General features: G+C 45.9%; 2 protein-coding genes across 6 annotated transcripts; one reads left to right on the top strand and one right to left on the bottom strand.

Moving 5' to 3' along the window:
* The first annotated feature begins 57,363 nt into the window (after positions 1 to 57,363).
* KCND3 (potassium voltage-gated channel subfamily D member 3) lies at positions 57,364 to 272,193 on the top strand. 4 transcript variants are annotated; one of them, XM_079135460.1, is made up of 8 exons: positions 57,364 to 57,556; positions 64,102 to 65,279; positions 256,336 to 256,498; positions 262,822 to 262,923; positions 263,262 to 263,351; positions 264,877 to 264,933; positions 266,034 to 266,281; positions 266,667 to 266,975. In XM_079135460.1, exons 2-8 carry the CDS (start codon positions 64,174 to 64,176, stop codon positions 266,740 to 266,742), a joined length of 1,842 nt encoding a protein of 613 aa, XP_078991586.1. In that variant the 5' UTR covers positions 57,364 to 57,556; positions 64,102 to 64,173; the 3' UTR covers positions 266,743 to 266,975. The 4 variants fall into 4 exon arrangements, with proteins under 4 accessions (XP_078991586.1, XP_078991587.1, XP_078991584.1 ...); XM_079135461.1 differs by lacking the exon at positions 266,667 to 266,975 and adding an exon at positions 268,043 to 272,193 and having other exon boundaries at positions 57,365 to 57,556; XM_079135458.1 differs by lacking the exon at positions 266,667 to 266,975 and adding an exon at positions 267,000 to 267,414 and having other exon boundaries at positions 57,367 to 57,556.
* Positions 270,877 to 287,689, bottom strand: DDX20 (DEAD-box helicase 20). 2 transcript variants are annotated; one of them, XM_079135328.1, is made up of 11 exons: positions 287,206 to 287,689; positions 286,590 to 286,684; positions 282,714 to 282,882; positions 281,918 to 282,032; positions 281,657 to 281,799; positions 281,421 to 281,559; positions 281,259 to 281,317; positions 280,157 to 280,239; positions 279,512 to 279,617; positions 279,296 to 279,397; positions 270,877 to 276,826 (listed from the first exon to the last, which is right to left on the bottom strand). In XM_079135328.1, the coding sequence occupies exons 1-11, from the start codon at positions 287,504 to 287,506 to the stop codon at positions 275,664 to 275,666; spliced, it is 2,475 nt and encodes an 824-aa protein (XP_078991454.1). In that variant the 5' UTR covers positions 287,507 to 287,689; the 3' UTR covers positions 270,877 to 275,663. The 2 variants fall into 2 exon arrangements, with proteins under 2 accessions (XP_078991454.1, XP_078991455.1); XM_079135329.1 differs by lacking the exon at positions 287,206 to 287,689 and having other exon boundaries at positions 286,564 to 286,685.
* Positions 287,690 to 288,358: the final 669 nt, after the last annotated feature.

Below are 288,358 nucleotides of genomic sequence, written 5' to 3'. Positions count from 1 at the left end.
TTATACCCAAAGGACTTAAAATTAGCATACTACAGTGATGCAGCCACATCAATGTTTATAGCAGCTTAATCCACAATAGCTAGATTGTGGAATCAAACTAGATGCCCTTCAACAGATGAATGGATAAGGAAACTGGTATATATACACAATGGAATATTATTCGGCCATAGAGAAGAATAATATTATGGCATTTGCAGATAAATGAATGGAGTTGGAGAATATCATGCTAAGTGAAATAAACCAATCCCAAAAAACCAAGGTCAAATGTCTTCCCTGATAAGTGGATAACGATATATAATGGGGGTTGGGGGGGTGGTGAGAGAAGAATGAAGGAACTTTAGATTACGTAGAGGGAAATGAGAGGGAGGTGGGTATGAAAAATGGTGGAATGAGACAGACATCATTACCCTATGTACATGTATGATTACATGAATGGTAAGAACCTACATCGTGTACAACCATAGAAATGAAATGATGTATCCCATTTGTGTACAATGAATCAAAATGTAGTCTGTAAAAAATTTTAAAAAATTAAAAAAGAGAAGGCTCTAAATTCTTCCCTAGTGGACTTCAAGTTTCCTGAAGGCAGAACCTGTTTCTGACACATTCACCTCTGTATCTTATCAGCAGGTCAGCACCTTCTTGGAGCTGTGCTTGATGTTATTGTTGAACAAGTCAATGAAGCACAACATCTTGAGGTGTGATACAGTCCATGGCCATCTGTTTGGAAGCAGGTTAATAGGCAGAAGGAACTTTTCTGTGCTTGATCCTCTTCCTGCCTTCAGACTGAGGAATTCCAACCTGTGCTAGAGGTATGGTATTTTTTATAAGATCTTGAAAGTTGTTTAGATGCGAAGCTAGAAACGCACCCAATACTAGATAAAATAATAAAGGAGAATTTGTGAAACAATGCAAGCATAACTTATGCCAGCTGAGGGCAAGAAGAACAACCAAATACCTTGAAAAATGGACACTGGCATCTGCAGTATTGGACCCCAGGGCTGCTCTTCAGCTTCTCTGGGGTGGGTGATGTTTCTCCTCTTTTCTCTCCAGGCTGCCTCCATTGCCTCCTTCCCTCTGCAGACATACATTCTCTACTCCAGCCCTGGCCTTGCAAGATCCCCCAGTTCCAGAACCCAATACAAACCACTTGAGCATTTATCCTGATATTTGATTTCTTGGGTTCAAAGGTCTACCCTGGGTCAATCAACTATGGCCTGAGAGGGCACAGACAGTGTAGTGCGAGGGGGTAGAAAAGGTAGGTAGGGAGAAAAGGCATTTTTCATTCATCTCTCCACCTGATTGCTAACTCAATCCACCAGAGCAGTGGACCTCCTGTGCAGAGATCTGCCCTTCTTCCTGCCCCAGAGGAGGGCGAGCTGGGACCACCAACACCAGGCAATGATACTAAGGAGGAGGCCCCGTCAAGGCAGGATGAGGCTTCTTCCTCCTGCCTTTCAGCCGGGGGATTTGTTTCATAATTAAGAGGAAAAAGTGATGAATGCAGAATGAGGATGTTCCTATACTTCATCCTTATTGCCATTGAATTAGCAGCATAACACATCATGTTTTATTATAACTTCATAATAATTACAGTTATTACTGAATTCATGTATATGGAAAAGGCAGAAGTCCCATCACTGTATTAATTCGTGAGACCCTTCAGTGGGATTTATTAAGCAATAAGTGAATTCCAAGCACTTGGCGTGTAACAGAAGTCTTTCTCCAACGCAGGACTCTATTAGTTATTGTAAAACACAAATAACCCACTTTACGTGGATAGAATCTTTTCTTCCTCCCTTGTCAGCCTCCTCCAGGCTTTCTGCCCCAATTCAGAAGGTTGTGTTCATAACTTTCCACTTTTCTCCCGAGCAAAGCTAACACGCACACTCTCCTACTATGTATCAAAGATCGCAAATGTCAGACTGAATGGTGAGATAAATCTTTTCCATTGGCACAGGGCTTTATAGTTTTCCAAACATGATTACAAACATGACCTTTCTGTTTGAAAGGTCAAACAGAAAACTCTTTGGAAAATAGAGATATATGGGTATCAGGACTATCAAGACGCTGCTCTGGGAGTGTGTGGGGGGAGGGTAGCAAATTGATGTAATGCAAAAACCCAGGCCATTTTAAAGAAATTACTAAGCAGCCATTGGCAATGGTCACATACAGTCCAGGAAGCCTGCCTGTGGGTGCCTGCTAGCCAGGGCTCCAGAAATGAGTGGCGAAGGGAGAGCAGAAGCAGAGGCAAAGAGGAAAGTCTAACTCTGAGCTCAGAAAAGAAGATGGGTGTTAGAGTTTGGATCTGGAATGTCTCCCAGAAGCACATGTTTGAAGGCATGAGCCCCAAAACAGCAAGGTTCAGAGGTGCAGCTTTTAGGCAATGATCAGGGCTCTGACCTCATCAGTGGATTAATCCATTTGTGGAATTAATCTGTTGATAGCTGAATCGACTACTTGCTGGCCGTTGTAGGCAGGTAGGGTGTGATTGGAGGATATTGGTCACTGGGAGCATGGCCTGCTGTCCGTCACCTTTCTTTCTCTTTCTCTCTCTTTCCCTTGCTCTTTCTCTTCTCCTTTCTCCTTCTCAGCTGCCGTGAGATGAACAGCTTTCTTTGCCACGTCTTTCTGCTATAATGCTCTGCTTCTCCTCAGGCCCAGAGCAATGAAGTTGACCACCTGTGGACAAAACCTCAGGAACCATGGAGCCCAAAATAAACTTTCCTCCTCTAAGTTGTTCTTGTCTGTAATGAAAAGCTTACTGACACAATGGGAGAACCGAGATGACCATCACTATCCAAAGGGCTGTTTTTTGTGGGCATAAAAAGTAATGGCAGACTAAGTTCTTTCCAAGGCATAACTTCAGGTGTGAAACCAGTTCAGCTGTCATCAGGACATCCTCAGGAAGTTTTGGAGGCTGGTTCACTGGTTTGTTCAACAAGTTCTTGGCTAGGAGTATGCATTATGTGTAGGTACTGTGGACAACACTGCCCTCAGAGAGTTGACAGTCAGGTGGGGGTGTCAGACACTCAACAAGTAAGCAACAACCAGAAGCACAGTAACGAGTTGTGAAATAGGCTCTAGAAGAAGGGCAAAGAGAGACTATGGGAAGGAAGGGTGGGGCAGGGTGGGGAAAAGGGTAAAAGAAAAGGAAGGACCTTTGTACCAAATGCCAGTCAGTGCTAGATAGATTCCTATCTCATGCTGTCCTCAAGACCTAAAGGTAGGAATTATTTTCCTCTAGGCTGAAAAAGCCAAGATTCAGTGAGTTTAGTGGATCTCAACTCATTAGTCAACACACATTTTTGGATACCTGCTTCATAAGTGACCCCTCTGGGAAAGGAGTCTCATCTGGTAAAAGGAAGTTAAGAGTAGGACTGCAAATTGGTGTAAGCACTCTGGAAAGTAGTGTGAGATTCCTCAGAAAACTTGAAATGGAGCCACAATTTGACCTAGCTATCCCACTCCTCAATTTATACCCAAAGGACTTAAAATAGGCATACTACAGTGAGGCAGCCACATCCATGTTTATAGCAGCTCAATTCTTAATAGCTAAACTATGGAACCAAACTAGGCACCCTTAAACAGATGAATGGATAAAGAAAATGTGGTATATACATAATGGAATATTACTCAGTCTTAAAGAAGAATGAAATTATGGCATTTGCAGGTAAATGGATGGAGTCGGAGAATATCATGCTAAGTGAAATAAGCCAATCCCCCAAAATTAAAGGCCTAATGTTTTCTCTGATATTCAAATGCAATTCACAATGGGGGAGTGGCTAGGGAAGAATAGAGGTACTTTGGATTAGACAGAGGGGAATGAAGGGAGGGGAGGTGCTATGGCGGGTGGGAAGAACAGTGAAATGAATCAGATATTATTATCCTAAGTACATATATGATTACACAACTGGTGTAATTCTACATCATTCTACCAGAAGAATGAGAAGTTAGACTCCATTTATGTATGATATGTCAAAATGCATTCCACTGTCATATATAAGTAATTAGAACAAATAAAAAAAGACATAGGTAAAAAAATAAAAGTGAGTCAAGAGGTGCAGGAGGACTGTGGAGGATGGTCCCCTGCTGGGTGGAGTTTGAGACACATGGCCATTGAGACTCTGTCTGGCCCTTAGACCCTGCATATTCACATCAGTGGCATGCTAGCTCACAGATGTAAGATCCCAATGGGAAGAGAACCTTAAGGTAAAGAAAGTCAATCATTCCGCAAAAATGTGGGTTCTCTATGTAATGTCTTGAGGAGTAGTCATACAGCCTGTTCGCAAACCTCACCAGCAGTGGGGTTCACCACCTCCATAAGAGCTCACCCATCTGGGCACCTTTGACAACTGGAACATCATTTTCTTCATCAGATTGGATTTTCTTCTTGGGACATACTATATGCTGGGCACTTTTCTCCATAGGCTCCCTTTCCATTAGGTTTCAAATTCAAAAGTCTTTTGAATCCAAGAGAATAGCCGTACTTTTTTGGTGCAATGTAGGCCAAGAAGTCTTTCTTATTTACTATTCTACAGTTTTAGATAGAGAAAGAGGAACCCCTCCCTTCATCCCATGTAGGCATCTTCCATTCTGCTGAAAGGAAGTATAGAGATGTACCCTTTTTTCAGCCCCCAGAGGACCAGCCAGTCCCAGGAGCAAGCATCTGCTCCAGTTTTCTGGCCCCCAGAAAGATTGTTCCTATCACCACAGTGTCTACTGTGGCTTCTGAGCTTCATTGTTTTTCTTGGAAAACCTTTCCTGTCACAGTCTATTCATCACTGTACTTTAAGTAATTAGTAGGCGACTGATGGAAGGATTCAAGACATATCCTAATCTAGCAAAGATAAGACTGAAACTTGATGTCCATATTGCAAAGCCAGAGTGTCATCTGTGCTTCAGGAGGTGCTTGAAAATCACTCCTCCAGACTACTGGGAAACACCCGACCAGAACAACTTAGAGGAGAGAAGTTTATTTGGGGCTCTCAGTTTCAGAGGTTCAGTCCATGGTGAGCCAAGTTCATTGCTCTGAGCCGTAGATGAGGTAAAGCATCATGGCCAGAGGGCCCAGTGGGGGAAAGTTGCTCAGCTTATGATGGGGTCAGGATGCAGAGAGAGAGGGGGAAGAGGCCACAGGACATGCCCTCAGTGACCCACCTCTCCAGCCATGCCCCACCTGCCTATAGTCCCCACCCAGTCAGTCCATTCGAACTAGAATGGACTGATTAGGTCACAGTTCTCACAATCCAATTGTTTCACCTCTAACTATTTCTGCATTTACACAGGAGTTTGGGGTGGGGGGACACCTCATACCTAAACCATAATGCCCCTGGACAGAGACCTGGGTCTCATTCCATCTATCTGAAACACTTTGATCCAATGGAACCAACTTTGATGGAAGGGCACGTCATCACAGAAACAGTAGATGTTCCTAAAGGCTCTCGCCAACTGGATGCTGGTGGTTTTGTTTAATGGGATAGTGTTGTTGTGATGGTTAATGTGTTGACTTGACTGGACCATAGGGTTCCCAGATATTTAGTTAAACATTATTCTGATGTGTCTATGAGGGTGCTTCTTGATGAGATGAACATTCGAATTGGTAGACTAAGAAAGCACATTGTCCTCTTTAGTATGAGGCCTCATCCAATCCACTGAAGACCCAAATTCAACAAAAAGAAGGAATAAATGAAAATTTACTTCCTCTGCCTGGCTTTGAGCTGGAACTTTGGTCTTCTCCAGCATTCAGATCATAAATTACATCATTAGCTCTTCTGTCTTTCAGGTCTTTGAGCCTGGATAGAACTACACCATCCTGAATCTCCAGTGTGCAAATGGCAGCCTGTGGGACTTCTCAGCCTCCATGATCATGTAAGCAAATTCCTTATAATAAATTTTTATTTTTTAAAAAAGTGTTTGTTCTAATTAGTTGTACATGGCAGGAGAATGCATTTATACATTTTGATAAATTATACATATTTGGAGAGTAATTTCTCATTTTTCTGATAGTACATATTGCAGGATCATATCAGTCATGTAGTCATATATGTACATGAGGTAATAATGTCTGTTTCACTCTACTATCAATCCTTCCCCCATACCCCTTCCCCTCCCTTCACTCACCTTTACCTAATATAAAGTAACTATTCTTCCCTAACCACCCCTCCTTATTGTGAATTATTCTGTTCTGTTTTTCAGGATAAGCTTGAATCAAATGTAATGATGGTAGAACAGGGTGTTCTGAAATGAGGGAGAGATCATAGTAGAATAATGATGCCAAGCACTTTACTAAACACTTCACAGGTACTTTATTATTATAGAGATCACAAGTGAGGTCTTCAGGATGCCAGTATTGTTTCTTATCTAGTTGTTTGATTAATTTTTGAAAATTAATTCAATTGAATGGTTAGGACATGATGAGTCTTTCTCTCCCTCCCTCCCTCTCTCTCTCTCTCTCTCTCTCTCTCTCTCTCTCTCTCTCTCTATATATATATATATATATATATATATATATCACTTCACCAAATTTTTTTTAAAAATTACTCTATTTAGTCCTCACAATCATTTCCAATACAGGTGCTGTTGTTCTCATTTTACAAATGATGATAACATTGAGGCAAAGAAAGGTTAAAGAATTTGTCTAAAGTCACACAGCTGGGAGTCGCAGTGCTAGGCCTGCAGCTGAGATCTAGTTGACTTCAAAACTGGAACGCACCCACACTTCCCTTTGCACTGCACAGGAGAGTGACTCCCTGAGTCCCCCTTCCACACGCACACAGCTTCCCCCATGCCAACCTTGCATGCACACATGCTCATAAAGTCAATCCTGAAGTGGAAGGCCAGGGTAGAGGAAGTTGGGGAGGATGGGTTGAGGGGTCACAAAAATTGAGAAGCACAACCCTGTCTTCAAACCAGCTTCCCGTCTGATGGGGGAGGCAATCAATACAACAACACAAGACAGTGCATGCAGGACATGGGGACAGTGCCAAGGATTAGCCAGGCATAGAACCTGTCAGCCTCCAAGATTGTGGTACTCTGAAGAAGAGTTTCTTTCAAAGCCCTGTGGTGGAGGTATGCCAGATCTGAAGCCAAGTCTCTTTTGACTTCTTTCTGCTCAGGGCTGCTATCAAAGTGGCTGATGGTCTTTGCATCCCCGATGACATCTCAGGGTGGCGTGACTGGATTAATTAGGCTTTATTAATAGGCGAGCGCTTCATGAATTGTAATTAAGCAGACATGCATCTGGTGGCAGTGGTGGCTGAGGGTGGGAAGAAGTAGTGCCAAGAGACTCTGAAGTCCCATTAAATATGAATGGCCTGGCTGAGGGTACAATGAGAACCCCATCCATGAGTCTTTGTTAAATAGCCTACCCCATGCCCTGGTGTCTGAGTTCCTGATTTAGTCAATAAACAAGACTTGAGCCAACTGTGTGCTCTGCTCTGTGAGTGACACATGTCGTGAGTGCAGAGGATAAAATGAGCCAAGTGTCCAGTTCTTTCAAGAAGCAAGCAGATCAATAAGGTGTTGTAGGGTGGGGACAGAAACTTGGGAGAGTAATGACATATAAGAGCTACTACTTGAAGCAGTCTCACCCTGCCCTGATACACACCTTCTCTCTCTCTCTCTCTCTCTCAGTCTCTCTCTCTCTGCTTGGCATTTGCATGCCTCAGGGCCAGGGCAGCCTGACCTCCGGGGACTAAAAAAGCTGAGCAAGGCAAGAGGTCTTTGTGTACCAAGAGGCTATAAGGGCCACAGTGGCAGACAGCCGAGAAGGCAAGAGCAGACGTGGTTGGAGCTGGGCCAAAACCCCCCACAGGGTGCAGCCCGGGAGATGGAGAAGACAGGTCGCTCACAGAGAAGGGTCCTTGGAACCAAGTGTTTAGACAGGAGAAGGAATATTTAGCTTATGGCAAAACAGAGTGCAGAATGATAAAGTGGACGATGGAAAAAGAGGTCTGAACAATGAAATCTTCCCCTGTTGCTTGTAGCCCTGACAGCATGACAGATGCTGAGGATAAACTTTCATCTAAACCCATCCTGATTTTCCATTTGGCTTCTGAGAAATATCTCAGAATCATCTTTTGCCTTTTGGAATTTTAGGATATTTTAAATCGACCTCCATTTTGCCTCACAAATGCCCTTTTCTCTTTACTCTGCAACAGCCCGCCAAATGCATCCAGTTATGGAACAGCCTAGGTACCTGTGGTCCTGGGCCTCGTGAGTGCTACCCCTTTATCACAAAATGCCTTTCTCACCTTCCCACTGATTTGACCTGCTCATCCGCTAACCCCCTTGGAAAAGCCTTCCCTGAAACCAGTGATCAGGCCTGGCTACAGAAAACTGCTTCTGCTTTCCTGGGTGGTAAAGGGGAGAATCAGAATCAAAGTAACAGACACAAGTTCCAGTCTGTTCTCCTTGGGCAGCAAAACCGCACCGCAACTCTCAACCTGGGATTTCTTATCTGCAAATGGGGAAGATGACTACATATTTCTCCCAGGCTTGCGAAGATTAGATAAGGTGAGGTTTATGTTTTAGACATCCTAAAGCAAGTGTTCGCTTAGGAGCAACTGAGTGGCTGCTCAGTGGTAGAGTACTTGCCTTGCCCAGCATGTACAAGGCCCTGGGATCCATCCCCAGCACTGGAAAAAAAAAAAAAAATGCTGAGCACTTTGGTTAAGCTGAGTGTTGCCTGTCTCTGATTCTCTGATTTGATGGCACGTGCCAGGTCCTATCTCTCTGTGTCCCAGCTCTCAGTGCAGGTGGTGCTCATTGCTGGTTAGCTGAGTGAATAAATGACTGAATGAGGTAGAGGATGAATGCAGCAAGTTAACTGGTCAGGCCTAGGTTTCTTTCTGCAGGATCTTCAGGACCTGTGTCTTGGCTCAGCAGTCACCTGGGGGCAGAGCTGGAATGAAATGAAATGTTTGAGGTGGCATGGAAGTGCGTGCCAACCTCAAAGGCCCGTGTGTTTTAATTAGTTTAATTAATGATGGCACCAACTGGCTCATTACCTGATGGAATTAATGGGGATCATTTGTCTCCCTAAAGCAGCGGTGGAGGATGTCGGGAAAAGGAGGAGAGAGGACATGTTCTCTGCCCTGGGGCGGATTCCTGGGCCCTTCTGATCTGTGTGCTTTCTAGAAGTCTTCTCCCACCCACACCGCTTCTCCCTCCCTGCTGGTCACAGGTTTTGCCACCCTTCCAGAGCCTCGCTTCCCTTTACTTCAGACTAAACAATTGCTATCTAAACACAAGTGTGTGTAGATATTTTAAAAATAACAGCTGCAGGACCTCTATCTTTCCCCTAACTCTTTCCTTTTCTCCCTCCCTCACCCTTGACCAAGACCACACTGGCTTTATCTTCAGCCTGGGCTAGTCACATCATATAACCTTCTAGGAGCTCTTAGACACCCGTCTTCAGAGGAGCTGGTCTCTTGCTGTTTTAGGAATAAGTTTGAGGCAAAGCAATTAAGCTGTGAAGTCAGATCCCACCTTGAGACATACAGGCTGTCTCTTCCCCTCCGACATCTGATGCCTCAGTGCCAAGCACTTCTCCCTTTCAGCTAAAGAATTACCCTCTGCAGCCCAAGTCTAAAGACTACCTTCCTTATCTGGGAGCAGAATCAAAGCACTGAGCCTATCTCCTTTCTGAGAAGCCCAGAACACACATTCTGGGCAAAAGAAAATATTGCCTGGAATCCCTCGGCCCCTGGAGCCCACAGCTGTGTGAGGCCGTTTGTAGGAAGACACTGAAACTCTTGATCTCTTCAAGGGAATGTGATGGGCAGATAGGAGTAGGAGCCCCTGTGGGGAGTCAGGCAAAGCCCCATAAATCACCCTACACAGCGCTCAGCAGGCCCTGCATATTTCTAGCAGTGAATAGTTGGCCACCCAGGAGGGAAAGCCTACCACAGAACTCAACCCAAAAGCCATGATGATAAAATGATGGGATAGATTTTCTGGCACAATCCAGATCACATTTATAGCCCACAAATGTTGTACATATGCATGGGTTCCTTTAGCTACCTTCTTGAGTGTGTGTATTGGGTTTACTTATGAATGTGTGTTTGTGTGATATAAATGTGTGCTTTGTGGGTATTACACGTTTCAGTATATCTCTGTACAGGGGCTAACTGCCTCTGGGAATGGATGTGTGTCCATGGGCATTGTGTATCTTTCTGTGTTGGGGCTACATTTGTGTTGTGTGTAGCTTTTGGTGTGCACTGCTGTGTGTGAATGACTAATGAAAATGGTGAGGAAAAACGTCCGATGAGTCAAGAATAAACTCTCTACTTTCTTTAACGGGAGATTGAACACTGACTGGCTTCACCCACTAATACTCCCTAGTGCCCTGGCATGGTGCGTACAAGGAGTCGTAATGCTGGCAGAGACATCCAAGGAGTAGTTAGTGTGTGTGCTTATAATGGATTTGGAAAGGGTACACTGTGGTGTTTATTAGAGCAGAAGGTGTCCCTGTGGACCATTTCATGCATGAGCAGCACCAGCAGCAGAAAGCCTGGGGCCTATAAGGTCCAGAGCAGCTCTGGGAGAAGGCAAGGGCCCATGGTGTGCCTCTGTGTGTGTGTGTGTGTGTGTGTGTGTGTGTGTGTGTGTGTGTATGTGTGCACGTGTGCATGTGTGTGTGCATATGCATGTGTGTGCACAATCAGGACCACCACACTGCCCAGCTCTAGGGGAACCATTTGCTCATCTTTTAAGGCATTCCATGAGGCACCCTGAATCCAGCAGAGATGGTGCCCCTGGAATTGTACAGCACAGAGGCCCTGGGCAGGATGGTAGACACCAAACCTCTCTTCCCTATCCTCACATCTCACTCATGCCAGCTCCTGTGCCAGACCAGGGTGGCCATGCCAGCCCCTTTCTTGCTATCACCCTCTAACTTGAGATTGGGCAGAAGAAAACCAGGGACTCATTCCCAGTGACTCAGCTTCCTGGGATGTGGAAACATAGTCAGAAAACAAGTACTCTTCCCTTGGAAGGTTGCAGTGACTTGTGAGAAAAAGGCTCTTGCCACTCAGTGGGAACAGATATCAGATAGAAAGGAGGGGAAAGGAAAAAAAAAAAAAAAAAAAAAAAAAAAAAAACTTGAAAAAAATGGATTTTTGCTTTGGAAAGGTCAGCAGCAGGAACCTACTTCCTTGCCAGCACAAAGCTGGTGCTCCTGCTCAGCAGCCTCCTCACGGTCAATATTACACTGATCACCTCATAAAATGGTGTTGAGGCAGCAGGGGCCAGGGTGGAGGCTGCTGGAGGGACTGGGCCTGTCCCCACACTGAGCTCCCTAGGGTACAGCTGTCAGCTGAGCCTGGCCCTGACCACGTCCTTCTACTACCCCTATGAGCCAAAGACAACACACTCCTCTTTCCAGGGGCTGCAACTCCACTGCTAACTGTCCTTGCATTTATTGTGACTTTGGGCAGCCTGGGGTTCCATAGTCAGGAACCCACAACAGTCATCCAAGGCTCAGGGCACAGTGGAATAGGGGTGACACAGTCCCCAGGAAAAGCTGAAATTCCAGAGGGCGAAACAATGTTTTCATCATTGGTCAACAGAGTCACTAGCAAATTGTGCTATTTTTCCTTAAGAGAGAAAAGTGGCGTTGAGGGAGGAAGAAGTTGTGGGCTGGGATGGCAGTTGTGACTTTCATTTCAGAATTCTCTGTGCACATGTTTGGCCTGTACCCGAGTCATCTGGTATCATCAAAGGATGTGCAACTTTGACATCTTCAGCCAGCCCTAGTCATAAGACATAGTGTGGAACGGTCCACAGGCTAGGGGGTGTGAGGGGCAGGAAAGGGGGACAGCGACACTTTCAAAGAATGGACTATGCTGTTAACATGTCAATCCAATTATGGTAATGTGCTGGGGTAATTGGCCCTCCAAGGGCGCAGGGGATGCACACGAGTACAGTAATTGCAGGTTCACTTTGCTCTGCATTTTTTATCCTGCTTTGGTGACTAATTATTAGTATTTAGCAAGTGAATATTGTCATCTTCAAAGCAGGTGCAGCTGTGGCTCAGGCACTGGCTGGGGCCAGCTAAAGGTCAACTTCTGCTTGGGGATAATTAATTTGTCTTTTATGGATCTGAGATGCATTGCAAGCTTGTCTCTTCTTTTTTGCTTACAAACAAACCAACCAACCCAAGGGAAGGGGAATATATCGTGTGGTTTATTTCAGTGCCCTTTCCATTAAAAGGCCAGAATCGACAAATATGGGTAAATGACTGGAGGGGGTCATTTGTGTACCTTCATTTTCTCTAGGGAAACAGCCAGAAATTGATCTTTGGTCAAGATAAACATGGATAGGGAAGTCAAATGGCTTAGGTGACCATCTACAGGTGAGTATGGTCTGTAAATTGGTGATATCTTATTTTTGTCTTTATCACTTCTGTACCAGACACTAACACACTCTGTTTCTAAAATAAGATTTTGGAATTCTAAAAGGAAGGGGAATAACAATAGTTAATAGCTACTGTGGTTCAGATCCTGTGCTCATGCACCTGAAATGCTTAACTTTGTTTAATCCTCATGACAGCTCTAGGCAATAGGAACTTTATTATCCTTATTGCATAGTTGAGAAGCTGAGGCTCACAGAACTTAAATGTAATGCTCAAAGCTGAAGTCATAGAACTGACAATCTCTGGGCTATACAATGTCTAACAAAGCCCCTTTACTTAGTGTAGTGCTATGCTTAGTTTCCCATCTTGCAAAAGAAGTCATCACTAACTTTGCTTTATGACACCAGCATGTTTTAGCTGCATCAGCAGAGGCTTCTGGTATACCTCAGAAAGCCCAAAGTCTGAATTAAGCATCATTCCATGGGCATGTGGGAATTTTATCAGAAACAAAACAGAAATCAGTGCAGAAGAAGTAGGAAAGGAAATTGCTATAGCTTGATCTCAAATATCCCCCAAGTCCCATGTGTTAAAGGCTTGAGCCCAGCTTGGTGCTACTGGGAGGTAATAGAAACTTTAAGAGGTGGAGCCTGGTAAGAGGTCATCTTGTTACTGGGGCATGTCTTTGAAGATTCCCTTAACCCTAACTTCTCCTCCTTTGTCTTTTTCCTGCCATCATAAAATGAGCAGCCCTGCTCCACCACACAGTTCTTCTACAATGTGCTGCTTTGTCATAGACCCAAAGCAATGAGGCCAATGGAACCTGGACCGAAACCTCCAAAACCATGAGCAAAAGTAAACATTTTCTCTTTTTAAGCTAATTATCTTACCCATTTTGTTATAGTAACTGAAAGCTGACTAACATAGACATGGTCCTATCTTAGGTTCTGCCTCTTTATTGAGTCTCCTCAACAACCCTGGCCTATGAAGCACTTTCCCTACTTCAACTGCCTTGTTCCCTACTAAGGGTATTGGCTCAGATTCCCACTCATTTTCATTGATCTCACATTATTCCATGTTCATTTCTCTTTCCAACAAGAATCCAAATGCATGTAAGTTGGGGAACTGGCCACATGTTCTTTTGGCTCTGCCCTAGTGCCCAATGACTCTTGATTAACTTAATTTGGGGGTGAAGTGGTGGATAAGATGCCTCCTCTGATTGTTGGGTTGGCAAGGGAAGACACCTGTTGCATGTTGGAAGGGGAAATAGAGGACTATTTGGGAAACTTTAGTAAGTCTAAAATTTAGGACCCACCTGCCTTACAAAGTGGAATCCCAATCATCTATGTCATTCTAAGGAGTGGCTGGCAAGGTGAAAGAAGCAAGTGTACAGGAGGGTCTTGTAGGAGATGGGAGATGTTTAAGGAGTTCAGATTTGGGTCCAGGGTTTGCTGCTATGGCAGGGCAACAAATTTTTGCTCTGTGATTGTGCTGCAGCCTACATATTGATGCAGCCAAATGAATTCTCCTCTTTGCAACCTGACCTCCTTCTCACTGTGAAATGATCTCATTTCAAGGCTAACCACAAGAGGTTTGGCTGGGCACCCGCATGCCGTATGTCTGGCATTTGCAAATCTTCATGCAAAGTGCAAAGTTGTTTTTTTTTTTTTTTTTAAAGACAGTAAATAATCCTGTCCAGAAAAATCTTGGAAAGGTCTGCTTTTAGCCATGAGGTGAAAAGCAAAGCAATCGCTCTCCTTACCCTCACAATCATTATCAGTCGCTCTTCTCGAATGCTAAGGCTTAAGTCGCTTTTAATTTTAGATCAGGAACAATCTGATTTGGGGCCAAGGTCTTTTTTCACTGTCCTTCAAAATGTATTAAGCTGTGGTGTTTTTCCACCTCCAGCCTGCTCTGTTTCACTTTCTTGAATGCCAAAAGCTGAAGCTCCACCAAGAATTCGACCTACAGCCAGGATGCAGTGAGACTGTACTCTGCAGAGATCATCCCCTCCTGCCTACAGCAAGAAACCCAGCAATTGAGAGAGAGAGAGAGAGAGAGAGAGAGAGAGAGAGAGAGAGAACCTGCAATATCATCATATTCCCAGGGATAGGAGTACTCAACTCCTCCTTGGCAAAGTATGCCAATATTTGCTCAGGCAAATGATCAAAGAATAAGCCAGTAGACTGTTTCCAGAAGCTCAGGCCACTACTGCCTACGTCTTTTTGGCTTACCCCTCTGTCTCCTTCCCCTATCCTTACTCTTACCACACACACACACACACACACACACATGTGCATGCACATACACACACAAACACACACACACACACAAGCAGGCCCCCTCACAGACCATGCTGTTCCCTGCTTAGTGTCATCTTGCTCCCAGTCTCCTGATCCATCAATGGACCATAGGTTGCACAACATTCCTCTAAAGCAGAGGGACCAGGTATGGAACAGTTACCAATGCTTAACTTTGTGTTTGGTTCTGTGGACAGAAACCCTGCTGCCCTCATTCTGGTTGTGAAGCCTTAGTTCAGTCTCCTAGAGTTCTGTTTCCAGCCTGGAATGGCATCCAGGATGAGGTGTGTGAACACAGTGGAGGCCGAGGCACAGAAGGCCCACTTTCCTTAAACTGTAGACGTGAACACTTGGCAGATAATCACGCCTTTGTTTGATCCCTCAAGGCCTTCCCTACCTCAGAGAGCAGAATCTGATTCTAGACTTTGGTCCATTCCAAATTCCCCCACTGCAGTTCCTAGTGCAGGTCCCTGGATATGACCGGCGAGCTCCTGTTCAGTATGGCCTGGGCACCGCCTTGGCCTGTCACACTGGATGGTGTTTTCTGGAGATCAGACTATCTTCAGAGCAAGAGACCTAAAAGTTGGGGGGAAACCTGCTAAAATGATCATTGGAACCCTGGTTCTAACTCTCCACAGGCATCTTCTCTCTCCGTGACAAGAGGAATGGTGGGGCGGGCTATAGAGGAAGGATGGAAATGGGGAGAGCTTAACTCCTAGGCACTGCTAGGTCCCTTGGGATTCCAGGCTCTGGAGAACCTACAAAAGTGACCAAATATTTATGTTTCCACTTCCCTCCACCACAACCTTTCTTGGGAACATCTGACAAGATTGCTGGTGAATGAGTGCACCCAGTGAGCAGCCGGCCTGGCTGGTAAGGTGCTAAGGAGAGCAGTCAGTGACAGCTGCAGTCACCGATGCACCAGCTCCAGCATGGTCCTCTCCCTCAGCCCTGCCTGGCGCCAGGAGGGACATTCAGCCTCTGGAAGGAGAGGGATGCCACTGAGCTGCACCAACGAAACGCCCAGAACCCCTCCTGAATGCTATGGGTGGCGAGGAGGTAGCCAGAATGGGGTTGGTCAAAGAGGGAGACTTGCTTTCCTAAATGCCTGACCATATTTGGGTTTGAGTTGATGCAACTGGGTCTTTGGAGGGACCTCAGTACTCCAAAGAAACAGTACTCCAAAGAAACAGTACTCCTACTTCTGTTTCAAGGAAGTGATTTAAGATCCAAACCACAGGAGACACTTGCTGCTGTCCTTCCTGCTTAGTGCCCACCCCTCCCCACAGAGACAGTGTGAGGCGTGAAACAAGGTGCAATCCCTGATCCTGATCTTCATTTGAACTGAAGTGTCATCCCATAGATGCCCCCGCCTCTTTTCCCTCATTAAACTTCATTATATTCAACACAGAGGAGTGGAAAGGGCACTGGGACCAAAAGAAAAAAGAAAAAAAAAAAAAAAGAAATGATGTGGAAATCTCTGCACTATCCCTAAACAACTATCTGGAGGCAATTTTCTCTTCTCTGCTGGATTAGATTGCTATTTCTGCTTTATAGTTCTTTGTCTTATTTTTCTTTTTATTTTATTTATTTATTTTGTCTAAAACTTCATATCTGATGCTCCTTTGGTCAATATTCTACTTTCCCAAAATGTCTTTTCCATCTATAACCTTGGCTAAGACATTTTAAATGTTAGTGTGATTTTGGAGACCAAAGTCAAAGTTCTCCCCTAGACCATAAAGCTCTTTCCTAAGATTTGTCTCAAAGACTCTTTGGGCTCTTCTTTCCTTCTATGCCTTAGCCCACTACCTCTTTTCCTCTTCAGTAGGAGCTTCCAAAATTCCATGGTATACTTCTTATGTTCCCTACCTTTTTACTTTCTCCAAAGAAAATGTTTTTCCCCTATTCATTCAACAAATATTTAGAAAGCTTTTTGTGTAGTAAACCCATGTTAGTTAGTACTACAACCATGCTACATAGGAAACTACCTGTCTTAGCTTTTTTTGTTGCTGTAACTAAAAGACCTGACAAGAACAATTTTAAGAAGAAAAAGTTTATTTGGAGGTTTCAGAAGTCAGCCAGCTCCATTCCCTGGGGCTTAAGATGAGACCAAACGTCATAGCTGAAGAGTGTGGTGGAGGGAAGCACAGAGAGTTCACTCTCTTCCTGATCCACATGGTGATCAGGAAGCACAGAGAGTTCACTCGCTAGGTACAAAATATATACCTCAAAGCCACACCCCAGTGCTGGCTTCCTTCAGCCACCTTCTGTTACCACTCAGTTAATCCCATCAGGATTAATTCACTGATTAGGTTAAGGCTTTCATAACCCAATCATTTCTCCCCTAAACCATCTTATATCGTCTCACGCATGAGCTTTTACAGGATACCTCATGTCTAAACCATAACACTACCCCAAATTAAAAGTGCACATCAACAATAAATATTTGTTTGCATTGCTTCCAGAGCCACAGGTTGGTAGAATAAAACTTCTCCAGGGTTCAGGACTGTATTCGGATTTGCCTCTCAGGTCTTCTTTACGGGCCCCAGGAAGAAGAAACAAGAGCTACATAGGGAAGCCCTTCTCCTGGCAGAAAGAAGCAGTTCCAAGAAATCAAAGCAAGTCAAAGGATGCCAGTGCATTTGAAGTCTCTGATCAGATGTAGTGTACTTTACTACCACTAAAATACATTAGTTGAAACAAGCCACAGGGCCAGCGTAAATGGCAGTGTGCCAGGGAAGACTATTCCCCTCACAGTTAGGCCATGCAATACAGGGAAAGAAGGAAGCATTATGAACAAGTAAGGAAAAACAATGTAGAACAGTTTCTACTTTCATAAAGTTCACATTCAAATGTGTGGAGAGAGACATGAAGCCTGCAAACAAGCAAATTAAGACACAATAAACTGGGACAACTTTGTTAAGACAATGAATAGGACTGGGGATGTAGTTCAGTGCTAGAGTGCTTGCCTAGCATGTGTGAGACCGTGGGTTTGATCCCCAGCACTGTCAAAAGAAGAAAAAGAAAGGAAATGAATAACATGAGGGTCCTATTTTAGAATGGGCAACCTGAAAAAGAAAGAGGGCAAAGAACTTTCCAGCCAGTGGGAGTGGTTTGTGCAAAGTCACTGAAGAAGCAACCATGTTAATGTGGCTGAAGAATTGCAATGTGATCCAATATGGCTAGAGTGTGGTAAGGGAAGGTAAAACTGTGTGAACTGAGATTGAAGAAACCTTTGAGGGCCAGGTTCTGCAGGGACCTGACTTGTTACCTCTCCCTCAGATTTACCAACCATTCCTCTCCCATTTATACAAGGCTGCCTAAACACACACACACACACACACACCTCCTCCTTGAAGCTTCCTTAGGTTGATCAATCTGCTGAAGTCACTTTATAAACAAATGCAAAAACAAAACAAAACACCTTCAATCTGTGTATTGCAGGGACCAGGATTCAGATAGTCTGAGGAACTGGTGGAGGCTCCTGCCCGGAACAGACAGGGATTGGAAGAGTCTCCTGGTCAAGAATCATCCTCCAGTGAGAGAGAACCAGGTCTGACAGGAGGCACCTAGTAAGAAAGACATTTTCTAAATACAGTTTTTAGCTGGCCCTCAAATCTGTCCAGCACAAGAGAAAGTTTTGTAGTGAATAACTTGTTGTCGGTCTTGATTAGAGTGATGTTACACAGATCTGTCATTTGTCAAGACTCATCGAACTAAATGCTTAAAATGATGCATTTTTATTGTGCACAATTTATACCATAATAAAGTTGAATTAAAGGTAAACAAAACAAAAAGCAAATAATAAGTAGAAAACAAGACAAAGTAAAAACTGACCCTAGCCAACCTCCTGGTTTTCCTCCTGCAAAAATGGCAGAAAATAAATTAATAAATAAATTAAAAAGACCCTTTCAAGGCACTTCAAGAGACTAGAGCACAAACAGCTTCCTCTGCTTGGGGACGCTTTTAACAGGAACATGAAAGAGGAAGAGAGGTGCTCTCTCCCTCTTTGCTTCCAAGCACTGGGCCACTTTGAGACCAAGAGGACTCGGGGGTGTTGGTGGTACCACCTGGGTGGGGGGTTTTCCTGACAGGCAATGCAGAACCTCTTGGGGGGAGAGAGCACTGCCCTGTATAAGTGGCAGTGGCATCTGGCAATACTGAGATGGCTTGGTGACAAGGAACATACCCAGTGGAGCCCAGGAGAAGGAGTGGCACCCATGCAGTGCTGTTCTACAGATATATAATGCCAGGCACAAGTGCCAGCCACAGATGGAACTTTAAGTAAAACAAAACAAACAAACACAAACCAGGTGTAACTAATTTAGCTCAGTATCCAAAACATTCATGCTGACATATAATCGATATGAAAAAGATAGTACCAGGATACTTTGGATTCTTTCTACTGAGTCTTTCTTGTAATCCAGGGAGCATTTTACACATTGGCATTTCTCAGTTTGGATTAGCTGCATTTCAAGTGCCTATTGGCCTCCTGTGATTAGCAGTTCTCTTTCTGAACAGCACAGTTCTGTGGGGACAGCAGCATCCAAGTGACCAAATTTATTGTGTGTGAGTGTTCCCCTCATCCCACCCGACTCAGGAAAAGAGGCAACAGTGCTGAGCATCTCCAGCCATACTACCAAGGTCCCAGGGAGCTGGTGGAGGTGAGGCTATCACCTGAAGGACAGAGCCGGGGGGTGAGCGAGCATGTGTATCCTGGGCTCTGGAGGTTCAGAGGACTCGAATTACATATGCATTTTTAAAGTCATGTTCTAGCGTAAGCTTAGATGTTCTTTTATCTCTGAGCATCACAGAAAGAATCAGTTGTATCTTGTCAGCCCTCTTGTCCTTTGTGCTTCTGTTTTCCTGTAGTATCAATGTTATATTTTGGGACTTGTTTTTTACTCGTCACTGTAATTCTCTCTTATATGTTGTTTATCTACCCCCTACCCACCATCTTGACCCAACTAACAGAGTAGATTGTTTGAAAGTAAAATTTCTGTAATCATAAAAGGAATTGGCATACTTAATCAGTTTCAAAATATGCATCCCTTCCCCGTCTCCCTTGGGCCCTTCCCTTTGTCCCCAGTCCTAGACGCACACACTACACCTGGTTGAGAATTCTTCACAAAGCCAGAGAGTAGCACTTCACAGTTTAGAAAGGATAAAAACCATTAGAGCTTAATACTGACTATCTGTTAAATGAGCGAATACGTCTACGGAGTGTAGAGTGGTGCCCGACAGAGTTAGTACTCAAAAAGTTTAAGCTATAGCTACTGCTTAGTAATTGAACAATTTGGTTCAACAGATATTTCTTGGGTGCCTGCTCTGTGCCAGGAAGTATGGTAAGTGCTCGGGAACAGAAGCAAACAGAACTGGTTCCTAACCTCAGAGACTTAACATCTAGCTGGAAAAGACAGCAAATAATAAAACAACAGAAGCGTGTAGGCTTTGTAGAATGTTAGAAGGTACTAAGTACCACGTGGGGAAAAGTGCAACAGCATAAGAGGACTGGAGTGCAGAGCTGGGGGCAGGTGGCATATTAAGTAGAGTGTCTGTGGCATCAGTCCCCATGGAGAAGGTGTGATTTGAGCAAAGACTTGAAGAAAGTAGATCTGTCAAGTGCAACCACTAGTGGAAAGGCACTACAGCTGGGAGTCGGCTGCATTTGAGGAATAGTGTCTTAGTCCTTTGGGCTGCTGTAACAGAATGGCATGAACTCTGTGGCTTATAAACAGCATACACTTATTTCTCACATTTCTGAAGGGTGGGAGGCTCAAAATCAAGTCCATGGCCAATCTGACGTCTGGTGAAGGCCCACTTTCTGGTTCATAGACAACCATCTTTTTGCTGTATCCTCGCATGGCAGAGGGGGCAAAGGAGCTCTCTGAGGCCTCTTGTATAAAGGCACTTATACCATGCATGAGGGCTCTGCTCCTCAACCCAATTACTTCCCAAAAGTCCTGCCTCCAAATACCATCACCTTAGGAATTGTGTTACAATATATAAATTTTAGGCAATACAAAACATACCACTGCAGCAAATAACAAAGGGTCCAATGTAAGGGGAGCAGAGAAGGTGAAGACAGGATAGCCATCCTTCAGTATCTGCAGAGAATCAGTTCCAGGACCCCTAGGATTCCCAAACCCATGGGTGCTCAAGCCCCTTATATAAAATGGTGTAGTGTTTGTATATAACTTAACCACATCCTTTTAAAATCTTTAGATTACTTACTACACTTAACACAATAAAAATGCTATGTAAACAGTTGTTACATCGTATTGTTTGGGGAACAGTGCAAGAAGAAGTCTGCACATGTTCAATACAGATGCAATTTCTTTTTTCAAATATTTTCCATCCTTGGTTTTGTCAAACAGAGACAGACTGTTTAATTGGTAATAGAAAAGGAAAAACAAAAAACAAAGAACAGAGGCAAAGGCCAGATTATGGAGGTTCTTCACGCTGGTGTAAAGACTTTGGTTTCTAATTTGAAGATGGGGAGATATTGCAGGGCTGGGGCAATGGAGAGACAGGACCAGATCTCCATGTTAAATAACCTTGTTGGCCACAGTGTTGAAACAGAATGTGGGGTGGGGGCAAGGTGGAGAGGGAGAGCCTCCAGGAGGTTAGTGCAGTATCTCAGGCAGAAGAGGGAGTGGGATCCTGCCCAGGAGTGTGAGAAGCAGCATCTGTGTTGCTGACCTGCAATCAATTGGCACATCTATGTTCCCACGACTGTAATCACCCATTAGGCAAATGGGTGACATTCTCTACTTTCCTGTGCCCTCTTGACTAATAATACATGTTGGTTATTTAGTTGACATCTAAGCTAAATTAGAAATGCAGTCATAAGGAAGGATCACTCAGAAAACTTGCTGGTTATATTCAAATTACCAGCAAATTTCAAGTAAAACCAACATATCTGCAGTGACAGTGTTAATGAAGCTGGTGGAAACTTTGAAGAAAAGAGATTCCACAGACTCCAAATGGATTGGAGCATCAGGAGAGAGAAAGGGAAAAGGAGAAGGAGAGAAGAAGAGAGAGGAGAGACCAGAGACCAGAGGACTTGGTTCAACTTCATCCATCTGGTAGAGGAATAATCTGTTCACACATGGGATTGCATAGCTGAGAAATAAGGAATCAGGATGAGTAAAAGGAAACTTTTACCTCAGTGCAACAGAAAGAATTTGTGCTAGTGCGTGTACACCTGTAAGTCCTGAGGCAGGAGGATTGCAAGTTCAAGGCCAACCTCAACAATTTAGCAAGACTTTGACTCAAAATTTTTAAAAAGAGTTGGGGGCAGTGCTGGAGATGTAGTTCAGTGGTAAGGCACTCATGGGTTCAATCTTCAGTATGAAAAAAAAACTTAAAAAAAGGACTTTTATTTCAGGAGAAGAAAAACAGCACAAGGGTGGCATAGCACAAAGAGCACATACTGACGTCAGGGTTTCTGAATCTTTAGCTCCATTCTGTCATTGATTCCCTCATTGTTTATTCATGTGACCCTCAGGTAAGTCATTTCAACTCTCTGAGTTTCAGTTTTCTTTTCTGTGGAATGGGAGCATAGGGATAATGGCCTCCTCTGGTTCTAAAACCGTGTGCGTTTTCACCTGTGTGGACACCTCTCTCAGTTAATACCCCTAATGGACTGCCTGACAGGGTGAATGGAACTCAAGGCAAGGGTGCAAGCCAACCACTCCCTACCTAAAGGTGGACCTTGACTGTGGGCAGACAGAGGGACTCCTAAGAGCTAGATTTGCAAACAACCCATACTGTGGCAAGAAGCAGCCACTCAGTGGGTAGAGCGTCAAACTCAGACCCTGGCTATCTCTCATGTCTCAGGGTGAGCCTGGCCTCGGGTCCTTCTTGGAACAATGTCCATTTCTTGTTTACATATTCAATAAATTTGTGAGGGCTTGTCCTGTGACAACATGGAGATGCCATGTGTCTCTAAGTTTTCCTTGAACACTTTAAGTCCCACGTTCTCTCAACTGTTGACTGTTCCTAATGAAGAATACACATGTGCCAAGTCAAGTGCTGTGTACAGGGGATCCAGCTGTAAACAAAGACCAACGCAGTCCTTTTCTGGTGACATTCACAGTCTAATGGGGAAAATAGACATTAAACAACGGCTATGAATGATTTATTATAAAATCTTGAGCATGCAAAGTGCTGCAAAAAGAAATACCAAGAGCCACAGAAGCATTTAACAGAGGAACTGAATTTAGTCCCCCAGGCTGAAGAAGTGATATTTTAATTGACTCCTCAAGAATGAGTTGGAGTTAAATGAAGAGAGAATATTTTGGACAGAGGGGCAACTATGAGAGGAGAAAGTAGAACCCTCTTGTGAACTTTCCTACCACCATACTAGAGTGTTTACCTGAGATTCCAGAAGGCAGCTGGGATTTAGAGAGATAACTGTGCTCATTAATTTGCTCATTTGCTCATAGCTGTTATGTGCCTATTATATGCTGGGATATAGCCATGAGCAAGCACAAGCCTCTCCTGTCCTCCCCACAAAATTTACCCTAATGAAACTTACTTTCTAGTGGAAAAGGCAGACTAATATATGCATAAAATATGGTGATGATAAATATGGGAAAGAAAAAACTCTGTAAACCAGGCATGGTGGTGCACACCTGTTATCACAACTACTCCAGAGCCTAAGGCAGGAGGATGACCAAGTTCAGGGTCACCCTGGGTGACTTATACCGTGTCTCAAAATTTTAAAAATTTTTTAAAGAGCTGCGGCATCCAGTGGTAGAACGTTCACCTAGTGTGCACAAGGTCCTGAGTCCAATCACCAGCACTGAAAAAAAAAATCACAAAGAAGAAAAGAAAAGAAAAAAGCAGGATATGGGTATAGGGAGTGTCAGTTCTGGGACTGGGGGGAGCAACATTATCTGAAATACTGAGGGAAGGCCTTCATGAAAGTCCTAAAAGGGTTGGGGGGGGGGTGAGCTTTGTATACCCAGAGGAAAAGCATCCCCTACAGAAGGAACAGCATTGCAAAGGTGTTGAGGACTTTGAGCAAGAAAGCAACATGATCTGAATGGATTTTCCAAGCAGCAGTCTGGCTGGTTGTGGAACATAGACTGCAGGGGTCAGCGCAAGGGTGGACAAAGGAAGATCAGGTAAGAGAGTGGTCTAGGTGACTTGGCCCAGGATGGCAGGGCCTTGGGTAGTGAGAAGTGTTGGATTTTGATTATATTTACAGCCAATAGGATTTGTGGATGGGTTGGATGTGGCGTATGTAAGAAAGAGGAAGCCAAGGAACAACCAGGTTTTTGGCTTGAATATCTTGGCAAAATGGAGTTGCTACTTATGAAGATGGGAAAGGGTGTGTGAGGGGAAGGTTGAAGGGAACTTTCAGGAGCTGGTTTTGGGACATGTTGGGTTTGCCACATGAAGCAGGCATCTGATGGAGATGAGAGATAAGAGTTCAGGAAAGAGATATAGGAGGGTCAGGTATTTATAGCCTGAAAACCAGATGAGATCATCTATGAAGTACAGGTAGGTGGCAGAAGTGGGTCCCTGGAGCTCTCCAATGCTCAAGAGGAATCTGTAAAGGAATTGCCAAAAGAAGTCACTGTCAAAGCTACCCTGAGTGGGCCAAACTTGGTTCTTTACCAGCTCTTTCCCCCTCCTCCTCCTTCCATGCCAGACCTCTCTACATTCAATGTCTGACGTGTGTGCGTGCTCAAGACAATTTCCTGTCTCCTTTGGGCTTTAGACCCCTGGGAAAGGCTGGAATCGCATGAAGCATCTTCCCCAGCCATGGTGCATGAAAGGCAGGCTTGGACAGGGCCAGGAAAGATATCTATCTCCCCAGAGATCGGCACCCTGTGATGTTTTCATATCCTTTTCCTATTGCTGATTCTACTGATTGCTGATAACACTGCTATACCCACGGAAGAAAATAGAGAAGAGATTTCCTATATAAATTCATAACAATGTGAACTTAAAAAACTGTGATTTTGAATACCAGAAAAATTATGAAACATGAAAGGAAGGAGTCTTCTCCTCCATCCCCCTGTTTCTGCAGACACTTGAGCCTGTCCCAGGTGACAGTTGCTGTCTATTTTGTTCCTGGGGTCTCAAGGAGGGGGTCCTGGTGGCCCTGACCACGTACCATGTACCAGTCGTTAGCCACACTTCCAACCATTCCCACTCTCCAGCAATTCTTCCTAATCTTTCCATGAAGATTCTCTTACTGTGGGGACTTTGAGCAAGAAAGCAACATGATCTGAATGGATTTTCCAAGCAGCAGTCTGGCTAGTTGGTTAAAGCCAATCTCTTTTGCCTTGCCCTCCAATAAAAAGAGTCATTTCACTGTGTTGAGGCTTTGCAGCCTGGCCATCCATGGTGGAGCATAAAACTGGATGTCACCTGTGTCCCTGGGTCCTGGTATCCTTAGGTCCCAGCAGTACACAAAGTGAGCAGGTTAAAGGGCATCAGCAATTTTGTCCTCCATGATCTGATTTGCTCACATAAGGTCTGCATAGTATAACAGCTGATGGGGCCATTCCTTGGAAAAGGACCCAGAAAGATAGTGAGTGGGCCCACCCTCTCTGCAGAGAAGCCATGAACGCATGTGTTCCAAATGAATCCCAGGGGGCAGAGAGACCAAATTCAGACAACCTACCATTAGACGTAACTCAGAGTAAAAACAAGCAGTCAGGGAACCCAGATACCAGCAATGTCTCTTCTTTCAAATGTTCCATCAGAGCCCCCGTTTTGTATAACCACCATAAGCCTATAAAGCAGGGGATTCAGGAAGCAGAGAGCAGCCGACAGAGGTGTCAATAAGCCAATTTGTGGCTTGTTAGAGTGTTACACTTGTTTATCGGCATTTAACGAGACAAGACATTGATGTTAACACAGTGGGAGGGAAGTTGCCTGGACCAATAGTATCCTTTGCTGAAAATTAATTTAAACCTTTTCTTTGGGCCAGAAATGGTAGCGCTAATTCATTACCAAAGTGTTGAAATGCCACTGAAAATGAGTTAGGGTAATAGGGACAAGTCATCAGCAGCTGAACAAAATCCCAACTTAGCTTTTTTTTTTTTTTTTTGGTAACCTCTAGTAAATGAGACACTGTGGAATAATGTGCTTTATGGCAGGGAGCAAAACAAGAAGGGTTTGTTTAATTTGAGGGGTGGGGAGGGCTTCAGTCCTGCAAAGGGGAATTTTCATGTACAGATTTTTTGAAAACCAGGAGAGTTGTTGCCACCACAGCCTGGTTCACAGTCACTCTGCATGATGGAAACTCATCAGCCTGCTTGGGACCTGTTAACTTGAAGAGTGCAGGGTCCGGGCAAAGACAAGCTCTTTTATCAAAATTCTGTAAAATCTGTCTTCAGATCATTTATAAGATCCCAGCTCCACGCACTAGCCTCGGTTGGGGTTGGGCACCTTACTCATCTTTCTGGTTCACGCTTTAGCAGTAATGCAGGTCACATGACCTGACATTGTAGTGGTTCTCATTTTTCACTCCTTGCTGTGTGCTCCTTTACTTGCTTTATTTTCCCAGGGAAATTTTCAGACATGAAAACTATAACTCATGAGGACCTAACGACTAACAAGATTGAAGTAATCATTTGGCTTGGTGCAAACTCTCTGTCTTTCCATTCTTTATGTGCCCACGTTTGAACCACTGAAGGCAAGACAGAGAGGGAGTCATGAGGCCAAGTTATTCCAGCTGACTGGTCTTTCCCTGGAGGGTCCTCCATTATCTCACCCACACCAGCCAGGAGGGGTGGCACAAGGGAGACCTCTGCATGAGCTGACCTCTTTTTGAGTATTGGAGGCTGCGTCATGAGCCCAAGTTCTTCACACCTCTCTATTTATGCCCTTTGCCTGTGACTTTGCAGTTCTTCTTGTAAAGGAGTAGGGTATCTTTCCCCATTCCTTAACTTTTCTTTGGCCATGTGACAGATCTGAGTGGAGGTCTTAAGAGGCATTGCATGTTTCTGCTCACCTGCAGCTGCTTTTGTTATCCCCATTGGTCCCGAAGGAGGATGAGAGATAAACAGTGCAGAGACTGGCAGGTGAGCCACAGACCTGTGAGCTAAATAAATGGTTACTCTTGTCTGCTGCTGAGTTCTGGGGTCTGTACACAGCAGTAGCAAGGGATAATGCTCTCTTCAAACCAGAAATGAGATTCTTATGTACAAGTAGACCAATCTTCTGGAAGGAAAGGTTGAAAACAGCCTAAAATCAAGATGACCTTCTTAGAAAGGCCTGGGCCCCTGGGCACTGTCACCAATGCCTCCTCTCTGCCTCTACCACATGGGCTAAATCCTCAGTTTCACATAGAGAGGCCTTAGCAGAACATTTCTCCTCTCCTTCTAGAGTACCAGTCCCTCTTTGCCCCATCTTCTTTCCGTCTCAAAAGAAAAACCAATTCTGTATCTCACAGGGACTCATTCTGAGAAATGGTTTTGGAACCTACCTTAGGCTCCTTGTCTCATCCATGATAAGAAGACAGGCTTCCAGTTTAATAGTTCCAGGACCCAAGGACAAGAGAGGTGGGAAAGCCTCCATCCATGGGCAGTCAGTTGCCCCCAGATCCTGCCCTTTCACACCTCCCAATCCACCAGTAGGGCCCAGTCCAGCATCCCCAGTGGCCCTAGAAGGGTGACACGTCTTTCTTAAAGTCTTCATAATATGAGCACAGGTCCCAGCAGCTTGAATGTGAGCAGTTTGGGGCTAAATACCTCAATTATTCATTTTTTCTTCTTATGAAAGGCAGCAATTCCTATGTTTCCCCTAAGCATGGTTGGCATATTGCTCAGAGCCTCCTCTTTTCCTGCTGTTTACATAAATGGACTCACCCTGGCTGGGCTCCCTGCTGCAAATGTGTGATTAAAGGATTATAAAGGTGATGGAAATAGTAATCACGTCTGTTTTCAGACAGAGCCTTCCCTCAAGGGACCCCAGATGGCTGTGTTCTTATTCATACCTGCAAGCAAAGGGAACCCATCGGGCACTTTCACAAATGGGCCAATGAGGATCCAGAAGGAGGATAGCAAGTTGCTCCAGGCTACCCAGATTGTCAGCTTCCAGCTTTGATGGGATTGAGCAGGGCTGGTTAAACAGAGTTTGAAGCCTGCAGCCAACCATGGTACCAGATCACCAAGTCCAGACCTAGAATTGAGACATCTTCCCTTGTGATGATGGGTCAGCCACTTAGGGGCAAACTCTGCAGCAATGGCAGGTGGGCAACCCAACTGAAAACTGATTTGATAAAAGTGTCCAGGAGCTAGCTAGACATGATGACTGGTGGGCAGCATCAGGGGGGTCCAGTGGATGGTGTCTAGTTGTTGAACAAAACACAGCAAAGGGAATCTAGAAACTGGCAAAGCACAATGGTTCAGGGTGGAGGTTCTGGAATCTGCCCCAAGGAAGGGTTTTAGAGAAAGACTGGAGTCCCCAGAAAGGAAGAACCTAGAAGAGCAAAGCAGAGTGCCACTCAGGAGGCAGATAAACAAGGGAGTCCAGCCTGGTCATTGGAGCTGGGCAGAAGTCTCACCACAGCTGAATCAAAGGCCATAACAGGTCAAACAGCCAGATTGACTGGCTTTGAGTCACCAAAGCCTCTTGTTAGACTCCTCTAATGGACATACAAGGCTTGGTTCCATCACCCAGGGAAAGGTTTACTAAGGAGCTGGCAGGCTGGTGAGGGAGGCAGGGGTGGTATCACAAAGGCCATCTAAGTGCAGGCTGCTGGGAACCATGGGAACTTTAAATTGCTCCCAACCAAACTTTTGCCTTCCATTGGAACTCACAGAGCTAGTCATGTATCAGGGCAAGACTCCAGGGTCTTTTCAATGTTGTACTCCTGCTTCACCATGGGACTTAGGCTGAGCCTGCCTTGGGTCTGCCTCAGTTTCCCCACCTCCAGGAAAGACTAGTACCTCCCTAACTTCTTCCTTCAATCGTCATTATGAAGAACACACAAAATAACATCTTGACGTAACTTTGAAAAAAATATAACAATAAGGTGGTGTCACTATTGTTCGTTATGTGACATGTGCAGCATGTCTCTCAAAATGGAATTTCCCAAGGTGGACTCGCCACTTTGAGAATTATCTTGTCTGTTTACTCCTTTACCCTGATGTCTCACCCCCGGACCCTTCCTGGTCCATCACCCTGCAGCAGAGGCTTCTGCAATCTCAGATAGAGAGCTCTGGCATGTGAGAATTGGTGGAAAACTAGGGGTCATCTGGTCAACCCTTTTACTTACTGGTGGGAACAAATGCAAATGTGGGAGATGTTGCCCAAGGTCACAGTGCTGAGCCAGAAAGCATAGTGTCTGGCACACAGTGGGAACTCAGTATGCTGTAGTACCCTTTGTTGCTATTATTATTTTCACTATATCATGCCTTCACAAAGCAATTAATTTTGCTACTTGTAAATAACTTCAATTAAAGGTAGGGATGGGACATAGTGAGGGTCGAAGATTAGGGAAATCAAGATTAATTTTACAAAGAGCATTTTTAGATTATCTAATGTCACCTTAGATACTTTCTCTTCTGGAAGTCTGAGCTGATCAGGATCCCTTGCCGTCTTCTCATGATGCCTCCTGACATCTGGTCCTTATCCCACCATGCTAAGCTGAAATTGCTTCCTGTTTCTCTCCCTTCCCAGACTACAGGTTCCCTTGAGGGTAGAGACCATGGTTTTCTCCAAGTTAAATCCACAGTGCAGTAGATTTTATTACAGTTTAGCAATCTGTATAATATTTTGTTGATGTTCCTGATTTATTGCAGACCATAGGCCAAATATATGTCCAAGAACCAAAAACCTTATCCCATTTTTTTTCTTTCTAAAAATATTTTTTAATCTGGCTGATGATTTGTATTGAATGATTTTTAAAATTAGTTTTTAAAATGATTATATATTTATATTTTTTCTTTTTTAAAATTTTTTATTTGTTCTTTTTAGTTATACATAAAGTAGAATGTATTTTGACATATCACACATACATGAAGTATAACTTCCCATTCTTGTGGTTGTGCATGATGTGGAGTTACATTGGTCATGTATTCATGTATGAACATAAGAAAGTTATATCTGATTCATTATGTCTTTCCCATTCCTATCCCCCTTCCCTTCCCCCCATTCCCCTCTGTCCCAATTCAGTGAACCTCCACTCCTCCCTCCCCTACCCCTTGCCTGTTGTGAGTCAGCATCTGCATATCAGAGAGAACATTTGGCCTTTGGTTTTTTGGGACTAGCTTATTTCACTTAGTACAATAGCCTCTAGTTCCATCCATTTACTGGCAAATGCCATAATTTCATTCTTTTTTATGACTGAGTAATATTCCAGTGTGTATACGTACCAGTTTCTTTATTCATTCATCTTTTGAAGGGCACCTAGTTTGGTTCCATAGCTTAGCTATTGTGAACTGAGCTGCTATGAACATTGATGTGGCCAAATCACTATACTATGCTGATTTTAAATCCTTTGAATGTAAGCTGAGGGGTGAGATAACTGGGTCAAATGGTGGTTCCATTCCCAGTTTTCTGATGAATGTCCAAACTGCTTTCTAGAATGGTTGCATCAATTTGCAGTCCCACCAGCAATGTATGAGTGTACCTTTCCCCCCACATCCTCACCAACATTTATTGTTACTTATATTCTTGATAATTGTCATTCTGACTAGAGATGAAATCTCAGCATAGTTTTAATTTGCATTTCTCTAATTGCTAGTGATTTTGAACATTTTTTTTGTATGTGTTGACCATTTGTATTTCTTCTTCTGTGAAGTGTCTTTTCAGTTCCTCTGTTCATTTATTGATTGGGTTATTTGTTTTTTGGTGTTAAATTTTTTGAGTTCTTTATTATATCCTGGAGATTAATCCTGTACCTGAGGTGCGGGTGGCAGATTTTCTTCCATACTATAGGCTCTCTGTTTACATTCCTGATTGTTTCCTTTGCTATGAAAAAGATTTCTAGTTTGATACCACCCCATTTATTGATTCTTGATTTTACTTCTTGCACTTTAGGGGTCTTATTGAGGAATTTGGTTCCTGAGCTGATATGATAGAGACTTGGGTCAAATTTTTTTTCTAGTAGGTGCAGAGTCTCTGTTCTAATGCTTAGGTCCTTGATCCCCTTTGAGTTGAGTTTTGTGCAGGGTGAGATATAGGGGTCTAATTTCATTTTGTTCATATGGATTTCCAGTTTTCCCAGCACCATTTATTGAAGAGTCTGTCTTTTCTCCAATGTATGTTTATGTTGCCTTGTCTAGTATGAGATAACTGTATTTATGTGGGTTTGTCTCTTTTTTTTCTATCTTGTACCATTGTTCTTCATGTCTGTTTTGGTGCCAATACCATGCTGTTTTTGTTCCTGTTGCTCTGTAGTATAGTTAAAGATCTAGTAGTATGATGCCTTCTGCTTCACTTTTCTTGCTGAGGATTGCTTTGGCTATTCTGGGCCTCTTATTTTTCCAAATGAATTTCATGACTGCTTTTTTATTTCTGTGAAGAACATCATCAAAGCCTTGACAGGAATTTCATTAAGTCTGTATAGTGCTTTTGGTAGTATGGCCATTTTGACAATATTAATTCTGCCTATTCAAGAGCATGAGAGATTCTTCCATCTTCTAAGGTCTTCTTCAATTTCTTTCTTTAGTGTTCTGTAGTTTTCATTGCAGAGGTCTTTCACCTTTTTTGTTAGATTGATTCCCAAGTATTTTGTTTTCTTTGAGGCAATTGTGAATGAGATAGTTTTCTCCTTCAGTTGATTCATCACTGATGTATGGGAACACAATTGATTTATGGGTGTTAATTTTATATCCTGCTACTTTGCTGAATTAATTCATGAGTTCTAAAATTTGCCAATGGAGTTTTTTGGGCACCTTCTAAATATAGAATCCTGTTACCAAATAGGAATAATTTGAGTTCTTCTTTTCCTATTTGTGTTCCTTTAATTTCTTCTGTCCAGCTGCTCTGGCTGGAGTTTCCAGGACTACGTTGAATAGAAATGGTGAAAGAGGGCATCCTTGTCTCATTCCAGTTTTTAGAGGGAATGCTTTCAGCGTTTTTCCATTTAGAATGATGTTAGCCTTGGGTTTAGCATAGATAGCTTTTATAATGTTGAGGTATGTTCCTACTATCCCTTATTTTTCTAGTGTTTTGAACACAAAGACACACTGTATTCTGTCAAATGCTTGTTCTGTATTTATTGAAGTAATCTTGTGATTCTGATCTTTAAGTCTATTGATGTGATGAGTTACATTTGTTGATTTCTAGATGTTGAACCAACCTTGCATGCCTGGGATGAATCCCACTTGATCATGGTGCACTATCTTTTAAATACGTTTTTATATGCAATTTGCCAGTATTTTATTAAGAATTTTTGTATCTGTGTTTATCAGGAATATTGGTCTGAACATTTTTTTCCTTGTTGTGTCTTCATCTAGTTTTGGTATGAGTTTGGAATGGTTCCCTCCTTTTCTATTTCATGGAGTAATTTAATTTGAGGAAGATTGGTGTTAGTTCTTCTTTGAAGTTTTGGTAGAATTCAGCTAAGAATCACCTGCTCCTGGGCTTTTCTTTCTTGGTAGGTTTTTGATGGTGTCTTCAATTTTATTGCTTGAAATTGATCTGTTTAAATTTCTATGTCCTCCTGATTCTATTAGAGTAGGTCATATGTCTCTAGAAATTCGTCAATGTCTTCAAGATTTTCTATTGTATTGAAGTATAAATTTTCAAAATTGGTTCTGATTATTGCCTGCATTTCAGCAGTGTCCATTGTGTTATTTCCTTTTTCATCATGGATTTTAGTAATTTGAGTTTTCTCTTTTCTTTATTAGTTTGGTTAAGGATTTGTCAATTTTATTGATTTTTTTTTTCCCAAAGAAACAACTTTTTTGTTTTGTCAATTTTTTGGACTATTTCTTTTACTTCAATTTCATTGATTTCAGTTCTGATTTTAATTATTTCCTGTCTTCTACTGCTTTTGGTGTTGATTTGTTCTTCTTTTTCTAGGGCTTTGAGATGTAATGTTAGGTTATTTATTTGTTGGCTCTCTATTCATTTAGTGAATGAACTTAATGCAATGAACTTTCCTCTTAGCACGGCCGTCATAGTGTCCCAGAGATTTTGATATGTTATATTGCTATTCTCATTTATCATTAAGTATTTTTTTTATTTCTTCCCTTATTTCTTCTGCTATTCATTTATCATTCAATAGCATATTATTTTGTCTCCAGGTGTTAGAGTAGCTTTCTAATTGCATTCTATTATTTTCTGATAGGATGCAAGGTATTTTATTTATTTATTTATTTATTTATTTTGTACTTACTAAGAGTCACTCTGTGGCCTAAAATATGGTCTCTTTTAGAGAAGAATCCATGTGCTGCTGAGAAGAAAGTGTACTCAGTCCTTGATGGATGAAATATTCTATATATGTCTGTTAAGTGTAAATTATTAATTGTATTTTTTAGTTCTATAGTTTCTTTATTTAGTTTTTGTTTGGAGGATCTATCCAGTGATGAGAGAGGTATATTAAAGTCACCCAGTATTGTACGGTGGTCTATTTGCTTCTTGAAATTGAGAAGGGTTTGTTTAATATACATAGACACTCCATTGTTTGGGGCAGAAATATTTACAATTGTTATGACTTGTTGATATATAATTCACTTAAGCAATATGAAAATTTCCTCTTAGGCTCTTTTGATTAACTTTGACTTGAAGTCCCCTTTATATGATATGAGGCTAGAAACCCCTGCTTGTTTATGAGATCCACATAAGTGATATGTTTTCCCCATCCTTTTACCTTCAGTCTGTTTATGTCTTTGCCTATGAGTTGAGTCTCTTGGAGACAGCATATTGTTGGGTCTTGTTTTTTTAATCCAGTCTGTCAGCCTATGTTTTTTGATTGATGAATTTAGATCATTCACATTCAATGTTATTATTGAGATATGATTTTTATTCCTTGTCATTTTTATTTATTTCTGGTTTTTAATTTGAATTTGTTTCTCCATTAAGTCACTGTTATTTTAGTGTAGTTTCTCCCTTTGCTGATTTTCACTTTTATTTTTTATTTCTTCTCCATAAAATATCTTATTGAGTATATTTTGTACTGCAGGCTTTCTAGGTATAAAATCTTTTAACTTTTGTTTATTATGGAAGGTTTTTATTTCATCATCAATTCTGAAGCTTAATTTTGCTGGGTATAGTATTCTTAAGTGGCATCCATTTTCTTTCAGAGCTTGGTATATACTATTCCAAGACCTCCTACCTTTGAGGGTCTTGGGTGAGAGGTCAGCTGAGATCTGGATTGGTTTCCCTCTAAATGTTACCTGTCATTTTTCTCTGGCAGCCTTATTCTATATGTTAGGCATTTTCATAATAATATGCCTTAGTGTAGGTCTGTTGTAATTTGGTATATTTGGGGTCCTGCAGCCTCCTATATTTGATTTTCCATTTCATTTTTTAGGTTTAGGAAATTTTCTGATATTATTTCATTGCATTCCTTTTATTTGTATCTCTGAGCCTTCATCTATCCCAATAAATCTTAAATTTGGTCTTTTCAGGTTATCACATATTTCTTGCAAGTTCTGTTCATGGTCTCTTAACATCTTTCCTCCATGGTCAACTTTGTTTTCAAGATTATATACTTTGTCTTCATTGCCTGACACTTTGTCTTCCAAGTGATGTAGTCTGTTGGTGATGCTTTCAATTGAATTTTAAATTTGGTTTATTGATTCCTTCATTTTGAGGATTTCTGGGTTTTTTTTTTTTCTTTTTCAGAAGAACTGATCTTTCACTTCCTGTATTTTCCTTTGGATTTCATTCCATACACTGTCCTCTACTTCACAGATTAGTTTAACTATGTACATCCCAAACTCCTTCTCTGACATTTCTTCCACTAAGGTGTTGATGGATTCTGTTATTGGAGTATCTTGGTTTGTTTAGAGTGATTTGTTCCCTTGATTTTTCATGTTGTTTGTGTGTCTATCCATTTAGCAGTGTGAATCTGAGGCAGTAGGGCTCTACCCTGTGGACTTACAGTGTTCCTGAAGGTTTCCAGTACCTCACTGTTTAGGGGGAGACAAGTAATAGCAATAACCAATGCAAGCAATATACAGTACTAAATCAAGTATTTCCAACTCTGACATCTACAATGTTAATTATCACAATAAACAGAAATGATGTAAGTTTTTGCCCACAATAAAAACAGCAATTTTGAGAGATTATACTCCATTTATGTATGATCTATCAAAATGTATAAATGCATTCTACTGTCATGTGCAACAAATTAGAAAAAAATTAAAAATTTTAAAAACAGCAAGTTAGTAAAAAGGTTTATAATTTCAAATGGTGGATAGGGAGAGAACAGATGTGATATAGGATGTGATGATTATGAGGGGAGGAGGAGAGATGATAGAAGTAAAAAATCAAAGGAAGAGTGAAAGAGAGAACTATAGAGATTGGCTGTTAGCAGAATAAAAGAGAAAAAGAGAATCAAGGAAAACAAGTAAGAGGAAAATATATAAAGTAAAAATTTTTAAAAAATAAAAATAAAATAATGCAAAACAAAACTAAAATATACTAATCAAGCATTCTAGTCTTCAAAAAACTAATTCATGAAAAATAACTGACTTCACAAAAGTTAGAAATTAGAAAAAACAATTATGAATATGTACCATTACAGTCACAGTTAGAGAAAAGAATTTTTAAGAAAAAGGAAAAAAGAAAAAATCTTGAGAAAAGGTTAAAGAATTCTTCCTATTGGAGTTCAAAAGATTCTTAGCTTCTCTTCTTAGCAGTTTTAGGTGGGGTTGTCTGGAGTGTGATGTTCCACCCTCCAATTGTTTGAGTGAGAGAGATGGAATTCCTGGAGGTGGGTTTTAGGCTTAGGTGGATCTTTGCTGAATGTCAATTAGTCTGGAGATTTTAAATCAGCACACCTCCAGGGCCCAGTAATTGCTGATCCACACTGAAAGACTGCGCCTCAGGGATCTCCCCTGGGTTCCACTCATGTGGAGCCAATTCTTTGTTCCCTACATTACCTGTGGACCCCATGTTTCCTGGTCTCAGGTCCAGCCTCCAAAGAATCTCTCCCACCCCTGCCCTTCCAAAATCCCAGCAGGTCCTGCAAGCATCCAGGTGGAGGGGTAGAGCTGGGTGGGTTTCCACAACCAGTTGTCCCCTGGGAAAACCTCTCTCCACATTTGATTTTCTTCTGGTCATTTAAGCACACTCTGTCATGCAGTGTGTGTTCACTGGGCCTGTATTTCAGGCCAAGTTCAGGTTTGCCAGAAACTGACTCCCTCATTTGCCAGCCCCCACACAGTGGCTGCAAAATGGTTCTGTCCTTAGACCTCAACACGATGTCTGGGGAGATGGCAATTTCTTTCACACACAAGGATATTGTGCAGCATGCCTTTCAGTTTATTCAGGCAATGTTCTTGATTTCTAAACACTGTGTACCCAGACACACCTCAGGTATCCTAAAAATGTGGGTTCCTGGGCGGGGTTGTGGCTCAGTGGTGGAGCAATTGTGTGGCATGTGTGGGGCACTGGGTTCGATCCTCAGCACCACAAAAAATTCACAAAAGGAAGGTATCATGTCCACCTGCAACTAAAAAATACATATATATATTAAAAGCAATGCATTTCTTAAAAAAATTATATATATATATATATATATATATATATATATATATATGGGTTCCTTTAATTCCCTTATCCCTCCACTTTGCTTGTAGAAGAACGGCCTGGCTGGTGTTTCTGGCCCAGACTTGTCAGCGGCTCTGCTGCTGGGGATTTTTTTCCTTTTGTTATTATATCTGATCTCCTGAGCCCTGATCTGCTTTGAATGTCCAGTTTTAATTCCAGTAAAGTCCCCCCTGCTTTTTTCTATTCACCCACGTTTACGGAGAAGCTGCTTGTCTGCTTTCTTGGTTTCATGCCATGGAGCAGCCAAGAGAGTGACCTCCTCTGTTAACCCACTGTTTTATTTAAAGTCTGTATAACTTTCATCAAGTCATTTGTGCCCTCTCGAGTCTCTAGTTTTGTCAACTCTAACAAACAAAAAACAAACAAAAACGAAATGAGCTATGGGAGGCACTTTGTCAATAAATACCATATTTACAAAAGGTAAAGCCTTTGATCCAACAATTCAAGACTGTCTTCCCACACATTCTCATACACCCTACTGCTGCACTTACCCACAGCTCATTCACTACAGCAGTATTTGTAAAAGTTAACCACTGGAAGCAATGTAAACGGACTTGTTGAATAAATGCATTTCTATAACGCATCCAACGCAAGCTCCAAGAAGAATGTCATAAGAATACATATTCCACCAGCATGATGGCCCAGGCCTGTAATCACAGCAACTCAGGAGGCTGAGGGAGGAGGATCACAAGTTTCAGGCTAGCCTGAGCAACTTAGAGAAACCCTGTCTCAAAATAAAAATTTTCAAAAAGGGCTAGGGTTATATCTCAGTGGTGGAGACCCCTGGGTTCAATCCCCAGTACCAAATAAATAAAAACATAAATCTATCTATCTATCTATACACACACACACACACACACACACACACACACACACACACACACATATATTCTTATATAGAATGAATTCCAAAATATATGAAGTAAAAACACAAGGTGCATAACAGTCTGTAAAGCAAGGTTTCCATCTATGGGGAGAGGATATATGTGTGTATTTGCTTGCATTTGCATCTATCTCTGAAGGTTACTCAGGGAACTGGTGACATTTGGTTGAACTATGCAAAAGTAAAAATATATATTTTTGAAGGATGCTAAAGAAAGAAAGAGGAAGGGGTACACTTCCCACCCTGCCCAATATCGTTGTGCCAGACATCAGGATGACATCACTGAATGAACACGGCCAGGGCAGGATGCAGATGAGCGGGTGCTGTTTCACCCTTAGGCTTGGTTTACCTCATCGCCCATAACATATTCATAGCATAGCCACCCAGCAACATTTGGATGAAATATTTCTATTCTCCATTACCAAAAATCTCTGTTGAGGTGCAGAAGGGCAGAGCTCTCCCCAAGGGAGTCTATCACCTGGGTGTAGAAGGAGCCTCACTGTGCAGGGTCTGAGGTCCTCTCACTGTGGCTCACCCTCCCCATCTCACAGTGAATGAGCTGATGTGGCTTCACGGTTTCCATGCCTATGCAGATGTTGGTAACTGGGCCCAGGAAATGCCATCTCTATAGCTAGCAGAGTTTCCTTTGTCTCTTTTAATACATGCTGATTCTCTTTCCAAAGTTTTGTTACTTTTAGATTTAAGAGGGGGAATTCAACCCTAGGGGAAAATAACCATGAAGTGCTGGCCAGGATAGCAAGGCTAGCTATGTTTCTAGGAACTGACCATCAGACTCAATAGGAAAGACTGTGGAAGGAACCATCAAATTTAAATCTATTCCCCAGAAATGCTTAGCCATTTATGGGCTACCCGTTGTTATCAGCATATAGATCCTCCCTTAAAAAAAATTTTTTTTTTTCTGGAAGGGTAATATCTTGGAAAGAATTAACTTAAAAGAACATTCCTGTGTTTGTTCATTCAATGATTATTGAGTCTTTATTCATGCCAGATACCCTATCAAGTACCTGGACATGCAGGCAAATATGATGATGATCATTGACTTTAATGATAAAAATCACAGCAGTAATGATAAGTGACAGCTAACAATTTCAGAGTGCTTATTACATGGTAGGCACACTTCTAAGCTGTTGGCATATATCTGCACTGACTTCTCATTTTGAATACGAGGCAGATCATGTTATCTCCATTTGTTGGATGAGGAAACTAAGGTATAGAAAAGTAATTAACTTGTCCAAGGTTCCATAGCAAATAATTAGCTGAGTTGATACGTGAACTTATTATCCAATAGACATTTTTCTAGGAGAGGTAGTAACCAGAAGGCTTGACTGCTGTCTCTTGGTGATGTGGAGAGAGAGGTGGGCAAGGACGAGATACTAATTCCTTCCCTGGTGATGTTGGGAAGAGTTCACAGCTGCACAAGGATTTGAGGAGATAAGAGACCACTCAAGTGAAGAGGAAGTGGCATGGAAGCCAGCCAGTGTCCAGTATACAGAAGAGGCCAACTTAGGAGAAGTTTCTGGGATGAGCTGGGATCTGTAGGGCTGTGAGAAGCAAGTTTTACTCCCCCCCCCCAAAAAAAAAAAACCATAATGCTGGGAACTCAGACATCCCAGAAACAAAGGAAAATAGAGAAATAAACGTCATTGCAAAAGTCTGAGAAATGAGCAAGCTGGAAGGAAGGACGAAGTGACCCAAAAGATCTGGCTACAAGAGTAGTCAGCCAAATTTGGGAGTAAGACAGGAGTGCCTGCAGATCCTGAGTCACACTTCAAAGCCAATCTCAGCCAAGTTGGATTGACTTACAGGCCAGACTCAGCCCAGCACATTTAATTCAGGCTGGTTAGGGGTGCTTCTTTGGCCTCCTTCTCTTCTTGTACAAATTCTGAGTTTGTTACTGAAAGGGGAAATTTTTTTTTTCCAAACTGCTCCCCAGGACATGGAATGGAGACCTGAATAGTAAGTAACCTTCACTTTCCAAGTTCTCTGCCAGTTCTCCCCGGCTGAAGTGGAAGCTGTACACTTGCAAGGGCCAGCCTCTCTCTGGGCTGAATCTTCTAGGAACTGAGTTGCTGAAACAACGGAGGCAGGTAGAAGCTAGGGAGTGGGGTTAAAATGGACTTACTGTCACCATGTCACATTCAGGATGAGGACAGTGGCACTCATTTGGGGGTTAAGAAAGGAGGGGAAAAGATGGGCTTTAGTCTATTCTACAAGAAAATGAAGCCTGTTTTTTTTCTCTCCCTGATTAGCATTTTTATTGTGTCCCTCCTATTTGCTCTGCCTGCTCATAATTAAATACTGCCCATGGAGTCTCGTCTATCTTGGTAATGTTCTCTTGGACACCGATGAATTGGATTTTCTTTATGGACTCGCTTCACTGGTAGAAAATAAGCCTCAATTTCAAAGCCTCCCTGGCAGGATGGATCAGCCTGAGAAGGGTGTCTAGTGCTGAGGTCAAGAGCCTCTTCATAGCAGTGTCAGGGTGTGTGATCTGGGGTCTTGGGCAGAAAATGAAAAATGTGCCAAGTCTTCTTGTCCTCAGAGAAATCCCTGTGAAAGATGACCCAGAATATAAGGCAGCTGCCTCCATTCTGCTTGGAAAGGCCTGAGGCCCAGAGGCTGACAATCACTTTGAAAGGCTAAAAAAGAAGGATGGGGGAGAGACTTTCCAGGAGGAAGACGCTAGACTTTCAGCCAGGACTTCAAATAGCCCTGAGGCTGTCTCCAATCCCCAAACCCCTGCCTAACTCACCATTGTCCTCTTCACATGACCACAGCCATGGCCCCACAGGCCACCCTCCTCCTCTTGTGTCAGAGGAGGGTCTGACATTCCCCTGGCCTGCCATTCCTCTGCCAACCTTTCAGCACCACCTCTCAACTGCCCTCTCCTCAGTGGCTTCCATTCTATCTCCAAGGGGTGGCCTTACATTCTCCACCTTCTCCTCTACCTCTGCTCTTCCACCAAAGCCCAGTGGTCTGTCATCCTGTCCAACTTGAATCACAATAAGGAATGGATGAATGTGATATTTGTACCTCCTCAAGTACAGGTTTAGCAGTCTAGACCAGTGGTTCAAGAAGTGGTTCCCAGATCAGCAGCATCGGGGAACCTGCAAGATATGCAAATTCCTGGGCTCCATCTCATGAATCAGAAACACCAGAACCAGGACTCCACGCTCGAGAGCAGCAACTGTAGGCCACTTTCCACAATTTTCTCCCAGCAGGATCTTCTCTGAAACCCTTGCTGTCTGTGTATTTGCCTCTTTCCACTGACCATGGCTCCAGGCTGCTCCCCCACCTTCCTGAAGGACATCAGCTACCTGCCTCTGACCACTGACCCTGCCACTGACCACCTCTGACTTGCCTCTGACCACTGGAAGCCTTGTTTGCCTCTTCCCACATCCCTGCTCTGTGCCTTCCACCTGGGCAGTGTCCTCACAACTTTAGCTGTCACCTCTACACTGATCGTGCCCATGGCTACACTCCCTCCCAGGTTCTAGAAATACATTCCTTCTGCCATCAGGAACTTGACCTTGATGCCTCGCTCACCCGTCCCACACAGAACTCCCCCAAGCTGATGTCTAGGGTTCCTAATTTCGTTCCCCGCCCGGCTCTGCGTAGTGACTTCTACTCTTCCATGTCCTTCAACCCTTGCTCCCTCCTCCCCCACTGCCACTCCCACAGTCAGCCAGTCACCAGAGACCACAGTTTCTGCCACTCCCCATCCTCTGCTGGGCCTTTCTTCATTGCTAGCTCAACAAGCCAAGTTCAGGTCCCCTTGCCTCCCACCTCTACTCACCCTTCTCAATGCTGCCAGCGTTATTTTGCTAAAATGCAGTTCTTTTACTGGAACGGTCTCTTGTTGCCTACATGACAGAACCCAGACTGAGATTTCCATTATCTGGTATTTCCAGCCTTATCTATTTCCTGGCCCTGTCCTCTATCAGCCTGGACTCCTGCCTCTTGACTTGCCACTCATTGTCTCACCTCTGGCCATTTGCTCGTGCTATTGACTTTGCACAGAATGACTTTCTGTTCCAGAATTCCTTGTTCTTTCCAATGCAACTCAACAAACCCTGACTTTTGTGCATTCTTCCCAGACACCCCTTCCCTTTTCTCCCAGTTCTGGGTTTCCAGAGCACATTGCTCTTGCCCATGTCATAGGATACTTTCCCTTGTATTGCTCATCTGCCACTCTTCCTGTATTGTGAGCTCCTTTAAAATTTCCACAGCATCCCAGTTATCATTGTCTCCCAGCCCCTTGCCCCAGTACATAGTCCAAGCTATATAAATTTTTAATTTTTTTGCTTCATGCAGTTATTGCTAAAATACTGAGACTTGCAAAAATACGATCACCAATAATCTACTGTGACCTTATCCTCATTCTCTTTTCCAAGCAAAGTCTTGGTGGTTGGGGAAGGGTCTGTCATTCCTGCAGACACTTAGCAGCTCTTCATCATTGGTTTCCACCCTGGTGTTCATCTCAAGTGTCAAAGTTTCTCCAGTGTGAGAATGGTGGATGGATTGAGTGTGAGTTGTCCCTCAAGTTGCACTGAGGGATGTTTCCATTTTTCTACACTGCAGTCTTGAGACCCTCTTGTCCCTTCCCACCTGGGAATAGCCCTGGGCTGTATGATAAATCTTGCTCCAGCAAAAAGAGGAAGAAAGAAGAATTTCCCACAATTCCATCTCCTTGTCAGGGTCTGACCCTGGTTGGCTGCTCTCCTGAAATATCAGAGCAGTAGCCAAAAGAAATTGGCCATCAACGGGTACTTCCTGAGGCTCTGGATGCTTAGCTGCCCCCAGAGAGATTCCTGCTTGCAGTGACATGTAGTGGTGCCTAGAATAAATCAGCTCTTAGTGTTTATTGAGTGAGTAACATTATGCTAAGGAATGGAAGAAGCTCTTGAATTGTCCCTTCTCTTCTTGGTAAGTCCTACCTTTCCAGCCCAATTCAGATCTTCTATACAGAAAGGAGTTAAGGCAGCAAAAAGAAAGGTAGAAGGAGACACTTGGAAAGAACACTTCTTCGTGATTTTTCTGTTTGTCTCTGAGGAGACGTCTTGCTCAGGAAATACACTCAGGTTTCCTGGGGCACCAATCCCTTCTTCTTGCCCTCAGCCCTAAGCCTGTGCCCTTCCAGGCTGTAGGCAGAAAGAGGTAGACAGTCTAGCTTGAAGACAACTTTAAGTGAATTCAATTACCATAGCAACCAAAACCACCAGAATGGAGATTAGGCTCAAGACAGCAGCAATCCAGGCATCCAAGAGAAGCTGTGATCCCAAAGCCATCATGAGAGATCAAGGGCTGGGGGTAAGGGGCACCCCAGCTAATCTACACAGCACTCACCAATTTATCTGTGCTTTCTGGGACTCTGTAGAGCTCTAACCTAGCAAGGAACAGGTACCCTCCCTGCCTGGAGCTGGAGAGCCTGGAAGGAGCTGGACCAATGAGCAGCTGCTGGCCTCTTGGTTTCTAAGGTGTCTATCTCTGGATGGTCAGGGACTGGCCTGCCTTCTATAGCTCCCCACAGAATAGTATTAAGAGTAGGAAGTCTGGAGTGAAACTCTCTTGTTTCAAATTCCAGCCCTGGTAAATGATCTTGAGAAAATCGCTAAAATTTTATGGGACTTCATTTTTCCCTCTGAGAATGGGGATGACAGTTCCTGCTTTATAGGAGTATTGTAAAGACTGAAAAATAAGAATGCAGAGAAAGCCTTAGCACAGTGTGTGGCACATAGCAAACGCTGGGCAAGAGTTTGTTATCACTGTGTTACTGAAACTGTTTTAATTTGATGATGGTGATGATGATGATTCCAGACACTAGCTCTTCCTGGCCTTTGCCTGTTACCTTGCTTATGACTGCAACCCCCTCCATCAGGTTGAGCTGCCCAACCTGAGGCAGGCAGAGAAGACTGCCAACGCTGACAAGTTGGTGCAAAGCAGCCAGTCCTCTCCTGCTTCAGAAACCACTCAGAAACCCAGAGGGCTGCACAGGTCATGTGACAAATGGCCAAAGGCCTTGCTTTCTGAGGGCTCCATCTGGGCCACCAGGTGCAGTCAGCCTAGGGAGTATCTGTAAGGATAGAACCCCAGAAGGTTGGTGGTCTCATTCACCTATTGCTTATCTGCCCACAGGTGTTAAGTCCTATAGTTTGGATCTTTTGAATTTTCCCCAAAGGTCCATGGGTTAAAGACTTGAATCCCAGAGTGGATAATTGGGAGGTGGTGGAAACTTTAAGAGGTGGAGTCTAGTGGAAGTTTTTCCAGGTAATGCAGGTGTGCCCTGGAAGGTGATTGTGGGACCCCAGCCCCTTCCTCTTCCTCCACTCCCTGATCACGAGGTGAATGGTTTTGTTCCACTATGAGCTCTACCATGATGTGCTTCCTCACCGCAGGTCCAAATGCAACTGGACCAATTGATGATAGTCTGAAACCTATCAAACTGTTAAAATAAACCTTTTCTCTTTATAAGTTGATTATCTCAGGTATTTGTTACAGTGATGGAAAGCTGACAAACACACGTGTGATCATTTTAGCACAAGAGCTGTTGCCTTTCGTGAACGCAGAACTTTCATCTGTAGAGCGGGGATGAAAATAAAGGCCTATCTCAGAGAAACATAGACCCGCCCATGAGAACTGAGGGTGGGGGTGGGTGCCACCTTATGACCTTGTCTCTTGCATGTACTGGTTTTATTTCCCATAAATAAAATGTGACTCGTGAGCAACATGAGGACAAAGGCAACCCTCTTCAATAAAGCAAAGGCCAGTGAAGGTGTATCGTAGTCCATCTCCAGGGGATGTGCTCATTCAGTCTTCCAACAGTTTTTGAACACCAATGATGAGACAGAACTGGGGACATCAGACAAATAAGACTTCAGGAGTTCAGCTTGGCGTCGAAGAAAGACCTCAGAAAAACACAGCACAGGGTGCTTTTTTGACAAGGGAAAGTGTGGTGAGGACACTTGGGGCAGAACAACTAACCCCACATAGGGCAGTGGAGCCTGGCATCAGAGAAGCCCGGTCCCAGGATTGGCTTGGAAGGAGGAAGACAATTTTGCCCAGTGGAGAACTCTGGGAGAGGAGCGCAAGCAGAGAGAACAGCAGGTGCAAAGAGGAAGTGTGAAAGGCCTGGTGCATCTGGGGGAAGGTGAGAATTTTAGGGATAAGGCCCACACACACATCCATGTGCACGTGTGTGTGCATGTTGGGGATTATAAGGGAGTGGAAAGAAGACTAGCAGGAGATGAGACCCAAGAGTTAATCTCTCCTCTTATCTTGCCAGTGATCAGTAACTATAAGCCTCTAGATAGTGTGGCCTGCTAGGCTGGGATTTGTTCAGCTTTATTTGGAAAATTTATTCCCCTATAGCCAAAGGAATGAGCTTGTTCTGAGTTAAGTTAACACAGCCCATTTCTCAAGGTCTGCATTGCTTTCAGGTCTCGGATGTTCCCAGCTGACAGCTTCCTCTCACCTAGCATAAATAGTTTTGGCCAGACAGAACCCTGCAAAAAAGAACTCTGATCACCCTCCCTCCTGGAAGGCTGCATCTATTGCCCCAGTTGGTCTGCTTTGCATTCTTGTGCCCCAGACCGGCAGGGTCATCTGCCCAGCCTGAACTGGGCCCCTCTGCTTTGCTCCCTATTTAGTCAGACAGTCCTGATTGTTTTCACCTCCAACATTTCTCTCTCATGTCCTCTTGTCCATTCCCAGTACCACTGCCCTAGTTGAGGACTTCATCATTTCTCTCCTGGAATGCTGCAAGAGCCTGCTAATTGGTCCCCCTGCTTCCCATCTGGTCCTCCTCAAATCCATCCTCCATACTTCTGGGCCAGAGTGATTTTTTTTTTTTTTTCCCAAACATACATCTGGCTGCACCATGGATCTGTCCAAAGCTCTGGGAGGCAGCTTGGGGCCTTCAGGGTAGAGTTCCACTCCTTATATTGTCATATGAGACCTCTGTGGGCTGGCTTGCCCAGCCTTGAGCCCTCTATGCCCTGCCTCATGCCCTGGTGTCTTCCCTCTGTCTGTTGCTCACATCATTCCCTCGCTCATTTGGCTGATTCCTGACTTCTTTTAAAACTCAGCTCAGATGTCATCTCCTCCAAAGAAGCTTTCCTGAGTGCTAACCACGTGCTGCCCTAGAGTCCACACACACTCATCACATGTACTCTCCTTCACCGCCACAGCTGGGTGGCGCTTGCCTCCAATTTCTCATCTGAATGATGGGGATAATAATAAATCTGCCTTGTGGACTTGTTTTGAGAATTTTTAAATCTATCCTTTATTCATCCTTCAGCTTTCATTGACCCTCCAATGAGGTCTGAGTAATTCTAAACATCAGTGCAGAGTGCAGACTCGCTTTCTCTTTAGACCATGAGCTCCGCTCCAAGAAGGCAGGGCTGTGTCTATCTTGTTCACAACCATATACGTCAGACACAGCAATCAGTGGGGACCTAAATAATATATGTTGAATAAATTAATGAGTTGTTTGGTATGTGTTTGCTATACTAACATTAGTGGATAAAGACCTATCATTTCACGGAAAATGTTTATTGAATACCAGGTTCCCTTTAGCATGTAGGTGGGGTAGGTGTGCAGATGAGACAGAGCCTACTCATGTGTCCTGGCCAACAGTGCCTGGAGTTGGAACTTGAGTTCCATTTGGTAGCATTTGAATAGGATGAAGTGAGTAGCAGAAAGAATCTTCATCCTGCCCCTCATCACAATCCCACAGCTCTGTAATTCATGAAGAAGGCTGTTGTGTGCTTCCTTGAGTGAGCCTCTTAACAGTGAACTTATATTTGCAAAATTGACTCAGGCGTTAGTTAAGATGTCAGAAGCTTACCACTTTGGGAGTTCTGGTCTGTCTTGGGGGAAGAAGGTCCCATCTGCCCATCACAACGGGTCTTTACTCTCATCAACAAAGGGCAAGGAATGTTATAACCTCTTTAGGCATGTGGGTGGTTTGGTTGTTGTTGTTATTGTGTTTTTTTCTAACACTAAAGCCAGCTGTCTCCATTCTTTATGACTCCGAATATGATTTAACACATATACTTAAAAAATGGAAGAACAACTTCTTAAATCTGCAGTAAATGTATTGTTCAATAGATTTGATTTACTAGTTACGAGCTGTAGAAGAGCCGCCTTGGCAATTTATCGTGATGTCTCAGGCATTGGAGTCACTGCCTCGATCTGCTCTGATCCCCATAAAAATAATACAATGAAGGGAAGAGCCATGTGCAGCTTGGATTGTAACCACCACACCCCATTCTATGTATCAGGCCTCCTTTCAGATGATATGATGGCAACCGGAAGGAGAGGTAGGGAGTGTACTTGGATTTAGTGGCACTTGTTTCCAAGTGGTTGGTGGGGTCAAGGAGCAGAGGTTTCAGGGCTTCACAATTTGTGGAGACATTTACATGGCTCCTTCCTGGTGACTCTGTAGGGGAATTAGTCAATGGGAAGTGTGTGTGTGTGTGTGTGTGTGTGTGTGTGTGTGTGTGTGTTAAGGGGAAAGAGGGACCAACTCATAATTTAGAAGAGTTTACAAGAGTCAGCCTCTTAAGAAAACCCTCCAGGGCTGGGGAGATAGCTCAGTTGGTAGAGTGCTCACCTTGCAAGTACAAAGCCCTGGGTTTGATCCCCAGCACCGCGAAAAAGAAAACCCTTCATACAATAATCTCTGCTTTTGGTCCCTGCACTTCTAACATCTGCTGTTCCCTACGGATGGCTGGGAAGTGTGGTAAGTTCCATAGTGGGTAAAGGGGTGGGGTGGGTTAGACATGTTTCCAAACTAGGTCTGACATGCAGTGTTAGTTAAACAGAGGTGGGGAAGAAGGCTAGAGTTCCTGCAGAAAGGAAAGCCTGGGCAAACCTGGGAGTCTGGGGAACCAAGACTGTTCCAATATGGAAGGAGCACCATGTTCAAGGTGTCCAGGAGTAGAAGTTAGGATAGCAGAAGTCAGCAAGGATTTGATAACTGGACAAGTCACATTGGGGTAGGTGTGCTCAAGTCTGAGGGCAATGGAGATTTATAGAACAATTTCAACCAAGAGGCAACAGTACTGGGTTTGTGTTTTGGAAAACTGCTCTGGTTGCTGCTACGGACAATGAACTACAGTACTGGCCTCCTTGGTTGGCATCCATTTTTTAAAACCCCCAGACTATCACAGTCCTGGGTCTTCTGCCAGTCTCTTGGTGTCTGGTGCTCAGCACCTGCACAGGTGCTAAGGGGGGAGTGAGATCCTGGCCCTACTCTGGGGAGACAGAGTCCCATGGAGCAGATGGGCTCATTCTGCTTGAGGCAGTCACACCCAAAGGCTGTTACCATTAATTCAGGAGCATTACAAAATTATAGCCAGGGGGCTCACTGAGAAAGGCAGGAACAAAGACCCAAGGTTCTAGTCAGAGGAGAGGCTTTTACACCTGGGACAAGCTGACTGCTGGCTAGCAACCCTGTGTCCTCCGGGGAACTTCCCCAGCTTCTCCTAGCTTTCTGCCTGGGTCTGGGGACAGGTGCGTTGTGAACACAGATATATCTAAGACAGCATTTCCAACAGGACTTTTTGTAATGATGGAAATATTCTCCATCTATACTGTCCAATGTGTTAGCCATTAGCTGCATGTGACTATTGAGCACTTAAAATGTGACCACTGCAGTTAAAAAAGAGAATTTTAAATTTTATTAAATCGAATTAAATTAAGCATCCCCATGTGGCTAGTGGCTATATACCAGACAGGAAATATCTTAAAATGTGAGATTCTTAAAGGCAGTTCTATCAAATGCTGAGCAGGAAGGAAATTCTTAAAAGTAATTCATATTTGTTGTGCCTAGAGGCACTGTGTGTAGGGGAGACTGGATGTTGGCATATTCAGACCTAGAATTTAAATCCTATCTGTGTCACTGAAGGTCAGGGTAGACTTACCGCCTAAACACACATTACCCAAATTTCAGCAGCTTAACATAATGCAAGTTTATTTTTTGCTCATTTTACAATCCATAGAAAGCTGGGAGGAATCTCTGTTTGACAGTCATCCAAGGATCCAGGCTCTTTTCTTCTTGTGGCTCTGCCCTCCTTTAATCCCTTGGAATTCTCTTCGTTGATCCAGTGGATGGAGAAAGAAAGAGAACATGTAGGGTTACTCTGGATGGTTTTTGAGATTGGCCTCTATTACTGTTAGTCAGTTTTCTGTTGCTATGACAAAATACCTGAGAAAAATAAACTTAAAGGAGGAAAGATTTATTTTGGCTTACGATTTCAGAGGTTTTAGTCCATGGTCACCAGGCTCTGTACGTTCTTGGCCTGCAATGGGGCAGAATATCATAGCAGGGAGGATATGGTTGAGTACGTGGTTCACCTCATTGTGGAAAGGAGAGAGAGAGGAAGGAGAAGAGAGTTGGGGGAACAAGGTATACCATTCAAGAACATGACTCCAGTGATCTATCTCCTATAGGCCCCACCTCCTAAAGTTTCCATCACCTCTCAATAGCACCACCATCTGGGGACCAAGCCTTTGACACATGAGTCTTTGGGTGACATTCCAGATCCAAATTATAATACTTACCTTGGCAAGAATTTAGTCATGTGGCCAAATCTAACAAAAAGGGAACCTGGGGATATAATCCAGTCATGTCCCCTAAAACAGAGAAACTAAGTTTGATTAGCATCTAGTTAATCTCTGCCACAGGTAATCACTTGCTGTATGATCTTAGAGCTTAGTTTTATTTTTAAATCTGTAAAATTGGAGTAAAATAAGATTTGATGAAAGCTAAATGAAGTAATGCATATGAAAAATGAGGAGTCTGACTGGATTCATGACTATAATTTGCCTTTCAGCCTGGGTCTTATCATACTCTTGGGCAGTAGCCCTGCAGATGCTAAAAAGCTTGTACCTGGAGCACCACTGCCAGGCATTTTATGTACTGCTTTCTTCCCAAGGAAAGGACAGACTTTGGGCAGAATTCAGCAAGCCCTTGAGCTTGCCTGACCCAAGGACTACTGATGATCACAGATGCAAATATTGGACAAAAGTTCTTAGCATCAAGTGGGGTGTGTGGCAGGAGGAAGGACTTCTCCCTTGGAGAAGGCTGTTTTTGTGGCTCCTTTTTTTGTTTTGTTTGGACCAGGGATTGAACCCAGGGACACTTAACCACTGAGAACATCTCCGACGCTTTTTTATATTTTATTTAGAGACAGGGTCTCACTGAGTGGCTTAGGACCTCACTAAGTTGCTAAGGTTGGCTTTTGAACTTGTGATCCTCCTGCTTCAGCCTCCCTAGCTGCTGGGATTACAGGCATGCACCACCACACCCAACGTTGATGCTGTTCTTAACCATAACAAAGGTACAGCTGCTGAAATATGTCCACATGAAATTAAATGATATCTGAAATTTGCTTTAAAGTGGAAAGGGTAGGGTATAGATGAAACACGATTGTCCATGAGTGGGCAACGATCAAAGCTAAACAAGGGTTCATTAAATGAGAGGGCATATTATACAATTCTTTCATCTTTTGTATATGGTAGAAATGTTCCATAACAAAGAATTTTTAAAGTGCTTCGAGGACCCATCTTTAAACAAGGATTGTGCAGAGAAGTCCAAAAACCTCTTATGACCAAGTGTATGATGACAGTAGCTAGACTATCTTTGTTCACTTTGTTGACTCACCAAAGAAATTAATGATTGTGTAGCTGGGTTTTCCACAAACCTAGGGAGGCAAACACCCGACCTCAGTCTTGAGCTCTGAAGGAAAAAGGCATTTGAGTGTGCGCATCATAGATGTGCAGTGCTGGACGGGGTCTTGATGGTCGTGGGTTGTGTCTGTTTACCAAGAGGAGGAGGGTCAGTATAAAATCGGTGAACAGATCCCCTCGTTACAAACTTCTGCCAAGGCTGGAGACTCAATCACTGGCTTCACAGTTCAGAACTGGCCTACCTTGTTGCTTGTAATTGCATCCCTGGGACCAGTTTTTTGTGTGGACAGAACTCTGACGACAGGAAGAGCCTCCTGGTTCCCCCAAGCGTCCACCATCATTCTGATGAATGCCTCAGATCTCACCCACTCTATTTTGTTGTCTCAGCTTACAGTTCTGTTGTTTAAAATGTGAACACTGTATTTCTGGATGACATGGTCACTTGCACATTAGTTTAAGTGATTTCATCTATTTTTGCTAATGAGAAGAGAATGGGGAGAAATGAAGCTCCAGGCTGCAGAAATGGGGTGTGGCAGAATGGAAAGGGGAGGCAATGGAAAAAATATATCTAGGGGCAAATTTCTCTGATTTCATACACTTTTTGATGCCCCATGTGAATAGTAATCACATGGAAAGAACTCTTATAGCTTGTTAAACTGCTTTACGAATAAGCCCTGTTGGTAAAACTGTGCCCAAGATTTAAGAGTTAGTTTCAGGTATCTGTGGACTCAGTTACAGTATCTTAATGGCCAACATTTTTACTTATTATTGGAGGTGAGACATGTCGTATGTATTATCTGACTCCGTCTCATGAACCTTGTGAAGTTGGTGCCATCATAGAACTCATTTTGCAGGTGATGAACCGAGTACCAAAGAAGTAAAGTGACTTGCTCAAAGTCACCCAGCTAGTAAATGACAGGGCCAACATCTAAAGCTAGGTCTGTCCAAAGCCCATGTTCACACCTCTAAGCTTCCATTGACCCATATTCGCTCATGTGATTTTCATATAATTTTATAACTCAAAGTCCAGCAACATTTGACTTTGCAATTTCCTAAGCCATGCCAAGTTTCTGGCTAATGGGTTTCCTACAGACCCCCAAATGGATCTTTATGGTGAACATAGTCACTGCTGCAGGCAACCAGGGACATTTCCAACTGACTGTGATCTGGCTGTTCCCAAGGAAGTGTTCTAGGGATGTAATTGACATCCTTCCAGATGGGAAAGAAAAGAGGCACCTGAAAAACCAATCTGGTTCAAGAAAAGAACGCTGGCCAGGTCTCAGCAGGAAGCAATGACTGAGGCTCACTTTGTAGATCTGAAAAGCAATCCTCCTGCACTGGGAGGGGAGCTTTGGGACTCTTTTCATCTAGGATCAACCCCAATTTGAACACCTTTGTCCTTTCTCTCTGTCCTCATGCCAGTGCTTCGGATCAATCAGACAGAACCTGGAGACTGACCACTTGGCAAATTCATCATGCATTCTCAGCTGCACATAATCAAGAGAACCATGTGAATGAAGGTTAAAATAAATTCAAAATGCATATGTATTGAGCATCTACAATGTGCCAACCACTGAGTTAGAGACTCAAAACTGGCTGAGGTCCTTGGCTTAAACAGCTTAAAGGCCAGAAAGGGACACCACCATGCAGAAACTAAGACCACACAGGTACAAAGAACCCAGTTTGAGGTACACAGGAAGGACTGTGCAAGCCCAGAGAGGGGAATGACTTTACCAATGCTTATCTGAACTTTGCGCTTGGTATTTAAGGTTTGAGGCTGAGTGAAGTGTGCTAGGAAGACAGAGGGGAACAGAAAGTGGTGGAGGGCATTTCTAGGAATAGGGCACAACACAAATAAAGGCATGAAGTTGTGGAAGGGGGAGATTTTTTTTTTCAGGGTACTGAAGAAAAGTCCTGGGTGCTAGAAAAAAGAGTGTGCGCAAGTGGAGAAAGGTAAGGCTGAAAGGGAAGGTGGGGAGATGACATGATGGGAACAGAGTGTTTGAGAGGAAAGAGCCAACTGCGGAAGGCTGAAGGAGGAGATGATGGTGAGAGGAAGCACAGAGGTGGCTGGCAGAATGGTGGAGATGCCCAGTAGGTAGTTAGGGGCCAGGGAGAGTGCAGGAAAGGAGCACTAGCAGCTGCATGAACTTGAAACCATGGGCTGAAATAAACACTCCAGCAAATGGGACAGAAAAGCAAAGAGCCCCTGGAAACATCTGCACTTAAGCAAGAGGAGCCACTGCAAGAAAACAAGTCATTGCACCTCAGAGCTATGTCCTCAGCTTCCACCTAGACTTCTCCTAATTGTTGCTAGCAAGAAACTAAACAAATGATCAGGTGATTAGGGCTTTTGTCCCTCCCAGGATTGGTTTCCTTGTCTCATGCTTGCTTTCCTCCTTCCTTCTCTCTGCTTCCTTTACTGGTCTCTCTCTCCCTCAGAGAGGTCTTGATGAGTAGAAAGTCCTCTCCCAGAACCCACTGTGGTCAGAGCAGGTGTCAAACTGGCAGAGGGTCCACGGAGAGGGCTGGCTTTTGGAAGCTTTACTGGAGCCCAGCAACTTTGATGGCTTCAAATTTGCCATAACTGGTCTAAGTATATTGACTTACGAGTTGACCATCCAGGCCATGACTGGTCTCCCAAATGAGAGGTACGGGGTTTAGGAAGCATGGGTTCTCCTCCTTTAGGGAGGGACTGGAAGCATCTGATGATTGTGAGTTGAGCCACTGGAGCCACCAGCATTGGACAGCATATCCTGGCTTGGCAAACTGGATGACCTGGGCTGATACTTAGTGGGAGACTCCCTGAACTTCCTGGGAGGGACAAAGCTCTCCAGCATCTGCATCTCACCACCACCTACCCCACCTTGGAAAATGAGAGTTGAGTCACCACTGAGCTTTGAGATTCCCCAGGCTCTGAAAAACACTCAGAAGGGTACAACCTCAACCTGCACACACTAAGCCCCCACCCCAGCCTAATCCTGTGGAAGCCAAACACAGGAAAGGCCAGCAGAGCCAGGCCAAGTGTGGCCTCTTAGGCAGACCCTCTGTCCGATTGAGGAGGCCCTCTACTCACAGAAAAGGAGAGTCAGCATCCTGGGATGTGGCAAAAAGGAGAGTCGAGAGCTTCCTGCTAACTATTCAGCAGCACATCCCCCTGGCAGTGCCACCAACTACCTTTGGTTTCCCATCTGTAAAACTCTGGTGACATCTACCACCCGGGACCAGAGCACAGGGTGGCTCCTGGACTTAAGATTGATATGTGAAGTCTGATACAATCTAGGACTTGCACTATTGCTTTGGGTCTCTCGGGAGCCTTCCTGTTCTCCTCGGCAGCTCCTCTTCTTGCTGGTGGCCTCCTAGGTCCCTGTCTTCTTCCTCTAATGCACACAAATGGAGGTGAGAAGGACTCAACTGAGTCAATACTCATATGTCCAGCAGCAGATCGAGGGTTGGAGGCAGGGGCAATATCCAAGTGAGAGGACCCCAAGTTCAAGGAGATAATGAGGGACCATGCTTCCTAAGTACCTAACTGTGGCTTCGCTTCCAGAAATCCTGACTTTACATTATCAAGTAAATCAGGGAGGCTGAGGAAGAATAAAAAGTAAGGGTCCTAGAACTTGGCCCCTAGGAAATTCCCCTTTGGCTTCCTAATTCCCATCTCTGAGACTCTTCCTCCATTCCTTCTAGGGAAGCCTTCCTCTTCTGTGGCTTAGGGAATCAGCTATCCCAGCAAGATAAACTCAATGGATTGTGGATCGGGGTCTGGCATTTTTTATTGTTATGTGTGTATGTGTGTGTGTGCACGCGCTTATGTATGTGTGCACAATATGGCAGGTCTATCATCCTCCCAAGCTACATTTCTCCTCCCTGTGCCACCCCTATCTTAAATAACAACAATAACCAAAGATTGTACTGTTCTTCCAGTGTTCTCGGTGCTGTTTTAAATGCTTTATCTATGATAGTTCATTTAATCTTCACGATAACCCTGTAAGGCAATATTTATAAGGCAAAATTTATTGCCATTCTATCAATGAGGAAATCATGGCACAGAGAAATTAAGTAGCTTTCCCAAGTTCACACAGTTAGGTAATAGCAAACCAGGTTCAAACCCAGACAGTCTGACCTCAGAGTCTATGCTTTTTACCTGCAAGGTATATAGTACTCTGAATGTAGAAAATCTGTAACCCTCAGAGGTACAGGCCCACCTCCAAAATTTCTGTCCCAGGATGGAACAGATTGCTGAAGTAGAATAGCCACAGTGAGGGTGGGAGCGACCCTTCAGCATACTCTGAGGCAAGCTTCAAAGAGCAAGCCTGAGCCAGAGCAGCCATGGGAAACAGCAGCAGACGCATCGGACTGCCATATCAGCAAAGAGGCAGCCGACTTTGAGCTAGGCTGCTTCTTACCCTCACGGTCCACACAGTGACAAGCTCTGCAAATAGTGGTCAGAGCCAGGGGACTAAAGAAGAATCCTCATGTGTGCACAGCTTGGAAAGGACACACAAACACACACACACAAAAAATAGTCATCCACAGGAGCACCGTCTTTAAATAGAAAAGATAGCCTGAAATACTCTCTGAGCTTGCAGGCGTCACACACAGAGACACACACAGCCAGGGCTAGTGGAGAGACTGAACGAAGCCTCAGCTGTGCCAGTGGCAAGACGAGGAAATCTAGTGCCCTGGCAGCTCCTGATTTTCAGTTCCTATTTAAAATGTCTGAATTGGGAGCATCGACAAGCTCCCAAATTAGCTTTTTAAATAGAAGCTGGGAGTTAAAGGAAAAGCGGCCGTGTCATGGGGGAAAAGCAAGTGAAAATCCCGGCCAGCCTGGGCCAGAGGCATTGAGGGGGCAGGAGAACAGGCAGTGCTTGAAAAGATGTGATGGAGGGCTGGGGACCAGGGAGTACCAGCGTCTCCTGGACAGTGGATCCTCTAGTGGCCCAGGGACATCCTTTCTCCCCTCACTTGCTCCGTCATTTTCCAGGTCACCTGGCTGTAGGAAGAGTTGTAAACAAAACCCACACTGTCCTGGATTAGAAATCTAAGGCTTTCATATACTCCTCTAGAACTTGGAGGCAAAAGGAAGAGAAGAGTCCATTGTTAGCTCACTTAGACTGGGAGTTGTGAGCCTGGGAAGAATGGAGCAAGGAGTTTCTGAATGAGTGTCCTGGCATCACAGGGCTTACAAAGTCCCAGGAAGTCACAGTTGTCCCATTAGTTGACCACTCCAGGGAAGAAATGGCATCCCCAGAATTGTCCTCTGAAGTCTCCAAGTTTTGGAGCCAGTCCCTGAGCTACCCGCAAGATGCAAAACAATGGGAATGTACAGGGATTCAAACCTAAGCAGAAGTAAAGTAGTGGTTTCAACTCATCCTAGTTGGACATGGGATAGAAGACCAAAAGGAAAGTGTCCCTTCTGGGACTTGTCTACCCAGAGACTGAGGTATCTTCTCCCAGGGGTCAGAGCCATTGAGGATGGCACTTGTGAGAAAATTAGGTCTTCCCTAGAGGGGAGGAGGAAGGTGGGCTCAGCGCCAGGGCCTTCCCTGAATTCTTCCCTGGTCTGCCAGGGAGTGGCAGTGTTGTTAATCATTATTACTGTATGCAAATCAGTATGCAAATCCCACATAGCTCAGAGACTCCTGGCAAATGCTAATGAGGCCCACGCCCACCTCTTGAAAGACCAATTGTGCACCTTTCAGACTGATACACTGAAAGGGGCTTTGGGCAGAGTGAGAGGGCACATGTGAATGAGGGGTTCTAAGCCTCTAAGGATCCTCAATAGTCCTTGTGAGCTCAGATCACAATCACCAACCGACCCTCATCCTTTAATCTGAAAGAGTGGTAGGGGTTGTCACAAGCCAAAAGCCCCATTCTGTACTCCGGGAGGTCTTTTACCAGCGCCTGATCTAGAACTGCTCTAGCAAGTATAACCTCGCCCTCGCCAAACACTTTGTATTGCTCTCGGTCTGTCTCAGCAAACATCTCTCTACATTCAGAACTGCGATCGCTCAAGCCAAGAGTTTCAGAAAGCAGGCCGAGATCTCGGGATTCCCAGCGCCGAGGCCAGAAAGACAAGGAAAGCTGAGCCGCCGGTCGGCACAGCAGCAGGGACTTAGCCCTCTTCGCGCCACCGCCCTGAGGGTGGGAACCAGAGCTGGACATTCGCCCTACGGGCGCACGCCAACCTCCCATTCCCCATTCTAGGTCGAGGCACCGAACAGTGAGGTCTAGGGGTTTCAGGAAGGGACTCAGGGGTTGCGCCGGCTCTGGGAGGAAGGGGACCGGCTCAGGTGTGAATTCACGCTCCCAAGTCAGGACTCATGATTCTGGGTACTGGGTACAAGTGGTGGGTTAGAAGAGCAAATCCCGACCTTCGGGCCATGCCCTCGCACTCCAGCAAGAGAGCCACTCTTCCATGGGGTATGAGCCGTGTGTCCCCCCGATCCCCACCTCCCGGGACCTCGCCAGCCCTGGTACATGCAGATGAGAACCTAGAGCTAGCCCGGAAGCTTGCGCGGTGATGGGCTCCACCTCGCCAGGTGGCCAGGCTTGCCCTCAAGCAGGTGCTGCTGCCGCGTGGACAGTGAGTGAGAAACACTCAGCTAGGGGCATACACCCCACGCGCGCACACATCCGCACTCTCTGCCACCTCTCCCGGGGTCTCCCGGCACACACGCCCCCGAACTCACGCTCACGCCGTACTCCCCGCTCCTCCCCCATCCCCAGGCCGAGCTCACCTTGCCACGCTCACCCCGGTGCCCACCCTCGCCGGCACACGCGCTCACACCCGCGTCGGCACACTTCACCACCTTCAGGCACACCCTAGGATTCCTCACTCGCCGGGGAGACGCACCAGGCTCTGCCTAGTCTCCCCGCCCCCCATCTTCCCCCCCCATCGCCGCTCACGCGCGCGCCCCTCTACACACACACACACACACACACTCACTCACTCACACACACCCTCGCGCGCGGAGTCACTCCCCCTCGCACGCCCTCGCCCTGGGCACCCTCCCGCGGCGAGGCTCCAGGTCCTCCTCCTCCTCTCTCCCTCCGCTGCCTGGCTGCTCGGCGCTCTCCGGCCGGGCCTGGGGCCGCCCGGCCGGCGGGGATCGGTAGGGAGCGGAGGGCGCTGCCTCGCCGCCTCCCCCGGACTCTCCTCTCCGCCCCTCCTGTGCCGCGCCCCCACCGCCTCCTCTGGAGAGGGACCTCGGGAGAGGCAGCCCGTGGCCGGCCGGGCTCCGCTCTGCGCGGCGCCGGCAGCGGCGGGGGCAGGGAGCCAACGAGGGAGCCCGCGAGCCCGTGAGCGGAGCGGCGAGGCGGGGAGGGGACGCGCTGCCGAGCTGGGGCTGGAGCGGCGGCAGCGGTGGCGGTGGCGGCGGGGGAGGGAGGGCCCCACAGACCGACGGACGCACGAACCGACCGAGCGAGGGAGGGAGCGAGCAAGACTTCGCCGGCGAGGAGGAGCCGCGCGAGCGGCGGCGGCTGGGCGCTTCCTCGCGCGGCTGGGCGCTCAGCGCCTCCGCGGCCCCCGGCTCCCGGCCGCAGCTTCCCCGCGCGCGCGGGGCGCGGGGCCTGGGGCTTGCTTCGCTGAAGGTAAGAGGGACGCGACCGAGCCTTCTGGAGCCAGCAAGTGCGAGGAGCGCTGCTCCCACGCCTGTTGCTCCAGCTGCCCACGAGGCACCCTCCCACTCCCGCGCCCGGGTGGGTGGGCGCTGGGGCGCCGGAAGGATTGGGGGTGGGGCCGGTGCCGTGGGGGAGCCGGCAGCCGGTCCGGAGGCGTCGGTTCCCTCTGGCTGTGAAGCCACCTCCGGGCATCAAGGCGCTGTGAGGTTTGGGGGTGGGGGTGTGAACCTCTGCCCTCTTTCCATTGGCCTGCCTTCCCTCCGGGGTGCCAGAGGCAGCGCCTCAGGATCCGGCTGCAGGTGGCGGCGGCTTGCTCTGTCCCCGCTCTTTGTGAGCTGAGAAGGAGAGAAATGGCAGAGAGTGGATGCTGGGAGCGGTTTGGGGCGCTTTGCAAAGTTCTCCAGCCCGGCGAGACTGCGGTGTGTCTACCAGAGGCTGAGGGCCCGTCGATCTGGTCCTGCCCGGCGCCACGTCCACCCGGCGAGCTCTGGGAAAGGTCTCTCAGTGACACCAGAGACCGTCGCAGCCCTGGGGAAAGGGTTCCAGTGACTTGCTTTATGAGGTGTTTACACTGGGGGTAGAGGACGGAAGAGATTGGGCAGAGAAGTTACCTGGAATCAACTAAATTCCTGTGCTTGTTCAGTGCTGACATTTGAATCAGGTCCAAAATGTTCTGCTTTTCTCCCGGGCAGTCCTGATAAGTCAGCAACAGGCTGAGGTTCCAGACCTGGAATCTTAACAGCAAAAAGAAGGCTTCGTGTATTCCTTAAGAGAGAGCGTCTGAACTTTCTTGGGGTCCTAAGGCATAATGTTTGTAAGATCAAGCGTGTGTTGCTGTATTTTGCATGAATGTACCTGATAAATTTGCACCTTTTTATTTTCTGTTACTTAAAGTGAGTGTGGATGTTTAATGTCTGTAGAAGGGGCACCTGGGTGTTCACAGATTAAAGACAAAGCATGTGCACATTTCCCCTTGTGGACACACATTGGCACATGGAAAGGAATTGATTTCCTTGTCTCTACTTGAATGCAATACCCAGGGACCCCCAGAGGAAGAAAAATTAGTGATTTGTTCCCTTTTGCTTTTGAGGCTGAAGAAAAAGAGTTCAGGAAAGTGCCCTGGCCAGCCTAGGAGTGGCACTATAGAGAAGAGTATCTCTGTGTCCCAGGCCTGCGCCCCTAGGATCTTCAGCTTGGTTCACCTTGTCAATTTCATGCCTGCCTACCCAAACCCTGTGGACACAGTAGAAACCGTCTGGATCCTGGGCACCTTCCCCTTCCCCCAGCCAGTCCCATTTGGGGCCAAGGGATATAAGATTATGGAAAGTAAGTTTCCGTAGACTCTCTACGGAGGTCATTGAAGGGCAGACCTTGGAGATGTGACATTTTTGCTGCTTTATGCCTGTGCTGAAGTTAGGTGTCAAACCCCAGAATGGGCTGTCTAGTCACTCTGCCTGTTTTTGGTCTTCTACCTTTAAAACAGAAGCTGTTTAACAGGGCAGCTGACTTTTTAAAGCAAGAGAAAATGTGCTTCCCTTTTCCAGAATTTTTTTTTACTTTTGTCCTTTCAGAGCTTACCTGTTTTAAATGTCTTCTCCAACCCCTCCCCACCGCCAAATCTTTTCCACTGTCAAATTCTTCTGCCAAAAACAAAAATAGCTTCAGATTTTTCATTTGTAAAGCGTCCACGTCCTAGTAAAACCTTGGCATTTGAGGCATGTGCAGTGCCATTGGCTGGAAATGGGGCCGCACTGTAGTGCCTGTTGCAGGATTCATACCCAGGCTGGCTCAGGGAGGTGTTGGTGCCTTCAGGGGTGAGTGATGCAGTGGGCACCATGCAAAGCCCAGCTCAAGCAGGTCATGCCTGTAGGGTTGTATGGTGGGTGTGGTTGGTGTGTCTTTGGGCATGGAACCTGATGGGACACCGTCCTTCACTTCCAAACCCAGGTGTATGTGCATACATGTGTGCATGCATGTATGCATGTGCGTGCACACACAGAGAGAAAGTAGCAATTGGGATGATTACTCTTTTTTATACCTTTAATCAGGAGGACAAATTCTGAGCCTGTTGAGACAGGCTAGTATTCTTCTGACCTTCCTGCATTAATGCATGGGGTAAATGTTTGGCCTTGGACCAGAGACTTTATGATAGATATGAAGGGGGGTGTTTTTGCCCTCCCCTGAGCTCTCAATTATCCATCTGAAAGCAGTTTATAAAATACTTGCGGCCTTTAGAAAAGAGGTGATTGGCTTGAGATGAAGAGGGTAAGGTGATGACACTCAACTTGGCAGAGACGGGTACCTGGCATTGGGGTTTGGGAATCAGGTGAAGCTGAACTAGGAGAATGGAAGGGAAAGGGCATCATCCCCTCAGGGTGTAGAGTTATGTGACTGGCCAAACAGGATTCCATAAGGGATCTCCTGATTCAACAGTCTTGCTTTTTGTCACCTGACCCCTCTCCGGGTCTTACCTCTTTGAGCTCCATTCTCAGATAAAGCAGGGATGTTAAGAGTCAGAGGTTCAGGGTCCAGGGTCAAAAGCCTGACCCCCTCTAGGAGAGTGACAGGGAGTTCTGTGGGTAGACCAGGCCTTGAATTGCCTTGGGTTCCAAGTGACTCAGGTTGTGTGCCCTGTTCTGGGCACCAGTCTCATCAGGAATTCCCAGAACTCCCTTTGCTGAGATGAAGCTCAGGCTAATTGCATCCCCACAGCAACAAGCCCAGATGCTCTACTTCCCGCTCTGCATGGCCAGCTGTCATGAGGCTGTCTCAGTGAGACCCAAGTTACATCCTTGATGTCCTGGATCCAGTAGAATTGGAGATTATTTGAACCAAAGGGTCCCCTGTCATTTTTTTTGTCCGATTCTTTCATTTCACAGATGAGAACTTTGAGACTCAGTGGGTAACAGTGGTTTGTTTACAGGTTCAGGATAGCACTGAAACTGAAATGCATGTTCTCCAGAGCCTTCTTCTCTCGAATGTCGTATTTGGCTATGCCTAGATCAGGAAAGCCGTTTGGCAGTGAGCTGATGGGTGGTCTATTTAAAAATTGTTAATTTCTGTATACATGAAATTTTGTCACTTTGAAGGAAACTTTCTGATTCCTGTGGGCAGAAACATAGAATTTTTGTGGAAATAAGTTAAATGCTATGTATAAAAGTGTCTCTAACAGTGCCCAGAGCATTGTCAGCGCTCAGTAAACATTACCTAAGTCAGAATTGGAACCATCTGTGACCAGTGTCTAGATTGGGCTTGCTTCCCAACTCCCTGACCTCTTGGAAATTTAGCCAAGCGTGCTGAGGGACAGTAAAATCTCCTGGTCCAAAGAAAGCATAGTTCGTTCATTATGAGGGTAAATTTATTGAAGGAAGACATACAATGCAGGATGTGTTCCTGCATCATCTGTCACTGGCATGTGGGCTACTCACTGCCTTGGATAAAAGATCCCCATTCATTCCTCGAATCTCTTGGTTCCCCTAACCAAGAGCTCATCAGGCCTATGCTATTTTTCTATACTCTGAGTGGCGACACTTAATAGGAAATATCATTGTGTTTCCTGTTGTCTTCTGTAGCATCTGAATCAACCTCCCTTTTTTAGGGATTAGATGGACCTGTGAGATTTCCCTTGATATGCAGGTGGGATAACTGAGGCGATATCAGCTCTTTGAGGAAACTTGACCGAGGCTACAGTGAGTCAGAAGCAGACACTTAATTCTAGGGTTCTTGATTCAGCTCTATCTTCAAAATCCACTGTCTTTTGGAGAAAGAACACCCACCCTTGACATCCCTGAAATACATTAGCAAAGGCACAGAGTAAAATCAATGGACCCCAAATGGTGCCAACTTGAGTGCCTACCCATGTACTGCACTGTGCTACCTCCTGGGTTATGATGGGAAAATTAAGGTGTAGTGACCTTTGCCCTTCAAGAGCTTAGTGTGGGATGGGGAGAGCCAGGGAGTAGCCTGGCTATACTTTTGACTCCTTGAGACTTCCTGGGTTTAAAGGTCTCTGCCTATTTATTATATCCTTTAGATAATTATTATAACTCCTTATATTTGTTCTTTTTTCATCCACAAAATGAGGACTACAGTGATGTCTAGCACACAGGGCTTTTGGTGGGATAGATGGAGATGAGGTATGGAAGCATGGGGTACTGTGCCTGGCGTAGTCAGTGCTCAGTAAACTGCTGGCAGTGGAAGCCCTGTCCTGCCACTTTGTGGTTTGCTAGACTGCTCTGTAACTGTAAGCCTTAGTTTTTCTTATCTATGAAGCAAGAGACATGATAGACTCTTCTTCCTGGGGATGCTGTGAGGGTTCAATGAGATAAACCATGGAAAACAGTGCAGTGCCTTGCATAGAGTATGTGGTAAATTACTGTTAGCTATTATTATTAATAAGACATATGTAAAGAAGGTGTGATCCTGGCCAGAGGGTGGCAGGTACTAGAGCAAAGTGGCAAAATCCTGATAGCCCAAAGGAAGGAAGGTATCTCACAGTGGGGAGATGAGGAAGCATCTCAGAGAAGATAATGAACAGGTAGCATCTAATAGGCGGTGTGAGGGAGAAGGGTACTCCTGATAGAGGGATGAAAGACCCAGAGACAAACACTAGCAGGGTTTGTTCACAAGCCAGTGCTCTTTTTGCCGGAGGCTAGGATAGGTACATAGGCCTTGAACTGGAATGCTAAGCCAGGATCTATTTGTGGAGATGCTGGAATGCCAGGCCAAGGAGTTTGGATTTTATTTTATAGGCTATGGGGTAAAACACAATTGGAACCTTGCTTTGGAGAGAATACTCGAAGTAGAATAGATTTCAGGGGAACAAGAGAAATGAGGTGGAGGGTAAAAGTGAGAGGTAAGAATTCCAGTGGGAAGGAGGCTGGAGGGTATCTGGGCCATCATGAAGGCATTAAGAGCAACAATTTCATTATTTGGCAATTCTTGGTGGGACTACGAAAAAGATGGGCCAGGTGATAGGTCTGGGGTTAGGAATGCTATAAGCAAAAGGTGAAGGACAGCTTTTTGCAAGGAGGTAGTGTAAACCTGTCTGGTTTCAAAGGCATCCAGGTAGAAATGTCCAGTAGCATCTCAGAGCAAGAGAAATGTAGATGAGCTAAGAGTCAGAAGGTGAAGCAGTATTTTAGAGAGAGATGAAGATCAAATTCCCACTACAAGTCTTTGTATAACAGAAAAAAACTACAAGACTCACCTCTGCCTCATTTATTTAAACAGAGTCAAATCAAGAGAGTTCCAGAGGATCCAAATAATTTGAGTTAGGATTTGTTCTGTGTGATCAGTTTAGGATTAGTGGAGATGAGTGTGCCAACCCCAAACAATTTTCCGTTGCTGTTACGTGTGTTTCTGTGTCACCACATGTCTTCCTACAGATGGTGTACATTTGGGGATTGCAGAGTCATTTCACTATCATCTTTAAAAAGCCAGATTTGGGAAGGTAAATCTGCTTCCCAAAACCAAATATAATTCTCCATGCCACTGTCCCCTTCATTCATGCAGGTGATAGGGAAATAAAGAGAGCTGTGGTTGAAGGGACAAGGTGGCCCAGCTCCGGAGGAAACTCCAAGGGTAGAGTAGGGCCAGGTGAGAGAGGCTGGCTTGGGAAAGAGTAATGTTATATAACTAGAAGGAGCTATGGATGCTGGGCAGATGGAGATGGAAGGCAAGGAATCTAGGGATGGCAGGAGCTTAGATCGGCTTCCTCTGGGGAGGGAGAGGGACAATGCATGGAAGCAAGGTGAACCAAGAATCCAAAAATTCCTTCACAAGGTGGGAAAGAGATCCTGCCCAGCCTCACAACCATGTCTTCCTATCAGGGCTCTTAGAGACATAATTGGACATTAAGTTAATAGGGTCAGGAGCAAGGCCAACTATCCCAAAAAGTAGCACTCTGCCAGAGGCAACCTTCTCCCACAGGTTAGGGACATAGCTTCCCTAAACTAGGTGTACTGTGGTCACCTGCCATGGCACAGAGTTTTCCAGATCTGGGTAGCCACCACGGAGGAGTAGAAAGGATATGTTTAGTTGATCTCCCTCATCCACAACCCCTTCCTGATTACCCTGGTGGATGAAGTGAAATAAAAATTAGCATGTTTATCCCACTTTTAAATTCGTTTAATGAGAACTCATTTACCCTCTCCCAATTTAAATTCGTAATAACGCCATAACCTTTCAGAGCTGATTATTACCCGAGTCTTCCCACATCTTCCTGCTAAATAGGCTTTCCCTCCAAATGCTCCTGAGCCCTCTTGGAACTTGACAATTTGTCAGGCAGTCAGCAACATCTGGTGATCCCGCCCTGATACCCCACCCCCTGCTAGGTGAGCTCCCTAAGTGGGGAGGACAGAAAAAAAAAATCAAGCCCGCTCCGTGTGATGGTTTCAGTTTTATCAAGTCGCCTTGGCTACTGTTTCACTCACCACCCTTTCCCGTGTTCCATTTCCTGCCGGTGAATCAAGGTGGACTCAGCCCTCCTCTCTTTGCTCTCTTCTGTCTCCCAGGGGTCGCCGAGCTAACTCCAAGCTGGTGTGCAAAGTGTCTGAGCTGCTGCCGGCCCAAGAGCTGGAGTCACCATGGCGGCTGGAGTCGCAGCCTGGCTGCCTTTCGCCCGGGCTGCGGCCATTGGGTGGATGCCCGTGGCCAACTGCCCCATGCCTCTAGCCCCGGCCGACAAGAACAAGCGGCAGGATGAGCTGATCATCCTCAACGTGAGTGGGCGGCGGTTCCAGACCTGGAGGACCACGCTGGAGCGCTACCCGGACACGCTGCTGGGCAGCACAGAGAAGGAGTTCTTCTTCAACGAGGACACCAAGGAGTACTTCTTTGACAGGGACCCAGAAGTGTTCCGCTGCGTGCTCAACTTCTACCGCACGGGGAAGCTGCACTACCCGCGCTACGAGTGCATCTCGGCCTATGATGACGAGCTGGCCTTCTATGGCATCCTCCCTGAGATCATCGGAGACTGCTGCTACGAGGAGTACAAAGACCGCAAGCGCGAGAATGCCGAGCGGCTCATGGACGACAATGACTCGGAAAACAATCAGGAGTCCATGCCCTCGCTCAGCTTCCGCCAGACCATGTGGCGGGCCTTCGAGAACCCCCACACCAGCACCCTGGCCCTGGTCTTCTACTACGTAACTGGCTTCTTCATTGCTGTCTCGGTCATCACCAACGTGGTGGAGACGGTGCCTTGTGGCACAGTCCCGGGCAGCAAGGAGCTGCCGTGTGGAGAGCGCTACTCAGTGGCCTTCTTTTGCCTGGACACAGCCTGCGTCATGATTTTCACGGTGGAGTACCTCCTCCGGCTCTTCGCGGCGCCCAGCCGCTACCGCTTCATCCGCAGCGTGATGAGCATTATCGATGTAGTGGCCATCATGCCCTATTACATCGGCCTGGTCATGACCAACAATGAGGACGTGTCTGGGGCCTTTGTCACGCTCCGGGTCTTCCGCGTCTTTAGGATCTTCAAGTTCTCCCGCCACTCCCAGGGCCTGCGGATCCTGGGCTACACCCTGAAGAGCTGTGCCTCTGAACTGGGCTTTCTCCTCTTCTCCCTCACCATGGCCATCATCATCTTTGCCACTGTGATGTTTTATGCGGAGAAGGGCTCCTCTGCCAGCAAGTTCACAAGCATCCCTGCCTCTTTTTGGTACACCATTGTCACCATGACCACACTGGGGTAAGTCAGCATTGGTAGACCCCACGAGGGTGGAGCAGGAAGCTTCGGAAGGTATCGGGCCTGGGGAGAGGAGCCGAGAGTGCCTCATCCAAGTCGTGGGAGCATCTCCACAAGGGGAAAGAACATGACTGGTTTGTTTGGGGGTGTGAGCTGTTCTGAATTGATTCTTTTTGGGGTGGGGCATGTGTTTCATAAAACATGGAAAATTAAGTCACCATTTCTTTCGTCAGCCATACATCGTGTGTGTGTGTTTGTGTGTGTGTGTGTGTGTGTGTGTGTGTGAGAGAGAGAGAGAAAGAGAGAGAGGGATGTGGAGTGGTGGGGGGTGTTGATGGCTGTATCCTTATAAGCATCTGCGCCTATAAGGGTTGTCACAGGGAGGAAGACAGGGCAGTGGGTGGGGAGGAAGAGAACTGTGAGAAGTTCAGTGAATGTTTTAAGGAAGGTATAGATTTCCCTTACCAGAAGACACCCAGAACTTTCTTTCTGGATTCTTCCTGCATTTCTTCTTGGTAGTATGTGTGCCAGCTGTTTTCTCGTTTGCCTTACTTTTTTTCTCTGCTGCCACAAATGATCAAGGGTTCAGTAGCTCTGAGTAGACTTTCTCTAAGTGACCCTGAACTTGGCTTTTCTAAAAAGTGAGGCACCTGTTTTGTCTTTTCTCACTAAAGGAGAAGCAGTCTTGCTTTCTCAGCCTGAATCAGTGATGGACTGCCCAGGCCTACCTGGGTAGCAGTGAGGTCATCTGAATGGGATCACGTGGTCAGAAAGAAGTGGCAATCTCATCATAGGGAGAAACCAGGTGCTCAGGGAGGTCATGGGTGACTCCATCTCTTCCAGCTCTATGAGGTCTCCTCTACACTGAGGTCACAGAAATGTATTTATGGCGCTGGGATGTGAAGCTTTCCATCAGAAGCAGGGGGCTCAGGAAGGAGATTACGATCTTCACCCTAACAGGATTAGAGCCAATAAAGGCATCTTTATGGAGACATAGATTTCATAGGGGTTTCTGCTTCTGTCGTTGGAAACCGTTGAGGCTAATGCAAAATCCCTCCACAGTTCATATGCTGGGTCTATATTTGCTTAGGCCAGGGAGCGTTATATTGCTGATGGAGAATTCATGAAGCTTTTTATTTGGTCTTTGACAATTCCATTGGTGGCATCCTGGTGATTTGATTTCTTTTCCTGGCGGAAACCCCATGGCGGTGGTGTCGGTTTTTCCATAGTGCTGCGTGTGCTTATTGGGAATGACTGAGCAGGTGATGGGACCTTTTAAAATGATTACATTTGTCATTTTGCCATAAGAGAGGGGAAGGGGGAGAACAAGGGGTGTCATAATCCATTTGTGAAGGCCACGTTTGATTGGGACATTCCCTTTACCTCTGTGTCTAACAGAAGCTATCCTGCCCCTTCCTCCCCCTCCAACACACGCACACACAAACACACACACACTTGCACTCTCTTTTTCAAGTGGCTGCTCACCCAGGGTGGGTAAGAATTTTTGGTTATTTGATTTTGTTTTTGATTTGAGTGGTAGATTTGAGCTTTTGGGCATACTGGGATATTTTAGTATAAAATGGACCTGGAAGCTGCTGTCAGGAGAAAGGGACGTTTTTGTCTCTACCAGGCCATCCCTTCACCTGTCTGAAGGGGACCTCACCCATGGCCAGGGACACACACCCCCAGGTCCCAAGGTATTCTCCTGATATGACCCTGACTGCCCAGTGTCCTCAGGTCCCTCTTGATGGACTCATAACAATGGAGGGAGAAACTTTTATGGGGATAAAATAAACACCAGACGGATTGATGGATGTCAGAATTAAAATTGAATCGTTTCAGAGGACATCAATGGAAACTTCACTGGCCACCTGCCCGTTACTTTTTATTATTAGTAGAACAACATATGGGTGTCTACTATGTGTCAGCAGTGTGCTAAGCACTTTGCATATATTAACTCTAAGTCTTCACAATAGTCCTGTTAAGTAGGAACAATTCTATACCCTTTAAAGATACAGAAGGTGAGATTCAGAGAGATTAAGTAAATTTCCCACAGTCACAGAGCTGACAAAGGGCAGAGCTGATTTTCAAAAACTAGGACCTTCTGTGCCCTTTCTTTTTTCACTCTATCACCCCACTTGTTCTCATTTCACCAGGGCTGGTAAATTGAAGTCAGACCTTTAGATTTATTACCTTTTTAGATGGCCTCAGGGCATGATATTCTATGCCAGTCACATTGCTAGTCAAGAAGGCATCAGCCCAGTGAGTACTGTATTTCAGGCACTGCATCGGGCACAAAAATTTTATATGTGAAACTTTAAAATAAGTTTAAAATACCGCCTTAGATATTAAAGACTGCTTTCATAGAAAAATCCAGTGTTTTACTGCTGCCAGGAAAACTGCTGATTTCCTTTAGCATTTGCCTTGTAGTTCAGGGCCCAAGTCCAGTATCAGGGGTGGACAGTCTTGGCCTCCTATTTATTTTCTTAGGATGGGGACAGGAGAGCAGACAAACTCTGAGAGTGAAGGCAAAAATGAAGAGAAGAATGCCTGCGTTGGGAAGAGGCATGGTTCCCCAACTGGGGGCCTGTGGACTTGCTCACCCCACACCTACAGTAAACAAGGCTGTTTTCCTTTCCCATGCATTAAAATGTCTTGCTTCTGGGAGGAGAATCAAATGGGCAAGAAAGGAAACCTTTCAGCAGTGTCTTCCTTAAATTCAGATAAATTACGAGAAAGCAGCCTCTTTCTTTCCCCCTCCATTCTGGCTGGTGTAGCTCAATGCTGGATCAGGCTACTTTGACTTTGACCTGAGTTGGCAGTTGGCACCATTACCAGGCTCCCTTGCTTGACTATCCATAGCAGATGCTTGACAAAATGCTTTTTAATGGATAGGTCGGGTTAAATGGGGCTCCTGCTCCATTCACTTGGCCTGATGCTGTTCTCAGTCCCTTCAGGACATATATGTTCTCTCTTGAGGGTAGATCCAAGATTTGAGCCTGCAGAGCTACAACCACCGCAGCCCTGTGTGCTCCTGAGCCCTGGTCCCCAGGAAGAGAGGAGAGGGGCCTTCACTTGGTGACTTGGTCTGTCCACCGAGATGCTCTACAGGACCATGGACATCTTATTCTTATGGGAGGCCTTGCTGACTCACCTGGGGAAACCTTTTTCTTTTCCCTGGCTGATTCCTGTCCTGACCGCATTCATTGGCTAGTTGTAGCTTCGCTCAACCACTGGAGAAAGCCCATCTTTGTCTTACTTTACACTGGCATTTGAGCCTCAAGTGCCCATGGGATATCAAGGACCAATTCTCTGCCAGAGTCTGCTTCCAACAGCTCCCAGCAGACACCTACCTCTTCCTGTCTCCAGACTGTCCTTGCCCTACTCCTTCCCCAACTCTGTTGTCGTCTGGAGAGACTGTCTTCAGCTGCTTTGCAGAGCAGGGCTGATATGCTGAGTGAAGGCGCATCTTCTTCCTGGCTCTGTTGCCATCTCTGCCTGCTTTCCCAGCACTTTGCCAATGAGTTACTAGTGTGCCCCAGGGAGGGATCTCCTGGAGCCAATGATTACCGTTTATTTAATGTTCTCACATTCCTTCAACACATAAGAACAATAACAGTCCTAACTGCCACCCCGGCTTGAGGGTGGCTTTCCTTTACAGCCTTCTGTGCTGGCGGGAAAGACCCCGGAGCTCTGCCCAGGCTCTGCGTGTGCTCCCTTGACAGTTGAGTTCCGGGAATGCACCATTCAAGGATTAATTTCCATATTCATAATTGATGCTATAAATAAAATAAATTCCCAATTATCTCAGTTAACAGAGGGGAAGGGATAACATAGAACTCCCAATATTAAATAAGACCAACATAACTAGTTTGGGAATGTATTTTATGACGTAAACTTTTTCAAAGCAGATTTCCCTTCTTCATTTTGTTGACTTTGCTTGGCATCTCTGTTCGTCTGGACTTTTCTTCACTGTTCGGCCCCGGCCAGTCCATCGGGGCAATTCAGGTGGGGGCGTAGGGACGAGGAGAGCATGTGGAAGGAGAGCCTGTGAGCAGCATTCCACAAGGGCCGTAGAAGGCCAGCTCCAGGCCTCAGTGGGATGGGGTCACTCTTGGATATCTTGGAGAAGAGGAATTGGGCTTGGGAATGGTGTGCAGCAGCATCTGCTTCTGATGAGATGGCCCACTGCCACACAGTCATCTCAGTTATGTAATTGAGATCGGCAGCCTATCTGTCACCCTGTGCTCTGAGATGAGAGAGCTTTTGACAGTGTCCAAAAATCACTTTAACGAAAACAGAATTGATTTTTACTTCTTCCAAGCACAAAGTAGCCTCCAGGTGATTTGCATTTCTCTTTAAAATAAAATCCTGGAAGGGGCTCGCTTGAGGTTCCAGGAGGCAGGGACACTTGGCTTAGAAGAAGAAGACAGAAACACCATGGATTGGGGCACTTGATCAGGCACTCCTAGCACTAGAACTGGACTTAGTCTGAGATCTGTTTTTGTTAACCTTTCAGGTTCCAGATTTCTATCTGTACCTTCATCTACTGCCTCCAGGGCTCATCAGCCCTCCTCCCAGTGCCCAAGTGCCTTAGTCTGAGTACTGGTTAATGTGCCCACTGGGTCCTTGCCCAGGGAACTGATCATAGGACACTTACAGAGAACAAATGACCTCAAAGTCTTTTCTTTTATGACATTTCTTAACCTCCTGTGTCTTGGTGACTCACATTATCTTTCAAACATAACCCCACATCTCCTCCAAGAGGCTTTCCTATCCCTCCAGGAGCTAGGGACCCTCCTCTTGCCTCCCAGGACAACCCTTGCGTTCTTCTGTCTTATTGTTGCCACATTTTATTAACTATGGCTGTTTGTCTTTCCCCCAGGTTGTAACCTTTTCAAGGCAGATTTCTGTACCAAAAATCCCTGTAAGGAGTGTGCCTAGCACAGTGCCTCAATACGTATTTGTTTAGCCAGACAGGTTTGTACCTCAGCTTTCCCAGCTTCCATTTTCTCATTTGATAACCATCTTCTGGCTATTGTGAGAACCAGCAACTGAGCTATCCAGATGTCAGCTTCAGAATCATGTCAAGCGGGATGTTTGTGGGCAGGGCAGAGGCTGGGAGCCAAGTAGGCCCTCCATGAGACTTCAGCCTTAGCAGAAATGGGCCTTCTTGCAAGGGAAATCTGTACCCAACCCTTATTATTGTTTTTGGCTATTTGGCAATGCTCCCATCCAGACTCTTGGGTCCAGGAGGAGCAGGAAAGGAGCCATAGCTAAGTGCCCTTTCCATGATGCTTCCCTCAATTTAATTATTCATTCAACAAATATGTATTGAACACTCACTAGTCACTGGAAATAGAGTCTTGTGCAGCTTACATTCTAGTGGACAGTACCAGATAGCAAATTAACAAATAATCATTTCAGGATACAGAGAAAAATGAAACATGCTGTGACAGGGAGTACTGAGTATGAAGGAGTGCTGAGTTATTATTTTATATTATATGGTCAGGAAGAATCTTTCAGTTAAGGCGATACTGAGCAGAGACGTGAAGGAATGTGGGAAGCTTGGGGAACAACATTCTAGGCAGAGGGAGCAACAAATGCACAAGCCACCAGGCAGTAGCGGGCTGGTTTTCTATTCTTTGAATTGCAAGAAAGTCGTAATGGTTGAACTGCATGAGAGAGGGCAGGGGAGTACCAGGAAGTGAAACTGGAGAGGTAACCAGGGAAGCAGCTCATATAGGCTCCTTGTGACCACCATGAGGACTTTGCCTTTTACTTTGCTTTGAATGGGACACCATTGGAGGGTTTTGAGCCACTATCTTATGTTTCAGAGAATCACTTTGGCTGCTGGGTAGTGAGTATGATGTAGGGGAGAAGCAGGTACAGTAATCCAGGCCACAGGGGTGTTAGGACTGAGGATGTGGCAGTGGAGACGGGAGGAATGAAGGATTTTGCATAGATTTGGAGGTAGAGGCAATGGGACACTTTCTCAGGAGTGTTTGGTGGTCCTTCTGCCATCAAGCCAGCCAAAATTTTACAGCAGGGAACTGGCCGGGAAAACACAGTCCTAAAGCCCTTCTGCTGCCCTGAGAGAAGCATTTCACAAGTAGAGGCTTCAAGGCCTTACAGGGTGGCTGCAAGATCAACTGAGGGCAACTGGGATCTCAGCATGGGAAGAACAAGCCCAGGGAACTGAGTTGTAGCCACAGCATCTCTGAGTGGGCTGCTGCTGGCTGTAAGCAAGGAGCATCCGCACCTGGATGCCTCTTTCCTTTGCACCAAGGAAGCAGTTACTGAGCACCTGGCAAGGGGCTGGCATGTGTTCCCCATCACGCCTTGACTCAGACATCAAACAGAGGCCACTTTACGACTGCTGGAGCTCCTTAGACAGTGGGGTGGGCACAGGGTTTCAGGCTACCGAGGAGGGCAAGGTCGGTCTTGAGGCTTTGGGTGCTTCACACTAGGAGCATCGTGTTGAATTTATCTTCCAATCCAGTAATTCAAATCGCTGCAATTTTTGGAAAGGGATTTCCAGGCTGGTGTTCATTTCACAGCTCTCTTCCGGAATCTCTCGAAATCAATCTCAACCTCTTTCTGCTTGGTTTTGTTTGGGTTTCCCTCTTTTAAATACACCCATATACACAAACATGACTCTTCCTGAGGAGCAGCAATTATTCCGCCTCAAAATCATATAAATAAAAAGAGACCTGGCCCTTCCCATCCTCAGGGGAGGGGAAGAGCCCCCAGTCACTCTTTGAATGTTTTTGTTTCTCTCACCCAGGAGGGAGCATCTGGCCCAGGCCTTTGCAGGGTCCTGTCCACACTCTATCAGGGAGCTCTTCAGACCAGGGAGAGGAGCAGAGTGGCCCCTCCCGCCCTGTACACAACCAAGCATTTCTAGGAAGCTAACACTCTCCCGAAGGCTCATATGAATCTCAAATGTTCATCCGATGGTCATTGTTTATTTTCTGGGAAGTAGGGATCAGACCCGGCCATCTCTTTTGGAAGGAGTGCACAGTATTGACTACAAACCAACTTCTAGTGAGCACTTATTTGCGACAAGGAGGAAAATGTTATCACAATGCTTTTGGGCATTCAAAGTTCTCTGCCTAAAGGCTCAGCTCCCCTGGCCCCCAGCTCAAGTTCAGCATCCCACTCTGTCCAGCCCACTTTCCTCAGGCCAGAATGCCTGCCTCTTCTCTCACCGCACTTCCTCCTCCCAGCTCAATGCAAAGGTTGGGTGTCTGGGAAGATGGGGACTGGGGAGGGAAGAGCTCAGCCTTCGCTGACCATGACTGGATGGAAAAAGATTGCATTTAGCTCATGTAATCATATTCTGGGTGTCAGGACTTGAATGAGTGTCATTAAACTGAATCAGAAAAATCGTTTTAATATAAGTGCCACCTCACACACAAGCTAGTTGATGGAGAGATGGATGAGGCTGGGGACGCCTCCTTTGTAATGCGATGCTGTAAAATCCCATCACCTTCATTATTTCCCACCGAGCCAACGCATCATAATACCCATGAGCGGCAGAACAGCTTGAATTTAATATACAGAAAGTCCAATCAAACAATAAATGGATAGAACTATATAAAGAAACCATTTTCTGGGAGGCTGGCTCCATTCTCTGGGATTCAGCTCCCTGACACATGAAATGTGCATCAATTTTCCCCAACTAATGCAGCTGCCGAATCACCACATGTGATATTTGTTTGCTTCAGAAGTGGAAAAGGGGAACTTTCCCCCCTACATTATCTGGCTACTGATGCAAAATTGCAAATATCATTTCCTTTGATTTGCATCCAGTGGTTCCCAGTGGCACAGCAAGGCACCTTCCGAAGCCAACAGACTGGAAGGCAGCATGACCCTCCCTCAATCCCAGAACCTCATTGGTCCCAGTGGCCCTTGTCATCTTCTTTAAGCAAACTGTTCAGGGGTCTGGGGAGTCTCTATTGTCACCCAAGAGAAATGGCCACACCTTGGGGCATGTGATGTTGTGATCATCTGGAGCCTTGCCTTGAAGTTGTTTAGAGCAAATGTTTCCTTCCAAACCCACATAGTTTTCCATCTCCCCTTCTGTTCCTATCACCCCACCAGTTATTGAGATACTAGAAAAGCAAATATCAACTGAGCAGCCAAACAGAACTAAAACAACAAATCAGCTGCTTAAAAATTACACAATACATGTCAAAGACGGATAGAAATAATGTTTCTTTGCTTCTGGTGTGGGATTCTTTTTGATGCAATTTTTCCAATGGCATGGATAACTGAGAGTTAACCATAATTACAGGCTTATAGCTGCTGAGAAGTATCATTAGTTTATTTTTACTTCTTTCTGGACATGCATACTTAAGCAGAAAAAAAATCCCTAGGAGAATTAAACTAAACAACATTAAGACTGTGGACAGCGTGAATTTGATTCAACAAATATTATTGAATACCCAGTATTTGCAAGGCATATTATTAAGCAGTGTTGAAGATATAAAAATAAATAAAAGATCGGCCCTAAGAAATTTAAAGTATAGCAGGGGATCTGAATATGTTCACAAGAGTGTCCATGTGCTGAAATGATCAGGAGTGTTTATAATAGAATAAATGCTTAATAAATATTGGCCGATGAAGGAATGATTGGCTTTGTGGAAAAGGTGACATTTTAGTAGACCAACAACAACGAGCAGGATTTTAATATACAGAAATGGAAATCCAAGTAAATTGCAAAAGGGCATGATGTTTTGGAAGCTTCACCAATATGCTGGTTTGCTAGCATTTCAAGTGTTCGAAAAGGGAAATGACTTGAGATAAGCAGGAACAACAAGCTTGCTAGAGATGCAGAGGACCTTTAAACTATGAGGTTAAGGAATTTGTCTGATAGGCATTAGGGAGCCACTTAGGGTGCCCCAGTGATAGGAAGATGTATTTGACAAGTGTCTTCTGGATGAATGTTAGATGGGAGCCCCTAGACCCAGGACAGTCAGCCAGAAGATTGAGCCAGGTAAGAGTTAAAGAAGTCCTGATTTGGTGCAGGTGCAGTAGAAGAGGAGAAAAGGGACTAGACTGGAAAGAGATCCAGGAGAAGGAGAAGTCCAAAGGAACTCAGGAGTTAAAAGTCTGAATGATGAGAGGTATGGAATTGGCAGACTTTAGAAGAGGAACAGGTTGGCAGGAGGTCAAGAGAGAAGGTACAGACAATGAACCTGGCTTTGAGCCTGTGGTGTTTTCGGTTAACAGTGGGTGTCCTCCAGGTGGCCAGCAGACAGGTGGAAAGGTGGTTCTGGGGCTCAGCAGGGAGGGCAGGGCTGAATAGGCAGTTTCCAAAATCATCAGCTAAAGCAGAAAAAAAAAAAAAAAATAGATGAGACTGTCCCAGGAAAAATAAAGGAGGCAGAGGAAAGGTCCCTGGGGAACCTGCGCCCCCCATCCCGTGCCCTACTCCCACCCCCGTTAGGAATGCTGGTGCCGCCTGCAAACAAACAGCTTTCATTTGTCTCTCTTCTTGGCCTGTGGAAGTTCCCTTGCATACTGTGTTTCTGCTGGAGCTGAAAGGGAAGATTGGTTTTCTGAGTAAAACATGGCTTATTTTTAGACTCCTACAATGATAATTAAATAAATAGCATCCACACAGGAAAGCAAAATTTATGGGCTTTGCTAAAAACATTAATAAAATTAATAAAGGGACCCTTATGTTGTCGTGTAGATGGGTGACAGAGGTCTAAATGGTCACAGATCAAAGAACTGTCTTTGCCTGACTGAGGGTGACTGAGAGTGGTCCAGCCCTTGTGGGTGGCACTGTCCTGGGCCTTACCGTGAGAAATCCTTGGACAGAGCTTCCAGGGACTTGAGACACTCTTACTTCCACTCCTTTCCTTTTTTTTCCTTGGAGAAAAATGTTGTTTGCACCACTGACGTCGCTGGGCATGTCCTCTGACCTGCCTGCCCCCTCTAGGGGCTCCTGTCTTGAGCTCTTGGCAAGCTACTAGGGAAGGTGATGTTGCAATAATTTAGCAAACATGCATCACCGTGAACTAGGCAGGCCTGGTTGATATGAGGGGTTACAAAGAGATGAGGACCAAACCCTGTGAGATGGGTGTTTGGTTCCCATTCTACATATGAAAAGGCTGAACTTGTGTCCCACACTGAGGACACCTTGCTGGATTCAGACTGAGGTCCTTTAATACTGTCAGAATTCACTGACTTCCTAGGGAGCCCCAGTTCAGTAATGGAGATGTCTGTGTTCACAGAGCTGTATTTCTGGGCTCAGTAAGTGAAGAGGCAGGAGAGAAAGACAGGAAGGTATGAGGAGAAAGCAGAGGAGGCAGAAATCAGGAAGATGTCTTGGAGGAGATGGCATTTCACCTGATCCTCAAAAGATTATGTTGGAAAAATTAAATGTATTCATACATTTGACCATTTATTCAACAAATATCGTAGGTCTGCCATGCATGGGACATCATGATGGGGTCTTAGGAAGTATCTATAAATGTCACCTCAAATTCCCTGGAGTCGACATTCGAGTAGAAACTGCAGACAATAAACGAATGAATGTATAAAATGAGAATGAAAGGTTGAAGTAAAATCTGTGAAAAGGGACTAAACCTAGTAAAGGCGAGAGAGTGAAAACCATTGGCCTGATGTGTGAGGAGAGCAGAGAGGCCACAGCACGAGGGAACAAAACCTGGTCTGCGGTTGGCGAGGTGTCAGAGAGCAGCCATCTCTAGGACAGAAGTGATGGCTTAATAGCTGTGTTTGAGGCTCTTCAGGATTGTTATCCAGAGGAGGAGAAGCAGGTGTTTGTCATCTCCACTGAAGACTGAATGGGTGGAAATAGGTTCACCCTGACCTTGAGAGACTATCATTATCCTTAACAACAACAATAATAACTCATGTTATTGGGCTTTAGCAATGTTCCAGGTGTGTGCTAAATATGAATTATTTATATGCATTTAATTCTCCCAATAACCAAACAAGTGAGATATTGCCCATGTTTTGTAGCTGTGGAAACTGAGGCACACTCAGAGCCCACCACTGGTACTGGGATTCCCACTGGCACTGGTGTGAGCAGTGTCCACTGTGGCCCTGTCACTCAGCACTCAGATTTCCCTCTGAGGGCATCTGGGAGCCTGACAGTGCATTTTCTGGAAGATGAGAAATCTCTTTCCACAGTTCTGTGCTGGGAGGAGAAGACATAAGCACACCTGAGCCCCTAACATGCCAGAACAAGGACTCTCGGGCAAAGGGAACAAGAATGAGTGGTGGACACAGAATGTAACAAAGGAAAGGTCAGAGGCAAGGGAGACGAGACCAGTGGGCCCACAAGTATGGGAGCTGAGGCCTTGCTGGGCCCACAGAGACATGAACACACAAGACAGGCAGAGAATTCACCAATAGAACACGCTAGTGAAAATGGGGAAGACGGAAAAGAACAGGGGATGTTTCAGTGTTTTATAAAACCCTCCCCAAACAATGTACAGGAGAGGAGAAATTGTAAATATGCATGTGAATACCTATGTGATTATCTTTTATGATAACATTTTCAGACTCGTAGGCCATCTCCTCTGGAGAGGCTCTGGTCCCAGGTGGCCTTGTTGCTGATGTCCTAGTCTAGGGATTGGTGGCATCCCTGCCCACCCCAGAAGCTGCCTTTGGGCACTTCTTAGTCCTTTAGCTGGGCCCCCCTGGCCCACAAGATCACAGCTCAGCCAGCTGGAGCTGGAAGGCCAGTCCCTGCAGTTTTGGAATCAGGGGAAGCAGCCCTGGTCCGAGGGCCTGTGCTTGTCACGGGTTCTGACAGGCCCCCATCCTCTCTTAGCAATAACCCCTCCTGGTGATCCATGACCCACTCACAGCTCTAGATGACGGGTGGGGAAGGGGAGGATCCTTCTGGGGAACGCCACCCCTGGGGTGTCAGAGCCCTGCCTCACATCCTCCTCAAAGAATCCCAGTGATAGGTGTGGTCCTTCCTCCTGAGTTGTGGACCTCACTCCCCCTGAGCTGGCTTTTCTGATGCTGTGGCTATGGGACCCAGTCCACCTCTTTTGTGCCATTTCTGCAAGAGCAGGATGAAGAACAATATGTGACCCTAGGGGTTTTCTTTCCCCTTCTTTTCCCTCCCAATTCTCTTCTGCATTCAGTAGCTGACGGGAGTTCTCCCGTGATTTCTGCACCTGAGGACTTGTGTCCCTGTCTTCTGAGCCATACCACCTGGTTCCCTTCCCTGGCCTCCCTCTCCAGCAGAAGCTCAACACAGTGCAAAAGGCATTGTGTTGATTAATAAAACATTCCCCTGCAACTCGACCTGCATGCTCAGTTTGGGCAGGGCTTAGAGAGATTATTACGAATCTTTATGCCCACTCTTCCCCACCCCCACTCACTGTGTGTGATGTTCTGAATATTTCCATGTAAGGTTGGCTTCTCATCCGAGTAGTAGAGGCTGCTGTGTTCATGTTCCCAGTTAGGTGCTTTATGCCTGAGCTGGCTTATGTGGGGTGACTGAATCCTTTGGCTGGAGTAAAGCTCTGTAAGACCTACTTTGTAGGGTGTGTGACCTTGGGCAGGTCATTTCCTCTCTCTGGTCCTTAATATCCTCTTCCAAATGATAAAGGGGTTGCATCTAGTGAGTTATCACCTCCTAGTCAGTTACACGCACCTTAAGTCTCTCCCTTTTCCAAGGAAAATGGGTCATTAACCCAGTAGCCTGAATAATCCACAGCCTGGAGAACCAGCCTCTAAATGGTAGGGCACTGGCACCTCCCATTTTTATTTCTCCTTCTCCAAAGAGGCAGAAGTTAAAAGGATCCTTGGCCCAAAGCATCCATCAAAATGCAAGTCTGCAGAGAAACCTGGGAGGTCCTTCTTTGGAGACTCCCCCAGAGGGCTTGATGGTGAGCCAGTATGACATAGTCAAGGTTACAGCCCTCTGTGACATAAGGCTGAAGTGCTGTGCCTGGAGACAGCAGGGGACTGTGACTCTAGCTCCCTCGACACCTCTGTTGGGCCATGAGAGGGGAAAGATCAGATGTTAACCTTGGGACCAAGAAGCTTTTAAAGGGTGAGATCAGACAGACATTTAAGCCCCATGAGTCTTAGATTTAGAAAGAGTCTGGTTTGCTATTGCCTTTCAGAGCTAGACTCACTTCAACAACAGGTCTGTTGAACATTCTAGAAATGGGGACCTCACCCTTTTTGATGCAGTCCATTCTGTGGCTGGAGATAGTCAGTGATCATAAACCTCCTCGTTGTATTGAACTCAAATCTACTTCCTCTTTGCTCCCAGAGTCCAAGGGCTGGGAGAATCCAGAGGTTGTATTAGGAAATAGTTTTGAAAGGCAGGGATAATTATGATCAGAAAAGTTGCTTGGGGACTTGGTGTCAAGAGGACCCTAGGATATCAGTCCTGGAACAGACTTAGAATGACCTGGGTCCAGCCCTGCCAGATCTAAGCCCCTTGGGCCATGGAGACTTCCTGAGTGAGCCACCACCCAAGGTTCTCACCAGCCCCTTTGGAATAAATACCCAAGGACCTGTGTAGCACAGATGGATGGGTTCTGAGGGTGATTGGCATCCCCACCCCCCTTCCACTGTCTCCTACTACCCCACCTCCCTGTCACCACCGCCTCCTGCATGCCCCACCCCATCTTTCCACTATTATCCTGATAGTCTGTAAATGGCCCTTCCTTTCTCCACATCCATTATTTTCTTATGAGCTCCCCAGGAGTGCAGGAGAATCTATAGATTGCTATTAGCATCCATGTGGGCAGCATGGTGTGTATTATCTTCTATTATTTGAATGAAGTCAACCATTAAATGATCACAGAGGACTGGGGAAAGGGTAAGTGTGCGGGCTCTCTTGGGTTGTGAACATCTCACTGGTTTTCTATCCAGTATACAGAGGGGTTGAGGACAGAGAGCAGGTGGCAGGTCTGTGACAGTGAAGGGGAAAGGTGGTGGAAATGGGCCAGGGGAGTGAGTCCTGTCCTAGGAAAGCCCCTGCCAACATAAAGCCTGGATTTCACAGCCCCTGCTTGTACAGGCATCCTTTGCTCCTCAAAGCCAGGGGCTGTGGCCCTGGGCCCCAGCTCCCAGTGGAGTGCCTGAGAAGAGGTTCAGGAATATGCACTGGCCCACTGCTGCCTCATCATGGTCCTGCCGTTCTCTTTGGATGGAGAAGCACTTGCATGTGTACAGTCGAACACCCTGAAAGCTAAAACTTTAACCAAGTCGGATTAGACAGTGAGTTGGGTGCTAGGCTTGTGCGTTTCGCGGCTTAAAACAAGGGAGGAGCTACCCAAATTTGGGGCAGGGTATGTAGCTCTGGGACAGTTCCTGTCCAAATGGGGCAGGCTAAGGGGATTATCAGATCTGTTCCATCCTGAGAAATCATGGAAAAGAGTGTGCAAATCTTAAGAGAAAATTGCTGTGGAGAGCTGGAAAAGTGTTCCAGAAAGAAGGTAAAAGTTGGAGGAGAGACTCAGAAATGCGCATGCTAGTGGTATGTGTAAATGTGTGCGTGTGCGTGTGTGTGTGTGTGTGCGCGTGTGAAAGAGAGAGGGGGTGGGGGTGTGGAGGGAGGGAGGATGCCTGGCTGAGAGTAGTATGGAAGGGGAAAATTTTCAGGGTAACCTGGGCCATTATTGAAACAGGAAACTTCTAGGTATTTGTTTTATTTTTGCCATCAGAGTCCCTCTATTCTTGGAAGATTAATATGCTGAGAGGTGACCCTTCCACACCAGAAGCAGCAGTATCCTGATCTCCTCATCCACCCACCTACCCCCTTTTCCCCAGAAAGTGTTTCTGAACCTGAAGAATCCAGAGAGAATTGCTGGGGGATTGTTTCTGACCCAGAGAAATCCAGCAGTCCTTGAATCTGTTGTCTGGTTTACACACAAAAGAAGTGTCGGGTGGGTAAGCAGAGGGCAGCAGGCCTTCCAACTGTGGATGCCAACTTGAATCCACTGTTGCCTGTTGCCCTGATTCACTCAACAAACATTCCTGGCATGCTAACCATGTGTTCAGGTCCCAAAATGATTGCCAGGTATGGTTGCCAGGCACAGAAGATACATCAGATGAACTGGAGTGTCACCTATAATTAGGCTTCTAAGCAGTGAAAGGAAATGGGGAGAAAGGTGAAGGAGGCAGCCCTCTCTGGTGCCTCAGCACCCAGGGTTCCTTTCTTGGCAATGGTTAGCCCCACCTCAATGGGGAGGATGATACCTCTCCTTTTCCCAACTTTGCAAGAGCCAGAGTCAGTTCTGTCCCTATCCTATTCTGGTGTCTCCCTCCTAGTAACAGTGAGAATTTCAAAAATACCACCTTCTATTCTACTCCAAGTGGAACCCCTCTGATTTTGTGCCTCCTTCCCACTCAGGTTTGGTGGTGTTTTTCTTCAGAGCTGTGCTTTCCAGTGTGGTCCCCCACCTGACTGGTTGTTTGACCTTGCTTCTTGACCTGAGGCTGCTAGAGGCAGGAGGTTATTGATCAGGAGCTCTGCTCCCACCCCACCCAGCCACCTTTGGAACTGAGGGGATCCATGCCTGTAACCATTTTTTTCTTTTGGTTCTGCGGACTGAACCCTGGGGGTGCTGTATCACTTGTATAACATGGCCCACAGGCAGCAAAAATCTGCTTTAGCATCCTAGGTTTTAGCTGACTCAGAAGTTACCCCTATTCACCCACTGCTCAGTGTCCCAGCTGGGCCTCTTCAGTGAAAATGTGCTTTGGCCTGGCACTGTGTACTGGACCAGAAGATGGTCAGATCCCAGAGCCCAGTCCTGTGACCCAAGGGGAGTCTTGGTCTTTCTCCTGGCACTGCCTGGCCCTGGCTGGGAGCCCAGGTAACCATATTGGCATATAGGTGCCTGTTCCCTCCTTCTTCTGAGATGCAGTAAAGTTATAGCTAAAGTTAATTCAGAGGCCCTAAGAGGGAGGTAGAGACAAGGGAATAAGTTCTCTCACCTCTTTTCAGAGAACAAATTCCCTCTGAGATGCTGCATTGTAAGATGGTTCCGAGAGCAGGGAAGGCTTTGCTTTGGTAGGTCTTTCAAAAGAGAATACCCTGCGCGTGCCTTGATGCAGCGATGGAGAGCATTGCTGCTGATCTGGCTTCTCTTGGCCCCAGAAGGCCATCTGCTTAAAAGTCTTCCAGAACCTTCTTTGCATATAGCAATACTCCCTATCAGGAAGTCTCTCCTGATGTCAACTTCTGTCCTTCATGATAGGATCATTTCACTGCCTGAGGTCAGCCCTCTCTGGAGCTAGAGATCTGATGGTCGCCCTTCCTTTGTGTCAGAACCCTTTGACAACTGGGACTTTGGCAAGGCTGTTTATTCCAGTGATGACCATAGGAAAACCCTCACACAGTAGACCAGGCCATGTTCTAAGTGCTCTGTGTTTATTAACCCATTTTCACAACAAGTAGACATTATCATCACCTCCACTTTACAGATGAGCAAACTGAGGTACAGAGGGATTTAGCAACTTGTCAAAGGTTGCACAACTGCTCAGTGGCAGAGAAGGGTTTCTGCTCCCAGAACCCCCACAACCACTGCATTAGCCTGCCACTCTATGCCCACAGCACTCTCCTGTAGGACTTAATTTCTAGCACCTTCATCAGTTCCTCTGTGGAGTCTGGAATTAGTTAGCTTTTACTACACAACAAACCACCCTAGAAATTCAGTGAGTTACATCATAAACATTTATTGTGTTGCATGATTCTGTGGGTTTGAGTGGCCTGGGCAGTTGTCCTGGTCTGACTGGCTCAGCTGTTCTCCCTGGTCATCTGTGGCTCAGCTGGAGATGGATGGTCTAGGACGGCCTTGCTCACATATCTGGCAGCTGGCTCGGGATCGCCCAGGGCAACAGGGATGGATGGCGAGGCTCAGGTCTCTCACCATCCTGCAGACTAGCCCAAGTGCCTCAGATGGTGGCAGTTGCAGGGCTCCCAGCTGCTTCCCAAGAGGTCAAGTCCTAATGTAGAGGCTCTTTTCAAGTTTTGCTGATGTCTCAATGGCCATAGGCAATCAACTGGCCAAGCCCAGATTCAAAGAATAGAGAAAGAGATTCCACCTTTTGAAGGGAGGAGCTGTAACATCACATCACATCAGGTGTGAGGACAAAGATGGGAAGAATGGGTGGCCATTTTCATAACCCACCATGGGGTCCTTACCATGAACCAAGTGGACTGAATTTCATGGTGGGAAATAGAGGGGAGGAATGAACAGGCTAGGGATCTACCTGGACTTCGGTCTGATCAAAAGTCCTAGATGTTTCCACTGAGATACTGAAGGCATTGCCCAGGCAGGGGATCCCAGCCCCTAAGTGTGGGATGTGATGACTGATATGGCTGTTCTGGTCAGGTTGGGGAAAGCAGTGAACAGGCAGAGAATGGTGTAGTCACTTCCTTGCATCCGAAGGCCTTTTGCAACTTGCCTTGACCCTAAGGGGAAGGAACCATGGACTTGTCCTGTCCTGAGGTTGAATGGCAGCCTGAACCACACCTCTTGTGCCTGTTGGACCAGGGCTGGCTTATCTCAGGAGACCCCCACTGGTAAATGGGTTAGTAAGAGCATGGACTCTGAAGGCAGACAGACCTGGGTGCCACCACAGCTCTGCCACTTTCTTATAGGGTGATCCAGCAGAAGTCCACCTGTGAAGCTCAGTTTCCTCTTTTGGCAAATGAAGGTTTCCATGGGGACTAAATATAATGATATTTATTAAGTGCCTAGACCAAGGCCCAGCACATGTGAGTGCTCAATATTAGCCATCACTGGGGTTTGGATGAGTGCTTCTGTCCTTGCACATGGGCGGCGATGGCCAGATGAACAGAGCTGTCACTGGTAAATAACTCTTGGCTCACCCAAGAATACCAGATGGTGTGCCAGCAACTCAGGCCAGGGAAACACAGGGCAGAAGCTGCAGGGAGAACAGAAATGGGACTGGAACCGCCCAAGGGCTCCACTGTGGGCATCACTCACATGGGCCTGATTGGATCTAGTTGAGCCCCTTCTCTTACATGGGCGAAAGCTAAGATGACGGCCTGAGAATCAGCTGGGCAGCAGCCATGGTCAGACTGGAAGTCCAGATCGATTTATTTCCTGGAGATGTTCTTCTCTTTATGCCTCAAGATCTTCAAATGCTTCCCTCTGGCCTCTCCTAAAATATCCAATTTCCTAGGTCAACATCCTAATGGGTCCCATCTCATTTCCATTCCATGATGCGCATCTTTACATAGGGGACAGGAGGAGAAGGCTTGCAGACTGTAGGTGAGAAGAAGGGCGGGGAGGGAAGGAGCTTGGTAAATGCTGGCAGCTGCCAAGGAGGCAATGGGCCTTTGCAAAGCAGCCTGTGCCCCCTGCTCTGAGCTGAAGTCAATCCTAGCCTCCAGACGCCTAGGAATAAAAGAAAGGACTGTCCCCATCATATGAGCCTCCACTCTTCCCTCCCTGGAACTGCCTGGAGTGAACAAGAAAACATTTATCAGGGATGAGTCAGTAGGAAACTGGACACATGCAACAAAGACCAGGAAGCATTGTGCCAATGAGGTTTGATGGGAGTGATGGGGCTGCTCAGAGCACAATGGCCTTTCTGGCACCAACATTTGCTTTCTGAGGGACAGCTGAGGATGCCCACTGCATTTGTGATGAGCCCAGGTGGGCAGGCCCTCTGTGGCCAGCTAGAATCCTGGCCACCAATTTCTGGCAGCTGAGCCAGAGAGGAGCAAACTAGGCCAGGTTGTTGCCCAGGTCCCTGGGCAGAGAGAGTTTCTTCCCTGAGCTGTATGTACTCCTTCCTCCCAGGACAAGAGCATGGTCAAGGCTGCCCCTGCCCCTGTTAGGCCCCCTCCCTGCTGCTCTGGTGGGGAGAGTGGGGTGTGGCGTAGAAGAGGGGGTCTCCCTTAGCATGGAAAGATGATGGAACGGGTTTCCCCAATCACTCATTAACCTCCCCCCCCTGCCAAGGCCCCAGGCTCCCCTTGGGCTCCTCATTAAGAAATAGAAAAATGAGTGCCTTAAAAATTGCTCTGGAAATAGTCTGTTCTGTTCTCTTCTGTATCTCTGGGGACTTCAGTTTATTCCCATCTTTATAGGAAAAGGGGTACAGGAGAAGGTGTCTCCCCAGGAGTTGAAGCAGTTTTTAACACATCAGTCAAACCTCTCTCCACTCTCTGCCTGGGTGGTCACCATGGGCTGTCTCCCCTCCCCTCACTTCTGCCCTGAGTTTTCTCAAGGAAAACTCTTTCAGGGTTCCATTCCTGGCCACTCTCAGGGCTAGGGGAGGTGCCATACTCTTGGGAACCCTGTGACCCTCAGCCTTGCTGTGGGGAGGGAGGCAAGGTTACCCAGCCCTGGCTGGTCTTGAGCTCATGTAGTATCCACAGCCCCAGGTGGACTCTATTTGCAGGGTGACCGGAGGCTGTTAGCGGTCCTTGACTTTGCTAAGTGGGACTTTTATCAAGTACTCTGAGGATCAGCCTCCTTTGTAACACAAAGATCTTTGACTCTGGGATATTTTCTCTGGGCCCAGATTTCAAGCCCTAAGTAACTGGTAGGGTCCTGGACATTTGGGTTCTGCTATGAAGCCAGCTCAGGGAAAGAGGCCCCAATAGTGGGCTTTTGTACAAGACGGGCTTTGGTTCAAGATGGGAAAGGGAGAAGTTGCTAGGGCTTTGTGACCATTCAGGAAGCATTTCTTGTACCTCGGGCCTCTGAGGAAGGGATGCTCTTATTGGCGTTCTGTGCACCCACCTGTCCGGGACAGCACTGGTGCAAAAGATGCCTCCACTGTTAGCATAGCTGCTGCTCTCTTGGGTTCACTGCCCCTCCCAGCAATGGGAAGGGAGAGGATAAAAATGTCCTGCCCTTACTATCTCTAGGAAGCAAGAATCAATGAGCCCAGGTGTCTGCAGCTTAGTTCACAAGAACCCCCATAAGCTTCCAACCCCCTGGACTTTTAGGAATGAGAGAGACCTTGCTTATTGGGGTGGAAAGTGGTGGGTGGGTGACCTTCTGGGTCAAGGGAAGAACCAGAGAGCTGAGGGTGATGAAAAGGGAGGGCTTTTGTCCCAGGGTACAGGGTGCTTGAGGCAGAGGAGCCTTTAAACACCAGGGAATAATTCTGATGTCTGCTTCTCTGTTTAAGTTGCTTTTCACCGTTGAAGGAAATCTTCCTCCTTGAGTAATTACAGCAAAGAAAGGTGAAGGTTTTGTGGGGAGTTTGGAGGGAGCTGGTGAACGTGGGAAAGTGCTTTTGGAAGCACAGGCTGTGGTCTGCTTTAACGCGCAGAGGCAGGAGCCGTGAATGCAGCACATTCTCTATTTAAGCAAGTGGACGGAGTCCAGCTCTCAGAATTTCAGAACAATTACTCTGCCTAACTGTTATGCAGTCTGGCTTGCTCTGTGAGTGTGTGTTTCCCTCCTCCTGTATGGATCTGTCATTGGGTGATAAAATAGAACATGATGAGTGTCATTCTAAAGCAATTACAAGCAAGATGCATAATGGCAGAGCTGGAGAACACGGCATATGGCCTCCGGCAGCCTCCATGTAAAAACTAATCGGGAGATTTTGTCCCCCACTACCCCCAAAAAACCAAATCGGGCTTCAATGCTGAGGGAGAGAAGATGATCAAACACCCCCACATCCCACCAGGTGGATGCACGAGACCCTGGGGTTAAGATCAAGGGACTGTCCTACCATGCTGTCTGCCAAGACAGATGGCAGATGGAGCTAGAGTACCAGCTCCAAAGGGGAGAATAATGGGGAGCAACAGGAGCCCCCAGAGAGCCAAACCTGATCAACCCCAGGCTGGAGAGTTTGGGGGAGCACAAAGAGTGGAGGCCAAATGGCGATGTGTTTTTATTTCATCAATTCTGATTCTACTTAATGTCTCTGTTTCCTCCCTCTGGCTCCAGCCGCTTCCTGCTCCCCAGTTCCCTGGCAGCTCCGCGGCTCTGTTCATACATCAGAGAGCTAAGTGACGCTCGCAGGGCTCCATTCTGTTTTGTCTGTCGGTGACCAACTTTTCCTGCTCTTCCTAGGGAATGGCTGTGCTGCTAAGCACTGTGAAGTGAACCCGAGGCTCCCTCCTCCCCAACTCAGCTCAGACTCCATGGGATTGGAGAGGTTTTCTGGAGCAGATTAACCATGGGACCCAGCAGGGAAGAGCACTGCCTGGTCAGGTTGGATTAGGACCCTCACTCTGTCACGCACTAAGACGAAAATACCTCCCTGCCCCACGCCAACCCAATTCTGTGTGTGTGTGTGTGTGTGTGTGTGTGTATGTGTGTGTGTGTGTGTTGGTGATTTGGGTACAGTATATTTCCAGGCAGCCAGGTCATTGGGCAGAGTTCATAGGGGCTCGAAAATCCTTACCTGTGTCTCCTGGAAAAGTACCAGTGACCCCTTCCACACTAATCTATAGCACAGTAGAGAATAGGCAGTCTGCCTCCCTAGAATCTCCTCCACTGGGGGAATCCTTTTGTCCCTCTTCCCACCCCACTGACATGCCCTAGCATGTCAAACCTACTTATAAAGTGCCAGAGAGTACATATTTTAGACATTGTGGGTTGTACATTCTCTGTTACAGTTGCTCAACTCTGCCATTACAGCATGAAAACAGCTACAGACACCAGGTGAATGAATGAATATGGATTTTTTCCCTTTTTATTTCCAAGGACAAAGTTGGAACATATTTGACCCAAGGGCCACAATTTGCCGTGTAGTGTGGAGGTCAGAGGCCTGACACCAGAGCTTGTCCTCTGTAGACAGCCTCCTTTGGGGTTAAGGCAATATTTTGCTTTAAAGTAGGAATATACTGCGGACTCTTCGGTGCCCCCTTCCTGGCTCACGCCTTTTTCTTACTTAGAATCATAACGTTGTAGAACTTGAAACCGAAAAGAACATTACCAGTCATTTCTTTTCACCTACTTATTTATAGATGAGAGAAACTAAGAGAAGTTAAGCAACTTGCCCAGGACCATGCCACTAGTTGGCTGAGGTGGGATCATGCAAAGCCTGGCAACTCCAGAACAGACCCTTCCTCTCGGCCACAGCCTTGTTCCCATCAGATGACTAGGGTGGAAAGGGAAAACAACAAAAAACAAAACAAAACAAAAAACCCCCAAACACCAAGAAATCACAGAGTGGCTTTCTGGGGAGTGACTTGCTAGGCCTCTGGTTGGGGAGGAAGGGTATTCCCTAGAGTGTTTTTCTCACCAGTATAAAATGAGTTGGGCAGAGGAATCACAACCTATGTGCTTTGTTCTAGATGTTTCCTCCCCTCTTATTGTGACAGGTTCCCAGTCTCTTATCCTTTTGGACATAGCACTGAGTGCGGCAAAACAAATTTGGTTAAAGTTTGGTTAAGGAAGAGGAAGGGGCAACCCTAGTTGTGAGTTTGTTTCTCCTCTGGAGTCTTTTTAAACAAGAACTTGACTTATCTGGGCCTCAGTTTCCCTATTGCTGTAACAGGGAGGTGCCCAGGCATAGTAGAGAGGAATAGGGGTGTTTGCAGAGCAAGGGGAAATTCAGCGTCTTGTTTTGCTCAGTAAGCCAACTCTGGAATGGGTTGTGGGACAGCAGGGGGAGGGTTTGGGGTGGTGGTGAGAAAATGGGCTGAACCCCAGCCTGGTGCTGGCTGCACCTGCCCTTGAAATCAGGAATGCTGCATGTCAAGAAGAGAAAAGTGGGACTCAAGAGCCCTGAGCCAGGCCTGGGAAGGCTCCCAGAGGGTGCTGAGCTCACAGCCCAGACCCTCCAATCAATAGGGCATGGCTATTTATAGCATCAGCCTGAGAGAAACTTAATTATGATCAAAAGGAGCTATTTAATACCGTGCTTGCCGAAGACGCAACCTCTTGTCAGTGGAAATTAATCAGTGGCTGCCGCGGGCTCCTGCCCCGCGGGCTCCTGCCCCCTCGGGCTCCGGAACTGGGGAGGCGCCTGGTGGGAGCAATGATGACGATCTTATTGCCCTCACAAAGTCATCTAACACGCAGTGGTCTCCCCAGGGCTCCAGACGCCCAGGCGTGAAGGAGGAAAAGTGGGGTGCCCGGGAGTCATGGCTCCACTCGTGCCCAGGCCCTCTCGCATGCTCCTGACGGCTCCCGCCAGCACCTCCCAGCACTATCCACTCCTGCAACATTCGCAGTCCACCCAACGCGGTAGATGCTCTGGCTGGGATTCCGTAAGCCACTCTAGCTGGGTGGCTTTAAGCTTCAGTTTTCTCATCTGTAGATTAGAGATAATACTAGCACCTTCCTGATAGGGTGGTGCTGAGGATTAAAATGAATTACACATGGTCACCAGAACTATGTCCAGCACATAATAAAGTGAATAAAGCATCAGTCACTGCTGGTGGCTGTGACTTCCACCACTACCACCGCTACCTGGGTGTCAGTTAGCTTTGCCTCCCCAGCCAGATCATGGTGTCTCAAGGGCAGGAATGGTGCCCTCCTCCTTTATGTGCCCCCCTCAGTACTTAGTACAGTGGTGGCATGCAGAGCATGTTTAATAAGTATTGCCTGTTTAGTCTATTTGATTCCAAAACTAAAGGAATTTGTTGTCTTATTAATGGATTTGTTAATTTATTCTGAAAACCTTTATTGAGTGCTCACATGTCAGGCCTCGTACCGAATATGGAAGACACGAAAATCATTCAACACAGATGATCCTGGTTTGGAGCTGCTCAGTGCCTGGTGAGTGAGACACATGTGCACATGGGTCATTACGATGCAGTGTGAGGTCAATGAGAGAAGCGTGACCAAGATCCAGCAGCAGCACAGATGCGGGGGTGACTGACCCTTCTGGGGATGCCATGGGAGAACCTCTTGACATAGGTGGTCTTTAGGGTGGACTTGAAAGATAACTGCAGGAGAGGAAGGGCATACAGAGACAGGGAAGAGTACGTGCCAAGAAAAGGCCCAGAATTGTGAAAGTTAGCATTTAGATCATTTGCGGAATCTTGGCTCAAACCTGAGAACAGCCCCCAAGGTCAGCAGCAGATTTGTCTGTCTAGGATGTGTCATCAAAGGCAGAACTGGGGGTATTAAGTGGAGAGACAGGAAGAGGAAGGCCCATGTCACACTCTACGTAAGGGCTTTGACTCCAACTTTCTCCCTAAGGAAACTAAATGATAGATTTAAATTAGAAACCAAGAGGAGAGAGTTGGAATTCTGAATGAAGGCTGCCAAAAAGCCTAGGGTCTTTTTCTCATGATAGACTTTATTAAAGAGATTTGTACTTCTAGGAGGAACAGCCCTGGAAGGACCTGCGCAGGAGTGGTTAGAACGTGGGCCCGGAAGGCAGTGTGTGGGGCTTGGATCCCAGCACTGGCACTTAGGGGGACTTTGTCCCCCATGGTCCCGGTGAATTTGCTTGGCCGAGCCATTTATGGTGCTCTGGAAGAGATCTGAGCTGTGTCCTATGACTCTTCAGGTCACTCTTAGGTGACACAAGCACCTAAGTCTGTGTGTGCAACTCAGTCATCACCAACCTTAAACTCCACTGAAGTGAGAGACGCCTCCCGTTCCCTGGCTCTGCTTGTTGCAGGTGGAAATGGGAGCTAGGGTACAGTGGCCTCTTCCCCTCTTTCCCCTCTGTGTCAGGGTCCAGTGGGAAGCAGTTGCCTCATAAAAACTGAGCACTTGAGGGGAGGATCATGAAGGGACTGTTTAAAAAGGTGAGACTCCTGGGCCTGCAGGTACAAGGGGAAGGAGAAATTACTAGAAGGAAGGGAAGGCAACCATAGAGATGGGGCACCTGGAGGGGGTACCATCTTCGAGAGAGGGACTCAGGAGCCCATGGTGACCTGGCAGGGAGGGATCAGAAGCAATACTTCTTTGTAACCCACATGCTTCTGGTGAGAGGGAAGGGAGCCTGTGGATGAGGTCACAGAAGCAGGCCTCCATGGGGGACAGGGTGGAGAGTGGGTCTGGAGGGGCAGGGAAACACCCTCACTGGGCCGTCCTCTTCTCCCAGTTTGCTAACTCTAGTTGCCCTGGTTGGAATGGAGGCACGGGTTGCAAGGAGAGCAGGACCTGGAAGTTCTCTCTTGAGCGATGGTGTCAGAGCTACTGCCAGCTCTCTGGGCCTGACCAATGTGTAAAGCTGATTTCTTCTCCCCTGGCACATATTTTGGGAAGTTCTTCAGAGATCCTTACCCCCACCCCCCGACACAATCACCAGAAAGCAGTTGCCTCTTCCTGGGTGGACGCTCAGCTCCCTCCTCAGTCCCCAAGCATGGAACAGGCTCTCCACTTCCTTCTGGGTCCACCAACCACCACCCAACCTTCTCGTCAGGCTGTCTCCCAGGTGTGGTCCAAGTCAGCTTCACAGGAAACACACTTTGCCTAAAAACCTGAGAGAATCCTCGGGAGGCTGCTTTCCTTTGCCCTGCAGACTGAGCTGCTGTGAGTACAGCATTTTCTCTTTAGATTCTGCCAGCGTGAATCAGACACCAGTTTTCTGTGTCCCCCAAATGCAGAAGACCCATGTGAAATTCTCCGAGAGGTTTCCTTCAGGCCCCTCACTCTTGGCTGATACATAGTATATCAGTGACTTTCTTTAATGGTCCTCTTTCAATCTCTGACCACCATTTTTTTGGGGGGAGGGGCTCTCTCCCTCGTTGATAGGCTGGGGTACGGAGACAGCTCAGATCCCCCCAGCTGGCCTTGCACCTCGCTGGAGGATGTGGTAACTATTTATGTACAGACTTGTCTGAAACTAAGATTCAAGAAGTTGGATATCCAGTTAAACCAGCATTGTGACAATGAGTAAATTGCTTACCCTCTCTGTGTCTTGGTTCCCTTGTCTGTGCACCAGGGAATCATGGTTAGACGTTGTTAGATTTTGTGAGGATTTATCGAGTTTTCTCTCAGATAAAACATTTAGAATAATGCTGAGAATCTACTAAGTGCTCAATATAATGCTATTGATATTAGTCTTCTTTTCTTTTTCATCTGCTTTGGAGATGGCTTGTGGGGAAAGTCTCCTTCTGCAAGAAGAAGAGCTGAGGGAGGGAACCAGAGACGCTCACTTCCACTTCCTTCTCTCTGACTTTTCAAGCCTGGTGGGGGAAGCACTGGGCTCATGTGTCTAGAGGAGGAAAGTGCAGACTCTTCTGGGTTCTCTCATATTTAGCATTGAGCACAAACTGAGTTTAGGTCCAGCCTTCAGTATCTCCCTTGAACTGGACATGTGAATGGAGAGGACAAGAGGATGTTCCCTCCTGTTCCAGCCACCTCAGAAGCAAGGGAAGCAAGGTGCCGGCCTTGCCCTGAATGTTTTTTCCTCTTATTGAACTGCAAACTCTGATGAAAGATGGCAACCTCTGAACAGGGGCTGCCCAGGCCCCAGGGTCCTCTGCACCAGCCTGAAGCTCCTTCTCCCCCCCCCCCCCCCCCCCGAGACCCTACGTGGGTGAGGCTGTATGAAGGTACAACTGTGTAGAAGAGGCCTCTGATCAGTCCCACCCTGCTCTGCAAGTGTGGGTGGGGATGTGTGAGGACCCTTTTAGAGCAAAGCCCACCCCCCCAAGCACAGCCAGCACCGCCTCTGGAGGGGCTGCAGGAGCAGCCTTGACCTAGTCCAGGCGTAGAGCCATTTCACACGCTGTGACTCCAGAGCCCTGAGGCGGACTCCAGAGGCTTTCCATAGTGGCCCTGGCCTGTCAGTAGGCCAAACCATGCCCCCAAGTCTGGACTCAGGTGTGTTCTGACTGCAGAGCAGGGACCTTTGTGCCTTGGCCTTGAGACTGTTCCCAGGCCCTGGTTCCCTGCTGTCTTTCAGGAGGAGCATCTGCTCCTTAACTGGAGTGTCTTTAATCCTGTTTGCTATTGCTCCTCCCACCCCCATCCTTGGAGTTTGTTTTAGTCACCTGTTCTCTGTAACCAAAAAACCTAACAAGAACAACGTAGAGAAGGAGAATTTTGGCTCAGAGTTTCAGAAGTCTTCGTCCACAGACAGCCAACTCCATAGCTCAGGGCCCAAGGTGGAACATCATGGCAGAGGAAAGCAGCGCAGGACATAGGCACCAGGAAGCAGAGAATCCCGCTCACCAGGCATGAAACATAAACCCCAGAAGCATGCTCCAGTGACCTGTTTCCTCCTGCCACACCTTACCTGCCTACAGTTACTGCCCAGTTAATCAATCAGTGGATTCATACACCTCTCATGATCTTACCATTTCATCTCGGAACCTTCTTGCATTGTCTCAGCTGTGGGGGACACCTCATACCTAAACCAACAGAGTTCCTTTGGAGCTTTACCCCATCTCTGTTCACTCCTGGAGAGACCTTCCCAGACTCCCCACCCACTTAGCTTAACCCAGCCCAGCTTTCTCTTTCTTCTCGGCACTTACTGCCTCCTGGCAGGGTTAATTATTTGGCTAGTATCTGCTCCCTCCTTCCTCTAGCATGCAATTTCCTTAGGGTGGGGGATTTTGTTTTGTTCTCTATTGGATCTATAGCACCTGGTCAGAGCCTGGCACACAGAAGGTACTAGACCAAGGTTTGTTGAATGAACGAGTGAGTGCCCTTCTCCTCGTCTTTTGGAGGTTCCCATGCTCAAGGTTTTCAATGTAAGTGTCATTCCACCCCACCCATCTACCCGCTGTACACACATCTGCTCTCCTCCTGGTGATAAGAGTTCCCAGTCCTGAAGAAATCAGGGACTTATAGATTGTGTCATCCACAAATGGATGCCAGGAGGTGGCAGTGAGAACTGATATAGGGGCCAGGTGGTGCAAGGGATGCATATGGACTGTGGACTCAGACCATCTGACTCGAGTCCTGTCTGGGCCACTCACCAGCTGTGCCCTCTGCCTGTGACTGTAGTATAGAAAGGACCTGGCACAGTACCTGTGCACAGTAGGTGCTCACTAAATGCAAGCTGTTCTTACTGCAGGTCTCTACTAGGCTGTGAGGATTGGGCAGAACAGCTATTATAACTCATCCTGTCTTCTACCCCAGTCTGGAGATGTGGAATCCTCTTCGTCACTTATTCTCTGCACTCTGAAGCTCTGCCATAGAGCCTTGTCACCTCTCGCTTCAGACAGCCTCAAAGAAGAGCCCTTCCTCAAAACCCCTGCAGCCAGTGCTGGGGCCAGCACCTCCTCTCCTGTCAGGGTGTGTGCCCTGCTACCGTCAGGCCACACTCTTAAGGCTCACCTCCCCCACCTGCTTTTTAAGACCCTCTTCTTCCTATCCTATTGTATTTTGCACTCTTCTCCATCCAAACGTCTCCCTGCTCCATAATTAATCTCTGCAACCTTTTTAAAGACCTGCTGGGACCCAGGCACTGTGCTGGGGCTACACCAGGGGAGAGCCAGGGAGATGCCTGTCTGGAGGACTTTGCCATTCGGCCAGGGACCAGATGCTGCCTGATGGTCCGTGGCAGGGAGTAAGTGCGTTGGCAGGGTGAGCAGAGGCGGTGTTGTCAAACAGTGGGTTACCAGCCCATTAGTGGGTCACGAAATTAACTTAGTGGGTCACAACAGCATTTTGAAAAAAAAATTAAATAGAGCAGAATAGAAATAACACAGGATGCATCACCCCCATAAGAAGAGAAAATGTTACTTCTTAAAAACCATTTCCATTTTTCCTACTGATTGATTGATTGTGTGATGTAAAACGTATCTCCTTGGGTCACAGCAGAACTTTCCGGAAAACACTGACGTGAGGTTTATGGGAGCACCCATCCCTGAGAATCTGGCAGTTTCTCGGAAGGAGCGATGTCTAAATAAGACCTGGACTATTAGGGAAAGTTCTCCACACACAAGGGTGGGAGGGTAGGAGCTCTGTGCAGAAGGAATCACCTCGAAATGCCAGGGGTGGGGAGAGGGGAATCAGCAAAGGAAAAAAAAAAAAGAATTATATTTTTAATTGTCCCACAAATAAGTATATGCCTACCTCCATGCCTTTTGGGAGTGTTTGTCTTCCCTCTTGATCTCCCTACTCTCCCCCTCCTTGTCCCTTAAATCTGATTGTTTCTTTCTGCAGCCCAGCCTCAGGCCCTGCCTGCAGGACTTTTCTCTGACTCTCTCTTCTTTCCACCCACTGGGTGGTCTTAGTGCTAGTGCAGTATCAGCCCTCCACTGTTTCCTCTTTGCATTTTCCTCAAGTGTTAGAATTTGCAGTGCATTTTCACCCAAAATGTCACCTTTGAGTGTCCCACTGGCCATGTGAGGTTGGCGGGGTCTGCCATATTATCTTCCTTTTAGAGGAGAGAAACTGAGACTCAGGGAGGCCCAGCTCAGGCCCAGGCCAACTCAGCCATGAATGATGGAATCCAAACAATCACCATATTTTCAACTCCCAGCAAAAATCATTTTATTAACATTATGTGGGACCTTGAGTGTATGATACACCAACCCTGCAGCCCAATGAATCATTAACCCCTTTGCTGTGAAGGCCACATATTATAGTTTAACACACCCCTCAAGGGTAGACCTACCCAGAGTGAGTTCCAGAAATGCTTGGGATTTTCTGCCCACATTGGAATATGACACTAGGTCCCAAAGAAAGGACCCCATGATAGCAAGCCAGTCTGCGTTTTGTCTTCTTCTCCATTGTGCTTGCTCTCTCTTCCTTGCTTGCTCCTCCTCTTGCCTCCCGAGCCCCTTTCCTTCTCACCTGATCCTCCCTGTCTCTCCCAGCTTCCCTCTTCTTCCCCCTTCCCTTCCCCTCCATGTCCTGCCCTGCTCGTCAGCTGCTCACTGCAGTGGTAAGAGAACAGGGGAGGGGGCTGAGCTAGTTCCCAGAGGGGGACAGCAGGTCCACTAGCTGAGGAGGGAAGGCAAAGAGGAGCCTGCGCAGACTTTCAGCTAGTTGGTCTGATGGTTTTTAAGCCTCTCTGGGGAAATGCCCTGCACCACAGAGAAGAAACTCTCTCCAGCCCTGGGGGTGGGGGATGGAAGAAAGCAGCAGAGCAGCCCGACAGGCTGTGGGGAAGGGAGAAATAAATTCTGTCCTTAAGTGCAGGCCAGAGTCCTGAGCACCTCCTTGGCACCTCCCAGGGCTGCTGCCTCTCTGTGCCACCCCGGGAGGCTGGCTCTCTGCCCTGTGAATCACAGGCTCTGTGGGGAGTGATCTATTTGCTGCTAAGCACTCGTCTGTGGTTGCTTTTCCAGGAGCTGGAGCCATTTACAGATGGGAACAGCACTCATCTCTGGCAGGGGAGCCCCATGCCCAGCACCATCCCAATGCCTTGAAATAGATCTTTCTGTGGAGGACAGGCAAAGAGCATGGATGAGGCTATACACAGGAAAGGGGCACAACCAACCCTGTTTGTCCAGTGGGCACAGTGAGGCAGCCTCCTGAAGTGGGCAGACAGGGCTTGCCTTGGTTATCCTTTACCCCAGACACCCCAGAAACTCACCAGGGGTTCATGAAAGGAAAGAGCAGGGTTCCTTGGAGGTCAAGGCATTATCTCCTGTCCCTCCTCACTTCTCCCTGTCTGCTTACCTGGCCCCTCTCATACCTACAGTCCCCCTTGGAAAGGTGTCTTTGTGCCCAAGGTAAGGGTTGCAAAGCCAAATAAAATAATATAAGCAAAAAGCAAATCAAATAAATATTATCCTTATGCAGGATATCAGAGGTCTGTCTGACAGTTCTCAGACAGCTGGTCTATTAGTATAGGTCATTTGTGAGCCATTATGAGATGATCTGGATCAGGGCAACTCAGTATCCTCTTGGAAGCCCCACACAGAGGAAGGAAGACCCCACAATGAGACCTTTCTCCTATTGCTCTTCTTATTGGCCATTGTCCTGGCAGGGTATTGCCTCAAGAACACATGATCTTATGTGTCTGAAAACTGGGAGTTGAGTCCTGATCTCATCAATTACTAGCTATGTGATGATAGCAAGTCATTTAAACTCTCTGAGCTTGAATTTCTACATCTAGGATATGACAATAACAAGATGCAGTTATCGCAAGACTAAAGTGAAAGTTTATTGAGATGATGTTTGAAAAAGTATATTATAAACTTTAAAGTGTTCTACAAATGTTTCCCTTATGTACTGCTTGTCTTGTCTGCGGAATGTAAGCTTCATGAGGGAAGGAACCTTGTTTTTTTCACTGCCATGTCCCTGCCATCTACAACAGGGCCTGGCACATAGTAAACAGAGGTTGAATAGATTAATAAGTGTATAATTGTATGCCCAGAAAACAGAAATTAGACAATAACCTCACTTACCTAGAACACAGACTATTCACCCTCAGGGAAGAAATGAGCTAGTCCTGCAACCAGAGGACAATTAACAAAATGGCACCAGTAAGTTCTTAGCTGTCAATAAGTACTTTGAATGCAAATGGCTTAAATTCTCCAACCAGAAGGCATAGAGTAGCCGGATGTATTTTAAAAATACGACCCAGCTACTCGCTGCCTCCAAGACTCACATTAAAGGACATTAGCAGACTGAAGTGAAGGAATGGGGAAAGATATTCCATGCACTCAGAAACCAAAAGAGACAGAAAAAGGAACTAGTCCTGACTTTGCTATTATATCTGCAGAGCCCAGCAGAGTCCCTGCCCTGAGCTGTCCCTCCTTCCCTATCTGTTACTGTTGGGCTGATGGACTGGTTGAAGGAATATATGATTCTACCTGCAAAACAACCTGTCTCCTTGAACAAGCTCTCTCTGATCCAGTGGAGCCCCCATGCGAGGTGGGACCAGGAGCAGCTCTGGCAGGATGTGGACAAGCCCTTTGCAAACACAAAGAGCAACATAACCTTCAGAGTCTTCACTTCTTGGTATTTAATAATAATCTGCCCATCTCTAGGGGAGTATTGCAAGGAGTATGTATTGTCTCTGTCCAGGGAAGTTAGATCAAAAGGAAACAGACATGTGCCAGCCCGAGGGTTCTGGAGGCTTGGGAGTGATCCCTGGTGGGCCCTGAACAGTCACCCTGAAAAGTCACACTGTCTGTCTTCTTCCAACAAAGGCATGAAGGACTCAGACCACATCTCTCCCGCAAGTATCACTCTGAGTCCTGACTACTCCCAGACCTTTGCTTAACTTGGGGCTCACTACTCTGTTCAGTTTCTGTCTAGAGCACTTCCCTTCTCCCTACCCAAAATCCCTCCTTCCCCTCATACACATGCTGGACAAGGGAAGTCACATCCTCCTTGGGTGTCCACTGCACTCTGAGCAGGGTTCCTCCACAGCCTCAGTCATACCTGATTACATAACTCCATGCGAGGAGTTTATTAGGAATAGCAGCTCCTGTTTATCCAGTGCCCACTCTGTGCTAAGTGCTGGGCTGCATGCACACAGGAGCACCTTTGATCCTCATGATAGTCAAGTGGGTAGTGTTCTCTTTTCTCAGATGAGAAAATCAAAGCTGTCCAAGATCACCAGGCTAGCAAGAGACATCAGAGAGCCAAGACCACAGCACATTCCATCCAGTGCCAAGGCCCCTGTTCCTCATGCACTGTGGAGAGGGGCTGGCCATGGTGCAGGTGTCAAGCATCACAGGAAGAAAGTTTTGCAACACTGTTCCCTGGTGGTGGCCCAGGACCTCATTCAAAGTTACTACCTGGCAGCTGCTGGGTGACTCCTTTACATAGAGCTCTAAGTTGAGACCTGGCCAACACCTGACTTGATCATTTCCATACAAATGGTTGCCCGGGGTCAGCCAGAGCAGCTTCCCATTTCCTCTGTTAGCCTCAACAAACTCATCTGTGAAGTGGGTAATGGTGTGCTGACTTCCTGGGACTGTAGTGAGGATTACTGGGGGCAAATCTCTCAGTAACTGTGTCTAGAACTGGCAGTGCTCCATCAGTGGGAGATAATCATAGACGAGCTTATGGGGTATGCCTTTGACCTTGAATGCTGAACTTTACATTCTAGTTTGCCAGAATAATCCAGTGTGAATCTGCCTTCTGTGACTTCCCCCTGGCATTCCCTCCTGTGCCAGCTGAACCTCACAAAGCTGTCACATATGGCTGTGCCAGTTGTGCCTTGCGCAAGGGCACCAGGACAGGGGCAGTGGGGGTGTGCTGCGCCCCAAGCCAGGCTACCCTCGGGGTGGGGCTGCCCTTGGTTCTCCATGGAGTGCCCATGGTATGTCAGTGGGCGGGCAGCTGTGGGTGGGGTCTCAGCCCCCCTGCCCATATCCTGCCTGACTTCTACGTTCTTATGGAGGATCTGCTGCATGTTGGGCACTGGGGACCTGACATGCCATCACTGGCTCCCAGTTGAGTGGCAGAGGCAGGCATCTGCAGTCACGCTGAGTGCCGGGGTCAGGCAGGCCGGGGCTGGCTGCTAACTGCATCGCCTGCTAACTGGTTCGCCCCAGGCCTCCTGTAACAGTAATGACTGAAATGCCCAAATGCCCATATTTGTTTTCCCTTTCCTTCCCTCAGAGCATAATCACCTCCAGGGAATGTATTCACATGTTGGAGAAGGAACATTTATTGCGTTCCTTGTACGTGCCAACCACCGCAGGGGAAGCAGAAAGACCAATGAGCCCACTAGTGGCAACAAAGGGCTGCGGGACACGTGAGCAGATCTATTACAGGGCGGCGTGCATGAGCCTGAGGGGATTCTGGGGCTCACCGTGCCCAGGCCGGGGCTGGCTGGGCTTTACACACAAAAGGGTGTAAAGGGACTCTCAGCCCTTTGCAGGGGCCAGCGGGGAGGGGGCGCTAACTAAGCTGCTCCCCCTCCATGCAATCAAGATAGCCATTTGGCTTTTTAATTGTGTCCTAACCGTTCATTAGTTGGGAGTAGAATGACAATAGCAGGTCTGTAAGCTGAGCAGTGCAGCCCTTGCTGGGCCGAGTGGGCTTCCTGTGACCTGTTCCCCGCTCCTGGCCCTCTGCAGGCTCCCACTCAGCCAGCCTCCCCTCCACCAGGGGGGCCTCTACCAGGGCCAGAGGGACCCAGCCTCCCTCCACCTCCCCTGTGATCGACACCCCTCCCAGGGCAGCCCACTTGATTGGATTTTTAATGTAGTTTTCCCCTCCTCTTTTGTATTTACATAATAATAAGTCTAATAAATAGTTGTCGAGAAGATGGATGAGGGCCCTGTCTTTCTGTTTTCCTGACAGATTTAGTCCTTTATGAAACTCGCCAAAGCAGAGGCTTTTCTACAGCTAATGAAAGGTAATCACTGCAAGGCCCGGCTGGGTTTAGCTCAGTGTAATTGGAAAGAGCATGAAACGTGGAATCAAGTTTCTGGATTGGGTCCTGGCCATGTCACTCCTGGACTGGGTGAACTTCCTGACCCTCAGTTTCTTTCCCTATAAAGTGGGGTGAATAATGCCCACTCGGTCCACTTCACAGGGCAGAGGAGTTCATGAGAAAGCACTTTACAAACTGGGTGCACGGAAGACATGTGGAGAGCCCTTGCCCTCACCTGCCTGGTCCCTTCCAGGCTTTGGCCTGTCCAGGTGATACGATAGTGGGCTCCATGCTATGAAAACATAGCTTCTCCTGGGAGAAAGGCAAAGGGCATCCCAGGCCCTGCACAGATATCAGGACACCTGGGTTCCCACTTCAGCTCTGCTTCCATCTTACAGTGTGACTTTGAATAAGCCACTGACCCTCTTTGAGCCAAAGCATCCTGCCCTATGAAATGAGAGGATATTCCAGCCTGCAGGGCTTGGGGAGGATGAACCAGTGCTCTGCATCTGAACAGGTGTTGAGACTTTGCCTGTGGACCAGAGCATGGGGCTTGCCGTGGAGAAAGTGCTGAGTGGACATGGATGGGGACCACGCCACCTCTGCCCTGTCTTCAGTCCACTCTTAGTGGCCAGGATTCAGCCAGGGTCTCTGGCTGCCTCTGAGCTCACACTAGGGCATAGCTTTCTTACCATTTCCTTCCTCAGTAAAACATGGCCTCCCACTTCCCCTTGCCCAACACTATGTCTACACCTTGGTGCCCCTTCCAGCACTCTGCCCTTTCTGCCTCCTTCAGAAGTCTTCCGCAGCCTGCCCTCCAGCACACACCTCCGGGATTTTAGCATCCTTTCTTTAGCCAGGTGAGAGGGGAGGAGGAGAGTGCTTAGAAGCATCTTCCACTTGGGGGTCAGAAAGAAGGCAGGCAAGTCTAAGTTCTATCACTCACTCGCTGACTTTGACAAAATTATTTAAACAGAGCTAGGGTTTTGTTTCTCTTCTAGAAAAGAAAATGCCATAGTTCTTTCCTGACTTAAAATGGTTCTCCACCTCCTTTCCTATTTTATCTTCTCCTTAACATATATTGCCCTGCATCTTAGTTTGGTTCCGCTGAGCACAGATCCAAGACCAAAACTTGGGTGGTTCCAGGCAGCAGGCATGAGTGAACTAGACACACACAAGAGGCAGCACTTGGAAAGGGGTGAGCTGGTTACCCCAAGGGGCTCTGCTGCTTGGTTACCACTGAGGAGCTTTATTGCACTCCTCAGGATTGCCACCCAAAGGAGACTGGAGCACTTGCCTTCATTCCCTTTGACTGGGTTCTGGAGGAAGCCCTGAGACAGCAAAGCAGAGCAACCCCAGGGGTGCTGCCAGTGCAGACTCAGGGTGGATCCATCATCATGCCATAGCTGCATCAAAAAGGGAGTGTACCCCAGCACCACAAAAAAAAAAAAAAAAGGTAGTGTAATGCAGTCCCCCCAGTCTGCAACACTGTTTGGTTCTCTGTAGATGTTTTTCCTGTTTGCTCATTTTACTATAGTCTTCCTCCCCCACCACACACGAACATAAGCCCCTCCAGGGCAGGGATTTGTGTCTTCTGTCCACTGTGCCCAAGTGTGTCTGGTATGGAATAGAGAATAGATATGTGTTTGAATGAAGAGATGAGTCAATTGAAAGGGACACACATAAAATTCTTAGCTCAGGACCTGGTGCCTAGCACCTAAGCAATGCTTGCTGTTTCCGTTATCAAATGATGGGAGTGTGACTTGTGTCCACTGGGACCCAAGTGTCAAAGAGCAGAGCCATTTTTCTTTCATACCCCAAGTCCCCAGGCAGGAGAAATGGACAGATTGCAGGGGCCTGTGAAAAGCAGCAGCCCTGTGCAAGGCAAGGTGATCTGATGATTGTCAGCAGTGGATCGGGACTGCATTTGGCTGGCCCCATGGCCTGACTGATGGGGACTCTTGGGTCCTGCACTGGGGAAACTAGTCCTTGCTAATTGTGTGTCAGAGGAAGGCTGTTTTCCTAAGTCAAAGACAGTTTCTTCTCTTTTGTCAGAAACTCAAAGACCATATTCCAGCCACAAGCAGGGAGATGGTGTGCCAAAGGGTCTCCTTCCCAGAATCAGGGTTGAGTGGTTCCCCAGTCAGTTCCCCCCGGCCCTGGCCTGTTGGAGCAGGCCTGCCCCCTGGCTGCCTGTCATCTGCTGGGGATTACAGTGCCATTTGTTCTAATTCTTGTTGACATTTCATTTCACACGCTATTAAATGAACCTCTCCAGAAGGGATGGGAGCAAAGTTTGCTTTGGCGAGAGAGAAGAAGTAATGTGTGCTCTGGGGTAAAACAAGGCCCTGATTGATTGCTGTGATAAAAACCCAAACAAACCTGGAGTCAGGCCCCAGCTGGGTCAGGGCTTGGGCTTTGGGATTGGGCTCTCCCAAATTATGTCCTCAAAGACCTGCTCATACTCAGGGGCAAAGGGGGCAGAACTGGAGCCTCAAAGGGTGCCCCACAGGCAGGAGGCACCAGACCTGCTCCCCACACCAGGACTTGATATTAACCACTCCCTCTGGGGAGGCTGGAGCTGACCCCTGCCTGGCGGTTGGCTTTCCCGGAGGAGTCAGTGAGAAGAAACAGAAAGCATGTCAAGTTTTATGTGTGAAGTTGGACAGCCAGCTCTGAGGAGGCCCTGCTCTGCTTTTTAACCCTGAAGGAGCAGTGGCTGTAGCTTGGTGGCGCCTTTTCCTTCCCTTTCTGCCTCCCTGCCTGCTTTGGAAAAGTCTTCATTGAGCATCTACTTTGTGCCAGGCATCTGGCACTGGGAGCAGCAGTAAGCCAGGCAAACACTGTCCCTGCCCACGGGGACTTATGCACAGAAGGTGTGAAGCATTAGTAACCACAGGGGCTCAAAACTGTGACTGTCCTGGGAATGCCAGGGTATGTATGCGGGGTGAGACCAGAGAAGAGGAGATATGAGAGTACCAGGGTCTCACCCCCAGGGGTTCTGATGTCACTGGTGAGGAGTGCAGCTGGCCCTCAGCACTTTCGACTTCTTGGATGATTATAATGTCTGACAGGTTTGTGGACGGCTGCATAATAATGGTGAACACTATGAATCAGGATTCAAAACGGCTCTGAGAGTAAAATCGCCTGGGAGATGCTTTGGGGGTCAGAGGGTCAGAGAAGTTCTTCAGAAAATGTATTTGGCCTGAGATCAAGAACAGGACTTTGCAAATTTTAATGGGTCTACTACAGATCTGAGAATCTTGCTAAAAAGCAGGGTCTGATTTGATTCAGTAGCTCTAGGTGAGGACTGTGGTTCTTCTAGTAAGTTTCATGGTTTTGCCAATTCCATTGGTCTGGGACCACACTTTGAGTAATCATGATTTAGAGAACAATTAGAACTCACCTAGGCGACTGAGGTGCTGGTACAGCATCCAGGTTGGGTGACCCTGCCCTCAGGCTTTGGGTCCACTAGAGCTGAGATGTGACCATCTTTCTCCCCAGGCAGCACATCTGACCTTGCTCCAGCTTGGATTTCCTTAACCCTGGGCCACTGTTCAGAGAAAGGACAATGCCAGGCCCTTGGTGCTCCCTCTGCCTGACCGGCCCCCTCCTCTGGCCTCTCTCATTTCCAGGCTTTTGAACTCACTATTTTGGTGCCCAGAACACTACTCACAGCATGACATTGTGTGATGATTAGGAATGTAGACTCAGCCAGGCATGGTGGTGCACATGCCTGTTATCCCGGCAACTCAGGAGGCTGAGGCAGGAGGATAGCAAGTTCAAAGCCAGCCTCAGCAACTTAGTGAGGCCTTAAGCAAATTAGTGAGACCTTGTCTTAAAATAAAAACCAAAAAGGGCTGGGGATGTGGCTCAGTAGTTAAGCGCCCCTAGGTTCAATCCCCAGTCCCCCCACCAAAAAAAAAAAAAAAAAGAAATACAAACTCAGGAGCCAGACTGCTTGGCTTTATGTGCTACCTCTCCTGTTTCCAGAAGTGGGGAGGAACAACTCAGTTTCTTTTTCATCTGTAAAATGGGGAAATGGAGTTAATACCTATAAAATACTTAAAATATGTAACTCAATTCCTGGCATCCTCACAAATGTTGAATATTATTTTTAGCTATGATTCGTTCTTTCCTACCAAACATATGCACGTTTGCCCCTATCTGGACACCTGCCCATCCTGCTTCGGGAGTCTCGCGGGATCAGCCTCCATGACCCCCTCCCAGGCGTCACTCTCATCCTGCTGCGTTGTGTCTGTCTGACTCTCCCCTCCTATGAAAGTTGGCTGATATCCCATCTCTGCTGAGAACCCATGGCACCCCATTTCACTTAGAGTAAAAGTCAAAGTCTTCCCCCTGACTGGAAGGTCCGGTTCCCCTCTGAGGTTACTGGTGTTACTCTCGGCCTCACTTTCAGTTCCTGCTGCTTCTCTGATCCGCTATGCATGTTCTTGGCTCAGGGCCTTTGCAATTGCTGCTTCTTTCAAGTTTCTGCTCAGATAACCACTTACCAAAGAGCCCTTCCCTAGTACCTGGATAAACTCTTCTTCTCCACCTTTGCTCTCTTGGGACCTCTTCCCCTTAGTTATTCCCTACAGCACTTGCTGCCAGCTAAGGTGCATCTTTCTTATTGGCTAACTAGCTCCCCACCTCCTCAAAATTGCAAGGACTTAACTGTTTTGTTTCTATTACATCCCGACTCTCAGCCTGGCACATAAAAGATGCTCAATATATATTTGTTAAATATATGACTAAGGGTAGATTCCATGTTCTTATGTGAACTAGGATAGTGTCTGACCAGAAACAGGCATTTAATACATGTTGCCTGAGTGAATGGATGCCTGAACAGGTGAAGGAACATACTCTAGACTCCGCTCAGACTGGCCTCAGGCAAATCTCCCAACTGTCCCTAGTCCTGGGTGCCCTTGTCTCTAAAATGCAAGACTGGGTTGGATGATTTTCAAGGCTGCTTCCATCACTGACCCTCAAGGATTCTGCTTTTATGAGCACTTGAACCAATGAGGAAACCTGTCTAGCTGGAGTGAATTGTCCTTGGGAAAGTGAGCCGAAGTGCTGAGAAGCTCAAAGGAGGCTTTGAATGCTGGTCTTTGGACTTCAACTTCATTCTAAAGGCCACAAGGAGCCACCAAAAGTTGTTGAATAGGAGAGCGGCCTGAACAACATGTACTTGAGAAGGACAAGATTGGCAGAGCAGGATGGGTGGCAGGCTGGGGCTCTGGGCCTCCTGTCCAGCCTTCCATCTCGGCTCCTCTGCCTGGAGTGTGTGCAGGCCATCCCAGGGCATGGAGGAAGGGGCTGGCAGATATATTTGTAGTCTGGAGTCGATTCCTAGGTAGAGGCCTGGCCCGTTCTCCATGAGCATCCCTGGGAATGGAGACCTCAGTGGCCAAGAAGTCTTGCCCAGTTGCTGTCCCTGGCCGTGTCCTTCAGATGGCCCCACGGACCAGACCCATCTCGGGCCTCCAGCACACTCCTATTAGGATGAGAGAGAAGGGCCCAAGGAGGGATGAGTATGGATGAAGAGCAGCAGTAGCCTATCTGGGAGGCTGCTCAAGTTCCATGTGTCCAGCAGGCATCCTTCTCATCCTCCTAGAGAAGCAGGAACTTCCACCATCTCCCCGAGGGAGTCTGATGACCTGGCCTGGCCAGTGGGATGGAGGAGTGCTGGGGTGGGTCAGTCTTCTGCAGGAGCAGTGTGAGTGCTGATCTGCCTGTGCATGTGGGGACGGGGTGCAGGGAATGGAAGGGCAGGAAGTGGGGGCATGCCCAGGGGTGGTGAGACAGGTCACTGTGTCTGTTTCCAGGAAGAGAATGTCCTGAGCCTCTGGGAACTCAGACTGGCCATGTCCAGGTTGTCCTCGCCTCACCCCTCCCCTCCTGCTTCTCTCTTCCCTCCCCTCTTTCTGAAACCTCCTCCTTCCCCCTCATTCCTTATCTCAGCAAATGACTTATCCAGACAAGTCCGCCTCCCCACGCGGGACCCGTCAGCATCTGCCTGCTGATTGTACCCTGTACATGCATTCCTTTTCTAATTCAGACCCTTAGCATCTTTCAGGCAGAACTCTTCCATCAGCCTCACAACTGGTCTCCCAGTCTCCAGTCGCTCCCCATCCAACCTTCTCATGGTGGGTTGCAAGAATCAGTCATTAGCCATTCATCCGTTCAACAAATATTTACCGCGTGACTCATTTGTACCAGGAACTGTGCTGGGCACTGGAGACTCGGCAATGAGCAGGACAGCCCACAGTGTCTAGCAGGGCAGACAGGGCCCCCAAGTCACTCAGCTAATGCTAGAATTCCAGTTGGTATTAGAAGCTCCCTGGTGGGAAGGGAAGACAACCCAGGGTGTTTGGCTCCAACCTAGTCAGGTGGCGAGCAGGGAAGGTCCTCTTGTATGAGTGACACTTAAGCAAGCTGCAGGGGTTAACAGGACATGTGGCAGCCCCTCCCCAGTGAAGCCCAACTTCCTGGCTGGGGCGGCAGGACCTTCCCTTCTTTTCCAACTGCCACTTACCACCCCAGCCTCTGCTCTTGTCTATCACACTGCATGCCCTGGTGATACCAAATGACCCCGTCTCCTGTTTCCTTATGTCCCAAACCTTTACTCTTGCTGTTCCCTCTATCTAGAATGCCGTTCCCACCCTCCTGCCCTGGGCACTGTACTTGTTCTTTAATACTCAGCCCGGCTCTTCCGGGAAGCCTGCCTGATCCTCTGGCTCGACATCATGGTCACACCTCCCTGTTCAGGAGTCAGCTTCCTCCTCTGAACCCTTTTTCCTCCCTAGAAGCCCTCAGCTCACTGGCTCTGGCATAATGCAGGGATTTGGTAAATATGAATAAGCTGGGCAAGGCTGCACTGGGACCAGCCCCCCGACCCAGGTTCCCAGACACAGGCCAAAAGCTCCCTGAAGGCATGCCAGTCTTCAGCCCAGGGCTCTCACCTGCTCTATACTGAAATGTAAGCAGTATTACCAAAATACACACAGGGGCAGTCTGCGTGATGCGTGTGTGTGTGTGTGTGTGTGTGTGTGTGTGTGTGTGTGTGTGTGTAATCAGCAAATTCATGGAAACCACAAAAAGCACAATTTATCAGGATAAGATGTTTCCATGTTTTCTGCATGAATTATACAGAGCAGGCCTGTGCTGTGCATTTTGCTATTTTTATAAGCCAGTCTTGCAGCGTTTATTTTCCTTTAGCACATTTGTTGGGATAATGACATAGGGGCAGTGTGTGTGTGGATATTGAGAAGTGGGTTGGGGTGTTGTGTCCTCCCGGTGGATTACAGTGCTTTCAGGATTCCAGGAGAGCGCTCTCGTACTCTCTGGATCTGCAGCCAGGGCTCTGGGCCCCCGCCCCTCTCCTGCAAAGCTCCACAGGGAAAGTTTGCCCATTGGTTTGCTGCAAAGTGACAGCTCCATTCTAGTGCCAAATTTGGATGAGCTGATGTCCATAAGGACTTCAGTTCCTGGCAAACAGCAGAAGATAGAAGATAGAAGCTGCCACCACCTTCCTCATTATCATCATTAGTATTGTGACCATTTTACTTATTTAATATTTCATTATTATTATCACCAAGTGTATCACCCAAATATTGAAGTTTTGCATCTCCCAGGGGGTAAAGACGTTTCTCTCTCCCTCTCTCTCTCTCTCTCTCTCTGTCTCTCTCTCTGAGCAATTACAACCAAATAAGGATAAGATATTAAAATGATTTCATTTATGTAGATATTGCTTTATGTTAATGAGTAAAAACAAGCAATTCAATTATGTGGGAGTAAAGAAAGCAAGTGGTTACACAAATAATCCAGAAGCCGAGAGAGCAGCCTCTAAAATCGATTCTGAAAGGTCTCTGTAATCAAGCCAGAGAGCATGAGGTGGGTCTGGCTGGGCCGGTTTAAAAGGTTTCGGTTGATGAAGTCTCAGAAGGACCTTGTTGTAAAGTGGTTGAATGTATAAGAGGGTCCCAATGGCATGAGTTCTAAGGTGGCATTTCCATGAAAGTCCTTATGATTTTGGGAATCTAAAAATAGAGGATATGAGTGTACACACGTACTCTGTGTTCATGTCTGCATTTGGCTCAAGCCTGGCAACCTCCAGTGACTCCTTTGTGCCTCATTTTGCTTTATTTGTTTGTTTGTTTATTTATATATTTATTGTGGTACTGAGTGTTGAACCCAGGAACTCTTTGCCCCTGAGCTACATCCCCAGCCCTTTTTATTTTTTATTTTGAGACAGTGTCTTGCTAAGTTGCCCATCCTGGCCTCAAACTTGCAATCCTCCTGCCTCAGCCTCCAGAATAGGTGGGATTATAGGCATGCAATACCATGCCCAGCCCAGGCCCCATTTTAGAGTCAAGAAGAAGGGACATACATGGGCCAACTGACCTGGATAAACAAACAAATAATAAGCATTGCTAAAAGTCATTGAATTTGAACCATGTGCCATGCATAAAGTACTCTGAAGTAGGCCCTCTTGTCTGTAGGATGCATTCTAAGACCTCCAGTGTTTGCCTGAAGCCAAGGATAGCACTGAGCCTTGTATGTACTATGTATTTTCATATGCACACATACTTATGATAAGATTTAATTTATGAATTAGGCACAGTAAGAGATTAGCAACTAATAATAAATAGTACAATTGTTGCAATATACTGTAATAAAATTTATGTGAATGTGGTCTCTCAAAATATCATATTGTACTATAGTCACACTTCTTGTGATGATATGAGATGATATAATGCCTATGTAATGAGAGGAAGTAAAGTAAATGACTTAGCATTAAGCTACTGCATAAGGGTTACTTGAACACAAGCACTCCAATACCTTAGCAGTTGATCTGATAACTGAGAGGCTACTAAATAATGGGCAGGTAGCATATACAGCACAGATACACTGGACAAAGGGATGAATCATGCCCAGGGAAGGATGGCACAGGATTTGATTATGCTCCTAAGAATGGCAGTACAATTTAAAACTTATAAATTATTTCTGAAATTATCCATTTAAAAAATTTCAGACTGTGGTCAACCTCCAGTAACTGAAACCTCAATAAGCAAAGTCTCAAAGAAGGGAGAATACCTATCTATATATTGACTTGTTTAATCATCACAATAGTCCCAAGAATTAGCTACCACTAGCGTCTCCATTTTTTGGATGAGAAAACTGAGGGCTTACAGGTTGGAGCACTTGCCTTAGTTCACCCAACTGGTAGATGATTTAGCCAGACACAGATCCCACAGAGCCTTTGCTCACAACCACTCCATCTTCTCTGCACTGCTGTCTTCTCCGTCCACTGCAGGAACACACACACACATGCACACTTGGTGGCAAATTTACAATCCCCTTTTTTCTTTCTAAGAAAGCTATCAGTCTTTCTAGAACACACAGGAGTCTGGCAGAATGGTGGCCTGGGACTAGTTTACAGATTCCCTGCAGGTTAATTTAGACAATTGCATTCCCCTGGGCTGTCTAGGCTTTCCTGCCAGGGGTAGGCTCCTGGCTGTGGCCAGCATCTCCAAGCTCTGTTTTCCTGATCTCATTGCCCTAATCCCTTAGCAGGCAAGGAACCAGAAACCTGTGCTTGGGCTGAGCCCTACTCCTGATGAGGCCATGCTTTTGACTCAGGTTCACCTTCATCAGGCCAGAGAGAGAGTGGATCAGTGCTGGAGAGTTTGGAAGTGGCTAAGAGTCGGCTCCCCTGGGAGGACCTTGCTACTGAGGCCTGTACCCCCACTGTAGGAGAGCTAAGTCAGGGAAATGGCCTCTGTGCCCCTGGCATCACTTCCAAACTGTCCTCCCACCCAGCAGTGGGTCTGGGAAACACTGGTTACTGAGGAAGATGACTGTGATTATGACTGTCACCAGCACAAAGATGATGTCTACCTGCTTAGAGTGGAGCCCATCAGGGCTCAGATCACCAGCTTGGTGCTAACACAGCTGCCCAGCCTTTCCTACGTCCTCGGATACCAGAAAGGGGCGTGGGCATGAGGGGACAGGTGAGGGGCTCTCGACTTGCTCTCCTCTGTCCCAAGCCCAACCTGGCAGCCCACACTGGCCAACTCAGGGACCACCCAGGGCAGCCTTGATTCCTCCCCTGAACCTGGTCTCCCTCCAATTCAGCCCTTTGATTTTGACACTGTCAACTCTCTGTTGCCCTAGGAGGGTGTTTCACAGCCTGTTGAGTCCCAGCCAGCTCCTCACACACCCAGGGGCATGTGGGCACAGAGAATAAAAATCCATCTTAGTAGCTGCCTTCAGAAATGTATAATCAAGAGGATAAATCTGCCTCTAGAAAAATCATAAAATGCATCATAAACAGAGCCAAACAGAAAGGAATTTGGGTGCTGCACGTCCCTCCAGTGACATGGATAAATGAGAGTTGACTGTGCTTTTTAGGACCGGCCTCCTTAGCCTTGGGTGGTCAGAGCAACTGCCGCTTCTCATACAGAGAAGTCCTGAACCTCATTGTTGCCAATTGCTCTCCTCACACTCTCTCTCCACTGAACCACAGAACAACACTGGATGAGTTGTTGTTAGTGTACTTTTGTGACTTAATTTCCTACTCTGTGACATAGGACTAACCCTGTGGGATTTTTGTGATGCTAAATGAAATCAGTGAAGTCATGGCTGAAAAGTGTTTAACACACAGTCAAAGCTTCCCTGAGCCACATCCCCAGAGCTCCCCGCCCCTCCTTTTTAAATTGGCAGGGTCTTGCTAAGTTGCTTAGGGCCTTGCTAAGTTGATGAGGCTGGCTTCGAACTTGTGATCCTCCTGCCTCCGACTCCCAAGCCACTGGGATTACAGGCATGTGCCACCATGCCCAGCTCTGTACCCTTTTCTAAGAGCAGCAACATACACAAATGTGTTTTAGATCTTATTTCCTTGACTATAGGAGAGCTACTGAGGGTAGGAGAGGAAAATGAGGGAGAAGGAGGCCTTGGCAATATACTTTGTGGATTCAGAGTTGAGAGTTGTCTGTAATCACTTTGACTTTTTTCTGTGTCTTTTTTGGGGAATGGATTGGCCTGATCCCCATTCTACAGATGGGGAGGATGGAAGCCTCAGCTAGAAAATATGGTCAATACTTTAAAGTCCTGGCACAGGACTGAGTTAAGGAGTGTTATAGCTGACTGACCCAGATGCTCCCCAGAACATTCTCCTCTGCATCTTTGAAAAAAAATAGGAAAAAGGAAAGGAGGGAGGGAAGGATGAGAGAAGGAGGGAATGAGTTTCCCAGACCAACAAGAGTGGAGAATTACTCTTCTGCTTCTGCCTCCTCCTTAAGGGTCCCCAGTTGGACAGGGACCCAGGAGTAGTACCATCTTGATGTGCCACAGCAGCTGGCCTTTCACTCATGCTGTCTCCTCATGTGGGCAGCACACCTACCCTTGCCCTTGGATGAGACATTTCTCATGGGTACAACATAGGACTCTGCTGCACATGTCCCAACAGCAGCACAGTCAGTTCAGCTGGGATTCCCTTGTGCTGCCAATGGCTGCTCTAGGTGAATTCTGAGATCTTAACACAGTAATCCTCTGACCCCTGAAGACCCAGTGTGCACATCTAATGATAAGAGGAGCAACAGCCAACCTTGGTCAAGCACATACTGTGAGACAAGGACCCTATTAAGCATATGCCTTTGTTTATTTTCTTTAAACTTCCTGCAAGTCCTATAAGGTAGGACATCATCCCCATTCTGCAGAGGAAGAACTCGGCCTTCAAGGGGTTTAGTGTCTTTCTGAGATCACACACTACTATGTGGCTAAGTCTGGAGTTTGCCCCAAGTGTGAGTAACTCTAGCTACACCCTGTGGTCTTCCTGTGCTTTTTAGATCTCCAGGCCACCTATTGGCCACCTTTTAGCCTAAAATGTCATTCCTGGTAGGGACCTTCTGCAGGACCGACTTTTGGATGGATAAGTGGACCAGGAGTGCAGAGTTGTTGCAAAACGAGACCAGCGAACTATAGCACAATGACCCTTGAGGACTCAAGGACTGTACATAGGTCACCTTCCACAGCAAAGGGAAATTACACTAAGTGACACATGGCAGACACAAAAGGACAGCACTGTATGAATCTACCTGCCTGAGGTCCTAAGAGGAGCCAAATTCATAGACACAGAAAGTGAAATGGTGGCTCCAGGAGCCAAGGGTGGAAATAGGGAGTTAAGTGACTATTGGGTGCAGTGTCAGTGTGGGAAGATGAGTAAGTGTGGAGATGGCTGACAGTGTACCACCGTGTGACTGAGCTTGATGCCACTGAGATGGACATGTCAAAAATGGTTAAAATGGTAAAGACAGACAAAACCCAAGCCCTGAGCATAAGTGAAGAGGGTGGAGCAGGTGAAGAGTTGGTACTTGCAGGTGGCACAATATTGCCCTCCAGTGATGCCCACATCCTAATCCCCAGAACCTGAGATGCACTGTCTTCCATGGCCAAGGGGAATTAATGCTGTAGAGGGTACGGAGGGTGCTAATTAGCTCACCCAAAGGAAGGGGAGGGTATGCTGTATAATCAAGTGCCCAGTGCAATCACAGCGGAAGAGGAGGCACAGGAGAAGGTTGGAGTGATGTGACAGGAGGACATGACCGCTATGCTGGTTCAGAAGCTGAGGACTGTAGTCCAGTGAGACCTAATCCAAACCTCTTACCTCCATAACAATGAGGTAGTACTTTTGTGTTATTGATCCACTAAAATGTGGTAACTTGTTATAGCAGCAACAGGAAACCCATACAGTCCCTGAGCAAGGGCATTTGGATCTCAGGGGTTCATGCCACCACAGTGAACCTGACACTGGAAAATCCCACTCCAGTGCTTAAGGGAGACCCTAGGGGAAGAAAGGTACTTTTATCCCATGGGACAGTAAATGAGTAACTGAACCTGCCCCTAATCATGCAGCCCTAAAATAAAAATAGCAAGCATTTAACACTGTGTGCCAGGTGCTGCTCTGAGGGGGCTTATGGCCTTTGTTTTGTACCAACATATAAGTCCTCAGCCACCGAACTGAGCTACCTGGGTGTTTGCTGCAGTGGCTTGATTTCCTGATGTTCCCAGAAGGCCACACTGAGAAACTGAGGCTCAGAGGGGCTTTGAAGTCATTTATTCAATTATATGATCAGCACAGAGTTAAGCCAAGACTCCTATTTTCTCTTACGCTTGGGTACAGCAGTGGCACTCCGTGGAATGGGTTTACCAAGAAGAGGGTATCGGTTGGATCTCGTTCAGCACCAAGGACCATGGGCAAGCAAGCGTCCAGTGGCAAAGTGGGCAGGAGCCAGGGCCTTCACCTGGTCTAGGTGGGGGCTGGTTTCTTGATTCATTGGCTCAGTCATTGATCCAATTATCCAGCATTCATTGAGCAGCAGGTTGTGGCTTCTTGCAGAGAACCTGAGTGAACACTTCCCATGCCCTGGATCAAGAGCTCCAGTTTGACGTCACATCAGAGTGAGGGTCCTCTGCTGCTGGGCTGTCTGTGGGTAAGACCCTCCTTTAGGGTCCCCTCCAGCCCCAGGATTCACTAACATGGGGAGACCTCCCTGTTTGTTGTCATTTCTGTTTTCAAGCCACTTTGCTGTGAATATAAAGCCCAGGCCTGACACAACTTAATGCTTAAAAAAAAAAAACAGCCCCAAACAGTGAATTGCATCAAATCACCTCGCTTTGTCCCGCATTCCGGCAGCCTTTCTAAATCTGCCTGCCTAATTAGCTTCTTCTCCTAACCCAAAATATGATTAAATCTGTATTAAAAATATCTTTGCAGAGTAGGATCAGACACACCTGAGCATTTTCTAAATTTAGCAAAAGGACAATAGGCTCTGGGTTACTTTAATTGGGTACAGGATTGCTGCAGGAATACATTTTAATTTGGATTTCCAGAGCGTTTCTCTGTCTCCTGACTTTAAATTGCGTAGCAAAGGAAGGGGGAGCACAACCGGGCCCGTTCATAACTGCTGTCCCTCCCGACTTTTCTTAGAGCTGAATGAACAATGTGTATCTGCTGGGTGGGGGGAGGGCAGACGGCCAAGGTGTTCCTGCCCCATCCCCTCAGCTCCCAGCTCCCAGCTTGGCTTTAACAGGTAGGGAGGCACAGAATGGAATTGGCAGTTATGGGATCCCTAAAGCATCTCTGAGTCACCCTACTTTCCCTGGTAGCCCCCAATAGTTCCCTCTGCTTTCTGTTGCTGTGGGAAGAGGCGCTTGCTCAGAGGGAAGAAGAGGCTGTTGGGACAAATACTGAGGAAAGGACCCGTGCCTCCCAGAAGATCTGTCAGTTTTCTTTCTGAGATAAAGCAGTGCCATCCTGTAGTGCTACTAATGATAATGATATCCCCCCAGGAGGTACCAAGGTGGGCTTCTTACAAAGGACTTGAGTGACTTCTCTGATTGTACCTGTCACCTTCCATCAAGGATCAAAACGGGGACCCCTGTGGGAGCCACTTGGGTGCTGTCAGCCCATGATGCACCCTGGAGAGCAGTTTACAGAGAGGTGAGGGACCCAGCTGAGGACTGAGCGGTGGCCTAGCTGCCCAGGGAGCAGAAGTATGACATGGTGGCACAGTGGGCACTGGGGGTGGTATGAGAATGCCTGGTTTTCCCTCAGGGGTCTCAGCTTTCTGCTGGAATTATTACACCAGGTGCTTGCAACTGATTTTCAATTTGCAAAGCAAAACAAATTTGCATTAATCAGAAAAATCCACAGGAAAGACTGTTTAGATTTTAATGCAGCTGCCAGAGCCATTTGGATTCCAAGTTCGCAGGCAGGACTATTAACCCTGATGCCATCGCTGGCTTGTTACCTCTCTCTTGAAATAGTCATGTCTGTGCAGCGGAGATTTCCTCCCAGGTCCCAGGCTGTGCGGCCCTTTCCTTCCCAACACTGGAAGGCAGGGATGGGAGGTGGGGCTACAGGAGACCATTCTATCCCACAGTGACATTGTTCCCAGGAAGAACTGTGCACCAAACAGTATGAGGTCTCTGCAGGGCTGCCCTGAGGTCCCACGGCCAGGACACCCAGTGTCACCTGTGAGTTAGATTCAGCACCTCCTCTGAGAACTCTGCTCCCACGCAATTTCTTCATTCCAGGCTGGCCCTGCCTGCTTGTTGTACGACCAGGGTGAAAACTTCTCTTAATCTCAGCTTATGCAAATACAGCTGGGGTAGTGGAAGTTGTCCCCAAACCAATTGCAGGTTGCCTTCTAAAGCCCCAAGGGAGTGGGTTCCATGGTCAGACCCCCTTACCTTGGTTGAATTTCATTACTGCTCCTCTCCCCTGGGGCAAACTGTAGGCACGACTGTGTTTTATGCTCCTTGTGCGTAAGAAAGGAGGGACTTGGAGAGGGGTCTTCTTGGAGATGCTGATGAACAGGGAAGCCCTCCAGCTGAGGCCCCCAGAGGTTGAGCTTTGCAAGAAGCAGGTGAGCCTTGTTCAGGGGCTTGTTCCTTCTGCGTGCTGGCCCCTCTCCCTCTATGCTGTCCATTCACTTAACAGGTATTTGTCAAACTCCTGTGTGACAGGTACTATTCTGATCATTTGGTGATTTCACCGTGAGCACAATAGAATAAGACCTCCACTCTCAGGGAACCTACACCCTAGTGGGGGTTGATGACCCAGGGAGCTGGGTTATTAACTGGACAGCGGGTGAAGAGTGACCAAGGCATAGTGGGTTTATTGTACAGTGGGAAGGGAAGGCCCCTTGAGAGGTGAGCAGCAGCGAGGGAGGAAGAGCTGACCTGGGATGTCTGAGGACAATTGAGGAGGTGAGGTCAGAAAGGGGAGAAGCGCCAGGTCACATGGGAACTTGGAGGCCACCATATGTCACCAAGGTAGTTTCTGACTCACTTTTCTGGTGATCTGTTGTTGACCCCAATAACAGTGATATCATTTATATCTGTGTCTTCGGCACTCAGATTATAGGAAGGACTCAATGACTGCTTGTTGGATGAAAGGAATGAGAAAAAAAAAAGGAGGAGGGAAGGAAGGGAGAGAGGGAAATAGGAAAAGGAAAAAGAGAAATGAGTATAAGCTCCGCTATTCACACTTTATCCGGGGCAATCCACCGCAGGTCCTCTCCGTCTGCCCACTTGGGAAGGGGTGACCCTTCCCTTTGCTCTTTAATGGAATCAACAACACAGAGAACTGACTATCAATCACATTCCTGACCCTGCTCTCGGTAACTCAGAAAGAGGGGAGCATGCCCTTCAGGGAGGGGTTTCCAAAAGTGAATGATAGTGATAACCTTCCTGCAGCTGGGGTGGGAGCACCGTGGTCCATAGCCAGGCTTCCAGGCGGGAGCACACCCAACAGGCTTCCAGGGTTGTGGGGAACCCTGCCCTGCCTCATCTTTCTTGTGTCCCCTGCAACCCCCACGGCAGCGGGTGGGCTGCTCCTTCTTGTTGGTCCTCCCTGATCCCTAATGCAGGGAGAGCCTTGGAAAGCATTGGTTACTGATGGCAGGAAGCAGGAAGGGCCCCGCTGGCAGGCCCAGCTCAGAGCTCAGAAGGCCTGAGAGGAGAGGAGTGATGTTTTAGAACTGGGAACAGTCCCAGCTCTAATTGAAGCACCATTGTCTTGTTCTTCCCTGCCTGTTGCTAAGTCTAACAATAGGCAAGAATAGCAGGAAACTTCTGGCCTAGGGAGCTCCATCGTCTGGTACCCAGAGCTGGTACCAACAGCACAGAACCTGTGGATATCTTCCAGAAAGACTCCTTCGAACCTGGCCTGGTCCCTGCAGTGTCCATACTGTTGGCAAAGCCCAAAGCTCTGAAGTAGGAAGAAAGTCAACTCTGGAGCCACTTTGAATCTCTGGGCTCAAAAAATTTTGGGTGCTCGATATGGGCTGCTCAATGAAGAAAAAGAAATCCAAGGCCAACCTGGCAAGCAGGCAAAAGCAGAAAAGCTCAGGCTGAGAGTCAGTCCTGGATTGTGCTCTGATGTCGCCAGCTGTGACTTTGGACATTGTTTAACTGCTCTGGACCTCAGAGTCCTTAGCTGGAAAATGGGGATAATGGTGGTTTCTACCTCACAGAGGTGTCACGAAGAGTAAGTGTGAAAAAAGCACTTGGCATAACAGTCTGCCCATGTATGTACTCAGGGCTGCCGCCTCAGCAGCAGTGAAGAAGACTGAGAGGATGAAGGGAGATGCAGGCTAAGAAAAGAAAAGACAGTCAAGGAAGAGACCAGACACCTTCCAGAGAGGACGAGTCCTAAAGCAGGCCAGTGCTCAAGAATTAGATCAAAGTGCTGTTCCCAACCAGGCCAATGATCCAGCACAGGCACGTCGATCAGAGTGATGAGCAGGAATCCAGAGACTGTGCTTCTGTTCCTCAGCAGCTTCCCTCTGGAGTGCTAGAGGGAAACCGGCTTCCTGCAGGTCTGTCCCAGCCTGCTAGGAGAGTCTGGTTAGGCCACCTCCCCACTCTGACCTCACTTTTCTGTAGAATAAAAGGAGTGTATGGGAGGCCTCCCAGGTGCCCCAGGGCTTACCCAGTGCTCTCCCATGGGATAGGCACCTGTGAGGCAGCAAAGATGTCAAGGGACTCAAACACCTAGATTTGAATCCAGGCCTGCCAGTTCCCAGCTGAGTGACCTTGGGGGTATTAATCACTGAGTCTCACATACCTCATCTTTAATGATAGGGTGGTCATGAAGTTCAAATGCCATAATATATATAAATAGCAATGTAAGGCACATAATAATTGTTCAAAAAATTGTAGCTATGACTGTTGCTGTTTCTTCTCGGCTACTCTTATTATTGTTCTTAAGAACCATCACAGAGCAAGAGCAGTGTGAACCTCTGAATGTCCCCCCACCCAACGCAATCATGGGAGCTATTCTACCATGGGAACCACAGATGTGGAGATGAATCACACACAAATCATTCGGTATAGAAGTTAAGTAAAATTCACTGCACAGTTACCCTGCTACATCCTTAATGGTATGCATAATTGTTTCAGCGCTGCACAATAATTAGGCATAAATGGTAAGCTAGGCATGTAAATGAAAATAATTAGTATATGTAATAATTGGGCAAAGAAGGCATTTTTGTGATCAGCGAAGAGGAAGCAGAATAGGAATGGGACAGGATACAGGGAAAGATGCCCAATAAAATGTGTCTGGAAGTCCATCCTTTATCCGTATGGGAGAGTTGGTCCCTTTTCCAAGTGACCTTGGGGCCAGTCCCTGTAGCCACTCTACCCCAGGTTTAACACTAGGGCCTAACAATCCACTTAGGCCATCCTCAAACACGGCTGCAGTGAGAAGGGAGTCCTTCCAGTTAGGAGAGTAGGTGCCTCACACAGTGCCCAGTGCACCGAAGACCCTCAACTCGTGTCTGTCGAGTGAAGTGAATGAATAGGACGAATGGAAATGGCTGTGGGTGGGGAGAGAACAATGAAAGCAGAGGGGAAATCGAGCTGGAGGAGGAAGAGAAGCTGGCGGGGAGCATCGCCAGCGTTTGGGGTGCTGTAGAACAACGTGGTTAAAAGCGCAGGCTCGGGAGCTAGACTGCTTAGGCTGAATTTTCTGCCTCAGTTTTCTGCGCTGTAAACTGGAAACAATTAGATTGTGGTGAGGACTAATTGAGTTAATGTAGTTAATGCATGTGAAGTGCTTGGCCCAGTGCAGGCTACCCCATCAACACTAATAAAGTCATTTATTAGCCACTATTGTGGCCTTTTCTGTAAACATCTGGTCTCGTGAAACCTAATCATATTGTTTCTCTGCAACTTAGCAGCAGATGAAATGGGAGATGGGGGACAGTGGCAGAAGGCAGATGGAGGGAGCCTGTGGTGAGAAGTGGGAGAGGGAGCTCTGAAGCCTTTCATTCATTCATTCACTCAGCACACGTTTAGATTTACTTTGCACCCAGTGTGCCATACCCTGTCCTAGGTATGTCTAGAGATTCAACGGTGACCAGACAGGCAAGGTGCTACCTTCTTGAGTTATGATATAGTCAGGACATGGTTAATAAGCATGAATCAGATGTCCATTATGTGAGTTGGTAGTGAGTGCTATGGAGAAAAAATAAGTGAGGGGAAATAAAGAGAGCCAACAGGGGGTGGGGAGAAGGACCAAATGACCCAAGAAAGAGCTAGAAGCTCATGATCTTTACACAACTGCAAGTAAGTGTACTGTGTGCCTATTAGCTTGTTGCTTTTTCATGATGATGTTTTAAACCCTAGGCCCCCTGGAAGCCTCCTTCTCCCCCTGTCACCTGGGTATGCTGAGGGCATGTGTTAAGCCATGTTCCCTTTGTTTTACAGATGGAAAAACAGAGGTGTGAAATGACCCAGACTGGGTCACATAACTAGGAATCAGGATTGGCCAGATTCCCTGAGTAAGGTCAAGCTGAAACATTTGTAAAATGATGATCATTAATATTTGGGGGATGTTTATCAGTGAAAGTCACTGCGCTAACTGTATTATTATGTTCTGGCCTCCTTTAAGGCAGGTATTCTCATCCCATTTTATAGACGAAGAAGCTGAGGCTCAGGGAGACTGTGACCTTCCACAGTCACACCATTAGCATTCCAGTCCGCCAGTGTCTGACTGTCAAACTTGCCCCATTAACCATTAAAACTGCTATTTATAAGGCACTATGCTGCTTTCAAAGTTAAACGAGGAATTCAAGTGAGTAACGTGGTTGATAGGAGCTCAGCCTCTGGGTTCGCATTCTGGGGTTTCAATCCGGTGCCCCCCACCTCCGTGCTTACTAGCTGAGTGAGCAAGGTGATGGTGACCTCTCATCACCACTCAGTGCCTGTCTGTCCAGTGGGGGTAATAATGGCACTGTGATGATTGAATGAACTAGCCCACATCCAGGGCTTAGCATAGCTTGGCGAGCGCTGTGTGAGCACCGTAGGTCTGCTGCTGTTACCAACAAGGGCAGCCACGGCTTCTGCAGCCAGCCCCTCCCTCTGGTGCCCTCACCCACTGGCCAGCTAGAGGAGGGCTGAACAGCAGCCCAGGAGGGAAAGCATGGCTCTTCTGGGATTTCCAGAGCTGGGTCCAGCCCCTGCCCTGGTGAACAGCTCCCCTCTGGATCCCTCTGGCCCTCCCTTCTAACACCAGAATGTGACTCAGCTGCCTGACTCAGAGATGACCTCATCCCCCAAAGACACTTGTCAACAGTGCCAGGGCAGCGACCCTGTTTGCTACTGTTCTTGCTCAGCGCATCTCATAGAACATGATGCGGTGTGGGTACCCACTCTGGGGCTGCTGAGAGCCAGTGCACCCATGACAGCAACCAGCATGGGCAGCCCCGGGAGAGGGAAGGGGCTGGCCAGCCCCTTCCTTGCCCTGCCTGGTTCCCTGCCAGGCAGCTGACCACAGAGGTCAAGGGGACATTTGAGGTGAGGTCCAAAGCATCACCTGAACCTATGATGCTGGCCCCTGGATATGTGGGATGGCCAAGATGTGGAGACAAGAGCAGTAACAGTCTTCACTTCAAGACACTTGGCCTGGCTCCACGGATCCCTGTCTCAGAAGTGTCCCCTTGCAGAGTGGATATGCCTGCATGTCTGGCTCCCCTCCCAGGAAGGAGACAGCAGTCAGAAAGGAGGATGCTCTTGTCCCTCTCAGGGTCAGACCTACAAGCAGTATGTTTTCCTCTCCGGGGAAATTAAAGAATCAGGTGCAAGGGAGCCTGGGTCTAGAGGGAAGTCCGGTCAGGCTATCATTTCTTAAGTCCTTCGTGTCCTGAAATAGCCCAGAGCTGCAGCACCCCCAACCTCTGCCGCTCCCAAACAAAGGTCAACCAGAGCTCCCCTTGCTCTGGCCCTCCAAGCTGACACAGTCCCAGTGGGGAAGCATTTTCTAAGCACTAGGGGTCTTTGGCCACTCTGCTGGGATGGCTCTGCCCTGTCATGCCCTGAGGCAGCTCCCCGGCCAGAGCTCCCAGCCTTTGGGGTGACCTCCCACACACATTAACTGCCACAAAAGAAGAACTCCAGAGCCTGAAGGGTGGACTAAAAGTAATTTGGGGGGCCCTGCCCAGGCCTGATGGAGCCCAGGTCTCCACCTCTCTTAGCTGAGTGTTCTTCAGGGCCCAATGTTCCCTCTCTTCTCCTGCTCCCTGAGCATGGCGTTTATTGCTTCCTTATAGTACTTAGTACATGTTTATATACCAATAATCTTCCCTTCTAGACTGTGGGCTCCTTGCAGGGAGAGGCCTGTGCTGTTCACTTCTGCTTCTGCAGCCCCACATCAGTGCCTGGCACAAAGGTGCCCCAGAAGGGTTGGCCAGGTGGCTGTGGGAAGGAAGCAGGATGCACAGCCCTCTGTGGCCCGTGCGGACACATACCATCTGCTTGCGAGTGCTCATATGCAAAGAGGGTTGTTCTGGTGGTCTTTGCCCGTGGGCATGTTTTGAGGGACAACTCATGAATTTTACTATGGCTTGAAATCTCACTCCATCTCATCTGCCCAGGGCTCAGTTACCTTGCAGCCTTTCCCCAGGGCCCTCTGCCTAGAGCACTGGACAGCACTTCTGCCTACTGGGAGAAGAGTAAGGTAAGGAGGAATTATTTACCTACCAGTACCAGATCCCAAGTCACCTGGCCACCAGCAGTGTGCCCCTCCCTCCATTGAGGAGTTCCAAGCTTCGGAGGAAGCTGCAGGGCCCTACTGAGTTTTTCATGGACACAGAAACATATGCAGCCTTCTTAGCTGTTGGTTCAGAAATAAACTTCCAAGATGTTGCCAGGTGTTATATCGCCAGAGATTAGAACCCTGGAAATGCACGTGAGGTCAGGCACACGCTCCCCCGCAGCCCGCTGGGATCCCTGTCTGAAGATCCGGGTATGGATGCAGATGGAGGTCCTGAGCCTCGGGAGCCTCAGAGGCAGCGGGGCAAGCCGGAGAAAAGAAGGAAGTAGCCATGGGGAAGGTGGGGCACAGAGCGAAGGAAGTGTGTGAGCCAACTGGGCCTCCCGGCCTCAGCCTGCTGCAGAATCGGGTGGTCATGACAGTGGGGGCAGGAGAAGCAGACAGGAAAGAACCTACTGGACGTGTGCTGTGTTTGGCCCTGTCAAGGCCACCACGTACGTACCCAGGATATAGGCTGTGTCTGCCTGAGGTGCTGTGCCCACTCGGCTCTATCACACTGTGCTCACTGAGAGGCCTGGGCCAGAGGGCCAGAGTCTGGGAGAATGTCCCCTGACTCAGGATGGTTAGGCTATAATGGGCCTTAGAAACCATGACCTCCAAACCTTCATCTTGCCAATCAGGCGATCTGTGCACGGTCATTCAGTTAATGAGGACAGAGCCAGGATGGGACCAGGCCTTGTGATTGGTGGGCCGGTGTTCCTCCAAAGCCCTCAGGGATCATCAGACCTGACTGACTGGCATACTCCTCAGACAGGAGCCTTAAGGGCAGGGCCATTATCAAAACAGGGAGACAAACCCAAAAAACATTTATTGGGTAACTTATATTGGCATCTTATTGAAGTCTCACAACTACCATATAGAACAGGGACTCCTCTTCTTTAGATGAAGAAAACTGTGGCTCTGAGAGGTCAAGTTATTTGCTTGACGTCACACTGCTACTAACTGCTACATACAGACTTCAGATACAGATCTGACTTCAGAGCCAAAGTGTGTCTAGCAAGATCTCAGCATGCTTCCTATAGGCCAGGCACTATTCCAAGACCTTTCATGTACTAATTTAATTGAGTTGCTTAACAACCTATGAGACCAATGTCACTATTGTTTCCACTTAAAGGAAGAAAACTTAGGCACAGAGAAGTTAAGTATCTCCCAAACTCACAGAGCCACTAAGGAGCAGAGCCAAGATTTGAACCCAGACTTTCTGACTCAGAAGAACTCACTTTTATTACTTAAAAAGTAATAAAGTGCACTTAGTAAGCATTTGTTGAATGAATGAATAAAAGCATAGGGGTAACACTGATGGATTCTGGCAGCGCTCTTAGCATGCAGCAGTCTGGTGGTAGGAAGAATCCCTCCTCTCCAGACCACAGCCGTCTCAGCTCTCCTCACACACAGACTAAATCCACTTATCCGAGCTGGAACTGGCTGGAATCTCAGTTTTACGTGGAGTTCAAGGCAGAGACCCAAGGCAGCTCCTCTTCATGTCTCCCTTCCTTTCCTTTTGCCAACGCTGCCTGCTTATGAATTAAAGATGCTGCCTGTGGCCCTGGGTTCATAATGGCGTCACCTCTTTTGTGTTCATCTTGAACAAATTAGGGCTGCCTGGAAGCACTCCTGGGCTTCAAGGCAACAAATAGTTGGAGACAGCAACGTCTCAGAGGAGAAGAGAACCCCCGTGACCATGGCAGGAACTAAATCTCTTTTTAAATCATTGCTCACCCATGGGCATTTCTGTTATCGCCACGGCCGTAATGCCTCATATTTAGGCATTCACGTGATCCGCCCAGGAGCCAGGCCTGCTTTATCCCGTTGATATTTGTAGCAGCTCTGGGGAAGGCGAGGCCAGGATGCCTCTTTCTAATGCAAGAGGGAAAGTTAGCTGTAAAAATAAACAGGGACTCTTTCTATCAAAGGCCTGGGAGAAATCAGGGAGTTGATGGTACTCAAAAGGAAAAATAATACTGGGAACATTTTGGGGACTTGTATATTGAATCTTTTACTCTGCCATTAATTAGCTGTGTAACCTCAGGCAAGTCATTCACTCACTCTGAGCCTCAGTAAAATGAGAAGGTAGGACCTGCATGATTTCTAACTTAAGATGTAGCAGATGAAAGTGGTTAGGAGCACATTGTTTAGAGAACTGAACTGGAATTCTAACTGTAACACTCGTGTGGACCTGGGTAATGTTCTACATATGACTATATTAAAGTTCGACCTCAACCTCGGGAAACAGGGACCACTCTGGATATTTAGAACAGAGGGAATTGATGACCTGCTAATGGAAGAGTGAGAAGACAAATTGGGGGAGTGGGGACAGTAACCAGAGATTAGCAGGGGTCACTACTCCCATGGAGGAGGAGGAGATGGGACCCCTCTGGTCAGCATCTCTCCAGGAAGCTGGGAGCAGCCACCTGTCCCAAGGCAGACACCGCCACCCTGAACGATGTGCCACATATCCTGGCCTCTCCCTCCCTCCTGCCCTCTGGGTTTCTGCCGCATCTCCCACACTGGATCTGGCCAAAGCAGCCGATTCAGGAAGAGGGTCGGGCCCAGCGTGCTCTGCCTGCCTCAGTTTCCTCATCTGTAAAATGGGGATGGCGACACCGCCCACCCCGTCGTGTGAATGTGAGTGCTTTCTGGGTCGACGACAGCTACTGACTGTTGAGCCTCTCTGGTTCTCACCTCGGGGACGAGCTGTGTGTGTCCTCAGAACCAAGTGGGAAGGCCAGGGTGGGAAAGGTCTCCTGCTCCTTCGCAGCCAGCGCTTGCCACTAAATATCAGGTGCTGCACTAGGCCTGGGGCTGCAGAGGTGTGCAAAATGCAATCTAGACATAGACTATAGATTGGCAATTTTTACAGTTAAAATGGTTTTTAAAATAATTTCAAAATGATTCACAAAATTAAGGGTTTTGTCCAGAGACCCAGACTAGAGCTCATCCCTCTCCCTGTCCCTGCTTATCGTGGACACTTCCTTTAGCCTTTGTTTCCCTGCTTTATCTTGGCTCCGGCTTAAAGAGCTCTGAGCATCAAGGGCAGCTTTGAGCTGTTTGCATATCCTATGTCTTCTAGGTGCTGGTCATTCTGTCACTCCCCCCGTTCTGTGCCCTCCCCGGCCCACTCTGTGCCGAGTGGCATCCCCAGCACTTCCTTCCCGCCTGGCCTCCACTTGAGCTCAGCAGTGGAGGCACTGGCAAGAGCGCTGAGGGTGGAAGAGAGGCCAAGTCCTCCCGCACTTTTCACACCCCCGGGCATCACTCTGGGATCAGTGCTCCTGCCAGGTGGCCCTCAGCTCCAGCTCCAGCTCGCCCCAATCCCTCCTCTGTTTCTTCAGGCCTGGGGTGAAGAAACAGAGGAGGGCTTCCTGCCATCACTCCTACTGGGGTGTCTCAGCATCCCTCCTGGCCCCTTAATCCTGCTCTCACCTCTGCAAATGGTCCTCCCAACCCAGTCTCCTGTATCACCAGATGGGGGCTGGAAGCCAGCTGGCCCTCACCCCAGCTCCACGGAAGAGGAAGCTGCTTGAGGTGGGCACTGTGCTTGGTGGAGGGGGCTGACGGCCTTCAGGCCAGAGCGGGGTGAAAAGAAAGGCCACTACACTTTGTCAGCTGTAACCTTGCATAAATGACTCAGCGCCTCTGAGCATGTTTCCTTAATTTGTTTGTCAAGAAAATAGTAAGAATAACAGACAGTAAGATGAGAAGAGATGGGGTCATTATAAAGGTTGAATGAGAAATAAACAGCACACCTGTGAGGCTCACCTAGCAGGGTAGCTGGCATGCGGTAGGAGCTTATCAGGCCAGTTCCCCTCTTCCAGAACAGGCGCCTGTTGTTTCCCCCTGGGATCCCACACTGGTCATGCCGACCAACACGGCCAGCACTCCACAGCACAAAGGGCCCGGGAGATGGGGAAGCTGAAATAGGAAGGACCCTCTCAGAGTCTCCCTCCTGGGGCCAGGAGAGGGATTGAGCCAAAATAAGATGGATCTTGGACTAAGAATCCTATCCCAGACCCCAGAGGAGCCCAGGGTGGGAGGGTCAGGGCAGCCCCATCATGGTCCTGAAAGGGGAAAGGGCTGTCTGCTTGGAGGTGTCAGGGCAGGCGCAGAGCGACCGGGGGCTTGACTGGGAGTGGCGGAGGGCATGGTAGGAGAGGACTGAAGTAGCTGGAGCTGGAGGGGCTTCAGCCTGACAGGATGTGCCAACCCTGGGCAGGACCCAGTGGGGCTCCACTGCACCTCCAGCTCACACTTGGCCTGGGGTGTTCGGCACAAGAGACTGTTTCAGAAACAGGGGAGGGAAGAGGAGGAAGCGCCCAGCACTGGGAGGCTCGGGCGCTGCCAAGCAAGCTGGTACTGGAATTATTTGCAGTCCATATGCCAATTTGCTTTGTCATTGCCGGGCTATTTTTAGAAGCCTCTGGCGTATCTAGGAAACCAGAATCTGTTGACTGTGTTTCTTCGGGGCCGGGAGTGTGATTATTTCCCAGAGATGCTGAAGGAATGTGTGAGGTCGGGCTGTAGAAAGATGACCTCTCCTGCCCCGGGTCAGGACTCGCGTGCGGACGGTGCCCCCACAGCCATGTGGCCTGTCCTCTGAGAGGGTTTGTTTCTGCCCTGCTGGTTGAGTCCAGGCTCTGGGTGACCTTTCCCAGACAGAGCCTGGGCGGGGAGTGGAAGTCTCCATTTTTGCAGCCAGTGCAGGATTCAGGTGGGACCCTTCCATCCCTCAGGGTCCCTAGGGCACAGGTGGGGTCTGTCTGGTGGCCTACGGGCAAAGCCGTCCTTGGCCCTGTTCCTAAGTAAAAGTGGGAAGTAGAGAGTCGGGAATGGTGTAGCAGCAACTCAGGTTCCTAATGGGAGCCCTGAGATAGTCCCCATCCCGCCTCGATCCCCGCCAGCCCCTTCAAGGGCAGTGTCAGTTGTTCCCACACTGCCCAGAGTCCAAAGAAGTAGGTGGCACCTATTTCAAACCAATTTGAGTCCTAACTGTCCAAAAGATGCCATTGCAAGAGGCAGGCAGTGCCAGTTTTTGCTGGGTTAATCCTTTGGTGAGACCATTACTGAAACAACTCCAGTATGGATTTGACTAGAAGAATATGAAATTGTGAGATTTTGTATTTTATAATGTGTAGATTTGCTGAACCTGCTTCAGGGACACCATCCAATCTGGATTAGGGCCACTAATCCAGAGATTAAATAAAGTACTTAGAATAAAATCCAAATTCTTTACCCTGGCCTCCCAAGCCTTATCTGATGAGACCTAGCTTCTATCCTAACCCATATCATACCATGTCCTGTACCCTCAGGGCTTGAACTCCTTTGGCCTGTTTTCCAGTCCTTGGACATGCCAGTCTCATCCTGCCCCAGGACCTTTGCACCAGCTGTTGCTTCTGCTTCCCCCAGATCTTCACGGGCTGCCTCTTGTCATCATCCAGGTGTCAGGTGAAAGTCACATCCTTGGAGATGCCTTCCCTGAGCCCCATATCAAGTTGACCTTGCCCACCATCAGCATGTTTGGTTCCATTACTCTCATTTACTGTATGCATAGCACCCATCATTACCTATATTTACCTTCTTCATTTATTTGTATGCTTGTTTGCTGTCTGTCTGCTGGAGTATGATTATTTCCATTCAGAGATGCTGAAAAGGAACATTGAGGTCAAGGATTCTGTCTTGTTTACTGCTACATTTCCCTGCATCTAGAATAGTGCCTGGAAATAAACTTTTCTTGACCAGATGATGAGAACCAAGGACCTTCTCTATCCGTTTCACTAACATATTCCAGTGCCTAGTACATAGTAGGTGCTCAAGAAATTATTCTGAAGAATTAATGAATGAAGGAGGCCTTGCAGTCAGATGATCCCCTGGGCTCCGACTCTGGGGCTAATGCAGCTTAGCAACATGAACATTTGTGTGATTTTATCATATCTCTTCTGCTCCCCTGGACATCTCCCCTCTTCACTCTTCCTCAGTTGCCTCTCCCCTACCACACAGACATTTAAAGTGCAAAAACCATTTGAAGCAGCAAAATTTTGAGGGAATAACCCATACACAGGAAAATGCTATGATTCAGAGCAACCTGCTCCATCTCTCTAGTTGAACTTCCCAGTTCATCATTCCTTGCCTCCAACCTTGGAAACTACTTCCTGTTAGTTCCTTTGAGCACCATAGGAAATTACATTGTTTTTATCTGGGCCCTGTCCAGACCCTCAGCTTCATATGAAAACTACTTTTAACCACCACCTTGCTAATCTTAGTGGCAGCTTTCCTATGCCCTTCCCAAAATTCCCCTGTGCCCCCAAAGCATTGTGGGCTTACCATCATCCCAGCATTCACCACAGTGCTTCAAAAGTACCTGCATGCCCTCCCTGACCACTAGGCTGAGAGCTGGTTAGCAATGGAGACCTATCTTTTTTCTTTGTCTCTCCAGCACTTAGCACAGTGCCTGTGAGTCCTCTAGAGGTGCTGGAGAAATGGTCTTGTCTCAGAAGCCCCACACCTGTCATTCGGGTTTTGACATGCTTTTAAAACTCTGTTTTTCGAAGAGTTCCCAAGTCCCTTCCTAAATGTGCTTTTTATACTTACCCAAATGATAGTTTCCTTAGGGCTCCCTTTTTTAGGCCTCATTGTCTTCTCAGATGACTTCCAGGATCAATACTAGCATTTGTACAACACTTTAAACTGTACAAAATTATTTTCTTTTGCATTATCTTTTCACTACATCTAAACCACTTAGTATCCCCTCTGGCCTCCGGTCAAACTTGAGTTTTAAGTAAACATATACTGGGCACTTGCCAGGTGCTATGACTGAATTTGGGTATTTTATGTTGTAGTTTTCTAGAAGTCTCATTTGTGCACACTCTGCCAAATATGGAGGTAGGACATTGGAATAAAAGCAAGAAGACAAATCCCAAGGGCCCTATTCCCCAGTGCCCTAGACTACATAGTATTCAAGGCCCAGTATGTTTTGGACAGGACTTCTCATGTGCCCACTGAGAACTTCCAAAATTCAAATGCTCCTGCAAAAGCAGGAAGCACCCTGTATTGTCACTTGCCAAGGGAAAAGTTCCAAGAGGTGGTCTGGGATGGAGACCTCAGGCCAGTCCTGGTATTACACGGGGATACCTACTCTATTTCGGTTCCTACATCTTTAGGATGAAGATAATTCTACCAGCCCTGTCCTTTTCCAAGGCCACTAAAGGATTACATAAGATTTAGGAACCTAAAGACCTTCGTAAGGGGAAATACAAATGTGAGAGTTCATTTTTTTTCCTGTCCTACATGTCCTTGCCCCATTTCCACACCTCAGTAAGCATCAGTTGCCTCAGAGGCAGACAGACAAGTTTCTCACAAACCTTTCCTCTCACCAGGCTAGACTCCCATCACATGACCTCAGTTCTGTCATCATTTGAATCAATAACAATAGCAAACACTTGCTGAGCACTTGATCTATGCTAATAAGCATTCTAAGCACTTGGAGTCTAGTCCTTGTAATCAATGCAACTTCCTTAGGAGTGGGTACTTTTACATAGATAAGCAGGGAGTCTGCATATAAAGGCAGTGTTCCTCCTCCATTTCCAATCCATATACTTTGTATTTCTTTTTCTTGTCTTATAGCACTAACTGGATGCTCAATATGATGTTGAATGAAATGGTGAATAGAAATGGTGAAAGCAGACACTCTTGCCTAGTCTTCTCCATTATGTATGGTGTTAGCTATAGGTTTTTTATAGATACCTTTTTCTGGTGGAGAAATCTATTTGCCAATAGATTTTTAAGTTTTTTTGTTTGTTTGTTTGTTGTTTTTTAGTAAAGTGGGTATCCAAGTTCATTAAAAGCTGTTTATACATCTCTTGAGATCAGAATATGGCCTTCCAGTTTTAGACTGTTGATATAGAGAATTACATTGACGATTTGTATAGAATTGATATTATTCCTTCCCTAAATGTTTGGTGGAATATATTAGTGAAACCATCTGTAACTGCAGTTTTATTCACAGGAAATTTTTCAAGAAGCAGTGCAATTTATTTCATAGATATAAGGCTATTTCAGTTATCTGTTTCTTCTTGAGTAAGTTTTGGAGGTTTGTTATGTAATATCTTTCAAAGAATTTTTCCATTTCATCTAAGTTTTCAAATTTATTGGCATGAAGTTGTTTTTAATATTCTCTTATATTTTGAATTGTGTGGAAACCATAGTGAAGTTCAGTCTTTCATAGCTCATATTGGTGATTTTGTCCTTTTTCTTTTCTTTTTTTCTTTTTTTGGTATCAGAAATTGAACCCAAGGGTGCTTGCTTAACCACTGAGCCACATCCCCAGCTCTTTATAACTTTTTTCTTTATTTTGAGACAGGGTCTTGCTAGGTTGCTTAGAGCCTTGCTAAGTCTGCGGTTGGCTTTGAACCTATGATCCTCAGCCTTTGCACTGCTGGGCTTACAAACAGACATGTGCCACCATGCCTGGCTCTTTTTGCTTCTTGATCAATCTTCAGTTGATCAAATTTTCAGTTTTATTCACCTTTGTAAGAGGTTTTGGTTTTATTGAATTTCCCTTTGCTTTTCTGTTTTCTATGTCATTTGTCTTTAGTATTTCTTTCCTTCAGCTTACTTTGGTTTTAATTCCCCTTTCTTAGTTTCTTAAGGTTGAAGTTTAGATCATTGATTTGAAACTTTCCTTCTTTGAGCCTACTATAAATACTTAATGCTATAACCTTCTATGTACTGTGTAGCTGACACTACAAACAACCAAGTTTTGTATGTTGTGTTCACTTTTTCAGCTCAAAATATTTTTTTCAAATTTCCCTTGTGCTTTTATTCTTTAACTCATGAGTTACTTAGAAATGCATTACATAAACTCCTAATAATTGAGGACTTTCCAAATATCTTTTTGCCTTTTATTTCTGATTACTTCCATAATGATCAAAGAAAAAGACTATGATTTTATTCTACTAAAATTAATTACCAGTTTTATAGGCTAGAACATGGTCTGTCTTGATCTATGATTTATATGCACCTGAAAATTATGTGGGTTGTTCTATTATTGGGTAGGGTGTTATGATTATGTCAGTTAAGTCAGGGTGGTTGCTGAGATTGTGCAGGTCTTTTACTACTTTTCTCCTGTTGATTTTCAGCCTACTTTTTCTATCAGTTACTGAGAGAAGAATGTTTCCAATTATAGTTTTGTTTTTTACTATTTCTCCTTTCATTCCTATTAGCTAATGCTTCATGTATTTTGAAGCTCTATTAATAGGTGCATATATATTTAGGGCTATTATATCTTTTTACTAAGTTAACCCTTTACCATTATAAAATATCACTCTTCATCCCTGGTAATATCCCTGGTTCCAAAGTCTACTCTGTCTGATACAGTTACTCTCGTTTTGTTTTGATCAGTGTTTTGTTGGTATATCTTTTCCCATTTTTTTACTTATTTATAAGGACCTATGTCTTCATTTTTAAAGGGTATTTCATATAGACAACATTTTAAAAAATCCAATATGACAATCTCTGCTTTTTAATTAAAGTTTTTAGATCATTTATATTTAATGCAGTTTTGATATGGTTGCATTTAGATCTACTTATCTTGATATTTACTTTCCAACTGTCCCATTTGTACTTTGCTCCTGTTTTCCTCTCTGCCTTATTTTATATTGAGTATTTTTATGATTCTTTTTTATCTCCATTGCTGACTTATTAGCCATAGCTCTGTTTTATTTTTAGTGGTTGTCCTGCAAGTTTTCAATATACATAATAAAATATCAAAATCTATCTTCAAATAATAATATATGACTTTGTATATAATGTAAAAAACTTTCAACTGTATATCTTACCTTCTACCTCCTGCCCTTTGCAATATATTTGTTGTATATTTTACTTCATTTATACATTTTATAAATTCCACAATATGGTAAAAATTTGCAGCTATACTCTACATTTAGAAGATTTCAAAAATGAGTAAAAATGTCTTTCATTACCCACATATTTACTATTCCCCACATTGTTCATTTCTTTGTACAGACCCAAATTTCCATCTAACATAATTTTAATTTTTTATGGAGAATTTCCTTTTACATTTCTTATTGGCAGGTCTGGTGAAAAATTATCTCAACTTTAATCTGAAAAAAGTATTTATTCTGTTTTCATTTTTGAAGGCTATTTTTGCTGGATATAGAATTCCAGGTTGAAAGTTTTTCCTTTTAAAGCTGGTATTGTCTCTGGTGTGCATAATTTATGACAAGAAGTCTGCCACCTTGTCTTTTTTCCTTTATTGATAATGTACTTTTTGCACTGACTGCTTTATCACTGGTTTTCAGCAATTTGGTCATAATGTGGCTTGGCGTGGTTTGCTTTATGTTCACCCTACTGAGAGTCCACTGAGTTTCTTGAATCAGTGAGTTTATAGGTTTTGCAAATTCTGATCATTTTTACCATTTCTTCAGATATTTTTTCTGTGTCCCCTTCTTTTTGAGGATTCCAGTTACATACCTGTTAGACCACTTCTTGTTGCCCCACAGGTCACTGATGCTATGTTTGTTTTTTTCATCTTCAGTCTTCTCTTTTTGCTTCTTTATTTCAGATATTTTCTACCTACATTTCTTCAAATTCACTGATCTTTTATTTTGATGTGTCAGATCTGTCATTAATCTTCTATAGTTTTCATTTCAGCTTAACTATTTTTTTTCATTTCTGAAAGTTTCATTTGGGGCATTTTTCTATCTTCCCATCTATCCTCATCATGTTCATGTTTTCCTCTACACTCTTGAGCACATATATTGTTTGCATATTAGCATTCTTATATGCTAATTCTATCATCTCTGTCATTCCTGGATCATTTTCTATGGACTGATTTTTCTTTTCTGCATACTTTTTTTCATAAACTGTTAGTGAATGTTACTTTGTTGGGTGCTGAATTTCTTTTCCTCTTGTATTCTTTTAAAGAGTGGTTGATGTGCTCTGGCACACTTCATTTGGATCAGTTTGATCTTTCAAAAGCCTTGAGGGTCTGGAACCACCTTTCATTTAGGGCTAATCTAGCCCAGTGACTAAGGTGGTAGCTTTCTGAGCTCCACCTGATGCTTTGAAAACTTATTATGAGTTTTGTCCACTCTGGCCCATGGGAACTTGAACTTCTCAGCTCTGCTTAAGCTCTGGAAATTGTGTGACCCATTGCTTTGCAGTGGTTCTTTCTCTAGCCTTGTGGAATTTCATTCCTGTGTGTGTGAATCAGCCCAAGATGTAAGGAGATTTCTTCCAGATCTCAAGAGCTCTTTATGATATGATATTCTTTTTTTTTTTTTTTTTTTCAAGATAGAAAGGATTTTACTAAGCTTGGTCTGACAGCTGCATATAGAATTTCGAAATAACCATACATGATCTTAAATACACATCCTTGAACATTCTAGCCGCCTCAGTCTTCTGACTGAGAACCTGAGAATTCTAGGGATAGTTTGGTTCCCTTTCCCTGTACTGAGCCTGGAAATTGGATTGAGGCCAATGGGATTGGGAAGTTGTTTGATTCCCCTCTCAGGCATCACAGTCCTATACCATTTGTTGTCCAATGTTTGAAAATACTTAATATATTTTATATGATTTTTTTAGTTGTTTAAAGACAGGATGGTAAATCCAACCCCTGCCAGACTATCATGGCAGTATGTACCTTCTTATTTTAAATCCTTAAAAATGAAGAAAGTGAGGTACAGAGATTAAACAGTTTCCCAAATATAATGTTATTCTTAAATGGGAGAGTCCCCATTTGAACCTTGGTGAGCAACCCTCACCAAACTATCAACTCCTTGAGGTCACAGACCTTGCCTATCTTGTTCACTGCTATTTCCTGGGCACCTAGCATAGCACCAGCTACTTGGAGTTGGTACTCAGTAAATGTTGAATAACTGACCAATCTGAGACTGAGTTCTTCCCAGGAAGAAGAGAGGAGGTACTCAGTCTTTTTTATCCTACACCCAGGTTGTGTTCAGGTTTAGAGAATCTCACCTTCAGTCTATGCTGATTAGCAAGTCCTGAGGTCTCTCAGACCAGCAAGTACTTCTTTACCTTGTCCTCCACGCACCTTGAGAAACCCCTGTGTGTAAGTAGCAGCTGGTGCTTTCTAATACCAAATCTGCTGTCTGGCTTCCACATTGAAACATATCATTTTAATCATGTACTTTCAAGCCAGGAAACCAATTTGCATTACAAAAGTTGAATTCCTTTCCCTGGTGACAGCCATGCAGAAGGCTTGGCTTCCTTTTCCCTTTTGTCCAGGTGGAGCTTTTGGACAAGGAGGAGCCTATCTTGGTCTAAGTCAGGGCTACATGGGAAAAAGGTCATCTGGCACAGTGCACCCCTCCAGCCGCCCTGCTACTTGCCCTACATTCTTTGGGATGGTGGAGGAAAGAGAGCCAGAATTCTCTCCCAGTGGCCTCTTATCCAGAACCACAGGTCTGTTTCAGATGATGCCAGAGCAATTGAGAATTATATGCCCATTTCCACATCTGCATAATTTTGCATATTTATTTAATGGTTAAATAAACTCATTTGGAGTCTCTCGTTGCTTCTCTTTCCCTTCTGCTTTTGACATATCATTTAGGTCTGGCTTAGCCTGGAGTAATGACCAATTCTTCTGGTCTGTTTCTGTAGAGGAGCTGGGATGTCTCAGGAGGCTTCCAAAGCTATCCTGGTCCAACCTTCCACATTCACTCCCTTGCTGCACAGCCCACAACCTGTGGCCTGGGTTTCGTTCTGGGCAGCTGGGGCCTATGCTGGGCTAGTATTGGAGGAAGTGTGGGAGGGGGGCAGGAGTGGAGGGTGCTCGTCATGAGATTTCAAGTAGACAGGTTGTCGGGCCGCCCTGCATTTGAGTGTGTCCCTGGGGAATAAGCTGCTGTCACTGTGGGTAATTGGATTCCTGCTCCCCAGCAGGACAGGCACCGGTAACCTTTAGGATTAATTACTCCAGTGGACCTCAGTCTCCTGCTCTGGCTGGCTGTCTTCTCTTGATCAGAAAACCCCAGGGGCTCAGTGTTGGGCATTAGGTATTGGGACAGGAGTAAGCCAGAAAATTCTGGATCTGAGCCTTGAGAAATTGCCCCCGTGTTCCTGGGAGGCACCTGAGAGTGATGCTGTGCTTCTCTTTCAAGGCCCCTTTCATGGCATAGACCTTGACTGGGTAGAGTTAAAGGGACTCTTTAGTTGATGGCAGTGTGAAGTCAATGACCATTCTAAAGAGGAATGCCAAGCTGTCAACCTCCTCTCACCCAAGTGCTCGAGGGTGGCAATGGGATATAAACAGAGGATATGAACAGAGTTTGGGAGATTCTTTCAGCACAATTCTCTATGTGTGGCTCCCAGGCCACTGAAAATTCATTCCTGCATTGCTTGTTCCCCAGAATTTAGAACTTAAGTTAGGGAGATGTGGAGCCACTGGGATGGCAGCATCCTCGATGGCACAGTGTATATGAGCAGCTGTCAGAGAATGGCTGGCACCTACTGAGTACTTACCTTAAGGTTGGGTGACCTCATTCAGTCCTTCCAACAACCCTATGAGGGATGTGCTGTTATGATCCCTGTGTCCCAGAGGCGGAAACAGGCTGACAGATGTTGGCAGGAGGGAGATCATACAGCTGCTCGCTGGCAGAGCCTTCAAAGCATAGTGAACCTGAAACCATAGACAGGCCTCACTGTCTTTGGAGGTCTTGACAGTCAGGGCAAGAGAGGGGAATGATCATGGTGCCTCTAGGTTCTGTAATCCTTGGCTTATCTTGACCCAGAAAAGAATTAGTCTCCTGTGTATCTTTTATAGGAATCAGGTGACAGATACAATCTTAAAGTACCTTTTGCTGTGTATATCTCCCATCTTGTGTTGATCAACAATCTATCAATCAGCAAATAGTCATTAACACTGACTAAATGTCCCTCTGTCTCTGTCCCCTGGTCATATTGGGAGGGGGCCATCACTGTGCCCCATGAACAGGGTCTTCCTGTGCCAACTTCATTCCAGGGCTCCAGCAGTTGGCAGTGAGTAGTGTGTCATGATGAGACTTTCTTGGAAAGCCTGATTGGCCACTCATTTGTTTCTGTGGTCTCCTCCCCACCCTGGAAGTGACAATGGGCGTTGCCATGACAACATAATGGGAAGCAATCACACCTCTTGTAGGGCAGGAATGTTGACTGGCATGAAAGAGCACGTGTGGGGCTGAGGAGAAAAGATGAGAGCAACATAGACCTTCTTGTGTCCAGGGAGAAAGGAAAGCAATTCAGAATTGAGGAGCTTGCCATCTGAATTTTAAATTCCCACCTGATGCCTGTAGAAATCGCATTCCTTATCAGCTCCCATTATTCTCCTACTGTAAAAAAAAAAAAAAAAAAAAAAAAAAAAAAAAAAAAAAAAAAACCAGACCAGGGGTTTAGACTCCTTTTAACCCAAAACTTGGCCTCAGAAATGAGAAACTCCTGTCAAATCTAGGTTTTTTCTTTCTTTTTCATCTTTCCTCCTTCTGTTCCTTCTTTTCCTCCAACACACATCTCACCAGCTGCAGGACCTTCAAAAAGTTGAGGAAGGCAAATGGGTAGCATTTCTTTCTAAAAGAGCCCTGGTGTCTTCATTTCCGAAGCAGCAGGGGGAAGGGTTGAATTAAGACAAGGGAAGATGCAAGAGAAGGGAATTCATGGTCAAAGTGGAAGGTCACTGGCTTGTAGGGGAGAACTAAGGTGAATGAGGGGTGGGCAGAAGGCAGGAAGAGGCAGCACCAAGCAGGGATGGCCGTGAGGCCTCGCCTGGCATTTTGGTTCTGCTACCACATTAGCATGGTTAAGAATAATACATCCAGGGGCTGGGGAGATAGCTCAGTTGGTAGAGTGCTTGCCTTGCAAGCACAAGGCCCTGGGTTCAATCCCCAGCACCACAAAAAAAAAAAAAGAATAATACGTCCAGAGTCAGACTCCCAGGTTCCATTCCTGGCACTGCCCACTTGCTAGTTTTACAAGTGTAAACTTGGGTAGATTAGCTAATATTTATTTGCCTTAGTTCATACTGGAGGATTTGTGAGCTAATTTGGAACATTCTACCAGTGCTGGTTGTTATTTTTACTGTGCAGTTGAGCAAATCCTTTTACCTCCCTGAGCCTTAATTACTCACTAGTAAAATGGGAAGTATATTTGCCTCACAAGGAAATACTTGTGCAGATTAAATTAGCTAATGTGTGGAAATGTGCCTAGCTGCTCACCAGATATAAAATAAGTGTTAAATAAATGTCAATCAAAAAGCTCTCAGTCACCTATTCTTCTGTTTCCTCCTGCACAAACATATACCTTTAAAATGCTGCTGATAGGCAATTCTTCATTATCTGGTCCTGGATTTTCAAGTATCTGCAGCATGCCGAACTGGGCTAATGTTGTGGGAAGTCCCCTGTACAGAAAGTGTGTCCTACTGCAAGTTGCTTTCAGGATGGCCCAAGGGAGAACAAGGCACATACGACATTCTATCTGCATTGTGAGGTGCAGAAACGCTGGCACTGTGAACAGCCCTGGGTCCATCGGAGTCACCCTACAAACATTAGGAGAACAAATGGATAAGGAACTTCAAGATAGTAAAATATGAAGTCAAGCAGTGTGTTCTGGAGACAAAAACAGAGAAGCTGAATCCAGGGGTAGGGGAAACTGGGGTTTGAGCAGGCTTTTAAAGGGCAGAGAGAACACCTGCAAGCTGCTCATCTTCATCGGGCCTCTGCTTCTTAGCAGTCTCCAGAGATCTGGGACCCACAGCTGTCCTTCCCAGCCCACCCACCTTCCCTAAGCCTCCTTGGTGCCACTTGCTCTTGCCATGCCCACAGCTTATGTGCACCCAGGAGGAACACAAAGGATATATATTATTTAGTCATCTATTGCTGCATAACAAGTTACCTCCAAAACTCAGCTACTTAAAACAATAAACATTTATTGTCCCACATATTCTGAGGGTAAGAATGCAGCTAGGGTTTATTTGAGTGCCTCTGGCTCAAGATCTCTCATGTGGCTGCAGTTAAAATGTCAGCCATGTAAAGGCTTCACTCACGTGGCTGTTGGCTGGTCTCAGCCCCTCACCACATGGTTGCTGCCTATAAAGCAGCTGGCAGGTGATGCCAGGGCAGTTGATCCAGGACAGAGAGAAAGCCCGCTATGCCCCAAGATGAATGCCTCAGTCATTTCATCGTCTCCAAAGTGAGATCCCAGCACTTCTGCCATATTCTGCTAGTTAGAAGGAAGTCAACTGTCAACAAGTCCAGCCCACACACCAGGGCAATGCAAGAGACGTCAATACCAGGAGACCAGCACACTGAGCTGAGTCCTTTTTCCTTTGCTATTTCACACATGCACGGAAAAAACATTGTCTCCTAGGTCCTCTGAAGACAACACTGGGGGCTCCCTGAGCACACCCCAATAACCAGTCTGCTCTCTTACGGAGATCAGGTCATCAATATTTATTGAGCACTTGTGCCCCATGACATGTGGCAGGTACCACAATAGATAGCTACACCCAAGGGAGCAGAGCCCAGTGTCAAGGAGGGATCGCAGAGAGGGAAGGAGGTCAGAGATGCCATCCCACTAAGTCAACTCTGAACTGAGGAACAGGGAGATGTTAGTGGGAGTGGGTGTTTCAGTCTGTGGGAACAGAGAAAGCAGGAGTTCGGAGGGAAGAAAGGCATCATATTTGGGGGGACAACAAAAGTTTCCAGGCTGATGCAACATGGGAGAGGCAGGGAACTGGACAGCTGATTCTCTAGCTCCCTTTGCATCCATCTAGATGGCCTTGGTCGCACTGGATTTAGAAGATGGATCTGAAATCAGGAAGGAATGAAACAACACAGGCTGATTCCCTATTCCCTATCCCCAAATGCTGGGATTGAGGGAATGTCTCTGAGCTCAAGGTAGAAAGGAGAAGCAAGGTGCAAGAAGCAGTGAGAAAGGGGGTGGAGAGAAAGAAAGGAAGGAAGGAGGGAAGGGAGGAAGGAAGGGAGGGAGGGAGGAAAGAAAGCAAAGGAAAAAGAAGGAAGGAAGGAAGAGAAAAAGAAAGGAAGGAGGAGAGGGAGGAAGGAAAGAAAGAAAAAGAACAAAAGAAAAAGAAAGAAGGAAGGAAGGAAGGGGGGGGGGGGAGAGAAGAGGGAGGGAGCAAAGAGAAAAGCAGTGTCCTAAGAGGGAACCAGGTCAAGGCTAGGGCAACAGTTAAAAACCAACTTACGGGCTCATGGAGGTATATAGCTCAGTGGTAAAACACTAGCCTGTGTGAGGCCCTGAATTTGACACCAGCACTGAAAAGAAATAAAACAAAATAAAACGCTCATTGGTTTGGTTTGATAAGACAGGAGTTCTAGTATTTTGTTTGTTTGTTTTTTAAATCACTGTGATATGCTAGGTGTCACATACCACAAGAAAATGTTCAAGTGCCAAATAATTGACACTGACACTGAATGGCAGGGGATCTGAGAGGATGAGAGCTCATCCTCCTGGCATGGTCTGGACAATGTGCCTCATATTTAATGGGGCTCACAATGTGGGCCAGTGTGACCAGGCAAGATGTGCTGTTTCCCTGCAGGAAAAGAGTCACAATGTTCAGGTTTGTTCATAGTCGCTGATCCTGCTCCCAGAAGCCAGATCAGAGCAACTAGAGGGGGATGTCCCTGTACCCCCACGTGCACTTTAGAGCAGGGGGTTCCATGTCCCTTTCATAGCATGACACTCACTCTTCAAGCTTATGAGACTAGGAAAGGAAAATTAGCACCTCCCTCCAAACCCCTGCATACAAGTAAGTAATTCCCATGGCTGCTCCTGGGCGCACAACCTCAAGAACGTGGAGCTTAGGAGTGGAGAGCGCTTCGGAATAAAAGGCGAAACAATGGATTCTCCTCCTGCTTCTCCACCCAGGTACTAAAGGAACTACTGACAACTCACTCCAGCTGTGGGAGGTGGTGGGATCCTCATCTGGAAGACAAAGGGGCCTAAAAGGTGGGTTCCCACTCCAGATGCACATTAGACTCACCCAAGGAACTTTATAAAGTCAGCAAGCACAAAGGAGTCTACTTTAAAGGGCCTGGGGTGAGACCTGAACATTACTGCACTGACCAGGTGATTCTGAGGCTGCTGAAGCTGAGAACCACCGGACCCCTGCTGGCCAGGGCTACAAGCACTGACAGCTTCATGCACAACCCCCAGAGGGTTGCACACCCAAGGACTGATAAAACATCCACCTCCACATCCTAAAGCACATCTCCAGGTCGGAGCCTGGTTCAAGAAAATGCAATCAAGAATGTCCCGAGGTGGTTCTGAGACCACAGGTCCGTGGCCAAGTGTTTGGGAAATACCAGAAGTCCTTACCCAGAATGGGAGCTATAAAACTGGAGTGTGTCCCTTCTGTCACTAGGAGTCCACGTGAAAGGCACCTTACCCCTCTGCTCTGTTTCAATTAGACTCGTAGCAATTCCTTGCAGGGTGGCAATGATCTACTGAGGTGTTGTTATAAATGGTGTCGTCTTTATTCTTTCCCCACTAGCTGAGTCTCCCATCAGTGTGTCCTGCTCTGTGCTTCTTGGGTACAGTACCCAGCATACAGCACTGTTCGGTCACAGATGCTTAATCAAAGGGTGCGCATGGAGATAATGAAGACCTGGGCCTGCTCTGGAGTGCGCCTCAGAAATCCACTCAAAGAACAAGACCACGCAGTTTCTAAATCAGTCATTTGGGCTGGTTTAGCATGAAAGGCTCTGATGAGCCGGGACTGATTCATCCATTCTTGGTGTTCTGGGGAGGCACACAGAAGAGCTCCCTGCGCCCGCGTGGACTTCCGGCGTGAATAATGCCGCCCGCCCCCCCGCCAGCGCCAAGGGGCTGCCCTGGGCCGGCCGCCCGGAGTGGCCAGGGCAAAGGGACAGACCCCCTGCTTGGCCAGCTGGGAGCCTGTGAGGGCGTGTCCCGAGTCGGCCTCTCGCCGCCTAGCCCCTGTCCCCTCCCGCTCGCTCCGCTGTGCGAGGTCGCCATGGTGACTTCCTGTCCTCGGTGTGTCAAGGCTCTATCAGAGCCAATCGGCGGCAGGTGCAGATAAGGGTCGCCAAGCAGGGGCGGCTGTCACGCAGCCTGCCGCCGCCGCCAAGCACAGCATCGATCCCGGCCTGTGCCGGGCCCGCAGAGCGCTCGGGAGGCGGGGGAGGAGCGAGCCCTTTCTATATTTAGCTCCTGCACCGGGTACGTCCCGGTGGACGGCTTCGGCTTCGAAAGAGGCTGACTTCCAGCCCAGCATGGGAGGGTTTAACATTCCTCAATTAGGCACACCCTCCACGGGGCTGTGTTTTGCCCATTGAGAGAGTTAAAAGAAAACAGATAAAAAGGAAAGCAAGAGGGAAAAGGACAACAAAACTGATGTACAGCAACTAGAGAAACTGTCCCCGAACAGCTCCTCCACCCACCCACCCATTCCCAAATCGGCAGCTCCTGGAGAGCAGAAGGAGACAGCCAGGCAGGAGCTGGAAAGGACACAGGAGCATCAACAAGGGGGACCCAGTGAAGCGCACCCTAGGGCAATTGAGCATTTGTCCCAGGGTCCTAGAGTAATGGCACTCTGGAGGGACGGCACATTTGGGAGGGCACAGCAGGACTTGGTGGCTGGAAATGGAAGTTAACGGCCAGGCAGCCTGGGGATTTGCTCTGAGTGCCCCTACCCGAAGCCCTCCAAAGACACAAGAAAGGGATTCAGCACACCAGAGCCAATAAATGGTTTATTTGCCTGAATTCACCAGATGATTATATGTCCCTTTGCTTGCTTCTGCTACCCAAGCTGTGTTCTGGACTGAGCTCCCTCAGCCTGAGGTACTGTACAGGAAGGGAAATTTGAGGTTCTGGCCTCCTGAGGTTCCTTAAGCTCCCGGGAACATGCACTAAAAGGAAGCCGAAGGACAGAGCCAGAGGCTCCTGCAGATAAGTGCGATGTGAAATGGGGGGGGGGGGGGGGCTTCCGGGGGGGGGGGGGGCTTCCCCTCCCTGTGAAACTGCCCTTTACCTGTGAGGAGTTCTGCTCCCTCTAATGTTGAAGTTTGAACACTAGAGAAGCATGCCAAGCAAGCATATTAAGCAGGTTTTATTTAAAGGTAATAATACAAACTTCTCCCAGGAGGGAGAAGGGGGCCATGGCTGCTGTTCTAAAATCCCCAGAAGTGAGCACACCCTACATCTTTTATAGGTTAAGGTCTCTTTTGTTCTCCAGTTCTCTCCCCCCTTTATTTCTCCTTCCTGCCTACATGACTACGTGACTAGGCCTGGTTTTTGCATAAAGTGAGAAGCGATGGGCAGGGGGAGGGCCAAGGTGATTCAGGCAGGTAAGGGCCCAGGGGGCATTAATTAACAACTCCTTGCTTGCTGTCCTTGCTAAAGGCAGGTAAATTTGGTAATCAATGAGCTCCAGCGATCTTTGACATTCCATTCTTCCAGGGGCAGTCTCCAACTTCCAGAGGCAGATGACTTTCAGGGCCTTTATTTCCTCGATTTGACCCGATCCCCTATTTCTACACTAACTGCCTGTCCTTAATTCTGGCTTCCCCTGCAGGTGGGCATGCCCAGCCAACCTGGCATTCTACAGGGCTGTCAGCAGTGCCCGGTAGTATTTCATTCAGGATAATTCTCATCATTCAAATTTGGACCAAATATGGCTGCAGATGACCCTGCTGCTTAGCAAGCAAGTTAAAAGATCAGAAATCATTGGCTCCTTCCTTGGAACCTCCACGACGTAACATCTCTGAATCTGAGGAGAGAAGTGACCTTCAGAGGCCTGAACTGCAGTCGGCCAGGCACATACCAAGTGAGTGTCTGGGTGCCTCTCCAGACTGCTCAGCTTTATGTTAGCAAGGATGTTCAGAAGCTCCCCTCTGCACCACATCCATGTTGAAAGTCTCCAGCCTCCCACCAGCCTGGCCTTTCCTGCACTGATTCAGCTGGTGGGAATAAGTGGGCACTAAGGAAAGCCACAGCAAGCAGCCAGGTGCTGAAACTGGCACTTCCTTTCTGCCCCTCCTGGTCAGATGGTCACCAGGCTCTCAGGGAATAGTTAACCAGAGTAGGATATGTCTAGTCCTGCTCCAGAGCATATGGGAGGAAGGGATCTTTCTGACCTCAGAGCCTATTTTTGAACTCCTATAGCCTATACTTAGGATTGTAAGCAGTTCCACATTCATGTATGTATGTTAACTGTGTATCCATATGTCTGCATATGTGCAAATGTGTATTGTTAGTAATATTCACGGAGCACCTACTATGGGCAAAGCACTGTTACTTTCTCAAGGGTGTTGTAAATGAGAAGGGGCATATATGAAGATAGTAACCATCACCTCATTTACTGAACACCTAGTATGTTCCAGGCACTGTATTAGATGTTTGACACCCAGTGCATGTCACTGATGACTCACAACAACCTCTACGTAGGTAGTTGTCTCCATTTTGACAATGGGAAAACTAAGGATCAGAGAGGTTGAACTTGTCCTAGGATATAGCACTGGAAAGTAGCTGGCAAAGCTCAGATTTGAATGCAAAGTTTTGAATGCAATAGCTCTCATGGTAGTGAGTACAGCACACAAGACAGGCACATTCACATGCTGCTGTCATGACCAAGCAGTGAGGAGATTGGTGGAAGCAGAATCCACTCATTTACCCAGGGATACAGTGTTAGAGACAAGAGCCCAGGAGCTTGAGTGAGGTTTGGGGGACCTATCTTAGCCACACTTCCCGTGTCTCTCCATCCTCACTCCCCTTTGTCCCAGGGGGGGCCATTTTCTTCCGCTAAATTGCTGTCTGGTGCTCCAGGGCCCTGTCAGTTGTACCCAATGAATACAGCTGTTTTATTAAGTCACTTACCACTTACCTACTCCTTCCTCCACCCTCCTAACCCTTGAACACTAGATTTTCTGTCTTACAGTACAAAGTGTCCCACATATTAGCTCCCTAGAGGCCTGGACCCACTTTGAAACTGGCCTCCCTCCCTCTATTAATTTGAGCCCCATTCCTCCTGGGTCCACTGACCAGGTGCTAGGAGCAGGGACCCAGCTCTCTCCATTCACCTGATGCATCTGTGTGAGGCTGGGGGGCTCTGGGGGATTTGGAATCCTCAGGCTCTTTCACGCTTAAGTAGAGCACTGGCTAGGTTGGGGGCGCGTGAATCTTCCTCGACTTTCTTGCTGCCTGATGGGGTAGTTTGGGGTTTTTGACTTTTCCCAGCCAGAGTCTCTGCTGCAAAACAAGGCTCCACCCTCATTTAAACAATCTTCAAGTTCCCTTCTGATGAGCTCTGATGCTCCAGGATTCTTGCAAAGCTTGGGGTGCCTGGGAACCATGCTGGGAGGTGCTGTTTTCAGGGTCTGGCTGCTGGGTGGATATCTTGGTTCCCTCCCACCTCCAGGGAGATGAGGGCAGGTTGGGGATTTGGGCTGTATATCCCCCAGAAAAGACAACGTTCTTCCTCAGTCCTTTCCCCTGAAGTACTGGGAACAAGTCCACCCGGCTGCCATGTACAAGCAGTGCTCTGAGCTCGGTGCTCTGCTTTAGTGTTTATTGTCCTGACCCATTTTCATGAGATCTCTGCCTGTAATCTGGAAGCAGCTCATCAGTTTATCTCAGGGTCTCCAGTGCCTTACTAGGGTCCAGCTGTGCACAGCAAGTTAACCAGGAATATTCGTTGAAAAAAAGCAATGAAAGTTTCACCCTGGCCTTAGCATGCATCCACATCTTCAGCCCAGCCAGAAGCCGCTTATGCTAATAAGAGTTTATCTTGCCTCTCCAACTAAAAAGTGACTCCTTAGAAGGATTGTTTGGCTTCATCTTCTGTACCTTGCATAGATCTCACCAATGCTGGACACATAAGATGTGCTCAATAGAAACTGGTTAAAATAAGTGGAATGGAATACAACAAATCACCTTTGGACTCCAGGGGCAACTATGTGGATTCTTTGGGGCATGTCACTATTTAACCCTAATTACCTGATTTTATATTAGCTCTGGGAACTAATCTGACTGAATGATAAGACTTTGCTCCTGGATTACAGCTAACAATAATAACTATCTTACACTGAATGCTTAATATGTGACAGCACTGTGATCAATGCCTTGTTTCTCCCATCTCATTTAATCCCAATAACAATCATTCTATATTCATTCATTCATCCATTCATGCAGACTATTTTGTTTGAGCATGCACTGTTTGCCTGGGCAAGATAAATATGGTTTTGTTTTCCTCATTTTACAGATGAGGAAATAGACTCAGGAATCTTAGGAATCTCTCTCTCTGCAATCACAATCCTCCTAAGTGACCAATTTGCATCTACTGTCAGGTATACATGCCTATAGCCTCTGCTATTCAGGAAGCTGAGGCTGGAGGTTTGCTTGAGCCCGGGAGCTCAAGGCCAGCCTGGGCAACAGTGAGACCCTGTCAAAAACAAAAGAAAACAAATCAGTCTACAAAATCTTTTTCTCCTCGCTGTGTCAAGTTTGTGGCTAGTGTGCAGAGTGAGGATGCCTTTCAGTTCCTCTAGAATCTAACAGAGCCTTATGTAAATGGTTGTTGGGCAGGGAAACGCACTGGTCACGAGTCCTTGAAGTGCTCTGTCTGGGGGTCGGAAGGCTGAGTGGGGGTTCTGCTGTACCCTAGTCTCAGATACTGCATGATGGGAGCCTCCAGGGTGAAGAAAGAGGTTCTTCCCTGTCAAAGGTGACAAAGCAAAGAGGGAGGATGTGAGAGGGAGGGCAGGCTTGGGCAAGGACCTCAGGGGAGATATGTGGAGGAGGTAGGGGGAGGTGACCAGCAGCACTGTTAGCAACCCTGATTGTTCCCTGCTCCAGGCCATGTTGCCTAGAATCCCTGGGAAGCATTACATGGATGCCATGTTCCCCCCAGGGACTCACATGGAGTATGGGAAGGAGCCTCAGACAGCACCCTTATAGCATCAAATCCACCCTTTCCCAGCCACAGGGTGCTCCACGCTCAAGTGCCCCACGCACATGCTCCAGGTGGCTCTCCTGGGAGTGCTCCGCTCTGTCCTCCTTTGCCACCACCCTGCCTTCTTCGCACTCCCCCACTCACATGTGTACCTGTGTGCTCACACACAGCACAGGGGGATTAAAGACAACTTCCCAGGTCTGACTCCGGGTGGGGAGCGGGCTTCTAGTGGGCAGCAGATGGAATTCAGTCTCCTTGCTTTGCTAGACCTACTATAGTTGACCAGACGAGCGTGAAGCCACAGAAATTGTGTCTGGATGTGTGGTCAGTGTGGCTCTCAGTAGGCCTTTCTGCAGACACATCCTTCTGTCACCCAGAGCAAGAGGCAAAATGCCAGAGCCATCCCAGCCTCCCTAGCCCAGCCCCAGCCTCAGGCAGAACATAAAGACCTTTTCAGATTGATGCTCTTTGAGCAAAAGGAAGAGGGGCCAAGTCTGAGAGGGGACGGGGCTGGCGTTTGCAGGCGGCTTACTGTGGACAAAACCTTAAGCACTTTACGTTCCCTCTATTTAGGCCTCTTCAGAACCATGGAAGGAAGAATGGACTTTCTATCCTGTTCTACAGCTGAGACACTCAGGGCTCAGTGGAGTCACTAGTCGGAACAGTGATGAACTAGAGATTGAGCAAAACAGCAGGGAAGAGACTGGGACTAAGCTTTATAGAGACTCCTGCAGCTGCTGTTTGACTGCACTCTGGGTAGATCTTGGCTAGTGGCCTTTGGGGTAAGAACAGAGCCCTGGTTCCTAATGCCGGGAGGCTGGGGGCAGGGTGGGGTGAGGTTAGAGAGCACTCTTGCCACTACTATGAGGAGGGTGAGACAGGATTCACCACCCTGTCCCTCGCACTAGTGTGCCAGCAAGTACCCCTGGTGACAGGGAAGAGAACAGATGAGATAGTGCTGAGCTCTGGAAAAGCTTGGTCCCTAACTAGGGTGTAAAGCAGTTGCCATGTTTCTGGCCTGTGGTCCTGCAGCCGAGGGCAGAGGGAAGCGGCTCTGCTCTAGGAGTGTGTCCTCTACCCCGGCCTTTGCTCCCTGCCCCTCTGCCAGAAGTGGCCTCCGTTTCCTTTGGAAAGTCATCTGGACCCCACACGTTTGCCATGGCTGTTTCCCCACCTGCCCCCGCTGTTGCCCCTCCTTTGGGGTTCTGAGCTCCTAGAAGATGAAGCCAGTCTTTTATCCTTAGTTAAAGCCCCATGCTTGGTAAACATCAGTAAAACACACATATTTACTCTCTGCAGCACCTCTTTACTTGGGTTTTCATTTGCCACATGCTTATCAGAAGTCTCATGGTGCCAGACCCGGAGATCCAGAGACAAATGTCCTGGCTCTTAGGAAGCTCCCAGGGTAGATGGCCACATGCCTCCAATGGCAACCTTGTGTAGTCACTGTCAAACTGTGACCAGAACAACAATGGCCACGCCCAGGGAGGTGCAGGTTTGAACTGTGGCACACAGGTGAAGGGCAGTAAACCCTGGCAGAGAGATCCAGAAGGACCCCTAGGAGCAGGCGGGTGGGCTTCTTTGGATGGATTCATTTTTATTGCCCACCCATGGGTGTGATCAAGGCAAGGAAAGACGAAGTAATAGGAATGACAGGAGCCCCTCCCTCTCTAAGCACTCCGCGGGGATTAATGTACTCCTCCTCCCACCTCCAGGGAGTGGTCGCTATAGTGGTCACTATTTGATGGAAGAGGAAACTGGAAACTGAACCAGAGAGATTGAGTAACATGCTGAGAGTCATAGGCAGAAAGTAAGGCTGAGACCCAAACCCCAAAAGCCCAGTTTCAGGAGTTGCTCTTCTGAGGATGCCCAAAGGCTGGTGAGGCCAGATAGCAAGAGACATCATGTTTTGTGGGAGGAGGGTTATATTGGGAGATGAGAGACTTCTGATATCACAAAGTATCAGGTGGTCCAAGGCATAGCGGAGCTGGGACATTAAAAGTCTTTCCACCTTTATGGCTGACCTGTATTCATCCTTCCTTCAGATTCCTAATGGAAATAAAATGCTGAGTCCATGTCTCATCTTGAGTCCTGGGTCTGGGGACTCACTCCTGCCCTTCCCCCATGTGATACACACAGACCTATAAGCAGGCACCTGTTCTTGCACCCAGCCTCCCTCATCCCCACACAGATGACCTCTTTCTGTACCCCACCCCTCTGCCTCAGACTCCTCTCGGTCCTCCCACCCAGACCTGCACGCACAGCACTACGCCATGCCACAGGTGCAGATGCACACGCACTCCCAGACTTGCTCCCAGACACGCCACACACCTCCCATGGGCACCCCACGCCACCCACCTGAAACACACAGACAAGGCCTATGTGTTCCGCTACCTCCCACAGAAGCACAAGCACCTGAGTCTCACCCTTGCAGGGTAGCCACAAGACCAGAGGCAAAGTCTGAGGAAGCAATTAGGACTGAGGCCCAGGAGCCCTGCCAAGGGCTCAGGGTCAGCAGTTTTTGGGGTGAGGAGACAGGACTGGAAGCAAACCATGAAGGGCAGAGATGACCCCATCACTTCTCTAGGCTGTGAGAATCCCCAGGGGGCAGGCAGGGACTTCAATACAGTGGAGCTATGGGATCGTCATGGCAACCCTGAGAAACCCCATGAACACCAAACACTGCTGAGGACTTCAGAAAGTCTCCTGGCATTACTGGGCAGGGAATGCACTCATAGGAGGGGGTCTGCTGGTGTGCAGCTCTTGATTAACCTGTGTGTACCAAGCACCTGCTCTACCTGCCTGTGTGCTAAGCATTCTGATGCCGGGAAAAGACAGGCCCAGCAGCCTCAAGGAGTTTGCATCTGGTCAGCAGGAGAGTGTGGTGTTGATGGCAATAATGATAGTTACCAAGCCCTTACTCATGCTGGAACTCTCTTACCCCTTACATGTGTGTTCACCGGTTTAGTTCTTATAAAACTCATGAGGAAGGTACTAATAGTATTCCTACTCTACAGATGGTGAAACAGGCAGAGAGGTTAATTAACTTGTCAAACGTTTCACAGCTCCTAAGTGAAGGAGCCAGTATTTGAACCCAGGCAATCAGAGAGCCCATGCTGCTAACCAATATTCGATGACGATGTTTGTAAAGAAGGATGCCACCTCCTGTTTTGGCGCCATACCTTCTAGTTCACCGAGTACTTTCAACCTTCTTTCTTGAACTCATTTGAATCTATCAGCAGTTCTCTGAGATGGATCTCATTATTCTGATTTTACAGATGAGGAAAATGGAAAGGGAAAACTTAAGTAATGTGCTATCTTCTAGACAGTGAGTGGGTGGGCAATCAAGGTAAGATTTGAGTTCTGTGGGCCCAAATGACACTGCACTGTCCTTCAATGCCAGGTCCACTTACCTCTTTCTGGGCCTCAGTTTCCCCACCTGTTAAACAAGAAGACACATTTCTGCTCCCTACTGACTTTCAGAGAATATGTACTTCCAGGGAATAAGTGAATGATACTAAAAATAAAACAGTATATGATGAGTTGGAGATCTAGGTGAAGGCCAGGCATGGTGGCATGTGCCTGTGGTCCCAGCGGCTGAGGCAGGAGGATTGCTTGAGCCAGGAGTTTAAGGCTAGCATGGGCAGTGTAGTGAGACCCCATGTCTAAATAAATAAATAAGTAACTTCTGAGTGAAGAGGTAGGAGTAGGGGAGGCTCCCTCCCAGTCCCAGGAGGGCTTCAGACTCTGGGATCCTGCAGGTCTGGGTTCCGGTTCCACTCTGATATGAATCTGTTACCTTCTTGGGGGACTCCCTTCACTTCTAAGCATCTGTTTCCCTTGGCTGCCAAGGGACTGTTCACACTGCCTCCCAGGGTCATGGGGAGGAGAAACAAGGGGTCCTTGTGAGCCCTTGCCTTCTGGCAGTCATTTGAAATCATCCTCATTATTTTGGTCTTTAGTTCTGGAAGCACTTTTCCTGGCGGAGGGGACGGCAGAACCGCTTCCTGCTCTTCTTCCTCCTGGCATCTCACCAAGCTTTCTTCGAAGAAATGCTTTTCCACACTTGATGTGGCCCCAAATCCGGGACTAGTCACATCCTCAGCCCAAGAGCTGGCCAAGAGCTGGCGAGAGATGAGAGACACAGCCACACTGCCCTGCCCTGCAGGGAAGCTGGCAGCTGTTCCTCCCCAGCTTCCTGCCCACCTGCTGGCCCTGGGCCTGTTCCCACCCGGCCACCAGGCCCCCTGCGCCCCCATTGGAGGGCAAACGAAGGCATCCTGAACATAAGGAGAGGGTTCCTCCACAGCCCCCTGACTCACCACGCACTGGATAAACCCGGGAGGTGACTGATTCAGGGAACATGCCAATTTGATATCAGGGCCTGATCACTGGAACGCAGCTCCCCAGGGAAGAGAAAATGAAAAATATGACTAAACTGTCCTCCCACACGGGCTGTCATTAAAACAGTGCTCGGTGTGTCACAGATATTTTTGCTTCGTCTCCAAATAATTTGTTCTTCCAACTTTAAATTTTTTTTTAATTTAATTTTTATTACCCCTTCCTCCACCTCTACTTGGTTCTAGGAGGCCGCGGGACTCTGAAACTAGTGTTCAGAGGGCTTCACCTGACCTTCAGGGTCCAGGCAGAGAAGCCCCAAGGCAGTCTGTCCCAGGCCTGGTCCCACAGAGGTAGAGGGTTCCCTCCTGCTCCTCCTCCCTCCCCTGCCTCTTCCCTCTTTCTCCTCGCTCCATCCTCCCTTTCTTCTTCCTCCTCCCTCATGCCTCTTTCACGTCCCCCTTTCCCCTGCGCTCCTTCCTCACTCCTAATATCCTCCTTCCTCCTCCTTCATCTTATGCCTCCCCATTTCTTCCCTCCTCCCTCTCTTCCACCTCCCTCCTCTACTTCCCTTCTCCTTCCCCCCTTCTTCCTCTTCTCCCTCTCTCTCTCTCCTTCTTTCCTCTGGCTCTCCTTCCTCCTCTTCCTCCTCCTACTGCTGCTCTGACTCTAGCCAAGGAGGAGTCTCTAGATATTTGTTTAGGAGAAAGAAATCCTCAGAAAGATCAGGCAGATGCAGGGCCAGAGCCCGCTGCACAACAGTCTCATAGCTGGAGAGACGTCTCTCACTCCCCCGACACTGGGGCCCACTGATTCCTAACATGGTGACCCTAGACCAGCCCCTCTCCAAACCCAACCAGGAGCTGCCCATGTTGCAACCCAGGCAGGCCGTGCAGAAATCATCCTTCCTGTCATCTTAACTCCTGGAAAGAGAGTTAACCAGTGTTTACTAGGTGCCAAAGTCCTGATCCAGGGGCAGAGCCATAAGTAAGACTGAGTTCCTGCTCTTATGTTCTGGGGGAGGGGGACATAGGGATAAACAAACACATAAACAAATACACATACAAATATCTAAGATAACTTCAAGCAAAGCACTGTGAGAGAGATGGAGCAGGTCAGGTGGGAAGGCAACACAGCTTCAGCCAGGCAAAGCCTCTCTGAGGAAGGGGCCAAGGAGCTGATATGGAGGAGGTGGCTCCACAGAGACCCAGGGAAAGGGCACTCCAGGCGGACAGCAGTGCACCACAGGAGAGGTCCTGCCACCACCTGTCCTGGCCTGTCGGAGGAAGGAGGGAGAGTGAGGTAGGTTGGTGGAGTGGAGGCAATGGAGTAGAGTCAGCAAGGGAGCAGACTGACCCCAGGGCCCCTCGTCATCCACGGAAGATTCGGAACATGTGTGAAATACAATGGAAAACCACCAGAGGATTTGCAGCAGTGAGGTGGTATGGTCTGGTTTATGTTTGAAATACTTTGGCTGGTGTGCGAAGGATGGGTTATGAGGAGTCAGAGGGGACCAGAGAGCCCAGTGAGAGGGCTGGTTGCAGAAGTCTGAGTGATGGGCCTTTGTTTTTGTCATCTTTCCATCTCTGTGACCAAAATTCCTGACAAGAACAACCCAGAGGAGGAAAAGTTTATTTGGGGCTCATGGTTTCAGAGGTTCTGTTTATGATTGGCCAACTCCATTGCTCTGGGCCTAAGGTGAGGCAGAACATCTTGGCAGAAGGGCACAGCAGAAGAAAACTGCTCACCTAATGGCAGCCAGGAAGCAGGGCAGGGGAAGAGGCCACAGGGAAGATGAGCCCTTCCAGGCCACACCCCCAGAGTCCCTCCTTCTCCAGTCACCCACCACAGGCCCAGAGCTACCACCCAGTCAGTCCATTCAAATTAAGATGGACTGATTAAGTTACAGCTCTCACAAGCCAATCATTTCACCTCTGAACATTTCTGCATTAACACTGAAGCTTTCAGGGGCACCTCATATCCAAACCATAATAGGCTTAGACCTCTCTTCTGCCCTGCCTTCTACCCTGAGCCACAGGCTCCTCAGAGCTCTGAGTCCAAAATGGAGCTATTGATTCCTATCTCTCCAAAGGTGACCTGATCCCTAAGTTAATGGCAACACCAGGAAACCAGAGGCATCATCTCCCCACATAGATGGTAGTTACAGGAAGTAGGGCCTTGTCTGCCTTATTCTCAGCCGCCTCCCTTATACCTGTGTCGTGGTAGGCACTAGGGATCATTTTGTTAGCAAATGGCTTCTGAACCCTCACTACCTATAAATTGCTGCTAGAGGCTCCATATCCCCTTCCTGCCTGAGGGCTCGAGACTTGTTCTGGAGAGTTGGCCCGTAATCCAAAGCATAACTCACTATGTGATACAACAGAGGCTGTTAGGGTCTGAGCAGAAAGTCTGGGGGCCAGAGTGGCCGACGTGCTTTCTGGAAGAGGGCACAAGGACTGAGGTGAACTTTGGTCTCCTGCTACCAGGCCTTTGTCCTGTGGCTCCTCTACCTAAAACATGGCCAACTCTGGCTTGCTTTTTGGGTTCCTGGGTGCCCTCTAGAAAGCTTTTTGCTGTCCACATGTCCTGGCATGTGAGAGGCCCTGATTTCCCTCTCTTGTCAGCTTTACCACGTTGCCTTGTATTTTTTATCCCCACCCTAACACACACACACACACACACATACACACACACACACACACACACACACACACACACACGTTGTCTAAATGAGAACAAGGATGACTATGATTCATCTCCAGTTCCCCAGAAACTAATACAGTTCCTGGAACACAGATGCTCAGAAAGTATTTGTAGAATAAATGAAGAAGAAAGCTTGTCTTCCTTAATGGGCAGGGATCTCCCTACATACAGACCAATTCATTTTTTTATTCAGCAAATATTTATTGAGCACTTACTATCTACCAAGCACTTCCTAGACAGTCAGCAGGCAGACAAAAATCCCTGTATTTAGGAAGGTTACGAACTTTTTGGGGGATGGACAGAACAAAATAAGTAAGGTAATAAGTTAGATGTTGACCAATGTCATAGAGAAGGGGGTACAGGACACATGGGGGCGTGGAGTATTTAGCAGGTGAGTCAGGGCTGCTCTGAGAAGGTATTGGTGGGGTCTCCCTGAAGAACTGAGGAGCCACGTAAAGCTTGTGCATTTGGGTGCTCTGTCCCAACCCCTCTTGCAAGACAGCTCTCCACCAAGTCTCCCTCTGTCTTCTGCACCGTGATTCTCCTCTTTAGTGAACTGGTGCCGTCGGCATTCAGTTGCTCCGTATTCCCTCCTTCAAACACTGTACTTTTTACTTCACTTCCCTGCTAATAAGCCCTCACCATTTCTTTATAGCCTGTCCTCCTCGAAAGAATGACCTGATTCATCTCTTTCTAGTTTTTTTCTTTTTAACTTAATAAATGTTTACATGAGCCTGACATTTTACAAATGCTAAGTGGCTTAATCCTCATAACAACCCTATGAGGTCAGAGGGCCTCAGATTAGGAAATGGAGCAAAGAAAAGTTCAGCTGGCAGTCACAGGGCTAGTCCTGGGCAGAACTGGGATTTGAACCATGGCTGGATGGGCCCAGGCCCATGCTCTCTGCTCTGCTCTGCAGCTCCTTGGCACTGGGCTCTGAAGAGTTTCACCTATGTCACTCTTCTGAAACTCTTCTTTTTGAGATGACAGTGAGCTCCATAGTGCTATATTATACAGTCATTCCTCATCCCTGATCTTACCTGATGCATCTCAGTGGTATTTAGCTCACCTAGTTGCTCACACCTGCATGATACCCTTTCTTCTCCAGACTTCTAGGACACCATGCTGTCGTGGTCCTCCCACCTGGGTGTTCACTCCTTGTCAGTCTCTGGCTGGCTTCTCTTATCCCCCACCCATGGATGTGGAAGAGCCTAGGACCTGCCTGAATTCTTTGCTCCATCTGCACTCACTCCATGACCATCTCTTCTAGTCTCCTGATTTTAGATACTCTGCATATGAAGACTCCTGTATGTATAATTCCATTGTAGACCCCATTTCCAAACTCCAGCTTAATATCCGAACTCTTTGCATCTTCACTTAGGTATCTAATGAAAACCTCAAACTTGTGATTTCCTCCCCCTGCCCTGCCTGGCCCAAACCTGCTCCACCCTTATACCTTCATGGATGGAAAACCATCCATTCCTGTGTGGCAAGCTGAAAGTCCTAGAGTCATCTTGCCACCTCTGTTTATCTCACTCCGCACATCCAACCTCTCAAGAGACCTTGTCGTCTTTCCCTCAGTGCACACATGGGCCACATCTTCCTGTCCCACTCCTACCTTGCTGCTGCAAGCCACCATCTTCTCTGCATTACTGTAATGTCCTCTTCACTGGTCTCCCACTGGTATCCTTGACCCCTTATCTGTTCATCATAGCAGCCTTTTCAGACTTAATTCAGAGTTTGTTTTCCTCTGCTCAAAACTCCTACGATGCTCAAAACCTCCTTTCATCCACAGGCAAAGCCACATCTTTACAGTGTCTTCAAGGACCCCCATGATGTTGTTCACATAGCCTTTCTGAACCCATCGCCTACAACTCCCTCTTTGTCCCAGCATTCTGTCTACTGTCACTCAACTTTCCAGAAATGCTCTCAGCTTAGGACTTGTCTCTTGACTTTTTCCACTGCCTGAAATGCCCACCTCCAGATGTCCTCATCGCCAGCTCTCTCAGATGTCACCATCTGCATGAAGCCCACCCTAACCTCCCCAGGCCTCCAGCTCCCACTTCCTCTGCTCAGGTTTTTCTTTTTTAGCACTTTTCACCCTCCATCTTTTGGCAGGTTCCTTATTTACATGAACCTCCCCTCACTACAGTGTATGCTGCACAGGAGCTGGATCTTAGTGATATTCTAAGCACTAGATCAGAACCTGGCCCAGAGCCAGCACTCCATAAGTACCTGTTGAGCAACTTCCTGGGAAAAGCATGCCAACCAGTGGGGCACTGGGTGCCAAGGGCACTCCTGTTCTTCCTCTTTGCATGAATAGGGTCAGGGTCTACCAGTCACTCCATGGAGGTGACCCACTGGCAAAGCTAGCCCCCCACGTTCCCAGGCCAGGACTCTGCTTATTCATGGTGGTGATGTTTGTGCTTCATGGCCTGGTCCAGGGAGGAGCAGTAACATGCTGAGCATCATAGAATAAGGCCCAGTCCCACAAACTCCGTCACCTCCCTTTACCCAGACAGACTCATCTAATCAAGATAAACTCACATCCCTAGGAGGTTCCAGTGATGAACTGACTGGAGGTTGGGCTGCCACAGGCCTTCAGAAAGGGACTTCTAGGCCCTCCAGCCATCCCCACTTCCCCAGATCCCAGGCCTCTTCTTTGGTCCATCGGCTCCTTTCCTCTCTCCTGTCTCAGTGCACATTCACCTCGTTCCATCGCTCCTTCTCCCTTGTTCCTCCCCTCTGCAGAGGTTCCTGTCTCCCTGACTGGTTTCTGTTTCTGGGACTCTGCCTCGTTCTGTGTTCTCCTCTGACTCCGCTGTGTCCCTTTGCCTCTGTCTCTCACATCATTGCCCCTGCCTTCCTCTCCACCTCCCTTCGTGTTTGTTCGTTTGTTTGCTTGATTGCAACAAACAGGAGGTTGAACCCAGGGGTACTCTACCTCTGAGCTACATCTCCAGCACTTTTTTATTTTTGTTTTGAGACAAAGTGTTGATCAGTTGCCCAGGCTGTCCTTGAACTTGGAATCCTCCTGCCTTGGCCCTGGGGTCACTGGGATTACAGGCATGCACATCCAGCTCCATCCCTCTTTGTCACAGCCTCTTCATTTTCCTCTCCCTCCTATTTCTTGATTTCCTCTCCACTAGTTAGCACCCTTCCACATTCAGGTGTCTTCTCTTAGCCTCTGGCCTTTGGGGTACAGTGCTCCAGCTCCCTTGCCAGGTGTCCCCTGGAAAGTCCTGCACCTCTTCCCTCCCATTGTGGAACTCCATCCATGACTGTGACCTGTATTCTGAGCACAGCCTGCCATCAGCCCTTGCCCTCCTGACTCCTTGCTGTCTCTGTAAGAAGATTTGGAAATAACCCTTGTTCACACAGCTGAGGTGACCTTGTTCTAGGCCCACAGTATCGGCCTCTGGCTTGCCAGGACCTGGAGCTTTCCCCCTTTGCCAGAGACAGCCCTGCAGTTGGGTCTAAGGCCTGAGCTCATTCTTCAACTCTTCATGCCAACTTCCCAAGTCTCCTGTGTAAATGGGCCCTGTGGGAGCCCCTCCAAATGACAAATCCTTCTTTGCAGCTCCTTTCCACTGAGCATGAATTTTCCTTGATGCCCCAAAGCAATTCCTTCTCATATTTAAGTCCTGCTCATCTTTCTTTTTTACAGCCAGCATGTCAGATAACTTTATAAAACTTGGTTTATCTGCCTCCATTCAGCCAGTGTTAAATCTGGCTTAGTTGCTGGCTCTTCTTTTTCCAACCCATAAATGTTCACTCTTGCTCCTCCATGATAGAGGAATCAGGATGCTCGATTCGTCCTTTGCCTTTTGGAGTTTGGTTAGTTTGGAAATACTGTTAAGTACTTAGAGGCAGACAAGCAGGTCTAACTGGCCCCGGATGAGGATGGAAAGAGTTATGAATCTTTTCTCTCCTCTCTCCTCTTCTCCCCGTATCCATTCTTCTTAGTCTGATGAAAACCAAATTGTGTTTTGTCATTCTCCCTGTCCATCTCTGGAGAAACTTCTCACCTTACCTTGCCACCTACATCCTGTCAGGGGGGACATTTTCTTATAAGACTGTTGATTACTTACATGAGATTATGTCCATGAAGGGGCTTTGTGAATCGAATAGCACAATCCCCCTTATCCACAGGGGAAATGTTCCAAAATTCCCAGTGGGTGCCCAAAACCATGGATAATACCAAACCCCATGTTTACTGTTTCATTCTATGCATACGTACATAGACTTAGTGCCTTTTGCATCTTAACTAAGCATTTATCATGCACTGTGGATGTAACTTTTGCAGTTTGAAATGTAACAGCAAAACTAGCTTGGATTTCTTTTTCCTTCATAATTTCACAGCTAGAGGATTTGTTCTTGCTGTCAATCTTAGCATTCTCAGCATGTAGTTTTTTCTTTCCTTATTAGAGAACTTTCATCTTTTCACTTAAAGGAAACAATTTACAGCTACCATTTGACATAGCTGAATTGCTGCCATCACTACTTTTGCACTTTGAGGCCATTTTTAAGTAAAAGATGAGTTACTGAAACAGAAGCACTGAAATATCATGATGGTCAATCTGAATACAAAAATGGCTAATGGGTGGGAAGCAGATAACAGTTTGGATACACTGGACAAAGGGGTGATTCACATCCTGGGCAGGAATGGGAAGGGGAGAGTTCCTTATGCTACTCAGATGGTGTGCAATTTAAAAATCTGTTAATTTCTGGAATTTTCTATTTAGTATTTTCAGACTAAAGTTGACTGCAGGTAACTGAAAGCACAGAAAGCAAATCTGGAGCTAAGGGGTACTGCTGTACACATGACTTAAATGTGCTGTCACAGGCTTCCTTGAACAGAAGCCACTGTCTAGTACCAGGGTAGTGTTACTCATTGACTCTATTTGACTTTTTATTGACCACAACTTTCACAAAAAGCAATAATTTTATTCTCAGAGATTGCTTGCTTCTCTCTATATACCTCATCCCATTCCCTGGCACTCACTTCAGGGATTTCCTCATAGTATTGAGGCCAAGCAGTGTTTATATCTTTTTTGAATGCTGCTCATGCTGGAGAACTCACTTCTTTTGGGCACTTGGCTTAGTGAGGGAGAATCAGTGTTTTGGGGTCACACTGGTCCACCATCTACTGGTTTTATCACCTCAGGCACATTCACTTAACCTCTCCAGAAAGCTCAGGTTTTTTTTGGTTTTTTTTTGTTTTTTTTTTTTTTGTTGTTTGTTTGTTTTGTTTTTTTTGTTGTTGTTGTTGTTTTGTTTTTGAGCTTTTTTAAAAATGATGGTGAAGAAAGTATCTTTGTCCAAGGATGTGAAAAGTCAGGGATATAATACTGGGAAAATGCTTATTGCAATGTCTTATGCTTTCTAAGTGCTCAATATGTGTAACTATTTTATTAGTCTCTTACAAGGCAGTCTTTACATGATTCTGAACTGAAATTGGCTTCCCAATAGTTTCAAGAGGGCCTGGTTCTATAGCTTGGAGCCTGCAGTCTAGAGCGGTTACACAGAAAGCCACTAATCCCTCTGCACAGGACAGTCCTTCAGCTGTTTGAAGACATCTTTCATGTCCCTTCTAAGTCTTCTCTTCTCCAATTTAAGTATCTCTAGCTTCATCACCTATTGCTCATATTTTTCATGGTTTCCAGGTCTTTGCCATCTAGGTCACTGTCCTTTGTACATACTTATGAATGCCTTTCCAAAAATATAGTAGACAGGAATGAAGGTAAGACTGCAAATTTGTTCTAACCTGCCCAGACTGCAATGGGATATTGCCCTTGATCTGGACACCATTAACAGACCAAGCTTCTGTTAGTGTATGTTGTTGTGTCTCTTTGTTAATTGGTTGATTTAGTGGCCTGTGACTCCTACCTGATTTTCACATGAGCCTATCAAGACTAATTTCATCTTTCTAAGTTAATTTTTTTTTGCAGTGGGGTTCCAGGGATTGTACCCGGGGTGCTTAACTACTGAGCCACATCCTTTTATATATTTTTATTTTGAGACAGGTCTTGCTAAGTTGCTTCGGGCCTTACTAAGTTTCTGAAGCTGACCTTGAACTTGCCATCCTCCTGCCTCAGCCTTCCAAGCTCCTGGAATTATAGGTGTGTGCCACCATGCTCAGCCAAATTAATTTTTGAACTAATGCAGGATTGATGTGCATCTGTTCAATTGCATTGTATCATTTTGACTATAGGTTGATATCCACTTTTGATTTCATTATTAGAATAGAAGATGCATTTCCATATTTGGAAATCAGAAAATATAACTGGGTAAACTGTGAGAAATTCCCACATCAACCTTGTTCCCCATCTGTCCAGCCTTCCTGTCCCTGACATAGGTACATAGGTCATGACCATGTCATTCTTAGTTTCCTATGTATTCTTTCAGAGTTTTCTTATGCAGATATAAAGAAATACCAGTATCGGTTCTTATATTTCACCACTTTACATAGATGTTAACATGTAGTACACACTGCTCTGAATCTTGGCTTTTTTTCACCTACTAGTGTTTAAGGGCCTTTTGCATCTTCAGTCTTTCATGTGACATAGTTTCATGTCTCCCAGTCTTGTGACATTTGTATGTATGATAAGAATGCCATCAAGGTCTTTTTCCAAATTGTTGATAGAAATGTCTAGACCCCAGGGCCCTGTCACTATGGACTTGCACCGCCTTGATGACATCCATAAATCCATGCTGTTGTGCAGTGTTCTTCCACTTACTGTCACACCTAACCAGGATTATTCTCATTCCATATTTCCCCCTCTTATTCTCAAGGATAATGCCTCAATCCATCAGATATCTTGCTAAAGAACTAGGTGAATAGAAGATTCCTGATTTATCAGTCTGGAACAATAATTTTCAACTAAAAAAGACTTTTCTCCTAAAGGACATTTAGCAATGTCTGAAGACATTTTTGGTTGTCACAACTGTGTGTGTGTTGGGGAGGGGAGTGGCTGCTGGGTAGAGGCCAGAATACTGCTAAACATCTCACAATGCAAAGGACAATCTCCTCTACACACACACACACACACACACACACACAAATGATCAGGCCCAGTGTCAATATTGCCAAGGTTGAGATACATTGGTTTAGAAACTTAGCCACCCCCCCCCAAATTTTTTAATTAAAAGATCAATTTGGTGTCACCTGATCTTGATGAATCCATACTGGTTCTTAATAATTACCACTTTCAAAAGTTGCATTAACCTGCAATTTCTTTTTAGCAAGAAAGAATCCTCTGATTGAATTAAAATATCATCCATATTCTCCAGTAGTTCTCAGACTTGGGAATGGCTCCTCTCATAGGGAATAAACTTCTCCAAAGGGCCCTCTTCCTTGGAGATGTCTCGGGGTGAATGAAATCTTCCTCCTCTCTGTAGTGGGAATGCTCACATCCCTGGGGATGATTTCAGTTCTGGTTTCTGTCCCGCCACTATTACCTACCCCAGTCAAGAATGTAACAGGATCTACAGAAAGTTAGGAAGTCATGGGGAAATGTCATAACAAGGGAACAGGCACAGCAGGATGGCTCTCTTTTTCTCTTTAAAGATGCCCATTTCCCACTTAGAGGGATGTCGGTGTCCCCAATGTAACATCTCAAAATCCTTGTCAAACGGGATGGGAGAGAACTTACCACAACTCTTTAGAAGACTAGGTCTAAAAGAATTGAGTTGAAATGTTAAAAAAAAGGAGCTGCTGGTGTCCAGCAGAGCCCAGAGACCCAGACTCTCCAAGGAGACTGTGGTGGCCAGCCCTCTCAGCCAGGATTGGCCCATCTCTAAATTTGCTGAGTCCCTACACTACCCAAATTTGGTTAGGTCTTACTCATTTAGAGATAAATGAAGCATGGATCCAGCTTTTGAAGAACCTGCAAGAGGCAGGCTTTTAGTGGAAAAGTATGAAGCTGGGACAGCTCTGCCTCAGAGTCCCACAGCAACAATGAGACTATGTTAACCAGATATCATTTTTAGCACCTCGAAAAGCCAATTTCTCATCTATAAGAATGGAGATAGCAATACCTACCTCATGGTTGCAAAAACAAAAAGTGTTTGCAGTGCCTAATAAACATAATAAGAAGTGAATGCTGTAGTTATTATTGAGTACTCTAATATCCTACAACAGATGGTAGACCCATAGAATCTGATAAGCTTAAATAAAGACTCAAACAAAAGACTGCGGACGCATAAAGGAAGGGTCACTGACATGGTGGAAAGTGTTTTGAAGAACCTTGGATCTAGGGCCATCGGGGGACCTGGCTTTGAATCTCTGCTCTGTCATTTAGCTGTTTGAACACAGATACTTTGCTTCATTTCTCTAAGCCTCCTTTTCCTTATCTATGAAATGGAGATAATAGAACCTATAGAAATGGCAGTGAAGATTGAATAAAAATGTTTGTTGAGCCTGTGGTTGTATTCCAACCAGGAAGCCTTCTTGAAATAGATGGCATTTGAGCTGAACCCTGAAGAATGAGAAGGTTGTTTATAAGGATAGAAGGCAAAGAGGAGACCTCTTGGATGAGATAAGAGCTAAAAAAGCAGGGACTCATAAATGTCTGTGGAACTCTCCAGAAGTTCAGAACATATTCTTGTGTATCAGATAGACCTTGGTCCAGTTATCCAACTTCTCTGAACTTCAGTTTCTTCATCTGTAGAAAGTAACCTGCAAGGTGGAAGCAAATATTTGTGAAGTCTTGCGGGGATGGGGGCGTGCTGGGAGACATTAGCTTGGTGCCAGGCACGTGGAGAGGATGTAGAGGACAATCACTGTCATACTCATGGCTGGGGTTCTGGGCCACGAGATGCAGATGGGCCAGGGGTCAAGAGCCAAGGAGGATCCCAACTGTTTGGCCCATGGAAAGCCATTACCAGCTTATAAGAAAAGTCTCATAATCCAAACTGATTTGGGTTGACTCCTGGCCACAGTGGAAGGTAAGACTGTCAAGGAGGGTGCATAGATGCAGGGAGACTAGTTGGCCCAGGTGGGTCAGTTTGGTTTTTACCATTTTTCCACTCTGGTTTCTGGAACAAGCAACAGAGACTCAGCCAGGCCCCAGGCTCACAGCTGGGCTGCACCAAGGTCCTGGGTGGAAGTGAAGCGCTTGGGGCCCCTCCCTACCGGACTCTTTGCACCACCCTCACCAGCCTCCCTGTGACAGCTGCGGCGCCCACCCCCAGTCCCTGTTTGGAGCAGTGATTAATACAGGTTTAAAATAATCTTTGTCTTCTCCCTTTGTCCGCCCCCAGCACAGCCGCTGCTCTCCTCCCATCCCCCACCCCCTCGCCCTCTGCGCTGAGCTGGCCACACCACAGAAACCAGCCTCACGCAGCCAGGGCCTGGGCACTGCCTTTGCTCTCACCCTGAGGGCTCATCCTACAAGGTCATCTCCTCCTGTACCCAGGCCAGAAGCAAACAATGAAACTTTCCTCCTAGACCCCTTCTTGGCGTCTCCACCAGGCAGCAGGAGATATCTCTCTCCGTGCTGATACTGACTTTGAGAAGGACCAAGACCCCGATGAATATCCAAACTGGATGCAGGAGAGCTGCATCCACTCCAGTGGAGAGCTGTAGTCAATATTTCTTGACTTACATGGAACAGCCCTTGCCTTAGTTTCTCCTGTGGTCCCTCTGGCTTCTTTTTCTTCCCAAAGAAAATTGTTTTCACTTCTTCACTGATATTCCTAAGTTGAGTGCATGGAAAATATCGTCCCATTCAATAAATGATGAAAACCAAACCTCAGAGAGGTTCAGTGGCTTCCCCAAAGATAGAGCCAGAAACTGAGTGCAAGGGACCAACTCCCAAAGCCAGCAGCCAGTCTGTCCTGGGGAGGCTGCTCACCTACCTCCCTTCAAAGTTGCTGGGTCTCCATTCATATTTCTTCAGTCTGCCAGGGCACTGTGGCATTCCTCACTCTCTTCCTCTCCCAAGAATAGACCCGATAATTAACAGACAGTTGCCCCTCAGAGCCATGTGACTCCAAGCCAAGCACAGTGCTTTGTGTCTGGCTCCAGCCCTGCGTGTTTATATTCAGGGAAGGGCATGTGGACATGGATAAGGTCACAGCAGATAATGGACTGAAGTGGGTATCATCGAAATGTCAAGTTGTGGGGTAATATAATTTAAAGGGATGCAAAGATATCTAGTCTGCTTCTTTTATTTTACAGAAAGGGAAACTGAGGTACAGATGGGCAGGGAGCACTCGGAGCCACACGGCTGCAAAAGAATGAGCTGACCTTCAGGGCCATGCTCTTTGTCCTGTCCCAGAGGCTGTCCTGCACTCCCACTATGTCACATGAGGTATAGAGGCTGCTGCCAGGACTTCTCCCTCCTGGTGACATCGGAGGTGACAGAGCCTAAAGAGAGTTCATTTTCTTACACATTGTAGCCAGAGAGAGAGAAAGTTAGGGAAGAAAGAAGTGTGTCAGGTGACAGGAGAAGGCGTTCCAGAGTTAAATCTGAGAAACCAGATGCCAGAGCAAAGCAGGGTGCAGGCAGCTGATGGGGACTTGTGCCCACCCAGTCTTGGGCAGGTGCTCACTTGGCTGCCAGGCTGAACCGTGCATCCGGCAACACAAAAGACACTTTTTCTCTGCTGTGTCTGGTGGGAGAGAGCCGATGAGCTCACGCCTGTGCTCAGACAGAGCTGACAAATGCCGAGTTAATCCTGAATTGCTTGCTTGGGATTAAAAAAAAAAAAAAGAAAGAAAGAAAGATGGAGGTGGGGAATTGTGTCATTTTGGGTAAGAAACGAAGACTGAGTGTGTTTGATGGCTTGGATGGAGTCAGGCTAAATATTTAATGTTCTTGACAGAGACCTGGAGGGGGCCGTCCCTTTCTCTAAACAGTGACTGACGCGCGAGGCTCCCGGGCTGGGAGACAGAAGAGCCCGCAGCTGAGACTGGAGAGCTGCTTCCAGCTGCTTCTTGGAGGAAAGGCAGGAAACAGAGGAGATCGTGTTGGGAATGTGACAGGGGACCAGGGAGCAAAGGGCCAGTGCAGACTGAGTCTGGGGTGCAAGGAGCCGGGAGCCACAGAGAGCTTCCTTTATTAAAAAAAAAAAAAAAAAAAAGTCCGTTCTTTACATTTAGAATAAAAACCTGTTGTAATTACCTAGCAGTGGGAAAGCAATTTCCAAGCAGCTTTATTGTTCTGCTCCCCAACCAAATGTGCAACGGAACATCCACCAGGGAATCACAGGAGCGAAGGCACACGGCAGTAACTATGATATTTAAATGTTTCCACAGTAGAAATTTCAATAAGGTTTAAATGAACCATAAGTTGATTTCTTTCTGGATTATTTTTTTCCTCCTCCTCCTTTATTACTTAAGACATTGTGCTCCTAAACCATGTTTGTACGGTGCTAGAAAGAAGTCCCAGCAGGAACCTTCAAAACTTTGTTGCTGCCAAGTAGAGTGCCTCTCTCTTCACCCAGACCCGGAGGAAATGGCACCTCCCACCCACCTAGGACACCAGCAGAGCCAGCTGAGGCCACTGGCTCTCACCCCGTCTGCGTGCCATGGCAGGTTCTGCCCCCCTGGGAAGCTCTCCCTGGGCCCATGGTATCTCCTACAGTAGGTGCCAACTTAGTACCCAGTGAGGGTGGGCAGGCCTTCATAACTCAATTTCTAAGTCCTTCATCACCAAGGCCACGTCTGAAGAATCCCCTGCTGAGTCTAATGTGGGCTGGGACCCTGGAAGGGGGTCAGATCTGAAGTCACAATGTTTCATATTTCCCTAGATTATTATTATAGGTTTAATTCTTAGAGTGCCAGGCACATTTTAGCCTTAGTGGGACACATAAAGAAGGGTAGACTATTCCATCAGCCTATAAACATCCAATAACAGCTTTAATAATAGCTAAAAAGTATATCATACTATCATTGTCCCACCACCTAATATATAACTATATATGTAATATATGTATAATACATGTATATTATACATATAATTTCATTTAATTTTATAACAACCCTAAGAAGTGGTTAGCACTTATTCATTTCATTTTTCGAATGGAGAAACTGAGGTACAAGGAGTTTTTGTTTTTTTAATTGGGGATTAAACGCAGGGACATGTTACCACTGAATATATCCCCAATCATTTTTAATTTTTTATTTTGATAAAGAATCTCACTAAGTTGCTGAGGCTGTCCTCCAACTTGCTATCCTCCTGCCCTAGCCTCCTGAGTCACTGGAATTATAGTCAGGCACCACCACACCCAGCACAAAGAGTTTGAGTAACCTGCCCGAACTCTCATAAGCAGCACTGGAGCTGGGATTAAACCTAGACACCTTTGCTGGGCCTCTGTACCGTCCTTCTCACCAGCCTGCACCGACTCACCTACTTAAGCTTGCACTGCAGAAACAACAGTTCCTTAGAATTCAAGTACTTGAAGATGGACTTGGTGGCGCATGCCTATAATCTCAGTATCTCAGGAGGCTGAGGCAGGAGGATTGCAAGTTGAGAGCCAGCCTCAGCAACTTCGACTCTGTCTCAAAATAGAGGAAAAAAGGGCTGGGGATGTGACACAGTGGGTTAAGCACTCCTGGGTTCAATGCCTGGTACCAAAAATTTTAAAAAGGTACTGGAGGACCCAACACTAGAACAGAAGATAGGGGAAGCTTGTGTTGGTGCCTTTCTTCGGGAACTTGAGGAGCTGCAGAGACCACATGTTGGGATGAGAGCCCTTCTTCTCAAAGGTAGAAGGCTGGTCAGCACAGTCCCCTTGAACTTAACTATTGCATCGAGATACCCAAGTAAGCTTCTCTCTGCAAGGCTGAGATAAGGCATGTTCAACCTTTCACACCATGTGGTTCTTTTCAGCCCTATAGCACTTGCAGAGCTGGGAAAAAATCAAGAGCTCCAAGCATGGATTTTAATTTCAAGCTTTGGAAAACATGCCATATCTAGGAATATTTGGCCAGAGAAATGACTTCATGCTGAGTTTCCTGCTCAAGACTGTATTTCAGGGGACATTTAAGTAATCCCTAGAATCTGTGAGGCAAGAATATGAATGCATTGGCTCAGAACTGTTGGTCACATGCAGGACCAAACCACCCATCTCTAAGCCAGGTCCCCACCAATGAGTGTTTATGGTGCTTATATTAGGATTCTCCAGAGAAGCAGAACCAGTAGGAGATAGATGATAGATAGATAGATAGATAGATAGATAGATAGATAGATAATAAATCATTGGCTCATGTGATTATGGAGACTGAGAAGTTCCACTATGTGCAGTCAGGAAACTGGAGACCCAGGAGAGTCACTGTGCCAGTTCTAAAGCCAGCAGGCTCAAGACCCAAGAAGAGATGATGTTTCAGATAGAATCTAAAGGCCTGAAAAGACTGACTTCCCAGTGCAAAGCAGCCAAGCAGGAAGAGGTGTCTCTTATTTGCAGGAGGGTCAGGCTTTTTGTCTATTCAGGCTTCAGCTGAATGGATGAGGGCCATCCACCGTAGGGAAAGCAATCAGCTTGCACAGTCTGATTCATGTACTAATCTCATCCAAAATCACCCTTACAGACACACCCAGGATAACGTTTGACCAAAATATCTGGGCACCCCATGACCCAGTCAAGTTGACACATCCTGTTGCTTCTGCCTGGGTGCAGTAACTCTACATTTTGTGCTCTTTACCCCTCAGCTTCTGTTCTAGGCAGCAGGAACGTAGGGAGTGTGCTTAAAGCATCCCATTAACTGCACTAATGAGGTTGCCCTTTCCCTAGGCCTCCCACATCTGTTGGCTTCGGCAGCCAGCTGGGCAGGTTAAAGCACCAGTGCACAGCAGTGGAAGTGTATCTCTCCACTTCTAACCCTCTTCTTTTGCCCCCAGATCCATACTACCAGAGGGAATGGAGTAGAGAAGGGTTCACCCATGAGCCCTTCCAAGTCTGTGTACTCAGGTCCCAGCCTCAGGTACTCTGGACAGAAGGAGACTGGGGTGAAGACAGAGTCCCCACATCTCTCCTTCACTCAGCAACTGAGCCTGTGTTGACTAGGAACCTGTGTCTTATTAGGCATAATAAGGCCATATTGTGACTGGCAGGAGGGCAGCACATTGCACACTCTGGGAAATGGGATTCAGCAAAGAGACAGGAAGAGGTTTTATATACATGCTTGTCTGCCTGCTCATCTGAAAGCTGGCCATGGCAACAAGCCAGAGGAGTTAACTATAGACTTCCCTTTCCAGTAACCCAGAGGTGAGACAGTTCTGAGGCTCAGATGTGGGCTTTTGTCCCAGTCACACATTGTCCCCCATCCACCAGCTTTGTGACCTTGGGCAAATCACTTAACCTTTCCATGCAGATTTTCTCATTTGAAAAAATGAAAAGAACACAGTGCCCCCATAGTTTGTATTTGTGAGGATTAGGTGAGTCATGACATGTATAATAGAATGCCTGGCACACAGTAGGGCCCCGATAAATGTTGATGGTTACTATTGACCAGCAGCCTCCTTCTTTTGCTCCCTGAGATTTGGAGATTCAGTTTTGTGCTAGGGGACGACCCACAGTGAATTTCAAGTCCGAGGCTGACTCCCTCTAGCAGCCAGTGAGATGGTCAGGGATACTTCCCCTCTGCGCAGAGAGGCTGATGATCCACCACCATGGGCTTGGTGGGTTTGGGAATGATGCAGAAGATCCTCCATGATCACACCTCTCTCCTGCCAAGGATGACTGAAGCAGCGGCTGTGGGTACTTGATGCACAACATAGAAACTGAATGTCTTCCATTCTCATAATTCCCCGCTCCACCCTCACCCTCCTGGTCCTGTAAGCCCTGCACCTGCAGTCCCCCTAGGCCCTTCTCACTGGTTAAGATCGTGTCAGAAGTGAATTGTCCCTCTACTCCCCTCCTCCAGGGACTCAATGTGTCCTTTCCCTGCCCCACCCCCTTTCTCAAGGAACACACGAACAGAAAGTGTTGAAGAGACTGGTTTGGTGGAGTTTCAAGCATTTTCACCTGTAAGGAAATTTAAGACTTATAGAAACCTCATCCCAACTCCACCGTAAAGGAAACTGACTCTCCAAGTGACTATAAGTGCCCAGCACAGAGCCTGGCACTAAATGAGGTACACTACATGAATTCACTAAATGAATGAGCTTTTTTTAAAAAACTGGTCAGGATGTCTCTGAGACTTTAATTTTTTGAGAACAGAATCCTGCAATGGTGTACACCTATAATCCCAGTGACTCGGGAGTCTGAGGCAGGAGGATCTTGAGTTCCAAGCCAGCCTCAGCAACTTAGTGAGGCCCTAAGCAACTCAGCAAGACCCTGTCTCTAAATAAATTATAAAAAAGGGTTGAGGATGTGGCTTAGTGGTTAAGTGTCCCTGGGTTCAATTCCCAGTACCAAAAAAAAAAAAGAAAAGAAAAGAAAATTTCTGTCTAAAACTTCTTTACACCTCCCAGAGCACTTAGCACAGTACCTGGCACACAGAAGGTACTTTTCTAAAGTGTTTGAATAAATGAGTGAGGGAATGAATGATGAAACTCTGAGATGAGATCCCAATCAGTCTTTCTGGATATGGAGTCCTCCTATCTGGAGGCAGAAAGATGGTTTTCTGGAGCCAGGCTTGATGGGAGGAAAGACCAGGGGGCTGGTCTCCTCATCTTTAAGGGGTTCTCAGTCTTCTCCCTTTTCTGGGCAGGGGCCACAGCTCCAGCTCCTTCCTTCTCCCTGTAAATGTCCCTTTGCTCTTCTTGCCTTCTCTACCTCGGGGAGAGCCCAGGCCAAAGAGGGAGAACAAAATGTCTACTTCTCCCTACCCCCTAGGTGACCTGAAAATAGTAACTAATTCAAAATCACTTTTCTTTGGCTTCAAAAGAGGTTCTGTGAGTGTTTTGGAGCAGATTGAACCCTCCTAGTTTTATTTTGCTTGGGCTGGAATTAAAATCCACTCACAGTTCCTGGGCTCTCACCAGCCAAAGTCAGGGCAGGCAGCTTGGAAGCAGAGGTGTCAGGTGGGGGGTTGGTACATCCCGAGAATTGAAATTTGTCTATAGAGTGCCTAGGAAGTGACTCAGCTGCATATGGGGCCAGGTCTACAACAGCCATCTAACAGCGTTGAATATTTCATAAGCACTCGGTAAATCCATGTGATTTGGTTGTTTGGGGCCTCAGCCTACCTAAATCCTTGGGGCTTGTCTTGGCATCAACCCCAGGTAGTATTTGGAATTATAGAATGTACTGAAAAGGACCATGTGACAGGTGAGGCAGACAGGTGAAGGGACTTATTCCTGGGCACAGCGTAAGTTAGGGGAAGAGATCCAGGCACCTGGTTCATGCTGGAATGTCAGCATAGTGGATTTAGCCTATGGGCTATAAATGTGGCCTAAGGAAATGGACATTTGAAAGTTAGCTTCCTCACCACTTTATAGTGGGCTTGCCAAGTCTGTGTGTCTCTGATCTTTACTGCCATCTCTGATGCCTATTTCTGAACAGAGTAGGCCAATAGCAGACAAGCTCATTGGCCCTGTTTTTCTGCTGCCTCCACGAACATCCATCAGCCACAATTTCATGTTGAATGGGGCTGTGAGGAACTTCAAGGCCGAGATTATTACATTTTGTACATTACACTTCTGCCAGAGAGCTAAAAATATCGTCCTGGTGGTTGCTAAGTGCAGGTCTAATGGTTTTCCTTAGAGGAAAGAATGGAATTCTAGTTTCTCTGAATCTAGAGGCCCCGAGTCCAGGGAAATGAAGACAAGGAAATTATTGGAGCAGGCTGGGAAGCATCCCTGGGGGAGGAAAGGCTGAGATATCCCCAGAATTCACTTCTCCCCAGTGTCAGGGAAACTCTCCAGGGACTTGTTTCTTGGAGGTTCAGGATCCCAGAAGGAAGATAGTAGGGGCTGCAGCTGTCACAGAGAATCCCTCTTCGCTTGGTCCTCAGGTTCCCACCCCTTGGGGATCAGCTTTCTGAACTTTCATTCTTGAAAATCTCATTCCTTCATTTGCACAGAATGAACAGTCCCTGAAGTAACAGCTACAATTTAGATACTTTAAGGGAAAGGAATTTTGGAGGGTCTTGGGGACAACGCAGCTGCCTTCCTAGAGACCTGAAATGAATTTAGGGTGCTCTTACTCCATAATTAAAAACAGACTTAACCAAGAGTGTGGGGATCCCAACACTGCCCACTTCCCCCAGGTGACACAACCCTCCTTCCGACTGCAGACATAAACGTTTGATTTATTTTTTAGCCAACAGATCAGAACTCCTAAATCCAAGTAGCAGGCTTGATCTCCCTTGACAGGTCCTTTGGGATCCACACATTCTAGCCCCTGCCATATCCTGGCGCAGCTTCACGCCCTTCCTCTGCCTTTGGAAAAGTGTCCAGCCCCAGGTCACTGCAACCCACATTGCCCCTCTGGAATCGGAATGTCTCCTCGGGACATTAGATTCATTTGCTGAAGGCAGTTGCCATGGTTTCATCCTCCCGATTACCTTGGACATTGACATTCATGTGAATTTGCCTTCCTTGGCACAGGCTGATCTGAGGCCGTGTGAGGTGGGTGAGGATTGGTTGGGTGGCAGGGGAAGCTAGCCTGGAGCGAGATGTTTGAAGCAGTGTTCTAGCATCTCCAGGAAGGAGAGGCCCTGGGGGCTAGTCAGATGCCGTTGTGCCCATGTGGCTGTCAGTGGATGCCAGGCCAAGAGCTGTGTACCCAGAAGAAAAAGTACATGTGTCACTGTTGCGGTTGGGGGCGGGGGTGTTCTCTTGCTCATTTTGTTCAAGGGAGCACCGATGAGCTCACCCCACTTGCTTAGCCAATGCTCACAAAGTTCATCTCAAACTACTTTCTTGGAAAAAAACAAAAAAGGAAGAAGAAAGTAGGAAAACAAATCTGAGTAAGAACTAAAACATCGCACTTGACTCACTATACTTGGCTCCAAATGCTCTCAGCTGTCACCAAAAATCAATCCTGTCCTCCCAAGATGGAGATCTGCCCACTTGATAGACCGAAGGCATTTGAAGAATGGACGAGAAGACCCAAAGGCAATTTCGAACAAACAAAAAGAACTTCCGGAAGTGTTTCAAACAAGGCAGCAGCTCAGTCCCAAGGTGCCGATTTTGAAAGAACAACACATTTGAATGTGCATGTTCTCAGATGTTTGTTAAAACAGCCTCCTGGGCTGTTGCTCCTTCTCATTGGTTCCTGCTAACAGGGGAGAGCAGTGGGGTGATTAATTCAAAACGGTGGATAATCAAAAAGCTCAGTGTTGTTTGACTTCAAATGTGTGGTAGGAAATATAGATATTGTACATATCTTACAGCATGTTTGCCTTCCTAATTATGTTTTGCTTCAACCAGTATGGAAATGAGCTGCCCGTCTGTGAGCACACACCAATTAATGGTTGGGTCAGGCTGCTTGGGAGCTTTCTGAGTATGCGGAGCAATGGGGAAAATCTCCTGGGACTGAACATTTTCTACAGACAACTCGCCCAGTGTGTAACCCACCTGGGTATAATGCAGTGTTGGCTGCAATTAGATTCATTAGCAGCCCAAAAATTAAGCCTACCCGCATCTCCACCCCTGCCCATTCATTCTCCGTTTCCCCTGCTTATGCAGATATTTCATGAATCTTGAGTACCAGAGGCTGCCAAGCAGGCAGCTTTGCTTCGGTGGCAAGGGGGCTGGCTAATCTGTATTCGCATATTAACCACACTTCCCCATGAATTTCAATAACTTGGAAATGGGCATTTAGCAGCCAGGAGAGAGAAGGCATGGTAAGTGTTCAGAATAAGTCTATAATAAGCATCTGCTTAAGAGAGACCCTCTCTAGCCAGATGCCTAGGGCCTGATCAGGGCCCTGGGCAGGGGCTACAGCTGCACATTAAAATATACTTAGACCGTCATCCCAGGTGGAGTGAGCAGCACTGCTGTCCCTTTGGAAAATATCTGGCCAAAACAAGCATGTTCTTCTTCATAAAGCAGAATTTCTGAACCTGACTTTCTTCTGCCCATAATCCTCTGCTCCCAAGTGGGATTCCTGTTTAAGACTCTCTCCTTAGAAGTCTTCAAACAGGAATTCCTATCACCTGTCATGCCATGCCGTAACGTGCCTTGTTTATATGCTGCCAGGCAGGCAATGCTAAGGAGAACAGGCGCCCCACTCTGTCCTGGGTAGATCAGTGTCTCCCAGGGGACAGGGTCTCTTCTAACCCAAGTGCCCTCGCCCTTCACACCACCCCCCAATTTACACAATGTGCACCCCTCCGGGCAGAGGGTGGAAAGGCAGAGCAGTCTGGGACATTCCACAAGGGTCCAGGATGAGGGAGGGATGGCTCAGGCCAGCAATGGATCTGAGTGCTTTTTTCCTTTTTTTTTTTTTATTTTTTTTAATTGTTCTTTTTTAGTTATACATAACTATAGAATATATTTTGACGTATCATATATATTTGGAGTATAGCTTCCCATTTTTGTGGTTGTACGTGATGTAGAGTTACACTGGTTATGTATTCATATATGAACTTAGGAATGTTATATCCGATTCATTCTACTGTCTTTCCCATTCCCATCCCCCCACTCCCCTTTATCCATTTGGTGAACCTCCCCTTGTCCTTCCCCTCTCCCCCCATTGTGAGTCAGTATCCACATATCAGAGAGAACATTTAGCCTTAGTTTTTTTAGAATTGGCTTATTTCACTTAGCATTATATTCTCTAGTTCCATCCATTTACTGGCAAATGCCATAATTTCATTCTTCTTTAAGGCTGAGTAATATTCTATTGTGTATATATACATCACAATTTCTTTATCCATTCATTTGTTGAAGGGCACCTAGGTGGGTTGCATAGCTTAGCTATTGTGAATTAAGTTGCTATAAATATCAATGTAGCTGTGTTGCTGTAGTATGCTGATTTTAAGTCCTTTGGGTGTATGCTGAGGAGTGGGATAACTGGGTCAAATAATTCCATTCCAAGTGTTTGAAGGAATCTCCATACTGCTTTTCAAAGTGGTTGCACCAATTTGCAGTCCCACCAGCAATGTTTGAGTGTAACTTTTACCCCACATCCTTGCCCGCATTTATTGTTACTTGTATTCTTGATAATTGCATTCTGACTGGAATGAGATGAAATCTCAGTGTAGTTTTATTTTGCCTGTCTCTAATTGCTAGTGCTGTGAACATTTTTTCATATGTTTGTTGGCCAATCTTATTACTTCTTTTGTAAAGTGTCTGTTCAGTTCCTTTGCCTATTTATTAATTGGGTTATTTGTATTTTTGGCATGAATCTTAGTTCTTAACCTGAAGCTTCATGGGGTGTGGAGAGCCATCCAGTGGGAAAACTGATCTTCACACGCTAGGAAACCCAAGCATAGCTTCAAGTCCGAGGATCAGAGACAAGAACAAACTCCGGGCTGCAGAACCCAGAGCTGAGGAAAGAGCGTAAGAATAAAAGCAATGCTAACACTGTCCCTGGCTCAGGTACCTCTGGAGTGAAGGAATGAGGCTGAGGATTGAAAATGACAGATTGTCCTTACAAACCACGGGGACATCTGCTCTTGTAAATCTGTTAAATGTTCACATTGTGTGCATAGGAATGGACAAGCTGATGTAAGCAGCATAAAGTGGATTCATAATGATTTTCTCTCCTATAGTCTCTTTTCTAACTTTATGAATGTGTTGTGGATTTATTGTCTGGCACCCAGATTCCTTGTTTCTTACTATGGAACACTATCATTTCCATTAATTAACTCACCCTAAAATTTTGCTCTCCTATAAAAACAACCCACTCCCCCATCCCAAACAAAGCAACAATACACCACTGAATCCTCCTGTTTCTGTCTCTCAAGTTTCTGCCCACGACTTTGTGAAAGTCTTCCATATCAGCATTTCCCAAAGTCTGCCTTGTAGAACATCAGGCCACAGAATGTGAATGATAAGTCAGGCGCCATGGTGCATGCCTGTAATCCCAGTGGCTCAGGAGGCAGGAGGATGGTGAGTTCAAAGCCAGGCTCAGCAACTTGGAGAGGCCCTGAGTAACTCAGTGAGAACCTATCTCTAAATAAAAATATAAAAAAGATCCAAAGACATGGCTCCGTGGTTAAGTGCCCCTGGGTTCAATCCCCGGTAAAAATAAAAAAAAAGAATGTGAATGATAAATAGGTTTGTAGGTCAAATAAATTTAGAAAAGAGTGAATTTAATAAAAGTAAACAACTTTTTTCCGTATAGAACTTCTCAGCCTTTAATATGCTAATCTGCATTTCCAGAAGAGGAAGTGCCAAATTCACTCAACCCCATCCCCTTTTAGAGGCCTTCCCACCTCTGGCAGGACTGGGGTTCTGCCAAGTGTGCTTCTGAAAGCTACACTTCTCTTCCTTCTCCTTATTTTCCTCAGCCTCCCTTCTCTGTGAGTGAGGATAGTAACCCATCTCCAAGGGTCACTGTGAAGGTTGAATGAGTTAATACCCTAAGTTGTTTAGTACAAGGCTTCATTATCCTTATTATCTTTATTATTATTGCTCCTGCCTTGTTTTAATCTTGCTCTGACCTTCACCACTCTACTGAACTTGCTGTTCTGATGATACTAATTACTTCTTAGGCCCCCAATCCAGGGGTCTTTCCTTGCTCCTCAGTCTCCTTGGCACTGGATATTCAGTTGTCCCCACTCCCTGACCCTTGAACCTCCCTCCTCTCCTGGGACTCTGCCCACCCCCTCACCCCCCTCTTTCCCATTGTCCTTTTGCCATTTGGTCCATTTCTCCTCTGGTGCCTCCTTTCTTCCACTTTCTATGCTTCAGTTTGATCCAAGAATCACTCCTTGGTCCCCTTTTGCTTTCTTCACAGTGTCTTTTTGGAAAGCATTCCCTATTTTAGAGCTTCATATCCTAATGTTGGTATAGGCTGATGCTCCCCATATTAACTTGCCACCCCAGCTTCTCTCCTGGACTCCATGTTGTCCTTTTTCAACTATGTGCTGGACATCTCCACCTGAATTCCTATAATCCCCAAACTCCAAGTGTCCAGAACTAGATTTCCAGCTTTACCCCTTTAACTTGGTCCTTTATGTCACATTCCCTATTTCTCTTAGGAACATGGTTGTCCTCTCCATCACCCAACCTGATTCCTCCCTGCCTATTCTCAGGTCCTGCCAATTCCATCTGACTCAGCTCCATGTCCTTGTCTGCATCCCCCTGCCTCTTCCATAAGTCTCTGCTTCCTTCGTTGACTTGATCAGCATAACAACTTCTTAACTGATGGCTCTAACACAGTCTGCTTTCCACTGTGCACACACAGTCAAGTATGCCTCTTTATGACATCCCCCTACTGGGGGTTTCATTCTTCCAGGATGGGATCCATGTCTGAGTGACCTGTCTGCTATCCTGCATACACTTTTCACAGGAGAGTGGCTAAATGAATGTATTTATTTATCGATGATTGGATGAAGGGCTAGTGATTGACTAGAGGCCACGTCTCTCTTCTTTATGTGTCTTTCTTTTTTTGTTTCTTTCACTACATGCCATCCCATGAGCCATCTTATATAAGACATCCTGTAGCATCAGGCTCATTGGCTTAGATGACTGCTGCTCCTAATCTTGAACTCGGAGCTCCCCATGCCCAGATCAAAGCTGTTTAGCAAATTACCCCAACTGATAGTTCCCCAAGCAGTATCTTTGAATCTGATGGTTGTCATTAAAATGGTGCTAGTATCAGCTGACCCTCTCATTAAAGCCCAAAGCCTTTATTATCCCCAATAATGATGACCTTTTAACACAGGTTTGGTGCCCAGCATAGAACTAGAGGAATCATTGTCAACTGGCAGCTCAATGTCTGCTACGTCCAAGGCCCCTCTCTCAGGATTTCCAGATCTGAACATCTTTACAGCAAAGACCCATGGTCCACAAGGAAATTGTAAATGTTTCTTTGGGAGTTGTTAATTAGTGACTGGGAAGAGGGAACATAAAATAGTAAAAGTGACTTGTGTCATCTTGCCTGCAGGGGTTTGAAATTCCCACAGCTACCAAGAGGTTAAGTAAGACATTAATGGTTAAGAGAACATGCAAACGAGCTACCTAATCCAGGTACCATTATAGTGAGGCCTACATAGAGAAATAGAGGCCACCTTAGGTATTTCAAATAGAGGAGATTTAACACAGGGGTTGGTTCCATGACTAGTGAAGGGCTGGGAAAACACAAAGGGAGCATGTGGGAAGCAGCCACCATCTCTAGTGCTGGGAGGATGAAAGAGAAAAGCCCTCCTACCCAGAGTTCAGAGGGGCTGATGATCAGACCTTGGAGGAGGGGCTGCCACCTGGCTGCTGGCGGTACCGCACAGGAACACAGAGACCAGTTCCGGAATGCCCCAAGAGTCAGTGGCTGGAGCTAAGAGCCATTGTGAGAGCTCCAGACAAAAACAGGTAATAAGAGGAAAGAATTCCCCTTTTCCCTTCCTCCTGCTCTGCTGTCTCCTAATACCTGCTATTAGCCAGGCATAATAGGAAAGCCATCAAGGGAGTCCAGAGTCCCAGCTCAGAACAAAGAATAGGAAATGGTTGGAACTGAAACAGTAGGTAAATAACTGCCACAAACTTTTGCTGGGTCAATAACTTTGGGTAAGTTGCTTATTTTCTCTGCGTTAGTCTTCTTATCTTTAAGATGGCTTCGTAGGGCTTCGTAGATTTTAAATAAGCTAACACACGGAAAACAGAAGAATGGTTGGTACAGAGCCAGTGCTCAATAAATTTTACCTATTCTTATTCTGCCAGTATGTTTCCAGAATAGTCTCTTTTGTTTCCTATCCCACTCCCATAAAAACATGTATAATGCAGTTGTCCTTGATATTTATTTGATATAAACACTTTATTTATTTCAGTGACTGACTCTGTGCATGCTTATGTATATGTGTGCGTGTGTTCATTCTTTTGGAAGACAGATACACACCACACTACACACACACTCACACACCACACACATGAATAGACCCTATCAGATGTGAATCTCAGATATTACCCACCACTTGGGAGCTACATGTGAACCATCACACATTCCAATGTTCTCATCTATGCAAGCAGGCTGATACTACTCCTTGCAGTATTATTAAGTGAGATGATACACATGAATCTGGCCAGACAGGGTCTGGGACATGGTGGATGTTCCCCATGTTGTTTTCACTCCTCTCTTCCTTCCTGAGAACACAGAATCGGGTTGCTTAGAGCCTTGATCTCTGAGCCCCCTGTGACATCCCTGTCTGTTGTCCAGTTTGCTCTGATGGGGAGAGATCTTATCCAGTACAAGACTGGGATTAGTAAAATTTGAGCTCTGGTCCCATCTCTGCTTGCTGACCCTTGCAGATCTTTGCTTATTTCTGGTCTGAGCTGCTATTTCTGTTACCAGTCTGTAAGCAGGGAGTACAAGACTCCTGGAAGACATGCAGGCAACGTGTAATGGGGCTAGAGACCCAACTTCTTCAAAGTCCCACAGTTTTTTTTTTTTTTTTTTTTTTTTTTGTGGGGGGGCTGCTGGGGATCGAACCCAGGGCCTTGTGCTTGCAAGGCAAGCACTCTACTGACTGAGCTATCTCCCCAGCCCCAAAGTCCCACAGTGACACAGGAGATGAAAGAGGGTGAGGAGATGCTACGGCGGAAGGTGAGCGTTCAGGCTAGTGGGCAACTTGCAATGAAGTCTAGGAGGAAGCCCACATCTAGGATGCCTGCGGAGGCTGCCAGGAGGGCCCAGAAGTTCTGTTCCTGTCCCATAACTCTTAACAGCTTATATAATTCTGTGTCTCATGAGCTCACTTAAAAGGCTGAATTCTACAGTGCAGATTTTTTTTAGGAGAAACATTCTAAGGAGGAAAAGGAAAGGAGGAAAAGAGGATTTCTGATTTCAGTCAAGTGTCCCCATGGTGGGCTGGCCCATGGCTGGGTGGGTGGTGAGTGGTAGGAGGTACAGCACAGAGCCTAAGAGCACAGGCTTCCAAGTCCAGGTGTCCAGGGTTCAAATCCTGACTTGCACTTAAACTATTTCTGTGACTCTGGTACAAAATCACTTCCATTCCCTGACCTCTGTCTCTTCAACTGTAAAATGGGGACGATATTTCAAAGGGCTATTGTGGGATTTAAATAAATGCAGGCATAAAGTGTTTTAGCAGTATTTAGCAAATAGTAAGTGCTTAATAAGTCAAAGCTATTTTAGTCAGTTACTTAAAATAATAATAGCAATCACTTACTGAGTGCCAGGCACACTGCTAAGTGCTTCATGGTCTTTATTTCATTGAAATCTTAGAACAACTCCATGAGGTGGGTGCTAGGATCATCCCATTTGACAGATGAGGTGCTGTGACTTAGAGCCGCTTCCAGAGGTCATGCAGTTTGTTAGAGCCAGAACTAAAGTGGAGGTCTGTGCCACCGGCTGCTTTTGCTGATGGAAACCTTCTCTGGTGCTGGGTTTCCACTGTGCTCAGAGGGATTCCAGTTCCTTCCAAGTAACCCCAAACTCTCCTATTAACCTGTCATTACTATAATAACCACCATTTATTAATTTACCTGTCATTCAAAGTAACCTGCCATGCTTTCTCTGGCAAATCTATTCTTTGAGTTTTTCAAGGATTTCCTTCTTAGAAGAGCATAACACCCTACAAGAAGGGGAATGAGTCTCATAAATAAACATTTTAATGAGATCTGCTTTCCATTGGGACCAGGGGAGCTCCTGTCAAGGGCACAGACACCACCCCACCCATTCCTGGCCCCCATGCATGGGAGTGGTGAAGAGAAGTGTTCCCCTAGGGGAGAGGGATGCCCCCAAGGATCCTGAGGCCAGTTCCCTTTCCAGCTTCACAGCGTCACCCCAGTTAGAATGCAGAGTGGGTTGGGTACTCTTCGTGTTCAGAAAATACCCCAAACACACTGATTTTAGAAATATCTCTTAGGATCCACAAGTTTTCTCTTTTCAATAAATCCCAATGCAAGCCCTACAGCCCCTAAAAGGGCCGTGTTTAGTTCCATTTGGATCGACAAATGCATTTTGAGCACCTTCCTAATACCAGAATCTGGACCAAACTACTACCATGCCTTAACACCCAGAAATAAGCCTTGAAGGTAGAGCCTTCACAAGAAGCCATCACCTACCGTGGGCCCACCATCTTATATTCTAGCTTTAAATTTCTCAATAGGCTTTATTTATTTATTTATTTTATTTGTAGCAGTTCATTAGCAATTATTGTTATTGTTATTCGCTTTCTACAGATGAAAGGTGGAGGCACAGAGAAGTTAGGTAATAGTCAAAGTCACACAGGTAACTAAATAGTAGAGCCAAGACTTAAAAGCAATAATTATTTAAAATTAGCATACATAGGATTCTTTCCATGATGGGTATTAAAATGATTGCAGTGCCAGGTGAAGGGGTCTCTTGGGTGGTTGCATTTTTAGTCCAATGGTGTGAGCATGTTGACTTATGATTGTGAAATATATCTCCAGAAATGGTCATTAGATATGATTTAGGAATCCAATAGGAAACTCAGCCTTAACACATGAGAATCACACCTCGATTTCGATGCCAAATAGTTTGCTCAGCTTCTCAACCATAGTGTGGGTATGTGTGTGTTTAAACAAAATCAGAGAAACAAACACACACAAAAATAAAATGGTCTCTGTTCAGTTTACTGTGAACCTAAAACTGCTCTAAAAAAAATAAATAAATAAAGCCTATTGAGAAATTTAAAGCTAAAATATAAAATGGTCAAAAATGATTTTATTTCAAAATTAATTTCCACCTACAAAATGAAGAAGTTTCACAATTGAATTGATATAATAAATAAATATATTTAAGGAAACACCCAAAAAATGAATCTAAACCCATTTTTAACAATAGCAATATAATTGGGATGGATTAGAGTTGTCAGAATCTCTATCATGAAGCCTTCTCATTTGGATACAGCATTTTATGTTTTTTTAATTGAAGATACTAATTTATAATAACACCTAAAATTCCCCAGGTCCTGTCCACTGTTATCACAGGCCTGCAGTGTTCTGGTGGGACACGACCCCAGCATGATCCATGCTGGCTCCTTCTCCATGTAGTCCTGACCCTTTGGATCATCATTTAAAAGTAACCAGAAACTTGCTCTCTCCCCTCTGCCCTTGCCTATTTTTAAGGTCCTCATAAAGTAAAATACTTTTGGTCATTATCTGCCCCCTGCTGTAGTTTGGTTTGAATGACTGAAGGGAAGACCTGTGACCATCCTTTGCATTATTGTTTTAGGAAGTTATCTTGTGATTAAATAAAATGTGTAGATGGCAGTAGCAGGATATTGGTATCCAGTAGGTTCTCAGTGTGGCTAACAAGGAACTGGTGACTATAACAGTTTAAAATCAGGGCTGGGTTCACCTGCCTCCACCTGATAGCAGAGCCTTAGAGTTCAGCACCATGGTCAAGGACATCTTCTCAGGAGGACACAGATTGGGCTGTTGAATCCCTGTCTGTTCTGGTACATGCCTGATCCCCATCAACACCACCTCATATCTGTTTCCTATTTCCAGCCTCTAAATTATACCTCTGCTGTATGTGAGCATTCTCTCTGGGATTCTCTGTTTGTCTCCTGTATCTTTTTCTCCCTTGCATGCCCCTTTCCTCTCCTCCCCAGTTCTGCACAGGCAAACACATGCAAGATGATAAACATGCACATGATTCTAATAATCCTTAAAATTTTTTTTCCCTTTCCCCCTGACGTGCCCTCTAGGAAGTCCGGGCTGGGACTGCAGTGAGTCTATCTGAAGGGCATATTGTGGGAGGTGCTTGACCTTGCTGAGTCAGGAGTTCCTCTTGAGACGTCATCTATGGTCCCAGGAACTCTCCTAGAGGAGGCAAAGATGCAGCAGAGCCAGGATGGTCAAGGTCTGGAGGGGACAGAGTCAAGCAGATATTTTCAAACTGCATGTATTGGATCATCTTTGTTTATGACACTTCCTTTAGCTCTTCAAAAATCAGAAAACTGGACCACAGCATAATTATCAGAATTTACATTTCAGTGGGAAGGAAGGGAGAAAAGGAAAAGAGAGGAAAGGAGAGAAGGTCATTCACACCAAGCAATGTTGTTAGGAAGGCGAACTTCTCACCTGTGTTTTCCCCCATCCCACCCCTCTCCTCCAGAGCAAAGGACTCTCACCACAGAGAGCGACCTCAGGATTACCCTCCTCAATTCCCCAAAGTTGCTTCTCCAGGCCTGATGGGTGTGCTGTTTCCTACCTCTTACCAGCAAGTGCCTGAGAGAAGAGTGTCATCCTCATGTCCCCCACCCAGCCACCAGACACCCACCCCTCTACCACATCTACCCCATGCTAGCCATCCTCAGCATGACCAAAGTGGAACTCGTTCTCATTATGTAAGATCCAGCTCCCCCTCCCTACTCCTCATATCAGTCAAAGCTGCCCCACCCATCTCCTCATCCAAGGCAGGCTCTCTAAGTCCTCCTAGACTCCCTTCTTCCCTCCTCCTCTCATCCCTAACTCTGGTCACCATCAACTCCAGCCCACACTATCTCCATAATATCTCTACGTTTAGTCTCCCCACAACCTCTGCTGCCATCTTTTGGGTAATGCCTGGACTATTTCAGTTGTCTTTCAAATGGTCTTCCCACATCATGCCCCCATTCACCTTCCAGTCCAACCTCCATTTTTAAGTTCTAAAATACAGTTTGAGTCTGTGGACCGTGCTTAAATCCCTTTAAGTGTCTCTCCACTGCAGACAGCATCAAGTTCAAACTCTCCATCCTGACATCCCTGAGGCCCCTGCAACCTGCCTCTCTGAACTTTTTGCCCTCCACATGTCCTCACAACCCCACCAGAGAAAATGAATGACTATTTTTGAAAGCACAACGTTATTTAATGCCTCTGTGTGTTTGCATGTGATGTTACTTCTCCTTGGACTATGCTTCTCTGCTTGTTCTCCCAGGAGACCCATTCATCCTTCAGGACTCAGGATAAGTGTCTCATCTCTGTGGAAACCTTCTTGCTCCCCCACACTTCCTCTGTAACCCCACCTTAATGATTGATTTAAGTTCTCATCTCACCCATCTAGACCATGAGTTCGTTTTCTCTTTCCCTTTCTCCCAAATAGGGTAGCCAGTGTCTGACACATAATTGGTGAAAAAGAAATACTTGATGGAAAAATGAACTTGTAATTAGGCAATCTTGGTGACCTTGAACATCTTATATATCCCTTATGAGACTTAATGTCTTAGACTATAAAATGAGGATATTAATACCCACCTTACAGGGCAGTTTTGTGAATTTTATGAAATAAAAATATGTGAAGCATCTGGCCCTCTCCGGTCCATTATATAAACATAATAAATTATTTCCTTATCTTTTCCCTCTCTTTGTTATAATTAGTCCAGTTCCTGTTCTAATCAAAATGGGCACAGACAAGAGAGAAATCCTGAATGCCCTACGTCAAAGTGCCTGGATAAAAGCGATCACCTCTTGCCCATCTGGCAGGAACAGTGTTCCCACACCCCACTTCCTTCATCACCCAAGCTAGCCCTTGGTCAGTGCCTAGTGGAAGTTAACTAAGGTCTGCCAACAGCGCAAGGGCTGACTCTGCACCAGCCACTCTTCCAGATGCTCTCTCTACCTGTCATGACTCATTCTGTTTCACAAGTCTATGAGAGCAAACTCTCACTGTCGCCATGTTACAGAGGAGGGAACTGAGGCAAGGGAGTTAAGGTCATACAGCTGAAAGTAGCAGAGCAAGGATCAAACGCAAGTAATGGGACTCCAGGCCTCACTGGGGTTCCTACACAGTTCTGTCCAACATCGGTGAAGGCGATTGTGTGAACTAGTAGCCCCAGATCCACACAAGGGCCATTCTCTTGGTTTCTGAGACTTGGAGATACAGTTTATAGAGTCACCATGTTAGAATTTAGGGTAAACTCTAATGGTCCTCTTGCTTAGTTTAGTTGAGAGTTTTTCATTGCAAAACATCATTACTAATTGACAAGAGGGTGAAGGGTCTCCAAATTCCCAAGGGCTTGGGGCATTAACATTCAACCATGGGCCAATCCTCTGGTTTGTGTAAGATTTTATTGGAACATGACTATATTCACTCATTTACATATTGCATATGGCGTCCTTTGAACTATAGTGGCCAAGTTGAGTCGTTGTAACAGAAGAAATCTTACGGCCTGCAAGCTCAAATATTTACTATCTGACCTTTATAGAAAACATTTGCCAACCCTTCAGCTGACGTACTTTCAGCCAACACTCTGGTGTCAAGGCAGGCTGGGAGAATCCATGTGATCTTAGATGTCTGGACAGAGCATCCTGGGTCTCCTCTTTTCCCAACCAGTGCTGAGTACTGAGTGACCCTCATTCCTGTAGACCCCAAAGAAACACTTCATCTGCTCCCAGGGGTCCGTGCAGCCAGGGTGACAGAGTGACTGCAGTTGGTGAGGTGCCAGCTCTGTGGAGATCTTCTACTGGTTTGGGGGTCTGTGGCATGACTTGTTCTGTGGCAGAACAATGCAGTCAAGACAAATTCCCTGAGTCCTGGAGGCCGCCAGAGGCAGCCCCCTGATGGATGGCATGAGGAAGAATTTCTCAGCTGCCGTCTAATCCGTGCCTGGGAAATAAATTGCTCTTGTCACTGGTGTCTGCCCTGGCCCTGCAGGCCCCTCTTCCCTGCAGAGCCTCTCTGCACCCCCACTCCTGCTCTGCCAGGCTGGAAATGCTACCTTGGGATATGAAGAGGAAGAAGAAGACAACATGGTGTTTCCTTCTGCTCCCAGCTGGCCCTCTCCTACCACCAGCTCCCCTCTGTGAACACCAGAGCAAGGACCTACAGTGGGCCCCGGGCAAGTCTTAAACCCCATTGTTCTCATCTGCGAAATGAGAAGGCTTTCAAAGTGATCTCAGAAACCTTATTGCTCTAAGTTCCTGAGACTGGGCCACAGGAGGGAAAAGAAAAGGTTTTGCACACCAAAGTCTACAAGAACTCAAAGTCTGAACATAAAGTGCCTCTGAGGCCTGGATCTCCACCCTGAGCTGGAGTATGGCCTCTGTAAGACCCAGCTGCGGGCTGGGATTATTATGGGTCATCCAGGGAGCCTCATCCAGCAGAGCCTCCTTTAGGAAACTCTCCCTTCTCTCCCTTTCTCTTTTAAAAGAACCCCCCCCCCCCCCTTTATCTCTGACCAATACTGTGCTTCTCCACCCACTCTCCCACTTTTTCCTTTTCAAAAGGCACCCTTGACTAGCCACCATCTGAGAGCTGGTGGGTTTATCCATAACACCCTTTGGAAGTGAGAAGTGATGGGATCAGTTCTGGCAGACAGCTCCTGTGTGAGGGAGAACTCCCCTGGGACCCACAGGAATACTTCTGAGCCGGAAGGTGGACCTTCACAGAGAAGTCCCATTGATAATCCAGTAAGGCAGGGACAGACAGTGGCTAAGATCTGGGTTCAAAGCTTTCTCTGGAATGAAGGACCAGCATCAGATGAAAATCACTATCTGTGCAGTCCAGGAGGGCTCCATGGAGGAGGTAATGTTTATGTAGCTACCTGAATGAGAGAGGAAAGCTCACTTGTCGTGATGCAAGGACAGAGCAGAGGTCACCTCCCTGCCAAGGCTGACATACTCACAAGGCTCATCCTGGGAACTGAACTGGATCTGTCATTACAATTTCACAGCTACAGTTCCAGGGTGGATAGCGCTAAGGAGGGAGCTGAGCAGCAGGGGTCATGCATAAGCAGCAAGGATAGCGCTAAATCCCCAGGGCAGGGCTGGGTGGGGAAGACAGGAGTGGCAGCCACCATTCACATTCCTCTCCCGTCCCAGAACACCTCTTCCCCGAGGGGCTGGGTGCACAATTTTTGGAATTTTGTTCCAGTAGAGCTGTCCGAAGCCCAGTGTCCATCAGCCACCTAACAAGTATTAATGAAGCATCAAATCCATTAGAAGCAAGTCAAACAGACCTGGGAACAAGTCCCAAAGCTTTTTATTCATGATGTGGCATTGGTCACTTTGATGTGTTGTGTGACTTTGGTTAAACTACTTATTCTTTCTGAGCCTCTATTTCCTTATCTGTTAAATGAATTAATAATTGCTACTTCTTAGGGTTTCGTGTAGCTTAAGTGAGACGATGTGTATGCATTATCTTTTAGAGCACTGACACTAAGTAGATACTCAACAAATTAATTCCTGTGTCGCCCTCAGCTGTAGCTATAGCACCAGTGAGGTTATCTCCTCAGGATTGTCCCGACTTGAACGTGGACCACGGCTTCCCATAGACCATAGAACCTCCTCCCTAGAGACACTGGAGTGGAGAAAGGTATTTCCACACTCCTGCTACCCTGGCTTCATCAGCAGGGGTGGGTAGATGGGAGCTCAGAACTGCCATCAAATGGTACCTGCCTCCTGAGACCATTATGAGGAGTAACCCAAGGCATGTGAAGTGCCTAGTGACCACCACGTGGTTGATATCCATTTTTAAATGCACCTTTACTGTTAAGTACCCATTTTTAAAATCGCCTCAGCAGGCCTCAGTTTTTGTGGACACAAAGGGCATTGTGCTGGGGGACTTCCTGGCTCTACTTTCTACCCAGCAGGGAAATCCTTGCATTGGGATGTAGAGTAGACACAAGGAAGTACTTCCTAAGGAATCTGTAAATTCCACAAATCAGGGCTTCTGGAAAGCACTGTCTAGCCTCAAAAATGGCCAGAAGCGAAAGAAGGCAAATATTGCCAAGAAAATTTCCTGGCACAACTTACCAGCCGAGCCCCAGTGTCCTTTGGTGTCTCTCCAGGGGATCTAGCTGGGCTTAGGGACAGAGTAAGAAAACCCCTAAACTTGTAGGACCCTATGGAGTCATCCCATCTATCCCCTCCTATCCCTCAATGCTAGTCCCAGTCCTTCCCTGGCTCACTGAGGTCTCTCCTCTTCTTCATTGAAGAACCACTGAGGCTCACATGACCTGGAGAGATTGTCACAAGGCAGCCCATGCAGGACGTGCACTCAGCCTTGGGAGAAGAGGAACTTTAAAAGGGTCAGCAATGCAGGTCTGGACCAGAGCAGCCTCTAGCAGCAGCCTAAAGAATAGCATTGGCTCATCAGGGCCTTGTAGGTCACACCGGGGAGTTTTGATCTTCTTCTAAAAGCAATGGGAACTCAGAAACATTTTTAAGTAGGAGACAGACATGATCAAATTTGCTTTTCTGGAAAGGTCACTCTGGCTGCCGTGTGTTGAAAGAACTGGACATGAGTAGGAGGGAGGAAGGGAGACCAGTGAGAAGGCTGCTGCATTGGTGGTCACAGAAGGCTACACTTAGAGGGTGACATTTGAGCGGTTAACAGAAGGAAGTTAGTCAGAAGCTTATGCCAGGCAGAGTGGGAGTGAGTGAGAGTTCTGAGCAGAGGTGGTGGGCTCTGGAGTCAGACTGACCAATGGAAGGGCGTAGGCAATGAGCCCTGAGAGGGGAAGGGAGTCAAACCCGGGGCTTGCAGCACAGTAACCAGCTAGCCCCATTTGCCAGGGCTGAAATGTTCCTGGGGCGTGGGACTTTCCTTGTCCGAACCAGCAGCAGGGACCTATCCATCAGGCACAGAGGATGGTGGATAGGGCCCCCTGGACTTTCAGGGCTCACAAAATTTTTTTTTAATCAGAAGAAAAATTGAATATAATAATAATGAATATACAATAGTGAATCAAGCCTGGAATATGTTTGTCTTTATACCACTATAATTGTAAAGCCTACTTTTTAATAGTTTTTTATGAGGGAAGAGAGCCACAAAAGTAAAAGATCCAGCACAATCATAATGTGGCCCTAGAAACCAGCGTGCTTCATCGCCCTGCTTCGAAGGCTCCTGGAGGGACTTTGGCTCAGGGTTGGTTGGTCTAACCCTCATTTTACAAAGAAGGGAACTAAGACACAGAAGGGACAAGGCAAGGCAGCCCCTTGGGAAAGATCGTGGGTTGCCTGGGAAAATGGCAAGGAGGGTGGGATTAGACAGAGTGTAGAAATATTCTAGCAGTGGAGTGAACAAGACTTGAGGATGGTTTTCCTGTGCGCCTTGGGGTGGGGAGGGGGAGCGGAGCAGACCCAGCTGATTCTTGGCTCACTGACTTGGGCAGCGTGCATTTGAGCTGACTTTTGCTGAGATGTGGAACATGACAACTAACAACTTTCAGCAAGTCACATCATCATTCCAAGCATCAGATTCCTTATCTCCAAAATAAGGGGTCCCAAAAGCTCTTCTGTAGCATTATTGTAAGAATCAAAAGATCTTTCAAAGATAAGCCAAGTAAAAGCACCTGGTACATAGTAGGGGCTCATAAATATGTGTTGGACTTTCCCAAAGGCCCAGTACCATTTACTAATTCCTTTACACATTCAGTCACCAAATACTTAGATTAGAACCCTTCCCTGATGGGACTTGTCTTCCAGTGGGAGGAAGAGCCAGTAAAAGAATTGAAATAATCTATTATCAGGATTAACATGCTATCTTAACCGGGGGTCTTTTTACTTATGGTGAACTCACCTTGTTCACCTGTAGCTGGGGAGGTCCTTCACAAGAAGCAGGGTGTGCTTGGGAGTGCTCTAGGCACCCCGACAGGAACAGAAAGGGAGCCCTGAGCTAGAGACTAGGAGGCAGCCCCTTTTACCATGCTGTTCTCCAACAGAGGGTCGCCCCCCCACCCCATTGACCCACCCCAACAGTGAGTGCATTCACTTCTCCCTGCTGTTCTGCTGGCAAAGGAGCCCCCAGAGCCCAGCCAGCAGAGAACAAGGATGACAGCTCACCCTGAAGATGTTCCCTTCTGTCAGCCCCAGGAACACTTGTCTCCTGTCCTCGCCATGGTGGTCAGCAAAACAGAACCCATGTGCCTTGGGAGCCGCTGCAGAATCGTGCAGTCTCGGAGCCCACTGTGAATCCACACCCAGGGCTGCACCCACAGACGGCCTCCCATGTCTCATGGGGACTGTGGAACCCAGAGCAGCTGTAAAGCGGGACGATGATCTTAGAAACCATACAGGGCTGCTGTGAGACTTCCCCAAAGTAACGGATGTGGCAAGTGCTTTGTAAACTGTAAGTTATGATACAGATGTTCGTTTACCATTTGAAAATCAGCCAGTGAGAAGGCGCCAACGTGTACCGAGGAGCTGTGTGGAGGCAGAGAAAGTTAGAGGAAGAGTGGCCACTGAGCACCTCCAGGGACTGTGGTCAGCACAGAAAGACTGTGTCACAGCTGCATAAATAAACATGAGACATCCTCGACTCCTAACTGCCTTGATTGTGCTCTAGTTAACAAGGTAGACAGGCAGCTGCTGGTTTCCCCAGGCAGGAAGAGCCCTCCCTCTCTTCCTGCCTTACTCAGCTGCTTATCCAGGGTGCAAGGCACTGGATCCTGCAGGGTGGGTCTCCCTCCCTCTATGGCCCCAGCCTGGCCTTCAGCTCCTTTCTGCTCCCTTGGCACCCAACAGCCCAGTCACTTGGGGCACAGAGCCAGTACTCATAAGCAAACACGGCCGGAAGCTGTGGCTGACTGGATGCTGGCGAACATTGCTCTTGGCAGGTGGCACTGGCAGCCCACTTCCTGGAGCGGACCCCAGGCTGGGCAGAGCTCAGCTTCCACCATGCGTGAGGGGCTGAAAGGCTGAGGGAGACATCAAACAGCAGGCCTGGGATTGGAGGGGCCACTGAGGTCATCAGGTGACCTCCACCTGCCATTGGAGATACAGGTCTCCCTTATTGCACAACTCCTATGTGGCTGCACTGTGCTGAGGGTTTCCACATTATACTGTGCGCTCCTCACAACAGCCTCGCATGGTCAGCATTAGCAATGCCTATTTAGAAATAAGAACACAGACCCAAAGAGGTGAGGGACTTGGCCAAGGTCACACAGGGTGAGGTCCCGAGGCTTCTCTGAACAAATCGTGTATGTATTCCTTTTTCTGGAACTTCTAAAAGCATCTGCCCATAGCACACCAATGCCCTCGCAGTATCTATTGTGGGAAACAGAAACACCCCCTGCTATCCTCCCTCTATTTCCCATCCTGAGGCAGATGCAGTGTAGAGAAATGATCTCCTTAGTCACCAGGGAGGGCTTCTGGGACAGGGGTGCCAGAGTGGTTCCCTCCAGGTCCACTGCCGTCCTGCTCCACCTGGCTTCTTGTTGGGTTCAGCCAATGGGGAGTCCTGACAAGGCCTTGGGGGCGGGGAGAGTGTAGCTGGGCTGTTCTCTTGACTGCCTCCTCGTGAGTCACCTAGGACAGATTCTGTCCCACAGATGAAGGCCGTAGCTCCTCTCACATGATTCTCTTATTCTAGGTTTTGGTGCCACTCCCTCCCATCAACCTTCGTCCCTCTGGTCTCTGCACAGGTCCCTTTATAATCCTCCCTATCACTCCAGTTGGGGGTGTTATCTTTCTGGGATGAGGGGTGCAGCCAGAGGTTATGAAAAAGGACTAAAATGAGAGGTGTGGTCCTCCCAGACCCATATGGAGAAAAGGACACTGTCTCTGGCCCATTCCACAAGGACACATACCTAAAGCTCCGAAATTCCCAAATGCAGTTGAGAAGCCTCCTGGGTGTTGAAGAGCCCTCTGCAGCCCCACCCCCACCCGCAGCCCAGGACATGGTCATTAGCATATGACACAGACTGCTCACTCTGCTGGAAGAGGATCATCAAGATGTAACCAAAGTGTGAAAAGTAATTATAAGCTGGTGATTAGAGTCACCCTTGGGTTTCTCTTGCTGGAACATGCCTCCCTGACCCTGGGAGGGGGGTCAGATTGGTTAGTGATTTGATGATGGGCACCAAGAACTCTGATACTCAGGAAGGAGACAGGCAGACTTGCCCCCGTGTAAGGAATGGATTGGGCCAGGAGGTGCACGGGCTTCCATCTGGAAGGCACCTGTGTGTCTGGTTCTGAGGTTCAGTCAGGGTTTGACTCCCCTAACTTCCACCATGGACCTAGGGATCCCAGCTTCACACAGTGGCCCCAGGGGTGACGAGAACAGCCAGCCAGGCCAGGATAAAGACTGGGCACAGTGGCGTGAGCACACAGGCTGCGGGACTGACCAGGCCACAGAACTGCAAGCACCCAGCTGTGCTCACCACACAATTCCAGAGACACAGAGAGCCCTGTGGAAATGTTAGTGGATCCTCCAAGGTGCTTCAGTAGTGGCCCAGGTTAGGTAGTATGGCCTCATTTCACCCTGTTTCAAACAGGAGACCTGTATCTGGAGGCCAGGGTTCGAGGCCCAGCTCAGCAGCAATGCAGGCAGTACTTTTGGTAGCTCCAGGCCTTAATCCCCTCATCTCTCAAGTGGAAGGGACACCTACCATGAGATTAATGAAGGCATTTGCAAATGTTGGGGATTTTTTTAATAATAGAAACTGAGAGCAGGAATATCTGTCCCAAGGGGGGGACTCTGTGCTATCACCCTTAGCACCCCTCCCCAGAGCATCAGCCCCTGTCTGGTGGCAGAGATCAGTGTTTCCCTTAGTGTCTGCCTCTCCAGGTCCCTCAATCCTCTCCACTGGACAAACAACACACCACCCACAAGTTTTGGCTTCTCTAGCTTCAGAGTTCACCAAAGTCCCTATCTAAGCACACTGTGCCATAGCAGAGAAGATATGGCTGTGACCCAGGGGGGCTCTTCCTGAAGCCTCTATCTTCTCAGGTGCCCTGAAACACATACTCCAGATAAAGTGCTGGATTTAGTAAATAAAAATACAGGACAATGGTTTTTTTTTTTGTTTGTTTGTTTGTTTTTAGTGTAAGTATGTCCCAAATGTTGCATGCTTACACACAAAAAGCATTTGTGTGTATATGAAATTCACATTTAGCTGGGCGTCCTGTTTTATCTGGCATTCCTACTCCTAGGCTTGCAAATAGGGTCAGCTGCCTGGTGCCTGCCTTGGCGAGTGGCCACGCTGTGAGACTCCGAAACGCTCAGCTGTGGCCCTCTGTGGGCCATAGGCCAACCTTGACTATAGGAATCCCAGAGCCTTGGGTTCTAATACCTCTGACTCTTTTCAGATTCGAAGAACCTTTGAACAATAGTCCATTCAGTAGATATTTAGTGAATATCTACCTAATACCAGTCACTGTCTTAAGCACTGGAGCTACAGTGATGAATAGAAATGAAGTCTTGATTCATAACCATCACTTTTGGAGCAAATGCCAAATGTTGTGTACTGTGTTAAGCACTTTAGAGGCTATCTCCTGTTATCATCACAAGAAAACAAGAAGGTGGAATTTTACAGAGGAGGAAATTGAGGTTTTTTTGAGGTTAATCATTCATGCACAAATATTTATTGAGCACCTACTAAGTGCCTGGCACTATTTTCACTGCTATTAATACAGTAATGAACAAAACAGAAAACCATTCCTGTCATCCTAGAGCTCAACTCTGGATGGGCAGCAAGGTGTGGGGGACAGGAATAAACAAAGAAAGTGCAACATATACTTGGAAGGTGGTATTAGGAGAAACAGAGAGCAAAGAATGATACTGTGGAGTGGCAGAGGGGGGCACTGTAACCAAATTTAGAGTGTCAGAATGGGCCTCCTGACAAGGTGGCATTTGAGCAAAGATGGGAAAGAGGAGAGGGGAGGGTCTGAGAAGGAGGAGCTTCAACCCAGAGGGTTCTGATCCCTTAGGGATCCTCAGTCACTAGGCATTTCTACCCCCAGACCCTGACTGAGGGTCTGTCGTTTACACTTAATTCCGTATCAGAACAACCCTGAAGGTAAGTTTTGTTATCACACTTTTCCAGAGAGGAAGATGAAATGACTCAAAAAGATGAAATGACTTGCTCAAAGTCCTGCTCCTGGAAGTTCCTGCCTGGGGTTCCATATCCAAGTTTGCAGAGCGTGACAGGAAGCTTGTAGGTCAGACTGGCAGGGCAGCCTTGCGCAACTTGCTGAACTTCCTAAGCCTCAATTTCCCTACCTGAAAAGTGGGATTATTATTATTACCACCCGTGGATAACACAAGTAATGCGCCAGGCTCACTGCGTTGGGCTGTTATTATTCTAAGAATAATGTTCTACTCATCAAATTACCTTGGAGGACTGGGGTTAAGCAACATGGTGCTCAGGGCCTGGGGAGGAAGCAGAGGCCCCCAAAATGGAGGAGGTATCCAGCAAAATGGAGCTGGAAAGCAAGCCTCGCTCAGCAAGCCCACCTGAGGGACAGTGGATGGGTAAATGTTGCTTAAAGCCAAATGGTGAGATTCAATGATTGTAATTACATCGGTTTGAGGTTATGACTTCAGCAGTTTTGTTTTTCTTTTGGAGGTGCTGGCTCATTTTTTATGCATGCGCAGTAACTAATTGCATCCCCGAGATCGCTCTCCGCCTGTTGGTCTGGAGGTACGCCACCATATGCTTGGTGTGTGTGTAATTAACCAGTGCAGCTGCACTCCCCTCTGTCTGGATTATGGATTCGATTTCAGTTTCACACTCAGGCAAGAGTCCCACCGTTTATATTTATTAAAATGATTACCCCTTAAACGAGGTACTGGGGACAAAGCCCAGCTACCAGGCTGGAAGCCTTCTGGGCCAGGCACACGCAGAAGACGCCCACTGTTGAGTGTGTGCAGCTTGTTCTCAGTCCCTGCGGTCCCTAGAAAGGGCTCCCGTGGTGCTGAGCAGGCCTACAGAGAGCTCTGGACTGCTTGAAGGTGCTGAGGCTGTTGGTCTGGCATCTGTAATGCTCTGTTCGCAGACTTGTTTGCTTGTCCAGCCCCCCTCTCATCTCCTCCCTGCCAGCCTTCCTCTAAGGGGTGACAGCACTGGCCTCTCCGGACTGCCTTGCCAGAAAAGTGCTTTCAGCATCTGGAACAGGGACTTAGACATAGTAGGCACCTGATTATATCGAGCAAGGGGTGGTTAGGACAAAGCAATGTCCCAGAGGTCTTCCGAAGTAGACACCTGAGCCTGTGTAACCTCCAGTCACCTGTCCAGATGGTGGCAGTCATAGAGATGGATGGGTTAAGTAGTCCCAGGAACTTAAGGGCAGGGACAAGAGGAAACCGTAGGAAGCCAAACCCAGGAGCTTGTCATCATGATCAACTGTCCTAGCACTTGGTTGCCCTCAAGAGGGCAGAGGTTCTGGAGAGGCTGTTCTGTGAGAATCTAGAGGCATATCAGTGTCATTCCAGAGTTCCCATCCCACTGGAAGCCACTCTTGGTAAAGTAGCCCAGTCCGCTCGTGGTGGTGGTTCTCTCCACGCGCAGGCACTGAACACCTGCATGGTGCCAGATACCCTGCTAGGTGCTAGGGCGGAGAGTACAAAGAAGAATGAGAAGCAGGCTTGGTCCCCAAGGAGCTCATGTCTGGTGTGGAAGACAGATATGTAAACAAATGGCTGCAATACAGTAGGATAAATGCCACATTGCAGGCGTGTTTACAGAGGCTTGAACACAGACGGGGGAGTGACTCAGTCTGCCAGGAGGAGTCGGTGATGAGGAGGTTGAGACTTTCATTGAATTCAGGTGAGTTTGGGGGCAGACTAGAAGCAAAGACATCTCTTATTCCACAAGTTATGTGAGCATTTCGGTGCTCGGCATTAGGTGGGACTGGCTTTTGGAAAGCATATGGTCCTTAGACTCAGAGAGCCTGCACTCTAGGTGGGAACTCTTGGTGCACTCATTAACTCCATAAGCATTTATCAAACACCTTCTGTATGCCAGGTGCTGTGCTAGACTCAGAAGATAGAAAGATAATTAGCTGCCCAGATCTAAAGGGAAGAGGAACGAAAAAAAATTAGTCTGGGATAGATCCGTCACAAGAAGAGCCTTTTCATATTACAGAGGGAAAGGAACACTCACTTATGTGGAGTGGGAGAAGCAAGAGTTCAGGGAAGACTTCTGAGGGATGGTTATGACCACGATGGGTTTTGAAGGATGATTAGGAGTTGTCTGATAAATAGTGGCAGGGTGGTTGTTGTCATCAGTGGGAATGATCATAAGGACATAAATAACTGGACAATACAGGGACTCAACAATAAAGAAATGGGAAATATATAAGGTGCCCCAGCTTTGAAGACAAACCTCCTAAGTTGCTCACCTACACAGGGTTTCTTTGCACATGAGAAACACACTCAGTTCGGTCTCAGCAGCTGTGGCTTGTGCCTTATGTGGATGTGACATGCAGACATTTGGCTATGGAGCCAGCCTTTTTCTGCAGCCAGCAATGTCACCAGTCACTCTCCCAACCCTTGGTCACTCCCTTGGTTTCCTATTAGTTGAAGACAAATAGGAGAAAGCCACTGGCTCCCAGTGACCAATGACTGAACGAGCCTCATGGGAACCACTTGAGGACCCTCTTGGGCCCCCCTGCTCCTCGTGCCTCTCCTGGAGGTTCCCATTCAGGACACCCAGGCTGTGACCCAGGGGGAGCGGTTGTAATGGGCTTATTGGTCAAACACATCTCTCCGCTTGTTTTCCTGTCTTTCACAGGAAAGGAGCCTCAGCTGCAAGTACGTTCCCAGGGGACGAGAGACCTATGGGTTGGCTGTGAGGGGTCCCCAGAGGGTGCTGCAGCCTCAAGGATTCCTAAGGGAGCAGAGGCTCAGGAGATGTGGCCCCAAGCACGCCGGGGCGAGGAGGGGGAATTGGGTGCTGTCTGTCAGGTTGTTTAGTCACTGATGATGTTGCTATTTTTAGCACTCAGGCAATTTGGGCTTCTCTAATCAGGCCAACTGAGGGTGCCAGGAGATGTGATATTCTGTGCAGGGCCTGTCAGGACTGGACCAGGAAAGATAACATTCTTGGTCAGGAGTTGGAGGGAAGAATCAGATACCCTCCAACTCTGCAGAGAAAAGGGCAAGAGTTACAGGTGCTAAGAGGAGATAGGAAGGAAAGCAGTGGAGAGTTACGGGGCTCTCCAGCAGGTTCCCCAAGCAAGAAGGGAGACTCTTTGCCTTGAGGAAATAAAGAGCTGAATCAGCAGCAGGTTCATTGGAAGACCTGGAGGCCCCTAATGAGGATGCTGACCCTTTGATCAGGAGTCCTGTAACAAGGGGGCAAAGCGTGAGGCAAGAAATAGGGTCCCTAAAAGAATGGACACAGGAGCCAGAGAAGGAACCCAGTCACAGAGATTAGTTCAAGCAGGGAACCAAGCCACCAAGTTTTGGAGAGAACCAACAAGCAGGAAGGTTCTAGGTTGAGCAGGGCCTGGCCAGGCTAACTGGCATTGTCGTGTGAATTAGAAAAGGTGCTTCCCCATCTCCATAGGGCAGCCACACAGATTTAAGCCCCTGCTTGTCCTGGACCAGCACATTTCTACACAATGGTCTTGAGGCTGAGTTTCTAAGTGATTGACTTTGGACTCCTCTGCTTCCCCCACCCAGAAATAGGACTGTTCCCAGAGGTTGGCCTGGGGCCCATGCAGATGGCACTCCCCACAGTGCTACAGGGACTCAGGGCACTGGGCCATGCCTGAAGCTACAGGTGTTCCTTGCAAAGAGGTGGGGTTCTGTGAGTCCTCAGGGAGGAGCAGACCCACTCGAGAGGTGAAGGAGGAGATGGGGCTGGGTGAGGCCTGAACTTCACCTTCTCTGGCCTCAGACCCTCCTTGCTGGTTCCTGCAGCATAGCTGGCAGCTCGTCAGGTCACAGACTCTCTCTTCTCCCCAGGGAGAGGGAAATAAGTGCAGAGAGTCACTGGTGATACTGTAGCAAGCGCCCACTTTGGGAAGTTTGCCATGTCTAGACAGCCTTCAGGCCCAATCAATACGACGCCAGTCTCCAGGGCGACCTGCTCCTGGCCCAGCATAGACAACAGGCAGGAGCACCAGTTGCTGCCTGTCCTTCCTGGGGCCTCTGTCTGAGGAGGGAGGAGCGGCAGGGAGTGCTGGGGGTGAAGCGAGGAGAAGAGAAAGACAAGAAGACCTGCAGGAAGGGATGGAGGCCAGACTGGAGACAGGGAATACAGGGGCAAGGGGATGAAGGAGAGTTCCTGGCTGCCCTATCCAGAGGCGCCGCAGAAAGATACTGAGAGTCACCTCAAGGCAAAGATCAGCACACAGCGGGAGGAAAGCAGGAGAGGAGCTGGGCACCCAGGAAGGAAGTTAGCCCGCAAAGCCCTTCCTACATGCAGTTGCCCTGAACTTTCTGGTCTGTGGGCTCCCTTCCATAACTGCACCCCTCCAAGGACCCCAGAGGGCCGTGGGTCAGAAACACTCGCACCCACAGAGCAGACTGCACAGCCCAAACTCTGATCTCAGATGCCGAGTCTCAGATAGCCTGTCACCAAGACCCACAGGATACGGCCTCTTCCCTTGATGGCATCATCCCCTTTGTATTAGAGGAAACTCTGCCAGGAGATAGAGGCACCGAGAAGGAGCTGAACCCCTGTCTGAGGTGAGGCATGTGCCTCAACCTGTGACCTGTACCCCTCAGGGCCTGGAACACAGTAGGTGCTCATGAGACATAGGGAGCATTTGAAGGCTGTAAGAGTTGCTACTTGGCCCCTCCATTCTTTTACCTCACGGGTGACCTCAGGAGGGACCCACAGGCAGGAGGAGGGTGGGGCCAGCACAAGAGGAGCGATGTGATTCGAGCAACAGCTCTGTCAATCTGGAGCAAATGACAGGGGCGTCTCCTTGCTTAACTTTGCCTCCTTCACTTTCCCTTTCACTGACCTGGGGACCCTGCCCCAGCTCCAGGACACCCTGCCCTGTCAGAGGGAAGCTGGGCTACACTGTTCCTTCCCCTCCCTCCCCAACTGCTGAGAACAATTAAGCCCAGGACAGCCATTAGTTAGTGCTGAAGGGCCTGTATTGATTAAGGATAATTATATTTACTCTTTAGCAGTGTGAGGCCTGGTAGGAATATTTTTTGTTAATTTGCCTCTGTTTAGCTTCAGGAATGGGCACTGATACGCCAACCCCACCTAGATCATCCCCTACACACGCACACGCACGCACAGCTTCACTGTCGCTCGATTACTGTGAACGTTCATCTAAGGCCCTTGCCATCCTGGGCTGCCCATCCTGCAGCTTTTATTCCAGAAAAGAAGGTTGAAAGAGGATTATTTCTTTTTATTTCTGCTGGTTGTCCTTTTTTTTGGTTATACATGACAGTAGAGTGTATTTGGACATATTATATATACATGAAGTATAACTTATTCTAATCAGGATCCCAGTCTTGTGGTTGTGTATGATGTGGAGTTTCACTGGTGGTGTATTCATATGTATACATAGGAAAGTTCTGTCCAATTCATTCCACTGTCTTCCCTATTCCCATCCCCCCACCCTTCCCTTCATTCCCCTTTTGTGACTGTCTTTATCTTGGGTAAGAGGCATAGGGAAGCCCAAACTGCAGCAGTTCCCATTTTCTCTCTCTACCCCCCCTCCTCCTTCCCCAATAAATAAAACTTTAAAACATGAATTCTGGGAGGAGAAGAAAGGTGATACAGAGGTATCTCTTCACTCTCTGATTTAAAAACCCCAATCCTGTGAGAATGCCCCCAATGCACCTCTGTCACCTGGAGGGGAGCATCCTTCCCACTTCAGTTCCCTGCCTGGTGGCCCTGCCCCGCAACAACACTCCTTCCTCTTGGTGCTGTATTGGGGTCAGACATAAGCATGTTTTTCCAGTTGCTGGGCCGTAAGTTTCATCCTTCATTCTGTAAGCAGGTCCCAGGCACTGCTCTTGGGCCAAGAATACAGAGCAAAAGGGGCCACCTTTGCCCCCAGGTGACTCACAGTCTAAGGAGGGAGACTAAATGTGCTGCAGGTCCTCAGGGCTCGGGCTTACGCCTGGAGCCAACACTTAGCAGTGCTGCTCATTACCTGGGACAAGTAGCTCTTCAGACTCAGTTTCCCCAACTGTATAATTAAAATGATAATACTTCACAGAACTCTTATGACAGTGCATGAGTCATGCATGTGAGGTGCTCAGCAAGGCCTAGCATGTAGCAAGTGCTCAATAAATAATAATAGTGAATGCTTGAGGGATGCTGGCTGTATACTTGGCAGATTTCATTGTAGTCTAGCTCGTAAAATCCTTACTGGGAGGAGGAGGCAGGAAGAGGCTGAGCAAACTAATGCGGAGGCATAGATAACTGAGACATAGGTAGCCTAGTTCCATGGCCCTTATACTGAACCCCTGTTTTCTGTCCTGTCCCCACTGTACCCCACCACCAGGACACATTGGCCACCGTTCTTTTATCAGCAGCAACAGCAGAGAGTGTCAGGGGGTACAGAGGAAAGGTACCTTATGTAACCTGGGAGAAGGGACATCAGGGAAGAGCTCCTGAAAGAGGATAAATGGGCTTTTTCTGGCAAAGGGAGCTGTGTGTTTAGAAGCCCAGAAGTGAAAGAACACAGCATGTATGGGGGACAGTGCATATTCCAACACAAAGGGATGATGGTTAGACCAACTATATATCCTAGTTTGCCTGGGACTGTGCTGGTTTATACCTCCTGGCTCAGCTTAATTATAAATTTCCCTTGTTCACTCTCAATCTTAGTTAGGATAATAAATTATATAGTCACCATAATTCTGTTGTGCTAGTAGGTAACAGGCAAAAGCAAGGAGTGAAGCCAGAGAAGTTACAAAATGGGCCTTTGCTAACCCACCTAAAGGGACTCTGATTTTTATTCTGAAGGATATGGGGGCCCGTTGGGGAATGAATTATAGGGAGACAAGGCTGAGGCAAACAGACCACTCTTCCAGGGGACAAGGATGTCGAAGGGACTATTAAAGAAATGGAATCCACAGGCTTTGTTACAACCAGCAATGGAATGAGTAGGGAAGAGCACAGACTCTGGTGCCAGTCTTTCTGGGTTTAAATCCCAAGTTGGCCACTATGTTAGTCAGTTTTCTATCACTGGGACAACATTCCTGAGATAAATAACTTATAAAATGAAAAGGTTATTATGGTCCACAGGATCGGTGGTTTTAGTCCATGGCTTGGTCAGCCTGTTGCTTTTATTCCTGTGGCAAAGCAGAATATCATGATAGGGAATGTGTAAGGTAGCAAAGGGGCTCACCTCATGGCAACTGGAAAGCAAAGCAAAGAAGAAGGGGTCAATGTCCCAATATCTCCTTCAAGGACACACCCCAAATGACCTACTTTCCTTCCACTAGGTCCCTCCTCCTAAGGGTTCCACCACCTCTCAATAACTCCACAGCTGGTGATCAAACCTTTAGCAAATGGGCCTTAGGGGGATTTGTAAGATCTAAACCATAGCCAGGCAAGATGCTGTAATTCCAGCAACTCAGAAGGCTAAAGCAGGAGGATCACGAGTTTGAGGCCAGCCTAGACAACTTAGCAAGATCCATCTCAAAAATTTAAAAAAAAAAAAAATGGTAGGTAGGGGTATGGCTCAGTGGTAGAATGTCCCTATAAAATCTCCTGTATCAGGAAAAAAAATTCATTGATTATCCATATGAACTTGGGTAAGTGATTTCATCTCTCCAGGTCTCCCTTTCTTTGTCTGTGAATAAGGTATAATAATAGAGCCACTTCCAATTCAGTTGATGTAGAGGGCATTGGGAGCAGGTGGTCAGTCAGCATCAAGTCAGGGATGATGCCTTGATCTCTGGCTTGGGTAACTGGAATGGAAACTTGAGAATAAGAGATGCAGGGATGGAAGGCAGTAAGGCCCATTTGGGATATTGTGGATTGAGCTTGTCAGTGAGTGGAGCGAGGATGTGAGGGAAAAAGGTACACTCATACATTGCTGGTGGGATAGCAAATTGGTGCGGCCATTCTGGAAAGCAGTATGGAGATTCCTCAGGAAACTTGGAATGGAACCACCATTTGACATTTATCCCACTCCTCTGTTTATACCCAAAGTACTCAAAATCAGCAAACAACAGTAACGCAGCCACATTAATGTTTATAGCAACTCAACTCACAATAGCTAGATTGTGGAACCAACCTAGATGCCCTTCAGTAGATGAATGGATAAAGAAACTATGGTATATATGCACAATGGAATATTACTCAGCCATAAAGAAGAATGAAATTATGGCATTTGCAGGTAAATGGATGGAATTGGAGAATATCATGCTAAGTGAAATATGCCAATCCTAAAATACCAAAGGCTGAATGTTTTCTCTGATAAATGGATCCTGATATGTGATGGGGGTGAGGCAGGGTAAGGGAAGAATGGAGGAACATTGGATTGTGTAGAGGGAAATAAGGGGAGGGGAGATGGAGGGGGAAAGAAAGATGCTGGAATGAGACAAATGTCATTACCCTGTGTACACGTATGATTACACGAATGGTGACTCTACATTGTGTACATCCAGAGAAAGGAAGAGTTGTGCTCCATTTGTGTACCATGAATCAGAATGCATTCCGCTGTCATGTACAACTAACAATTAAAAAAAAAAAGAAGTGAGTCTAGGCACCTGACCAGGAGCTGGACCTTCCAAGCTTGGAAGGCCTAGGCTAGATTCCAACCTTGGCATCACCCACATGTCACTGGGAGTGGATGAAGTCAAAGGAGAGAAGTACCAGGAAGCACCAGCCTTTTCATTTCGGGTGGATCAGGGGAGCAGGAGGAATCCACGGCATGATCTGAAAGGAAAACCCAGAGAGGATTATTTCCCAGAAACTGAGAGAAACTGAATTTCAAGGGTGGGCCTCAGCAGTGTCAGATGCTACAGAGGCCATGTTCTTCAAAGACTAGGAGCACCAGAGGGATTTAGCAACAGAGGCCATTGGTGACTTTGGTGGGCACATCTCACTGTAGCTGGCGAGATTATTCTGTGAATGGAGAGTCAAGAAGCAGAAGGAAGGTTTGTGGACTGTTTGGCAGCAGGGTGCAGGGCCATGAGTGGTGTATTTGTCTTTAAGGAGCAGAAACCTGGGGGAGCGTAGCAGAGATGGAGAGGTCACAAAAAGTGTCAGATAATGGCACCACTGATGGAGCAAAGTCCTTGAGGAGACAGGATGGGACAAGGTCCTGGGTGTCCCAGCAGACTTGGCTCTGACCGCAGGAAGGCTGCCTTCTCCAGTGAGACGGAAAGACAGAGATAAGCATGAGTGGGAACAGGGGCACCTTTGTAGGCTGTGCCTGTGCTGAGCACACAGAGGCGGATGGCCACCATTTTCTCTGGAACATCAGAGGCAGGATGTTCTGTTTGAAGTGACAGGATGATAGTAAGGAGGCTTGAGAGAGGGGTTAGCACTTGAAAGAACTGTGTGAAGAATGGTAGGAGGAGGACAGTTGGGGGCCTGGAGGAAGGCTGATCCGCCTGGTTGCTGTGGTCACTCAGGATGGTGGCAGGACTTAGAGCAGAATGAGATTAAATGCCAGGGCTTTTGGTGACCAGAACTTTAATAAATGACAGAGACTGAAAAGAAAATGGAAGAAGTGCACATCTAACATCAAAGAAGCAGGATGCTTTTTTAAGAAAAAACCTGACAACAAAAGAATAATTTTCAAGTGATGTTGATTACCAGGGAGAGGAACAACTCATCTCCCGCCCCCCAAAAGTGAGTACCCTCCTAGACAGATCTGCAGAACCTGAGGGCAGAGTCTGTGTCCAGCTTGCCTTTGCCTCATTTTCTTACGTCCTTCCTGACACGTCCGGCATATATGGAATGACAATGGATCATTTTAACATGTGAAGAGGTTGCGTGAGCAAGTAAGGTACTGAGGGGTACTTCTTCCTCATACCTGTGTTTCCAGCTCAGGGCCTCGCCTCTTCTGTGTGTTGCTTCTGTTCTCAGGGGACATCTAGGGAATTGGAAGGAACAAGGGGGGAAAAGCCATGTTTGCTGTCACTCCTGGTATGAATCATTGTCCCAGGGAGCATGAATACCTGTCACCCACCCGGCTCTGTTTCCAGACCTCACTTACACCAGGCCAACATGATTGCCACAATGTCTGCAAGCACTTGAGTTTTCCTACAGTAATACCCCTCGTCGGAGGTTTTATGTTTTTGTTTCAATTACCCATGGTTGACCTCGGTTTGAAAATATTAAATGGAAAATTCCAGAAATAAACAGCTGATAAGTTTTAAATCATGTACCACCTGAGTAGCCTGATGAAACTTCATGCTCTCAGGGTGTGAATCATCCCTCTGTTCAGTGTACCCACAATGTGTACACCACCCACCTGTTAGTCGCTGAGTAGCTGTCTCGGTTATCAAAGTAACTGTGGTAGTACTGCCATGCTTGAATTCAAGTAAGCCATACTTTTCTTAATAATGACCCCAAAACCTAAGAGTAGAGATGCAAAGGAGGCACCAGGGCATAAAACATTGAAGAAATATTAACCCTGCTACTCTGTGGCAGCACTCCAGGCCCTTTAGGAAAAAACAGTATTTATAAGGTTCATACTAAGGTCTGAGGCATCTACTGGGGGTCTTGGAATGTACCCCTCACAAATGAGGGGGTCTGTCTATCTAAATAACCTTGCAATATGGAACCAAAGGAGCCATGGTAGTAGCTTGAGAAGAAACTCAAGGCTCAAATTTGAGAGGCCTAGGCTTCTGCAACCATAGTTCTAGTTTCTCAGTTGTTCCTGTCGCTGTTCTCTTTCTTACGTCCCAGCCTAGCACTAAAGGCTTGATCAGGGTGCCCTGGAATGAAGGGCAGAGATGCTGCACTTGCTCCCCGTTCAGAAGGACATTCGATGTCCACCCAGGCAAGGAGGACCACAGCTCATCTATTCCCATAGGCCACCCAGACTCCACCAAGGGAGCAGAAACAGACGGACTTTATTTTTAGCTCCCCTTGTGGGCCCCTGAGCCCTGCCCCACTTTTTGAAAACAGAGAGCTTGGGGCCCACACCATCTGGCCCTAGTGGAGGCACTGGCAGGCTTCACCTTCTTGCCACTCGAGAGGAAATGCCAGAGGAACGCGGCCCTCTCCACATCCACGTTTTCTAAACCAGGAAATCCATGTGGCGGGCCTTCCAGTGGGACTGCAGGCTTTCAGAACCAAGTTGGCAGTCCTGTGCCTGTGCCCAGGGCTCTGTGTCTGGCAGGAGTCCCAAGGACCTTGCTGTGGGACCCCCAAATTTCAGGGGCCATTTTGTCCACAGTCCCCTTCCTGAACCCCAACTAGTGTTCTTCCAGGTTCAGCTTGAGGTATTTGGGAACGAATCTGAACTCAGAAGGTAAAGCAATAAGGAGGCTCCCAGTTGAGCTTAACCCAGTATAATACAGAGCAACATCTACTTTTTCCTTCAGCAAAGGGTGGAACTCATGTCTGTAACGGTGCTCAGGGTGCTGGAAATGAGCATCACCTCATCTCTGCCCCCAACATGCTGTGCATACTATTGTCCTCTGTCTCCTGACTGGTCACAGGCACAGTCATAATCCAATGACCAGAAGCAGAGGAAACAGGGAATGGTCTGGATAGCTGGACTTTTTCTTCAGAAACCAGATTTCTGGGCTTGTCATTTCTCCCACTTTTGCTCTTCTCTGGCAATGTCCCTTGGTTCATCGTGTTTCTGGCTCATGCATACAACTCAACTAGGAGGGCACCTGCCACAGACATTGTCCTTCAGACAGAGGCGGATACCTCTCACCTTAGCAGAGGACCACAGCACTAAGTGGCTGTTCTGTAGAGCCCCAGTGATCCCTGTCCAGAGGTAAGACCCTCCTTGAAATCATTTTTCTGCCTTTGCCCACTAGTAGCCCAGGCTTAGGCTAAAATCTGAAATCCGTTTTTCAGTCTTCCAGACCCTACTGGATCATTTGCAGCTTAGACACCTCTCACTGGCATTTACTGTCTGGTCAGAGCCTAGCTGGACCTCCTCGTGGACAGTGGCTCCTAGTTTCCACTCTTGGTTCCTGGCATCTATCAAGGGTCCCTCCTGCTCCCTTGACTCCCCTCACAGGACACTAAAATGGAACGACTAAACAAAAAAAGCTGGTAGCCATGTGGGCAGCAAGGGTCACCCAGATTGGGTGGAGAGTTGGACAGCTGAGGTCTTCGTGGAGCCCAGCACTGATGTCCCCTCTCCATCAACACTTCTGCTGGGGGTCTGTGAGTCCTGTGTCCCCTGTGTCCCCTGTGATGCCCACCTTATCAAGAGCAGTCCTGAATCCAGAACACCTGGGCTTCTTTCTGGCTGGCATTTGGGACCCAGTCTGATGTCCATATGGCCTCCCGGGTGTTTTACTTCCCAGCTGTCCTGCCTCTCTGCAGGATATGTCTCCATGCTGTAAAGCTCCTGTGTGCCCTGCTCTAGAGAATTAGGGATTGTTGGAAGTGGTGTATCTGGGCCAAAGAGTTCTCCCTGACCACCAGGCCTGTACTCACCGGGTACCTGGGCGTGGCTTCCTGCCACCCTGACCATTGTACAGATGGTCAGACACTGAAATAAGACTTCAAGGTACAAGTAAGCAGAGGGGGTAAAATGCCCAGAAAAGGTCCTGGAGGAAGACAGGCATGACAGAGCAGGAAAGGCAGAAACTGACATGTGTGCCCTTATGTGGTCGCCTCACTGTTCAGCTGGCACTTCAGCTACTTACCTGAGTTTCACTTAGTCTTTACATCAGCCCCACAAGATAAATATTATTACTCCTGCTATACAAATGAAGACACCCTAAGCCCTTTCCTTGCCCAGAGCAGCAAAGAGACTAAGTTGAGAATGCGGTTCTAGAGAAAGAAATTTTCCAGAAAAGGTGACAAGGAATCCTCAGGAAGTAGCGGGTGGAGAGTCAGAAACTATTAAATCTTCTGATGTCTACCTACTAACAAATATAGGGGGGAATGAGTTAACCTGTGATCTCGTGGGGCCTGTACCATGGAGCCAGGGACACCCCAACTGCACAGGAAGAGGGAAACGCTACACTCCAGGAAGCTGTGCATGTGTCTAAACCTAGAGCCAGAGGGGACAATCCAGGTGAGAGGATTGAGGGGAAGTATGAGACAAACTGCCTGCCAGATGGGACCCAGAAATGATGCCCCAGCAGCACAGGACCAAAAGGAATAGTGATGGGGCCTCTGACTAATTAGACGACTGCAGATATCATTCTGCTAAAAGCAGAAGAGCTGATAAATTTTTTACTTCACCCGCTAATAATTTTCTCCCTTGAAATGTAGAACAGACAAATAGGGGAACTGAGTCTAGACCTCATGTGATCCGCAGGGGGAAATGACTTGTTGATATGAAGAAGCAAGACTGCCCAAGAGCAAGGACATTGTTTTGTTCACCCCTGCCTGGGACAGTGTGTGGCCATTGTAGTTACTAGATTATTGGTGCAATGAACGTGAAAAACAGGGCTTGGAAACTGGAGGAGATGGCCATGTTATATTGGCATGACTAACAGCCAGAGCAGGGATCAATGGACATCTCAAGACACAAGTCGGGGAGAACCTGGAAGGGACAGCATAGCATGCAGCCCAGCTCCTCACCAGGGACCCAGGGGAGCATGGCTTAGATGGGCGGGAGGTTACAGAAATGGAATGTTTGCATCCCAGCACAAAACATCCCTACCAGAGAAAAAAAGAGAGACATGCAAAGAAATGACATGAATATTTAAATGGGGAAAAGGGAGCAGATGATAAACCACCTGGGGAATCTAATGAAAACTATTGACACTTTCTCCCAGAAAAATAGAAAAAGTACACATCTATACAATGTTTTATGAGTGATCTTAGGTTGAAGATATTGTGTTAAGAAGATCTAATATAAAAGAATCAGTGAAGGTGTTAAGAATGCTTCTGGAAGGTCCTACTCAGAAAGAATTCAGGTCACATCAGGCAATGAGAGGGTTCCAAAACAGAGGAGAGCACCCCACTGCACAGGAATTATCTAGAGGTCTAAGCCCAGTGCCACAGTGTTAGGAGCTGGAGCCTTGGGAGGTGACAAGTCACAAGGAAGAGCCTCATGAATGGATTAGTGTTCTCATAAGAGGCTCATTGACCCTTCCACCACGTGAGGACATGCAAGAAAACACTGTCTGTGAGGAACAGGCCCTCAACAGACCCCAAATTCACCAGTGCCTTGATTTGGGGCTTCCCAACTCCAGAACTGTGGAAAATACAAATGTTTGTTATCTATAACTCAGTCAGTTAATGGTATTTTGTTGTAGCAGCCCAAATAGACTCAGATCCCTAGAGTAAACCACTTTTAAAATTCCAGATAACAAAAAGGAACTTGTACTATTTCTGTAATTATGATTACTTAGAACGAGAACTTGGATCCCAGCTCCACCTGATTTGAATCTCCGCTGGGCAACCGGGGCAAGCTCTCCAACCTCCCAGTGCCTCAGTTTCCCTGCCTGTAAAATGGGGATGGTATCCATTCCCAAAGGATTGTTGTAAAAACTAAATTGCCTCATGCATGTTCAGTGCTTGGCCTAGTGCCCGGCACACTTTGTTCAATACCTATTAGCCATCATTACTGTCATTAGTACCATCATATCCTGTTGATAATGCCCTTGCTCTCCTCTTCTGATTGTCAAACCCTTAAATAAAGGTCAGCTTTTAGTGGTTTTGTTATTTTTAAGTAATGCCTAAAGCAGGAAAATGAAAAAGGTAAAGGACTGCTCCTTGGGGAAGATGATGTAATATTAGCTTTGTTCGAAAGAAATATCTGACAAAAGGGAATGTGGATGTTGCCGAACAGTGGGAAGAAGACAGCACACACACCTGCGTGGAGAGCCACGACTGGAGAAAAACAGAACCACCTGCTTCTCGTTTTGCTTCCATCTTCTTCACCAACGAGAAAAAATTCTGATTTGACATGTCAGTAAGTGCATATCTATCATCCATGGGTGAGGTCAGAACTCCAGAGCCAGACGCTGGCTTTCTCAGGACCGAAAGAATCTGCAGGTGCAAAGGCTGATACTGCTGGTCTTTGTTGGGAAACCACAAGGCACAGAGGAGATGCCCAAAGAATGTAAATCTCTTACTTTACAAAAAAGGAAGGTTCTAGAAATTCCGATTGATCAGATCCATGTCAAACTTATGGAACTCTAAAAAGATAAGAATAGTAAATAGATTGTATGTGCTTAGAAGAGAAATGATACCCAACAGCTAGCAGGGAATCACTAAAAATAAATTGTGTAAAATTAAAGTAATTTTCTTTTCTTAGGTATTTTTTTTTCTAGAATATCCAGGCAATACAAGTGACAAATAGTTTGATTTCAGAAAAACACTTAATGAAGTCATTACTTAGCACATTGTGGGTAAAATGGAGAAAGGTGATTTGGACAATAGTAAATTGTGACTTCAGTAATGGTCCTGAAAGTGCCAGTTGTTCTCCCCAAGTATCAAGGGAATCTCTCAACAGGTGGCCTAGGCACAGGCTGTTTGATGTAGTTCGGTGTGTTTAGAGGTGACACGGTTGAAGACCGAGCCATGCTTGCAGATGCACAGATACCACATACCTGGAGCAAGTTGAAATCCCAGGTGGGAATTACCAGCTGCAGGATTCAAACAGATCACCACCACCTGAAATGATGGACTTGCAGGAGTGAAATGTAATGGAGACACGCAGGAGAATCCCAAGGAACTTATGTAGACATCCCCTCAAGGAAGTGGGGCACGGCTCTTCCCACCTTCAGTGCGGGCTGCACCTAGTGACTTCCAAGAGCACATACCACAGGAAGGGGAGTGACTTTAACTTGATGACAGAGGAAACTGGCAAACACCACCTCCACTCCCGACCAAGGTTGACATCAACAGTCACAGGACGTGTTGATGATATGTTCCCTTGATATAATATGGCAATGGCACCTCTGTGGTCTTCCTCCTCAAACCTGTGAGAAAAACATCAGACAAATCCCAGGTGAGGGACAGTCTATAAAATACCTAACCAGTACTGTTTAAAATGGTCAAGGTCATCAAAAACAAGGAACGTCTAACAAACTGTCACAGTCCGGAGGACACTTGGGAGATATGACAACTGAAGGTACCATGGAAGTCTAGATAATAACTAAGAAACTCTGAATATAGCACAGACTTTAAATAAGATGTTAATACTTATTCATTAATAATGAAAATATGTCATACTATAATGTAAGATGTTAATAATGGAGGAAACAGGGGTTTGTATGAGAACTCTGGACTATCTTCACAATTTTTTTTGTAAAATATAAAACTAAAATAAATAGCTTTTTAACTATAAAAAATTAGCATTTAAAAAATGACATGTTTTGGGGGAGACATCTAAATTAAGCATAGCTTATGGGGAAAGATATGGAGGGCTTTTAATTAGCCCTAAACAGTACGGGGCAACATGAGGATGAAAGGACCAGAGCAATCTCGAGCTGTACCAACACCTTAAGGGTCCCGACAGGCGTAGATCACATAAGGAGCCTCAACTATGGAGTGGGAACTTTCTGGGTTCCATCCCACGCTCTGCCACATGCTACCTGTTTGAACATAGTCAGGTTACTTAGTCTCTCTAATGCTCAGTTCCTCATCTGCAAACTAAGCCAATGCTGATAACTACCTCACAGAGCCATTGGAGAGAGCAAGGCCCCTGGTACAAAATAACTACTCAGTGAGTAGATGTCTCAGGAAATGGCAGCGTATGACTGGGGCAGGGCAGGCTTTATTTCTTGAAGTAAATCTCATTTCAAAAGGATGTTCAGTACCTTAGAGAAGAGTATCAGGTGAGGGAGCACTTAGGAACCCATCCTGATGTTCACCTTGGAGAAGACTGGACCAGGGCAGGGGGAGCTGTTGCTCCAGGGGGCAAAGCAAGAAAGGGCCAGCAGGTGCAAGTGACAGACTTGGTTATTAATTTACTGCAACCCTAGCTATGTCCCAAACCGTCTGGGCCTTTGCTTTCTCATCCTCGAAATGCAGATAAAGACACTTTTGGTCAAGTTTGCAGAATGACTGAGAGGAGGAAAGAGTATGGAAGTGCATGGAATGAGAGCAATTCAGTAACCACATATATTGTTAATAAAACTCTCCTAAATGTATATTTCCTTTTATGCTAGTACACAGGGTGGGATAAGGACAAGATTGAAACGCTTGCCTTTTAAAACTCCAAAGTCATCAAGGACAAGTCGAGGACACTGGATTGTCTTCATGGGTAAAGGTTGATGTCATGAGTTCAGAGAGGAGTGGGGAGAATGCACAGGCCTTGGGACCAGGGGTGGGATCTTGGGAAATACACTCAATTTTTATAAGCTTCGGTTTCCCTATCTGTAAACTCAACCCCACAGGGATGTCAGGGGACCATATGTATGACTGGACCAGCCCACAGGAGGCACTGAGTGGTGGCTGCTTTGGGACCTGCCCTTCTGATAGTGAAGGAGAAATGGTGGGGTTCACCCAATGGGCCCTCCTGCATCCATCAGGCCTGTCAGTTAAAATGGTGGCTGCCCTTGGAGGTTTCTAGAGATCAGAGAAAAAAAACCCACCCTCAAAAGGGGCAAACTCAGTGAGCACAGGGAAACAACTTAGCCCCAAACAGTCCAGGTCAGCAGAGTGCAGACTAAGAATAGTAATCTGTCACAGACGCTTTCAAAACACTTTTTTATCAAACTTTTAGCATTGGAGCAGGTTCTAGGTAAAATCAGAGTCCAGAATCAGATTCCTGGGAAGGAGGGGGATTGGACTGGTGAGAGAGAATGGGAATCATTGTAAAACTACCCAGCAGAGAGTGTGGTGTAGAAAGAAACATGGGGAGCTCCCAGCAGGAAGTACCTGTCCTGGAGGCAGCATGCTGACAGGGATGTGGCAGAGGGAGTGTGAATGATTTGGCCCTTCAGTGGTAACTTGCCACAAATCTCAAACAAGTCAAAGTCTCTTGTCCAGCATTCAGCTATGCAAACCTCAGCATCAAAGCCCAAAGCTACACATTAGGCCAAAATATCCATACTCCAGAGATTTCTGAGGATGTTCCTACATGTTGTTGGGAGTAGGAAAAAAAAAAAAAAAAAAAAAAAAAAAAAAAAACGCGATCTATTTGAAAAGAATTATGGAGTCTGGAGTTACAATAGACAGTGGCAGATGGATCTGGATTTACATAAAATGACACAGACGCTGATTTTCTGAATATTTGTTGGTAAAAACAACAACAATTAAAATGGATCCCCGCCCACCCACCCAACCATTGCCAAGCAGCAGAGGCTCCCAGCAGGAGCCAGCACAAAGATCTGAATGCAGATCCCAAGGGCAGGAGTTTAACCCTCCTTAGCTTTGGCTGATTCTCTCCCACAGTCCTTGCCAGCCCTGCTTCCTTCTCTGTAGGTTACTTTGGAGGATGATTGGCTTAGAGTTTCCACTCCACTTAACTCAAGCCTCCAACACAGGGATCCAGGCTGTTGCCCATCCCTCCAGGTTGGTCTGAACCCAGTGGATGCAGATAAGCTAGTTAATCTGTGCTTGGGGCAGGTGAACTATTCAGTAAGTCTTGAGTTTTGGTTTTGAAGCTGTTTTTCCCAGAAGGGGCAGTAAATATGAGTCTGAGCCCCAGGCCAGACTCAGCTTCTGCTTTGATGTTTCAAGATACCTGCCCCTTATAAGAAAATTGTCTCCAAGTTCTAGCAGGCATCAGTAGCTCCTTTGATTCCCTGGACATTATCCTGTTTTCCAAATTTAAGGTGATCATAGGAACAGAGAACGAGATGGCTGTAGATACCTAATCCCTTCTGTGGGTCAAATTCTTACCTGATCCCATCTGAAATGGCAGCAGAGATCAATGGAAGGAAGTCCTCCCAAGAGGCCATCTCAGCTGACTCAGAGTCCTACTCTGCAACTTGTCAAGGCACAACCATTCCGGATTGATAACTGATCTTCCTCCTGCTCCTGACCTGTGTGTCCTGCACTGTGCAGGCATCCAGACGATTCCTTTCCCTCCCAGAATCAGGCCTGTTCAGTGCCACTTCTTGCTGGGTTTTCTTTCCTCTTTCTTTTTCCTCCTCTTTAGACAGTTTAGTTTATAAGCGTTTTCAACTACCACTGCTTAATGCCATCTTCCCTCAATACCAACCTACACACCACTTGTCAGCTATATACTTGGGCAGATAAACCCCAGATGAAGGTATTGATAAAAGAAGTGATAGAGAGCCTATGTGAGACTCCTGGCCTTCATGCATGGACAGCAGAAGGCAGAGTCATTGTGCCAGAACTCAGCACCGCCGTGATTTGGACAGCGTTCCCCTTAATTTGTTGTTCTCTTCAGCCAACAAATTCCAACTGGCCTGCTGCTCTTGCACTGACCTGCCTGAATTTCTTATTTTAAGTCTGATTCCTAAGGGACTGGGGCCCAGTTACCAGTCTGAAGTATACTCAAGCAAGTCACCTATCCCTTCTGAGCCTCAGGCTCCTTGTCATTGAGCCTTTGACTGCCACTCTGGGCCACATCGGGAAAGGCCATTCATTAAGGAGCTATTGGATGCCGACAAAACAGGTGCAAGGGTTCTGGGCTGCTTGCAAGGAAGGGAAAGGTCTGCACTAATCATCCCACAGCCTTAAAGACTTCTAGCATCTGTCAAGATCCAAGTGTAAACTGGGCACTATAATTGGGCCCTTAGTATCTCTGGCAAGTTTTCTTGACACTTCTGCAGAGCAGCGGATGGATTAGACATGGTGTCAAGCAGTGAGCCTGTTAATGTGCAAAGCAGAGAGGTGTCAAAACTGGCAAAAAGCAAAGCCTCCAGCTCTTCTCAATCTCCCTAAAAAACACATGAACATGGATGCTTGGCTGTCACCAGGAATCAGGGACCAAGGCCACTTTGACAATACTGCCAAAGTATGGTCCTGGCTCTTTCCCCTCTTGCCTCCTACTTGCCCCTGAAACTTGAATTACCTTCTGGACCCAGTAGAATGTCTGTTTGCTGGTGGTGAGCTGGAGGATGGAGGAGAGATGCTCCCTCAGCAATACAAAAGCCTGTTGGCCTTCACAGCAACCAAGGGGAACAGAGTGGCTGTTTTTAGTTATAAAGACATCTTGGTGGGAAGGTTTACCAACAATGCATTTATTCCATTAGAACTACACCTCCCTTTGGTCCCATTATCTCCAGCACCACATTTGTCATTCTGCCATTAAATTCTGGGGGGTGAGAGGGGACCCACAGAGACACTCTATCTGAAATGCAGCTGTGAGTTTTCACATGAGACCATTGTGAGTCTAGTAGAAAGCAGGACCCACAGCCTCTTCCATGGTCTCCTTGCCCTGCCCTGGTCTTGGAAATAGTTCCAGCTGCCACACCCTTTGGGAAACAGCAGTGAAGTTGGAGGCTTTTCAGAAAAAAAGGTAAGGGAGTGAGAGAGTGGAGAAACATATGGGTAACCATAGAAGAAATGATAAGGGAATTATACTAATGTTTATTAAATAGACTTTGGTTGACAAAATCCTCTTTGGAAGCTTGTGGGAACTTTGAAAATCTCCAGAAAAAAAAAAACGACAAAAGAATTAACGAATGGCTCTCACATTGTCACTCAACATTCCAGACTTGGAGTTAAAAGCCACAGGCTCTGCCTGCTCGTGCCTCCTGCGAAAGAGGCCACCTCCTGCAGAAGAGGCCTGTCATCCAGTGTGGTGAACGTGGAGCTGCTGAGTCTGTGCCTCTGGTTCCCTAGGTGCTTCCTGAGTGGGAGGAAGCCTGTGATGTGGGGATCAGAGTTGGGGCAAGTGGAGAAGCTAATCCAGTGAGAAACGTGATGGGAGACACGGGGTGTAGCTCAGTGGCAGAGTGCTCGCCAAGCATCACGAGGGCCTGGGTTCAATCCCCAACACCCCCCCCCCAAAAAAAAATGTAGTTAAAGGATTCTGACTCCACTCACTGTATTGACAGTCTCTGTTCAGTTGGACTCCAAGAGCTCATGTCCCTGTGAGCAGCCCTGTGCTCATTTTTCTGGGCATATATAGGAAGAAGACAGGTAAGCCCTGTGCTCCAGGAGATCACAGCCTGTTGAAGGAAATGCAGTCTTAGCTGTTCCCAGCCCTGACTGCAGGGTCTCCTTAGAGAAAGTTGTAAAGACACGTAACTCTGGATCCTCTAAGTCAGAGGGTATGACTTGCAGAGTCTGTATTTTGCAGCCTCCCCAGCTGATTCTCCTGGGGCCAGCCCAGTACAGATCTGAGCACCCTCGTTGGGGACTGTTTGGACAAGGGAAGTCAGTGAAGGCTTTCCACAGTAGGTGAGACCAGAGTTGTACCTTGAAAAGGAAAATAGAATAGGAGACAGCAAGCACTGGATGAGGGAAAATGACCAAGAAGGGCGAGTCAGGGCATTTGGGGCAAGAGATTTGAGCCTAGGGAAGGGAGAAACATCTCTACGGGTTTTGCTCACTGAGGATGAAAGCGGAAGTTAGCAGAGCCAACATCAGACGAAAGTGATGATTGAAAATCTTTGAGGCCGGAAGGGATGCTGCCTGAAATGCTCCATTGAGATTTCTCTGAGGTCCTATTTAAAGTTCATACAAACCATGCTTACTTAAAAAAAAAAAAAGAAAAGAAAAGAAACTAGGAAGAGTAGACATTTCAGAATCAAAATAATTTAAATTACAACTAGAAAATATTTTTAAAAAACAATATTTTCCTACAACTTTTAGTTTAACAAAGTGGTTTTCAAATTTCTTGGCCTCAGAAAAAATTTCAAGGACCCCAATGAGCTTTTTATTTATTAGAAATTTATACTGGAAATTTTCTAAAACTTAAATATTCATTAATTCAACTTAAAGTAAATCCATTGCATCTTAACATAAATTTTAAGAAAAATAAGTACATTTTCAAAATTTAAAAAAAAGAAAAGAAGCCTTGTTTTATATATATATTTTTTTATTGTAAACAAATGGGATACATGTTTGTTTCTCTGCTTGTACATGGAGTAAAAGCATACCATTTGTGTAATCATAAATTTACATAGGGTAATATTGTTTGATTCATTCTGTTATTTTTTTCCCTTCTCCCCACCCCTCCCACTCCTCTTTTCCCTCTATACAGTCCTTCCTTCCTCCATTCTTGCCACCCTCCTTAACCCTAACCCTAAACCTAACCCTAACCCTAACACTAACCCCTCCCACCCCCCAGTATGTGTCATCATCCGCTTACCAGCAAGATGATTCGTCCTTTGGTTTTTTGAGATTGGCTTATCTCACTTAGCATGATATTCTCCAGTTTCATCAATGCCATAATTTTATCATTCTTTATGGCGGAGTAATATTCCATTATATATATATATATATATATATATATATATATATATACATACATATATATATGCCACAGTTTCTTTATCCATTCATCAATTGAAGGACATCGAGGTTGGTTCCACAATCTGGCTATTGTGAATTGAGCAGCTATGAACATTGATGTGGCTGTATCTCTGTAGTATGCTGATTTTAAGTCCTTTGGGTATAGGCCAAGGAGTGGGATAGCTGGGTCAAATGGTGGTTCCATTCCAAGCTTTCTGAGGAATCGCCATACTGCTTTCCAGAGTGGCTGCACTAATTTGCAACCCCACCAGCAGTGTATGAGTGTACCTTTTTCCCCACATCCTCGCCAACACCTATTGTTGCTTGTGTTCTTGATAATCGCCATTCTAATTGGGGTGAGATGGAATCTTAGGGTAGTTTTGATTTGCATTTCTCTTATTACTAGAGATGTTGATCATTTTTTCATATATCTGTTGATTGCTTGTACATCTTCTTCTGTGAAGTGTGTGTTCATTTCCTTAGCCCATTTGTTAATTAGTTTATTTGTATTCTTGGTGTAGCATTTTTTGAGTTCTTTATATACTCTGAAAATTAGCACTCTATCTGAAGTATGAGTGGCGAAGATTTTCTCCCACTCTGTAGGCTCTCTCTTCACATTACTGATAGTTTCCTTTGCTGAGAGAAAGCTTTTTAGTTTGAATCTATCCCAGTTGTTGATTCTTGCTTTTATTTCTTGTGCTATGGGAGTCCTGTTAAGGAAGTCTGATCCTAAGCCGACATGTTGAAGATTTGGACCTACTTTTTCTTCTGTAAGATGCAGGGTCTCTGGTCTGATTCTGAGGTCCTTGATCCATTTTGAGTTGATTATTTCAATAGATGCAGAAAAAGCATTTGATAAAATACAGTATCCCTTCATGCCCAAAATACTAGAAAAAATAGGGATAGTGGGAACATTCCTTAACATTGTAAAGGCCATCTACGCTAATCCCATGGCCAATATCATTCTAAATGGTGAAAAACTGAAAGCATTCCCCCTAAAAACTGGAACAAAGCAGGGATGCCCTCTTTCACCACTTCTATTCAACATAGTCCTTGAAACTCTAGCCAGAGCAATTAGACAAACCAAAGAAATTAAAGGGATACGAATAAGAAAAGAAGAACTCAAACTATCCCTGTTCGCTGATGACATGATTATATATTTAGAGGAACCCGGAAATTCTACCAGAAAACTTTTAGAACTCATAAGTGAATTCAGTAAAGTAGCAGGTTACAAGATTAATACTCATAAATCCAAAGCATTTTTATACATAAGTGATGAATCTTCAGAAAGAGAAGTTAGGAAAACTACCCCATTCACAATAGCCTCGAAAAAAATAAAATACTTGGGAATCAATCTCACAAAAGAGGTGAAAGACCTCTACAATGAGAACTACAGAACACTAAAGAAAGAAATTAAAGAAAACCTTAGAAGATGGAAAGATCTCCCATGTTCTTGGATAGGCAGAATTAATATTGTCAAAATGGCCATACTACCAAAAGTGCTATGCAGATTCAATGCAATTCCAATTAAAATCCCAATGACGTACCTTACAGAAATAGAGCAAGCAATCATGAAATTCAACTGGAAGAATAAGAAACCCAGAATAGCTAAAGCAATCCTTAGCAGGAAGAGTGAAACAGGGGGTATTGCAATACCAGATCTTCAACTCTATTACAAAGCAATAGTAACAAAAGCGGCATGGTATTGGTACCAAAATAGACAGGTAGATCAATGGTACAGAATAGAGGACATGGACACAAACCCAAATAAATACAATTTTCTCATATTAGACAAAGGGGTCAAAAATATGCAATGGATAAAAGATAGCCTCTTCAACAAATGGTGCTGGGAAAACTGGAAAACCATATGCAACAGAATGAAATTAAACCCCTATCTCTCACCCTTGCTTTATATTTTTAAAAATCTTTCTCATGTCTGACTTAATAGAAGATAGCTGGAGTCTCACATCTGCATTCTACCTTTTGTTATCTGTGCTTTTGGTAGAAGTATTTGAAGAGCCCAATCTGGGGTGGGGCAAGCAAGGTGCCCAAGGAAAATGTAGGGAGGTCCTGCCTTCGGGATCACACAAGTACAGGGTTGGCCTGAGGCAGATTGCTGTCCCTAGGGCCTTACTTGCCTGAGTCCCAGCCCTGTCATGCCATAAGTAGTTGGAAAAGTAGGGGGTCCTTTAACAACCTTATTAGGTAACGCTGGCTATTCTTTTTACCACCTATACCAAAACACAAGTAGTGGGTTAGTTGTATTATGGAATCTGAACCATACCAATATATTTTTCCTACCCAATTATATTAAAACCTACTGGTCATTCTTGCATTTCAAATGGATCTTTTATCCATACTCACTGACCTAAAGGGATCATAGAATCCCCAGCAGGGTCATGGGACCCCTGAAGAATCAAAAAACATACTTTGAGGTGTTCTGGGAACTGCAAAAGATTATTATAGCTAGAGCACAGGCTGAGGCAGAGAGAAACACGAGGAGTAAAGGAGCTGAAGGAAGGGATGGGGCCAGGCCTTAAATGCTGCACCAAGAAACCAGCCTATGTCTTGCAGGAGGAGCTGCAGGAAAATCTTAGGCAGGAAGTGATGGGATCAGGTTTACATTTTTAGAGTCACTTGTGTGTCTGTTCAACTAATATTTGTTGAGATCCTCTTGTGTACCAGGTAGTGGGGATAACAATGGGCAGAGAAGCCTTCTCTCTGCATGGAGCTTACATTCTAGTAGGGAAGCAGATAATATGGAAATAAAGAAACATTATTGTAGTTTGGATCTGGAATACCCCCATAGGCATGTGTCGAAGGCTTAGTCCCCAGTGCCGCAGTGTTCAGAAGCACTTGGGAAGCAATTGGTTCACAAGGGCTCTGACTACTCAATGAATTAATCCACTGAGGGACTTGCAGCTGAACGGACTATTGACTATTGAGAGGTGGTAAAAACTTTAGGAGGTTCACCTAAAGTAGGTCACTGGGAGTGTGCCCTGGAAGGAGATATCTTATCTCTGCCACCACCAGCCCTTTCTCTCTGCTTCGTGGCTGCCATGAGCTGAGAAATTTTCCTTCACCAATGTCTTTCCACCATAACGTTCTGCCTAACATCAGGCCCCAAATAATGGAGCCAGCTGACTGTGGACTGTAACCATGTCCTGACACCATGAGTTTTTCATAAGTTGTTTTTCTCAGGTATTTTGTCCCAGCAATGGAAGATGACCAACACATATATAGATTCATCTTACTTTCACAGATCGAAGGTTAGTTAAACCAAGAGGAGTAGAGGTCAGGCAATTGCAACAGTAGTCCAAGGAAAAGACCATGGTGACCAGGAGAGTGGCAGTAGGAATAGAGTAGGAGAGAGCATTAGAGAGTAGGAGCGAAGTAAAGACTAGCAACCAGTATTGCCGAGGGAAACTGAAGATGATGCCCAGCTTTCTAACTGGCTTCTGATTTGGAACACCCAAAAAGAGAAGTCTGTACTGGGGATTGAACCCAGGGCCTTGTGCTTGCGAGACAAACACTCTACCAATTGAGCTATATCCCCAGCCCCAGGAGGAGTCTTTTAAGGGGAAATAATCAGCTCAGTTGGGAATGTGTTGAGTGTGAAGTGCCCAGGAGGATGGGAGATTCAGGTGGAGATGTCCAGCAAGTTGTCAAGTTATATGTGTCTGACTCCTGGGATGGAGGACTGCACTAAGGATTGAGGTGGCAGAGTTGTCGCGTTTTCAGAGAATGAGTGGATAATGGTACTGAGGAACAGTGCTCCAAGTGAGAAGAGAGACACTAACATTTACCCACAAATTCCTGCAGTCTCGCCTCAAATTCAACATACCTAAATTCAGATTCGCTGTCTTTCCCCTGCGCTTGAAGACAATTCCCAAATTACACCAATTATACCCATAGCCATGCTGCCATTGGAGCTGGCAACCTGAATTCACCCAGAATGCTCCCTTTTCCTCCGTCCCCACTTATCATGGCTTCATGGTTTGCCCAGTTCTCCCTCCCTTGTCCTCTACACCCTTAAGGTCCTGTTTTACTTTTCTGCCCTATTCTGTCTGTCTAAAAGTCCATTTGCATTTCCTCCTCCAGTCTCATCAGAAATTTGTCCACCTAGAGAATTCCCTCTCATTCTTCAAGACCTGTACAATCACCCCCTTTTATTTTAGGTCTTCTCCCAACCCGACCCTCAACACACACATCAGACACAGTTGATTGTCTTCAGCTTCTGGTTTGTGCTGCCGTGATGCTACCGGAGCACTCATAACACTGTATTGCAACCATTAGTTCACGTGACTTCCTCCTTTACTGCAGGGAAAGCCACATGACAGCAGAAATACGTTGAATTGTCTTTGTAACCCTGGTTTCTGGGGTGGTTCCTGAATGAATGGTAAGATCTCAACCAAATGGGTTGGATAAGGAAGGAAGAAAACAGGACCAGGGCTAAGAAACTAACTCCACCCAGCCAGTCTACCTACCATCAGTGTCAAAGGGAATCTAAGTTGGAGGGTTAGCAAAACCACAGAGGGCTGTGAGCATCTTAAAACTCAAAGGAGATAGGAGAGAGTGCCCTGGTTCCAGTGCCTTGTTTATTAAAACAAGAACCCTCCAGTGGCTGTGGTGGCAAGGGGGGTGGGTAGTAGCAAAGAGCAAAGTAGTGTGTCTGGACAAGGGACAGATGGCTGAGCAGAGGGTGTGGATGGGCTCTCTCCATATCCTGCATGCCAGAAGCTATGGCTCCCATATGACCCCCAAACTTTCATGTGTTGGAAACTTAATCCCTACATCCATCTTTTGATGGTATTTGGAGGTGAAGGCTTTGGTAGGTCATTAGGGTTAGATGAGGTCATAAGGGTGGGACTTCCACAATGGTATTAGTGGTTTTTTAAGAACAGGAATCCAAGCCAACAAACAGGGTTCTCATCAGAAGCTGGCACCTTGATATTGGACTTCCCAGCCTCAAAGTTGTAGCTAGACCTGAACTGGATCCCTTTTCTTTATAAATGACCCAGTCTATGATGTTCTGTTAGAGCAACACAAAACAAGCTTGTGGTGCATGAGCTTACCTGAGCTTACCTGAGGAACAGGAAGAATCAGCCCTGCTCACCCTGGGGACTACCTAGTCTTCTGGAGGGAGGTACCCCAGAGCCTTCCAACCAGAGGGACTTGTCAAGGAGCAGCTGACAGCACCCGAGGCTCACAGATGGCATTTGTTATTTGGGAGGACAAAGAGGAAGTTGGCCTCTCTCAAGCAGGAGGTTCACGTTGGTGACTAATGGGAGATGGAGTTGAATTGTGTGAACACACTCTTTTGTCTACTCAAACAAGAGAAGTAGCCAGCTAAAAACCGTGACAGAAGCCTATGAAGTGAGACAATTATTATGAAACAGCCATAGGTAGACAAAGTAAAGGCTAGGTCCTGTCTTTGTTCACAAAGCCATGGGGAAATTGTGTGAATGCCAAGCACTGGGAGGGAAGGAAAAAGCCTTTGTCAGATCTTGCTGCCGGCACCAGGAGCCCAGCGAATGGAGACGGAACCAGGATCACTGAGAGAGTTGCCTCCCACGCCCGGATATGCCCATTAGTGCACTGTTCAGGCAAAGGGGGGAAACTGGGGCCCTGAAATGCTGCTCCCAGTAGCCCCAGCAGAAGGCTGCCCCCCTCTTCCAGAACTCCCTAGCAAGTACCAGTTTTCACTAAGGGAAAAAAGGAAATTGAACAGCCTTCAAACTGTAGTTTCTTTTCTTACTTGTTCTCTATCCCAGGGCTCTACAGAAAAGATGGCAGAGTCCCTTGCTGGGTCCCCTGGAACCCCATTTCTTCCACTGCTCAATCCTGGCCAATCATCAGGATGTTCTGGAGCAGGAGGGACAGAGGAGCTCGACAGTACCAATGTATCTGCTGGCAGACAGCAGAGGGAAGAGGAGACAACACACAGACTTTGGACTCATGCAGGCTCTGCCTCTCTATTATACCCTGTTTATAATGGATATAATAACAGTATCCACCTCACAGGATTATTACAAGAGTGCAGAAAATAATGCATGTAAATTTCTTGGCATACACTTAGTGCTCACTACAAGTTGTCTGTTGCCACTGTTTTTATCGGTCCATTGCCCTTACTGGGCTCAGGAATCCCAATGCTTAACTTGCAATGTCGGCAGTTATCAAAATTCTGTCTGCTCAATGTTCTGGAATCCCTGATGATAGCTATGATTTCTGTGTAAAATGAGTTCTATAAATGAGCCCACAGAAGGTCAAGGGGCCTAGCCCTGAATCACAGGATGCAGGGATCTCATTTGGCCTCAGCCCCCAGGCCAGCACCAGCTACCTTTTGGGCATTTCCCATTTCTTGCCTCAGTTTCCACTCCCTACAGGAAATTCCAGCTGTCATCTGCACACATCTGTTTTCTTAGCAACATACATTACATGCATGTCTCCCAGTCTGCTGTGCACATGGTCAAATTATTTAATTACTCCGTCTTAGTTTTCCATATGAAAACTGGGAAATATCATAAGACCAGTTTCAAAGGGTTGTTGAAAATTAAACCAGGTAACCAATGGGAAGCACTGAGAACAGTGAGTACCATATCATAAGGGATCATTAAATGTTAGCTGTTACTATTATGGCTATGATTATTATTCTAGGAAGTCCATAATTCCCAGGAGTGGAGATGTTGCTCTGACATTCTCCAGACCTGTAAAGACCCTGAGTGAACTCTTCAGCCTTGGGAACTTTTCAGAAATGATGAACTCATTGACATAATAAACCACCTGTGTGCAACCTTCTGACTCATGTATGAATAAGAGAAAGAGGAAAATCCCTGAACCAGACCTGAGGGCCTGGGGCTGAGCATCTCTGTGAGTCCATGACAGGTGATGGTGAGATGCAAGGGAGGAGCAGGTGAGAAAAGGGCAACAGTGTGCCCTGGACTTGAAAGCTGAAAGTAGAGTTATTGTGGTCTCGTGCCTACAAGTTCTGAAAGAAACAAAGCTCACAAGGAAAGAGAGACTCTAAAACATGAAATTATGACAATAATTATAAAACCTATAATTCCAAGGAGGAAGAAAATGGAGCATCTAAAGAAATCAATGTGGCTACCTGGGAAACCTCTAATGAACCTACAGGCAAAAATAAATTTACAGCAAATATTGGAAATTACTTAATGTCTTTAATATATAAAGAACACATACAAATCAATAATAAAACTCTTAAGGCAAATAGAAAAGTAAGTCAAGGATGTGACAAACAATTCACTAAAGAAATAAGGCAGGCTTTTCAACAGATGGACTATCTTCAGTCTTACTAGTAATCAAAATGAAAATCCAAACTAGAATTTGTCTTGTAAATTAACAAAGACTCCAATTTTGATGTTTAATGAGTACCCATTGCTAGTGAGTGAAGCAAAATTGTCTCGTTCAGACAGTACAGATAGTTATGACAGCCAGGAGAGTCACTTCTTGGATCTCTTCTAAGGACATTGTGCTAGTTCTGAAATATTGTTATTAATAATGTTATTTGTACAAGGAAAAATCAGAAAGAATCAAAATGCAGCCATCTAGAACAATGTTTATGATGATTTCATGGTAGTGTGGGGAAAAGCAGGAGACAAAATTGTACAGATTATCTTTAACAACCATAACTTTCAGAAAGCAATAGTCTAGAAGGAAACAATAATGAATGATGGTATCTTTGGGAGATGGAACGATGGATGATTTGTTTAGTTCTTTGAGCATTTGTTTGGCAGTCAGATTTTTTTGCAATGGGTATACTTTATTATTTTTATGGAAATATAAACCACATTTATTAAAATGCACTGGAGATGTAAAAAGGATAGTAAGAGGGTTCACATCATGGAAGACAAATCCAACAGACAGGTGGAGCCCTGTGGTCTGAGGTCAGGAATTCTTAAAGCTTCAGGGGGGGTCTTGGCTGGTGGGCAGTGCTGTGATCCACACGAGGAACTTATACCATGGTCTCCCCAAGAATGTGATTAAGGCAGGGGTGAGGTGCCACATGAGAACAGGCACAGAGGGTACAGACAACGTGAGCACAATGAGCCACTGAGCTAGGAAGTGAGAAGAATCCTGGACTGCAGACCTAGCCTTTCAAAAATCCTAACATGGTGGAGATAACAGTGGCCACCACTGTGGTCCACTGTTTTCTGAAGTGTGAACCCTGAAATGACTCCAACCATGCTTGAGTCTATTTAGATGGAATATGGACATAGAATTATCTTTCAAGTGTTTTCTCCTTGATTTGTCTTTCAGTCTCTCCTATGAGACTGAAGATAAAGTCTTAATTTGATGTTAGAATACCTTTAACACCTCTCTAACCCTTGCTAATCTCCCTTTCTAACCAAGCTGGAGCCCCTCCGGCTCAGTCCCTTAAGCAGAGAGCAGCAGCTGCCTAGAATGGAATAATGCAGGTCGTGCATGGAAATGGTAAAATTGCCAGGGCAGGAGAATGAATGAATGCAGGGCACACAGGGAACACTGAGCTATCCAGAGCCAGGGGCATCTGGAACACAAAAGGGAAAGAGGCACGGTGGCTTGTTGCTGGTCACCGGTCCGGCTGACCATGCCTGCTCTCCCAATTTCAGCTGGGGCCTCTTTCCCCATGCTCTCAGGCCCCCTCCTCTAGGTTGGTATTTCTGCCTCTTCCTCCAAGCTGCAGATTTTTTTTTTTTCTTTTTTCAGTGCTGGGAATCGAACCCAGGGCTTTGTGCTTGCAAGGCAAGCACTCCACCGACTGATCTATCTCTCCAGCCCTCCAAGCTGCAGATTTAGTGACTTAGTCCTATCTCATTCAGTGTTGGTTCTCATTGGTTTGTTATTTGGGTTGTTTTTGTTTGTTTGTTTGTTTGTTTATTTTAGTTGGAGCCAGCATGGAATCATGCTATCAGCATAACTAAAAATGTTCTTAGTCTCTGCATTTTTCCCAAACTTCAGCTTTTCCTAAAAAGCCAGCATCTTTTGCATCCTTCCCTGGGGGCTTCCCCAATGCTGGACTTTGTCTATTTACAATAAAAGCAGTCCTTTTCTTCGGTTCTGAGATTCATAGATGTGGCCATATTAGATGCCTCCTGATTGGGGTGATTTGTGTTTGTATAGTCAGAATTTCCCCTAAGAGAGCCTGGCTGTGGGTTCATACCTCACATCCTGCCTGGGCTGCTAACTAGCCGAGGGCCCTGTGCAAGTCAGTCAACCTCGCTGAGAGCAATGGCTCTGCCCTACTTAGCTCTCAGGGTCGCAACAAGGACCAAATGAGCTGGTAGTCACAAAAACGCTTTGCAGGACATAATGCACCCCACAATGAAGTGTGTTATTCAGCGTCTGTTTTTCTTTTGCTTTTTGCATCAAGGAGAACGCTCTTCTGATTGGGAAGGGTAAAATCAGCATCATTAAAAAGAGAAGCAGAGCTCGAAATAGGAGCAAAGATAGACAATAGATCACTCTTTAAAGGAGCTCAACCCCTGGGTGCTTTAGAACCTCTGGGCTCGGTCTGCAGGGCAGTGACAGAATTATCAGCCTGTGTTTTGTTGGGAACCAGAGTAGGTTCAATGGAGAGAAAACCGGAAGGACAGTGAGGGCTTTGGCCACCGTCACACATGAGAAACCACTGAAAGAAACTGGAAAGTTTAGATAAGAACAGACTCAAAGGAAGGCACACACACCCCTGCCTGCTTAGTGTTAGATTCCTGCAAGTCTCACAAACTGTAGAAAGCCGCTCCCCATCCACCCCAGCCTGCCTTGCCCCCCACTGACTTTGCAGGATCTTTGAGGGGCACTTACCATCTCCCTAGCAGCCCCCTCATCAGTCGTGGGAAAGAAGTAGAGAGACCATGAAGCAGCAAGTCCCCCACTTCTGTGGTTCCATCCATATCTCAGCCACCTACCGGGCTCCACCACCCTCTGTCTGGGTTCAATTTGTTCCTCCACACTTAACAAACCATGGTACTGTGGGCAGGGGGCACTGTGTCTTGAATTTTCCAGCAATAAAATGAAAATAATATCTTCCTCATAGCCTTCTTGCGAAGTTTAGATAAGTGACATAAAATTCTTAGCATGAAGTACATGCTCAAAAGATGGGTTCTTTTTTTCTTCTTTGTCCACTTCCCATATCTCTATTTTGATTATAAGAATGTTAATTCCACAAAAGAATTAAACAGAATTACCATGTGATCCAGAAATTCTACTTCTGAGTATAGACTCCCCCAAAATTGAAAACAGGGTCTCACACAGATACTGATTCACCCAGGTTCAGGGCAGTGTTGATCACTGTAATCAAAAGGTGGGAGCAACCCAAGTGTCTGTGGAGGCTGACTGGATAAGCAGAGTGTGGCAACTCCACATTGTGGAATATGACACAGCCTTCATAAAAGGACATTCTGGCATGTGCTGCAACTTGGATGGACCTTAAAGACATTGTGCTAAGTGAAGTAAGCCCGACACAAAGAACAGAGATTTTGTGATTCCACTTACATGAGGTACCTAGAAAAATAAGGAGAAAGGAGATTACCTGGGGCCAGGAGCAGGGGGAAAGCAGGGGTGTTATTATTGAATGAGTATAGAGTTTCATTTTGAGTAAATGAAAGACTGTAGAGATGGATGGTGCTGGTGGTTGTACCACCACGTAAACCTGCACCTAAAAAGAATTTAAATGGCAAATATTATGCTATGTATATCTTACATAATAAAAAATTGCTTACATGACATGATTTAGTAAATACCAAAATGTGAAAATCATGGAAAACTTTAAGAAAATATGGTTTTTAATATAAAAAAGAAACAAAGACTACTTGAGTTCCCATACCCACAAAGAGGAGAGTAGCAAAATAGTCCATGGTTCAATGTCAAGAGCAGGGAAACTAGGCCTTAGGGGAGATCCCGGAGTGCCGCTGTAACTGCCTCACAGTTTTGGGGTGAGTGTCAGTGTGAGAGCTGAACCCCACTTCCTCACTCCAGGGGCACCATCACACAGCCCCTCAGAGACAGCCAACCTCACCATCTGCCTGCCAACGGCAGCGGGGCCCAGGAGCCTCAGGTCCCAGGCGCTGCTCAGACACAGGCTCGGCCCCTGCTCCCTGTCCTCTCCCAGGAGATCACCTTGGACACATCCAGCAGGAGACAATGCCTGCGGCAGAGGTACCAAGAGGCTCTTGGTATCGTAGGAGAGGACACCAGCTGGATCCCATGTCACAGGGGAAGGAGACTCATGACTGGGTGCTTAGAAGGTGTGCTGAGCTCCACAGTCTCCAGCCTACCTCCTGGAGAACCCAAATTCCAGAGTGATCCTGTGGCCCAGGACCAGAGTCGGCCACTCTGGGCTTCCTGAGTAGGCAGGTGAACAGGCATTCTCAAGTTCCTTCTACCATGGATGCAAGACATTTTAAAGGGGCTCACTGTTGGTGGTGCCAAAGACATCCCCATGCACTTTCAGGGCCTCTGAGTTGGGCTCACTTTACTCCTAGAGACAAGTCCACACGAGCTACCTTTCCAGGTGCCACATTGCCTAGCTACTGAGACCCAGGACTCCTGCCCCAGGACCCGCTTCACTGCCAGCTAGCTGTAAGTAAGGTAACCAACTGATCTTTCTGGTCCTCTAACACCCATCAGTACGATATTAAATTGGTTCCCTGCCCCTGGGACCTCTGCAGGTAAGGAATGAAACTCTGTTAATCCCTCAGGCATGTGAAGACAGCATGTCCATCTCTGAAAAAGATAATGAGAGGGTTGAAAACAGATCCCCTTCTTGGGAGTGTATTCACTTCTAGAACTGCTGTCAAAAAGTAGTGCAGACTGGGTGGCTTAGAACAACTGTCCTGGAGGCTGGAAGTCCAAGATCAAGGTATTGGCAGAGTTGTTTCCTATTAGAAGGTTCAGAGGGAGAATCTGTTCCCTGCCTCTCTCCTGGCTAATGGCTGCATCTCTCCAAACTCTGTCTCCATCTTCCTTGTTCATCTTCCCTCTGCCTGTCTGTGTCCGCTTTTTTCTTTTCTTATAAAGACACTAGTCATCATTTTAGGACCCACTCTCTTCCAATCTCCTCATCTTAACTTGATCAGATCCTCAAAGACTCTATTCAAAATAAGATCACATTCACAGGGGGTTAGGAATTCTATGTCTTTTGGGAGGATACAGTTCAATCCAGGGAGCTTGCAAAAGTAAGAGTGAAATCAATATAGCCAAGGAAAAAAGCAAAACTTTAGAGCCAGGTAGAGCTGCATTTTTAACCTCTCAAAACCTCAGTGTACACAAAAGTAAAATGGGATGAGGTTATCTACCCTGCAAGGTATGATACATGCAAAGACAACAGACACATAGTAGACGGTAAGGAACTAATATTGTTGTAACTATGTCATTGTTACCTGAATGCCAAGGCAAAAGAAAATTATGTAGCATAGGAGAGGTTCACACAAAGTACCCTGGAGGGAGACTACATCACATGGTGGGAAATAGAATTAGCTTAATGGAAGAGATGACTTTGAAATAGACCTTGAAAAGATGGACAGGATTCTGACAGGTAGAACTTGCAGAGGAGAGAATTCCAGGAAGCAAGCACTAAAAAATCAAGCTTTGGCTTCAGGAAAGTATAGAGCATGCTTGAAGAAGAGCTCCGAGTTCCATTTGGCTGGAACTTTGGGAAATGCATAAAGAGTAATGGTAATTGAGGTCATAAAGGAGCATTTGGACCACAGAGCATGAAGAGTTTGCATTTAATTGATAGGCTATGGGGAGCCAATGAATGTGTTTTGGAAAGAGTGACGCAATTAAACCTGCATTTAAGAAAATTAATCGGGCTGTGTTGTGCAGGATCAGAGAGCTCTGCAGTGTCCAGAGCAGGGAGAGCCCAGGGCCTGGAGCCCAGGAGATCCCCATAGAGGTTAGAGCTTTCCTGGTCCTGGCCAAAGACCTGAAGGTGCATTTTGGAAAGTGCCCTGGAGTCTGGCATGGCTGAGCTGATCACCTTGGATATGTCATGTACCCTCTGATTATGGTCACCTCATTCTAAGATGGGAGCCAATGACAGGTGCTAGGACCCTTTCTTCAAGACCTTTCATGACTAGTATTTCTTAGCCTAAGGAGATGCAAGCAGGGCATATGAGCTGCTTTCACAGGACATCTTGGGGTGCCAAGGGGAGAATCTGCTGCTCCCTTCCCCTTCCCCAATGGGATACCAGAAGCATTCTCGATCTGTGGGCTTTGGGGAGGTGAGATCCCAGTCAGGCTGAGGCTGCTGAGCAGTCTTAATTGTGCTGCATTAACTTAACTTTCACCTCGATCTTACTTTAGAATTCTGTGAATATTTATGAGCGAGCTCTTGCTTAATGAGGAGGGGAGCAGAGACATTAATGAGCTTTCTTTCACGTTGGGTCTGGGGATTTTTTATTTTTTATTTTTTCCTTCTATTTCTTCTTCTTCACATCTATAATCTGAGTTCCAGCTACCCTGTACCTCTTTTCCCTGCTACAGCCAAGCAGAATCTAAGCACCCAAAGCCATAACTGAAGCAGTTCATGCTTGTGTCTTGGAAGCAGGCACTGACCCCCTGCAGTGAGGTATGTGTGTGTGTGTGTGTGTGTGTGTGTGTGTGTGTGTGTGTGTGTGTGTATACGTGTGTGTCTGCGAGCATGCACAAGTGAAAAGCTTTCTGTGTACATATGTGACCACACCTGTGGATGTGTGGGGTCTCCTCAAAGCAGAAAGGCCCTGGTGGGTCCAAATGCAAACAGAAAGCTACTGCTCTTTCAGAAACAGGAGAGAAGGTACACCAAGGCCTATTTCTCTGCTTGGACAAGAGTGCATAGTGTTTGTTGCTTGGGCCACCTCTGGGCCTGTGCCTCAGGGACTGTCTCAGGAACTCCCCAAAATGGGACAAAGCCAGAGTCTTACCTCCTGTAGGTGTGAGGAGACTAGTGAGCCCAGACTGACTCTCTGACCCTGAGGAAAAAGTGAGAATGCTCCTGGAGACCAGTTCAAACTTTTAAGCAAGAAGGGAAATCCAGCAAAGCACAGTGGCCACACCTGTAATCTTAGCCACTCTGGAGGCTGAGGCAGGAGGATCCCAAATTCGAGGCCAGCCTGAGTAACTCAGTGAGACCCTGTCTCAAACTATTTTAAAAGGGCTGGCAATATAGCTCACTCGCCTAGTATGTGTGACACCCTGGGTTACACACACACACACACACACACACACAAACCCTAGGGGACAACAGACAGCTGTCTCCACTCAGGATGTCTGGAGAACATCAGCAGTCCCCTCCTCACATCTGTTCCCTGAGGATCCATCCGTAACCCAGTCTCTAAGGGACTGCTGAAAACCCTGGCAATTGCATAATTGGTAAATCAATAAGAAAAAAACTGAGAAGACTCTCAGAAAGGTGAAAATCCCTCCCTGGCAAAATGTTAGGTTGTTTCTCAACAGCCTCCCTCACTCTTCAGCCACAGGGGACTCTCCAGCCCTCTCCATCTGACTCCCATCTGCTTTTAGCCTCTGATCTGACATTAGTCACATTGTATTTCTGTGTACATTTGGCCAAAACCAGTGGGAATTTGTTCTCAAGGACTCCTGCTGGGGAGGAGGGGCCAGGGCCTTCTGTCCTCCCAGCCCTGGTCCTCCTCCCTCTCCACCCAGAGGCCCACTCCAAATTTTCTCTCCCTCTGCTGCACCAGCAGCTTCAAGAACCCACCAGCCCAGCCCAGGGGTTCATAAAGCCCAGCCCTGGACTCTGGTGGGAAAGACAGTTGCCTCATAATGGTTGTGTGCGTGTGTGTGTGTGTGTGTGTGTACGCATGTGTGCATTCACCATGCACATGAGCGCACGTGCCCATGGGAACAGCTCACACCTGGGATTAGGCTAAATAGTCAGCCCTGATCCAGTAAGCAGATGCTGAAGAATTAACAACAAAGAGAAGAACTAAAGCCTGGTTTTGTGGTATAAAAGTCAAACTAATTACCGCTCTTAATGAGCACTCTTCACTATTTATGTCCAATCTCATATGCACAGTGCCTGTTTTGCACATCACTGACGTGATAGATCATTTCTGTTGTAGGTCTTGCTGCATCACAACTCTGAATTCTGTGTCCTGCTTTCTCTCACTCATTTTGTAGTATTTTGATCTGCTCCCAACTTTTCCCACCAAGTTTAGTTTTATTGAAAACAGAGGCATGATTTTTTTTCATTGAAAAATATTTTTAAAAACCAAAGAGAAAAGAAAAAAGGGTGTGGGATGGGGAAGAAGTTAATCACAGTCTGATGGCCCAAATCCACCAACTATTATCATCGTGTGTTTTGATGTTTGTCTTCATTTTTCCTTTGTATCATTTAATTAATGAATCCCCTAGTTTAAGTTGTTTGGGTCATTATCAAGAGTGTGCTATAGTAAACAAGGCTGTGTTGAACATTTTGATGCATTTACTTCTGAATGACACGTGGGTGGAACTCTTGGTCTTGGATACTTTTAAGTATCTTAATGAATCTTGCCAAGTCACTTTCTCAGAGTCGCGCCCACCAGCAGTGAGTGGGGATGGCCATTTCATTGCATTCTCTCTGTGACTGTTTTCTTTCTCTCCTAATTTTGGCTAATTTGATGGACTAAAATGAAAGTACTTCCTCACTGCCTTAATTCACATTTTTAGCATATAGTGAGGTTAGCTATTTTTCCATTTGTTTATTGAATAGTGTTCAAAACATTCAAAGGCTATTTTAAAAAGTTATTTGTGTGTGAACATGTGTGCAGAGGACTCACTCTGTGTGCATGACCATGAGCGCATCTCGCTGATCAGGGTCTTGGGTTTGTGCATTTGTACATTTGAGCACATGTAGCTGTGATGTGCAGTTATTTTCACTTTCTTGTGGGAAAGAGGGAGGTGAAGAGAGAAGAATGTAAGCTCAAATATTCAGACTTGGGCTGTGTCACCATGTCAGTAGCTGTGAGTTGGGGCAAGTTACTTCCCTTTCTGTTCAGGTCTTTGTTTCCTCAGCTGTAAAATGGTTGATGATAATCCCACAGATGTGGAATTGTGGAGAATGTTACGTGAACAGTAAAAACATGATAGAAGCCCCCAGGAAGAGATTCCTTGTCGTCCTCCAGCGTGGGGTGCACAGACCCTCCTGGAGACCCAGGCCATGGCCACTGCTGAGAGACAGCCGCTTCACTGTCCTTTAGTCGCAGAAACTCGATTCAGTCTTCAGGTTCTGCAAATGTTTGTGCAGTGAATGAATAATGTCTATGCAAACACATGTGGGGCTGGAAACATTCTCTTCCTGGGTAGCTGAGAGCACGCCAGGTCTATGGTGACCCTTTGCAACCTGACATTTCTAGTCATTTCATGAATGAGACATGAATGCCTGAGAGGGAGGGAGGAGGTTCCGTTGGCAAGAGGGCATTGGGAGAGCTGCTGCAGGCCTCCTCATGGAGGGACTCCACACACTTCCCAGGGAGGCAGTGTGGTTGTGGGCAGCCTCTGGGGACACCTGTGTGGCTTCGCCTCTTGACCCCACCCTTCCAAGCTATGTGATGGGGGAAAGTTATTTAAATTATTTGTACCTCAGCTTTCTCATCTATAAAATGGGTGTATGGATAACATCTGCCTCAATGACATTGTGAGGTCGAAGGGAGGTGATTCATGAAAAACTCCCAATGCCTGGCACAGCCTTAGCACTCCAGGACTCAGCTGTTACTATCCCCACACTAAGGCGAGCTGGCATCCCGGGGAGTGGGTAGGGGATAAGGAACTGATTGAATATTGAGGGTGATCAGATAGTGACTTAACAGGCTTCGTATTAAAATTGAACCATGCAAAGACAGACGTGGAAGTTCAAAAGCCCAACTAAAGTTTGCTCCAAGAAAAACTGTTACCTAAAGGGAAATGAGTGCAGAACAAAAGCAGAAGCAGAAGGAAGGGGAGGGAGAGAAGAGAGGGAACACCACAGTGCTATTTGGAAAGAAATTTACAAAGAAGCAAAGGGATGGGTCCTGGTCCACAGACCACTGGAGAGGGCACACAGAAGGAGAACTCAGTGCCCTGGACGCAGTCTGACACCCGCCCCTCCCACTGTCTGGGTTAGTTCTAGTCTGGGCTCTGCCACCCAGGCCCTGGGGATTCAGACAAGGCACATTCCCTCCATGGACCTCAGCTACCCCTTCTACCAAAGAGAGAGCACCGGTTGCTTCTGAGGAAGGAGGAGGCTACACCAAGCAAACGTCTGTCCATGCTCTGTGTTCCTCTAGCAAAGCTGGCACAGGAGTTGGCAGCCAATCTTCTGCTACCCCATAGACATGCTCGGGCACTGGGTCTCTCTCATATGGCTGAGCAGACACATTGCAGGGACTCAGGCAGGGAAGAAAATGAGTATGTGCCTTAAACAGCAAAGCTGAAGGCTGTGGAGACACCCATCAAGGGAAACTTGGGCACCATCTTGGCAGCAAAGCCTGTGTCCCCCGCACCAACAGGATATCAGAAGAAACTTCATGTTAGCATCAGTTCTCTGGTAATAACTTCCAGGCTCTTAAAGCAGATCTTTATCCCAACAATTGGGGTTTCTGTAGTACTAAGTTCTCTGCTTTGAGCATTTGTTAAAACCAGTTTCATCTGAGAGATAATAATAAGATGCAGAGGCACCTCAATTACTCATCACCCAGCTGACCACTGATACAGCATGTATGTAGTGAGCACCTGCTGCATGCAGAACTCAACCGAGTCCTGTAAGACTCAAGTCATCCTCAAAACATGGCAGGTATGTTCACATGGATGCTCAAGATCAGCTGTTTTCTATTCTCTTGCAACAATATGGACTCCACAGTGCTTTCCCAAAAGGCCCCAGCAAAATTGGGGAACTCTTGCTCTAGGTTCCACTGCAGGTTGTCGCTGCCTCTATTTTGAAGCGTCCCATGCTGCACTGTAATTTATCATTTTACGTGTCGGGCTCCTCCTCTGCACTTTCCTCGGGCAAACAGTAGTTTCAGTGCTTCATCCTTCTGTACTGGTGTCCAGCACAATGTCTGGTGCCATATAGACATTGACTCATGTCAGATGGCTGCATGTCTGTCTTGGAGTGTGGGCTTCCTGTGGATAGGACCATTGCCATTATTTATCTTGTATCTGGAGACCAACCGTAGGGCCCAGGACATTATAACTGCTCTTCATTTGGTGAGTGACTGCAAGTGCATTCAGCAAATTGTGTCGAAGCTCAGAGAGATCATCGGCATGTTGGTGTGGTAGGGCCTCTCAGCAGAGGAAGATGATGAGCATTAAGTACTTAGCATAGTGCCTGACCAAGAATAGGCACTCACTGAATAATATTATTGTTACCCTGGGCAAGTCACTGAATGAAAACCATGGGTGAGACCGCCTGGCTCCTCACAGGTTATAGTCAGTGTCAACTGACCCCATTGGGCACCTTTGACCCAGCTAGACAGTCGGCATCTGATGTCCAGGGGGAGCTGCTGTACCTTGGACAGCTGTGAAGAGAGCTGGGTCCCTCAGCCTCACTGTGGCCAGGCAAGTCTGAGACAACTAGAGCCACGGGGGCTCACCTCTGTCTACAGACGGCTGTCCCTGGTTATGCCAACGCTCCGGACGGTGTCACCACTTCCATCTGTGCTACATACAGACAGGCCCAGAGGCTCCGACCAACAGACCAGACAGGCCCAACTGAGGTGGGAGGAGAGGTTTGGTGTTTGGACTCTGATGCTCAGCCTCCTCATTGCCATGGCTCCTTTCTGACTCTTCATGTATTTTTTAAAAATGCGTAATTTCCTAAAGGGAAATTAAATTGGATTGTGCATTAATTTGAGGGACTGGAGTCTGATAGGGCTGGTCCCAGAACTGCTGGTTTCCAAGACTTGCTAAGGTTTCTAGGGTGATGTGGGACCCCTGTGAGCCTCTTGTGACCCTTTTCTTACACACCCATCCTGCCTGCCTCCAGGTGAGCTCCCCACCTGCTCCTCTTCAGTTGGGGGAGAAGCATGATGTTTGCCTTCCCCAAAACTTAAAACCTTGCTATTTGCACAGGGCACCCCCTCCTACCCACCTCACCTTGGAACCTAATCTAGCTGCCTGTCTGTACTGTACAGGTTCTAGATGACAGGCCTCCTCTTGCCAGGGGTGAGGAGCAGAGGATGCTGGGAGAACATGTTGCTGGATCCCCCCCAGAGCCAAGGCAGAGAAATCCGAGGGATGGGATGTGTGTGCAGCAGCAGCTGACATGGGTTCCTGCAGCTTCCCTGTGCCCAGTAGCCAGGACATATGGGGCAGGGCTTTGCTCAGATATTGGTGTGAAGCAGGACTGGGCATGAGGTTTGGTTCTACTGCTTACAAACTGGGTAATGCCAGTGGAGTCATTATGTAAACAAGTCCTGGTTTTACCATCTATGAAATGGGGTGATAAGAGAACCTACTTCAGTGGGCCCTCATGTAGATTAAAAGGTAAAACATCCAAAGTAAGAAAGTGCTTGGCACAGTACTCGACTGTGGTAAGCATCCGCACAGCCCTTATTTTATTGCTGCTGTCTTTTTGCAAGATATTCTGCCCCAGCTCCCAGAGGAAGACCACATTGTGATCTGATGGCCCCTCTGCATGGTGACCCTCTGCACATTCACCCTCCCACGGCTCCATGTTTGGTAGTGCAGGGTGCCCAGTGACACCCTTGTCATTTGTGCCTTTCCCCTGATGCCCCACGCTGGGTGTGGCACACAGAAGCCATTCCACAAAGGGGCAACATTGGCTGAGTAGCCCACCCTTGGTGTGTAAAAACCAGCTCCAGGACACTTCCAGTACAGCCAGGGAAGTGGTCATGGCCTCCATCTTCCCTCCCGGTTATCAGCTTGGTGAAAGCCCCTCCACAGACCCCTCGCTCCATAGCACTCACCACTCTTCAGATGGGAAAACTGAAACTCAGAGAGACTTGCTCCACTTGCCACTGCAGATAATAGAGCCAGGAATGTTCTTGCCTGTTCTTAATCTCACTCTTCACGGCTTCTAAATCTTGAAACCACTTCTGTGCCAGGCCAAGGAAGCAGGCAGGGGAAGAATGAGAAAAAGAAATGTCTGAGCCTAAATTCTCTGGGTCTCAAACTCTCAAAGAAAAGTCCTATTGTTACTCACCTATTCCCAGTGAGTAACATTTCTCCAGGGGAAGTTTAAAATAGAACTTTAGTCATACCTTAATGGGACCAATAGATTTTTTAAAATAATTAAGCCTTAGTTTTATGCAGCCAGGTGTGACCAGGGTGCCAACGGGGGAGCGCAGAAGCACATGTAGTCAGATCCCTGAGAGTGGGTGATCCCAAGAGTGCACCTGACTCCAGAATTCAGTGAGTGACGTTCACCCAGGGTTCCAAAATACCTACTTGACCGCTATGCCTTGACTCACCTGCCTACGTTTCATCTCCTATCCCTTAGCCAGTCCCTGGCCCAGTCCCCAGGTGAGGGAGACAACCTACGTTTCATTCATTTAGTATATTTTTTGAGTTAGGCAGCGTCAGGGTTTCTGGAATTTGGGTAGCAAGCAGGAAAATATATCAACCTTCATATTTGTAGTTTTGTCTATAAAACCTCTCGCCTAGTGAGGTGACACAAGCCTGAAATCCCAGCTGCTCAGGAGGCTGAGGCAGGAAGATTGCAAGTTTGAAGCCAGCCTCAGCAACTTAGCGAGACCCTGTCTCAAAATAAAAAATAGAAATGGACTGGGGAGGTAGCTCAGTGGTTCAGAACCTCTGGATTAAATCTTGGTACCAAAAAAAAAAAAAAATTCTAAATCCATTGACCTCTTTTACTCCATTTGACTCTCACCATACAACTGCCAACTGAGGCAGCATGTATGGAACCCCTAGCCCAGTGAAACCCCCCTCAGTGAACATGAGATTCCTCTTTTCTTCCAGTGGCCAGGTAATGCAAGGGGTCACCCAACCTGTCTGAGCAGATGAGGACAGTCAAGTACGGAGAGGGAGGTGGCCTGTGACACGCACGTGTCAGAACCTCTCCCAGTCACACTGCACAGGCCCCTCTCCCCTCACTCAGCAGTCTTCTACAGATAAAATCTGATTAAATGGAATATTGACCATGGTGACAGGAAGACACTACAGCACCCGGTGTGTGTCAGCCTGCCTGAGTCCCCACCGCTGGAGAGGGTGACAGGCAGAGGCTAGAAACAGCATACATCCTGAGACCAATTATTTCAGCCCTCTGTTATTGGTTTGCTTCCTCTTACAGCCGCCACAGTCCCTCACAGCAAAGACCCCAATTTGTTGGACTCCAGGGAGAGTGGGAAAAAAAAAAAAAAAAAAAGAACAGACAGACTCTGGGAAAGATATGGCCAAGTTTTACACTTATTTTAAGCTAAGGGAAGGGTTCCTTTGTCTTTTCTGTTATAAAGCCTTGGGCTGACAGCCACAAACCAGCTCCTTGGGTTCCTGGGGGCTTATCCCTCATCCTCGCCCTTCACAGGCATGTCTACAAGAAGCACTGGATTTGCTGTTAGCTCCAGGGCTGAAGAGAGGCATTTTCCACCTCCCTGAGCTCAGCTAATTGGTTACAGAGTCTCACTGAGAAAACAAGGAATAGTTCTCAGCCACCTGCCGTCCCTCTAGCCAAGATGGAGCTCAGAGAGGTCAGGACATGTCAGCCTGTGCTCAGTGTGGGCCTTTGGGTGCAAATGGATGGAGCACAGCTACTTTGGTGGCCCTTATCGGTCCCAGGACAACCAGGGACCTCTCCTCTCAAGATAGTCTATCCCAGTGTGAGGAACACTGCCCTCTTCTCACTAGGTAAAGGCGCATTTCATAGGACCAAGAACTGAAGGAGGATAAGTAGTTACTGGGTCCAGCAACCTAATCTGACCCCAAATAAGAAGGGAAATAAAAACCAGAGGAGGCATGAGACACAATCACTCAAACGCAGCCTCATTCAAAGTGGATCCATAAATAGATTCAGGAGGTCCCTCACATGCTGACCTCCTTGGTCATCTCCTGCTCTGTGATCATGGGCAAAAAGGGCAGACGAGAGCCAGAACAGGTCATCCATCTTTGATCTCAGTAATATCCTGTCCACACTGGGTGAAGGAAGCAGCTTCTTGCTTGAAATTTCCGGTGCTGCCTTGGGAGCCCAGGAGGGAGCTGTGAAAATGCATTTGGCTGCTCCAGATACCAATCAGTGAACTAAGAGGGCCCTAGAGCAGGCAGGGCCCAGCCTGCAGCCACGGAGAGAGCCCTGGAGCCAATGTGCATCCTGAAGGCATGCTGGGGACCCTGGTCGGATCATTTTTGAGTCCTCAGCACTCAGTCCAGTGCTTGACACCCAAAGATCATCAATTAATTCTGTTATTAGCACACACAGAGAGGGGAAAGTGGCACAATTTTTCCAAGTCTAGAAAAGTAATTTTCTGCTATTAGAACAGAAGCGGTAAGACCAGGATCTTGGATTCTGTAGTCCCCTTGAGCTATTACTAATCAAAACACAACTACCATCACTTTTCCTTGCCACCTACACAAAGTAAACTCCCTGGCCTCCAGCCTGTCCCCTTTTAGAAGAGCCCAGACCCCATTCTTATCCTCTGCACAGCTCCTCCATCAACCTTTCTCGAAACCAACGCTTCCAAAGCTCTCTTGTTCTCTCCCAGAGCTAATTCTGACCTTTCTCCCTTTGTTCACATCCATTGAGACAGGTCATTGGTCCTGGTTCCAGTCAAGAGTCTCAGATGAGCCCGACTGGGGATAGGGAATGGGGTCGTTCACAGCATCCTTGTCCCCTTTGCTCCAGTGCTTGAAAATGAAGGGCAGATACTTAAAGCCAGTGTTCAGAAAGAAGGGTTCTCGGTCAAGGCCACTGTGGTTCTCAAAGTCCCCAGGCAGCCAGGGGCTGGAGAAGAGAAGTACTTCTAGTGGAGCTGGCAGTCTCCTCTTTGGTTGGTGATTTCATCAGTCTTACAAATGGCAAACTCTGGTCACTCTTAGTGACAACTTTGTTCATCAGAATTTCCAGAATGTGCTGAAATGACAAGCTTCAGTGGAAGATAAAACCATGGCCTAAGAGAGTTTGTAGCACGTCCTGGTTTACCCCGAAACTTGGAGCATTTGTCATTGGTTAGCAGTTGCCTTGATCCAGCATTGATTGGGGAACAGGATCAGGAAGCAGAACATATTTTGGAATTCAACTGACCTGACCTTTTCCCTTGAATCAATACCTCAAGCATTTACATTATACGTCATCGTGGCCCAGGGAAGGAATGGGTTTGTGCACCAGGAAATGTATGACCAAGAGACAGTTTAGGGAGTGACGTTAGCTCTTGCATTCATTGATCTCAAGAAATAAATGAATTCCTATTAATATGAATAAACCTAGTACAGAGATACTGAGAAAATTCAGAGTATCAGTATACTGGAGTGATAGATGTCAGGTCAAAAGAATCAGGAAAGGTTTGTTGAAAGAAGAAGTACTTTTTTTTTTATTTTTAGGAACCTGAATGTAGAAAAAGAATAGAACATTTATTGATTTCTACTTTTATTGCCAGGCATTGCACAAAGTACATGCATGTTTCTGTTTGCTGCTTTCTGGATAGGTGCAATAATTTTCTCTTTGTGTTTAATTAACATCCAAACCCATCCATCTAGCATTACTTTTACTTGTTGTGCTTTTCTAGTTCTAGAATTTTTATTTGGCCGGGTGCAGTGGCCAGGCCTGTAATCCCACCAGCTCAGGAGGCTGAGACAGGAGGATCTCAAGTTCAAAGCCAGTCTCAACAACAGCAAGGTGGTAGGCAACTCAGCAAGACCTTGTCTCTAAATAAAATAGAAAATAGGCTGGGGATATGGCTCAGTGATTGTGTGCCCCTGAGTTCAAGCCCCGTACCAAAAAAGAGAAAGAGAGAGAGAGAAAATTTCTATTTGGATTTTTCAAAATTGATAGTTCACTTTGGTTTCATTCCCTAACAAAATTTTCAAGCCCACCTTTTATTTCTCTGAATTGTAAACATAACTGTCTGATAATTCCATTTTTTTCAGTTCTTTGTGTCTTCTTATTGTCAATTCTGCTCCCGTTCATAGTGCCGTCTTTCCTTGTTACTTAGTTATCTTTGGCCTTGTGCTGGTCCATGTATTTGAAAAGGACTTGAAGGAATAATCTGTAGCTTAGAATAGTATTTCTCCTCCGGAAAGTATTTTAGTTTTCTCTTCCAGACCCCTGGGAGTACTACCAGTATAGGACCACCTTAATCCAAATTCCTGAATCCAAATCCAGTGAAAGGGGATGTTGCCCTTTAGCTCCCAACTTTGAATGGAATAGAAAGCACTTATTCACGTTTTCCACTTTGGATGGGAGTGGGGAATCTGCAAAAACCACGGCTCATTTTTGTCGCTGTTACTTCTGAACTAATTTGGGTGGAGGGAGGATTGAATCCAAGGGACTCTACCACTGAGTTACGTTCTCTGGCTTTTCTTCCTTTCTTCCTTCCTTTCTTTCTTTCTTTGTTAAAGCCAGGGTTTTCACTAAGTTGCCGAGGCTGACCTCAAACAAGCAATCCTCCTGCCTCAACCCCATCCCCACCCACCAAGCCCCTGGGTTTACAGGTGTGTGCCACTGCACCCAGCTGAATTAATTTTCTCTAAAGGCAGAGTAGTATTGGGCACAGGGCTTACCTCTCTGAGTTCTCACTTCCTCAGAGATTTATTGCCCCAAGATTCCTCATTACTTTGTTACCTCTTCAATAATTTTAAGAAAATGTTTATTTCATCCAGCTCACTTTTTTGTCCTCAGCAGAAAAGTTCATTTAAATTAATCAGTTTTCCAATACCAGTAGATGTCCCTTCTCCCATTTTTCCTCAAAAAAATGGACAGTGTGAGGTTCATAGCTATGAATTTTCCCATTTTACAGATGAGAAAATGAGGGTCAGAAATTTTATCCAAGTCAAATGATGTCTAAGGGGAAGACCTGAGCATTGAATCAAGATTGTTCTAAAGCCAAAGCCCATAGTTTTCCCACTGTACTATGCTTGGGAATGGGAAAGAAGAACAGAAAAGTTATTTTTTTGCACATGTCCAGGAAGGATATGAGCAAAAGTTCAGAGACAAATGAGAGAGCTGGGCCATGGCTGCCATGAACAGATGCATCCAGGAGAGCAGAGCTGCCATGTTGAAAGGAGTCTCCTAAAGTGACAATAGCTGGCCAGGGAGAGTAGGTGATCTCTGTTGGTGTGGAGGGTTCCTGTTGAAAGAAATTTGGCCCTATTGGGGAGACAGGTGTCCCTTCTTGATCTGGAGAGCACAGGGAACAGATGAGTACCCCAGAAGCTGGGCATCCACGTCCAAGAAGGTGACTCCACAGAGCAGAAGGTGCTACTAGGAGACATTAGATGGCCCCATGGTAGAAGGAAGGCCAGCCTGCAGCTTTAGGATTCAACCTGGTGGGAGCTACCTATATTCCTCTCTCCTTCCTGCCCTCCTGTCTTCTTACTGCCAACAGGAGATGACCCAGCAGCCACTCCAAAACGCCCTGGTGCCAGACCTCTGAGTTTATGAAAGCATAAACACATTCTGTAATTACTGCCCCCCACAAGCCAGTCGCTGCCTTTTTGCTGAGCAGCAGAGTCTCTTCAAATTCTTCCCCTAAGCAGAGCGGAGGGCAGAGAGCAGCTCTCCACTCTCCCCCTCTGGCCTCTCATTCTCAAGGAAAGTATGGATTTCCCTAAAGTTTAAGACCTCTGCTGAGCCAAGCTCTTTAAAAGGTGATGATTTACACCCCTCTAGGAATTTCCTTTTGAACTTGGTAATTTTCTAAGATTCATTTCCATACCATCCATGCAGGAGGCACATTAAAGTGCCCAGGTAAGTTCTAGTCTGACCTCGAAGGCTCAGCAAGGACCCTACCATGGGGGAGTAGAGAGAGGCAGACTGGGAGCTCAGTCTGGGCAGGGGTGAGGACAAGAGACATGGCTGGCCCTGGGGCCCACGTAGGTAGTGCAGCAGGTCTTTGGCATGCCCTGGAAGATTTACCTCCCACGGTGTCCCCAAGTACCCCTGTTCACTGGACTGGGCTAAGATGTATGCATTCTCTTCTTGCAGATTTTTGTACTCTTCCTTTTCTCTGTTGGGTTTGATGTTCCGTTGTGATTAATAGTCGATTGAGTCATTTGAAAGGGGCCCTTTGACAAAGAGAAAGCAATAAATAAGCCCTGCCTGTCAGCCTCAGCCGCCCTCCTCTCCACACTAACCAGTTCTGCTCTGTAGCCAAGAAGGCCTGGGTCCTTTATTTCATCCACCCATCACCGTGCAGCAGACGGAGAGGGTCTCTCATGCCTCCTGCCTGTCAGCCATGCACTCAAGGTCTTTGAGGGGATCAAGGAGAAATGGGGAAAAGGGTTGTTCTCAGAATATGGAGTAACCTGTGCTCCTCTGTTCCCTGTTCCTCTGTTCTGTGTTCCTCCCTCCCTGAAGGGTGGTAGAAAGAGCGTAAGTTCTGAAGGTAGACCACTTGGGCTCAAATTCCAGCCCTCCTGTTAATTAGCTGTGCAATTTGATAGTTATTACTTAACTTCTCTCAGCCTTAGTTTCTTAATCTGAAAAATGGGAATGACCATAGAACCCGTCTCCTGGGCTTATTGGGAAAATTAAACAAACTAATTCTTGGAGCAGTACATGTCCCATAGCGAGTGTTCATACATGATGATTGTTCAAGTTCTCCCCCACCCCCCGCAGTAGAGCAGAGCAACCCCTCCCTGTCAACTGCACCTGGAGCGGCAGTTGTATTTCCTGCAGAGGATGCAGGTGGGGCTGCCCAAGAAGCCATGTGGAGCCCTGAGGCTGACCCTGTATGGTCCCTTCCCTGCCCACTGCAGCCACATCGGGCCTAGAATGCAGAAGGTTGCTGGAAGGTCCGGGGCTATAGAAGCTATAAAAGGAGGGTTCCAGGCTTTAGCTCAGTGGTAGAGTGTTTGATCCTCAGCACCACATAATAAATAAAATAAAGTTAATTTTAAAAAAATCACAGTTTTTTTTTTTTTTTAAAGGGAGGGCTCAGAGCAAAGAGGCTTGCGTTATAGGGTAAGGTATGCAGCCACACCAGGGTTATGGGGCCACTGTCTGCACCATAGTGACCCTGAAGCCCGTCCACCTCCCTCCTGTCTGCATTAGAATCCAAACTGAATTAAATACTGGTCAACAAGTAATGCATGCTACTGGGGCCGGAGGAGGCGCTGATTACTAAGGAAACCTGGGAGTCTGGCTGTCGTGTTATCCCATCTCCCTGGCAGGAGCCAGGAAAGAGCGAGGGTGAAGTGACGGGGTGGCGGGGAGAAGTAAAATGCCAAGGGCATGGGCCTGGATCCTTCAATGGGGAGGGCTGGGTGGCTTCCAAGTGTCCTGTTTTCTGCCCTCAAGAAGCAAGAATCTAGCTGCTAAGATGGGCTCCACAAGAATGAAGAGTCAGAGAAGCAACAAGGGACTTTGCAGGGTTGTTTACCAGAAGTGCAAAATGCACAGGACCCTCAGATGTCTTTGAAAATGAGGGACACAGAGTAGATGGTCCCTCACTTAACTCTGTTGTTATTGATTTTTAAAAATTTTTTATTATGGAAATTCTCAAATATACAAATGTAGAGTGAATGGCAAATGAACCCCCCTACCCCCTACCTGCTTCCACACATTGCCATGTTTTCCCTAGAGTATTCTGAAGTGAATTCCAGATGCGTCGTTTCGCCCATGAATACTTCAGTAGGCACAGAATAGATGACTTTTTTTTAAAGATTTTTTTTGTAGCTCTGTCCTGCTCCGTGTGTGTGATGGCGAATGTCAGAGGGTTTTCCTAAAGGGCTGAGCAGAGAGCAGTATGCCCATGCCCATCCTCGGTGTAAGTGAGGGTTTTACACACACACCTGCAGCAGCCCCAGGACCATCTCAGTTGCTTGGGAACTGTCCCCACTGATCCTAGCAGGTCCCAGCTCAGGCAGGGCTGGTTGAATCTGCTTTGACATGGGGGTTCTGAAAGGCAGAGACTGAAAGAGAGTCAGAGAAGGGTCCACTTATTCATAAAATGTGCCATGAAACCCTACAGTAGCAGGCCCTGAGCTAGGTGCTAGAGAAGTATAGGAGACCCACAGTGATAAACCCTCTGCTGTCACTGGCTTATACTGGAGGGCAGGGGAGAGAGGGGGAGGGTGCTATGCCAGGGTGTCACACAGAGAGCCTCTCATTCAGAACCAGAGGGCAGAAGATGGAGAGAAAGAAGCAAAGACTCAGAGAATCAGAAACCCCCAGAGGCTAAAGAGGCCAGGTGTCAGAGGCCACATCCTGCTGAGGACTGCAGGAGCAGTCTCCTCACCCTAGCACAGCCTCAGGTGGGCTCCAAGCCAGCTGGAGTTCAACACACAACTCCATTTCCACCTTCCAAAGCAAAAGAAATACTTTGGGGGAATGATCAGAACTCAGTTGAATTTACCAAACGGAATCAAACCAAGCCCAGAAGCGCTGAGCCTGGGGCTGGAAGCTTGTAAGATGTGAAAGGATTCTTCTGGGTTTTCCACAGCTCAATGGAAACAATAAATTGGCCCCAGGCCCTGGAACAAGTTTTAAGTGCCTGAGATGAGGAAGTAGTTAAGTGTCTCAGGGACCCAGGAATTTAGTCCTTCTACAGGCTTAAGAGGAAACCTGCCTTAGAAATAAAAACTGAATTTAGCCTGCCACCTCAAAAATGGTATGTCCACTAAAGCAGAATTGAAGAAGTAAAGATCCCTTTTCAGGATGGTGACGTTAGACTCATAATATGCCTACTAGGTGGGTACCAGACCTGCTGTCATGGAGCTAACTTTGTGCCTGGAAATACATGAACCCAGTATCATGTGAATGCTGTGCTGTGGAATCTGCAAGAGCTTGTTAACCACTCATCAGGAAATGTCATGATTCCTGTTTTTATAGCTGAAGGAGCTGAGGCTCAGAGGACTCTATTACTGCCCTGAAGTCATAGAACAAGAGAGGGAGGAGCAGGTTTGCAATCCAGAGCCTTGTGACTCCAAAGCCTATGTTCTTTGTGTGATACCACATTGTCCCAAGCTCAGGGTCACATAAAAGAGGGACGGGTAACTGTGAAACTACCAGCAGCAGTGCAAGGTAAGTGAGATGGAACCAGGCTGTGCCTGAGGAGACTGGAGAAGGGCTATGGTGTTGGAGCTCCCAAAGGAAGAACGAGAACTTACAGGTAAACCTACACTGTCAGCAGCCCAGCCATGACCCAAGTTGTTTTATGCAAAAGAATAACTAAGCTCCGTCTGCTACCTCACAGTTGATAAAGTGCTCTGATGCACTTGACTTTCATAACAGTCGCATGAGGTAGGCTATTGCTGTTTGTTTTCTAGACTAGTAAACTGAGGCCCAGGAAGCTTATAACTGCCTGAGGTCTCTTAGTTGGGTAGAGGAGCACATGGAATTCAACCCATTTCTGTCTGACTCCAAAGCCTGTGCCAGGTGAGTCCACCAGGAGGGTAGGGCAGAGGCTGGGCCTGCCATGGACAGGGTTCCTGTACCTTGTGGAGCTGTACCTGGCACCCTATAAGACCCTACAAGACCTTGTAAAAGTCTAAAACTGAGACAGGTTTAGTTTCATGAAGAGGGAGAACTTTCTAGTTATTCGATTTGAGGATAGGGAAGAGCAGAAGGAAGAAGCCTAAGACGGCGGAGGGTCCTGCAGCAGCACAGGGTGGAGGGGAGAAGAGCCAGGTAAGATGCCAAAAGGGCAGTTGGAGCAGCCTGGATTTACCAGGGTATGGGCAGTGGAGAGCAGTGTGTGAAGAATGGGGACACCTGGTGGCCATGGATAGGGTCCAGTGACCAAATTACTTAGCACCTCAATCTGTCCTGAGCTGGAGCCAAGACCCCTCTCATCCCGTGTTCTTGAATCTTGCCCATTTCTACCTCCTTCCTGTCTCCACCTCAGTGGGATCCACAGAAGATGAAACGGAGGGGGACTAGCAGAGGTGAGACTGGGCCTCAGTGAGGGTCCACATCAATGATGAATGTTCACACTGCCCAACCCTGCTTCTGCATCATCACTCCCTGTCACTTCCATAGATTTCAACCTCAGTACTTTACCCCTGGAGTGCTAATGGTGTTTGACCTTGGGCACATAGGCCTTGGCTGCACGGCCATTCTGGAGTCCCTCCCACCGTCTCCCACTCCCACAGTGGGCACAAGTTGTAGGAGCCCTCCCTTCTGTAATGTGTGCCCATTGTGGCCCTAAACAAGGGCTTGTTGAGGTTCTTGCTCCACTGTAGAGTTGAAGTAGCACATCCCTGTCCAAGAAAGGCCTGCTGGGCCAGGGCGGCAGAAGGCAGAAGCTGCCCCAGGGAGTGGGGCTGCTGTGATGCACATATGGCGCAGGAGAAGCAGATGGTACGGGCCTGCGGGAAGAGGTCTCTGAGGGAGCACTGTTGTTCCAGCAAACACGTGTTCTGTTCCTCATGGCTCTTTCCCCAGACTCCCAAGAGTGTGGAGAGACAATAGGAATTAGTTTCCTGAAGTCCGAGATTAGGGAGGATAGACTGACCCAGGCCCAGCTTCATGAAGAGCATACGTATCAAGACTGGAGCTAGGACTTGGACACGCTGATGTGGCTTAGCCCACCTGGGGACACCATCCAGGTGAAGGCTTCTGCCCTCTCCATATCTGATGAGGTTCAGGCTGAGTGGCTTCACAGATCTGAGGCCTCAGCCTTCTACCTACTACTTGTTTCCTCCAAAATACAAATGTCCTTGAAGGCCACACTTTGAGCAAGCACATCCAGAGAGCAAGGAACAACTGACTGAATATTTAAATGTCACCATCACCATCAATGACCAAATCCCAGTTTTCATTTGGATATTTTCCCATTGCCTGAAAAACAGTAGTGAACCTAATTACACGGTTACATGTCCTTCCTGGTTTCATCTGCAGGTGGCTGGCACTTGCTATTCCATCCCTCTCTGGTTTTCACATTGGTTTGCTGTCATCTCGCCCTCTCTATAAAAGTCCAAGACCATGTGAGCCAAAGGGATTCTGTCTCTACAGGAAGCCAGCTTCATTCAACTTTGTGATGTCACTACCCTGGTCACCTTTTTGGGTGACAAGACTAACACTGGCAGCCTTCTGGTCATGATAGAAATAGACTCAGATATGAGGACTTCTTGGACCAAGTGACAACATGTGGGTCTCCAAGGATTAGGTTGGGAAAAAGAGGCCTAGTACAAAGCTGAGCCCAAAAAGGATTACCAGTTGGTGTGAGGCATTATGCTCAGTCTTAATTAATTGTAGCATGGAAACTCCATTTGCTTCTTTTTCACATCTGCCTCATGGTTCCTGATAGATATTCTTGTCTTTGTTATTCCATCTTTCATTTTCCAGGGACAATGAATACATAGATAGTCTTTACCTATGATATCTGGGGACTGGGTCTTGGGGGCAGGGTCTATCTCTTTTTTTAATTTTTATTTTATTTATGTATTTATTTTTGTCTGTTAGCTCTCACTCATGGTTGCTTGCTTCCTTGTTATTTATTTTTTTTTTTTTCCTTCATCTGTGGGAATTCTGGAACGCTAAGCTTAGGATGTTTATCACTGGGCAGGATTGAAATAATTTGCCTATCAGCCAGGTAGTGCTGCCATCATGGGATCACTTCAGCTCATTTCCAGGACCTAACTTAACTCGAAGTTCTCCATTTCTGCTGTTAGCTCAAGGATCAGTTTCCATTGACCAATCGCAGATCACCAGGCTCTTGCTGACCTAGGCCTCAGAGCAACAGTGTTCTTCCCCTCACTTCCAGCTCCCTCCTCCCAGTTGTGATCTTGCCTTATGATTCGTTCCTTTCTATTGGGGGTAAAATTTCTCCTTCGTCAAGTAAACCCCCAAATACAGCAAAAGCATATTAAGGATAGAGATGTTTTGCAGCACATGGTCCTCTGATGATCTGGTCTGAATGAGCAGTTCCACTAATGATCTATTCATAGTTCATTCACTCATTCAGCAAATATCCCGAGTGACTAGCATGTACCAGACATGGTTGTAGGTATTGAGGGCACAGTTTCTGCCTTCCTAGAGCCTGCGATTTGCTTCAAGAAAGAATTGGCGCTGGGGGTCAATCCAGTCCATGGAACACAGTCCAGGGGAGTTGCTTTATCTCACACATTCATGAACAACAGAGTCCCCACTATGCATCACACAACATGTTAGCACCAGGGATTCAGGCACAGCTAACCTGTCTCCTCAGACTGCTCTTATCCCAGTGGGGAAAACAGACGTTTGAGGAAACACATCAGGGCATAAAGGGGTAAGTGCTCCAATGAAAGTGGAAGATAGGAATGAGTGCTACTCTGCTTGGAGGAGTCAGGGAAAGCCTAGGGAGGTGACAATAGAACAACATCTGAAAAGACGAGTGTGAGTTTTCTGGCAAAGAATGAGAGACAGCAGAGCACACCCAGCAGAGAGGAGAGCCTGGGTAGAAGCTTGGAGTCATGGGAGACTCTAAGTGCAAAGTGCCTCTGGGAGCACCAGTAGGCACAGTGTGGCAGGGGTAGGTAGCAGAAGGGAAGGGTCAGAGCTTGACTGAAGATGTACCCAGAAGCTGCCCCACTTCCCAAGACTGAGTGCCACTCCCAGATCCTCCCTTCCCCACACCAGCCTCTTAATGAGTCAGTTACTGAGCCTAGCAGATTCTGCTTCCTAAGTAGTACTTACCTGGCGCCTCATTCCCATCCCCACTGCCACTGTTCAGGCCTTATCATTTCCTGCCTGGACAGGTGCAGCAGCCTGCTAACTGGTTTACTCTCATCCCCATCCAGTCTGCTCTCCATGTTTTCAGGGTGATCTTTCAAAGATGAATATTTGATCATATCCATCCCCTGCTTAACCTCCTTCATGGGCTCCCCATTATTTTCAGGAGTAAGTTGGATTAACCTAGAAGAACCTTCATGTGACCACGTCTCCAGCCTCATCTCCCAGCTACTTTTAATCCAGCCAGTACTTTCTCATAGATCCTTCACAGCTCAGGATCAGCCTGTGCCACCACCCCAGGAGAACCTCTGACCACCCTCCAGTTTGATTTAGAGGCCCCTCCTTTGTACTCACACAGGACCCTGTGTACATCCTTCTCATAGCATTGTGATATTGCCTGTCATCATGATTAACTTGTCTGTCTTCCCTATGATGTCATAAGCTCTTTGAGGATAAGGACATGCCTGTCCAACTAGCTTTGTATCCCAGTGCCTAACAAAGTATGAACACAGGTAAACACCCTGCAGACGTTTGATGAATCAATCAGTCAAGATGATAGAAATGTGTAAGTTAGTGCAGGTGTGTGTGTGTGTGTGTGTGTGTGTGTGTGTGTGTGTGTGTGTGTGTGTGTTTGTGTGTACATGTACACAGATGAAGTAAACACAATGGTCAGGCCATCCCCCTGGACTATCAGGCAGGCTCTCTCTTTTGGTTCTTGGTTTCTTCATTGTGTAATGACGGTCTGAAGCTGGTAGTCTATGAATCTGCAGCTCTGTGACCCATGTGAGAACATGGTTTCAAGCAGTGATCCTCAAAGTGTGATCCCACGAGCACCAACATAAATGACACTGATGATCTTAGAACGCAAATTTTCAAGTGTTACTTCAAGTGCCAGCGGTCTATGTTTTGCCAAGCCTGTTAGACAATTCTGGTGCACACTAAAATTTGAGAACCATCACTCTGAGTATGGCCTTTGTCACTCAGCATAATTGCCACTGAGATGGCAAGTCAAGGAGATAACCACGGACCAAGAGTGATGTCCAGCTCTTCAGGAGCCTGAAGTTGAGATAGGCTGTGACACTGCAGGAAAGGGCCAACCCAGCAACGACCAGGAAGGGTGGCACAACCTCTTCTCCAGGAGAGTCTGCAGGCAGAGCCCAGAGATAGCTCCCTTAGCACCTGAGAGTCTCCTAGGAGGGTTTCAAGAATCACACCACTTGAAGGCCCTCTGCTGTGCTGAGACTATTCTTAGTCCAGTGGATTAGCAAGCCCTTTGGTTCATCTCTCTTAAGCAGGGTGTACTGTGAAAGAAGAAGGCCCTGGTCGGACAAGCCTGGCTCGTCTGGATTGGTTGATGATCCCAAGCACGTTACTTAACCTCTCTAAGCTTCAGTTTCCTCATCTGAAATATGAGACTGGTATGTCCTAAGGTTGTTGTGAAGATTGAATGGCTCATATTTTTTTTTCTTTTAGGCACTTTTTATTTTCCAAAAAAAATTGTCGTTAATACATAAACATTTCATTCTCTCAAAAAATTCTACAACTATACAGCTGTTTGCTCCATTATTTGCATAGGAAATGACCACAATACAAAAATAAGAGGGAAAAAAGAAGCAAAACAGCAACTTATTTATGCTTTTCACATATGTCTCCACGCATAAACATTTTGAAGCCTCTTACAAAATTATTTACAACGTTTGTCATCTATTTACATGTTAAGAGCAACTTTTCTAACAAACAAAACTATAACTTATCAAGTTATGAAAATTGTCTTCTAAAAAAACTTACTATATTACCACAAAATAAATAAAGATAAACAATATTTTAAAAACAAAATTAAATTTTCATTTCAATTAAGACCCCTTTTGGCATTTTGCTTATTATTCTGCCCTTTGGTTAACAACATCAGCATCACATTACTATTTATATTGCATATATGTAGCACTTGCTTCCTTAAGTTTTCAACATATCATTGATATTTAAAGGCAGACACTGAGTCAGTATTAACAGCAGATTAACTAAACTGCACTGTAATTTAGATAAAATTACTGTCTCACTGTATATTACATGCAAAATCCACATAAACTGTCATTTAACCAACAGAACTGCACAAGCAAACACCTTAGTATGTGAAAACTGCATCATAAATTCAACGTTTCCATATGTGAAAACTGCATCATAAATTCAACATTGTCATGAAATTCAACGTTTCCATACGTGAAAATTGCATCATAAATTCAACACTGTCATGTGAAAACTGCATTAAGTCCTTCCATTAAAAAATGATACCGTTTAGCTTATTGTAAGAGGTTTAACTTTTGTATATTGTAACTATCTTTAAGCTCTTCAGTTTATGTTATTCACAAAAAAAAATCTTTCATATTTAAAATAAACAATCCTATTTTAATCAGTGCATGAAATTTGCTTTTTCTAAAAGTTCATTTGAATGATTATTCCTTCCCCCTAAGAAATGAATTTGGTAAGGTTTTGATAAATGGCTCATATTGATACTAAGTAAAAAGAAACTGTTACTAAAGTATCACTGCAGTTATTAGGCTTCCCTGCTCTGAGCCTCCGGTCTCTGATTCCACCTCAGGTGGGGTTTTCAGAGGACCTGCAAGGTTCCAAAATGAAACTCAGCCTTTTGGCTCCTGGTTTCACTGTTAGGACTCACTTTGCAGGTGAGCAGGAAAGCACCTAGCTGCAGGGACCCAGGTGGAGGTGGGGAGGGGTATTGGTAGAAAGAAGGACTGACGTGGAGCTTTCATTTCCCCAGTTCCCTCCTTGGCAATCAACAGTAGTGGAAGAATTATGGCTAAACAGATGCCCTAGATCTGATCACCTGTGAAGTTATCTTCCCCTTTCCCTTTAATCTGACTGCTGTTTGCCATGTTGACTTCTCAGGAGCCACAGCTTTGGACCAGAGTAACTAGTAGTACAGTCTGGGTCCATTTCCTAGTTCTGCAACTGATTAGTTAAATGACCTCAGTCATATAGTCATCTGCAACTGACTAGTTAAATGACCTCAGTCATATAGTCAGATTTCTCTTCTTGCCTTGCTTTGTTTGTTTGCTTGTTTGTTGTGGTGCTAGGAACTGAACCTAGGGACTCGAATGTGCTAGGCAAATACTCTACCTCTATCCAGGCTATATTTCTTAACCAGTCTGTGCCTCAGTTTTCTCATTTGTGAAATAAGCATATTAATAGTATTTACTCCTTTGGGTGACTGGGAGGAGCAAATGAAATGCTATATGCTCACTTCCTGACACGATGTGAGTTTAAAATATACACACATAGAGGACAGCAGTGCTGCTACCTAGGAGGGGACTTGGGACACTGAAAGAGGCTGCACAGGCGTTTGTCAAGAGGCAAACACATCAGTCCAGGCCGGGGTTTTTTGTTTGTTTGTTTGTTTGGGTTTTTTGTTTGTTTGAAGCCAGGTGCACTTAATCACTGAGCCACATCCCCAACCCCTTTTTGTATTTTATTAGAGAGAGGGTCTCACTCAGTTGCTTAGCACCTCTCTGGTTATTGAGGCTGGCTTTGAACTTGTGATCCTCCTGCCTCAGCCTCCCGAGCCGCTGGGATTACAGGCAAGAGTCACCATGCCCGGCCAGGCTGGTGTTTTTGGTGTCCTCCAGAGTGGTCTACGATTTTCCTTTGCCCCTGGACAGAGAGTAAGCCTCAGCCAAGTCTGTGGACCTCGCCATGGTGGCCCAGGCTTCTTTGAGAACTCTCCTTACCCTGACCCCACCCAACAGAACAGTCTCTGGCCCTACCCCATCCCCAACACCAGGGGCTCCAGGAAGCCAAAAGTTCAGGGGCATCCCAGTGCTGAAGGTGGGTGCAGGACAGGATGTGGCATGAGGCTGAGACATCTCTTTTCAGATACTCACTAGTGTCTCTTTCATTGAGCCCCCTAAATGGGCTGTGCCTTAGTCTCCAGTCAGTGTCAACTCCCCACCAGGCAGGTAGCCTTGTCCCTGCCCAAGAGGCAGGCAGAATTGGACAGGGAAGCCTGGCTTGCACTTATCTCCTGGCACCTGGAGGAGGAAATGAAGGCAGCAATTAATTGTACAAGGCGGGTGGTTTGTGCAGCTTAAGTTCAGATAAAAAGTTTAATTATCCCTAAGCCCTAATACAAATTAATTAGCCTTCCATATTAGGAGGGTAAGCTTCCCTGCTCTTGCCTCAGCCCAGACATCACTGTGGATTACCGAGGATGCATGAGGAGAGAGGAGGCAGAGAAGTATGCAGTCCTCCATCGCCACCTGCTCAGGGCAGGCAGCTGCTCCTCATTGACCCCAGGAGGGTTGTGGATGGCTTCCTGAGTCTGGTGTGAGCACGGAGCTCACCTGTTCCTGGGATGTAGCCTCCAGAAAAAGTTTTCCATCTCCGCCCACAAAGCAGGGGTGGGACCTGGAAGAGAGTCCTCATTCACACACATAGAGGAGGACTAGTGAATAGGCCCTGGATTTAGTTATTGTCCCCTGGGTTGTGACTTCTCTATTTTTGTTTTTCTTATCTCGCTCTAAGAAATTCCACAGAGAAAATAGGCCCTAGACTCCATCAGGACTTAGAGCCACCCTCAGCTCACCCATGGCAGTGCTCCTGCTCAGGTGGGACCTAGGAGAGGATGTGGGATGAAGGTCCCATCATAGTCATTACGATTATAATTAACTGCAGCTTAATGAGTGTTTGCGGTCTAACAGGCAGAGTCTTTACACCAACATGCGAGGGGGGTTTCAGTCATTAACTCGTACATTCCACAAACATTTATTGAAATGCTTTGAGCAGGGGAATGATGTACTTGGATTTGCATTTGAAGAATATGCTTATGAATTAAAGGGGAACAAAGGTAGAAGTGAGAAATCTGGTTAAGAGCCTTTTTCAGAAGTACAGTCTAGAAATAATGGTGGTCTGGATCCAGGGCTTATTTTATAAACACTCATAAAGCTCTTACTATGTGCCAGGCAGAGCACATTTACAAATAGTAACCCATTTAATCTATCACAACAATTCTGTGAAGCGCATCCCATTATTTTATCATTGCCAGGCAACCAAGGACAGAGAAGGTAAGTAACATGCCCAGGGTGGACCAGCTAGTGATCAGCAGAACCAGGATTTGCCTCAAGCAGTCTGGTGACAGAATGCTTTTGACCACTATACTGTATTGCTTGTGGGGTGGGGTGAGGGGTGGAGAAGAGGGGGTAAGTTCTAGCTGACTCCCAGAGTCCTTTTCCAGGACCATCAATTCCTGACACCCCCATCCCCACCCCGCCCAGGAGAAGCTGGAAATGAAAGAGCAGGGGAATGGGAACCAAACTAACCCAGCTGGAGACCCAGTAGAGGGTTTTTCCTCTGGCAGGGCAGCGTGTTTTGAGCCCTGCTGATAAAGTTCCTAGGACAGGCTCTGGTACAAGGTACATTGCCAGTTTCCATGCTCCCATCCCCACCCACTTTTCTTCAGGCCAAACATTCCTGTTCCTTTGTTTCCCTTGAGATGATTTCCAAATAATTCAAATCCCAGTGTCCAGGTCAGTTCACCAATGTCCTATAGCACCTGGAATTCAACACAGCAGCCTGGAAATAGTCCACGCAAAGGAGAGAGGTTGATCTACCTACTCCCTTTTTCTGCTAAATTAAAGTTTTAGCAGTTATTACTGGTGGCCAAGGCTGAAGTTAAATTCCCCAGTGATTCTGAACATAGACTCCTGTTAAGCCAGGTTCCTCCCATCAGCTATACAAGCCATTGATTATTTGAATAGAAATGCTGGTGGTGTCATTTGTCTTTGTTAAAATTAAACTGTTTGGTTTCTCCCATGATTACACCCTGTTAAAATCCTTTTGACTCCTAAAGACTCCAATTCATAGTAGCTCTGTCATTTAGAAATTGGAAAAAATTACCTTAAAACAATCAGCAGTAGCATCATCATCGTAATCATCTTCAGATCCCAATGAAAAAAAATGAAAGAAAGGAAAGAAGTTTCAGCAACAATAATAATTTGTTAGTAAGCAGAGTCAAAGAGCAGAACTACTAACCAAGAAAGGTCAGAGGTCCAGCTGGCCCTCAGCAAGGACTGGAACAGGAACTCAAACTCTCTAACTTTCCTTTCCTCCTCTCATCTCTTTCTGCATGGCAGCCTTCTTCCTCTCTAACTACTACCTGGTTTTTTCTGATGGCAGAAAGCATAGCTGCCAACAGCTCCAGAGCTATATTTGTTGCTGTTTCTTTCTTTTAAAGAGATTGATCTGGTCCAAAAGGTACAATCCAAGAAAGAGGAAAAGGGACTCAACCTCGTTAGCCATCAGGAAAATGAAACTCAAACTCACACTGAGATGTCTGCACAGAACACACACCTGTAATCCCAGTGACTCTCGAGTATGATCCCAACCTTGGGAACCTAGGGAGACCCTATCTCAAAATAAAACACAAAGGGGGCTGGGGATGTAGCTCAGTGGTTAAGTACTCCTGGATTCAATCCCTAGAACAAAAACTATAAATAAGTAAAACCACTGAGGTACTATTTCATATCCACCAGAATAGCGATAATGAAAAAGACGGATAATAAGTGTTGTCTTAGGTAAGGAGAAATGGGACCCCTCATTCATCACTGATGGTGCAATTGAAAAACAGTCTGGCAGAGCCTCACATGGTTAAATATTGTTACCACCTGACTCCTGGAGAACTGAAAACATGTCCACACAAAAGCTTTCTAAGCAAAAGTTCACAGTCATATTACTTCTAAAAGGTAAAAAGTGGAAACAACCCAAATATCTGTCAACTAATGAATGAATCAACAAAATGTGGTATGGTATATCCATACAATTGTTTATTGAGGCATAAAAAAGGATGAAGTACTGATATGTACTACAACATGAGTAAACTTTATGCTGAGTGAAAGAAGTCAGACACAAAAGGCCACAAATTATATGAGTCATTTAGATGAAACATCCAAAACAGGGAATCTATAGAGACAGAATCAGTGGTGACCGGGAATAAGGGTGTAGAATGGTCACTGACAGCTAATGAACATGAACTGTTTTTGTTTTTGTTTTTGTTTTTGTTTTTCAGGGGAATAGGGTTATGAAAATGTTTAGACAGTAATTATGGAAACATAACTGTAAATACACACAAAAAAGTCTTTTGAAATGTATAATTTAAAAGGTTGATTTTTGTGGTATATAAATTGTATGTCAATAAAACTGTTAAAAAATAAACCTGGGAAAGGAAACCCTTGACCCAGCTTGGGTCCGATGCCCTATTTTGAACTTATTTGACTAGGGGAGTAGCAGAGGGGAAGGTTTGCAAGACCGTGGCAGCTCCTCTGTGCAGTTTATATCATAATGGTGGGAGGGGCACAGTTCCTGCAGGACGTAGGATATTAGTAGACAAAAAGTAAGTGCCCATCACACTGGCTGCTTATGGAGAATTTACAGTCACCCAAACACCAAATGAAGTGTTTCTTCTAAATTATTATCACAACTCTGGAAACACCCATTTTACAGGTGGCACAGGATCAAATTAACTGGCCCAGTATCATTTAGCAAGTTAGGAAGTAATACAGGGATAGGGTTCAAACTGAGATCTGACGCCAGTCTCTTCTCTCAATTATTAGGCCATGCTGCCTCCCTCTGGCTTTATACAAGTTGTTGAAAAATTCTGTAACACACCACTGGAGACCTAACTTTAGATCCATTCTTTGTTTCACTAAAGGAGACCCTTGCAACACGAAAACTGTGAGTTTCCTTTGCTGGCATAGGATTCCCCTTGATAATCTTGAAGAAGTTCCAGAAGTCTATAGAGATGGTTGCTCAACCCCTAAGAACCACATTGCTATCCACATCACCTTCCTAAGCTTGTCAAGGGTATAAAGAACTGGGACAAGAACACATCGTGCTCAAATCATGATGCAATAGGTCTGTAGCAGTCTCCTGATCCATCAGCCAGTTAACCTCACTCTCAAACAAGAAATCTGGTTAATTTGGCAAGATGTGTGCAAAGCAAACCAATATAGCTTATTTTCCAAGTGTTCACAAGCTGTCCACTCAATAATCTGCTCTTACATTTTGCCTGCAATCCCATGACAGAATTGATGGATGCCAAACCTGTCGGTCTATGGTTTCTCGGATCCCCTTTCTCCATCTTTAAAAATATAAATACAACAGTTTTCCATCTCTGTTCTCTTTGTATTGCTCTGCTGCACCATGATTTCTCAGAGATCATGGGCAGTAGTTCTGCAACCCCATCTGCACAGTTCTCCTGTGTCCTGGGGGAGGGTCCATGCGGGCCTGTAATGCAAGTCCACTGATTCCAGCTGCTCACTGCCTGCTCTCCCTCCTGACTTCCAGCTCCACATCCTTCCTATGGACACTTGTCCCAGCCTTTCCAAGATGAAGTTCATTCTTCATAGAGAAGGCAGAAGCACCTGGCAGTGGGGTTGTTTCTGCTTTCTGTCTGTCATAGGCTACTGCAGACCATCTGCCCCAGCAATAGGTATAGCCCCTCCTATTCTTTCTTCCAATGGATAAAACAACCTGTTCTGTTGTCATTAGCGTTTTCACTAGCCTCCGTCACTTTGAAACAGCTTTGGTTTCCCATACTCATGTGGCGCTTCCTTTTCATCTGAGGCCATGGCTGCTTCTCAGTTGTGTCATCTGAAAATCACAGCTTAATCCCAGGGATGGTTTGCTCTTCTCTAGCACTGCGATCGTTTGAATTTGGGACAATTAACTATGTTTTTAGAGTTTCCCACCAACAGAGATTATGGATTCCATAATGCCTAGATAAAAGCTGTATATGTCACAATGGGATTACGATATAGGTTACTATTCTTACCTTCGTTTTATAGATAAGGAAAGAGAGGCCCCAAGTACCAGTTCCCCAAAGTCACACAGTGACTAATGGTGGAATGGAGTTCTTGAACCCAGGTCATTTCACTGCAGAATCCAAGTTCTCATTTTCTTCACTTAAAGCCTGCCTTACATGTCATGGCCAACGAGGCAAATCTGGCCACAAAGAGCCACGAGGAATGTAGTAGGCACTGATATTAGTGTGTGTCTGAGGAAGCTTAAGCAAGTACAAAGGCCTCAACTCTGAGGAGGAGGAAGACAGTTCTCAAAACAGGAACCTGCTTCATAGGGTATAGAGGAGCTTAAATGAGATCATCCATTCATTCCCCTATAGTTGTCAACCACTGCCGCACCCTCCGCAAAGCCCCAAGCTTTTGGGGTAGGGACCTCAGAATTCTGAAACAGCTTGCCCATCCTCTTCCACATCCTCTCAGGTTCCCTTCAGGACAAATGACTTTGAGCCTACTTTAGCAACAACCATTCCTGGTCATGCTAAGCCTGTTTCTGCTCAGAGGCAGGGGAAATAATGTTTCTGGCTTTGGCCAGAGGAGTTATCACAGCTCTTTGCTTAATAAGGCCTTTAAATTATCTCAATAAAGAGGAGGCTAAACACTTAACCACTGTGGAGAGCATCTTATTGATTGGAGGAGGTAGGCTCTGGCCAGCTTGCCCAGGGCTGAGCGGGAGCCAGACCACACCAGTCCCAGTGGGCAGCTGCCAGGGTGTGAAGTACTTAAGGGAGTTTCTCCAAGCTCTGAGAGGAACCGGCACTGTCCCAATGTGACTTCACAGCTTAAGGGGCTGAGTTCCAGAGCTGATGGTCCCCCTCTGACACCAGTGTGGTCAGTAGAAAATAAAAGCAAGAGGAGTAGATTTTAAGCCCATCTGAGTAAAGAAGGGCAATTAATGTGATGTCTCTGAGCCTCAATTCTTGCATCTGTGCAGCAGGGCTAAGGCCAGCCAGGGCTCAGGGGCTTAGGAGAGGTCCAACTGAAACAGTGCTTTGTCAATTGCAAATCTCTACAGGAATAGAAAGCAGGTTTATTATTTTATTTTTATTATCATAAATGAGACTGTTGCTCTTTGGCTTAAAATTCATCCATGTCTCCTCACCATGGGATAAAATCTGTACTCCTCACTGTGACCCACTAGACTACTTCATGCTCTGCCCTGCCTATCCCCTCAACCTCCTCTGGTATCACTCCCCACCTCCCTCCCTGATTCTAGTCCCACTGGCTGGTGGAGAGTTCCTAGAAAGAGCCATGCTCCTTCCTACTGCCTCAGGGTCTCTGTACTTTCTGTTCTTCTACCTGGCACACTTGTACCCAGGTATTTGCATAGCTGGATCCTTCATCTTCAGATCTCAGCCTCAGAGAGGCCTTTTCTGACCACACTACTGCCACCGGATGCAGCATCTACTTCTGTTCTCTTCATAGAAACAACTGCAAGCTACAGTCTTGTTGAAGTATTCACTTACTGTGTATGGTCCTTTGTAGGAAGTTGGCTCTGTGAACATAAGGATCTGGTCTCTCTCCTTCACTCCTAAGTTGTACCACTGGACCTGGCACCCAGCAGACACGCCAAAAAATATTTGAATAAATGAATGAATGGGTGAAGGACTGGCTGGAAAGCCTGATTTTTTTCCCATATGATCCCTTTCTTCCTTACACTCTGCTTCTCTCTCTCTCTCAGATATGGAGACATGGTGCCGAAGACAATTGCAGGAAAGATCTTCGGCTCCATCTGCTCCCTGAGTGGTGTTCTGGTCATTGCCCTGCCAGTCCCTGTGATTGTTTCCAACTTCAGCAGGATTTACCACCAGAATCAGAGAGCCGATAAACGCAGGGCACAAAAGGTAAGTTGAAGGCACACGAATGGCAGTCGGGGTGGCATACAGGGAAGGGGGCAAAGGCAGGTTGTTAGGCCTGGGGTCCTTTGGAGGATCGCTATATAGATCGCCTATATTTGGGAAGGTAAGGTAGCTTTGTGTCCCTAACTGCCCACAGTGTCCTCCATTCCAGCCCCAGTCAGCTGCAAAACGCAACAAACCCTCCATTATCCGTAAGCTGATCATCCCCCTTTGGGATATTCTGCGGCAGTTCCTTGGTCCTTGGCTCTGCCCCGACTTCCTCAGCCATGACCACTGGCACTCAAGAATCTCCTGTCTCTGCCCTCTCCCAGCCAAGAGCTTAGTGGGAAACATAGTCTCGTTTTAATGTTCTATAATAGCCTATACAAAACCTAGTGACAAAAATAAGTGTACCAAGAACAACAATGAACACCATGAAAGGAGAACAGTCTGAGGCTACTGACTTCAGAGATAAATGACACATTAGGTTTTAGTAACCTGCAGGGCATCACAGGGTGAAGGCACAGAACTTAACTGATGGTCAGGACTCACCATCAATCCTGAGAAGAGGTCTAAATTATGCCCAGTGTGCACTCCTGAGGTCAGCAGGGAAGGGTGACGTCAAGGGGCCATGTGTAGAAAGGCTTGGGCTCTGAGGATGCTCATCTTCAGATCTCACAACTCGCCCTCAACCTCCATTCTGGAACAACCTGCCCTCTCAACTAGCTCTCCAGCATCTGATTTTCTAAGGCATCTGGCTAGTGAAAGTGAGGCAGGAATTTGAGGCAGCGTTCCTGTAAGGAAAGGACTGAGGGGAGTTTTCCATTTCCCTTCTGATCTGGGCTAAAGCTGGATACCCTTTGGCAGCATCTCTGCTTCCAAGGGGCAGGTGAGAGCCTCTGGGTACAAAGGCAAGGAGGGAATCTCGCTAAAAGATTGACTTATGGAGGCCTGGGCTTTTGTCTCCTTGTTTTATGCTCTCTTTCGTTCATTTACAGTACGAACATTTACTGAGCACCTATTACGGGCAGGCTTATTATTTCCTCCCACTTGCAAGGATAAGCCCTAGATGGTGGTAAGGCTTCAGTCTAAATCAAAAGACTCCAGAATTTCAGAACAAATCTGGTTATGCTATCTATAACAAAGCCACAAATTTGTTAAAGCTAGCTCCAAAATGTACAACACTTACTATATTTTACAGAGGATAATATATAATAAAATATACACAATTTCTACTTATTTGGTAACCCATTGGTTCCTACCTCCAGCAGATCATGTGCCCTTGTGGTTAACTCCTCCTCCCTGTCCTCCTGTCCACCTCTTTCCAAGCTAAACTTATTTTTACTTATCTTGACCTGTTCTATAATGTCATTAGCCTTATGATTTCTCTTCTATTGTCCTCTCTGTCCCTTCTAGCACCCGTCTCCTATCTATTCACCCAAGGATTTTCCCACCCCAACCTGCTCCCACTCATCCCAGAAATGAAAGTCTTCTCTCTTTCCCTGTTGGAGTCAGCTGGCAAGTTTGAACAACATCTAAATTCTTTACACAGTTCTATATAAAGGGGCAGGGAGAAACTGGAATCTCATATCCAAATCCAGGAGCCTGAGGCTGAAGGTCCAGGGATCCTGTCACACGTACACCCCTCCATACACCACCCCAAGCTGATGTAGGTTTTGGGCAGAGCAGGTGGGATACCCAGGAATTCTCAGCTCATATGGCAACAGTCCATCACAGCTGGGCTCTAGGTAGCTCCGGCAGCCACTCTCCCCTCCCCATCCATACTCTTACTTCTTAGAGCATCTCATCTACAAAGAATATAACAGTGGACATTTCCCTCTGGGACTGAATCAAGTTCATTGTGTGTGATTAGAATCCAGAAGGAGTCGTTCTGGCTTATTCCTCCCTCTAGCTGCTCAAGAATGGTGTCCCTCCCTCCCACCCTCCTCTCCATCTTCATCCCCCTTGAAATCAGAATAAATATTTAGAGTGTTTTCACCTAGGCTGGATACTGTTTCTCCTCAAGGTTGCTCTGCTCTGTCTCTTTCACCTTGGGGTTCCAGTGTCGAATCTGTCTTGGTGAGCCAAGGCAGGCAGGCCCAGGTACTTCATGGGAGTGGAGAGCTGGGACTGGGAGGTCAGGGAGGTAATGCTAGTCCTCAGCTAGACCCCATGACTTGGGGCCATCATGAAGGTAAACTCCAGCCCATGAGACTTGAGCATAAAAAGTTCACATGGTCATCTCTATCTGTGGACATTGATTTGCTTCAGTCTGCATGCCCTGAGTCAAGAGAAGTAGAGGTCAAGGGGGGAGATCTTGCAGTGCACAGGGAGAGGGATGTTTGGACCCTGTCTCCAGCCCTGGTGCATGCCCATATCCTTTGTTTAAGATGGGATATTTTGATGGATAATCATAGATTCACATGTAGTTGTCAGAAATAATAAAGAGAGCCAGGTGTGGTGGCAAGTGCCTATAATCCCAGCAACTGGGGAAGATGAGGCAGGGGGATCTCAGTTCAAAGCCAGCCTCAGCAATTTAGTGAGTCCTTAAGCAATTGAGTGAGACCTTGTCTCTAAATCGAAGTGCAAAAAAGGACTGGGGATGTGGCTCAGTGGTTAAGCACCCCTGGGTTCAATCCCTGATACAAATACAAAAAAGGGAGAGAGAGAGAGAGAGAGAGAGAGAGAGAGAGAGAGCGAGAGAGAGAGAGGATAAAGAGAGATCCCTTATAGTTTGTCCAATTTTTCCCAAGGGTAATGTTTTATAAAACTGTATAGTAAAATATCATATGGGGTGTGGACAATCATGCAATCCACCAACCTTATTCAAATTGTCTGGATTTACTTGTACCTGTGTATGTGTTTTACAGTTTCATCACCTAAGTTGGTGCACAGTCCAATCACAGTGATACTAAACATTTCCAATACCATGAGGACCTTGTGTTGCCCTTTAATAACTACACCCCACCCCATCTTAACCCAACAACCACATATCTGTTCTCCATGTATAAAATGTTGTCACTTCCAAAATGTTACATAAATGGATTCATATGGTAGGTAACCTTTGGAGATTAACTTTTTTCATTCTACATAATTCCAAGAGTTTCAATCAAATTGTGTGTATCGATAACCATTTATTTTTATTGCTGAGTAGTATTCCATGATATGGATGTACCAGTTTAACTGTTTGTTGAAGAACATCTGGGATGATTAGTTTTCAATTGTTATAAATGAAGCTACAGTAAAGTGCACAGTTTTTTATGTAAATGCAAGATTTACTTCATCTTCGATAAATGCCTTAGAGTGCAACTGCCTGTGCTCTCTTTTGACCCTTCCATTTCTTTCTCTTTCTTCTTCTTCTGCCTCTTCTGGAGCAAGAGATATAAATACTCATGGCCAAAGGGCACCTGTCAGCTAGACAACTAGAAAGCACTCGGTCTTGAAAGGCTTCACAGGAATTTCTAGGATTATGGTCTTGATCATAACAGTGCTTCAAACTGTACCAGGGAAGCAGCAGCCTTCTTCCGGATCTCTCCAACCCTGGAAATGCAGTTTCCCGGGCTTTGCTCTTTAATTTTAGAAACTTGCATGATAGCAGTTGAAATTCAGAGAAGGAAACCAGGTGTGGTGGCAATTTACTGTAATCCCACAGATTCAGGAGACTGAGACAGGAGGATTGCAAGTTTGAGACCAACCTCAGCAACTTAGCAAGACCTTGTCTCAAAATAAAAAAATAAAAAGGTCTGAAGGTGTAGCTCAGTGGGATAGGATGCCCCTGGGTTCAATCCCTCGTACCACATAAAACAAAAACAAAAAAACAAAACAAAACAAAAAAACAGAAGAAAAAAGAAATTCAAGGAAGGTGGAGGAGGAAATACCACAGAAGGAATACTTGGCTTGAAGGAAGGCCCAAGCTTGCTAGTCCACTTCCTTGCCCTGGATAAGTCATATTCCCTCATACATTTCATTCTTCATTCTTTGAAATGGTGTAGATAACCTCCAAGTCCTCTTAACTTTCATATCATTCTTATGGTCAGAGAAGAAAGTAAAGCTGACCAGTCCATATAAGGATTGAGCCTGTACCAATGGCTTTGTAAGCACAGATGTCTAGCCAACTATACATAATTATCCTCCTTACTTGGCCATCACAAAGTGCTTTATTCTTGAGCAAAGCATAAAGCCCTGTGCTGGGTGCCAGAGATAAAAATATGCATCGGCCACAGGTCCTGGCCCTCAGGAGCTCAAAGCCAAGCCAAAGAGCCCCAACAAATTCACATGTTGGGTATGGTTCTGTAAATACATCACGAACCTCTTTATCTTTTGTGGGAAATGATTAAATGATACAGTGCATTTGATATGACAGTCTGTTGCTTTAATAGAGCCCAGGGTAAGATAAGATTAAAAGAAGTGCCACAAAGGAGAACAGGAGAATCTTTCATCTCTAGAAAGTAATGAAGACAGACCCCAGATATGAAATGTCTGGCTCTAAGTGGTGCAATCAGATTATATAAGGCTATAATGAGCTTGACACAATTGGATTTCCATATGCAGCTCTCAACACCTAGCACTCACCCAAAGCAATATAGCCACATGAGCAAACAAGGAGGAACTTGCTTGAATATAAATAAACATCTAGCCAAGGAGAGGGCTGGAGAAGGATTCCTGGGACAACTATTCTAACTAGACCTTGAGTGAATATTTTTTGTTCAAAGAGGAGGAAGAGTGATAGGACTAACTTACTGGATTTTCTCTCCCAGGTTCTTCCCCTTTTCATTCTCTCCTTTATCTAAAGGAGCAGTTGTCCTCAGATTTATGGCAGGATCTCCCCCACATTTAGAATTCCAGGGAAGGGAATGAATTGTCTCTGCAAGGAAATTCTGGCTAATGGGGGACTTTGCAGGAAACATACAGTATGTCCTTTGTACATCTCTTGACTGCCTGAACCCTTGAGCCCCTGGGCTCCTTTTAGTAGATGAACCAGCCTGACAGGATACTTGGGAGTAGGGGACACTTGGGGGACAAGGTGACAAGAAATGAAAATTGCCACATTTTCTCAAGGACTCATCTGCTCAGAATCCATGCTGAAGTTACTTGCAGACTTGCCCAGAGGCAGGAGCAGGAAGCCCTCCACTCCAGGATGGGTCTGTGATCCTTGTGGGCTTTTCTGCTTCTTGAAGCAAGATCCCGGAACTGGGTCTATACCTACAGAGTCTAAACTTCAAGCTACATTTTTTTAAGCCAACAGGAACCTTTCTTTCCATTATCAAAGATTGTTTCCTCTTAGTCCCCTCTTTTTGACTGTGCTGCTGTCATGGAGACACTGATGGTCATGAGGAAGGAGAAGAGCACCAACATGTGAAGCATGTCCAGCCTTTCCCATTGCCTCTGCAAGCAAGAGAGGAGCTGAGACAGAGGTTCCACACAGTGGAGCTGGGGAGAGTTTCAACAGTCCTAGCTAAAGCCAAAGTGGTGTATGAAAATGTGTTCCATCCCTCCACCTCCACAAACCCATCGCCTCTCGTAAGCACTACATGCATTTCCACCAACATACACAACATAGTACACATATAGTGACACATCCAGGCATGAACTCCCAAAGACAGATATGCAATTGTAAATACATTTATTAACTTTAAGAAGTTTGACTCAGCACGGGGGGGGGGGGGGGGGGGGGGGAGGGCGGGTGTTACATCAGTAAAGAAAAAACTCCTGCCCTCAAAGAATTTATATTCTAATGGGAGAAAGACACAGTAGTAGGGCAAATATATAAAGCATTCTATATTCATATAAGTGCTAAGAGAAAAGCAGAAAGCAGAGAAAGTTAAGTACTGAGGAGCTCATATGCATTCCTCACTTTCCTTATAAAATTTGGGGACCTTCTGATGCAGGGAACTGCACAAGATCCTATGAGAATCAAGACAGCTGTCACATACTCTCCTTTAAGGCCCTTGAAATCTAGTTAGGAGATAATACTCAATTGAACAGCACTGCATAATACTGTGTGAAGGTCATGAAACCTTTGGGAGGAAAAAGAATTTGGATAGATGCTATTTCTCTACCAGGTACACATAGGCTAAAAAACATGAGTGAAAGCTCCTTGGAATTCTCATCATGGTCAAGCTGCACAAAGTGGGTACATGGTGTCTCAGAGATAGTCCCAGAGTCTCTAAGCAGAGATTCATGAGGTTGGGAAGCAGCAGACTCCTCCTTGTTGCCAGACATCACCTGGGAGGTCAGACTCTGGAAGCCCACTATTGCTGGCTTTGCCAGCCCTGTGTCTCTTTGTATCTTGATCTTGCTCACTATTTCATTATCTCTGCCCATCACAGAAGGCCCGCCTTGCCAGAATCCGTGTGGCCAAAACAGGAAGCTCCAATGCTTACCTGCACAGCAAGCGCAATGGGCTCCTCAACGAGGCACTGGAACTGGCGGTAGGTACCTAGAGGACCTGGTTGAGAACCATAAAGGAAAAGATAGGCCTGTTTTCTCTTTCTAAGGTCAGCAGCACTCCTATCCAAAAGCCCCAGTTTGAGCCCTGAGGAAGACATTTCCCAAAATTTCCACGTACCTCGCCTATGTGATATCACCAGTACCCCTAAACCAGCCTTAGATAAAAGTCCCCTGACCCCAAAGTGAGCATGTTCTATGCTGACCCTAAATTTAATTCGTCTGGATTTTTCTGGTGCCCTCCAACCTGTGGAGAAATGAAGTTGCTGGAGAGAGGAGACATTGCCAGCTTCACTCTCAGTCTCTCTTCTTCTCTCACTAGGGTACCCCAGAAGAGGAGCATATGGGCAAGACCACATCACTCATCGAGAGCCAGCACCACCACCTGCTGCACTGCCTGGAAAAGACCACTGTGAGTGCCAGTCCAATCTCCTTTTTCATCCCTGACCCCTGGCATTTCCTAGGGCTTTGCTCACATCCTCACCCTGCACTAGAAGTCAGTCTATCCCCTTCAGATCCAAAGGTAGTGATGAGGTCTGGCAACTCCCAGGAAGAAAACCTAAGAATGCTGGAATGTATAGAGAATGGGAGAACTGCTCGGTCCTGCAGCATCGTAGAAAAGACCATTCCACTAAACTTCCCACACACTCCACCAGTCCTTATGGCCCTCTTCTTGATGGCTGAGGGCTAAGGACTCTGCCCATCCAGTTCTCAGTTCTGATGTATATCACCTTCAAAATCCAGGCCAAATTTGCCCAGGAAAGAATAATGTTGATTTTTGTCCTACCCCTGGGGCTATGTTGTTGCAATCTGTGGGTCCCTTTCTGCCCTACATTCCTCTTGCAATGGAAGACAATGAATGAAGGAGGCAGTGTGTGTATTTCTCTAGCCAGCATTTATCTGCTCAAACCCCTCTCAGTGACCCTGCAATTCCTAGGGAGTTCAGATTCTGAACTCTGACTGTAAAAGTAGGTTTGGTGTAGGGTACCACAGCTGGAATGTGAATGATGCTTGTGCCTCACTAACAGCCTGAAAGAAAGGGCAGTAGGGCTAACCCTGGACCCTTGGCAGAAAGTGCTAAGAATAGTGGGTAGGGAGACATCAGGGTAGAAACAAGCCAAAGTGAAACCCTTCCCCGTTCCTTTCTAGAAACTTCCTCTCCCAAAAACCTGTAATCAGGGATCGATACACTAAGGAAGGAACTTGCTAATTCCAACCATTCTATACTGTGGTCTCCCAGGTGTGGCAGGAATAGATGCTAAATGACTCAATCTGAGCATAAGGTGGACACTATGAATGGCAGTAGAATCTAGTGAGAACTTCCAAAATGGAAAGGTGCTCTGTAAACCCTAATTTCTAGGATTTATCACTAAAAGCTACATATGCATATCTAGAATTTTTCTCAAAGACTAAGTTTGCCAAAGGGACAGGCCCAGACCCAACTGCCCTTTCCAAGTTTGCATGTGCTAGGTGGAATGTGTAAATTGAAAGGACATGGGTGAAAATATTTGAGTTTGAAGGGCTGGAATGTTGGCATTGAAAAAAATGGGATTTGGGAATTGAGGGATGGAATGCTGGCATTGAAGGGGTGGAATGCTGAGTTTGAGGGAAAGAATGTTGGATTGTGTATGGGAGTGGGATATGGGGATTAAAGCTCTGGAATGCTGGATTTTAGGGGAGGAATGCTGGACTGTTGGGGTGGAAAAGACAATGTTGGGAGGAATGAAGGAAGGAATGTTGGGTATGAGCAGGGTCCTGTTGCAACCAAGGGGTACAATATTTGGACAAGGGAGACAGAATGCTGGAACAAGGGATGGAATGTTGAACTCAAAGGGTGGAATGCTGGGATTAAGAGTTTGAATGTCAGAACTGGCTTGAGAATGCTGGAATGTACAATCAATGGTGTTTTTATCTTCTGTTGGCATGTTGTCCTGTAGGGGTTGTCCTATCTTGTGGATGATCCCCTGTTATCTGTACGAACCTCCACCGTCAAGGTATAACTTTTTAAAAATTCAATTGATGTTTTCTTTCTGATTCTTCTGAGTCTGTGGATTCTCCTCTTTTTACCCCTGGTCTGGTTCTCTGCATGTGCTGTTGATTCTTCTGGGGTTTTCTTACCTCTGCTATCACACCTGTATCAGCTCAGGCTTCCAGTATTTTTGTACTGAACTACCAAACTCCCTTTCTGATTACCTTTTTTGACCTCCCAAGGGGCTTGGAGGAGGTGGTGGAACATAGCACCAATGCTGCATCCTGTGAATGTTCGTGCATAGCCTTTGTTCCAGGCACCTCCCCAGCATCTTGGGGACTCCGAGTATTGGCTGCCAGGGCTGGTTTCTCTCTGAACTCAGTTCTCATGCTTCTCAGACTTTCTCCTAACCCTGGTAGCCAGACCATTAATGCCATAGATTTTTAGTCACCTAGCCAAACAGTCATATTTTAATTATCCTGCCATCCTCTTGGTCTAAATTAAGAGACTGTTAGCCTTGCCTCCCCACTTGACCCAGGGATTCCTGTGCCTCCAAGATATGTTTAGGATCCACATCCCATAATCAGGAGAAAGGGGGGATAAAAAACATATCCCTGACAGTTTGACCCATTCCCCCTTTAAGAAGAATGCTCTCCCAATTCTGTGAATGACCCACTGCCTTTAAAAGTTTCTGTGACAACCTGACAATTCATAAGATCCAGAAAAGATGACCCAGCATACTTGTACTCAATGGCTCCTTATCTGCCATGTCTGGCAGATCTTACAAAACTACAAAGAAAATTCTTTGCTTCTAGCTCTGATGATGCCACTGAGTCTCTCCATGTCCTTGGTTTCCCTTCTGCTAGAGCAGTAGATGGGTGCATGTCTCATCATGACTTAACTACAGTCCCCACCCTTAAATCTGAAGGCCAGGGCTGCCAATATGAATTCTTTCTTTTCACATTTGATGCCCATGGCTCCCACCCGAATGCTTATCTATGATCCAGGCAGCTGGGAGCCCTTCCTTCAAGGCCCAAAACAGGGACAGGCAGCATTCAGAGTATGGAGCTTATGCTCCTGCTCCCTACCTTCTTTTCTTACTTCTTCTCCCTCTGCCTCCTACAGAACCATGAGTTTATTGACGAGCAGATGTTCGAGCAGAACTGCTTGGAGAGCTCAATGCAGAACTACCCATCCACAAGAAGTCCCTCTCTGTCCAGCCACCCAGGCCTCACTACCACCTGCTGCTCCCGTCGTAGTAAGAAGACCACACACCTCCCCAATTCTAACCTGCCAGCCACTCGCCTGCGCAGCATGCAGGAACTCAGCACGATCCACATCCAGGGCAGTGAGCAGCCCTCCCTTACTACCAGGTGGGTGACTTCCCTCCCATCCCCAAAGCCTTATGTCACTCCATTCGCAGAATTCAATAATCTCAGCATTTGGAGAACTTGAGGACCTTCTCGATGCCCCCTTATCTAATGCTTGAGCAAAAATCTTCCTTCCACCCCACCTTCTTTCTCATCCTTCAAAGTTAACCCAAAGGCCTTCATAGGTTGCTGGAGGATACTAGAGCAGGCCAAAAGTGTGGTTGGGTATTAGGGATTTTAAAACTCAAAAATAATCTAAAATGATCCACCTCAGTCAAAGAATGAAATGTTCTTAAAGAAATAATTTTCAAAATTGTACAATGCATGGCTTATCCTAGGCTGATTTTGAATCACAGACTTTTCCCTCCCTTCTCTACTTCTATTGAAGCCACTTCCCACTACCTCCAAATGAGTTGCGGAGAATTCAGGGAAAGCAAATACCAAATGTCACAAATGACAGGTAAACAACCACTACAGGACAGGGGGATGGGCAGGAAATGTATATTCTGCATTCCTGAGCCCAATTCACCTGACTTTGCAATTGTTAGTAGTTTAGGAATAATAGTTAAGAGTGGAAAATTACAAGCTATTATCAAAGGCAGAGGTAGAAGGCCACCAAAATTTTCTCCTAGTTCCTATAAGCAAGAAATATAGGGGGTCAAGGAAGCTTTGGGATGCTAGCAAGCCGGAACCATCATCAACTTACTCTTTTCTATCCTAGTCGCTCCAGCCTTAATTTGAAAGCAGATGACGGACTGAGACCAAACTGCAAAACATCCCAGATCACCACAGCCATCATCAGCATCCCCACTCCCCCAGCGCTAACCCCAGAGGGGGAAAGTCGGCCACCCCCTGCCAGCCCGGGCCCCAACACGAACATTCCTTCCATAGCCAGCAATGTTGTCAAGGTCTCTGCCTTGTAAAACCACTGGACAGAAGGCCACATGGGGTAGCGGGAGTGAAGGGGGCTGGCATGTTGGTGGGTGGCCACTGGGACCACTCTCCCCAATTCTCCACTATTTTTGCCTGCCCCATGCACCCCTAGCACTGAGAAGGAAAAAAGAGGCAGCAAGGGGTACCCATGGTCCCAACTGCTGGCCTGGATATAGCCCTGTGATATTGTATCTCACCGGGGCCAGAGGAAGGGAGGGAGGGGAAGGGTAGGGGACGGGCGGTGGGGGGATAGGCTGCCTATCAAGGCAGGTCCTGGAAGGGGAGCCTCAGACCAAATAACAATTGTTTCTGGAGTCCCCAGTGAGGAAACTGTAAGACCAAGAGAAGCAGAGGCCAAGAGGTCACATGCAAAACAGGAAGAAAATATAACACTGTGTATTTAAGCACCTTTTTCAAGGCTCTTAATGGATAATATTTATTCATGGGAAAAGGTGGAAAACAAAAACACCAACGGATTTTTGTGAAATGTTTTTCTCCATGGACCCAACATCTTTGAACCAAAACAATGCATTTTGTGGGGTTTTTTTGTTGTTGTTATTGTTTTGTTTTGTTTGTTTTTTCCTTCCTTTTATAAAAGCAAAAGCTTTCAGGCTCTAAGTCAGTTACAGCTGAGTTCTTTCTCCATTCTCCCAGGTGGATGAGGTCAACTGAGTCTGGGCCCTCACTGCCCAGCTGACCTGCACAGAGCTGCCAATGACCACATAATAACCCTTATGCTCTGTCTGTCCCTGTCTCCTTTGTCTCTGTACCTCTCTGCTTCCCCTGGCTGTTTTTCTCTGATTCCAACCATCTGTCTCTACACGGATCCAGTGATCCTGAGACATGCTATTAAAGCCTTCTCTGTCACTGCCAAGTATTACAGACTTGTGCCTGGGAGTTACATCTGAGTGAATGCAAATGAGGAAGAGGAAAGAATGAAGCAAGAATGGGGAGAGTTTCGGGATGAGGGTGATTCACCTATGAACAAACATGCTTCCCTTGTGATTGGAACCACTAGTGTTTGCAATATCTCTTTCTGGGAAAGAAAGGAAATGGTCAGATTTATCACACTGGGATCTTGAAAAAGGAAATAGCCAAGTTCTGGGAAACCATCATCTCTGATGTGTTACCGTGAAGAGAGGACAGAAGACTCCTGGGCTCACAGCTGCTGCAGCCCCTTTGGCACCTTGCTATCTATCCTTTCAGGATCCACCATCAAGTTCATCCAGAGCTCTGCAAAAAGGCCCCATGAGCAGTTTCTTCCAGAGAGGACAGCAAAATGGACAAGAGTCTTCTGACTTACCTTCTACCTGAGGCAACTCCCATACAAAGGCTGCAGGCATGCTAATCCTGTGTGCCTTGTGAAAGACAGTTCAAAGCATGAAATCAAGTTAGAGATTCTAGATGATTCTTACCTGGTCTGAAAGATGCCTCAAATTTGAAGCATCTCCAGGTCTGATCTCTGAAGATAGCTGCAATGAGGGAGAAGTTGATCACCTCCATGCAAGTGAGGGAGTGAAGATTATTTCTTGAAAACCTGGACAGCTTTTCTGTTCTAGTTGCATCCTGGAGGCACTGGGGATGGCATTTCTAGAATCCTCCTAACCATTTTCACCACTTATAGCAGAGCAGGTGGGCCTCAGGGTTAGTGATAAGCCCTTTCCTGACCTCCCCAATCCCTAGTTACCCTACTGCAGCCTCTGCAGCCTGGGCACTGAGATGCACAAGCTCCTCTGGAGCTCCTCATCCATTCTGCAGCTTGGAGTTTAACTGTTTAATTATAGGCCAAGAATTTCTCTGCGCACCACAGCCATCTAGATGAGTTTCACCAGCCAGGAACCTAAAACTCTCTCTATGGGGTTCCCTGTGACCCCAGCTCAAATGACCCTGTCGACAGAAGTCAATGGGTTTTGAGGTAGCACCAAGCCAGGAAGTAGGTAGAAGGGCAGAGGAGAGCCTTCTTTGAATCCTCATCTCCTTGTGCTTATCCTTATTGACCAATTACAGTCCTTTCTCTAGGTCTGGTCTCAAGGATTTCCCCTTAACATAGGAATGGGGTGGCTCCTGCCCTTGGAGCTTTGTTCTAAGAGAACAGGAAAACATTACCATACAACTATAGAGGCATATGTTTGCACAAAACATACCACCACCCTAAACACATCTGAGAGTAAGTACTTAAATCCATTCACTTCATACATACATCTCATTGGGAAAGGCAGAGAAGCAAGCCAGATCCATTTAGAAAGCAGGCAAAAGACTAGGAACTTTATCTTTAAAGAACAGATAATGGAACAAAACTAGGAATTCCTAAGGACATTATACATCCTGAGAATTGAGTGGGGTAAAGGATGAAGAGGTAAATAGGCACATGGTTACATATACAAATTGCCTGTGTTTCATTTAAGGTCCTTACAGTATTAAGAATAATGACTGATTCAACCAAGAATCTATTTTTGATACTGCACCAAAGGGAGTATGTTAGTGGTCCTTACAAAATTAGTTTGAAAAGGCATGTTCCAATTCTCCATGTTTTTTATTGACCCTAAGGAACTGAATATTTTGTTGCTTCAGTTTCATTTCCAAAACCTACATCATTACACTTTCTAACAATCATGCTTTCATCATTGCCTTCATTTCCAACTTCCATTGCAGCATTAGCCAGTGATGAGTGACGGAAGTTACCTCTAGTCCAAAAGATGTTAACCCAGGAAAATGGTTCTCCTACACAATAGAATACAACCAGACTACACTGCTAAAGGGTATTTTAAAGGAAACACACAGTCCAAAGTGTGCAGAATCAGTTTAATAAGTCTAACTACGTCTAGTGACTGAGGAACCAGGAAATCAGTTTTCTGAAGACAAACAGCTTTCTCATACAATGCTCTTGAGCTTCGTCTTATTTGTGAACCATTTTAGTGTTCTAGAAAGTTCCCCAAATCACTTTTCCCATTCAGCATTGTGAGAAAAAAAAAAAAAACACTACATTCAAGTATGTCAATTGAGAGGAAACAAAATATAGTAGAGTAGTAGAGTATATCAGACCTAGAATAGATATTCTTTAATTCATTTTACAGTATAGAAAGGTGAGGCCCAGAGAAATTGATTTGCTCGAGGTCATGCAATCAATGAATGACAGACCTGGGTCCAGAAGTCTAGTCCTTTGGCTAATACTTTTTTTTTTTTTTTTTCTTCCCCTAACACACCCATTGCCTCCCAAAATCAATGGTTTAGAGAAGACCCATCAAAGACTTCATGCTAGAATTAGAGACATAGTCATGTAAATAGAAATACTACTTGGATACAGCTCTTGGAAATCCCCTGACAGTGCTAATACAAACTGTACTTTAGAAGTTACTATTTCCTGGGTAGAACTATCTATGGACTATCAATTCTGTCAGAAACAGATGAACAACTGAAGTCAAGTTTTCTCAGTCAAATGTTATCTATTCTCAGTCAAAAGAAGGCTAGGATAAAAACATCTCAAAGCATCAATTTCCTTATGTTCCTGACCACAATCTGTGATGGTAGTAGGTCACATATCTAAATCCTTGATTCAGAGAGAAGAAACAGGTTGACTCATCCAAGTTCTTATGGCAAGTTAGTGGCAGAACTACAATTTAATCCAGGACCTAGACATCTTGTCCTGAGATTTTATCCTCCACATCATGTTTCATTGATCTGAGGCTTGCTTACATTTTTAAACCCTGGTTTTCAAGGGTGGTGATTAGGGGAGGAAATATTTCACTCAGAACCACCCTGAGGAACAAAACTTCCAGAAGTAAACTATTATTTTTCCTTCATCCCCTGTTTCCTAACTAGTGTCAAGCTCAGGACTAATTGTACAGAACCCTTTTCAAGAGACCAATAGATACTCTCAATGACAATTGAACACATCAGTCTACAGTAACACAGAATTTGAAAAGAAAGTGGTTAATACTGATCCATGATTAACCAAAACAATATGTGGATATGCTGAGGACTTTATTTTTTTCCTGCAGTTCAGGATCATGTCACATTAGAATGCAAGTAGGGAATGTATACATTGAAACATTATATACCTAGCTTTTTTCAGTCTTTTTAAAATTTTGCACAGTAGTGGTTGAAATTGAGCTAACACTAGAATTGAGGTTATTAGTGAATTCCAGTCATCCAGGCTCCCTCATTTTAATTACCAGGTAAGGCAGAAGGATCCCAACGCTGTTGATTTAAGGCAATATTAGTTTCCCTCTATACTAGTTGGCATGGTTACTGTGGTAACAGAAACCTGAGAAACTTTTATTTTCCCTTCTTGGTTTCCTAATGAATTCTTGTTATTTGCAAAGCTTTAAAATGACTGGATGAAGGGAAAACATTGTATGACCCATACCCTTGGAGCCCGAAGAGCATCATTAGAACTAAGAAAAAGTGGCTATCCAAAAATGAAACAGCTTTAAAGGAGTTCCTTATGAGTCTTTTTTTTTTTTTTATTCAGGATGTTCTACGTTTTTTCTCATTAATTGTGGAAATGACACTTAGCAGGTTACTTAACTACACTGGCCAGTATCACTCTAACCAGTGTAGGGCACTGACCCAAGTCCTGGGGGTGGGGGTGGGAGGCCCTCGGACCAATGGACTATTTTACAAACCTGGGAGGTGGGAGGGATGGTCTATTTTTGATAATCAGACATTCCAGTATGTTTTCCTTAGAGGTCACACTCTCCCATTGTTATTGTGAAAAACATTGTGTTTTTTTTTTCTATTTTCGTATAATAAATGAGCTTTGCTTAACAACATCACATAGCAAAGAAATATACTGTACAAAACTGCAGGAAGATAAACGTGAAAACTTTCTATGGGAAAATGACTCTTGAGTTTCCTGTCGTCTTCTTTTGAAACTGTAGTGCATATGTTACAACATGTATATCATTTACAGTATTGAGTCGTGTGCCACTGCTGTACCTGATGTATCCAATCTGGATTAAACAATGTGCCACAAACCCTAAGATTGACTATGAATAGTTTATTTTAAGACTAGTTCTCCATTCCTTCTAATTGTACTACCATGCACTAGAAAATAAGAGCAATATGAACAAAGAGGGCTTTCTACCTTGCTAGAGAAGTGAGTCTTAGGGGTGTATAAAGGCCTAGTCTAACTCACCCAGCAGCCTCCCTCAATATAAGTAACTCCTCTATAACTTTCTGATGGTTCTTGCCTGCTCCTATGTTATAATAATGGATGTCCACTAACAAACATTTAAGAAGTAAATCACTTTAACTACATTTGTCAACAGCTCTCTTTTGAGGTCCAACTCTGTATCATTGAAAGAGAAACTACCATTATGCTCAGTACTGGTTCTACTAAGGATATATATAATATCTGCTACTCCATATAAACCAAAGTCTCAAAACCTAAAATTTCAAAAATATTTGTTGTATAGGGTTGAGCAGAAAGCTTAGAAACCAGAGGTTTGTTTAGGTTCTATCACATATATGACTTCTTATCAGCCACTTTCTCTTTGCTTCACTTCTTTGCTCATCTTAACTGGATTAGATACCTTGAAGACCTGATTTAACCTTAACAATTATGTAGGTGGTGAGAACAGCAACCATTTTCTTGTTTCAGTGTGGCACCAAAAATGTGAATCCTTTTAATTTCCCTACAACTACTAATCAATGAAAACAGCAGAGAAATGGAACGTTAAGGCAAATGCATGATGACCTAAGGTCCTAGAATTTGGCCGTTAAATTAATTTCAATCACTAAAGCTCACATCCCCATCACCCACTAGGTGTCACTACAGCTCAAATAATCTGGTAGACAGTAACAAAACCAGATGTGCATTGGCTCATTAGCAATTCCTGTTTTCATTAAAAAACACTTAATGTCAAGTAGGACAGATGTGCTTGTTCACAGAGGTACAATGAACAAACATTCTACAAAAATCAGAGGATAACCTTGCAAGAGTTCCAATGTCAGCTATAACTATCAAAAATTAAAATTATATTTATTTTTAAATAGTCACATAATTTAAGGAAGGCCCTAAAAACTTCAAACTACTCCCTTATATCATCCGAAAGTACTAGAATTCATATGTACAGTTATTTTTAGTATTCTGGGGCTGAAGTCTACCTTTAAACCACATGTTAAAGTCAGAGGTATCCAAGCAGATTTCCCACATATTTCTCTGTATGTTAATACTGAAATCCTAAAATCCATGTTAAAGCTTAACATGAAATTAAGAGTAAGCATAGGGATTGAGAAATACTTGAAAATTTAGACATTTAACCAGTGTGCATCAGATTTCATCTAAATTACCTGAATTTATAAAGGCTCTCTATACTCACAAATTTCATTATGGTTTTCCATAATTAGAAAACATTTTTTCTTCATTATGAGTCACATAACAATTAAATCTTAAAACTAAAAGGAACCCTAAAAATCTTCTGGTCCAACTTTTTATGTTCTTCCCCCAGTGCTGGGAATCAAACCCAGGGCCTCAGGCTTGCTAGGCTTGTCACCATCTATATTCCCAGTCCCCACCCCAACTTCTCTCATTCGTCAATGAGAAAACTGGGCCTTCAGAGGCTAAATGACTAGTACAAGGTTAGAAAGTAGAAGAGTCTCAACCAGGACAAGTATCCTTTGTAAGTGAACTTACCTTAAACCTATCTATGGTTCTTGACAGATTATGTGAACATGTGCCTAGGCTAACAAATCCAAACAAAATGCCTTTCCCACAGACAAATCACAAAGACACCTTCCACATCCACTACTTTAATTACCTTTTATTTGGGAAGATAATGACTAAACTTGCCTAGTAAATGCTTATGAAAATTCTAGCAATTAGTATTTTCATAAAATATAAAGTATGAATATGCTCACCTCTTATTTTTCTAGAGAAAAAATAATAAACACAAAATAAGACAAACCAAGGGAAAATCCAATTAATTTCAAGACTAATGGGTAAGTTCATTAAGATGCAGCACTATCCTAATTAAAATCTCCTAGCAATGACAACTGTGAACTTGGCTATATTTTGGGGAAAGGGATAGGAAAGGGTAGAATTGACAGGATCTTAGTTAAATGTGTAATTAAAATCTCTCCTTAATGACATAGTGGACCTAATTATGGATTTGCTATATCTACAATGTAAATTAATTCATTCTAACTTGGCAACATATGCACAGTACTGAAATACTTGAGGCCTACCAATGACCAACTCAACAAGAATCCAAGAATTCAAGTTAAACAGACAGTGTTCGGTGGATGTTGGACAGTAAATGATAACTGGGTGTTTGCTAACAGCCCTAGGAAAAAAGTGCTTATATTGCCTGGACAATATAAGAGTATAAGGAAAAGAGTATGTCTTTTAAAAATAAATATCCTTCTCAACAATAAGCTATAAGGGGTTCCCTCACACCTCACCACCTCAGAAAAATGATAACTCCCCTGAGATCCTGGCACTAAAGGTAAAATCTGAGGAAATTTTTCTATAAGAGACAAGATTAGGACACTTTGGAAGAAGAGGCTAAATAGGAAGAACTCTACTTCCACAAAATACTCAACACTAGACTACAACTTCCCCCTAACTTATCAGCAGAGCAGATCAGTTCTTAACCTGGGTTCCACAGATGTTCTTTGGGGGTCCTATGAACCCTCCAAAATTAATACTCAAAATTCTGCTTATAGAATAAGAAATAGTGGTCCACCTATATAGCATCAAAAAAAAATCAAAATCAAAAAATAATCCAAGAATCAACACACATTAAAAGCAGTTCCTCTACTGAGTAACACAAATAAGATGGCCACTCTTATTTATGTTGTAAATATACAGTAAAAATGTGGTTTTCACATTCTCAACAACAAAAGACTTAAAAAAGATAACATGTTAACACATTTAGCTAAATTTGTTTTTACTAGTAACAAATATTTTTACTGGAAGTAAACAACACCAAAATCAAGTACTTTTGGGAAAACCTAAAGCTATCTTTAAATATTCCTCCCTGCCTAAACCTAAAAGATCTATCTACCATGCTACAAATGTCTACAAGAATGCAAAATATGGAAACGCGGCTCAAGTTTTGTGTAAAGAACTCCACAGTATAAATCAACATTACTTTTCAAATCTTAACTTTTTATTTTTTAAGTAAGCAGTGGTATATATGTCATCTTCTTAAAATGTTTGAGAATAGCTTACAGAAAATGGCATGTTGGGACTTTTAGCTCTATGCCCCAAAAATTCTCTAGAGAATCTATGATGAAGTTTTATTAAAAAAAAAAAAAAAAAGATGTAATACACCTGCACTTAGTCAAAATAATCTGAAAAATAGATGTGTGCTGTGGAAAGCCTTAAATCTTTCCAATTTCCTCAAAAATGCCACTATATGTATGCCACTCTATTCTAAGTCAAGGAGGACAGATATCTATCAGTTGCTTGCTGATAGTTTCTGATGGTCTCAGATATATCCTATAATCACTGGTTACCACGCATCATTTCTTGTAGATAAACTGTATTCATGTGATAGGCTGCCATCCAACTCGGATGCCTCTGAGCATTCCAATAATATGACTGAGAAGCAGCAGCATAATATTCTTGCCATGCCCTATAGTAAGCTCTCCAGTACTCCTCATAATCCTGGTAGGTATCAGAAAAATTTAGATGTGCTTCCCTATGACAGTCATACCAATCATCTTCCTGGGGTTCTGTATGCAATCGATAGGAAGAGCGCCTAGGTAGGTTTCTTCGGCTCTGCTTAGCTCGCTGGTGGGACCCCTCTTTATGTCTTGCCTTCATCTGGATTTCAGGTGATTCTTGATATTCCTCTGGAATGGAGGCATCATTTTCATTCAGAGGTTGTTCCAAAGAGATATGGCCCTCCACAGGAGTAGATTCAGAGTCCTTCAGCTGAATACCAGAAGAGCCTTCCAAGTATGACTTATTTCCTTTGCTCTGGGAAGAAGTCCTGGAGCTGTAAGAATCACTGTCACTCTCTGAGTCTCCAGATTGGCTACTACTTGCTAATATCTGTACTCTCTCTTCAGTAACTCTATTTCTCACAAAACCATTTTGAGGGTTCACAGTCTGATCTCCAGGACCTGTGTAGTGCCTGATAATTTCCACAGGTTTCTCTAACCCCTCTTTAATATAATGTTCATAATCTTCTACCAGTTCTGCAAAAGTTAAAGTGCATGGTTGATGGATTTTAAAAGAAGACAAACAAGGAATTTTGGGGAGTGACACAGGTAAAGCTTCTTTGACCTGTGGCTGGCTGGTGGTAGAATTTTCCACAGGGGTCTGAGCAGAATTCTTCATTTGTTCTTCCAATTGTACGGCACACCCCAGTTCTTTTGGTGATGTTGCTTTTTCTATGATTCCACACTCTGAGTAGCTTTTTGCAGGAAGTTTTTGTTTAGTGTTAACTTTTGATTTGACTGATAATGCAGATACAGAAGTATTTCTAGAGGAAGCCATGTGGTTACCATGAACTTTCTGAGTTTGAAAGGCTCTCTCTATTTTCTGAATTTGCTTTTTAAGGGGCTGGGTAGGTGCACTTGCTAAGCCATATGTATGTATAGCAGCTTTAACCTCCACATCCCAATCAAAACATTCTTCCATCAGACCAGGAGGAATGGGATCTACATAAAAGAAAAAAGTATTAAAATTCTCAAGCAATGCTCAGTCAGCATTTTCTCAATGATTTCATACGTTTTCTATGGTTATATAAATTTATGAAACAAAATATGTAAATAAAATACTAAGAAGCTTAAAAATATTAGTATTTCCAAAAATTAAGAAATCCTGCAATAAAGGAGTTTACCTAAAAAATATACAAGACCAGCCAGGTGCAGTGGTGCATGCCTATAATCCCAGTGGCTTGGGAGGCTCAGGCAGGAGGAATACCAAGTTTGAGGCCAGTATCAGCAATTGAACAAAGGCCCTAAGCAACTTAGTGAGATCCTGTCTCAAAATAAAAAGTAAAAATGCTGGGGATGCAGCTCAGTGGCAGAGTGTCCCTGGGTTCAATGCCCAGAATGAAGAAAGGAAGATATAATACCCATTCTACACTCTTAAGCAGTAGCTCTTCCACCTCTACTCGAAAAAGAGCTTACTCTCAGAGTAATGTACAAGTCTGCAGCAATTCTCTATTTTTTATTTTTCCTCTCTTTAGTCTCTTCTCTATATCACTTTCTGACAGCCAAATAAGTTATTAGAAAATGGATTTTGCTCTCCAAAGCTTCAACCATAACTCTACCCACCTAAATCTGCCACCCTATACTCCAATGTTCTTTTAACAGTGGAGAGAAAACCTCTACAGGAAAAAAAAAAAAAAGAAAAAACTAAATGACTGAAAGATCTGTAAGTACTAATACACTTCTAATTTTTAAAAAATGCTAGCTTCAACTTTCTAAGTCTTATTCCATCCAGGTGTGAAAATTTGCTTCCATGTACATACTCAGACCTTCCCAAAGTCTGACTGATTTTCACCTTACGCTGAAAAGATATATTGAGCCCCTACTCTATAAAGATCTTGACTATTATTGTTTACGTCCCATGTATGTACACTCTAAATCCCTCAGGTCTGGATTCTTCAATGGAGGCTCTTGATCCTTTGATGAACAGACTCTAAAACTCTGATTCCTACTCAGATGACAACCCTTGCTTGACTAGCCTAAAATACACGCCAATTTCCCTTCTAGTCTTGCTGGAGGCAACTCATCTGAACTGTCTTACAAGAGAAGTTCCCAGTCTAATACAGACCTAACAGCATAAATATCATTCTCTCATGATTTCTGGGTTAACATTACATAAAAATCCAAATATATCATTTTCCAGCATCCAAAGGCAAACTTTATTTTTTATAATTAGACACTATGATACTGAATCCTACAAGAAGTCCTCATGCTCTTCTACCAAGTTTCATTTTTTTTCCCATATCGACAAGACTTACACTTAGAAAGAACAGTTAGTGTTATAACTAATACAGAACTGATTGAGAACCAAAATATATCTATTCTAAAACAATTTACAAATCAGGATAAAAGCTTAGGGCAACTAAAGATATTTATAAAAAAATCATAGAATGAGCTATTACCAAGCCAGAATTACTAGAATCCACAGAACTCCCAGATCTGTGCTTAATCTAGTTTTGTAAAATAATTAACAAAATTAAATATAAAATCAATAACATTGTTATATTTATTCAATATATATCCCATATAAGGTTTTATACATATATATGTACACACACTATATAAACATCTATATACACATTTATACTGTTCATTTTTTATTTTTTATATATTTTTTATTATTAAAATCTTTTATTTTTACAGACTGCATTTTGATTCACTGTACACAAATAGGGTACAAATTTTCATTTCTATGGTTGTACACATTGTAGATTCACACCATTCATGTAATCATACATATACATAGGGTAATACTGTTTCATTCTACTATACCATTTATAGTGTACATTACTATAACATGCGTATCAAATAAATCATATTCCCACTCAGGAGTTTTTTAAGGCTGTTTTTAAGAAATCATTAAGTTTCAAACATGCACTATTTCCAAGATGACACTTTAAAAACAGAATGATACATGAGTCACTAAGACGAAAAGAAAAACATTCAAATTGTTCAAAATAGTATTCAAATTAAAAATAGCGTTTCTTCCTCTTGGTGACAAGAGGATATAGCAAGAATTACCTTCACAGCAACTTACAAAAGGTAAAATATCCTCACTTATATCAAAGAACAATAAAGTCAAACTGCAAAGCTTAAAAGCTTAAAACTTAAAAAACAGAGCAAAGAAAGTGGCAGAATATTTTCCATTTTTCATGTACTAATAGTTTAAAATTCTGTTCCCAATACTTATTAGCTGTAACACCTTTTCTTAACCTCTCTACGCCTGAATGTCCTAATCTACAAAAAGTAGGTAACGGTACAACCCTCATAAGATTGTAGTAAAAATTAAGTAAGTTAACATACAGTACTGTGTGTGGATAATAGCCAACACATCATAAGCATTCTGTTATTATTTATATTATACCTATCATCACTACAATTGCTATGTCAACAAAATGAGACAGAAAAATGTACCTGGTAAAGGGAGAAGATTGATATTACATTTGTGGGCAATTTTCATCATCATATTTTCTTCTTCTCCCCGGCAACAATAGGTAACCGTCAGTCCCAAAGTACCTAAAAGCAGAGAGTGTTAAACAGTAAATCATTTTCACATAAATGACATTTCAAGTTCACCTATCACATTACAGATTTCTCCCCTTAAAGAATGCAAATTTTTCTTTTTTTTACCAAAACGGCCGGCCCTGCCAATGCGATGCATGTATGTCTCCCAGTCCAATGGTACATCCAGATTTACAACCAAATTCACCTTCTCAGCATCAATTCCACGGGAAGTCTGGAAAAGAAGAAGATAAGAAGTATTTGTCTGCATTAATTGTAGCATGGCTACCAGAGTAACACTGTATTTTTTTTAAGTATAACAAAGAACCAAACTAAGAATAGAATATTAAGGAGCAAAGAAAAATCTATTCCTAAAAATTAATTTCAAAAACAAAGGCTGAAATATTAATTTCTTTTACTTTTTTAGTACTGGGATTGAACCCAAGGACACTTTTGATAGTGTACGAAAGGGAGTACCAGGTCTTTCTTATTTTTCATTTGGAGATAGCATCTCACAAAGTTACTGAGGCTGGCCTCAAACTTGTGATCCTTCTGCTTCAACCTCCCAAGTTGTGGGATTACAGGCATGCATCACCACACCCAGTGATTAAAGACATTTTTAAGAAAGCATCTGCCCCAGAACTGGAAAGATAATTATCTTCTGGCATTCCTGTTAGATGCACACATACACATAAAACAATAAACAAAATCCTTACATCTGACAATAGTACGTGCCAAGATGAATCAGTTATCCAAACAGAACAGGAAATTTACCAAATCTGTAGAAATGAGGACTCTGCAATGAAACTGCTTCAGTTTAGCCATAGCATCTAGACGTTGATTCTGATTCATGTTGCCTAAAAAGATCCCCCAGAAAAAAAGGCATATAAAAACAACTAAGTAATACATATTTACCAAAACCACAATAAGCAAGAATCATAACTCCCAGTCCTATTACTTTATATACATCAATCACAATTACTTTTGTCCTGGGAAAAACTAGGTTGATCTAAAAAGTCAGAATCTTTTAAAATAAAATTTAAAAATTAATTTTAAATGGTAACCAGATCATGTCTACAGATATAGCATTACATCTGGAAAGTGGTATATAATGTAATAATTTTTTTAAAAAATTAAATTATTTTAATCATCCCTTTGTAAATTTGATGTTCAAGTATGATCCAAATATTGGCCTGTTAGAAAATAGACTCCCTAATACCTTACCTCAGGATACACTAAACAAGTTCAACCTAATAGGCTAAAAACTAAGCTAAAAAATAAAACAAAACTCTAAAAATGATCTCACTGATGAAAATTTCTTTTAAATCTTTCATTTCTATTAGGCCAGCAATAATAAAATAACTTTGTGGCGAGAACTGAATCACTTTTGCCTTCCACAAAACTATGAAACAGAGAACCCAAAAGCTAGAGTTATAGCTTAGTGATAGAGCATTTGCCTAGCATGCACAATACCGTGGGTTCGATCCCCAGCACCACCAAAAAAAAAACAAGTCAATTCAGCTAGCCATTCTTAGCATTTTAACAATTATGTCAAGAAACAAACTCTTTCAGGACAATGAAGACACACTTTGTTTCACAGAATTAAGTTCTTTGTGGATATAACTTAGAAAATCTAATAATAATTCTCTCTGAATACTAGTTTTCTAATTTGTTACTATATACCAAGTTACTTCTTAATAAAACAGGATCTTATATATCCAATTTCAATGAAAAATAAACCTTAAATAGCCTTTACTCTGAAGAGTCAGGGTAACTTCATTCATAGGACAATTCATAAAGTGGTACTTCCTCCTGACTAGGGAGGCCAACTTCAAGTCAGTATACTAAAAAAAATTAACATAAGAGATGAACTTGCCTGAAATACACTCAGCAGGAAAGCCTCTGGAAGAAAGGATATCAGCCAAATGTTGTGCTCTATGAAAAAAAAAAAACATAAAAGTTTACAATTTTAAAAATACTGCCCCATCTCTTTCCTTTCACTCCTGAAGTTCCCCAGATACCTTTTAAGTTGTATTACCTACTGTGCAAATTAGAAAAGACTAAGGCTTGATTAAATGGAATTCTGCTGAAGAGTTCCTGTAAATGTTGAGCCTTTTCCTCAAAAATCTTATGTGCCAAAGGGTACAAGTTGACAACTTTGTAATACTGCTTCAAACCTACAAAGAAGTTAAGAGTCATCAGTTGCTATATCCTAAAAACTATTAAACAGCATAAGCCAACTAGGTAAGGAAAAGCTCCAAAATCTGTACATACCTATGAGACTTGGATCGTTGGAATTCAATCTTACAAAAGTGGGCTCTCTCATATACCTTGTCAAAGCATTGGCCAGAAATTCAGGGTAAGTAGCTGATACTGCCAACATCTGTTTACTGGCAGGCAAGGAAGAATAAATCCAACTGCAAAATAAAACACATGTCATGGAAATTATTCAGGCAGTAATCACTACCTGGGGAAAAGATATAGACAGATATTTTGGGGTACCATTTTTATAGTCAAGTTAGTTATTTTGCTTACTTTATTTGCTCCTGGAAGCTGCCTTCTTCTAAAAGCTTATCTGCTTCATCAAGAATAAAGAGACGAATGCTGCCTGGATTCAAGTAGTCAAGTTCAATGAGTTGTTTAATTCTTCCTAAATTCCAGAAAAAAAGCACATTAAAATATTTATGATATTCCAAATCTGCATCAATGTTTTACTCTATTTATTCACAGGTTATATGTACTGCTAAAGTTTCTGACTCAATTCTCATTTATTCATTTATACATTAAACCACCTAAGAAATCTTACATTTTGATCTTGCCTAAGCCCACTTTTCCCCCTCTCTTTACCTAAAAAAATAGGGGGAAAAAAAAACCTCATTTCTATCAGATCTATCCTTCAATTCTGATTCTGAGCAATTCATGACCAAATGATCAACACAGAGGCCAAAGAATAATCTCAATCCATGGTTTAGTAGGGCTTGTAAAAAGTCATCTCATATCTACTCTTCTCAGAAGCCTAACCCATGTATGTACTCAAATATCCTTAGGAATGGAGTTTCATAAATTCCATTGGTAATCCAGTCATGTATCGGTCTCATTAGTCTAATGCTCTTCACTTCTATTCAAAATAAATGTCATAATTGGGGCTGGGAATGTAGCTCAGTGGTCGAATGCTTGCCTAGCATGCACAAGGGCCATGAGTTCGATCCTTAGCACTCCCACCCCACAAAAATAATACCATAATTATCAAAGATTCCTATATCCTTACTGTTATATTAAAAGTGTTTGGTTCCTTAGGAGCCCCAGTTACCAACAGGTCTTAATATCTTACCAGGAGATCCAACAGCAATATGACATTTTTTAAGTCTGGTTTTGTCTTGTGATAATGGAGTTCCTCCAATAAAAACATGACACTCTAAGCCTTCCATTTTTATTCCAATGGCTGTGATAACAGAATGTATCTGTACAGCAATTTCTCTTGTAGGAGCCAAGATCAAAATCTACAAAAATGTAAAACATCTTTAACAAGGCAGAGGATTAAATACATATAATTGGCACATTCATTATATAATGTACTATTTTTCACTTAAAGGATCATTTAAAAGGATGAGTTTTTATCTGTTTGCCAATGATATGATCCTATATCTAAAAGACCCAAAAAACTCTACCAGAAGACTTCTAGAGATGAGTTCGGCAAAGTAGCAGGATACAAGATCAACACCCAAAAATCAATAGCTTTCCTGTACTCCAAGAGTGATCTGCCAAGGAAGAAATCAGAAAAACTATCCTATTCACAATAACCTCAAAAACAAAACAAAACAAAACAAAACAAAAAAAACCCCAACAACTAAATACTTGAGAATTAATCTAACCAAGGAGGTAAAAGATCTCTACAATGAAAATTATAGAACACTGAAGAAAGAACCTGAAGATGTTAGAAGATGGAAAGACATCCCACGTTCTTGGGTAAGCAGAATTAAAGCTGTCAAAATGGCCAGACTACCAAAATACACAGACTCAATGCAATTCCCAACAAAATACTTTACAGAATTAGAAGAAAAAAAATTCTTAAATTCATTTGGAAGAATAAGAGACCCAGAATAGCCAAAGCAATACCAAGCAAGAAAAGTGAAGCAGGAGGCATCATGATACCTGATCTAAAATTATATTACAGAACTGTAGTAACAAAAGCATCATGGTATTGACATCAAAACAAACATGAAGACCAATGGAACAGAACAGAAAACAAAAGACAAATCCACATACCTATAGCCATCTGATATTTGACAAAGGTGCCAAAAATATATTTTGAAGAAAAGATAGTCTTCTGAACAAATGGTGCTGGGAAACTGGATAGCTATATGTAGCAAAATAAATCTATCTCTCCCCTATCTCTCATTCTGTATGAAACTCAAATTGAAATGAATCAAAAACTTAGGAATTAGACCAGAAACTTTACAACTGCTAGAAGAAAACACAGGATCAACACTCCATCACATAGGTGTGCTGGCACCAACTTCCTTAAACAGGCCCCCGAAGTGCAAGAAATAAAATCAAGAATCAGTAAGTGGGATACCACAAGTTAAAAAGTTTCTGCATAGCAAAGGAAATGATTAAGAACACGAAGAGAGAACCTACAGAATGGGAGATAAATCTTGGTCAGCTATTCCTCTGATAGGGAATTAATATCTAGCATATTCAAAGAACTCAAAAAATTTAACATCCAAAAGAAACAAATAGCCCAATCAATAAATGGGTAAAAGAACTAAACAGAAGTGTCTCAAAAGAAGAACTACAAAAGACCAACAAATACAAAAAAATTGTTCAACATTTTTACTAATCAGGGAAATGCAAATCAAAACTACACTAAGATTTTAATTCACTCCAGTCAGAATGGCAATGATCAAGAATACAAACAACAATAAATGCTGGTGAGGTTGTGGGGAAAAAGGCACATTTGTACATTGTTGGTGGGACTGTAGATTAGTACAATCACTCTGGAAAACAGTATGGAGATTTCCTCAAAAAACTAGAGATGGAAACCACCATTATGACCCAGCTATCTCACTCCTTGGCATTTTCCTCAAAGATCTAAAAAAATTGGCACACTATAGCAATATAGTCACGTTAATGTTTGTAGTAGCACAATCCATAATAGGTTAATTACGGAATCAAATCAAATACCCATAAATAGAGGAATGGATTAAGAAATTGCTGTAAATACACACACACACACACACACACACAATGGAGTTCCACTCAGCCATAAAAAGAATGAAATAATGGTATTTGCCAGTAAATGAATGGAAATGGAGCCAATATTATGCTAAGTGTAATAAGCCAAACTCAGATACTCAAAGGTCGAATGTTTTCTCTCATATGTGAAAGCTAGAGTACAATAAAGGAAAGGCGGTAGAAAGTACAGAATAACATAGAGATGAGTAATGTATAAGGAGATCAAGAGGCAGAATGGAGGGATGGGTAAGGGGAGGCAATGCAGAATGAATTCTTAGAAAACCATGTTATGTGCATATATAAAAATATATGTCAGGAAACTTCAACTTTATGCATAGGTAGAAAGAATCAATCAAATATAAATTAATAGATGAGTGAAAAGAAGTCTAGTAGAGTAGAGGGAGGAGAAAGGGAGAGAGGAGGGAGGATGGAAGGGAAAAGAGGGAAAGAGGGGATCATGAACTGAAATCAAATTCCATGCATGTCTGAGTTTGTCAGGATGAACCCAACTACTATGTATAACTATGCAGGCCCTAATAAAATAAATGAGTTTTTATTGACAAGGGGAAACACACCATTCGTTCATTTATTCATTCAATAAAAATAAGATTAAGTGTGAGACAACATATTAGCTGCTGGGGAATCAATAGTTAAAAGTATAAAGTCTTTGCCCTCTTGACACTTTCATTCTAGGATGATAAGATAAACAATAAATTTAAAAAAACAATGGCAAGGGGTAACATTTAGAAGGCCTAAATGTACAGCACAGAACTAGCTGTGTGACGCCTTGGGAAATATTTCAGGAAGAGGAAACAACAAATGCAAAGGCCTTAAGATGGTACCTAAAGAGCAAGAAGGTCCACATGGCTAGACAGATTAGGGGCAAAGTAAAGGTCAGACAGCTAACTCCAGGGACAAGATCCCAAAAGGCCTCACAAGCCATAGTGAAAATTCTGCAATGTAATTACTGAAGAATAACGTAAGACTACATGCTCTCAACCATGAAAGGAAGAAACTGCTTTAAAAAAAAAAAAAAGACTAGGGGAAAAAAATGCTATAACTGTTAACAGTTTCTCTCTGGGTAGCTAAGATTATACATTTTGTTTTCTGGTACTTCCTCTCTCCTTAATTTTTCTGGATGCTCCTGATTTTCAAAAATTAGTATGTGCTACTTTGATACACATACACACATAAAGTACTTAACTTTGACAATGCAAAAATCTTAAATGAAAATATAAGTTTTACTTATAGGACATTTTTAAGGTGTTTGCATTTGACTTGATGCCAGGACCTCGGGAAGTAGGAAGTGGTCCTATGTACAATATCACCCAGGATTTGGTAGGTAAAATATAGGACTCAAAAACCTTCCTAGATAGTAAATATGGGTATCCTAAGTTAAAAACAATTGTTGAAAATTCATCATCAGATACACATGACAGAGAACTTGAAATAAAAGTCTGCAAAAACTACTAAACTTCAGAGTAAGGCTATAAAGACAATATCTTTGAATCCCCAATATCTGGCATTCTGTTTATATGTAGTATAACTGTGTAACAAATCATTATTGAAGAAATGATCTCCAAACCCAAATCTCCTCATAATTTGGGTAAGATGATCTTACAAACACTCCAAGACAACCTAGAAAATGAAATCAGTATGATACTTTCACAGAGCTTTAAGAACCACCCGCAGTAATGAATCACATTACTATGAATCAAGTCAAACATTACCCCATACCCCTTAAAATATGGTAATAACAGAAAATTTCAAACTTCAAACACTAATAATATATCCTTGGCAACTACTCACAGTACCATCACTGAATGACCTTAATAGCTACTTTAATACTTTTTCATACGGTTTAATTCCATTCATCAAATTCACTTCCACCTGAGGAGCTACTGATATTCATCTGACCTTTGATAAAGGGCACATAACACACTCACCTCTAAGTCCTCTGAGCTAAACTCACCTGAGTACTATAGTTTTCAAGAACAAGAGTGTCCAAAGCTATGGTGGAGAATACACAGGTTTTTCCAGTGCCCGATTTAGCTTGAACAATTAAATCTGAGGAAGGAAAACAAAAAAAAATTCAGGGGCTAGGATGTGGTTCAGTGGTAGAGTCCTTCCCTAGTACTTGTGAGGCAGGCACTGGGTTTGATCCTCAGCATCACATAAAAGTAAGTAAATAAAATAAAGTTATTGTGTCCATCTACATCTAAAAAAAATTCACTAGCCAGTACCACTGAAGCAGCTTAGGTACCAACATGGGATAACAGAATTAGAAGGGTCTCCAAAGATCTCCCAGTTGGCACCTTTAGTTTTAGCTGACTCTCAAACATGCAGGAGGCCATATCCAGAAGCATGCTTGGTCCCTGAACCTCAACCGTTGATCATCTCAAACTTAGAACCACCTGTCAGCGCTGGAAAGGGTCTAAACTATCTTCGGATTCAATGGTGGGATTAGCGCCTGGCCTGGCCGTGCCCCGCATGGCAGCCGAGTCGGGTCTCTCCGGGGCACGCCGTGGCCGCCCCTCGACCTGCCTTCCTTCGCCCCTCGTGGCCTCTCCGGGATCCCCCACCCTCACCGAGCCCGCAGCGGCCCAGAGGAATGGCCTTTAGCTGCACCGGCGAGGGCTTCTCGAAGCCGGCCGCCCGCAGCCCTTCCAGGACTGGCCGCGACAGCAGGAGCGACTCAAAGTCCGCGGGTTCCGCCAGCAGCACGTCTCCGGTGCGGATCCGCGGGCCGCCGATGTCATGAGCCGTCCTCAGGCTCCGCAAGGGCCCGGGAGTTGGCTCCAGGGCCGAGGCCTGCCCGGTCACATGCTCCCCGGGCATAACGGTCTCCGCGGTGGTTACGGCCGCGGAGGCTTCAAACGCCGCCGCCATGGTAGCCCCGCCACCAGATCTCGCGATACTTAGGGCGAGGCGGAGCTCCTGGGAGCGAGAAGAGGAAAAACTTTATTGGCAGTCTTCCCGCGAAGACAGTGACACGCCTGGCCTGGAAGTGGAGGGAAGGGACGGAAGTCGACGGCTGACACAGACTAGTGAACGCTTAACAGAAAAAAATGTGGCCTGGGGAAGAGGGAGGAGAGAAAAAACGAGCTACTGGTGTGTCGCCTTCTGCGGTCTGCAGAGGGCGCCGTGTCCCCGCAGTGGGCACGGCGTCCGCCTCCGGCCCTCTTCAGGGCTGGCCCGCTGGGCCTTGCGCCGGCGCAGGCGCCGCAGTGCGCTCACAACGCCTTCTTTGTGACGCCAGCGCGTCACTTGCCCTGTCCTCGCCTGGGCTTCGTGGGCTGCAGCCTCAGTTCGACTCCGTTGTGGCCTCTTCCCAAATACGTCCCTCTCGGCATCCCAACTCGCTGCCCTCTCAGTGCTCGAAGAAGCACCCAGAGTAGAACAAGATCTGAGGACCTAAGACCAGCCACGCTGGCTGGAATCTGTCCAGTATAACTTTGTCATCTCCAAGTTCCCAGACCCTAGCACAGAAAATGTTGAGCTCTGAAAAAAGTAAGTTGAAGTGAGATCCGGAGCTGGACTGGCAAGTCCCAAATTTCATCTCGAACTTCTCTAAACTGCGCCCTCAAAAGCTCTGTTTACACATCTAGTAGACATCTCAGAGTTAACCTGCCTTCTATGTGCTGCTTCTCCCCCATCATCTCCGGATGAGAAACTAGCATGCCACTTTACCTTACTGTAGATTTCTGCTCTGATATCACCCGTCAAAGGGATCTTTGTTTA

Source organism: Sciurus vulgaris, assembly GCF_902686455.1.
Source record: "Sciurus vulgaris genome assembly, chromosome: 1".
Classification (NCBI taxonomy): domain Eukaryota; kingdom Metazoa; phylum Chordata; class Mammalia; order Rodentia; family Sciuridae; genus Sciurus; species Sciurus vulgaris.
The sequence above is the reverse complement of the archived record's forward strand: the minus strand, read 5'-3'. Positions and strand labels throughout refer to the sequence as shown.

Bases quoted from the DNA above. Each gene is read 5' to 3' on its own strand.
- KCND3 (XM_079135458.1), top strand. From the start codon at position 64,174: ATGGCGGCTGGAGTCGCAGCCTGGCTGCCTTTCGCCCGGGCTGCGGCC. The intron at 65,280-256,335 runs GTAAGTCAGCAT...TCTCTCTCTCAG, and splicing joins GTCACCATGACCACACTGGG to ATATGGAGACATGGTGCCGA. The intron at 264,934-266,033 runs GTATAACTTTTT...TGCCTCCTACAG, and splicing joins TACGAACCTCCACCGTCAAG to AACCATGAGTTTATTGACGA.
- DDX20 (XM_079135328.1), bottom strand. From the start codon at position 287,506: ATGGCGGCGGCGTTTGAAGCCTCCGCGGCCGTAACCACCGCGGAGACC. The intron at 286,685-287,205 runs GTGAGGGTGGGG...TTCCTTCCTCAG, and splicing joins TCTGGGCCGCTGCGGGCTCG to ATTTAATTGTTCAAGCTAAA. The intron at 281,318-281,420 runs GTAATACAACTT...TTTTTTTCATAG, and splicing joins TTTTCTAATTTGCACAGTAG to AGCACAACATTTGGCTGATA.